Below are 238,526 nucleotides of genomic sequence, written 5' to 3'. Positions count from 1 at the left end.
ATAGAGAAACAGCTGGAATATAGACACAGCTGGAATACAGACACAGCTGGAATACAGACACCAAAACAGCTGGAATAGAGAAACGGCTGGAATATAGAAACAGCTGGAATACAGACACAGCCAGAATACAGACACCAAAACAGCTGGAATACAGACACAGAAACTGCTGGAATAGAGAAACAGCTGGAATACAGACACAGAAACTGCTGGAATAGAGAAACGTCTGGAATACAGAAACAGCTGGAATACAGAAACAGCTGGAATACAGACACAGAAACTGCTGGAATAGAGAAACGGCTGGAATACAGAAACAGCTGGAATACAGAAACAGCTGGAATACAGACACAGCTGGAATACAGACACAGAAACTGCTGGAATACAGACACAGAAACTGCTGGAATACAGAAACAGCTGGAATAGAGAAACAGCTGGAATACAGACACAGAAACTGCTGGAATACAGAAACAGCTGGAATACAGACACAGCTGGAATACAGCCACCAAGACAGCTGGAATACAGAAACAGCCAGAATACAGATACCAAAACAGCTGGAATACAGAAACAGCTGGAACAGAGACACACCTGGAATAGAGAAACAGAAACAGCTGGAATACAGAAACAGCTGGAATAGAGACACACCTGGGATACAGAAACAGCTGGAATAGAGACACACCTGGGATACAGAAACATCTGGGATACAGACACACCTGGGGCACAGGCACACCTGGAGTACAGACACACCTGGAATACAGACACACCTGGAATACAGAAACACCTGGAACACATTAACACCCGGACCACAGACATATTGTAAACAGACCCCTGGCACACAAACACCCTCTGCACACCTGGTACACACCTTGTGCGTGCCCTGCACACTCACGGTGCTGACGGAGGGGCCCACCTTGCCCAGTCACCGTGCTGGCACAGGGGTTCACCTTGCACGCTCACATTCCACGCTGGCAGGAGGCTGTGCCTTGCACACTCACCGTGCTGAGGCCCTGGGGCTCTCACCCTCACCATCCTCACCCACCAGGGTTGCACATTCTGGTGTGGCTCGCACGCTCGTCGTGCCAGGGCCAGCAGCAGGCTGGGACACGGGCACGGTGACGTGCCAGGCCCAGTGCCACTCTGCTGCCTGCAGAGGAACAAAGCCTCTCAGTTCCCAAAGCACTGTGAGCATCACCCAGCGTCTCCCCGTCCTGTGCCACGCTCCCTGCAGCTCTGCCAGGCCCTCCGAGCACGGGGCGAGTGCCCGGCTGCTCCCACCAGGGCCTGTGAGAACTGGGATTAATGCCAGGACCCGATGGGTCTGGGGGGCTGGAACCCCATCTCTGCTCACTGCAGACCCTCAAGGGGAGTCCTTCCCTGTGTTGGAAGCACTGTGTTTCCTATGGAGAACACCAAATCCTTCTGGGTGAGGTGGTGATCTCCCTGAGGGGCTCTTATTTCTGCTTGTAGTTAAATTGGGGTGTTTTCTCGGGAGGAGTTTCTTCACTGAGAGGGTGATTAAACATTGGAAGGGGCTGCCCAGGGAGGTGGTGGAGTCTCCATCCCTGGAGATGTCCAGGGAATGACTCAACATGGCACTCAGTGCTCTGGCCTGGTTGACAAGGTGGGGAGCGGTCACAGGTTGGACTCGATGATCTTGCAGGTCTTTTTCCAACCTCAGTGATGCTGGGAAGGCGGTTCAAGCTCCGGGTGGGAGGGAGTGGAGCCCGTGTGGTGCCCGTCAGCCCCTCGCTGTAATCTGGGCTGATGACAGCAGATGGCTCCCGAAGCCCCTCCGGAACCCGCGGGGACCCCCGGCCTCGCGGGCTCTGCCCGGCCCCGCAGCCCCCGCGGGCAGCCGAGCTGGGGCTGCAGGGCTGGGGTGAGATGTCAGCTCCAAGTGCCGCGTCCTTCAGGAAAAGTCCCGCAGGCCAGAGTTCCTGGTGACTCGTTTGTGTGATAACATCAGCGCAGGACCTGCTGCGGTGCTGCATGATGCAATCCCTGCCTCGGAGCCGGCTGAACTCTTGCCCTGACAAACTCGAGGATAAACCCTGCGCTGGTGCCCACAGCCCTCTCTGCTGCCCGGGGAGTGCCATCCTGCGGCAAGGACGGAGTGCTCAAGGACAGGTGATGTGCAGGTGCCAGAGCAGCCTCTGCCCGTTGAACAGGAGCAGTTCAGGGCCCAGCCTGCAGTCCCGGGGTGTTTGGAATGGAGGCTGTTTCACCCACAGAGTTGTTCCCCGTCCCTTTGCAGAGCTGGCAGAGCTCTGGTGGCTGCTCTCCTCCAGGAATAAAGTCCCTCTTGGCTCCTGGCATCTCTGAGACTTGTCAGTGGAGGGGGAAGCTAGTGCTGGGAACTGCCCTTCCATGACACCAGGTCCAAGGGATTCTTGGCTTTAAGTGATGTGAGCCCAGGAGCCCCATAATTCCCACAAGGTCCTGTAAGTGAACACATCCTGTGCCTCCCTGATGAGTCAGCTCTGCCTCTTAGAGACACGGGCTTTAAATGATCTGAAAGCCTCTTGCAGCTGGTAATTTAGAAATGGAATCATGATTAATTAAAAATATATCTGTCCTTAGGGGTATTGGGTCTTGTATCTTCTAGTTTAGGTGTTGGGCTTTGTGTGAAAAGAGACAGGAATAATGTTTTTTCAGATGGGGTGGGGTCAAGAGGGGCCAGTGAAAGACGACTTAAGTGCCTTGACCTCGATTTTTTGGGTCTCTTCATTTGCTAAAGAGGTCAGGGTGAAAGGGTGAGTTTGTTTATCCCGAGCTCAGCGCTGCTGAGGACCTGGCTGCCTCTTTGTGCTGAGTCACGGCCCGCTGGCCGCCAGCGCTGTCCAAGCACTGCGAACCTTCCTGTCCCCAATTCCCATCCCCGCAGTCCCGCTGGCCTTGGCCGGCTGGGGAGGGCGCACCGTGCTCCCACTGCTGTGAATACGAACTAAGTTACTTAAGAACAAGCTGAAAGACGTGTCTGGTTTGCGGGCAGGAGCCAGCTGAGCCCTGATCCTCCCCCGAGCCGCAGCGTCCCGCGGCAGGGAGGTTTGCGTGAGCCCTGCCGGGCTCTGTCCTGCCGTGACACGGCAGGCACGGCCGGGAGACGCTTGTGTAACTGCTGCTCCCTTCTCTGGGAGCTTACGAAACCCAGCTGGTGTCCTGGGCCAGGGCCACGGCCGGGGAGCCCTGCTTTGGAGCTGTGTGCCTGGGGCTCCTCACTGGAAAAGGGTCACACCGTGCTCTGTCAGCACCTGCACTCGCTCTGGAAAGATCCATCCCGTCTGGTCGCTTCCAAAATCGCGTTTGGAAAGCAATTAGCCCGTTTCCTTAATTTAGGTGAACTCTTAACGGCCAGGTTACAAAAGGATCTGGGTAGTGCTTTAATGGAATTAAGCCAGTGCAGAATTTGAGTATTTATTTCAGCTGGGATCATTATGGTTTTGCAGAAGCCAGGCTTAAGCTGAATTAAGTGACTCAAATGAAGCAGCTTGTGGCCAGAGGAGGCCCTAGGGACATCAGACTTGTATAACCCAGAATATAACCCAGAATTTCTAATGTAGCTGCAGCTCCTCAGGTCAATTCCCACAGCAGGTGAGACCTGGAGAGTGGTGTTCTGCCTTCTGTGGCACCTGCCAGAGAAAACCTTGGTAGTTATGAAACAGGGGACAAACCTCACCTGGGAGGAAAATAAGCCTTAGGAATGAAGAAACAGGTATGCAAGATAAAGACCCCCATGGTTTCTTCCCTAAAGGATTCCTTTATAATTCTGTGTTAAAATAGTATACAGCTAGCAGCAGTATGGGCCAGGAGTGTGGAGAAAAGAGGAGCCTGGCCTGAGAACAGCAGGAAACATTCCCAGATCCCTTTTCCAATAAACAAAAGCCCCTGTGAACACGAAGAAGAGCCAGAAGAGCTCAGTGCAGTAATTAAGCTCTACATCAGCTGTCAGCCTGCTGCACATACAGGTAAGAGATGTGCCCTTAGAGACCTTCTCTGCAGCTCATCTGGGGCAGGCTCTGCTGATCACCATGAGCTCTTCCCACCCAGGGCTGCACTTGGGGACTTGGGCTGCTCCAGCAGTTCTGGAAACATCTCAGCGTTGCTGCAGCAATTGATGCATTTCACTCTTGGCTAACCCTTGCCAGCAGATCTTCTAAATGGCCTGGATGTGGCTGTGCCTGGGCACTGGCTAACCAAGCCTCACTGCCCAGCCCAGGATTTCTTGGATCCAGACAGGATTTGTGCTGAGAACTCCGGCAGGTGTAAGTGGCCATGGAGGTAACTTCAGGAAGAGAGGTGTTGTCATGCTGAGCACTTCAAGAAGTGAGGCCCAAAGTCGGTTTTGCTGTCTTTAGATGAAGAAATAATCCTGTTGGGGGGTGCTGAGCTGACTCCCAGCCAGCCTGGTGTTCCTGGTACATCCCACATCGCCTGCTGGAAGAGCTGCTGTCCCACATTGGGCTCGAGCTGCTTGCACTGCAATTCATCTTGTTTTCTGTTGTCTCACAAGGATGGATCCCCTTGGAGCATTACAGTGTTTATCTTACAATTCCCAAAGCTGGGATAGATTTTTGAGGGGAGATGTGTCTAATCTGGGAAAGTTCCCCAGCTGAATTATAGTGAGTACTTTTCAGGCAGTTTAAAAATGGGCAGAAAAGAACCATTCCTCTGTTTTTAGGTGGCTCACCTATTACTGTTGAACTGAAAACAAACAAACAAACAAACCCAACTATCTCATAACATTGCATGTTCACAAGTCAATTTTTTTTTGTACAATTCTAATCTGTAAGTTTGCAGCTATTGATACTGTAGTAAGAGCTTTGACACTCCATAAACCTTTATTCCAAACCAAGACAGATCATTCCCAATCTGGTCTGCTTTAAAAAGCAGACTGGTGCTGCATGTGTGGGCTCCTGGAAAAACCTGGTGAGGAAACTTCCCTTTTCCCATCTAAGTTAGACTTAAAGAGATACCCAGCAACTACAGGTAAAAAAGGCTTTAAGAAGAACCTGATGCTGCAGGTTCCTCGTCTGTTTTCTCTCACAAACACCCTGTTTTTAGACTGGAAGTTTGTCCTTGATTTGCACCTCAGTGTTTGTCAGGAAAAACTGAAAACTGAATCCTGCCCTCCGGCCGTTTCTCTATTAAATCCAATTATTAGGGATGGTAACCCTCTTAACACAAGGTAGTGATTCCATCGAGCGATCTCCTCTGTGTCCACAACACTTTCAGGCCGAGCAAAAGCAGCTCGCTGCTGTTCCAGATGAAGCAGGCAAGCTCAAGTGGGATCTTTTGGGACCAGGATTTGTTTTTTTCAGCCTCTCCCTTTGCTTTCCAGGCTGGTGGCGGGGTGGTGAAGGAACCCCGACGCTCCCCAGCAGCTCAGGGCCATTCTCCTGTCACCTGTTGCTCCTTCTGGCAGGTGTCTGCTGAGCCAAAAGCCAGCGAGAGCTGCCAGCCCTGTCCCTCACGGTCTCGGTGGCCTGTTCCTCTCCACTGCCGGTGCTGAGGGTGATGCTGCGGAGCTGCCGCCGCGTGCAGGAGGAGGCGGCCGCTCTCCCTTTGTCAGCTCACCAGGATGAAATGAAACCGGTGCGGCGGCCGAGGGGATGCTGAGGGGATGCCGAGGGGATGCTGAGGGAATGCTGAGGAGGTGCTGAGGGGATGCTGAGGGGATGCTGAGGGGATGCTGAGGGGATGCTGAGAGGGTACTGAGGGGATGCTGAGAGGGTACTGAGGGGATGCTGAGGAGGTGCTGAGGGGATGTTGAGGGGATGCTGAGGGGATGCTGAGGAGGTGCTGAGAGGATGCCGCTCCCACACGAGCTTCGCTACCGCCACCTCCACGGACGCTGATGGCCGTGCCCAGCAGCGCCCGGAGGCAGCAGCGTGTGCGGGACGCGCGGCCGGGCGGAATTCGGGATGGAAGCGGGCGGCAGGGCTGGGCGATGTGGTGTCCCGGGGGGTGGGCTCGGTGTGTCCCGAGGCTCGGTGTGTCCCGCCGCTCGGTGTGTCCTGAGGCTCGGTGTGTCCCGCCGCTCGGTGTGTCCCGGGGCTCGGTGTGCACCGCGGCCGCCGTAGGACGGAGCGGAGCGGGGCCGTGAGGGGCGGGGGCATCGCGGCAGCGCCCCCTGCCGGCCGGGGCGGCGAGCGCGCGCCCCCTCTCCCCGCAGACAATGGGGCGGCGGCGGCGGCGGCGGCGGCGGGGGCGCGCGCGCGCGGGCGGGGCGAGCGCTCCCCGCGAGAGGCGGGGGGCGCGGGGGGGGGGGGGGGGGGGGGCTCGGCGGCGCTCCGCGCACGCGCGCGCGCGCTCCCGCCCCGCCGGCGCGGCGAAGGTTCCGGAGCCCGCGCGCGCCCCCGCCCCGCCCGCGCCGCCGCCGCCGCCGCCGCCACCGCCGCTGTCACCGTCAACGCCACCGCTGTCACCAGCCGGCTCCGGTGCGGACACCCCCGCAGCGGCAGGTACGGGGAGGGGTGGCTGCCGTGGGCTGGGTGGGGGCGCTGAACCCCCGGGCGCGCTCTCCCTTCGCCGCGTCCCGCGCGGAGAAGGGGGGGAAGAGAGGGGGGAAAAAAAAAAAAAAAAAAAAAATCAATCAACCCCCGAGAAGCAAAATCCGGCCATTTCATCCCAAAAGCGAGGGGAGGGGCGTGTCCCGGTGCCGGCGCCCCGGGGCTGCGGCAGCGCGAGGCGCGGCCCCTGCGGCAGCGCGGGCGCCCGGGGCAGGTGCGGCGAGCGGGGAGCGGCGGCGAGGGATGGAGGGATGGATGGAGGGATGGATGGATGGAGGGAGGGATGGATGGATGGATGGATGGAGGGAGGGATGGAGAAGGGCGGGTTTGGGGCTCTCTCCCCGCTTTGCGCCCGTTTCGGCCCCGTTCCTCCCGGCAGGTGGGGCCGGGGCTGCGGCAGGAGGGGCGGCAGCGCGGGGCCATGTTCTGCAGCCGCCTCGAAGGGGGAGGCAGCGGTGATTAAAAACCGTAAATTAATCAATAATGGGAAACCGTCACGAAAAAGCGTTTCGAATTAAAAAAAAAAAAAAAGGAGCTGCACACGCCCAGCCCTAAATTTTGCGTGGGGGGAAGCGTTATTGAGGTCACGGCACCCCGGCGCTGCCCGGCTTTGTTGCACCCCCCGGTGCCCGTGTCGAGGGGTTTGGTGTTTAACGTGAACGAGGTGGGTCCCATCCTGTTGAATCCCGGGTGTCTTCCAGCCCCGGGATGGGGGTGGGGATGCCCATCCTCGTGGGTTTGGGGCTGGGATGGGGCTCCTTGGTGTCACTGGTGGTCCCTGGATGTGCTGGGCACATCCCAAGCATCCCAGTGCCATGCTGGGATTGCCCTTGTCATGCTGGAATTGCCCCCTTGTCCCTTCCATCTGCCTCTTCCCATGCTGTCTCTTCTTTCTCGTCCCTAAATCCCGCCAGGTGGGGCGTGGAGCTGCCCCCCCTTTCTGGGTTTTGCCTTTTTTTACCTGTGGTTGTTGGCTATTTCTTTATTTAAATCCAACTTAGCTGGGAAAAGGGAAGTTTCCTGGCCAGGTGTTTCCAGGAGCACACACCTGCCCTCCTGCCTTGGAGCAATTCAACCTGCAAGGAGCAGAAACAGCTCATTCCAGGTGAGGGATGGAGATTTCTGCCTGCATCCCCGACTGCCACATGAGCACAAGGGAGGGTTGGCTTAGGGAAGATGATTTTTCCTGGTGTTTTTGAACACCTAGAAACGCAGCCCTGCTGCTGCTCGCAGAGGGCAGCTGCCATCACTTTAGAGGGAGTTTCTGCTTCCATTTGCTGTGGTACCACCCCGCGAGGTGCAGCTCCATTTGCAGCGAGAGGCTGCTCTGGAAGGAGCAGCTGAGATGAGCTAAGCTGTCACCATTTGTATGCAGAGTATTCCCGAGCTTCCCCGGCGTGGATGTGGGCAGATGTTGGATGAGTGTTTGAATCAGTGGAACAAAATTTGCTGCTGAGAATCGTTAATTTTTCCTTGTTGAGCGATGGCTGCCCGCTTCCATCCGTTGAAGGGGTTTGGGCTCTGCTGCCAGGACCTCACATTTGGGGGGTTTCATGGCTGTCCTTGTGGGGTTCTGTTTTCTTGCCGTTATTTTTCTCAGGGTGGTCAATTAAAACAGGTCTCAGTTGGGTGTTTGCAGGCTGCTCTTGAAGGGAGAAAAATCAAAACCTCGTTCTCTCCAGGAGTGAGAAATTGCCTAACCCAGTTATGCTTTGTTCACTCTTGGAACAAAATGCTTGGTTTTCACCCCAAGACGAGCGACTTAAGGAGAAAAGTAAATTGTTGGCTGATTTACCTGTAATTTGTAGAGGATTTGAACATAGAAACATGGAATGGTTTGGGTTGAAAGGAGCCTTACAGAGCATCTCGTTCCACCCCCCTGGCATGGGCAGGGACATCTTCCATTAGACCAGATTGCTCCAGCCTGGCCTCCAACCATTCCAGGGATGGGGATCCACTGGCAGATGCTTCACACCTGATTAAAGCATTGCATTTTCTCATTCTTTGAGTAAGATGCAGGTGGGGTTCGTTGTGTTGAGACCTGGGGAATGCCTGCCCATCCGCAGATGGTGTCACAGATCAGATAGGGATGTTTATCCTGCGGGGATTAACTGGGGAGAGCTGTGGTGGGAGCTCTGTGTGCCCTGTGGGAAGATCCCTGAGCAGGGGATGGGCCCAGCCCCTGCAGGTGGCAAGTGCAGGTTTGGTGTGTCTCCCTCTGTCAAGCACTTCTGTGTGAAGTATTTGCAGCTCTGGCTTCCAGTTTGGTCTTGCTCACCCTTCCCACTCCTCTGTATCCCCTTACTCTCCTTCCAGCCTCTGCCTTCCCAAGGTGTTCCATTCAAGCTGTCCCATTCCCTCTTTGCTTAAAGAACTGCAGCTTCAGGAGGACCAAGCAAATGTATTTATTTCATGTATTTTATAGATGAAAAGGGAATGCTGTAGCTTTGTCATTTCCTTCCCAAAAACCATGGGATATTCTGCTCCCCTGGCCGGACCTCAAAGGATAAAAAAGGAGGAAAATGTGACACTGTAGCTGCCCTTTCTCGGTGAGGAAGAGCTGGGTGTAGCCAGTCAGGGATGCTCGTAGCATGCTGGTGAGGTGGGTGTTTCATCTTCTGCCTTTTGTGTTCCTCTGCTGCATTTCAGAGAACCGTGTTCCTCTTGGAGTGCTCGTTGATCCATGTAGCACCACAGGCTTTATTCCAGCGTTTTCCAGGTGTGGGATGTGGAGGTGTTTGGGTACCACTTTGCTGAGCAGTGCTGAGGGTGCAGCAGCAGGGATGGAGAGAATTGGGAATTGCTCCCTGCTTACCTTTGTGCCCCCACGTGGAATTTGGGCTCCCCAGCATTGCAGGGCTGTCGGAACAGCCACGCTGGGAATGTTTTGGAGCTGGTGTCGGTGCTGAAGCTCCTGAAAAGCTGCCTGCATCAGCACAGGAGTGACAAATTGTCCTGACACATCCTGCAGCACAGCCGGTCCCGCTGGAGCCGGGTGGGCCCCTCCTGGTGCTGGGTGTGCCCACCCCAGGCCTCCAGACAAATCCCTCTGGGCTGGCAGAGCGTGGAAAATTGGATCACCAGGCCCTGGCTAAGGGGAAATGCTCAGGGTGGCCGGTCCCTTTTCTTCCCAAAAGCAAGATAATTCAAAAGCTGGAAGAAAGCTGTGGATTTGAGTTTGTCTTGAGCAGAATAATCTTATTTTGTCAGCCCAGCGTGCTGCTGAGGCTTGGCTGTGGTGCTGGTGTCCTTTGGGGCAGTGCTGCTAATTTAGCTGTAGGAATGCTCTGACACTTGATGAATGAGTCAGGGAAGAGCCAGGGCACTGGTTTCCACCTGGCTCCCAGTATTTTCCAGTTTGCTCAGCTTGCTGGCTGCTGAGGTCGGGTTGGCTAGGCTGTGTGCTAAGGTGTGGGGCTGGCCTGAGAGGTGGCAGCTTGTAGGGCAGTGCCTTGGGCTTGTGGCATCCTTCTGGGCGATGCTGGGAGGATGCTGGGGCTGCTGGAATGTGGCAGCAGGGTTTGAAAGGAATTTAGGGGGGTTGTGGTTCTGCACACAGGTAAAGCAGCCAACCTTGAGCAAAATGGGCATGGCTGATGCTTTCTGGCTCGTTCTGAGGTCTGCAAACCCACGAGTCTGTGGAAAAGCACTGAGAGCCCTTTCTTGGAGCAGAAGGGGCCTCTCTGGCTGTGTTGGAGTAGCTGAGGGGATCGTTCCCCTCCTGTACCTGTCCTGTAGCACTGGGAGCCCCAGCTCAGCATCCTGGCTGGTCCCAGCCTCAGCTGAGAGGAGCAGCAGCTCTCTGAGGGCCTCTCCCTCCTGCTGCAGTGGCAGCAGAGCTGGGCTGGCTTTCTAGGTTTTTCTGCCAATGCAGTGTAATCTCTTCCTACCTCAGGGGCTCTACTGGCGTGGCTGAGCTGCTCCAGAGCTGGCTGGGTGGTGCCTGGGGCTCACCCCAAGGGCACCTCCTTGGGGCTGGGGGTGCTCATCAGTAAATTGGGCAGTGCTGGGGGCTGCAGGGCTCTGCCTGCCCGTGGAGATGGAAAAGGAAGCAATTGCAGAAGTGGCTTGGGCTGCTGATCCTGCAGAGCAGCACAGAGATGTTCCCACTCCCCTGGCAGCAGCCCTGGCAGGAGGAGTAGGGTGAGTGGTCTGGGGCAGAGGGAGGTGGGCTTGGAGAAAGCTCCCTGAGCACCAGGCTGGCTCAGCCTTGCCAGAGGGGCAGCCCCCACTGCTCCTCCTCCTCCTCCTGCTCCGTGCAGTGCTGTTCTCTCCTGGCTGTTCAGCACGAGCAGCCCTCAGTCCCCAGCTGTCCTTGCAGGTCACCCCAGGATGTGCTGGGCAGAGCAGAACTGTGGCCCTTTAGCTAAACCCTTGTCAGGGTTTTTAAGGTGGGCACGGCTCTGCTGTGAGGGACTGAGTGAATCTGAGTCTCTGTTGCAGCAGGATGGGTCTCCCTCCTCCATCTGTGAGCTGGAGCTTTGTTTTACACTGAAATCTGCTGGTTGTAGGCTGGGGTTTTTTTAAGTGCCTGTGGAAAGCATGTGTGGTTTACACTGGAGTCTGGAGGAGAAGTATCTGTGCCTTTAGACTTGAGTGGGTTTTCTTTGCAAGTCTAATGAGCTTTTTGCTCCTCAGAAATCAATCCTCTGGTTTTTCCCTTTTCTTTCCTAGCAGACCAATTAGTAAAGGTGGTCATAACACACAGCGTGGCTCCTGTTTTCAGTGTCTCTTCCTTAAATATCCAAGGAAAGGGAGCACCAGGGGATACCTTCTGTGCAGCTAAAAGGATTATTGCTGCAGTTGGGCTAATTATTTCCATCTTTGCAGCCTCTCCACTCTTCCTGCCCTGTCCTCTCTGCCTTCCCTCCGTGCTGTCCTCCAGAGCAGTGGGGTTGTCCCACCTGGGAAAGGGTTTGTCCCCAAGAGCTCAGGTGTGTTTGGACAATGCCCCCAGGCACAGGGTGGGACTGTGGGGGTCGCTGATCGCTGTGGTCCCTTTCAGCTGGGGATATTCCACAATTCTGTGCTCCCCAGGGAGCTGGGCTCAGCTCTGTGGTGGGAAGGAGGGGCGGGTGTGGGATGTGGAGGGGTGAGGCGCGGTCCGAAGGGGCAGGAAGGGCTGTGTGAACTCTTCAGCACTTCAAGAGGTGATGAAACCACTTGTATTGAGGGGCTTGAATAGCACGTGTGAGACTTGAAGGGCTTTCTGCCACTTATCAGCGCTGCACTTTGCGGCTCCCCCTCAGCTCCTGCCCCGGGCTGTCTGCCTGGAAGTGCCAGATGTAATTTCAGATGGATTTCATCAGCGGCTCAAGTCAGTTGCTGCAGAATGAAATTCCATGAGGTGTTTGTAAATGACTCAAAACATCTAAAGAAGCCTCTCCTGTGACTCCTGAGGACATCCAGCTCAGCCTGTTTGGGGAGGGCTGGAGATTCACTTCTGAGATAAACCAACTGTTTTCTGTGCCCTGCAAAGGAGGAGGGGAGGTGTTCAGAGTGGTTAAATTGTTCCCTGTCCTAGGAAACATTTTATCTTTTCTTTGATTAAAGGTTACTTGAATCCTGTCTGCGCTGGCAAAGTTTCAATGTGGAGCGAGTGAGGTGCTCAGAACCAGCTCTGCTCCTTCTCTGTGAGGTGAAATGTCACTTTGGGGGAGCTTCCTGGGGCAGGAGCACATCTGGCCAGCTGTGTGAGGTGCTCAGAACCAGCTCTGCTCCTTCTCTGTGAGGTGAAATGTCAGTTTGGGGGAGCTTCCTGGGGCAGGAGCACATCTGGCCAGCTGTGTGAGGTGCTCAGAACCAGCTCTGCTCCTTCTCTGAGAGGTGAAATGTCACTTTGGGGAGCTTCCTGGGGCAGGAGCACATCTGGCCAGCTGTGTGGTGCTCAGAACCAGCTCTGCTCCTTCTCTGAGAGGTGAAATGTCACTTTGGGGGAGCTTCCTGGGGCAGGAGCACATCTGGCCAGCTGTGTGTGGTGCTCAGAACCAGCTCTGCTCCTTCTCTGAGAGGTGAAATGTCACTTTGGGGGAGCTTCCTGGGGCAGGAGCACATCTGGCCAGCTGTGTGTGGCGCTCAGAACCAGCTCTGCTCCTTCTCTGTGAGGTGAAATGTCACTTTGGGGGAGCTTCCTGGGGCAGGAGCACATCTGGCCAGCTGTGTGTGGTGCTCAGAACCAGCTCTGCTCCTTCTCTGAGAGGTGAAATGTCACTTTGGGGGAGCTTCTTGGGGCAGGAGCACATCTGGCCAGCTGTGTGAGGTGCTCAGAACCAGCTCTGCTCCTTCTCTGTGAGGTGAAATGTCACTTTGGGGGAGCTTCCTGGGGCAGGAGCACATCTGGCCAGCTGTGCACGTTCTCAGCCAAACCACAGGCAGGCCAGGGCTGTCACACTCAAGGTGAGAGGCCAAGTGATGGGCAAGTGAGGCTTGTCCTGGCTGTGGATCTCAGGATGAGCCTCGGGCAGGGGGAGCAGGGGCTGTTCCTGCTCTCAGTGTCAGTTGGATGACAGCAGGGCTGTCAGAGGAGACTGTCCCAAGAGAAGGGATAATCTGGAGGAATTCCTTCCTGGAGGTTGGTCTGTGTTTGTGTCCACTCAGGGTTATGTGAGGAGCCTTTGTATAAAAATGACATTTATATCTGGAGCTGTGCTTGACTTTGGTATGGTCAGAAGAGAAGGGAATGTAAGATTTGGAAATGTGGCCAGTGCTGACCCACCTGGTACAAAGTGCTGACTCCTCCCTGCAGGAGCCAGTGCTTCATTACCCTCCTCAGATCCTGTGTGTGATGGGGTGAGAGTGGCTGGGATTGAGTTACCTGTGTGCTCTAAGGTGAGACCTGAGAGGAAACTGGGTGATGTGGCAGAACTGGAGCTTCTCCTGCTCTCTGCTGGCAGCTGGAGTTTGTGGTGTTAGTGAGCCCAAAGCTGGGATTTAATCCAAAGTCAGAGTTGCCTTTTGTGGTGGATTTTCAGCTCCCACTGACTCTGAATTCAAGGGCAGATTCCACCCTGAGCAAATTCTGCCCTCTGAAGTTACTGCTTATGTGTGGTTTTACCTCCTGCCTCATCAGCATGACAAAGGGTGCTGCCTGGAGCTGCCTGGAGGGATTTGTACGAGAAGCTTTTAACAATGGATGTCTCCAAATTGGACAGAAAACTACACGGTTTTCCCTTGGCATTTCCCGGTGTAATAATGGAGAGCCTGGCAGGTGTGAATAGGCAGGAGGAATAAATGTTGCTGTTGGGGGCAAAAAGGAAAGCAGGTAAAATCTGTTCCAGCTGTGGCATGGCTTGGAGTCACTGCCTGGGAGAACAGATTTAGAGAGGATGGGACCAGAATTGAGGGTATTGGAACCAAAACGAGGACGTTGGGCAAAGGGAGTGACTCTGGGGTTTGTGGAGCCCTGCAGGGCTCTGGTGGTGGGTGGGTGATCCAAAAAGAGCAGCTGTGAGCAGGAGGAGTCCGTGGGGCTCCCTGGTTTTGTTCTTTTGGGCACACCTGGGCCTGCTGTCCTGTCTGCTCTCCTTGCTCATCCATCTCTCCTGTTCCTGCCCTCTCAAACCCTGCCTGGCAGCCCCAGCTCCGTGCTGGAGCTTGCCTGGCCCTTGGCTTGCTGAGAGCAAGGTGGGGACCCAGCTCCCTACAGGATGTGGAATTCCAGCATCAGGAATTGCTGAGCTTATTGAAATTCCTTTTTTCATGGTTTTGAAGCTTACTTTGCATGAGTTCTGCTTTTTCCCCCATGTCAGTAGTAGCTGGGTTACTTTGCCAGCTCCTCCCTTCCCCCAGGTTCCTCCAGGCAGGAGGTGAAGAATGAATACTCTTTAATGTGAAGGCACTGATTAATGCTTAATCTCTCAAATATGTCACTGCTTTTGTGTCTAATAGCAGGGCTCATTGTCAGGGCTGTGTGAGGCCCCTGCTCAGCTCCAGAGCAGGTTTCATTCGCCACTGCTGCTCACCTTAGCAGAGGAGTTTTGGACTTTTGGGCTTGTTTGCTCTCTCAGCATCCAGGAGCCTCCTGATGCTTAAGTTCTTAAAGGGAAAAATAAAAAAAAACCCCTCCTGCTGTGGGGTTGTGGTGTTTGTGTCCAGGTGAGCAGCACCTTCCCAGTGCCTGGGGGGAACACCAGGGAGCTGGGAGGGTGTAAAGTGATTTTTTGAGTAAGGATTGCTTGGCACTGGAGTGCTGCAGCCAGGAAAAAAGCCCTGAATGCTTCTCCTCAGTGCAGAGGGGCAGTTGTGTGAGGTGGGAGAAGTTTTGGCTCGGTGGGGAGAGCAGAAGGCTCCTGCCTCCCTCGATAAGAGATGACAAAGCCGTGGCTTTAGGTGTGGTCAGAGCCTCTCCAAACAGGCTGGCTCCATTCATCCACGGCAAAAACAAGCAGTGCTGACACACCAGCGGCCCTGCATCTTCCAGCCTTTGTTTTAGTGCTTGAGAGAGAGCCTGTGACCCCGGGGAACGTGAATGGAGCCCTGGTGAGCCCAGAGCAGGAGTGAGATGAGTCGGAGGCAGGCGGTCCCTTTGTACATGGCACACATGTGACAGCAGAGCTGCATTTGGAGCTGGAAGAGGATAAAATCCCCGAGGAGGCTGACTGCACCTCGTTTATTTTTAACAAATGTGCTGGGGGAGATTGAGCTGGAATTCCAAGACTTGGGGCAGGCTGAAATTCGGACAATTTCCCTCATCCCTGTGAGAAGATTGGCAGCAACTGGGCTAATTCCTGGGGAAGATGAAATGCATGTGGATTATGGATTTTTTTAAAAACTTTCTCTTCCTTTAGCCTTTGGGTTAGGAGGGGAAATAAAGGTTTTACAACTCTTTGGCTGAATTTATGGTCTGTGTTCCCATGTGGACTGTCACTTAGTCACACTGCCTGCATCTGCTTGTGCTGCTCATCGGCCCCATAAAACTAAAATCAAGACAAGACAGATTGCTGCTTGATTGTCATCCCAAGTGGCCCAAACTGGGCAAAGACCAGCTGGGGAGAGACATCCAAGAGCTCAGTAGGGATGTTTTGGTATAAAGGTTTTTATTTGCTGCTCATCCTCGCTGTAAAATCCTCGTTTGTCTTGTGCCTCAGCACGGACTGTGCTCCCTTGTTAGGAGGAATAAAGGTACAAATGCAGCTTCTGTCGGGTTTTTGTGCTGGAAGGAAGAGCTCAGGCTCTCAGATTCTGTGACCTTGTGCATCTCCCATCACAGGTCCCTTGCTGTTGGTGTCCTGATGTGCAGAACATGAGCAGAAACAGGCGTCCTTGTGGGATCAGCAGCTCCTGGGAGCAGGGCTGGAGCTCCCAGGTGTTCAGGGGCTGTGAACCTGTTGGGGTGCCCACCTGCTTCCCCTGGGCTGGGGTGTCCCAGTCCCTCCCCTCCCTGTCAGCAAATGAGGATTCTCTCATCCCTACACTCAGCTCTCCTGCTGATATTTGTTTGTTTTCTCTCTAGAGCTTTTCCAGATTAGGCTTTTTTTTTTTATCTCCTTACTGACCTGATACAGATTTAATAAAAAAATGGAGCTTTTGGTTCTAGTAAATACAGTTGTGAACATTTTAGGGAACAGTGTTTTTCTGCTGTTATGCAACAACATAAAAGCAAAGCAGAAACACTTGATGAATGTCCTATTGTTTGTTGTCTTTTGGCATTAAAGAATGAAAGATGATGTTCAGGAAACACACTGTGACTTTTGACCTCATCTGAAGAGTCATGAAAAACAAAAATAATTCAGCAGAGGCCGACAGAAGCTAAAACAGGTGAGGCAGGGCCTGCTCTGGTGGTGTGGTGGCTGCTGGGGTGAGGACAGGTCCTGTGGAGCCCCAAAAGCTGGTGAGATCTGACGTGTTCTTTGCTTTCTAGGCCAAGGAACCAGTGTGTCGAGCGTGCCTGAGCCTTCCCTCTGTATTTATAGAGTGTCCTGGTGAGCTCCTGCTGCATTCCAGCTCTGCCAGTCACCCTCGGGGAGCTGGAGCTGGGCACTGGGGCCAGGCACTGGCTGGTGCCCAGTTTGGGGTGTCAAGGGGCTGGAAGTGATGGCTTGGTGAAAAGAGCACAGTGCAGGGGAGGCTGGTGTTCCCTGCAGGGGGAAGCTGGGCTTTTTCAGCCTGGGAGTGCTTGTTCCAGCACTGCTGCTGCTGGACACCCTGTCCCTCCCCTCCTCTGGGGAGTGGCCCTGCCACGGCACCCTGGAACCCACTGCTGCCCTCAGCCTTGGGTCCTGCAGGGGGAAAGGAGGGATTGGGTCCTGCAGGGGGAAAGGAGGGGTCCCTGAGCATCCCTGGGGAGCCTCACCTTGGCTTCTCCCCCAGACAGGCTTTCTGTGGCTGCCAGAGCCATGCCAGCCATGGTGGCGTGACAGTAGCTGCAGCAGATGGTGCCGTTGTCATCGTTTTATTTTCTATCCATGTGCTGAAACAGCTCAAAATAACTTCAGAAATGATGGCCCAATCCATGAAGAATGTTTTCCCGGCCCTGAGAAAATCTCCTGCAACATTAGTGGCCACGAGGCTCTCCTGGTTCTGTCTCATCTGCTCTGGCTGGGGTCGCTCACTAGGCTGGAGCTGTGGCATGAAGAATCTTTCATATTTAATATCTTCATTACTGTGGCAGCGTTGAATATTCACAGAACTTCTGTCAAACGTTGTCAGCGCTGTGAAATCAAAGGGAGAGGAGCAGCTGAGATCAAAGTAAGCAATAAACACATACCTTGTGTCTCACAATGTCTTTTTCCAGCCTGAGGCAAAACTTGGTGGGGCTCAGGTGCAGCTGGGTGGTGGCTGGTGCTGGCACAGCACTGCCCTGGCAGTTTTTGCAGCCAAATGCAGACCATTTAACTTAACCTCGGTGGTGCAGAGTGTGTGCACCCCACAGATGGCCCAGGGCTTGTGTCTGACCCCCCTCAGGCTGCAGGGATGTCCCCAGCCCTGGCTCTGTGCACCCCTGGGTGCTGCTCTCCTGGGACAGCTGGGTGGGCAGAGCTGTGCTGCTCCTGCTGGCCCCGGGCTGGGGCTTGTGCTGCACAGCTCTGGCTCTGAAATGGAGCTGCTGTGAGGAGGAAGAGCAGAGCCTTCCTCTGTTCACAGCCTGCCTCAGACACCCCCGGGGGTGGATCTGCCTGGGGGCTCAGCTCTGTGCTGGGTGGGGATTCTCACCCTCCTGCTCCTGTGTGTGGCTGGCTGCCAGAGTGACTTTTGGGGTATTGCTCAGCTCTTTGGCTGGCTGAATTACACTGCAGGGAGCTCAGGGTGGGTGTGGCAGTGCTCAGTGCCCTCCCAGATGGGCTGTCCTGGGGGGAGATGGGGGTGATCTGGATCCACCAGCCTGTCCCCACCTTGGGAGCTGGTTTGGTACCACTGGAGCATGAAATAAGCTCTGTCAGCTTGTTTCTGGCCTCACATTAATGAAGAAAATTGTGATAGCCACGAGACCCTGCTGGCCACACAAGTGCCCTGTGTTTGTGAGATGGCAGTTGTCCCCAGAGCAGGTGAGCCCTGCCAGGCTCCTGTCCCCAGACTGCTCTGCCAGCAGCTCTGTCCTCTGCTGCTCGTCCTGGGCACATCCCTGACAATTCCAGTGAGCCTCACGGGGGAGTGTGGCAGGCTCAGGGGGGGATGGATGCCTGCTTTCCTTCCTTGGGGCAGTGCAAGCCTCTTGAAGCCATTGCTGCCTCCTCATGGTGTCTTGGTAAAGCAGGCACTTGATGGGGCAGAGCAGCAGCTGTGCCATCGATTGTCCCAATTCAGACTCCAGGGGCATTTTTTGGGAGCTGCTTTTCCCTCTTTTCCCTCTCCCCATCCTTTCTGGAGGCTGGGGGAGCAGTCTGTGACTCTGTCCTGGGCTCTGCCATGCCTGGTGTTGCAGCCACACCTGGGCATGAGCCCAGCCTCGGGAAGGCAGTGCTGGGGGAATATCAGCCTTCCAGCACTTTCTGTGAAGTGAATAATGACTGCTACAAGCCTGAGAGCTTCGAGCCTGCCTTAAACCTGCAGCAGCAGGGGGGAGGCTCTGATTTGCAGCAGGTTGGGCTCAGCCTGGGATGGGAAGAGTGAAGGAGAATTAGCTGGTAAATAAGATCTGCCTTCTCTTTGATCCGCTCTACGTGTTCAACTGCTTAAAGGCTTCCCAAGCAAGCAGGATTTTGGGGAGGGAGAATTTATCCCCCCATCAACCATCTCGGGGCTGGGTGGAACTGCAAGATGCTGTAGCAGGGGGTGGGAAGAAATCCTCAGGCAGCCTGGCAAATCCCTGCCAAAGAGGCTTCTCTCCCCTCTCTGCAAAGAGCCTGCTGAGCACTCAGGGCAGCCTTAAAAACTGCTGCTGCTTCCTTTGCTGCTGCCACCTAAGCCCTTCTGATCAGAGCTCTAATCCACCTACAGTTAGGGGACTTAGGGGCAGCCTGATTTTTGCATCATATTGTGGAATGAGCTGGGTGATCTGGAGGGCCAGCACCTCCCTGGGCTGTGAAACGCCCTCTGAGAGCTCCCAGGGAAGGCTGGGCTCTGCAGGGAAAGGTTGGCCAGGCCAGAAGTGAGAAGGAAATTAAGAAGAGGTGGAAGATCAAGTGAGGAAGATCCACTTAGTGGCAGGTGATGCTGCAGGTGGAAATGGAGATGCTCAGGTGTTGGCTGAGGGGCAGGTGGAGCAGGTCACAGTTGTTTGGCTGGGGCAGAGAGGAGACGTGCAGACAAACCCAGCTCAGGCTGTGGGCTGGGGTTCTGTGCTGGATAATCTGGTCTCTAATTGCTCCCCTGCTCTGAGGCAGCTGCTGAACTGGGCCTAAGCTGATTTGGGATGGCAAATTCCGTTAGTTTAATTCTCAGCAGCCCTGAGGAACTTACCAGCATGTGAGTGAGTGTTCCTTGGCTTTGCTCTGGCCATGAGCCTGCCCTGGAGACCCCCGTGGAGACCCCTGGCAGAGCTCTTGGCTGTGAGCAGCTTTGATTTGTAAGGGCTGTGCTGGTCTGAAGGGGACTTGGGGGAATGGAGTGACAGGAAAAGAAAATTGATGTCCCTGCTGCTGTGATGAGACTCCTGTGCCCCAAAAGCTGCTCTGCTGTGAGCCCAAACCCATCTCATGTCTCTTTGAAAAGTGTCCTGGAGAAAGGGGCAAAAAGTGGAGAAAGGGGCAAAAGTTTCACACCTCCAGGGAGTTACTTAAACTATAATAAATATGGAAAAATTGTAAAAAGAAAAAAGAAAACATGCAGCTCTCTTATTGCTCCAAGAGGCATTTATCTGCCTTTGAACCTAAAAGAAGTTTTCCATCCTCTTGGCTAGATATCCTGAAATTCCATGTAATTTCTCAGCTCACTGCATATTAGTGCCTGCAATTAATGAGATCATCGTCCATATTCCTTCCTCTGTCAGCTTCTGGGAAAAACAGTACTTGGAGAAGAGCACAAAGGAGATGAAGTTGCTTATGAATTATGAACAGCCTTTCAGGCTGGTGTTGTTTCACGGCGCTGTCACTCTGTTTTAATTTTGTAATTCAGAGGGAATGATGCTTTTTTAAAGCCCTGTTTGTGTTTGATCACCTTTCAGAGGTAACACTTAGCTCGTGTTTGTTGAATTTTCGTCTTTGACAACAGGAGCGAGGGCTTTGTGCCCTTTCTGATTAAATAACGGGGAAGGAAGATGCTGAGCAGGAGACAATAGCCGAGAGGCTTGGGAGTTACCTGGGTGATCACTTGGGTGTTTTGTGGGTATTTTGTGGGTGCTTTTTGGGTGTTTTGTGGGTGTTTTGTGGGTGTTTTGTGGCTGGGATGAGGGGTGGAGCTCGGTGGGGCCACTGGTGAGTCCCAGAGTGTGCAAATCCAGCCAGCATCTCCCCGGGGTGGGTGTTGCACCCTCCTGCTACTGAAATGTTCCTTTCCTTTTCCTGTCTTTTCTTGCCCCTGTGCAGCAGGGCCCCTGCACCACCCACAGGCAGCTCTGCCAAGGCCGGGTTTATTTTGGGCTGGGCTGTGTAAATCGAGCCCCTGGTCCAGCCTTGTGACCCTGGGATTGTCCCTGCCCTGCTTGGGGACAGTCCTGGGCCGTGTGCCCTGGGCTGTGCCCACTGTGACCCCCTGGCACGGAGGGGCTCTGGGGAGGCTGTTCCCCTCTCCTTTGTGCCAGGGCTGGGGGAGTCTGGCACAGATTGCCCAGCTGGGTCCTCCTGGGTCTGCCTCTCCCCCTCCCTCTGGGGCACCTCAGTCTCACCTTGTCTGCAGCCTGGGCTTTACCTCCCTCCCACTGCAGAGAAATTCTGCCCCAGGGTTGAAGAGTTTGGGCTCTGAACCTGGCCAGGCAAAGGGTGCTGGAGGCTTTGTGTGGGGTTTTTGGGTTCCCCAGGGGCTGCAGGGTGGGGGCCCTGCTGGGATGTCCTGGCTGTGCCCAGGGCAGGAATTGCTGCTGCAGACTGGGCGTGGGGCTGGGCACAGAGAGCAGCTTTGGGCTGAGCTGACTGTGGCTGCCAGCCTCCGTGGGAAACGGGGAATATTGGGAAAAATCTCCAAAGTGCAGTGACAGGACAAGGGAATGGATTCAAACTGAGAGAGTAGGTTTGGAGTAGACATTAGGAGGATGTTCCTCCTGGGAGGGTGGGCAGGCCCTGGCACAGGTGCCCTGAGCTGCCCCTGGATCCCTGGCAGTGCCCCAGGCCAGGCTGGATGGGGCTGGGAGCACCTGGGACAGTGGGAGGTGTCCCTGCCCATGGCAGGGGTGGCTCTGAGTGGGCTTTGAGGTCCCTTCCAATGCCAGGCAGGCTTCAGGTCTGGAAAATGTGAGGTTTGGAGGAGCTGTTAATTATGGGATGGGCTGTTGCTTTTTAGATAGTGGCCCTGGTTAAGGAGAATAGTTCTGCTGGGGATGGATAAGGTTCTTTGCAGGGTTTGTGCTTTATCTGCCATGTGGAGGGTGCTGTTCAAGTTTATCTCTGTGCAGCTTTCTTTGCTCTAATTATGCATCACTGAGCCATTGCTTCAAGGCGGGGCTGGTTTTACATTTTAAAGAATATTTTAGAGGGTTTTTTTTCCCCCCTTGATGTTATGTTTTTCTCTGAGAGGGATTTCCCCTTCCCCCACTCAAAAGGAAAAACAAAGAGGATTATCATCGTGGACTTCTTTCAGAATTTTCAGTCCATCTTTCAGAATTCAAATCTAGAGTATGCCATTTTAATAAGATTTAAATTCTCATTGATCCTGTGAGTTCATTACCTGGGTGAAAACCCAAGGCCAAGCTGAGACTTTCCCTCCCTCCCTCCTGTGCCAGCTGGAGGTGGTTTTGTTCCCTCTCAGGACTCTCAGGAGCAGCAGCAGGACGCTGTGCTCCATCTGCTGGGAGATATTTCTGCCCTCCAGCTCCATCCAGGCCTTGCCCCCCAACCTCTGTGCCCGAAGGAAGGGGCACTGGGGTGTTCCCTGGGCTGCAGCTGGGTTTGAGGTGCCCCCAGGGTCCCCCTGAGTGTCTCAGTGATGGACCTGCATGCTCTCAGTCGTGCTTTTTTCCCCTGTAACAGGAAGGCAGCTCTTCCTCTCTGATTGCCTCTGAAAAATTAATGGCTGCATCCTCCCGAGCCCTCAGTGCCATGGTGGGACTGGGGGCTGGCCCTGCCTGCCCCTGAGCAGCACAGGCAGCCAGCAGCAGCCCCAGCTGCTCTGCACAGCCCCGGCCCTTCCTTTGTGCTGCAGAGCCCTGGCACTGGTCAGTGCAAGCAGGTGACCACCAGCCCTGCCCACGGCAGCCTCCTGCCTCTGCTGAATCACAGTGCTGCTGCAGCACCAGGGCTGCAGCCCTGCATGCCCAGAAGTGCAAGGTTTTCCCAGGCTGCAGCCCTGCATGTCCGGGAGAGATGCAAGGCTTTCCCCTGGCTGCAGCCCTGCATGCCCTAGAGAAATGCAAGGTTTCGCCTGGCTGCAGCCCTGCATGCCCAGAAATGCAAGGACTTTCCCTGATTGCATGTCCTGGAGAAATGCAACTTTCCCCCAGGCTGCAGCCCTGCATGCCCAGAGATGCAAGGTTTCCTCTGACTGCAGCCCTGTATGCCCAGAATGCAAGGACTTTCCTCAGTTGCATGTCCTGGAGAAATGCAAGGTTTTCCCAGGCTGCAGCCCTGCATGTCCTGGAGAAGTGCAAGGTTTCCCCACACTGCAGCCCTGCATGCCCAGGAGAAGGACTTCCCCAGGTTGCATATCCTGGAGAAATGCAAGGTTTTCTCAGGCTGCAGCCCTGCATGCCCAGAGGTGCAAGGTTTTCCCAGGCTGCAGCCCTGCATGCCCAGGAGAAGTGCAAGGTTTCCCCAGACTGCAGCCCTGCATGCCCAGAGGTGCAAGGTTTTCCCAGGTTGCAGCCCTGCATGCCCAGAAGTGCAAGGACTTTCCCCAGTTGCATGTCTTGGAGAAATGCAAATTTTCCCCTGGCTGCAGCCCTGCATGCCCAGAAGGACTCCCCCAGGTTGCATGTCCTGGAGAAATGCAAGGTTTCCCCAGACTGCAGTCCTGCATGTCCTGGAGAAATGCAAGATTTTCCCCTGACTGCAGCCCTGCATGCCCAGGAGAAGGACTTCCCCGGGCTGCATGTCCTGGAGAAGTGCAAGGTTTTCCCAGGCTGCAGCCCTGCATGCCTAGGAGAAGGACTTCCCCAGACTGCAGCCCTGCATGCCCTGGAGAAATGCAAGGTTTTCCCAGGCTGCAGCCCTGCATGCCCTGGAGAAATGCAAGGTTTTCCCAGGCTGCAGCCCTGCATGCCCTGGAGAAATGCAAGGTTTCCCCAGGCTGCAGCCCTGCATGTCCTGGAGAAGTGCAAGGTTTTCCCAGGGGGATGCTGTCCATGGAGCATGGATGAGCCTTCAACAAGGAGTCCCCTCTGCATGAAGGGCAAGAAAGGACCAGAGGTGGGGAGACCCTTGGCTGCTCTTCTCCCAAAACCACCTGGGAGAGGGAGAGGGAGAGGGAGAGGGAGAGGGAGAGGGAGAGGGAGAGGGAGAGGGAGAGGGAGAGGGAGAGGGAGAGGGAGAGGGAGAGGGAGAGGGAGAGGGAGAGGGAGAGGGAGAGGGAGAGGGAGAGGGAGAGGGAGAGGGAGAGGGAGAGGGAGAGGGAGAGGGAGAGGGAGAGGGAGAGGGAGAGGGAGAGGGAGAGGGAGAGGGAGAGGAGAGGAGAGGAGAGGAGAGGAGAGGAGAGGAGAGGAGAGGAGAGGAGAGGAGAGGAGAGGAGAGGAGAGGAGAGGAGAGGAGAGGAGAGGAGAGGAGAGGAGAGGAGAGGAGAGGAGAGGAGAGGAGAGAAAGGCCTGGTGTGGGTGCAGCAGAGAGGATTTGGGAGAGCTTTGCCCTGGGTGTGCAGCTGGGAAGCGAAGGTGTCTCTGCTGGGAGGTGTGTGGTGAGCAGAGAGGGGCTGGGAGGGGCAGGAGCTGCTGCTGCCACCCACCTTGTCCTGCCAGGGCAGGGCAGTGCCTTGGGAAAGCTGCTGTACCCAGAGCCAGGTGTGTCTGGGGCACAGAGGGCACTCCTCCACCTGCACACTCCACAGCAGCACCTTTCTGTGCCCTTTTACACCCAGCTTTGTGCCTAGGTTGCTTTTCTGGTCCCTGCAGTAGGTAAAGACTTTATTTTGGTATTTCAGTGCTGTAAATAATGTCAGGCATCAGCCAGATGAGGCCTGGATATAATCAATGTGATCCTTTGAGCTCTGGGAGGAGGGCAGCCATATGTCCAAATAATTAGGGCCCACCAATTAGAGCAAAAATTAGATACTTAATTCTTTCTTATTTTATACCTCCATTTTTATGGGTGATTTCATTCCAGCTTCCTGGGTTCTCCAGTCCTGCCCAATGGCTTTGTAGCTGTCTAAGGCAGTAATTAAATTGCAGAGTCATCTTGCTAAGGCTTAAAAAAAGCTGGGTGAGAGATCTGGTTACTGGCCCTGGAGTTTCTCTTGTGTGGTTCCATACGTGCAGCAGACAAAACCACAAATTTCCTCCTTGCTGCTGGTAACCTGAGCTGCACTGCTGGATCTGCCTGTCCCTGATGGTCATGGCAAACGTGTGATCACTGAAATCCATCTCTGGATAGTCCTGGTGTCCTCCCCCCGTGTCACTTTTGGATGGCTTTTAAGGTGATGAGTGTCTTGTGGTAGCTGTGTATCCCTGCTGGGTGTGTCCATGGGAATGGAAGGATCCCTTCCCACAGCAGCATCACACCTCCCCAGCAAATACAGCTCTTGGGAGACTGGTTAAACTGGGAAGTGCAGACTTTGGAGCATGCACCAGGAGTCAGTCAGCACTTGGCCTGCTGCTCCCAGGGACCTCCTGGGGCAGAGCTGTGCCAGAGCAGTGTCCTGGGTGCACCAGGGTGCTCCTGGGCGCCAGAGCAGTGTCCTGGGTGCACCAGGGTGCCAGAGCAGTGTCCTGGGTGCCAGAGCAGTGTCCTGGGTGCACCAGGGTGCTCCTGGGTGCACCAGGGTGCCAGAGCAGTGTCCTGGGTGCACCTGGGTGCCAGAGCAATGTCCTGGGTGCACCAGGGTGCCAGAGCAGTGTCCTGGGTGCCAGAGCAGTGTCCTGGGTGCCAGAGCAGTGTCCTGGGTGCACCAGGGTGCCAGAGCAGTGTCCTGGGTGCCAGAGCAGTGTCCTGGGTGCTCCAGGGTGCCAGAGCAGTGTCCTGGGTGCCAGAGCAGTGTCCTGGATGCACCAGGGTGCTCCTGGGTGCCAGAGCAGTGTCCTGGGTGCACCAGGGTGCCAGAGCAGTGTCCTGGGTGCACCAGGGTGCCAGAGCAGTGTCCTGGGTGCTCCTGGGTGCCAGAGCAGTGTCCTGGGTGCACCAGGGTGCTCCTGGGTGCCAGAGCAGTGTCCTAGGTGCTCCTGGGTGCTCCTGGGTGCCAGAGCAGTGTCCTGGGTGCACCAGGGTGCTCCTGGGTGCCAGAGCAGTGTCCTGGGTGCACCAGGGTGCTCCTGGGTGCCAGAGCAGTGTCCTAGGTGCTCCTGGGTGCTCCTGGGTGCCAGAGCAGTGTCCTGGGTGCCAGAGCAGTGTCCTGGGTGCTCCTGGGTGCCAGAGCAGTGTCCTGGGTGCTCCTGGGTGCCAGAGCAGTGTCCTGGGTGCACCAGGGTGCTCCTGGGTGCCAGAGCAGTGTCCTGGGTGCTCCTGGGTGCCAGAGCAGTGTCCTGGGTGCTCCTGGGTGCCAGAGCAGTGTCCTGGGTGCTCCTGGGTGCCAGAGCAGTGTCCTGGGTGCACCAGGGTGCTCCTGGGTGCCAGAGCAGTGTCCTGGGTGCTCCTGGGTGCCAGAGCAGTGTCCTGGGTGCACCAGGGTGCCAGAGCAGTGTCCTGGGTGCACCAGGGTGCTCCTGGGTGCCAGAGCAGTGTCCTGGGTGCCAGAGCAGTGTCCTGGGTGCTCCTGGGTGCTCCTTTTGCTTGGGACATTTTAAATGCTCCTGGAACTTGAATGCAGCTGGCAGGAGTTGCCTCTGTGTTTGCTGTGGGGGATGCAGTGACTGGCAGAGGCTTTTGCTTGTGCAGGAATGACCAGACCTTCCCTTGCTCCTGTCGTGTCAGGTTCTGCCTAATGGGTGTTAGTTTTTACTCTCCTTTTCAGGTACCTTTGCTGAGAGGTGGCAGAGCAGCCTCAGGACACCACCATGATGGAGGATCACGCACCTGGCCAGGAAAAACACTTCTCATCAGGTGAGCACATCCAGGACCTGGTGAAGGACCTGCCTGGGCCACTGCTGGGCTAAGGAGGGACAGGGAGAGCAGCGTGGTGGTGTGAGGGGTCCTTGGAAGGACACTGAGGGTCACCTGGCTGCAGCCAGGGCACCACGGGGAGCTCACAAGATGCTCCAATGTGCAATCATTGCAAAATGCTGCTCGTGGATCTCATTGTCCGTGGAGCAGAATAACCCCAGACTAGGGGGGATCCCCCTGCTGCAGCTTGGCAAGTGTGTGTTTGTGTTTGCTCAGGAAGCACAGCACTGTTTTATTTGGGGTCACAGCTCGAGGATGCTGCTTGCTGCCTGCTTTCCTCACCTGCACAGGGACTGGGGACAGCTGAGCAGAGAGCTCTGGGAGTGGGGGCCATGCTGGAGTCTTCCTCACCATATTTCAGACCTGCATTTCTTCAGAAGCTTTTCCTTTCTCATTCCACCGTGCTCCACAGCTGAGCTTGGAAACCCACACTGCCAGCAAACCTGGTGGGACTCACTCCTGGCTATGCTCCATATAAACATCATCTTAATTTCCTTTTCTTGGGGTGCTTTGGACACCTCTTTGGCCAGATAAATGGATGGCCTCTGTCCTGGAGAGGATCCACAGCCTCCATTCATCCTGGCCCTGCAGCATTGAGGTCCAGCAGCTCCTCTCAGCTCCTTTCACACATCACAGGCTCCCAGGGATTTCGCTTCTTCTTTTCCAAATCACTTTTTCCAGCTCTCATTATTTGATTTGCCCGCACCTTTGCTGAGGGGAGACTTGTGCCTCTTGCCCTGCTCTTCCAGAAGACTTTTGCCACCGTTTCTTGGCACAGAATGTTGTCCTGCTCCAGCCCCACCACAACCATGGGCTGGTTTGCAGTCCTGGGAGTGCTCAGCCTGCTCTGGGAGGGAGAGGACAATAGAAGCTGCACATCTTTCCTCCTTTACCTTGCTGAGATCTCCTTGCCTGCTTGTGCCATGCTTTGCTGTTTCTGCCTGCCCAGTTCACTGGGCTTTTCTTTTGCTGGTGGTGGGTTTCCCTGTGTTCCTTTTGGTGGTCACCCCGGTGCTTTTGGTTGGCATTTTCACGCTTTGCTCGCTTTCAGTTCAGGTGGTTTTTGCTCTCCAGCTGCAGCTTCTTGCAGCTGTGGATCTGGGCAGTGAGAGTTGGTAACCCCCAGGCCCCAGGGTCATAGCCAAGGACTTGTTGTAAGTATTTGAATGTTTTCCAGGCTATCCCCTTCAGATACCAGTCGATGATGGATCGGATGAGCCTGTTTCTGAAACCTCTGACGCTAAGAGCACCCCAACTACGGAAGGTGGGAGCTCTTTGACTTTCTGCTTTGGAACCATGGTGGATGGGGTCGTGGTCAACCTCACCACAGAGTCCCCGTGCCGTGTCCTGGTGGGGTTTCTCAGGAGGAGAAACCTCTTTGTTGGTCTCATCGCTCGTGGTGTTGGCTGTGCTGCAGAATGAGGTGCAGAGTGGGCTGGAAAGCAAGAGAGGTGAATTGTTCCTTACAGCTCAGGAAGTTGCTTGTGGTTTGTTTCCTGCAGACTTTGCAGGGGCTCTGCAAGGTCCTGGCAGTGCAGCCAGGAGCAGCCCTGTGTTGAGTGACACAGGTTTGTGTCACTGTGCTCCCCAGGTCCTGAATGCCTCGTGGGTAGAAAGGCTCTAATTCCAGAGTGGTCTAGAGACTTGTTCACTGTTGGAATTACCTTCACTTTTTGCTGCTTAAATCTCAAGAATCTGCCTTTGGAGACGTGAGGTAGAGGCTTTAGCTGGCAAAACTGTTCTGGAAGGAAGGAAGGCTGGGCAGAGGTGCTGAGCAGTGCCAGCTCTGTCCCACTGAGTGATTTTTGGGAAAGTGCCCCAAGAAATCAGGACATAGAACCTGTCTGGTGCAGGAGGGGACATTATCCTGCTTTCCAGCTGGAGTGGGACTGTCAGGATGGGCAGCCAGCCCTGTGGCAGGTGGAGCTGGGTGTCCCTCTGTCCCAGAGCAGCCACACTGGGGTGTTTTGTGTTTCTGTCCTGCTCCAGCCCAGCCGTGTCTCCACGCAGGATTGCTGTGCACCAGGGGCTGCTTTTAGTGGTGGATTTTTGGACAAAAAGGCAAAGCCTTCAGAAGCTTAGGGAGCACGTTGTGGCACGCTGTGTGCCAGGGGACAGCTGGTGGTGTCCCTGTGGCTCTGGCTTTGCCGTGTCATGCTTGTTCCCTCCACCAGCTCCTCTGGCTCGAGGGGGAGCCGAGTGCTTCTCTGAGCAGAAAGTTCTTCAGGCACATCCTGGCCTCCAGAGGGCTTTGCCTCTCAGCAGCTGTGTGAAAGCTGTGTTGTTTTTCAGATGCCACAGCACCTTTAGTGGAGGAAGGAGACCACGAGGATCAGGGTGGTGTGGAACAGCACGGGGAGATCCCAGAAGGAACCACAGGTGAGGGACACCAAGGTGCAGCTTCATCTCTTGCTGCAGACAGAGCAGAGAGCTGGTGCTGTGAGACAACACCACGAAACCTCTCACAGGGACACTGCTCCCAGTGCTGCTTCCTTCTTCTGCAGATAATTCCTCACTCAGAGCTGTCCTCTTGCCTTCCCCATCCTGGGGGGAGCTCACAGCCTTTTCTTCTCTCTTTCTCTGCTCCACATCTGACAATCCTTCTGTCTGGTGTCTCTGGGGGGGCTTTGGCTCCCACCTCCAGGCTCCTACCTGGTTGTTCCTGTGCCAGCAGCCCCTGGGTGCCTGTCCTGCAGCTCTTGGGCTCTGCCCAGCCCCGCGGGTGTCTTTGGAGTGGCAGGTGAAAACCAGGCCACTGCAGCAGTGCTTTTAGGGATAATGCAGAGGAAGTGAAGTGACTAATTCAGCCTGAATGCCCTGTGGGCACTCACTGCACCTGGGCCTGGTTTTCCAGGGAAGGATGGGGCCTTTCAGAGGCAGAGCAGGGAGTGACTGTGGCAGTGCTGTGTGTGGGAGAGCAGGATCTGGGAGGGCAGGTCTGTGAGTGGAAAATGAGGACGTGCCCCCTGTGCCATAGCCAGTGGCTTTCCCTGGAAGCATCAGGCAGGACCTGAAAAAGAAAAGCAGGGGGTAGAAAAGGGCTTCTGCCAGTGCCAAGCACTGAAACAAACTCACAGCAGTGAAATTTCTGAGCTGCTGGCAAGGCCTGGGCTGAAACACAGAGGCTCTGGTGCAAGATCTGACTCTCCCAGGGAGCCAGTGTATCCTGAACTGCTTGGAAAAAGTGGAGAAAACAGAAGAAGTCCTAGTTTGACTGCAGAGCTGTGGCATACCAATATAATTGTTTAGGCTAGCTTGAAAGTAGTCATAGAATAAACAGAAAAAAATGCTGGTGGAGACAAACCATCATCACTGTGAAGAAAACCACGAGTCTCTGATGTACCTGTAGTCCTGAGGTTCAGGGTTTCTCCAGCTTTGGATCAGGCTTGGAATGACTGGTCTCACCCAGCCTTGGCAGGGTTCATAGGCTGGTCACAGACACCACCAAGGTGAGCTCAGGTAAGAGACATTCATGGAGTGCTGCTGGCCATGGAAAGGCCAGGTGGGGGTGGAAGAGGATATGCATCCACAAGTTTCCTTGCTCCTCAACAGCCTGTTTTCTGCCTGGAAGAGCTTGTACTGAGCTGCCATTCAGGATGTGGAAGCTGGTGAAACCCTGCTCTGGTCTGTGGAGCAGGGGCTGAACAGATCCACCCAGATCCATCATCGCTGTGGGGAGATTTCCTTGCTGATGATACAGCAGAGATCCTGCTCATTCTGCTGGGCAGCCTCAGCAGGGAGGCAGATTCATTCTCCAGGCACGTGCTTCAACTTAACTCTTCTTTTGATCATGTTTTTCCCCTTCTTTCTCCGACCTGGGAGCAGCTGAAGAGGCGGGCGTGGGAGCCACTCCCAACCTGGAGGACCACGCTGCAGGAGATGCCACTCAAGGTGGGTCAGTTTTCTGTCACTGGGACCAGTCATTGCTGCCCACGTGTGCAACTGGTTGGTGGTGGCTTGGGAATTTTGTTCTGTCAGGAAATGCTCTGCCCTGCTCAGCAGCTGTGCAGTTCTCCCTGTTCCTGGCAGGGCAGGGCCATCCACACTTGGGATGTTCCAACATACTCATTTCAGGGAGCTGCAGCTCCTCACCCACCAGATTTCCCTCTCAGATGGCCAAAGTCAAGGTGCTTGTTTGTCCAGCTGCCAAACCAGGGTGTTCTCCAGGCTGGAAAAGCTGATGGACAGAGCTGGGATGTGCTGGGGCCAGAGGAGCTGCTCAGATTGAGCAGAGGCAGGGCAGGCCCTGTGCTCACACATGAAACCAGCAAATTGTCTAATTAGTGTGACTTTCTAAAGTAAAACAGGACTGGAATCTACTCACTCATACCCTGACTTCAACATTGAGGGATTTTTCTCCTCATCCCAGTCTTGGGGAGTGTGAGTGAGGAAGGCAGTGGGGAGTGAGTGTTCTCACAGCATTCATTATCTGCTTAGATGGGCTGAAAATTATCCAGGGACCATTTACCTACCTGGAAAGTTCCTCTTGACTCTCCTCAGTTCAGACTTGATGGAAAATTGGTTTTCCCAAAGCCCCCAGTGCTGGTTTGATTCCATGGGGCAGACTTTGGGGCTGAGGCTCCCTGTGGTGTTTCTGTCCTGCACACCACAGCACTAATTTATTGTCCTGCTTAAAATCTTAGTCAAAAGCCATTTTGCTGTGCAGTGAACATAACAAATCCCTCCAGTTGAGCAGTGTCTTTCCTCTTTGTGGCTCCATTAGTGCCTTTAGACATCCATGTCTCTTACAGAAGTAAAAAGGCTTTGCCTTCTCAGCTCAGGGCAGAATTCAGGTTGTTGTTGCTTTCCACAGAGAGATGAGCACAGTTCTGGGCACTCTGCTCCCTGCAATTAGAATAAAACCTTTATTTGCCTGGCCAATGGTTTTTGGACTGTCAGCTCTTCTAAATGTGAAATTGTGGCTCCATTATAAGAAAGAAATCAGGATTGTTGGTGGAGGGGGTTGAAGTTCTCTCTTCTCTCTGCCCTGGTTGGGTGCTGTTTCTCACCAGGTTTTTACCAAGCCCTTTCTGCCTTGTCCTGGGATCTTCCAGCTGTCACATGCCAGGTCTTGGTGTGGTTGTTTCACTTAACTGTGATATTCTCTTTAAATGGACAGGACACTGATGAAAGACCAGTCTTCATCTTTTCTTGTTTTAGTCTTGTTTGTTAATCTGCCAAAGCCACAGCTGTGGTCTCAGGGCTCTGACTGAGGCTCTTTACCTGCTCAGTGCTCAAAGAGACCAAGGAGTCCTTGAAGCTGAACCAGCTCATAATACAGGAGGCACATTCTGGCAGGGCTGGTGACTCCAGAGCAATGAACACAGGTGAATTCTCCATTGCTCAGGGCATCTTTCCTTCAGCTGGAGGGATTTCCAACAGAAGAGCTCCAGCTCAATTGGAAGAGCTGGCTTCATGCAGTAGTTGTTGGGTGGGATTGTAAAGGTCTGTGATGTGCACAGAGCACTGACAGAACAGAATCCCCTCTTCCACACACACACACACCAAAAAAGAAAAGAGAATCAGACAAATCTTTTGCCTCTGTGGCCTCAGGTTCTGGGGTTCAAATGTCACCCAGCCTGAATGATGGCAGAGCAGCAGTACTGGAGCTCTCAGGGGTCCCAAAGTGCTGTGGCCCTGTGGCTACAGCCACGTTCTTCTGCACAGTCCTTTCCCTGCTCTGGCATGGCAGGGGAGTGCCCTTCCCAAGCTCCTGGGCAGTGGGAATGATCAAAGGGCAAAGCAGAGGTGGTTTGAGCTCTGAAGCCAGCGCTGTGTGTGCCTGAGCTTCTCCCCAGGGGAGGGAAGGCAGGCAGGGGTTCCGGGGGCTCAGGAAGGAGGACAGAGCTCTGGCCCTTGCTCAGGCAAGAAGAGGTGGGCACTGACCAGCAATCTGATGGTCCAGTGGTGGTGTTGGGGAAAATGGGAATGTTCCTGGCTTCTGGAAACCTCTGCAGCTAAACCAGCTCAAGGAGTGCAGGGTGAACCCAGCCACCTCCGAGCCGGGTCCAGGCAGGAATCTGAGCTCAGCTGCTGTTCCTGATTCCCGTGGGGATCAGAATTCTCTAAAGGCAAAAGCCATTCTAGGAGCCAGCTGTCTGTTCAGTGGGGTGGGGTGGGACTTGCTTTTATCCTTGGTTGCCAGTAGAAATGCTGAATCTCTCCCGTTCCGTGATGTTTGACATGCCTGTGCTAATTTCTTGCCCATGCTTCACACCCCACGTCTTCAACTCCAGGCGAGCCGAGCTCTGCAAAGCTCCAGCCTGGCCCTCAGGAGCGTGTGGGGGAGGCAGTGAAAGGTGCCAGCCAGCCCCCAGAGCAGGGGCTGGGGCCTCAGCAGCCACCTGTGCCCCGTGAAGCCAAGGCTCCAGCAGCAGCTCCCACCAGGATCGAGGTCACCATCCCAATCCCCCTGGACATGTACCAAGGCTCCGGAGGCGGCCAGGAGCCGTGGGACCTGGCAGGCAGAGAAAGCAGCAGTGCAGAGCCAGAGCTGGGCCTGGCAGGAGCAGGAGGAGGCACAGGTGACCACAAAGATGGACCATCATCTCCTTTGTGTGCCAGAGCCACGGTCAAGGAAGGTTCTGGTGGACGGGAGAGGGACGAGGACCGGGATGTTGATGAAACTCCTGGGCGGGGTTTGCCTCCCCTCGTGGATCAGCGTGTTTCTCTGGGATCTGAAAAGGGCTCGTGTCCAGCAGCTGCCCAGGAGACTCGTGAAGAATCTGATGGAGAAAACAAGTCCAGAGGTGTTCTCAGAGACACCCCAGGAGAGGCACTTCTGGTTGAAGCTGAGTCACCTAAAGCAGGAGAGGACCAAGAGGAGAAGCGAGAGCTGCTGGGGGGAGAAGGAGCTGCAGACACCCCCCTGTCAGAGCCTTCTGGAAGTGTCTCCCAAAAACCTGAGGAGGGAGAAGACTCTGGGCCCGTGCTAGAAACAGCCAAACTCCCTGCTGAGGTAGAAGATGGTGTGAAGGATGAAGGTGCTGCTTTGGGAGAGGCTGTGCCAGCCTCGGGGGGCCGCCGGCCGCCCAGGAGGAAGCCAGGTGGGCTGGCTGCAGACAAGGCCAGTCGTGTCCCTCTGCTCAAAGGTGTGTGCTCCAGCACTGCAGCTTGCTGCCACCTGGGCTCCTGCTGCTTGGAGCTGGCCTGGAGCGTGCTGTGACTGATCCAGAGCGCTGCTGCTCCCTCCCTGCCCCTCCCTCTTCACTCAATCCTGGGCTGGATTGACAGACCCTTGTGCTGTGGTTCTGCCTGCCTTGCATGGTGCTGGCGTGTCCCTAATCATGCTTTTTTTCACCTGTTTTTGTTTTGATTCCCTTGGATCTGTTGGGTGGGTGCCTTAACTCCCACCTGAGAAGAGGAGGACCTGGACGAGGCTCTGGCCTGGTGGAGTGGGGCTCACCTGGCGTGTGCAGCTTGTTCCAGCAGGACACGTGCCATCTGGTTTGCATGTCTGCTCCAATAACTCTTGGAATTGGCTTTCCTAAACAGGAGGGAGGAGGAAAACAAGGCAAGGATGGCAGGTCTAACCATGGAAAAGCTCCCACGCTGATCCTGTTTCTTGTACTTTCCCCTTAAAAATCTGCTGCTGACTGCTGCTGGAGGCAGGGGCTGCAGCCAGCAGGGCCTTTCCCCACTGCCAGGCATGTCCATTGCTCTTCCAAAGCATCCTGCTGCCATCCCAGCTCTGGATGGGGTGTCCCTGGGTGTGCCAGCACATTGCTGGCTCTGGGGCTCAGCAAAAGCTGGAGGCATCTCAGCAGTGTGTGGGGCTGGGAGGGCAGCCTTGGGTAAAGCTTTGAGTTCACCACTACATGCTCGAGCATCCCTTGGGCCTTTCCTCTGTGTTTTCCACCTCTCCTGGGTTCAGGAATGTCCCAGCTCAGTGGCCAAAGGCAGCTGGTGCTGTGAGCTGTGGTGAGGAGCCAGGGCAGCAGGACACGTGCTGGTGTCTCACCGTGTGGGACCTCAGCTCTGGCTCTCCAGGGCAGGTCCTGGGGGAAGCTCTGCCTTTTCCCCCAGCTCCACATTCCACAGGCTGGCTTGGCTGCTCCCATGAGCCTGGGAATGCTGCTGGGCTTGGGGCTCTGCTGTGGGGCTCGGGCAGAAATTGTGGATGGAGCTTTTTGCCCTGCAGCCAAAGCTCAGAACATTTCTCCTTGTTCCCTGTGGGATCAGCTGCAGGCAGCTTCCCTCCTGTGCTGCAGGGCACTGGCATGGCTTGCACTGGAGCCTGGAACCACAGCAGGCTGGGGAGGCACTGCCCAGAGCCAGCCAGCTTCTGATCCAGTGGGAGAAGTTCAATGATTTAGTGGTTTTCCCCTTCAAAGACAGAGATGCTCGGTGGTGTTTGGCTCCAGCCTTGCTCCAGTTCAGCTGAATTTGGGAGGGGTCAGGGCTGGATTGACAGCATTGTCCATGTCCTCAGGGAAGGGCTGATCCCCCAGGACGGGTTTCCCAGCACTGGGGAGAATATCAGCAGCTTCTCCTCCCAGTTAGCTGAAGATGGGGGGAAAGGGCTTTGTTATGAGTGCCTTGGAGTACAAACTTTATCTCCTCCCCATTTCTGATCTCCTCATTAGACTGACCCAGGTGGAAGGGGCACCGTGCTGGGGGGCAGAGAGCAGCCTGTCAGGAGAGGTGGGAATTAACAACAGCCAGGGATAAAAGTGCTCTGCCACACCAGCTGAAGAACCCTGGAATGAGATCACAGTGCTGCTGGACTGGGCTTCCTTCAGTTTGGGTCTCTGTTTCTGTAATTGTTAGAGCAAGTGGGTGTTTCAGAGGGCTGAAGGGAACTTTCTGTGCTGAGCTGGATGGATCCTGCAGGAGCTGGGTGGAAATCTGGGCGAAATGCTCCCTCACAAACCTCCCTGGCGTGTCTGGTCCCCAGTGCTGACTAACACAGGCTCATCTGCTGGCACAGAAGGAACGTGGTGTGGAGTGGTGCAAGGATTTCTGCAGGGAGTGGTGGCTTTGTCACATTTCTGAGAGCAGTACTGAGGGACAGGGAACACCCCCAGCCGTGTGTTGCCATCTCTGGAGTTTATGACCAGTCCCAGGAGGTGTAACTGTGTGTTTCCACCTCTCAGGTCGTGTTGACAAGGAAGGGACCGAAGCTGATGAAAAGAAACCCAAGGTAAGCTCAAAACCAAAACCAGGGGTGACACCTGTCCACGTTCCTGGCTCCTCTCCTGCCCTCCTGCCTCTTAGGAAACCTTCCCATTATGTTCCAGTTTTCCATTTGTTTTCAAGAGTGTTTTTATTTTTTCTTCCCTCCCCTGGGTTTGGATGGTGCAATCCATGGGTTCTTTGAGGCTGAGGGAATGATCCAAATCTAAATCAAGCACGTGGCTCATGGGCTTGGGTGGGAGGTTGGAGAAAGCATTTTATCAGCCCAGGACTGAAAAGCAGCAGCTGACCTTGGGGCAGACTCAAAACTGCACTGGGGACGAGCCTGACTGTAAACAAAACATGTAATTAAAACATTAAATTAAATAATTTAAGCCTTGCAGGTCATAGAATATCCTGAGTTGGAAGGGATCCACAGGAATAACCAGACCCAGCTCCTGGCTTGCACAGGACATCCCCCAAAAGAGATGCTGTGTTGTGTTCTGGGTGAGGACCAGAGCTCACAGTGGGTAAATCCCAGAAGCTGAACAATCCCTGTCCCACTGGAAATTTGGAGGAGGTTTAGCTCAGCAGGCCATTATCCTGGGTAGTGCCTGAGTGGGATAATGGACAAGCTGAGGGGAAATGCAGGGGGTGAAGAGTTAAAGATGAGGAATAGAATGATTTTGTAACCCTGAAATTGGTTATTTCTCTGTGTACAGCCCTGGCAGTCCCTACCCCACACCCAGCTCTGTATTGCACCTTCTAATCCTATTTAATGTCTCTGATCCCATTTTATTTCCCTGCCACACTGATTTTCTTTTGGTTTTGTTCCCATTTTATTTCATTTCCACCTCCAAGAAATCCTCACCTTGCCCTGCCAAACCCCCTGGCTCCACTGCCCCCCTCCAGCACGCAGCCCCTCTGAGAGCACCCTGCAGCCCTGGCAGTGCCCCCAGAGCACCCTGCAGCCCTGGCAGTGCCCCCAGAGCACCCTGCAGCCCTGGCAGTGCCCCCAGAGCACCCTGCAGCCCTGCCAGGGTCTCCAGAGCACCCTGCAGCCCTGGCAGTGCCCCCAGAGCACCCTGCAGCCCTGGCAGTGCCTCCAGAGCACCCTGCAGCCCTGCCAGTGCCCCCAGAGCACCCTGCAGCCCTGGCAGTGCCCCCAAAGCACCCTGCAGCCCTGGCAGTGCCCCCAGAGCACCCTGCAGCCCTGGCAGTGCCCCCAGAGCACCCTGCAGCCCTGGCAGTGCCCCCAGAGCACCCTGCAGCCCTGCCAGGGTCTCCAGAGCACCCTGCAGCCCTGGCAGTGCCCCCAAAGCACCCTGCAGCCCTGGCAGTGCCCCCAGAGCACCCTGCAGCCCTGCCAGGGCCTCTGAGAGCACCCTGCAGCCCTGGCAGTGCCCCCGGAGCACCCTGCAGCCCTGGCAGTGCCCCCAGAGCACCCTGCAGCCCTGCTAGTGCCCCCAGAGCACCCTGCAGCCCTGCCAGGGTCTCCAGAGCACCCTGCAGCCCTGGCAGTGCCCCCAGAGCACCCTGCAGCCCTGCCAGGGTCTCCAGAGCACCCTGCAGCCCTGCCAGGGCCTCTGAGAGCACCCTGCAGCCCTGGCAGTGCCCCCAGAGCACCCTGCAGCCCTGGCAGTGCCTCTGAGAGCACCCTGCAGCCCTGGCAGTGCCCCCAGAGCACCCTGCAGCCCTGGCAGTGCCCCCAGAGCACCCTGCAGCCCTGCCAGGGTCTCCAGAGCACCCTGCAGCCCTGCCAGGGCCTCTGAGAGCACCCTGCAGCCCTGGCAGTGCCCCCAGAGCACCCTGCAGCCCTGGCAGTGCCCCCAGAGCACCCTGCAGCCCTGGCAGTGCCTCCAGAGCACCCTGCAGCCCTGGCAGTGCCCCCAGAGCACCCTGCAGCCCTGGCAGTGCCCCCAGAGCACCCTGCAGCCCTGGCAGTGCCCCCAGAGCACCCTGCAGCCCTGGCAGTGCCCCCAAAGCACCCTGCAGCCCTGGCAGTGCCTCCAGAGCACCCTGCAGCCCTGCCAGGGTCTCCAGAGCACCCTGCAGCCCTGGCAGTGCCCCCAGAGCACCCTGCAGCCCTGCCAGGGTCTCCAGAGCACCCTGCAGCCCTGGCAGTGCCCCCAGAGCACCCTGCAGCCCTGGCAGTGCCCCCAGAGCACCCTGCAGCCCTGGCAGTGCCTCTGAGAGCACCCTGCAGCCCTGGCAGTGCCCCCAGAGCACCCTGCAGCCCTGGCAGTGCCCCCAGAGCACCCTGCAGCCCTGGCAGTGCCCCCAAAGCACCCTGCAGCCCTGGCAGTGCCCCCAAAGCACCCTGCAGCCCTGCCAGGGTCTCCAGAGCACCCTGCAGCCCTGGCAGTGCCCCCAGAGCACCCTGCAGCCCTGGCAGTGCCCCCAGAGCACCCTGCAGCCATGCCAGTGCCCCCAGAGCACCCTGCAGCCCTGGCAGTGCCCCCAGAGCACCCTGCAGCCCTGGCAGTGCCCCCAGAGCACCCTGCAGCCCTGGCAGTGCCCCCAGAGCACCCTGCAGCCCTGGCAGTGCCCCCAGAGCACCCTACAGCCCTGGCAGTGCCCCCAGAGCACCCTGCAGCCCTGGCAGTGCCCCCAGAGCACCCTGCAGCCCTGGCAGTGCCCCCAGAGCACCCTGCAGCCCTGGCAGTGCCTCCTCCCAACGAGCCTGCCCTGCCACCCCCCGGCCTGCCAGCCCAGGAATGCAGGAAAGCAGAGTCAAGGTAAGGGACTGGGCTGGGACAGAGGCCAGGGCAGCACCTGAAGGCATTCCTGGCATTCCTGGCTGCTGCAGGTCCTTCCCTGTCCCTGGAGAGGGGGATGTGCTCCCTGCAGCTGCCCTGGTGAAGCCAGGCTTGGCCCTGGGTCTGGTTCTGGAGGACCCAGCACAAAGGGCTCCTTGCTGCAGGTGTGCCCCCATGCCCCTGTCCCTTGGTGCCCTTCCTTGTTTGGCAGCTCTGGCTGTGTTTCACGGGTGAGTTTGAGCTGTGCCAGGGCTGCAGGTGCTGCGTGGGGTTAGGGGGAGCAGCACATCCATGGCTAATCCTGCAGGGTGAACAGAACCTCAGAGCTTTCTCCCTTTGTGGCATTCAGACACATAAACACCCCTGTGGGGACAGCACAGGGAGGGCAGGTCACACAGAACTACAACATCCTGGCATGGTTGGGGTCAGAGATGAGCTTAAATGTCATCCAGTGCCACCCCTGCCATGGCAGGGACACCTGCCACTGTCCCAGGCTGCTCCAGCCCCAGTGTCCAGCCTGGCCCTGGGCACTGCCAGGGATCCTGTGCCAGTCACAGGTGCTGCATTTTACACACATTACAAATATTACATGCATAAACACAGAATTTATATTCTGTACAAAATTTTGGCAGAACAGGGGAAACCAAAGGACGAAATTTCGAGGGCAGAGGTGTGGCTAAGCCAGCTGTGAGGGTGCAGTGCATGGCACAGCTGGAGCCAAGGGAAAGGTCACAGCCTTTCCTGTGCCCTGCCTGAGGACTGGGGGCACGAGGTGTGAACAGGCACATTCCAGGTGTGGGGAATCCCAGGGAAAAGTGGGAGGGGTGCCAGCCTGTCCCTGGCTCTCTGACCAGAGGGGGGGCATTCTGTCCCTGGCTCTGACCAGAGGGGTGGCAGCCTGTCCCTTGCTCTTTGAGGGGTGGCAGCCTGTCCCTGACTCTGATCCCAGGGCTGGCAGCCTGTCCCCAGCTCTCTGATCCCCGGGGTGGCATTCTGTCCCTGACTGATTGAGGGGTGGCAGCCTGTCCCCAGCTGTCTGACCAGAGGGGTGGCAGCCTGTCCCCAGCTCTCTGACCAGAGGGGTGGCAGCCTGTCCCTGACTCTGCTCCCAGGGCTGGCAGCCTGTCCCCAGCTCTCTGATCGCAGGGGTGGCATTCTGTCCCTGACTGACTGAGGGCTGGCAGCCTGTCCCTGACTCTCTGAGGGGTGCCAGCCTGTCCCTGACTTTCTGAGGGGTGCCAGCCTGTCCCTGACTCTCTGCTCCCAGGGCTGGCAGCCTGTCCCCAGCTCTCTGATGGGTGGCAGCCTGTCCCTGGCTCTCTGGTCCTAGGGCTGCCAGCCTGTCCCCAGCTCTCTGACCAGAGGGGTGGCAGCATGTCCCTGACTGATTGAGGGGTGGCATTCTGTCCCTGCCTCTGACCAGAGGGGTGGCAGCCTGTCCCTGTCTCTTTGAGGGGTGGCAGCCTGTCCCTGGCTCTCTGAGGGCTGCCAGCCTGTCCCCAGCTCTCTGACCAGAGGGGTGGCAGCCTGTCCCTGACTGATTGAGGGGTGGCATTCTGTCCCTGCCTCTGACCAGAGGGGTGGCAGCCTGTCCCTGGCTCTCTGAGGGCTGCCAGCCTGTCCCCAGCTCTCTGACCAGAGGGGTGGCAGCCTGTCCCTGACTCTCTGAGGGGTGGCAGCCTGTCCCTGGCTCTCTGAGGGCTGCCAGCCTGTCCCCAGCTCTCTGACCAGAGGGCTGGCATCCTGTCCCTGACATCCCTGCGTGTCCCCAGGGCCCGGAGGCGCGGGGTGGCTCCAAGACGGGCTCGGCGCGCGCGGGGCAGGCGCAGAGGAACTCCACCAACGCCACCCGCATCCCGGCCAAGACCCCCACGGCCCCCAAGACCCCTCCCAGCTCCGGTAGGTGACGGTGGCAGCAGCGTGTGCTGGTGGCTGGGTGGTGCTGCTGGGCAGTGCCAGGGGTTCATGACCAAACCCAGCCCTCTCCTGGGACTCCGAGTCCTTCCAGGTGCTGCTCAGTGCCTGTGTTCCTGCTGTCTCCAGGGTGTAGGAGAGGCCAGTTGCTTTATCCTGTGGGATTTCCTCAAATTTGGAAGGTTTAGGCAGCTCCATTTTTTTTAATCCAGCTGCTCGTTTTCTCTCTGATGATATTCACAAAGAGCAGGGGCAAGAGGATCAATTCTTCGATTACAGGAGTGGAGATTAGCCCATTATGCTCAGAGAAGAAAACCCCAGAAAGCATCAGGCATTGTGAATTTCCATTAAAATGGTGCATTTCACTGGATGTATACATATATTTCATACTTAACCAGAGCTGCATAAAACCTTAAATCAATTAATTTTCCAGCTTTATTATGTTTAAGCATCTTTCTCATTCACTAAACAGGCAGAAAGGAGCAGAAAAAGCCACCTCCTGCAGCAGCAAAGACTGAGAAAGGTGATGTTTAAGGGTCTTCTTTTCTTCTTTCGTTTCCTTTTCAAACTGGGGACAGTGCTAAGCTGCTCAGCGATCAGCCTTAGTTAATTACAGGAAATAATTTCGTGAAAGCGCTTCCAAATTTCCAATAGAAAAGCGGTTCTGAGTGTCTTTTGTCTGTAATTCGCCGTGCCACGCTCGGGTGGGGATGATCCAGGCAATGGAGACCATCTTCCTTCTGGGATGTTAGGAAATTACCTTCAAATTGCAGTTTTTCCTTCAAAATGGAGTAGAAGAAAGTGCAGCCAGCAGCCTCCCCCTGCCCTGGGCTGTTGGGTGGGCTCTGGGACGAGGCAGAGCAGCCCCCGGGGGCAGCAGGGGAGGGCTCCTGACCCGGGGCTGTGCTGTGTGCAAACTGCAGGTGAGCAGCCCAAGTCTGGAGACAGAAGCGGTTACAGCAGTCCCGGCTCCCCCGGGACTCCAGGCAGCCGTTCCCGCACCCCCTCTCTGCCCACCCCACCAGCCAGGGAGCCCAAGAAGGTGGCAGTGGTTCGCACCCCCCCGAAATCTCCCGCCTCCGCCAAGACCCGCGTGCAGCCGGCGGCCGCGCCCATGCCCGACCTGAAGAACGTCAAGTCCAAAATCGGCTCCACCGATAACCTGAAGCACCAGCCCGGAGGTGGCAAGGTAAACACGGGCTCTGCTCCTGGCTGGGGAGGGGGACAGCGTGTGCTCCGGGCTGGCAGGGCCTCCCTGGAGCTGCGCTGGGCACGGGGCAGGGCTGCGGCCTGGAGTTCCTGGGCACTGGGGCAGGGCTCCGGCCTGGTTCTGCTTCACCTGGAAGGTTTGGGCTGGGATGCTGGCCTGGAGTTCCTGGGCACTGGGGCAGGGCTCTGGCCTGGCTCTGCTTCACCTGGAAGGTTTGGGCAGGGATGCTGGCCTGGAATTCCTGGGCATGGGGCAGGGCTCTGGCCTGGTTCTGCTTCACCTGGAAGGTTTGGGCAGGGATGCTGGCCTGGAGTTCCTGGGCACGGGGCAGGGCTCCAGCCTGGAGTTCCTGGGCACTGGGCAGGGCTCTGGCCTGGTTCTGCTTCACCTGGAAGGTTTGGGCTGGGGTGCTGGCCTGGAGTTCGTGGGCACGGGGCAGGGCTCCGGCCTGGTTCTGCTTCACTGGGAAGGTTTGGGCTGGGATGCTGGCCTGGAGTTCCTGGGCACGGGGCAGGGCTCTGGCCTGGCTCTGCTTCCCCTGGAAGGTTTGGGCAGGGATGCTGGCCTGGAGTTCCTGGGCACAGGGCAGGGATGCTGGCCTGGTTCTGCTTCCCCTGGAAGGTTTGGGCAGGGATGCTGGCCTGGAGTTCCTGGGCACTGGGCAGGGCTCTGGCCTGGTTCTGCTTCCCCTGGAAGGTTTGGGCTGGGATGCTGGCCTGGAGTTCTTGGGCACGGGGCAGGGCTCCGGCCTGGTTCTGCTTCACCGGGAAGGTTTGGGCAGGGATGCTGGCCTGGAGTTCCTGGGCACGGGGCAGGGCTCCGGCCTGGAGTTCCTGGGCACGGGGCAGGGCTCTGGTCTGGTTCTGCTTCACCTGGAAGGTTTGGGCTGGGATGCTGGCCTGGAGTTCCTGGGCACGGGGCAGGGCTCCGGCCTGGAGTTCCTGGGCATGGGGCAGGGCTCTGGCCTGGCTCTGCTTCACCTGGAAGGTTTGGGCTGGGATGCTGGCCTGGAGTTCTTGGGCACGGGGCAGGGCTCCGGCCTGGTTCTGCTTCACCGGGAAGGTTTGGGCTGGGATGCTGGCCTGGAGTTCCGTGCCTGGCTTAGTGCAGCTCAGCTGTGCCATGGAGAGCTTGTGGGGAGGGTCCCGTGGGGGAAGGACCTTCCCTGGTGGTGCCCAGGCAGGGACAGAGGCTGTGGGCTGAGGAGTGGCAGGGTCAGGGCTGTGTTTGTGAATCCACCCTGTGCCTGGAGCAGTCCTTCCAGCGCTGCAGCAGAGGACAGCAAGGTCTGTCTCCTCCTCCCGGGGGTCTCAGGCTTGGAGCCCACGCTGGCGAGGTTTTGGGTGGTGGTGTGCAGGGTGGCACGGCCAGAACTGGTGGCACTTCTGTCCTTTCAAACACCCTGCACTCCCAGAAAAGCTGTTTCACCAGCCAAGTCACCTCTGGGCTCCAAGTGCTTGGGAGGGAGGGTCTTGGGTTAAATTCTGCAAGCCTGGCAGGGGACACTGCCTGTCCTGGGGTGGCACTGCCTGTCCTGGGGGTGGCACTGCCTGTCTTGGGGTGGCACTGCCTGTCCTGGGGGTGGCACTGCCTGTCCTGGGGTGGCACTGCCTGTCCTAGGGGTGGCACTGCCTGTCCTGGGGGGTGGCACTGTCTGTCCTGGGGGTGGCACTGCCTGTCTTGGGGGGTGGCACTGCCTGTCTTGGGGGTGGCACTGCCTGTCTTGGGGGGTGGCACTGCCTGTCTTGGGGGTGGCACTCCCTGTCCTGGGGTGGCACTGCCTGTCTTGGGGGTGGCACTGCCTGTCCTGGGGTGGCACTGCCTGTCTTGGGGTTGGCACTGCCTGTCTTGGGGGTGGCACTCCCTGTCCTGGGGTGGCACTGCCTGTCTTGGGGGTGGCACTGCCTGTCCTGGGGTGGCACTGCCTGTCCTGGGGTGGCACTGCCTGTCTTGGGGGTGGCACTGCCTGCCCTGGGGTGGCACTGCCTGCCCTGGGGTGGCACTGCCTGGCTGCAGACCTTGCAGAGCCATAACAAACGCTCCCTGAGTGCTGTGCATGACATTTTGTGTGAGCAGGTACCTCGGTGCCTCTGAATGTTCCCCTTTGGCATGGGGGGTGAGGCTTTGGGCTGGCTCCTCTGCATCCTGGGAAGTGGCAGCCTGCTTCTCCGTGGCCTTTCCAGGCATTTTCCACCGTGGCTGGCAATTCATTGGCTTTGTGCCACCATCCAGAGGGGCTCTGGAGCCTGGGCAGGGCTCTTGGTCATGAGACAGCAGCACATGAGCACAGTCTCCTTTTTGGGGGGCTCAGCCCTCCTGCCCACTTAGCACAAGACTTGGGTTTTTCTTCCCACCCCCACAAACCCTGTTCTCCAGGGATTTTAGAAGGAACCTTTGTTTACTGGAAAATAGTTAAATTATTTGCTTGTTCTTTTTTAATCCAGCTTTTAGAAGTTGTTGTTTTTTTTTTTTTCCCTCTCTGCTTCTCTGTTTGTTGTTGTTGCTGAAAGAGTAAGAACAGCTGAATTTGGGACAATTCCTTGCTCTTTGCAGGGGAGAGTGGCTGGATGCTCTGCTGGGGATTCTGTAGACTGCTCCCAGCAGAACAGCTGCAGCTGGAGCAGAAGGGGCTGATCTCAGACATTTGGTTTGAGGCTGCTCAGAAATGGGTTTGGAGCCTGCTCTCTGTGCAGAGCCCCGACCCCCAGGCTGGGCAAGCAAAGGAGCCTGGGGCACTCGCCAGGGGCAGCCAGGCCAGGTCTCTGCCTGTGCTGCTGCATGCTCTGAGCACTGGTGCAGTGGCTGCATCACCCCGGGTGGCTCTGGCACAGCCTGCTCTGGCACAGCCTGCTCTGGCACAGCTGGCTCCTCATTTGGGGCATTAGTTGATGTCAACTCAGAAAATCCTGCTGGAGGCACACGCCAGCCCTGGTGCTTCATGCTGGAGAGGCAGGGCACTGCAGGGAGCTCTCCTGGCAGGAGCAGGCTGGGGCTGGGGTGCTGGCATGGAGGCCAGGTGCCTGCTCAGCTCTGGGGAAGGTGCCACCAGGAGTGCCTGTGCCCAGGGAGGTGACACTGCTGGGGGCTCTGGTGGTGCCTCTCACGGGGCTGTGCTGAGCTCTCACCTGCACTGACACCTGTGGGGGTTGGAAAGCCCCTCCAGGGTGTGTGGGGAAGGAGCAGGGATTGTCTTCACCCTGGGGCTGGCTGGAGGAGCTGCTCAGGTGCCTGAGGTGGCTCCAAGGCAGCTCCTTACACAGCCAGAGGGGAAAACAAGTGGAACCAGCTTTGTGAGCAGAGATCAGCGTGCAGGGAGTGGCTAGCAGTGGTTCCCCTGTGGCCCCAGCCCTTCCCAGCCCAGCTCCCTCCCACCAGGGACTTGTGAGGAATGTGCCACAGCACTGGGGTGGGGCTGCATCCCTGGGATGGGCCCTGGGGCTGCATCCCTGGCCTGGAGCTGCATCCCTGGGATGGGCTCTGGGGCTGCATCCCTGGCCTGGAGCTGCATCCCTGGCCTGGGGCTGCATCCCTGGCAGCATTTCTGCCTTTCTCTTGGCAGCTGTGGAGGGAGTGTGAGCCCTGTGCAGAGCAGAGCTGGGTGTCCTCTCCCAGTGCTGGACACTCAGCTCCTGCTCCCCAGCCTGGCCAGTGGCACCTGTGTGCCCAAGGCCAGGTGAGCCAGGCCCAGGAGGGGGCTGTGGTGCCTGGCACAGAGCTGGAGCTGGGCAGGCATTTTTCTCTCAGCTCCATCCCTCCTCATTCCACTGGCTCTGCAGGAGCTGTCTCTGAGCCCTGCTGGGGTCCCTGAGCCCTGCTGGGGTCCCTAAGCCCTGCTGGGGTCCCTGAGCCTTGCTGGGGTCCCTGAGCCCTGCTGGGGTCCCTGAGCCCTGCTGGGGTCTCTGAGCCCTGCTGGGGTCTCAGCCCTGCTGGGGTCCCTGAGCCCTGCTGGGGTCCCTGAGCCCTGCTGGGGTCCCTGAGCCCTGCTGGGGTCCCTGAGCCCTGCTGGGGTCTCTGAGCCCTGCTGGGGTCTCTGAGCCCTGCTGGGGTCTCAGCCCTGCTGGGGTCCCTGAGCCCTGCTGGGGTCTCTGAGCCCTGCTGGGGTCTCAGCCCTGCTGGGGTCTCTGAGCCCTGCTGGGGTCTCAGCCCTGCTGGGGTCCCTGAGCCCTGCTGGGGTCTCTGAGCCTTGCTGGGGTCTCTGAGCCCTGCTGGGGTCTCAGCCCTGCTGGGGTCTCAGCCCTGCTGGGGTCCCTGAGCCCTGCCGGGGTCCCTGAGCCCTGCCGGGGTCCCTGAGCCCTGCTGGGGTCCCTGAGCCCTGCTGGGGTCTCAGCCCTGCTGGGGTCTCAGCCCTGCTGGGGTCTCTGAGCCCTGCCAGGGTCTCTGAGCCCTGCTGGGGTCCCTGAGCCCTGCTGGGGTCTCTGAGCCCTGCTGGGGTCCCTGAGCCCTGCTGGGGTCTCAGCCCTGCTGGGGTCTCAGCCCTGCTGGGGTCCCTGAGCCCTGCTGGGGTCTCTGAGCCCTGCTGGGGTCTCAGCCCTGCTGGGTTCTCTGAGCCCTGCTGGGGTCTCTGAGCCCTGCTGGGGTCCCTGAGCCCTGCTGGGGGTCTCAGCCCTGCTGGGGTCTCAGCCCTGCTGGGGTCCCTGAGCCCTGCTGGGGTCTCTGAGCCCTGCTGGGTTCTCTGAGCCCTGCTGGGGTCTCTGAGCCCTGCTGGGGTCCCTGAGCCCTGCTGGGGTCCCTGAGCCCTGCTGGGGTCTCAGCCCTGCTGGGGTCTCAGCCCTGCTGGGGTCTCTGAGCCCTGCTGGGGTCTCTGAGCCCTGCTGGGGTCCCTGAGCCCTGCTGGGGTCTCAGCCCTGCTGGGGTCTCAGCCCTGCTGGGGTCTCAGCCCTGCTGGGGTCCCTGAGCCCTGCTGGGGTCTCAGCCCTGTTGGGGTCTCAGCCCTGCTGGGGTCTCAGCCCTGCTGGGGTCTCAGCCCTGCCTCCCAGCGGGTTTGCTGTGCAGCCCAGTGAGTTCCCTGCTGTGTCCAGTGAAGGATCCAGGCTGAGCTGGCTTTTTGGCTGGTGTTTGTGGCCTGGCACCCAGGGCTGCAGCACTCCCCAGGCCTGTCCAGTCTCGAGCTACAACCTGCCCACCTCCACCTTCCCTTTCCAGCCCAGGAACAGACAAATCTGTGCAGCAAGGCAGAGATTTTCCTTTTCCCCGCTGGCACTGGAAGGCAGGTTCCTGGTTTTAGGGCTGTAACACATGGTCAAGCTGCAGATGGTCATGTTGTTTCTCACGCTCTTTTCTGGCTACTAAAGGTGCAGATAATTAATAAGAAGCTGGACTTTAGCAGCGTTCAATCCAAGTGTGGCTCAAAGGATAATATCAAACACATCCCGGGCGGAGGCAGTGTGAGTACCTTCACACTTTGAATGCTCTATCCTAGTGCTGATGATAAATAACTGGCATGTTGTGTACACTGAACTGCCAATGCTATCTGCAGTGACCCTGCCAGCAGATAGCTATTGGTGACGTGCAATGACTCTTTTCTGGCTACCAAAGGTGCAGATAATTAATAAGAAGCTGGACTTTAGCAGCGTTCAATCCAGGTGTGGCTCAAAGGATAATATCAAACACATCCCGGGCGGAGGCAGTGTGAGTACCTTCACACTTTGAATGCTCTAATAATCCTGGTTTTAGTGGCATGTTGTTACACTAATCACCAATGCTATCTGCAGCCACGCTGCTGTCACATAGCCATTGGGGACGTGCTGTCATTTAACCCTTTAACCCAAAAATGAACCCTAACGAGTCCTGGACATGGACAGAACTAACTGCCCCGTGTCCTGTAACCAAACATCCCAGGAACTCCAGGGCTCTGCACTGCCTGGAAGGCTGGAAGCCTCCTGGGCTGTGGGATGGGGCCCCTGGCACAGGGTGATGCAGGAGATGGGTAGGTTTATGAGCAGACCCAGTCCTCATTGCTCAATGTGCTGCTAAATTGGACATGATCCTGCCCAACATGTGAACGTGCCCGTTCCCATCAGGCAAGTATGATCCATGCAAATATTAAATTTCTCCTTGCTAATGAATGTGTCCAGCAGCGCCCACGGGGGCTGAGCCTGAAGTGTTGTTGAGCTAATTGATTTGAGCACTGGCATTTCCAGCTGTTCCCACATAAATACCAGACTCAGCTTTCAGTTACTGTGCCAGAAACCTGGAGAAACTCCACAGAGCTTGGTGGATTTACAGCTGGAGACAGTTTGGGTCCAGGAAAGATGCTGGGCCGAGGAAGGCACAGCCCTGAGACCCCAGACTGTGTCACTGGGGCTTGTGGGGCCTGCTCTCAGATGTTCCCCGTGGATTTTCCTTGATCTCTGTGGATGCCCTCCCTGAGAAACTGAGCCTTGCAGCAGGCTTGGCAGGTGAACACAGGGACACAGCTGGCTTTGCAACCTCTGCCTTCAATTTGGTGTCACTCTGCAGTTACTTCACAGGCCAGAGGAGCTGCTCTGCAGAGCTCAGACCCCTGTGAAGCAGTTCCATGGTCGTTCCTCTTCCTTCCTCTGGGGTCCTGCACTGCCTGGGCTGCCCGGGGTGAGGTGGACCAGGAGCTGGTGCTGGCCACGAATCCCCCGTGCTGTGGCTGGTGATGAGCTGGTCCCTTCCTCCACAGAGCTCCCACCGTGGGCCTTTGCAGCTGCACTGGCTTAAGAATTTCCTGAATGTTCATCTGGGGGCTGTGATTCCTCCCCAGGCCCTGCCAGAGCTGCAAACCCCACGGGCTGTGCCTGGGAGCAGAGCCTGGCAGGGGCAGTGCCAGGCTGTCCTGGGGCTCCTTGGCAGAGGGGCACCAAGAGACCCCAGGGCTTCAGAGGCCTTTGGGAGTTAACCCATGGCAGCAGCCCCTGCCCAGCCATCCCTGCTTCCAGAGGGAGCTGCCACTCCCTGGGGTTGGTGCCTGTGGATGCTCTGAGCAGGGGATGCCTCAGCAGGAGTTGGCCTTGGCGTTGCTGATGCTGAGGGTGGGATCCCCAGGTCTCTGGCACTGCTTTCCCAGGCAAACAACTCTGTTCCCCTTTTCCTTTCGTGCTAAAATGGGGAGGATCCTTCTCTGCTCCCCAGCAGGATGGGAAGGGATGACAGAGTCCTGTCTGTCACAAAGGGACTGGGAATGAGAGCACAAAGTTCCATCAATTGCTGCCTGCTTGTTCTGGAAATGAGAGGACTTTCAGTCCCAGGTCTCAGTGGTGCCTGAATTGCTGAGAGACCCTTCAGGGTCACAGCTGGGATTAGAAAGGCACCAGCTGCCCTTTTTGGGTCTGTTTCCTACTTTCCAACCAAATCCAGCTCCTCTCCTGCCCAAGTGCATTGAACAGGGTTCCTTTCCCTGCGCTGTCCCCACGTCTGTGTCCACCGTGTGCTCCCAGGCCCCGAGGGGTTGCTTTCCTCCCTCTCTGTCTCCTGTCAAACGTGCCTTTTGGTCTGTGTGAGCAGCAGAGACAAGGCAGGTCAGCAGGGCTCTGTGCCTGGGGCTGTTGCTCCTTTTCCTGGCTCCAGGCTGGGCTCAGGCTTGTTTTGGGGCTGTGACAATCACCGAGGGTGTGAGGACTGCAGGATGCACCTTCCTCTGCGGCTTTGGGGTCAGCCCCAGGTGCTGAGATGAGGAGCAGAGGCTGCAGGGGATCCTTGCTGCTGGTCTGGAAGCTGCTGGGAGGAGTCAGCTCCTCTGCACAGCTCCCTTTGGTGCTGGCACATCCTGCTGGGGCTGCTGAGAGCATCGCACTGCCGCGGTGATGGGGGCACCCCGAGAGCAGCAGCTGCTCCCCGGGAAGGCCAGGCTGTCCCCAGAGCCAGCCTGAGGTGTGGTTGGTGCCACTTCTCCTGCACAGCCCCACCAAGCCAGCAGAGCTGACCCTCAGGGGCAGCCGTGGCTGGTGGGAGTCCCCAGCCAGGCTCCAGGGTACCTCGGGGGGTTCTGGGGCTGTTCTGTCCCCCTTGTCTCCTGCTCCTGCCGTAGCTGCCGTGTGTGTGCCTGCTCTGAGGCTCCTCCCTGGTGTGTAGCTGCTGCCCAGCCCTGCAGCCCCGTGCTGTCCCTGTGTCTGTCCCATGTCCCTGGTGTCCGTGCCACGAGCGCTCTGGGGACGGGGGGGGATCCCTGCAAGTGCTGGAGCCCACCTCAGAGACATCGTGGGCAAAGCACAACAAAACAGGGCTTAAATGTCACAAAATGCTGGTGTGGTTCAATACTTGATAATTGCCATTTTAATTTCTATGATGTGAACTCCAGATATTTAGATTTTGCTTTGCTTTTTTTTCATTTTTTTAACCTTTATTTCCATTACAGCATTTTTCAGAAATGCATATTTTGGTCACTCTTTTGAAAGTTCTGTGCACATTGATCATTTCTGTTCTTTCAGTTTTTGTGGACATAAGCTTTATGTTTTACACCAGAAAAGGTATTTATTTTTTACGTTTTCTCTCTGGTATATCTCCTCCTTTTGGATGATGTGTATGCAAATCTTAAATTAATTACCACTCCACTTTCTCTCTCACTCGAGCACTTTAAAATTGCCTCTACTCCCCCCTCTGTGGAGAGGTGATCTCGTGCATGCTGACATGATAAGAGGCTCCTGCACACGGGCATTAATGATCTCCCATTTCTGATGGCAGTGTCTTTGGTGTCATTAATCCTCCTGGGGTTGGAGCTGTCCTTTCCCTCCAATCCAGCTCAGGTGCTGCTGTGTGTTGTGCTCCCCCTCCCCACCTGCCCGTGCTGGCCACCAGCTCATCCCCTTCTCCTCTCTCCTACGGGCAGGTGCAAATCGTTTACAAGCCAGTGGACCTGAGCCATGTGACATCCAAATGTGGTTCCCTGGGCAACATCCATCACAAACCAGGTACCCCTGGGGCTCAGGGGGTGGGAGAGGGGCAGAGGGCTGGGTAAGAGCAGGGGCTGAGGGGAGGCAGTGACTGGAGCACCCCAGTGAGCCCTGCAGTGCTGGGTGCTGTTCCCAGCTCCTGAGCCACCTCTGACTCTTCTCCTGCAGGTGGTGGCCAGGTGGAGGTGAAATCTGAGAAACTGGACTTCAAAGATAAGGTGCAGTCGAAAATCGGGTCCCTAGATAACATCAGCCACGTCCCTGGAGGAGGCAATAAAAAGGTAAAGGGGCCCTGGGGACGGGTGTGTCCTGCTGTGGGTGTGAGGGGACAGGGGACAGAGCGGTGGCACTGCCCAGGATGTCTCAGTGTCCCTCCTGAGTGAGCATGAGCCAGTGACAGCCTTTCCTGTGGTTTCCTGCTCTTTCTGCTGCCTCTCAAGTTTTCTGTGTCTCAAACCCTTCCCACCAAGTGTCACCATCAGCGGGTCCCGTGCTGTGCTGCTGCTGTGACACAGAGCTGGCAGCTGCAGAGGTGCTGGATCCCCAGGGAAAGTGGAGCATGAAAGGCTCAGCTTTATTTAGAGCAGGTGACTTTGCAGCAAACTGCACCTTCAGGAGGTGATTTCTGCTGCCTGACCCGTGAAGGGAGGGGAGTGTTTGGGGGATTAAACTGAAAGGCAAAAGGCACTGGGGTCAGGGAAGTGAGCTGGGGCTGAGCTGTTCCCACCACGGCTTTGATGGTGACTTCAGTGAGTCTTGGCCAAGGAAAACAGCCCCACAGCTGGGCTGCAAGGCCATCAAGTCCCAGCAGGCAGGGGGGTGAGAACATCAGGTAAGCACAGAGCTGAGACTCCAGCCTGGCCACATGCAGGGTCCAGCTTCCCCAGGGAAAAGCGGGTTTTGTCTTGCTTGTTTTTGCAGCTCTTTTGTCTCAATGGGAGGGGAAGGTTCTGTTTCAGCTCCTGTATTTTGGCACTTTGTTCTTGGCCACGTGTTCTCTGTGCAGCTCCAGCTCTCACCTCCAGCTGGCCTCTGACTGCGGGACCGCTTGACTTCCTTACCCTTCTCTCTGCCGTGCATCAGCCTCCCCTGTGCTTCACTGAGCCTTTTGCCATCGGTTTTGAGATGCCAGTTGTGGCTCTCTCACATCCTGGCACATTCACTGGGCCATAGTTTGAAGAACTTGCCCTTTGCAGGGGAGTTTCTCTGCAAGGCTTTGTCCCAGCAGTGGCATCACCACCTCAGCCTTCCATCCTGGTGGCTGCTCCTCCCCTGCCTAAACCCAGCCTGGCTGTAACTGAGTCCAGGTGCAGCTCTGCTGCCCCTTTCCCACATTCCCAAGCCCTTCCTTGCTCTGTGACACACAGATCCACATTGGGACTCACAGTCCACAGCTCTGTAGGCTGATCTCTGGTTCCTGTGCTGGCTGTGCCGTGGGGAGCTGGGTGCTCTGTGCTCTGCCCAAGTCCCTGTGCTCTCCTGTGCTGCTCCTGGAGAGTTTTCCTCCCCGGCTCCAAAGGCAGCCACTCTTCTTCCTATGAGTCAGTGAATGGCCCTGTTTTTCAGATCTTTTTCTCCCCAGTTTTCTATTTCTTGTCTATATTTTTTATCTTTTTCCTTCTGGCTGGCATTTCTTGGATCATGGTTTTTGTTGCTGATGCATTTTTTGCCCCCCACTGCCCTGGGTGGGTTTCTTCACCTGTAGAGAGAGAAAGGCAAGGAAGACAAGACCTGGACCCTGAGCCCAGACCCCGCTGGGCTCCAGGCCCTGGTGCTGGAGCCACTCACCCCCGTGGAGAGCCAGCCCCCAGCCTTGCACTCGGCTGGGGAGGGCACCTGTAAGTAGCAAACCAGATCCAGTCCACCGGGAGAGGGGTTTGGCTCCTGGGAGCAGCTCCGTGGGCTAAGGGGAAGCTTCACGTGCCTTGTCCCCCCGTAATCTCTGCCAGGGGAGTGGGAGCAGCCCAGGTTGTGCCTTCTGCGTTCTGGGACCCAGGACCTCGCCTGGGGAGGATTTGGCAGCATCCAGATGCTCAGGTCCTGCTGTCCCCTCTGGTGCCTGGGGCACTGGCGACTCTGGGTCACTGCTCTGAGCTCCGCTCCCACCTCTCAGCAGCCGTGCCCAGGTGGACACCTGGCAGGTCCCTCCGTCCCCTGGCCACGCCCCCCTGACCGCCCTCCTCTCCCTGACAGATTGAGACTCACAAGCTGACCTTCCGCGAGAACGCCAAAGCCAAGACCGACCACGGCGCCGAAATCGTCTACAAGTCCCCCACCATCTCCGGAGATGCCTCCCCGCGCCGCCTTAGCAACGTCTCCTCCACCGGCAGCATCAACCTGGTGGACTCCCCCCAGCTGGCCACGCTAGCCGACGAGGTCTCCGCCTCGCTGGCCAAGCAGGGCTTGTGATCGCGGCGCGGCGGCCACCAGGAGAGAAGACAAGGAAAGGAAACGAAAAAAGAAAAGAAACAAAAATAATAATCTGGCCTTCTTCCTCTGTTCCTTTTACAGCTGCTTCCCCATCCCTAACTGGTTAATGATTTAACCTGCTTTTACTGTTCATTCAGCTCTAGCTCCAGGACTTCAAAATCAGTGACACTATGAGGTACAAAACCTCCTCTCCCCCTGCTCCTCGGAGCGCACAGCCCGTCCCGTCCCGTCCCCGCGCTCCCCCTGCTCCTGCCCTCGCTGTCCCAGCCCTGCCCGGGGCCACCCGGCGAGGCGGGGAGGGGGCCCGAGGGGCGGCCACAGCACGACGCTGACCCGAGCACCCCGCACCAGCACAGGGCAGCGGGTGGCCCTCCCGGGAAGGGGCTGTGCCCTCGCCCAGCTCGTGTCCTGCCGCTGGCCGGGCTGGCTGCGCAGCCAGGGCCGCGGGGAGGTGCCCTCCCTCCTCCCCGCGTTAAATTTGCCTGCCGATTTGGAAGAAACCTTTTGTTTTTATTTCCGAAAGCCGAGATGTGTATGAAGATAACGGCCAGGTACCCCCTAACCCGCTCTCAGCTCCGGCAGCTGGAGTCCCGGCGAGGCCGGGTGCCCGCTCCGAGGGGCCCCGGGCGGCCGTTCCCCTCTCCGTGGCTGTGCTGGAACCGCTGAGTGGATGAGTAGAGGCTTTCCCCCATTCCTTTGGCAGCCCCTCGTGTCGTAGAGTAGATTTGTCTGTATATGCTTGGACCGTGCCAGGGTGATTGTTTTCATAAACGAGCATGTGTTTGAAAAATAAATGCTGTAAGTAGTTTTGAGCTGCCCCGCGCCGGCTCCGCCGCAGCCCAGCCGGGGGCCCGGGGAGCTCCGGTGCCGCAGGAGGAGCCCGGCGCCGCATGTCTGCCGGGGGGCCGGGCAGCGCCCCGGAGCTCGGAGGAGGGGCACCCACAGCTCCAGGGCTGGGATGGCTCCTGGATTTGGGTGCAGCTTGTGACATTTTTGGGTTGTTCTTTTTCTTTCCCTGCAAGGTCAGCTCAGCGATGGCGGAGGTGGCAGCTCCATGGCTCTGCTGCGCCGGTGGCAGCGGTGAGACCCCGGCAGGACGCGGGGGAGGCGGCAGCAGCTCCCCCGGCCCGGGGCCAGCGGCTGCTCCCTGGCACTGAAGCCCCTTTCCGGGCGCTCCCCGGTGTGAGTTGGCAGCATCTCACCCCTCACACGGCACTGAGCACCCCAGCACCACTCGGGGACAGGAGCCAGTCGAGTTCTTGCTCTGGCTGCTCTTGTTCCTGTGGCTCCTTGGGGAGCACGAGCAGGTCCTGTGGCTGTCCCTGCCTGCCCCTTCCCTCTACAACCAAAGAGGCCGAGATGCCACCAGTGCAGCTGTGTGTCCTCCTGTCCTGTCTCCCCCAGGGGCCCCAGCCGAGCTCTGGGGGTTCAGCTGGAGGTGGGAGGGCAGAGGGGGCCCGGTGGGGCCGCAGCCCCTGCAGCCCCAGGCTGTGCTGCAGGGAAAGCCGTGCTTTCCCAGCGAGGGCTGCAATCCTGGTCCAACAGGGCTGGCGGGGGGTCAGGGCCCCTGGTTGTCCTTGGTGTGGTGGCTGGGTGCCACCGAGGCTGCCAGAGCAGCTGTTCCTGGGCAGAGCAGCAATTCCTCCCTGGACAGGACCTGTGGGAGCTGTGAACCCCCTCTGGCCCCTGGCCCTCTGCAGGGCTGGGCTGCCGCAGGCCTGGCTGTGGATGGAGATGGTGTAGGGGGTCCAACCCTTCTCTCTGCAGCCCCAGGAGCTGCTTTATTGCTGGGGAGAGGCTGGTCCAGCAGCACCATCATGTCCAGCTTGTCACTCGCTCCGTTCACTTGACTCCATGATTGTAAGACTCCGTGCTCCGTCCCTGACTCTGTAGCGCTGTAGGAGCCGCCGCGCTTTTTGTCCTTTGTAGAACGAGCAAGTTGGGAGAACCCTCAAAGCATCACCTCCTTACCCCTTCTGGGCTGCAGGACGGGGCAGCTGAGCTCACCTGTCCTGTGCCACCCCTGTCCCCTCCGTGCAGCCCCTGAGGGACACCAGCAGCCAGGGTGGGATGGCCTCGGTGTGCACAGTGAGCAGCCCCTTCCTACTGTGAGTGTCCCCAGCCCTGGCTGTTGTTCCCCCCGGGGGCTGTGGGGTGCCAGGACAGCCCTTTACAGCCACCACGTCACCCGCTGTCCCCTCCAGCAGCCTGAGCCACGTCCCCTGCCCCAACCCTGCGTTCAGACCCAGGCCCGAGGGTCCGGTGAGCAGCTGGACAAAACCTGACCCCCGGCTTTTCCTTTACTCCACACACATCTTGGGTCTGAAAAGGGTTAAAACCGGCACTGATTTAAAACAAAAACAAAAAAAAAAAAATCGTATTTCTGCACTCCAAAAGATTCTGCGTGTTAGGCAAGGTCGGTGCCAGCCTGTGTGGTGTTGGCAGCCCCGTGCCCCCCGCGCTGCGCCGGGGAGGGGAGGGAAGGTTTGATCTCAGTGTATCATTCTAGCTTAGCTTCTGTCTGTGGGTGTCCATAGTGTATCGTGTGTTTAACAACTGGTTTACACTGTTGCCGTAAAAGTGAATTTGGAAATAAAGTCATTACTACGATAATGGTGATTGGCACCTCTTTTGCATGGGGGGATGAGGGGTGGGGATCCATCCACAGTCATCGACTGGGGCAGCCCGAGGGGCAGGGACTGGCTTGCAGTTTTTTACTTTTTAAGCTCCCACACCTTCCCGGGGCACAGAGGGGTGCAGGAGGGCCTGCTGGAGCCAGGAAGGACAGAGCAGCACTTCCCTGGATGAGAACCAGCAGCACCCAGTTAACCCCAGAAATGTGAAATAACCCCCAGCCCAGGGGTTCCTCCTCTTGCTGTCAGTAACTGCTGGAAAATAACATCCCACAGGAAAAAAGAGGCCACTGAAATGCAAGAGGGAAGCAGTTGATCTGAGTGAACCCAGGCTCCTTCCCTGTTCCCAGCCCAGCGTTTCACACTCATCAAATGGAATATTACATTTTAATTTTTTTTTTAATCTTTTCTTCTTTTTTTTTTTTTTATAAGCACATTTGTGCTTTGCCAACAGAATCAAGACATTAACAAAGATCAGCTTCTCGGAAGAAAAGCATTTCTATATAACAAGGACATTACACAGCTCAAAGCAGGAAAAGAAAATATTTACAAAATACAAGGTGGGTTTTTTTTTTTTTTGTGTTGTTTTTATAATGCTAAAAGGGTTATTCAGAATTTTCAACCTTATAAATAGAAAAGCACTTCTGCAGAGGGATATGGTAGCGCCGTTGTTTGTTGGGTTTTTGTTTTAAAGAAACGATGACGGATCCTTTAAACTAGAACAGAACCAAAACCACGAGATCATGTTGAAAATTGTGAAAACCCCGACCATGAAGCAGTTCAGCGACTATTTCTTTACGATTACAAAATGGAGGAAAAAAAAAAAAAAAAAAAGTCCTTTGTATTTTTTTTTCCCGTTTTTTTTTTTTTTGGTGATGTGATTATACATAAGACAGGCACAATGCTAGCAACAGGACAGGGCCCAGGAGCCACACCGTCAGGACCGGGAAGCGTTTGCCATGGGGACGGTGTGCGGGGTCCGGGATCGCTGCGGGTGCGGAACCGGGCGGGAGGGGACGGGGAGGAACAACAAACTCGGGGTTCAAACTCAAATACCTGTCAGGAGGGGGCACGGCGGGCGCCCCGAAATGAAACGGAACCGGCACCGGAGCTGGGACGGTGCGGGAGCGGAGCGAAGCTGCGGTGACCCCCAGGCGGGATCGGGATGACCTTGATCCCCCAGGAGCTGCCTCCTGCCTCCATCCTTCCCTCTCTGCCCCCCTTGTCTGACACAAACCCACCTGAGGAACCCCCGGCCTCGCTCACAGCTCCAACTGCACCGGCCCCAGCCCAGCTCCAGCTGAACAGCCTCACTCCAAAGGGCATCCGAGTGCTCTGGGAATTGTGCTCCTGCTCAAAGCATCGGGGACTCTTCCCCTCCCTGCCCTCTCCACACACCAAGTGTGCACAAGGTGCTTCCCAACTCCCACCCCTGCCACGCCGAGTGTGGAGCAGCCACAAGGTCCCTCCTTTCCCCCTGCCAGGAATGCAGCCAGAGCTACAGCTGCTCCAGACCAGGAGAGAAGGAAGGGAGAGGTGTCCCCAGGGGCAGAGCAATGATCAGGGAAGGGCAGAATCCCCCCTCTGGATACCTGGAACTACAACCTGGGGCAGGAAAATGCAGGAGGGTGAAGTGCAGGTGGGCACTCTGCAGATGAGGACAGCCAGACAGTGAAGGTTGCAATCCCAAGACATCACTTTTCACCACTAATTTCACTCCACTAAAACCTTTCAGGGTGGGGGGGAGTGGGTTAAGAGAAAACGACACCCTTTTGGTGGGAAAAACTATCCCCGAAATCTGCTAGTCAGCTAAATCCTGTGCTCTAGTTTTATACACCTAAAGGAGGGAGGAAAGGGGAGGGGGTCTGGTGGGCTGCTCCCCTCCCGAGGCTTCACTCCGCTGGGAGGAATCTGGGGGCTCATTCATGTGACGAGGAAACATGGAGAAGGAAAAAAAAAGAAAAAAAAAAAAAGGAAAAAAAAAAAAAAGAAAACAAAAAACAGTTTCTAAACTCCTTAAATTCACTAAAAACTGTGAAAATTCCCGGCAGGATGTTTGAATATCAAACGCAGATTTTGGAAGCTTTAATGCCAAGAGTTAGTTCTGTGTGTTGGTTTGCTCATGTCTCCCGTGTGTCTCTATCTGTGCGCTGGCCGCAGGACTGCGGAGCAGGAGGAGGAGGAGGAGGAGGAGGAGGAAGAGGAGGAGGAAGAGGAGGAGGAGGGGGGGGCCAGCGGGGCTCGGCTCTTGAGGCTGGGCAGGCTGGGCGAAGCCGAAGTGCCATCGCATTCCCGGGAGGATTTGCTGCCCGACGTGCGGCGGGTGCAGCGCGAGAGCCGGTCCTGGGGGTCGGGCTGCTCCTCGCACTCCATCCGGGGGTCGTAGGAGAGCGGGAAGGTGCGGCGCTCCCAGGGCTGCACGGCCTGGGGGAAGAGAGCTGAGTCACGGAAAATCCCCGCAGAAGCCTCCTGTCCTCACTCGGAGCTGCTCCTGGGGTGGATTCCCAGCTCGGAGCAGCGTCTGGGAAGCTTCAGCAGATGTGGAGAGGACGCGGAGCCAGCGGCTGGCAGCGCTTCCCAGCCCCTGATCCCACCTGGCCAGCACCTGGGTACTGCCCACAGGCGGCTTCCAGGCTGCCTCCCCACACCAGGGCCACCTGCAGTGCCACACCTGTGTCCCCACACCAGGGTGACCTGCAGTGCCACACCTGCCTCCCCACACCAGGGCCACCTGCAGTGCCACACCTATGTCCCCACATCAGGGCCACGTGCAGTGCCACACCTGCCTCCCCACACCAGGGCCACCTGTGGTGCCACACCTGTGTCCCCACACCATGGCCACCTGCAGTGCCACACCTGCCTCCCCACACCAAGGTGACCTGCAGTGCCACACCTGCCTCCCCACACCAGAGCCACCTGCAGTGCCACACCTGTGTCCCCACACCAGGGTGACCTGCAGTGCCACACCTGTGTCCCCACACCAGGGCCACCTGCAGTGCCACACCTGTGTCCCCACACCAGGGCCACCTGCAGTGCCACACCTGTGTCCCCACATCAGGGTGACCTGCAGTGCCACACCTGTGTCCCCACACCAAGGTGACCTGCAGTGCCACACCTGCGTCCCCACACCAGGGCCACCTGCAGTCCCACACCTGTGTCCCCACACCAGGGTCACTTGTGTGCCCACACCAGGGTGACCTGCAGTGCCACACCTGTGTCCCCACACCAGGGTCACCTGCAGTGCCATGCCTATCTCCCCACACCAGGGTCACACCTGTGTCCCCACCTGCAGTGCCACCCCTGCCCAGCCCCAGCCAGCACCCACCTGCTCGTCCAGGCCGGCCTCGGGCGTGGAGCACCGCGTGTCCTCGCTGGACAGGAGCCGCAGGGAGTCCCGGGACAGGGGGGTCAGGGGGGCACAGAGCAGTTCGGGGCTGATGGGGCTGCGTGGTGAGTGGGTGTGGGACAGCTCCAAGTGGGAGTGGTAGTTGCCCACCTCAGGGGATGCTGGCTGGGGAGTCGAGGGGTTCCCCAGCTGGGGGGTCGTCCGTCCGTCTGTTGATCTGTAGGACCTGAGACAGGAGCAGGTTTGAGAGGCCAGCCATGCTCCCCCCCTGCTGCCTGATCCTAGCCCAGGATCCTTTTGCCCTGATGGGAACACGAGCAGGGAACGCCACAGCCCAGAGATAAAATGCACCCAGGCCCACCCCTGTCCCATTTCCAGGGTCTGGATGCATCACTGATGCTGCTCTCCTGAGGTTCCCACACATCTCCTACACTCCAGTGCTGCACAAACACCATGATGAGAAGCTCCCTATGAAATCAAGACACTTCCAAATGTTTCCCCCTCCTCACACCAGGTCACCCCTGGCAGCAGCTCAGGGACTGAGTGCAGGGAATCAGCAATCCTGGAAATGCAGCAATTTCAGCAGTAGGGAGTGGGAGGAGCACAGTGAAACCCAGAGATCTCAGATTTCAACCAAGAATTACAGAAGTCTGAGCTCTGACACAGAGTCCAGATAAAAACCCACAGCCTACAAGCAGAGAAACATAACTGAGTTCCCAAATCCACGTGCAACTCTCCAAGAAGAACTGCAGCAGCAAGTGGCCATCAAGGACTTCAGATGTAAGAGATGGGCTAAAGAAACAGCAAAACATCCCAGTCTCCAGGAGCACTGGGAACTGCAGCTGCAGAGGAAACAGGGCAGCAGCAGCAGCAGCACGAGGGGGGTTTGACACAGGCCAGGTCTGCACCTGCAGGAACCCCCACAATGGCAGGAACCAAAACCAAAGCAGCGTCAAGGGCTGTGGCTCTGCCCCAGAACAAAGTGACTCCAGGCAACCAAACCCTCAGGGATGGAACTGAGAAGAGCAAATCTCTTCTTGAGCAGGTTTAGGATGAGATCAACAGCTGGAAACTGTGGTGGTTTTAGACACCCATAAAGACACAGCAGAAAGGGAACTGAGTGCTCAGTGCCAGTGTCCCTGATCCTGCAGGAAGGATTCCATTGCAAGCCCTGTGCCTTCCCCTGGACTCCTGGGCTGGCACAGCATCCCCCACACTTCTGGAGCAGCAGAAATGCTTGAGGAAGCACTTGGTGCAGTTGTCTGCAGCCAAACTGGGCCGTGGCTTCACCCCACCTAAGCAAGGCTGTGCCCCACGCCCACATGGGCTCCTCAAGATGGATGACACCAAACTTTTCAACACCAGCACCAGCTTTCAGCCATTTGTAGGAATCCCAGCGAGCACCCCCGTGCTGGGGATGTGGCCCTGAGGGCAGGGCTGTACCTGCTGCCCCGGCGCTGCGGGGGGACACTCGTGCTCCAGAGCCACCGCGCCCGCTCCATCTCCTCACACTTCCCGTGCCGAGCCGCGAAGGCAGAATCTGACAAGTCCTCGACCTGGAAAGGGAAGGGCAGAGGGTTTGGTCAGAGCTTTCTTCTCTAAAACAACCATCTCTGTGCAGTTTTTCCAGAACTAGTTGTAGTGAGAATTTGAATGTTTTATCGTTGAGTTGTAGAATGTCCTGAGTTGGGAGGGACCCACAGGGATCATCCAGTGCAGCTCCTGGCCTTGCACAGACACCCCAACAACCCCACCCTATGCCTGAGAGCTTGTCCAAATGCTCCTGGAGCTCTGGTAGCCTTGAAAAGAACCAACTCGAGCAGTTGGTTCTCTGCTGAGGTCCTGCCTCTGTTCATTTACCACCAGCCTCATCTCACATGAATTGGGAAATAAAATCCTTCTTACCTCCTCGTTGTCCTCCTCAGGATTGGCTTTCAGAGCACTGATATCAACTTCACGCCAGCTGCAACACAACCACCATGGGCATCACTCAGGGCACAGCTAGAACCAGCTGCACATCCCCCTCCCCTCCCTACACTGGCTTCTGGGAAAGGGGAATTCCACCCTGCCATGAGGAGCAGCACACTCGGGCTCAGTTTGAAGCACCAGACCTCCCTGGTGGTCTGGTAGCACAGCTGAAGTTTCCCAAGGGCAGAGGAAGCAGAGCAGAGGCTGCTGCATTTCTTTCTCTTCCTCCCACAGGCTCCCTCCTGCCCTGCTCTGAAATGGGCCAGGGAAGAGCACAGACTACCAGGAGGAAGACAGAGGGAAGTTGGGAAGAGGCAGAACTGCAAGGTTAACTCAGCCCAGGCACCTGCAGAGCTGGGAAACCACTGGGACCTTTGACTTAGCAGCACGACAAGGAGACAGCCAGGACTGACTTTAAATTGAGCAGACACTGAGCTGAGCAGCTCCTCAGAGAAAATGCTCCCTAACTTAGCCAGTCTCCAGCAATGGTGTGATCAGTTTTCCAACCTCTCCCCTTTTCCCAAGGAAGAAGCAAAGCACTGTGCTTTCCCTCTGGGGCTGGGGCAGTACCTGGGGGTGAGGATCTCCTTGTACTGCAGCTTCTCCACGCGGGTGGTGGCAGCCACGGACATGGGGATGACGATGTTGTTTATGTCAAAGGAGCTCTCACCCCTCCTCCTCCTCGGCTGCTGCAACAGGGAGAACCAGGTGAGAAAGGGATGTGGGGTCAGGCATGTGGGAAAGTCACTGATGGAAAGAGAAAAGAATGGCCTTGTCTGACCTATGGACACTTCAGAACCAACATCAACTTGCATCAGACTAGAGTTCCCCTACTGCTTGCTCCAAGTCCTCTTCCCAACCCAAAATCTGCCCCAGCAGCAAGGAAACCCAAATCCCAAGGTGTGGCAGCCCAGAGCAAGGATTGACCCTTGGGTTGGGGAGCCCACACAGACCCAAGGCTGCCTGGGACGACTGAACACAGGAGCTTCACCCCTGAGCCTAGAGCGTGGAACCCAGGGCCTGGAATCCTCTTGCTGGGGGAGGGAAACCTCTTCATCTTGCATTTCTGAACGAGCTTGTGAAAGCACAGCAGGAAAGCAGCAAGAGAAAACCAGGGTGGGCGTGCAGAGAAAAGGAAAGGCCTCCTTGAGGTGTCAGAGCTGCTGAGATGGGCTGTCCTCTCCAGCAAGCACACTCAAGCTGAACCACCAGTGGGTTCTTCCGACACCCTGATGTCACAGCTGGTGATGGAACAATTGAATTCTGCAGTGAAGGAACCCAGTGGGGACCCAGAACCCCATGGCAACAAGTCTGGAGCAGGGGGTTAAGGAGTCCTGTTCTGCTCTCCCTGGGTCACATCCAGCTCAGGCTTTGGTCCCAACTACCAAATGGGGACCAAATTCTTACTGGGACACCTGTGAGCTCAGCAGAATTCAGTCTTTCATTGAAGGGCTTCTGCTGACATGGGAGGATGACTGTCTGGTGGAGGAGCTGTGCCTTCACCCTGTCCCAAGCACAGTGGGAAGGAGTTTCTGCTCACTCACAGAGCTCATGAAGGTCCCACACTCTGCCACCCTCAAGCACTTTGGCAGTCTGAGTGTGTCTCAGAAGATGGTTTGAGTTCAGAGACTGCTGGAGATTGTGCACAGGTGGAAGATCTCCACCAGCACTGCTGTGCCCTGGCCCTGTGACCCCAAGCCCATTCACAGCCTGGTGACACCGAGGCCTCGAGGGGAGCTGTCCCAGGGGAAGCAGCACTGCTGGGGCTCAGCTCTTCTGGCAGCCCCACACTGCTTCAGACACCAAAATCTGGATGTGCACCAAAGCCAAGCGACTGCTGGGAATGGGAACATTCACCAGCAGCTGCTGAGCTGATGGTGAACCTGGAACTGCAGCTGCCTGTCTCTGCATAGCCAACATATCCAACACCCACCCAGCAACCCCAGCAGCAGCTGAACCAAAGGGTCCAGCATGGCAAGAGGAACACTGAGCACTCCCCAGCTCAGAATCTGTGTACCAGCTGAGCCCCACGATGGGCTGAGCCCAGAAGCCCTGGGAAGGCAGCAGATACTCACAGCAGTACCAGAGGTGCCCTGGGAAGTGGAGCTGGCGGGAGCAGAGCCCTCGGAGGAGGTGGAGAGCTGCCGAGCTATGGGGCTGTGAGGGGTGGGGGTCACAGCTGCTGACAGGTAGCTCGGGCCACCGACGTCCGTGTGATGCTTCAACACTGCACAGGGAGGGGGGAGAAAATGAACAACAACATTAGCAAAAAAAACCCCCAGCCCACCCAAGGGGGTGGTGGTGGAGAGGAAAGGACCACGTGCACCAGAGATGGCTGGTGCTGAGGAGCACTTTGCAGGAAAGAGAAGCACCTTCCGAGGGGGCTGCCCTGGGGGAGAAGCAGTTTAGAGCACACGAGGCATTGCTGTGGTGGCGGCTCGGCCCGAAGCAGTGCGTGCCCCCTTCTCTGGGGCAGAGAGGCTGGGGATGCAGCAAAGCCCAAGCTCCCCCCGAGACACCTGCCCCTGGGGGCCTACCTTCACTCCTCTCAGATGAGCAGTCTCGCAATCGCTTTTTGTCAAAGGCAGGAGGCTGGGCAGAGCGCTCTGGCGCTCTCTCGGCCTTGGACACGGCCGAAAAATCGTCTAAAGGCGGCCTGTGTGCCTTGTCTGCTTGGGCTTTTTGATGGGAGCGCTCTGAGGAGGGGAACAGAGAAAGAGCTATGAAATGCCTGCTTTCACCTCTCTTTCTGCTGGCTCAGGAGACTCGGGCAGAGCTTTCCAGCTGCACAAACTGTCCACACCACGGGGGCGGTGTGCTCAGACCTGTGGCACTGCTGTGGGCATGGCTGACACCGAGCACGGGAAGGTCCCTACAAATCTGAGCTGCACCTGCACGCAGCTCACCTGCAGCCCTGCCATAGCCCTGCCTCACCCCTGGGAGTGGCATTGAAGGGCATCCTCCTCCTCCTCCTCCTCCTTCTGGGGAAGGGGCAGCACTTACTGGCCGCGGTGAAGAAGGAGTTGACCAGCTTGTGGCGGTCCTTGCGCGCGGGGTCAGCCAGGCTGGGGGGCACGGGGGCTCTGTGCTTCAGTGACAGCTTCTTGGGAGCTTTAGTTTTCTCGTAGGGCTTGTTCTGCCACTGGGATTTCAACATGCTCTGGAAGTGCAGGCTCGTCGGCACATCTGCAGGGGGTACAGAACACCAATCCAAATTAATCATGCAACAAAGAGCAGTGGTGCCATCACCCACTGAGAACGGCCCCTGATGAACATGCAAGCACAGACTGGCAGACCCAGGCTCCCTCACACTCTCCCCACATTCAGGAAGGACCTGCAATAGGACCCAACATTTTGAATCTGCAGGTCTTTGTGAAACTCCTACAGGATTCACAGCCCAAGCATATCCTAGCAGGAGAGCAAAGTTTTCTTTGTCAAAAACTCCTATGTCTTCACCTCTGTAGGTATCTCAGGTGGTGCTATCTTAGATCTGACTTTCAAGAATCTGAGGTATCTCAGCACCAAATCTGGGATGGAAGAGAGAAATTCAGCCTAAATCCTCAATTTCAAGTCAAGCCAGAAGCCAACCAGGCACTGCAGCACGTAAATCTGCCTGGTGTGGCACCTCAACCATGAGAAGTTGGGTGTGACCACACCTGAGAGGCCCCAAGGGCAGGAGGAACTCCTGGCTGGTAGCTGGACCCCTGTCCAGTACTTCCCTCCCAATTTCAGGGACTGGAAAGCTCCAGCAGATCCAGGCAGGCAAAGGGATGGAGCTGGCAGAGCATGAGCTGGAGCTGGTGGGGACTTGGCTCCCTGGAAAAAGCCAGGACAGCTTCATTCCAAATACTTTGGTGGTTAAAGCTCTCACCCAACCCCTTGCTAAGGAAGGGCAGTCACAGGGTGATGGCAGTTCCTTGGCCATCACTGCTGGCTTGGGGGGACAGGTCCCAAAAAACAGAGAGGGGCCAGGCCACTTCAGGGATGCTGCCATCCACTGGAGTGGTCACACTTGGGGAAAATGGCCTCTGCTCTCTGCTCATCTTTTGCTTTCTCCTCCCAGTTCACATCCCACACCATCTGTGGAAGGAGGGGACAGGTTGAAGGGAGGGGGACAAGGCCAGGACAAAACGCTGTCAGCAGGAAGTGAGTTCTCTGCTGGTTTGGCAGCAGTGCCACCATCCCTCCTCCCCCTGCTCCTCGGGAAGCAGTGCAGGGCTCCCAGGGACCAGCAGATGGCAACCACAGTGAGCCCAGCACTCATCCTCCCTCCAAGGTTATTACATCATCCAAAAATTCCCAGCGAGAAATCAAACCAGAAAAAAAAACCAACCAAAAACCCCACACACCCTGAAAGGAAGGGGACAAAGCTCTGGTGGACACAAGCACAGGGGTGCTGGCTGGGTCCTGCTTGCCAGGGGAATAAGTGAATAAATGATCTTTTCCTCCTGCAGTGCCTGGCAGTTTTGCCCTTGGCAAACTGCTCTGGAGATCCCGGCTGGCACTGGAGAGCCAGCTCAAAGTGAAAGTCAGCACATGCTCACAGCTGAGCCCCGGCCACCAGGAACCTCAGCCAGCCCTGCACACGCAGCAGCCCCAGCAGCAGCCTGGATTCACCTCTCAGGTGAGCACAGAGACCCTCAGTGCACACCAACAGCACAGGCACTGCTGTTTCCCCACCTGGACACGTTACCTGGCTTTCCTCTGGGACAGGAACCACCCCCATGCCAAAAATCAACTCTAGCTAACTGATTTTAGCATTAGTGAATAAACAAAGTTCACCAGTACTGGAAAATGGGTATTCCTGCACAGGTGTTTTAAGCTTTACACCAATCAGTTTTAAATCTTAAGTTTTTTAATCTCATGCAGCCAGAACTGATCTTCTACCCTGTGAGGCAGCTGAGGGAGCTCTGAAAATGGGAAGAACATGGGATAATTTGCCTGGTGCCTCTGCTGCAATAGCACCCAACAGGTTGTCTCCCCATTTCCCAGGATATTTGATTTAGCACTACAGAGGATCACAAGTGCTGTGAAATCAGAAAATAAATTCTTGCTTCAGGAGTTCATTAAGTTCCTTGAGCACTCCTGATCAGAGCTGTGTCTTTGGGAGGGGAGGGATCTAGCTAAAAATAGCACCAATTTACTATTTTAGTCTGGTTTAAATATAGTGCTAACGAAAGAGGCCACACTAATTGCTCCCAGACACTCCCTGCATTTCCTACTGTCACAAGAAGTTTGTGAAAAGTGGAATTTAAACCCAAGCACACACATTAGCCCAGTGACTTATCCCAGACCTGACAGCTCCATGGGAAGCCAGGCCAGCATGAGAATCCCAGAATGGCTTGGGCAGGGACACCTCCCACTGTCCCAGCTTGCTCCAAGCCCCATCCAGCCTGGCCTTGGGCACTTCCAAGGATGGGGCAGCCCCAATTTCACACCTCAAGCAGCCATGAACTCCCACCAAGGGAAGGAACCACTGTGATCCATGCATTTCCCAACTCTCCTGATAAAAGCACCAGTTGGAGAAGACTCTGGAAACTACTCTTCCCTTGGGAAAAGTCCCTACACATGGAATTTGTGACTAGCCCACGGTCAGGGCTGGTTAATTATTCCTCTCTTAATGATGATTAACCCTGAAGTGGTAACACAGAGAACTGAGTGTCCTAAAGGGAACATCCCTTCTTGCTGTGCCCACCGAACCATGGAAGATCATTTTCAATTCCTCACCAGGCCAAAAGGATTTCCTGTGACAAACCAACCCACAAATCATTTTATACAGATGGACAAACTCACGGAAGCAAATATTTCCCAAGTGGTTTAGAGCCCCAAAGACCCCAGGGGCAGGTCCCAGGAAGGACTCCCAGGCACTGCTTGGCTTCCCCACCATGAGTGAGTCTGCAGGTGGAGATCCCCAAACCACAGCAGAGCCCAGGTGTGACACGGCCAAGGCTCCCATCCCAAAACCACCTGCAGATGAAGAAGAGGTTTGGCTGTGCACCCCCAGCAGGCAGCAGGAGCCGTGCTCACCATCTGGGAATGACAGGACAGGATGGATGCAGGAGTCCAGCTGCGAGAGGCGCTCCAGCAGAGGGGAGTCATACTGCATCTCCAGCGTGCCGGGGCTGCGGCTGCCACACAGGGCACACGAGGGGTTCACGTCGCAGCTGCAGCGCGCCAGGCTGCCACGCTGGGCCTGAGGGGACACAGGGGACACGTCACTGCCAGCCCAGCCCCAGCACAAGGTCCCTGCGACAGCTCATGGCAAACAGCCCAAAAGCAGCTTTATTGGTTTGATGCTCCTTCTGCATATATATAAAAATACATACTCTGTGTGTATATAAAATATCTAAAATAAACCTCTATGTTATAGATTACAGCTACATTTGATTATCAATAAAGATAAAATAAATTCATTTTATTTCTATATAATTTATTATTAAATAGCTGTTATGTGACATTTTAAAATAATTTAAAATTAAACTTATTATTCTTAATATATAGTATATTCAATATTAATTCTACATAATATATAATTTTTATTATATAATTTATATATATGCACACATACACACACTCCCTTTTTTCTCTTGTACAGAATTTATATATATATAATATATGTAACTTATATAATTTTATACACAACTACATATACATAGATATATTAAAAAAATTGTGTGTGTATATATATATATATGCACACATACACACACTCCCTTTTTTCTCTTGTACAGAATTTATATATATATAATTAATATATGTAATTTATATAATTTTATACACAACTAAATAAACATAGATATATAAATAGATATATATAGGTATATTTAAAAAATTATATATATATATATATATATATATATATGCACACATACACACCCCTTTTTTTTTTTCTCTACCTTGTACAGAACCTGTTCATTTAGTCTGGCCTCACAAGAGGATGTTTTCACTTTGCATAAACACAACTGAAAACTACGACTTACCAGCCCAGACAGTTTAACAGCTGCTAAATTTGACTAAAAGTGTTTAATTTTATCTAGGTTGAAACCTCATTTATAAAAACCATGAGGCAGCACAATTCTGCTGTCAGAGAAGGGGCAAAGAAGCCATTTTTAGTTCCAGTGGGTCAGAGCCATCATTATATGCCAGGAGCTGACACTTGCAGGGACATCTACAGAGTGACAAAGGTTGTTCTCAACCTTGTTCCTTAATCCAGGACAGAGTCACAATTCACAGATTTATAGACTTGATACAGACTTCATTTGTGTGAAACCACTGCAAGCAAACACACAACTGGATATAAACTCCATGCAGAGAAAACAACCCCTGATTCCCCACCAAAATGGAAGAATGGATCAAAGTGGATCTTGCAGAAGCCTGTTCTGAGCCAGAATTATTGAAATTATTTCCATGAATGACCTGAAGGATGGGAGAGAATATCCACAGCAAATAACACTACACTGGGAAGGGCTGCTTGAAGCAAAGAGCTGGAAACCCACTCCTGGTTACAAGTTAAGAGAAATTATCTAAAATAAATCAAATGTAATTCACTGAGGGCAAATGCAAGAAGCAAATGCAGTGCCCAGAGAAGAGGAGGAAGGGGTACATGAGCAGCTATGTTGCTACCTCTGGAAGTTCTGCTCAGAGGATGGGGAGGTTGTGATGGATCCAAAAGTGAGCATGAATCAGCAGCGTTCTACCACTGCTGGGAACTGATTAATTAATAAAAAATAATAAAGATGAAGCCCACAGGGCTTTCTAACCAGGATGGCTGTGCAAGGAGAGAGGCAATCCTGCCACTCTGCCCACGTGTGAGCTGAAGGGCTGCCCCCAGCTTTGGGCACAAAATCCCATAAATGTGTGCAGTGAATTGTGAGGAAAACAATGAAAACATTACAAGATCAAAACCTCCAGAATGCAGGTGCAAAGTTCAACCCACAGCCACTTTCTGCTGGGCAGGGGAGTGGAGGCAACTGGACATGGTATTTCTGGAGCACGACCTGGCCATGACTCAGCTGTCTCTGGAATGACTGAAGGAGGGCTCAGAAATCCCCTGCTCTCTGGTACTTTCATCCCTGGAACTGCTCTTCTGAACCATCTCTGATTACCAAATGTATTTGATGACAACAACAAAGATCTAACACAAATTTACAGCCAATTCTTCAAGCACTGAGTGTACAAGGCAGCATCCACCACGAGAATGTTCAGCAACTTCCAAATCACTGAAGATTTTGCAAGTAATCACTGCAGAGCTCTCCCAGAAAAATACCCCAGATAAAACTGCAGATAAGTGATCAGTTAAAGCTGACTCAGCTGAGGAAGAATCTATCTTGCTCACAAAAATGCTGCTTTTGGAGCTTCTCTTTAAAACATCCGCAGAGTGAAAACCCCCCAACCCTTGTGGGAAAGTTAGATTTGAAACACTTTGTCTCAAAGGTAAGTGGATTTTTGCCATTATGGTTCTGCATGCACAAATAAAGATCCTTATTTCCTTCATTTCTCACTATTTTCCCTCCAACTGACAGTTTATGGTATTCCTAGGAGAAAATAAAAAGAATTAAACATGGCCCTTCCTCATGCAGGCAATAAACTGCATTTCCATTGAATGAATTCTGCATTAGGAGGAGGAGTATAAAAAATAGCCATAAAGAAAACAAAACAGGAAGAGACAGGGCATTCATCCCACGTATGCCTGGGCAAACAGCTTTGGTTTTCCCTTGAGCAGCAGCAGTGAGTTCCTGGGGCTTTGCTAATTCCTGTCTCAGAGTTAAGGTTTCCTGATACTTGACTTCTCAGGGCTTCTTTCTCCTGCTCAGACTGTGCCACACTGACCTACCTGGCCTTGAGTTCACCTCAGATTGGTTGGCTTAAGAAAACTCACAAGTTCAGCATCTTCCCTGCCCAGTGACAGCAAAGAAAAATCTTCCAACCCGTTACAACCTTCTCCTTTGTTTTATCAACAGCCTTTACAGCCCTGCTGTCCTGCTCTTCCTTCCTTGTTGTTTTTTTTTCATCTTTACAAGAAAAATAAGAGCAGAAAACCCCCGACTGACCTTTTTGGAAAGGGGCAGGATGGTGCTGGGTCGGACGAGCCGCCGCTTCTTGCAGCTGAGGACGGGGCGGGTGCGAGCGGCCACGCACGTCCCGTCCGCGGGGACCAGGGACAGGCGCTGCCTCTTGTGGAGCAGCTCCTCGGCTTCCTGGCCATCTCCCTGAGCGTGTTCTGCCAGGCCAGGCTGCAGACTGCCCCACAAGAGAGGAGAACAAGAAAACTCCAGTTATTCGTGCAGCACTACCAGCAGGTTGGTGGTTTGCACCTGAGCGAACACTCCAAGCTGAGTTTGGAGCTCTGCAGTTCATGGCACAACAGGTTTTATTAAACCAGCTCCATATTTGCTTTTACTTCAGTCACCTTCCACTCTCTCACGACTGAACCTGTCACAAAACACCTTTGGAAGCTCTGAACAAAAAAAAACCAGCACTGAAAGCCACAGAGCAAAAGCCACTCTAGACCTGAACACCTTTAACCCTAGAATTCAGCTTCCTCCAGAATGAGTTTGGGGAATCTTAAGACAAGAGGTTTGCCTGAGTCTAAATGTCAGAGAACATGTAATTTTATAGAAAAAATATTTAACCCTGATGTAAACTTGGCTCTGATGGATATTTGAGATCTCTACCTGTGCCAGCTCCCAGCAGTGACCCCAGAAAGGTGCAGAGTGAACATCAACCTCTCCGAGGCACAAAGGCTGCAGAGCCCTGGCATCAATGCCCCGTGCCCCGAGCAGATCCCAGCGCAGCAGCGCCTCATCTACGGAGCCTTTTCATGTCTCTTCTACAAGTGTTTCATTTCTAAAAATGCAAAACATGAAAGCCCTGTGGTCTAAGGCTGTGCAGTTCAAAGGCTACAGGGATACAAAGGGCTCTGTTACAGCCTGCAGTGTTCCAGCTGCAGCCATGGGCTCCTTGATCTGCTCGCATTACATCCGTGCAGGATCCATCCCTCCCTCCCTCCTTCCCTTTTCCCCTCTCTTTTTCCCTGCCTCCTCAAGGCACTGAGCAAGTGCTATGTTTTTCAAGGGTTTTCAAGTAGTTCAACCCTGTAGCATCAGGGAATGTCTTTCACTTGTTTTCATTTACCCACTTCAAGACTTTGTCAACAAAAGCTGCCTGGAGAAATGAAGATTTTAGGAAGTTTTACACCCCAAATCAATGGGATTCCTCTGTAGCTCCAATAAAGTGGGTCAGTGGTTACAGAGAATTCTGTGAGCAGGGCATTAGTACCTTTGAATCACACAATCTGCAGATGTATTAAAACTACTCATAAAGAAACAAGTTTTGCCCATGCTCAGTGCACAGCTGCCTGCAGGGCTTGCTCATGTAAACACAGCTCAGTTTAATTCCATTTTCAGCAAAACAATGCAGCAGAAAACCTCAAGCAAGCAATCTCCTCCAAAATGTTTTCAGGCATGATCTACTACTGTACTTTTCTGAAAAAAGACACCATCTGTACCACTACCAACCCAGTTACAGCCTGGCTTCCAACGGGACATTGCAAAGATCATAAAAGCAAACTCTTCCAGAATATCCCAGAGCTTACGTGTTAATAACTCCATTGACAGGTCTTGGTGCTCCACAGGGCTTGGAGGGATGGGATTCAGGAGTATTTGCAGCAGAAATTCCCAAGCTTTCTAGGGGCTGGGATCCAGACACACTCTAAGGAAAGGTGAGAAAAACAGAAATAAATAAAAACTTCTTAAATAGCCACAATTAGTATAACTGGGTTCTGGTTGAGGATTCTGCACTGTAGCCACGGATTTCCACACAAGACTTCAAACTAGGGTTCAGAAGTCACTGTATGAACAGGAGAGCAGGGACACAAGGAGATCTTAGGGACAGCAAGAGGATGGATACATGGCAGCTCTTTCATTCCAAGATCCAAAGGACTTTAATTCCCCTCAGGCAACCAGGAGCATGAAAGGCTGAGGGCTTTAAGGAGATTTTAGCATTTTGTCTCCATGGTGCAAACAAGTTCATCACCACCTGTAAACCTCTGCAGTCCCTCCTGCAGTTTGGTTTCTGCTCTGAGCCATGTGGTTGAGAGCTCCTGCCGAAGCACTTTGGGGGAAAACAGGGAGGGAGGGAGAGGGGAACTGACTTGCAAAACTGAATTTGCATTTTAACTTACAACCTGTGCAAACAGAGTCCAAACAGCATTTTAGGGAGTGTTTTACATGAGTGTGAACCCAGGCTGTGGGGCTGGGATGGGAGCAGGGCGAGTCTGCAATGCTGAAAGTGCTGCATAAACACAAAGCTGGAAACACCTTATTGGTAGAGCAAAGTGAGTAAAAATTGAGTTTAAAACACTGTGCTCCCCAATCCCTTCTGCCTGAGGTCTGAAACATAAACCCCCTGGCTCTGCAGGGAGCAGCAGGGTTGTCACCAAGCCTCCAAGGACACGCTGGCTTTGTACCTCCCACCAGTGACATTCCTGCTCCCCACCCTGCAGCCCACCAGTGTGTCCATACCTCTGGCATTCATCACCTTCAGCCCCACCCATGCAGTCCCCTGTTCCTGGTGTCAGACATGCTCCTCGCTGGGGTTAAACTTTATTTCTTCCTTTGTGTGGTACTTCCTACCCTCCCTGCCCTGTCTCTCGCTGGGGTTCCCCCTTTGAGCACACACAGGGGTGATGTGGTTCAAGTACCAAGGAAAAAGGCAAAAGCAGAGCTCTGACACCACACAGATGGTCAGCCAAGCCCCCTGCTTGGCCCTGACTCCACCCCAAACCCATCTGGATTGTGGTGATTAAATCTTCCCAGCAAACACCCCCCAAGTGAATGGACAACGAAACCAGGCCATGGCACTGCTGGATTAACGGTTTCCAGAAGAGGAGACACCTGAGTCAGCCAGGGAAGGGCCATTTTTAACAACTCAGACAACTTCTGCCTGGGCCTGTTTGAGGAACTTCGCAGGGGTTTTTACACTTCTGCTAAGAGAGATGTTTCTCCTATGGGGGAGCAAAGACAGGATGAGACCAACTCTGCCACGCAGAGAGACGGAGGAGCGAGATCAGATCACACCTGAGACATCAGGTAAACTCAGCAGCCCGGCCAGCTGAAGTCATGCAGGAGCTGAGCACTTTCCCTCTGCTTTCCAGAGGCTTGGCAAGGCTGAGCCTCCACGTGACAGCCGCCCGAGGCACCCCTGGTGCAGCAGGGCGGGTACTCATGACTCATAAGCTCTTTTGAAATCCTTTATTTTCTTCTACAGAAAGGGTCTTAAAAGGAGGAACTTCTTCTCCAAGAGCTTGCTCTGTCTTGGTGGTTCAAGATAGGAACAGAGGGACTTGGCTGCTTCCTGTGGAGAAGCTGGAAAGCATCAATCCAACGTGTATTTATCAGGAGCAGCCCAGGCTCCCTTTATCACCCTGAGATGGGTGTACCCGACACACGAGCAGAGCCAACACCTCCTGCACTCTCACTCTCCTGCCAGCTCCTGGTGCACCTCCCAAGGCTGTGCTGTCCTTCAGGGCTGCCTGGGCTGAGATCCAGAGCAGCATCCACAGCACCAGGATCACAGCTCTGCTCCTGACTGAGCTCTTCTATGGGCTTTGGGTCTGGAAGTCCAGGTCCTTAGGATCCCTGGGAATCCTGGGGGGCGTGGAAAATTCAACTGCAGCACATCTGCTGTTGCACATCAGGGCAGCAAAGCAGCTGTGTGCAGACAGGTAGCCTTGAGCCAACACCAGGAATGTCCCTTGTAGTCCCAAAAAACCCTAACAAAAGCAGGCAGGTTCAGACTTTCACCTACTCCTAGAAATATCTAATTAAGGGGCAATATCAAGTGCAGCCCCTCACTAGACAAGCAATCCAAGGAACCCAAATCAACAGCCAAGTAATGTCTTCAGGGCTTCATGTCATTTCCATCTTCAGACAAAAATATTTATTCACCTCCTGAGCTTCCATTTCCCAGAAGATATTCCCAGGCCTTATTTGCAAAGCCCTTCCCTCCACTGGTGATAGGATTAGTTCCTCTGGGGATTATCAGCCCCATCCCACGGAGGAAGCCGATGCCCAAGGACACGGATCCGAGGCAGCCACGAGAGGAGGAGACCAGGGGAGCTGGGGATGAGACAGGATGGATTCCTCCCTCTGCTCCACGCTGCACATGTGTCTCTTACTTTGCCAGTTTGGGGGAAAAAGGCCTGGAGGGTGCCAAAATGATAAGCACCTCTCCAGGAAAGGCCCAAGAGATCCCTTTCCAGTAAGAGCCCTCACACACCACGAACATCTCTGGGTAATCTCTGGCTCGGAGCAGATCAGGGCTCTGACTCAACAGCCTGCCCTAACGAGCAGCCCTAATTAAGCACAAAGCCAGGGGCTGGGTGCTGGAGGTGGCAGTTCCAGGGGTGACACTTCCAGCACTGTCACAGAGAAGCTGGGAGTGTGGAGAGATGTGGGAGTCCCTGTGCAAGGGGAATAAACATCCTCCTCAGGAGCAGGCCAAGAAGGCACACAGGGCTGCAGCAGTGGCCACAAGAAAGTGCCAAGTAGAACCTGCAGAAGTTTCAGGGACCACCCTTCTCCTCTTGCTCCAGCACAACTTGCAAACCCTCCATTTTAACACACTGCTGCATCCCCCAGGATCCAGAGCAATCACAGGCAGGATGAACAGTACCATCAAGCCCTCAGTCTGTGCCCTACATTTCTGCATTAAATAATAAATACCTGGCACTCTGCATAGTTTCCAGTGCATCTCACTGCAATCATTAGTGCCCTTTCCAAGGGGGAATGCTCAGATGCTCAGGCAGATATTAAATAGCCACATCTTTAGCAGCCTTTGCTAATCATGCTGCTCTCAGTTTGAGGTACATTTTTGCTGGAGGGAAAGGATTAGTTAGGATTTTAAAGCTTCACAAAATGCTAATGCATATTACAAAGGTGCTCCCAGGAACTCTGCTCTAAAAGGTGTTTAAACCCCATTGTTTCTTAACCCCAAAACAACACGGGAGGGGGCGAGCTGCAGACCAAGATCAGCAATTCCCACCTGGAGTCACAGCAAGGAGCTGCTCCATGAGGCCAGTGCCATGGTTTGAGCATCCCTGTGCCCCACAGCTTGAGGGATGAGCCCTCCCTCCCCAGCAGTGGTGCAGGGAAGCCCCTGGAGCACTTACCAGCCGCTCAGCCCCAGGCTCCAGCCTGACTTCAGCTCTAACAGGACGAGAGGAATCATCTACTGCAGGGTCAGGGGGTGAAGCTTCACCAAGAACTATCAGCCCCTGCAAGAGAGGAACAGGAATGAACTGCAGATCCTTTAGTGTCCACAGGGAAACTGCACACCCACTGTCCCCCACACCTCCATGCTGCACAGCAGGTCCTCAATTCCCACCACGGCTTCCAGATGTGATGCCAAACCCAACCCTCTGCTGCCTGGCCCTCCCTGGCATCTCAGCTGAACTCAGAAAGGGCTGGAGCCAGCTCACAGCCTGTCCCAGCTGCCACCCTGCCCTCCTCCCCACGTGCCAGCCAAGCCAGAGGAGCTTCCTGCAGGAGCACAGAGCAGCTGCCCTCATCCTGCAGAGGGGAACCTGCCACCACAGCCAAGCAAACCATTCTGAGCTGGTGATGAAAATGTACCAACCTGTTACTCTGAGCAGACTTCCCCCTGCCCCCCCAAGCAGTAATATTTACAAAAATGAGTAAGGGAAGAAAGACATTGCTATAAACTTTGTGGGACAAAGCTGAGCACTGTTTTATCAGGTTTAACATTTGCTGTCCTGTTCCTGTTTCACTGAAGCTTAACCTAAAGGCAGGACTGCTTTGCTCTCAGAACAACACAAAGTGAAATAAAATCATTGTAATTATGCACATTCTGGGCTATATTATAACAAAGCAGGGCAAAATGTGCAGGGGTCAGGGAGCTGGTGGAACCTATAGGCCACAAACCCAGCTCAGGACAAGGACAAGCCCCAGTGAGTAGCATTTGGTCAAACATGGGATTGTGAAGGGGCTGTTCAGATCAAGAACAGGCAGATCAGTCACCTGAAAACAATTCTGGAGGTTGCACAGTGTGTCACAGCAAAGTGAGCCTGGAGGGAACCTGGGTGTGTTATCAGGAGAGAGGACAGAGCCACAAGGCTTCCCTCAACAGCCTGCTATTTTTAAGTGCCTGCAAACAGGGTATTCTACAGCCAGCTCTGATTTGGTGTTTTCCTCCACTTCTCACCAGGCTCCAACTGAGCTGATCTGAATGTGCTGAGAGCACAATTCCTGCTCAGACTCCCAGGCAGCAGTTTACCCTCAAAACACAGGGTTATTTTTGACTGCCTCGTCCTTCCCTTGCTTTGATCTGACACAGCACTGTGTCTTTCTTGAAGGGTACACTGGGATGGAAACTCTAACATACAAAGGTAATTAAACTAAAAAAGAATGAAATCAAATTTCTTTGAACTTTAGAACTTGTAGAACTCTGAATTCCTACAGCAGCTTCATTTTAACCTCCTTATGGCCCAGTAAGCTGAAGTTAAGTTATATTGATAGAAAAAACAAGGTGTTTCCAAATTCTTTAACTGTTTTCCTTGTACAATTTGAAGCCAAATCCATTCCAACAAGCTCATGTGTTACTGAAACACAGGGTTGTTTCTCTAGTCTCCTATTCTTGTTCCAAGCCCTTTTAGTTTGGTCTCTAGCTTTTCATTGGTGCAAACAGAATCTGTTTTACAACCATTCCAGAGCTCAATGACATCAAGATAAGGACAGCTGGGTGCAAGAATATTCTCCAGCAAGCCCCATCAGAGATGGGATATGTGATACTCGTGGTTCTGGGTTTTTTATTCTTCAGGCAGAACAGCCACTACCCAAAACACTCAAGTTCTGAATGCCCCTGCACCTTAAGCAACATGTTTTATCTTAAATTCATGTACTGGGGTATCACAGTTGAGTTTTGGTTTGAACAAATCAGAGAGGATAATCCTGTTGGCCAGAACCTCCTTTCAGACCTTGAAGCTGCAGCTTTATAAAAGCACAGAGGATGCCTGTAACCATTATCAGACCATTTCATGAGCCTGTCAAGTTGCCATCACCTGGTGAAAGCCCTGAACTTTCTACATCATTACATGAGTTTTCTTGTTTCTTCCATTACTTAACTTCTAGCATATAAACCTTCAGCTATTTTCTATCTTGTACTTAAAACCATGCTGCACCCTCAGCTTTAAGACAGAAGGAAGATGATTCTTCCTGAAGAATCATTCATTTGCCCACTTCCCAGAAGCCTTCTGCCCTAATCTCAGTAATGGATTCTGCTCACAAGCCGTGCTCTTCCACCTACTCATTTAGAGCCCTCACTCACTCAATTAATCCTGTTTTTCTGCACAGCTGCATCAAAGTCCAGTCTCCCTCCCCTGCTTTCTACCCCCTGGAAGCCTCTCCCCACCACCCCCAGAGCAGCACACATGTTGGGAAAGGCGTTTGCCAGACTGAATTCCTGAGGATCTCTCAGTTGATGCAATACCAGGAGCCTTCTTGCCACAAACTCCAGACATTCCTTCCTCCAAGGCCTGACATTTAAATGTGCATGCCTGAACAAGTCTCCATAACAATCCCTTCCTCATCCCTTCTCTGCTCTCCCCCATTCTGCCACCATCTGAGAGCAATGCTAAAAAAAATACCTTGCACAGAGAAAGGTCAGCACCAAAAAATGATCTTTTTTTATGGAACAGACTCAATTTTAAGCCTGTTCAGATAGCATCTGAACTAACTTCCTCCACAGGCCACTCCCTTTTCCACTAAATCTCAGCTATTTTTATCCCTATCTTCAGCTACTCCCAAAAAGAAAGAATGGGAAGGTTTTAAAAAAATATCAAAGAAAAACAGAAAGGTTTGAGTGATGGGGAACAGCATCACACGTGCAGCAGCACCAGCTCTGCTCAGCTCCTAAGACTGACTCTAAAGCAAGGTACTGCTCCCTTCACGTTATCATACTGAACCAGGGACAGGAATTGCACTCAGCCCGTGCCAAACTGCATTACCATTAGTCACAGCTTTGCAATCTGCTTTGGGAGAGAGGCAGGAGGGGAAAAGCATCAGAGTTTGCATCTGCACCCTCCGGTGTCAGAGAGAGCCATCAGGAGGCAAAGCAGAAGCCCAAAGGCCCCATCCTGCTCCATCCTGCCCCATCCTACTCCATCCCATCCTGCCCTGTCCTGTCCCATCCAGCTCCATTCCTGCCCCATCCTGTCCTGTCCCATCCAGCTCCATTCCTGTCCAATCCTGTCCCATCCTGCTCCATCCTGTCCCATCCTGCTCCATCCTGTCCCATCCAGGTCCATTCCTGTCCCATCCTGCTCCATCCTGTCCAATCCAGGTCCATTCCTGTCCCATCCTGCTCCATCTCATCCTGCTCCACTCCTGCCCCATCCTGCCCTGTCCTGTCCCATCCAGCTCCATTCCTGCCCCATCCTGTCCTGTCCCATCCAGCTCCATTCCTGTCCAATCCTGTCCCATCCTGCTCCATCCTGTCCCATCCTGCTCCATCCTGTCCCATCCAGGTCCATTCCTGTCCCATCCTGCTCCATCCTGTCCAATCCAGGTCCATTCCTGTCCCATCCTGCTCCATCTCATCCTGCTCCACTCCTGCCCCATCCTGCCCTGTCCTGTCCCATCCAGCTCCATTCCTGCCCCATCCTGTCCTGTCCCATCCAGCTCCATTCCTGTCCAATCCTGTCCCATCCTGCTCCATCCTGTCCCATCCTGCTCCATCCTGTCCCATCCAGGTCCATTCCTGTCCCATCCTGCTCCATCCTGTCCAATCCAGGTCCATTCCTGTCCCATCCTGCTCCATCTCATCCTGCTCCACTCCTGCCCCATCCTACTCCATCCCATCCATTCCTGCCCCATCCTGCCCTGTCCTGTCCCATCCAGGTCCATTCCTGCTCCATCCTGTCCTGTCCCATCCAGGTCCATTCCTGTTCCATCCTGTCCTGTCCCATCCAGGTCCATTCCTGCTCCATCCTGTCCTGTCCCATCCAGGTCCATTCCTGCTCCATCCTGTCCTGTCCCATCCAGGTCCATTCCTGTCCCATCCTGCCCCATCCAGGTCCATTCCTGCTCCATCCTGTCCTGTCCCATCCAGGTCCATTCCTGTCCCATCCTGCCCCATCCAGGTCCATTCCTGCTCCATCCTGTCCTGTCCCATCCAGGTCCATTCCTGCTCCATCCTGCCCCATCCAGGTCCATTCCTGTCCCATCCCTGCCCCATCCCACCCCATCCCTGCCCCATCCCACCCCATCCCGCTCCATCCCTGCCCCATCCCACCCATCCCACCCCATCCCTGCCCCATCCCACTCCATCCCACTCCATCCCACCCCATCCCACTCCATCCCACCCCATCCCTGCCCCATCCCACCCCAGCCCTGCCCCATCCCACCCCATCCCACCCCATCCCACTCCATCCCACTCCATCCCGCTCCATCCCTGCCCCATCCCACCCCATCCCGCTCCATCCCTGCCCCATCCCACCCATCCCACCCCATCCCTGCCCCATCCCACTCCATCCCACTCCATCCCACCCCATCCCACTCCATCCCACCCCATCCCTGCCCCATCCCACCCCAGCCCTGCCCCATCCCACCCCATCCCACCCCATCCCACCCCATCCCACCCCATCCCGCTCCATCCCTGCCCCATCCCACCCCATCCCACCCCATCCCACCCCATCCCACTCCATCCCGCTCCATCCCGCTCCATCCCTGCCCCATCCCACCCCATCCCGCTCCATCCCTGCCCCATCCCACCCCATCCCACCCCATCCCACCCCAGCCCTCACCTTGTTGGCTCTGATCTGCTTGTAGATGTCCGTCTGCTGCCGGATGCGGTACTCCAGGTCCGACACGTGGGCCTGGAGCCAGTTCCAGCGGCTGACGATGGCGGCACGGTCTGCTGCCCACCTCCACTCTGCCCTCCGCCTCCTGCAACGCACACAGCATCATTCTCAGGGGGATTTTCATTACACAGGCCACAGAAATCCAAGGACTGACAGACAGATCAAAAGCTGCATTCTGGATGGCAGGACTGATACCATCTCACCGCTGCTAATAATTAGCAAGGAGTTACAGACGTGCTGCAAGGGCCGTGTCTCTGCAGAGCAATATTCCAACATCTGCTGGCACCCAGTGACTGAAGTCTTCAAAAAAAGTCTCTGGCATCAGTCCCCAAATCCACCTGAACGGCCACAATTAAACCTCAGTGACAAGTTTCACAACCACCACTGCTGGGGTTTACAAGTTGGAGAGGACCTACAGGGCCAACCTTGCACAAGCTGCTCCCCTGCAAAGGTGTGCTGCAAAGGACAGAGCAGGCAACAGCAAAGCAACCCTGATTTCTGCATCTGATGGATGGACCAAGCAAATAGAGAAGCCAGGAAATAACATCAACTGTCATCAAACCACCCTCAATCCCTACTGCTGCACTCCAGGGCAGACAGGAACCCAGAGATGGGAAGGAATGGATAAATCCACTGCTCCACTCTCCATGTTAAAAGCCACAGTATCATGAAAATATACCCTAACCACACTGATTCTTGTGGATAAACATTAAGGCTTCCCAGAAAAGAAGAAAACCCCGACATGGTGTGGAAACAAAGCATCAGCAGAAAGTGCTGACAAATCCAATGTTGCTGCACAAAGCCTTTGCCACATCTGGATGCTTAGCAATTAAGAAATTAATCACAAAATAATTCCCTTTGCCCATCTCCCCCCTCCTTCTGTGCAGGAATTTTGAACCAGCCAGAGCGTGTGGGGCAGCGGAGCCACAGCAATGTCCAGATGTTTCCTCCAAAATCAAACCAGAAAGTCTTCTGCTGAGATTAACCCATTTCAGAGCTGAAACCAGCCACGACAGCAGAAGCAGCACGTGGTAAATGAGGTTTTGTACTGAGGCAGCCCCAGCTGCAAAGATGGGAAGGAGCACAAATCATCAAGTTCTTAAAAAAATCTGCACCTCTTGGCCCTCTGCCCTGATTTAGGCATAACTGCTACCAAATGCACTTGCCTAAAAATGAAATAAATACAAAAAAGTCCCAGGGTTACTACAAGTTTCAAATCAGCTAACAGAAATACCCTGAAAAGGAGGAGTTGGTTCTTCAAACTGCATTTAGAACAAGACACATTATCCATATTCCTGATGGACCTCTGGCTGTCCCTGCAGTGCCACGAGGTGAGGCCACCAAACAGGAAACAGCATCCACTGCCTTCTGCCCTCCCAGCCTTCTCCAAAACACCTTCAGGGGTTCAAGTCCTTCCCTCTGCAGTATCTCCCTGTGTAAAGCCAGATTTCAGCAGTTTGCTCTCTGGGGAGCCACAGAGCCCTGGGAATTTTTAGAACTAAGATTTTAGAACCAAATGCTGCTGAGAGTACATCCCAAGTGCCAATTCCCTAAGTTTGCCTCTCCCAACACTACAAAGCACCTCTGCCTGCTGGAACACTGGACTGATAAATACAGCCTATTCTCCTGCTCAGATTACACAGAAATTGAGATTAAGTATGAAAAGAAGAGTTTTAAATCCATTTAGTTTCTTAAGTGACATGGCAGCACAAGCAGCAGCAGACCTGCTCCTCACCTTAAAATCAGGACACATCCTACCCCAGAAAAACCCACTGGATTGGAACCAAAAATATCCCAAGAAAGAGAAACACAGTAATGTACACCTCATCCTCTGACACCCTGCGGCAGCAGTGGAGGAGGGGAAGAGCAGAATGATGGCTCAGCCACACTTTCCAAAACAGCACCCAGAGTAGTGGCTCTATATTTAGAACTGAGCCTTTCCCAGTTCAGTCCCACCCTTCCCTGTGAGGTGCTGGCAGCAACATCATGGGATGGATGTTCCCTCATGGGGATCAGCTCTGGGACAAGGACCCATGGATATTCCTCAGCTTTAGTGCCTCTACTACAAGCAGTTTGTGAAATGATTCTTTTCTTGGCTAGCATTGGAAAGGAGCAACCATGCAAAACACAGAGAGGGATCACTGTGGATCTGAAACCTCCACTTGCTCTGGGGGAGAGGAAAACCCTCTCCTTTCTGTCTAAATCTGAATAGAGTCTAGCAGGAAAATGAAGAGGGACTTTTCACAAGGGCATGGAGTGACAGGACAAGGGGGAATGGCTTCAAAGTGAGAGAGAGAATAGTTAGATTGGATATTGGGAAGAAATTCCTCCCTGTGAGAGTGGCTACACCCTGGCACAGGGATCACTTAGTTCCATCCCCTGCCATGGCAGGGACACCTTCCACTGTCCCAGGCTGCTCCAAGTGCTGTCCCACCTGGCCTCAGACACTGCCAGGGTTCCAGGGGCAGCCACAGCTGCTCTGGGAACCCTGTGCCAGGGCCTGCCCACCCTCTCAGGGAAGGATTTCTACCCAATATCCAATGTCAGCCTCAGTTTCAAGTCACTCAGTCAGCCCATCCACCCACCAGTCCATGCTGCTTTCTGCTGAGTCCATGCAGCTGAATTCCAACCAGGCAGACAGAGACAGCCCCAACAAACGGAGGGAATTAGAGATTAGCAGACTTATTTTTCACCAGGAGACTGCCCTACTAAAGGCCCAGCTGCAAAGTGAGCAGAGCAGGCCCAGCAGCTGCTGCTAAACCATGCTGGTAATGACATGGAGCAGCACAGAAAAATGGAGCTAGAACTGATTTCAGATCAGAAAGTTACAGGCTGGAGGGGAGCTACATTATCAGACCCACTTCTAGGAATCAGTAGAATGAATGAGAAACAGCCACTGGGGTCTGGAGGGAGATTGTTTCTGCCACTCCAAGCACTTGAGCAAACCCAAACCATCTTGATGTTCAATGAGGAATAACAGGTCACGCTGCAAGAAACAGTCGATGCCAGAAGAGAGAGAAACACAGCACAAAACACTGAGAAGCTCTGCAGGCAGCCAAGCAGGCTGGGAGCTGGAACAGCCATGGGAGGGGTTCATGGGAACCAGAGAATGCCTTTGGCACTGATGCCAGGAGGTGGCACAGCCCAGGCAGCTCCCAGAGCCTCAGACACTCACAGATTAATGCCACAACATGAGGCAATGAGCTCCAGCTTTCCAGGCACTTCCCATGTGGTTCCCCTCCTCCACTCTGTACTGGTGTATTCCCAGGGGCTCTGCTGTCCCCTGGAATGCAGTCACCTTCCAGTGCAGAGGCCGTGCTGTATTTACTCTCCTCTTTCCTGCACGGCTTTGGACAGAAGAAATCACGTGAGAGTGATTCAAAGCTCTGGGCTTTGAGACTTTCCCCCAGGGACACCCAGCTCAGCCTCCCTCACCTTCCAGAGGCAAGCTGGGAATGCTTCAGCCCTTTCCACAGAGGAGCCTCACCATGACACTGGGACAGAGCCCAGAAGGTACAGGATGGGACAATAAGACAACCAATTCAGCTGCTATTTTCCACTTTGCTCATGTCCCTGTATATTCTTCACATTCATTCTTCAGCTCACCTAGCTTTTATATCATCATCATCATCATTATTATTATTATTTATTATTATTATTTTGGATCAATGCAAAACCAGAGCAGTGCGTGGAGCAAGAGTTAAAGCTCTGCCAAACCCACTCTCATGATGACTCTGAGGGAGGAAGAGAAAACCCCACAAGGCTGGAGAACAATCTCATTAGCTGATCGTAACATTTCTGCCTGCAAAGAAGCCAAAGTGAACAATTTGTTCAGCTGAACACCCGCCCCCACCCCTGGACAGAACCATCAGCTTTGAAGGGCTCTTTATTCCCAGCATGTGCTCAGCACTCTGCTGAATCTCCTTCCAACCTCCCCTCAGCTCATTCATTCCCAGATTCACACAAACCAGGACCTCCAGAGGCTCTGAGTAAAGAGTTATTCCCACTGAAAAGCCCCCACTGCTCAGGGAAAACTTGGGAGCACAAATCCTAAAGCATGAGCAGGGCTAAGCCAAGCTCCTGCCCCAAGACAGAAGTGCCCAGTTTCTCAGCAGCAAACTAAAAATCACTTTTGATTTCCCTCCTGTTTGCAGCTCAGACAGCACTGCTGGCTGTGAGCCACCACCTGCACAAACTGTGCCACCAGCCCTCGCTCCCCAGCCACGCTCAGGTCGGGAATGGAGTTAAGGTCCCGAGCAGAGCAGCTCCAGAGCACAGCCCAAGGCTGGACCAGATGGTCTCTGAGGGCTTTTCTCCCTGAAAGGACTGTAGGACTCTGTGGAGGTGGAACTCCACAGCCCCAGGTGCTACACGAGGCTGGTGACACAACATCCCATCCTGCCCGGAGCACCAGGGTGACTCACGGGGACACTGAGTCACTCCTGGCTGTGCTGGCCTTCCCCAGCCTGTCCACAACCCCTGTGCAAACAGCAAACCTGGAGAGAACAGGCAGGAGCTCCCACCAAGGCCTGGAATTGACAGAACTGTCTCAGAAGTTCTTCTGCGCTGTTTCAAATCCAAGTGCCCCAGATCTTTACACCATGACATTTAAGCACTGCCTCAAGCCTTTATTCAGCTGGCTGTAAAACAGCCATTCCCAGCTCTAGCTGCTCTTGAGCCCTCAGCAGCAACAATTGTTCTGTGACAATAGCCAAAAATCAGGATTTTATTCTTCCAGCTATGCCAATGCAAGTACTTTGGGCCACGTCTGAACCCTGCTTAGCAGCCACGGACAAAGGTGTGAGGAGAGAAGGGGAAGGTGGGGGAGCAAGGTGCAGGACAGGAGGGTGGGTCAGAAGGGTGGTCACCACAAGCTGCCTGTTACACCAGGAAAATCAACTCTCCAGAGGCTCAGCAGAGCAGTCAGCTGAAAAATACCAAGTTTTAAGGGAATTTATTGGGCTCATTTTTCAGTATAGTTCTCCACACGCTCATGGGCACAGAGGCAGGCAGGCAGAGCAGCTTGAACTGTTTGTGTGCAGACTCTGTCTGATCACCACTACTCCAGAAATTATGGCAGTTTCTTAGTCCCTTGCAGCTAAATCCAGGAATGAGAAGGTGACACTACACAAGGCACCAAAGTTTGCTCCAACTGCGTTCAGTTCTTTGGGAATTTTTCCCTTAAAGCTCTGGTTAAGATTCCATTCTCAGCAGTACAAACTATGAACCAAGAATGCCCACTTTTCCCTCAAAATGCCTAAAAAATACAATTGCTCAAGCTTACAACAAACATCTTCCAGGAGCATATCCTTCTTTTTGCTGAAAAGGATATCAATATTATAATTTTGCTTTATCAATATTCTAATTTTGCTTATAGCAGCTTCCCAGTAGATCTGGGTTGCACAGGAAAATCATTACCTTTCTCAGACCCAGACTTTTCACCAGGAGTTAAAATTCTTCTACAAGAAAGCACAAAGTGGTAGAAGCACAAAGCCAATGGGAATTGTGCTCTTTGTTTTTTTCTCCTCTTCACATTAAAGGTGGGATCTCACCAAGAGATTTATAACTTTCTTCTGGCAAATTCAGGAGCTGAAGGCCACTGACTCCTGTTCACTAAGAGGATACACAAGCAATGTCAGAGGTTTGACATCCTCACTAACACATCATGAGCACAACCAGCAACAACCACAAGCCATTATCTTGAATATTGCACTTCTATCCTCAAGCTCAGCTTGCTGCCAAAGCAAAGCCCCAGCAGAGCAAAGCAGGCACTTCCCAGCTCCTGGTCTCCCTTCAGCACCATGAGATCACCTCACCTGGCAGCATGGGACGATGTGACTTTCTGGATTGCTGGAAAACAAGCTTCCCTGAGAATAATGCCATTAAAACATCAAAGAAGAGAAGGAAGGGGGTGCTCAGTGTTCTAAGCTCTTCAAACAAAACTGAGCACAACAGAGAGGAGACAATTACGGCACAGAGTAAACTGTTTGAGAAGTTATTACACTTGTTCCACAGCAAAGCCCTTTGTATGCAGCAAATAGAGGAGTTTGGTGTCCAAGTGGGGGAGAGCTCTCTGCAGCCCATTAGTGCCACAGTCCCTGGGGAACAAGAATAGAGACTATGCAAATCAGGATCCATTGTTAAAAGGGAAAATTTATTTCACATTCCTGAGCAGCAGTGTTCCTGGAGCATAACAATTGGAGAGGCCCTTCTGCTGAGCACGGCACATTTTTATGCTCCACAGTAAATCAATATTCCATAATACAGAAACTACGTGAAGTTACAGCCAGGGTGAGGATGGCAGCCCTGAGCTTTGGTGAGCAGCACCAACACAACCCTGTGTCAGAACAGGACTTATCTGGGACCTGTTTTCATTGTTCAGGAGAGTTACTGAAGGCAGAATTTATGGAATGTTTCTCCAGGATGTTAAAACCTTCCAGCTCATGCCATAAGGTGAATGGCACCAAGAGGTGTTTCCTGACTCTGCTGCTCTCAACTCAATCTGAACAAGTGTCACTACACCTGCCTCAGTGTCCTGCAGCTTCCCCACTTGGGCAGCACCAGAAAAACAATCTCACAATGAGATATCCAAGAAAAAAGAGGAGTTAATCTCAAAGCAAAGAACTCTTCCTTGCAAGAGGAGAATTGACTATTCCTTCAGTATTTACCAAACTTCCCAACAACAGAGCTCACTGCACACTGACACAGGATGCAGAAACTTGTTTTCAACTCAGCCACTTCTGATCACTGTCACTCCAGGATGAAACAAATAAAACCTGCTTTCATTTTCCTCTTGGTTTATCTCACAGGAGATAGAGTCTTCCTCTCAGCCCCCACCCAGTGCACCCAGTAAACACTGACAGAGGAGTGAGCAGCACTGGATACTCCCATCTCTCCAGGCATGAAAAAGCAGCTTCAGTCTCTTCCCTTCTCATTATGCAGCCGTTAAGACCTGAGGTCAAAGGGTGTTTTGTCATGGCTCATGGGGACCAGGGGGGCTTTTGTTTAACTCCACAGGTTCTGCAGCCCAAGATCAAAATGAAACTTCAGGATAAGTGATTACACTGAAATAGGCTCAGCTCGAGGCCTGGGAAATTTCTGCACTGCTGGGATGACCTCACCCTCCTTATCTGCTCTTTCATGTCCTGGGAGGAAGAGGAGAGAGCTCTGCAAACACGTCTCCAAATGCAGAATTCCGACATTGTGTTCCTGAACGCAGCTCTGAGACCACAAAATTACACTCTGCTCTGTACCTGGAACACAAAAGATCTAAACCCTCCTCACAAAAGTCTCCTAAAAAGTTTTTTTTTCCAATTTTCCTCACAGTACATTCGAGCAAGGAGGATTTTAAGCTCACACAAAGGCATCAGTCAAGAAGTCCAGACAATTTTTGACTCCCCATCTCTGGAAATGTTCAAGGCCTGGGGCTTGGAGCAACCTGGTCTAGTGGGAGGTGTCCCTGCCCATGGCAGGGGGGTGGGACTGGATAAGCTTTAAGCTTCCTTTCAACCCAAACCATTTTATGATTTGAAAAAATATATTTGTTTGAACCATGTAATGACACCAGGACAAACCAGGTAGAATCCAGGGAAGATCTCCAGGAGCAGAAGTTCTCAGCAGGGCCAAACATGACTGAAATGGGCTGGGCTTGGAGTAAGGGAGAATATATACTGGATTTTAGGGGACAAAGCAGCACAGAAACATCAATGTAGAACTGCAAAAGAGGTATGAATTCACCCAGCAGGTGCAGTCCCAAGGATCTCTGCCTTCCAGGGCAGCACAATCTGCTTCCCAGCCTTTGGGAGAGCACTGGGAGCAAGTTCCACGAGTACAACCCCAGCTCAGGCCCACTCACTCAGGGGTTTGCCCTGATTTCCAAGCCTTCAATCCCAGTAGCTTCAGAGTCACAGGAAAAATGAGATTTCCTTTTCTTTTTTGGCTTGAAGCATGGGGAGGTCATCCCTGTTCAAAGCAACAGGAACACCATGTCTTTTAGGGAAAGAGAACAGCCACTGATGCAGATATTCTCTGTGGTGCTGTGCTCTGCTCCCCTGCAGCCCCTCTTAGCACAAGTCCCTACCCAGGCCTCTCCCAACACAGTTCCCAGCAAAGATCACCTCTTTAGTCTAAATCAGAGCAAGAATAAAGCTACACATCAATATTAAATCTGAAGGTCATTTAGTCAAGGGAAGGGGCAGCCGTGCTATTTCTGGCATCAACCCAAGGAAAGTTTCCTCTCTCAACCCAAAGAGTCATTCCAGCTAACACAGAAATAACACATTTCTGGCCTCCAAGCCCTTTATCTAAGAAATGGGATAATATAATCCTGGCTGAAGGACTGCTGTATAGTACAGAGCATGGAAAAAATCCAGAGAGAAATGGAAAGGGAGAGAGGGAGAGCAGGAGACTGATGTGAGTCACGCTATGCTGGGTTTTGCCTGGAGCCAGAGAAAGGGTGGAAAGGGGCCATGGAGCATGGGGATGGCACTGGCAGGGAGAAGGGCAGCTGCTCCCAGCCACCCAACTGTGGGCAGGCAGCACCAGAGGCAGCACATCAGAAGGTATGAACGATGGACTTAGCAATTGTGTTCCACTGCAAAGATGCAGAAAGGTTTCATGGCTCTGGATCAAATCTGAGACTGATCCCTGGGGATGCAGGGGGAGCTGCTGGTTTGGGGTAGGTAAACTGGGGGCACAGGAGAAAGGAGCTCTGGGCAGAGCTGTCCTGGGGGTGGCTGGAGATGGCCAAAATAAGGCTGTGAAACACCAGTTGTATTTCCATGAGAAGAAAGGAACAATCTGCATTGTTCAGCCACGTGAAACCCCTTTTATCAGCGATGCTCTGGCACACAAAGGACTGAAGAAACACTGAATTCAAACATCAAATGGGAGACACAAAAGAGCATCTCTGCTTTCTAAGAAAGGGCTGAGCTCTGACCAGGTTGAAGAATCTTCCAGAAGAGCAACTCTGGCCACTAATGAAGGGTTTTCAGGGAGCTTCCCATCTCATCTGCATTCAACCACCAGCACGTGGTGTCACTTCCCTCTGCTCCTCATCACAGCTTTGGCACCAATGGCTGTCTGTCAACACCCGTGAATTTCTCGGGCATTCCTGGCTCCTTTATCAAGTTTTCCATCATTTAATGAATCTCATTTAATAAAATCTGCAAATCCCTCTGCATGGTCCCAGAGAGCACAGTTTAAGAGCCACTATTTCAGCCCAAACTACGTTCTGAACGTGTTTGCCAGAAACAATTTGAAAGCCCAGCAGTTTGTGGGCAGTAGAGAGGAGGAGTGTTTCACCCAGCACACGGCAGAAGAGGCACACACGCTCGAGGCTGGAGCTGGGTGATTTACTAGGAAGTGATGGAGACAAAAAGGAGCCACTTGGCAACTCCTCTGAGGGCTGCAGCTGAGTGCTGTGGATCCCATCCTCCCATCCACCCTGCCTTTGGGACAAGGACTGAGCTCTCAAGTGGCTGGGGGAGGACAGGGGGAGCTCAGCTCCTGCCAGAGCTCCACCTGTGCCCTGCTCTGCTCCCATGCTGCCAAACCATCCTTCAACACATCTCAGTGCCCTGTGAAACAAGGGCCTCCCCCAAACATAGCTGTAGCCACAGGAGGCCTCTGCTACTCGCTGTGGGCTGACAAAGGCCTTAATGTTTAAACTTACAGATACCCTATTGACTCTGCTGAAAAAGAGCAGGGAGTAATTCAAACCCTGAGAGCACAGGAGCGTTGGAGGGGGAAGGAAGCAGGATCTGGATGAGTCTGCAGAGCTGGGGTGGCCGATGCTCACAAACTGAATGCTGGGATTTGGACAGGACCCATCCAAATCACACATCCTGTTTGCTGCACAAGACCCTGAGGGAGCCCCCCAGGACGAGGACAGCCCCACCAGTGCCACGTCCTCAAGGACTCCTTGCAGAAGAGTTTACACAAGCATGATGAACTCTGGAGAGTCCAGATTCATAAAGTCACATGTGTACATGCATTTCTCCTACAGAGCCAAAAGGCACTGGCCCACAAGAGAGAACACAGAACTAGCACTGAGAGCAGAGTTAAGGGTTAACTCCAGGTAGGCTCCAAGGAGGAAATCCACACCTGACCTGGGAGAAAAGCTAAGAACAAACAGGAAGAAAAGCAAGAAGCTGACAGCAGAGTCCATGTTTGCATACCCGTGGAGGGAATCTATTTCTTATTTCCTACATCACAAAGGAAGACCTTCCCTTAGGGAATAGGACACTGCCAAGGTGGAATCCTGACTGAGGGCTCTCATCCATCTTCTGCAACAGGGCAGAGCAGGGGGGAAGAATAAAGTCTTACAGTTTCAAAGGCTCAGAGCTGGCCCCCAGTCCCACTCTGCTAATTGCGTGCTCCATCACAGATTTGCTGTTTGATCCTGGCCATGGTACTTGACATCTTTTTCCCATCTATTAAATGGCCAGAGGAGCTCTGGCTCATGGTCAAGAGGCTCTGTTATCTGTGGGGTATTTATTGTCCCAGGCACAAGATCACTCTAGAGTGGAATGGTTTTAGCATCACAGAAGACATTCTGCTGTAACCATCAATTTACTGCCTTCTCTCTTTTAATTAATTAAACACTAGCCAAAAAGGTTCCCTCTGATCAGGCCCACACTCCCTGATCAGGCACAGGGGAGGTGGTGAAGAAAAGCAGAACAAAGGGAGGGTTTTCACCTGGTGGCATCTCTGATCCTATAGCTGCCCTCCCCCCCACTGGAGTAAAATAAGTGTCACAGATACACACACAAATTTAGGAGTGATTACATGGCCTTCATTTCATTTACTGAGATTAAAAGCAAGGGGTCAGCTGCAGGTTAACAATCCACTCATGTAGTAACTCTGTTGTTTGGGCTTTTTATTAGTTCAGCTACATGAGGCATCTTCAATGTGAATTTGGGGAGCAAGACTGAGCAGCTGTTCCCATGTTACAACTGTTACACCCTCCTGAATGCTTCTTCCTTCTCTCTCTGCAGCTCAGGTTCTTCCCAGAGACTCTGGCTATTCCCTAAAGCTGGGGAAAGGACACGCTGTGTTCAGCAATTCTTTTTGTCCCCTTGTGCTCCATTTTCTTTCTTCAATGTCTCAAAAAAAAAAAAAACAAAAACAAAAAAACACCCACCAAAAAAAACCAACCACCACAAACAAAACTCAAAAAGCTACAGCTATTTCTCCCCTTTAGTAATCCTGAATATATTTATCATCATGTCTGACCTACAAAAGAAAACATGACCTGATCTACAGAAGCCTGCATCAAGGGTTATTTTGCCTTTTTGCTGTTTTGTTTTTAAAATCCACCCTTCCCCCAAAGCTCTGATTTTGCAGCAGTCGAGACTGGACAAACACTTCAGAAGGAAGTGGCAAAATTTCCTAGATGTATCTGCTGAGAAAGCCTCTACCCAGAGGCACCAGGGAAACTGAGGAGGTTTTCAGAACACTGCCATCCCTTCAGAGCCACCTCTGCCTATGGAACATTCCATTCTGGGCCAAACAATGAGGCTGGACAGGAGCAACCTGGTCTGGTGGAGAGTGTCCCTGCCACTGCAGGGGGTGATCTTTAAGGTCCTCCCAGCCCAAACCACTCCAGGATTCTCCAAAAGCTGGCCCACCCACGCTGGGTCTCATCCCATGTGTGCCAACAGCCATCCCACTGCTTCCAGAGCTTGCTCCTGGGCTGAGTTTGAGACCAGCTGCAGCAAATCCGAGCCTTAATCCTTGCACATGAGAAAGGAGAGAACCACAGGGCAGGAGCTGAGGCTGCTGCTGCCCTCGACAGGTGTGGAGGCAGAACCTGGATGGGTGACAGGGCCTCAATGCTCCCCTTCATGCCCAGCAGTTCTGGGACAATGAAACCTCTGTCCAAAGCCTCGGAAATAAAGTTCCTCTTTGTGAGAGTTGAACTCTGACAAGCAAGAGCTGCAACCCAAACCCGACTCCACCTCCTGCCAGGACTCAGACAAATCCCAACCACTGAGGTTTGTGCTGTGTCCTGCCTTGCCACGACCAGAAAATTCTCTGTACAGCCCCGGTTTGAAACCACTGAGGTGTCATTTAGGACAAGACCAGAGACAACCACTGATCCCAAAGGGTTGGAGCTGACAAACTGAACAAAGGGGAACAGGAAATAGGTCTGGTCACAATTCCAACACTGCTCTGCAGCCATTGCAAAAGGGGTTGTGCAAACATATTTCATAAATAGGTCAGAGAAATGAAAAAGCAGATGACAGACAGATGGCACAGCGAAAGGAGACGAGCAGGAAGAAGGGGGCAAGACCATCTGAGCCAAGAGAGAAGCAGCCAAGGAATTCTTCAATGAAATCCCACTTGGATTAAACAGCTCCATGCTCCAAACTTTACAAGAGGTGATACACAAATAGAAGTCCACTTTATTTTGGACAAGGTCCCCCATACGTGGAAATCACATCTCCAAGCAGCAGATGCTGTTCACCTTCCAGCACCTCAAATTCAGGTCATTCCTGGGAATGGAGCCAAAGTGCACTGGTAATTAGGGTCTAAAGGACAGCATGAATTTAGGGCACACCAGCTTCAATGTCAGCAAAGCTCCCACTAGCATCAACACAACCTTTGTACAAACTTTACAAGAAAACCATCACCTGGGTGTGTGTTAAAGGAAATTATTGCACCAGAACATTTAGTGATCCACCAGGAAAAGGGAGGCCTCAGACTTCATCTCATCTGCAGACATGAATCCCAGAATGGTTTGGGTTGGAAGAGACCTCAAATCCCATCCAGAACCACCCCTGCCATGGGCAGGGACACCTCCCACTGTCCCAGGCTGCTCCAAGCCCCAGTGTCCAACCTGGCCTTGGGCACTGCCAGGGATGGGGCAGCCACAATAAACCCCTCTCATGGCAGAACCAGACGTGTCAGAACTGCAACACCCTTCAGTATTTTCTGTACACATTCAGTACATTCTGTACACACAGTTTCTCCACATCTAAAACTCCACATATGTAACATAAAATGTGTTTAAATGCTTAAAGATAACTCTCTTTGAAAAAATCTTTGGTACTCGACAGGTTCTTGACCAAGCCATCAGCATGGTTCTCACCCACAGAGCACACAAACCACGTCCCAGATGATGAGCAACTGAAAGGACAGACCAGGAACAGGAGGCATTTCGAGTAGTTTCTGCAAAACAAAAATCTAAATAAACCTTGATTGAAGGAACAAAAAGTAGTGAGACACATCACTGACAGCAACATGGTTCACTGATACTGACAGCAAAGGAGAGCATGAAAACACACTTAACACTTCTGACTGTATGCAGCTGACACGAAAGAATATAGGGCAGAATTATAGTATTGGAATTTATGGTTTTTTAAAAGATGGAGAGAAAAATGGGTTTGGATCACTGAGGAAAAGCACTGGTGGATTACACCACTAAGAAGCCTTCTTTAAAAAAGAAGGGAGGGGTGGTATATGATCCATCAACAAGCCACAAAATTTTATGTGAAGTTTTAAGTAAATGAGAACAGATTTAAAAAGCCATCATATCTCCAGTTCAAATTCAGGCTCTGTTCAGATGGCAAGAGGCTTCAGGATCACACCCACAAGAATCTGTGTTTGCTCCATGGCTTCCCAACCCAACAGGCAAGGCAGGAAACAAGAACTGATGCCTACAAGATCAACCTAAGCAGGAAAAGAATGGTTTTGAAAATCCATTCCAGCTCAAGCAAGCAAGCAAGCCTTTACTCAGCTAAATCAGCCTCCACAGTGATGTCTTCTCACATAAATGATCTATCTGGCCTTATGATCCAAGGCAAAAACAAGTATTCTTGACCCCAGTTCTCTGAGCTTGCTTTCTTTCTTTCCCTGCCAGGTCTCTCAGGATCATTTTGTCTTCTCCCAGCAGTGTTTCTGTCCCTCTGCCCAATGCCCTGCACCACTCCATCCATGTCAGTCTTGTCCTGCTCCTTCCAGGCCAGCAGCTGGAAGATCAAGACACGCTGTCCACACACCCCATGTGCTTGTTCAGGAGAATTTAAGCACAAAACATTTGCAGTCCCAGCAAAGTGTCCCAACCACCAGCATCCAGCAAGTACTTACAGCACTCAAACACTCAGCCCTGCTCATTCTGACGTGGCTGAAAGAGCCAAGGTGTGGATCACTCCATGGAATCAGCCCCATTGTGACAACCAGTGTCAGAGCTCAGCTCTGCAGGCACACCTGGCAGGAAGGAGGCTTTGGACCTAAACACCTTTCAAGTAAGAGATGCTCAGGCACAGCCAGAAGGTGCACCTGCCCCTCCAAACTGGAAATCCTGCTGGAAGGGGATGTGGAGCTCACACCTGCTTCACACATTATTCAGAGGACAATAAAGAAACTAATTATGTTTGGAAAGTCACTAGTTATTTATAGCACAGCATCACATTTGTTACCAGGAGAGCTTCAAGCAGGTCAGGGTTACAGTCCTACAGTCACCTGCACAGGGCATCCTAAAATACCTGGGCTGGCCTACACTTGAAATAAAACTGAGTTCAAACACAGCTAGGTCCTTAAAAGCAATTCTCCAGCATGTATTTGCTAAAAATCATAATGGAAACATCACTTAAAGACCTTTATCAGAGGAGACAGAGATAAGGGTCATGTAACCTGTGGGTGTCTGATTTAGTACAGGTGAGCTGGGCAGGGAGACATTCAAACACATAATTAGAAAACAGGGAGGTGGAACAGACTCAGAACAAGCACCTCTTCTTGCAGCTACTCCTCACAAGCAATCCCAGTTCTTCACCACAGCTCCAGGCGAGTCACCCTCCCAACATCCCAGTCAAAACTCTGAATCACACACTGAGACAAGAGCAAACAAGGAAAGTGTCCAGCCCCATTCACTAGGGAATCTGATTACTCAGACTGTCCTGCAGCTAATGGAAAAAGAGACACAGTGTGACAGAGGTGACACAGCCAGACCTGTAAAATCAGTGCTCAGTTTTCCCTCAAGCACCCACAGAGCAACCCATCACCAGCATCTGCCTCCCTCCCTTTCTGCTGCTCACACTGCTGACAAAACCCAAAGCCTTTCAAGATGTATTTAGTAATAACTGAGCTTTTTTTTTTTTTTTTTAAAGAAAAATTAGGCCTCTGTTGATCTCACAGGGCAGGACAGGCTGCACCCATCCTCAGCTGTTCTTACAGAAAACGTGGGCAGAAACATTATCTAACTGCAGCAGTGGAGCATCTCTGCATCTGCTCTCCATGCACTTCACAAAGCTACAGAAAGAGGGACAAAAGTGAGGGAATGGGGGAGGAGGGTTTAATAATTGTTAAAATCCACCATGCAGAAATGCTGTTCCATCACCCACTATTCCATGATGAAGAGAGCTGACCATGTTTGTTTCATCTTTCCATGCCCTCACAAGCTCCTGTGAAACCTGTCTCAAGACAAAGTGGATAAATCCTGGGGCAGTGAATAAAACCTGTGACCCTTCTTCTTGTGTTTCAATGCTTCTCCTGGATATATTCTTCTTTTACAGGACAACATCTCCTACTTCACAACTAAGAAACCAAGAAACTAATTGCTTCAAAACAGCAAAGAATTCCAGAGTAACTATTCCAGACTTTACAATGCTGGTGGGAATAAATCCTCAGTGAATATGGCTTCAAAAAGCACCCTGTGCCCTCTCTTCCTCTTTCAGCTCACTAAAATAAGACTTAAGAGGAAATCTGCCAAGACACCAAAGAAAAAAGCCACCTCTTCTGCTAAGGGAACTAAGGGAAGCAACAATAACCCTCAGCAAAAGCACAAAGATAAAGGTTTTTAAAGCTGCACCACCATCTGAGGGAGCCAGGAATGGTTCTCAAGGACTTTGACACCCTGTGATGTGTCCTCCTGCCCTGGGAATGACAGCAGCTCCAAGCTGCTCAATTCCCCAAAAACAGCAGAGGGCCTCTGCAGGTCCTGACAGAAGTATCTGCAGAGTAATTGAAATTTAAAATATTTTAAAACAAAAATAATAATTAAAAAAATAAAATTAAGAGAAGAAAAAGGAAAAAGCTGTGGCTGCCCCTGGATCCCTGGCAGTGTTCAAGGCCAGGCTGGACAGGGCTTGGAGCAGCCTGGAACAGAGGGAGGTGTCCCTGCCATGGCAGGGGGTGGCACTGGATGAGCTTTGAGGCCCCTGCCTACCCAAACCAGTCTGGGATTTTTTTATTCTATAACTGTGTTTCCTTCAGCTATTCAGCTCACCTGATTCTGCCCTTTGCCTGACTAGATTAAGTAATTACCAGCAGTATGGCAGCAATGGCAGGACAGTGGTTTCTGGAACATGGAATCATGCCAGAAAAGCTTTGGGATCCAGTTCCCAAGCAGAGGGAGTGGAAGCTCACTGCTGCCTCATTTCACAGCAATGACATCAGCTCTGAGCTCCCTGGAAATCTGAAGCCTCTCTCCAGGAGGATGGAGCAGAGCTGGGCTGGAGTGGTCACGGGGCTGCTGAGCACATCAGGTGATTCACACACAAAAGGGATTTCAGTCTTCCTCCACCAGCCAGAGGAACCAGCAGCTATTTATTTCTGTATCAGACAAGAGGGATTTATATCATGTATGTTAGTTTGTATATAGAAAATTGTTTTATACATATATAATTATTAATTATTATATATATACTATATAGTGTCTCTGAGGAAATGTCACCTAGAAGAAAGTTTAAGGCTTAACTGCTGGGTTAGTTCATGTTTGTGCAGTGCTTTCAAGATTAAAACACTCTGTGTGCTAATCATTATCATCAAGTCTAAGAAGGGCAGACTTGGCTCTAGGAGAGATACTAGAATTACATACACACAAATTAAAACACTTGGATTCTTTCCAGAGCAGATCACTCCGATTTTGTCTTCCTGCTTGTCAGTACACAGCTCCACAAATGTCTGCTTTTTGGAGACATGGGACAGAAATCCACACAGCCAAGTTCCTAAAGGCAAATAATATCAAAAACCATTCCTAAATGGCAGAAGATTATCCTCAAAACAAGGAAAAAAAAAAAAAAAAAGCAGCCTCACTTTTGCCATGGGATACCCACAGAGCTTAAAAACTCTCAACTTTAAGGCCCATAAAATTTTTCTGACCTTCACAGTGAGACACCAAACCCCTTCAATGAGAAACTTTAGTGAAAGAAAAGATCTAAAAGGTTCAACCAAAGTATTATATATAAACATTGAACATTTATATAAATATTTATGTGTAGTAAGTTCCAAAACGAGATTCAGGCAAGAAGCAATCAAATAAGCTTCCAAGTTTCCACAAAAAAGCATGGCAGTCTCATGGAAAGCCACAGCAAGTGGCTTCAACCAAACACCCAGCTCAGGTCTCACTCCTCCTATCTGAACAAGCCTCTCTGTATTGTGCTGGCAGTTTCTGGAACAGAGTTTAGTCTTTAATCAAAGTTTATTTTCCTCTTGCAGAACACTGAGTACTCACATATCAAAAGCCTTGACAAAATTCCGAGGGCTTCACATTTTTCTTTACTCCTAATGAAAACCAGCCTGGCTGGAGCTGTGAATCTTGTCCTTGTTGCTGTGATTCCCAAACCTTGGGATGTGGGGCTGCTGCTCTGGGTGCTCTGGGCAGCATCTGGGCACCCCTGGGGTGGCTCTCACCCACCCCAAAGCAGCAGCAGGGCAAAATGCAGCAGGGCAGCTGCCAGGCTGCAACCAGACTCCCACTGATCTCACCACAAGTGTTGTGCATGTTTGAACCCCAAGTTTGTGATTCAAGCCCTTACTCTGGACCAACAGGAGCCATCCTTGGCCTCGTGAGAATAAAAAGATGCTCAAGTATTTACAATCACAGCAAAAAAGAAATAGTTGCTGAGGCCACAAACCCCAGCTGCAAGGGTTGCTGAGAGATGTATTAACACTGATTTTCCCAGGAAGGTGTGCACTAGTGAAGACTGTAACAGCTTTTATACATTCTCACCTGCAAGAGACACATCCAAGTGCTCATGGTACCATTTAAGCATGGTTCTCTATAAAACAGCTTCACTACAAACTCTTTGGTGTTTAAGAGGGAAAGAGCTGGGAAGTAAAATCTTCCCCATGCAGTAAGAATGCAGATATCACAGAGTCTCTCTCCCATGTGGATTCTGAACTGTCTAATAAGGAAATTAAAAACTACCCATTAAGCTTTCTTTCTCTGCTTTCAGAGAAACTGGAACAGAAGCAGGGGACTGGCTCTACCCAAGAGCTCCCAGAGCAGCTGGGGAAAGGTGAACATACAGCTTTAGGGTATTTGGCAAGGCAAGAGCAGAAAGAAAAGCAATTTATTTCAGGAATGATCAGAAGCACTTTCAGTCATAGGAAATCATCCTCCCAATGGCAGCATCCCCATCACGTGCTCAGTTCCTGCTGCATGGAAGAGAGGAGAATCCCAACATCGAGTGAATGGGGTTTAATCTGTGCTGGCAACTCTCAGGAGCTCTGGCTCTCAGGGAGGAGGTTGTTAATTCAGTTCACTGCCAGCTCCAGCAGCCTAGCACACCATGTACCCCTCTCCCAGCCCCACAGTGAAGCTCCCTGTGAAAATGAGAGATTTAACAGGACACACAGGTACAAATCTTCCCCCTGTGGAAACTCAACTGCTATAAAGGGAGACCATGTTCTGAGAATTCTATCTCCCAGGACCTGCAACTAAAAACTTCACAAAACCACTCAACTGCCACTGTCACCCTCCTCCCAAATTCCCCCACTCAGGACACCCTGATCTTTTTCAACTTCCAACTGCACCTAGATCCAGAGATTCCCACAAAAGGAATGGGGAAACCATCAAGTTCAGCTGAACACTCTCCAGGAAATAAAACCTTTGCCAGTGTTTTATTATTTTGACAGGCAACATTTCTTGCATCAAGGTCTTTGCTTTTATCTCCTAGGAAACAAAGGGATGTCCAAAGTTAGAGCCCAGGTATGTGAAAGAGGTGGCATTTGAGACCAAGAAGATGAGTGACTAGCAGAAATTTTGGATTTGTTGTGTGTCCCCCAAAAGGATAGAGAACTAGTAGCCCTCTCCCAAACATCAGAGCAGTAACAGAAAGAGGATTAAAAATGCACAGAATTTTAACAGAAGAAATCTTAGCAGAAGAACATGTCTCTAACTGGAGCACATTTCAGTGAATGCAAGAAAGAACTGCAGAGCTGCAGTCTAGATGCTCTTATTTTAAAAAGCACACAACTTCAAAGCACTGAGATATGTTCTGCCATGAAGCAGCACTGAACTTGGCTGGCTTCCCTCCTCTCTCCAAACAGCAACAAAGGAACACTGTTCTCCCCCAGCAGACAGCAAACACTGGCACATATTTTCAGGGAGACACCTGTTAGGGCTGGAAGAGCTCAGGGAGTGCAGCAGAGGTGGCCACAGTGACCCAGTGAACCTCAGAGCACCACCAGGGCTCTTTTTGATCCCAGCTCTCCCTCAGCTCAACGCAAACAGTTTTACAGACAGCACAGATGCTCTGTGTTCACCAGGGAAGAGCTACAAGAGGATGTTTAAGCACATTCCATAGATAAAGTCTTACCTCCCAGAGCAGCACTTTCCCCTTATTTCCCTAAAGAAAAAAACAAAATGCTGCAAAACCCACTTGGGCTTTGGTCAAGGATAATTTATACTTATTTTACTTTAAAGAATCATCTTTGCATGCAAACTATGCCAACTATTCCTGCTAAGAGCCTCTGAAAGCCTCATCCTTGAAGATCTGGGGCAACAGGCAATGCTGTTACAACTGCAGCTTGAGACACAGAACATGCACAATATATCCTCCTCCATTTAGAAGTGTAGCAGCAGGTGCCTTCACAGTCTCCAGTTTGGAAGAAAAAAGGGGAGAGGAAGGCTGATGTGAGCTAAAAAGCAGCAGCTACTGGTTTTGGGCAAAACTTTCCTCCCCAGAGACACCAGTTCAGACTGATACAGGAGGATCCTGAGGTTGACCTTCATAAGGAACAAAGAACCCATGATTTATGTCCTTTGATATAAAAACAGAACTTAAAACAAAAATAAAAGCTCTGAGAAGTCTACTGGACCTTATAAACAAAGTCCTGGACAAACTGTAAACTATATTCAGTTTAATTTATTAAGAACCAATTAATTTGCAACCACTTAATTTCATCTTAAGGCTGACTAAGCAAGGCTTACAGGCTGTTTTCTTACTGACAAGTCACATCTTTAAAAGCTCCTTATCTAACAGCTCTCTGCTCTTGCCACAGCAAGTCAGAAAACTGAGATAAAACACCAGTGGTGCAGAAGCCAGAAACAAGGCACCAAGATACAGGAATTGCACCATGTTTAAATATTTTGCATCCTGCTATCCACATAAAGACACAAATTCTAGAAGAGATGTTCAAGCTCGTGTTTCAAACTTTAGAACAAGCTCTAAGCAACATGAATGAACTCTAGCACAAAGAGCAGATCCTCCTCCTTAGCTTGTATGTTTTCTTCCAAAGCACACAGAAGTGGTTTCAGGAACAGAGTCATGTGCTGCAGCCTAAATCCTCTGTGCAACAGAATTACTGACATGTAGAGGAAGAGCAAGGTTGGGTTTGGGCAGGTTATGAAATTCCCCCCTGGCAGGGTGGGCAGGCCCTGGCACAGGTGCCCAGAGCAGCTGGGGCTGCCCCTGGATCCCTGGCAGTGCCCAAGGCCAGGCTGGGCAGGGCTTGGAGCAGCCTGGGACAGTGGGAGGTGTCCCTGCCATGGCAGGTGGCACTGGGTGGGCTCTGAGGTCCCTTCCCACCCAAACCCTTCTGTGATTCCATGAAATAAAGCAGGTGGTATTTTTGCTGCTGTGCTTGTACCATGAGAAACTTGTCTCATGCATTAAGATTTCATATTCAAACTCTCAAAACACACTCACTCTTACCTAGTGACCTACACCTCACCTCCTGCTTGGCCTAAAACCTGCTTTAATAAAATTATATTGAGATTGCATTGAAAAAGAGACTGCAGATTTCCTCCTTGCAGCCAACAAACTTAACCATACCTGGAACTACAGAGATGAGAGCAAGGGCCTCAAACTGCTGGGATCTAATTAAACACAGAGGCTTCTTTAAAATGTTGATTGTATACCATGCACAGAGCGTGTACATACACACACACACACTCCAAAAATGTTTTCAAGCCTTTCAAAACTCACTATAAATTCACACAAGTCATTCACAATTCCCTATAGCTTAAAAAACACAAGCAGCTAAAAAAAGGACTGTACGTCACATGTGAAAGAGAAAACAAAACCATTTTTATTTTGGAACAGTCAGATTCAGCTGCTGTTTGGGAGACATACAGTCAATTACACTTCTTTCTGTGACTCAGGATTCCTGCAGCCTGCTTCTCTTCCCAGAGATACCTGAGATATCCCTTCAGCATTTTCCAGCTTTTTGCTGGGCTGTTACACAGCTTTATGTGGCCACAGTCCTTCAACTTCGGTTTGATGATTAACACAACCCTGCAGAAGAGCAGAATGCTGCTGATTCTTTGTAAAAGAGCTCCCCAGAACTCAGTATTAATTTAATCTCATTTGGAACAGAAAGATTCAGCTTTTCATTCTGCAAGGGAGAGATACTTTCTACTATGTCAAGGCAGAGAGCAAGAAATCAAAATAATGAGTTCAGAGCCACATTGCTGGGTTCACACAGAATTCCATAACGTGAAAGAACAATCTGCTGTCTTGAGCAATTAAGCAGCATTTTCTATTCACTAAAGTACCTCCTCCTTGGGTGTCACTAAACACCACACTGATTCCAAGCAACTCAGCTGCTCTTCATAATAAAAATTAAAAAAGAAATCCTATTTCTTGCTGGCAAGGTGAGTTACTGGAAGGCTCTTTCCTTGTCAAGGACAATGCGGGTCTGTATCAAGCAGACGTGGCAGGTTTGCCACTGCCACAGGGCTCCTCCCTGTTGTGAGTGCAAACAGGGGAGCTCCTGCCTCACCTGCAGGAGCAAGGGGCTGGACAGGGAGAGGAGGCAACCACAGACAGGCTGGGAAAGCACAGACAGGCTGGGAAAGCCAACCCCAACCCCCACGGGCTGGGGAGAGGACAGGCAGCAGCTGGGGAACCGTGTCCTTGACACCCAAGGGTGGCTCTTCAGCTCCTCTCCCTCCCTACATCAAACAGCCCTGGGAGGCAGCTCTGCAAACCCAGAACCCCAGAGCTGGGGCACCCCAGGAACCCCACCCCAGCAGCTCTGTGGGGCTCGTGTCACTGCTGGGACCTTGGGGATGAGGCCCTCTGCTCTGCCCCAAAACAGCTGAGAATTCACCCAAGAAAGTTAAATTGAAACCAATGCATCAAACTCCCTCTAGGATGAAAGAAAACACTGCCCTGAGATCCCAACTCCATGGACCACAGAGCAGGAGAAAAGGGAGAAGCTCTTCTGCAAGATCTAGAGAAGATCAGAAAGTTCAGGGTACAAGGTGGAAAGAGAAGCCATGGGAACAAGAAGTGGTGAGAAAACACCAAGAACTGAATTATTTTAGGCTATAAAGAGATGGTTGTATCTTAATTGTGTCAGTAAGGACACATAAAAATGGTCTTTATCCCCCCATTTCATCCAGATTTCCCAGAGCCAAATCAAAACCACCTTTCTGTACCACTCCCATCCCTCCAGAAGTGATTCATGTCACACACTCTGTTGGCTGCTCCACCAGAAATTTATTTTTCTTGGAGAGATTTTCCTCAGCCTTTTCAATCAGGTTCAGCCAAGACACACACTCTACTCCAGGACTTTTCACAAGGACTAGATAATGTTTGTTTCATGCCAAGACATAAGGCAGGAGACAGAATAAAAGTATCTGCAGAGCAATCAGGCCACTTTCTACCTTCTGAGCAAACCCCACTGCATTTCAAGTGCCACAGTTTGGAGCATCTCATATTCTAATTTTATTTTCATGCTGTGTGAAGTCTGCAATAAATATCCAGCAATTCTGTAAGGAGTTGGAAAAGGAGAAAAGAGAGAGGAATATTGGTCTGTTTCTTTAATTTGGACCCTTTGCAACCAACAGCATGTTCTTTAATACTGGATTCTTCTTGAAGATAGGATATTTTTAGAAGATGTTTTGATTGGTGGCATTGAAATATCTCATCCAAGAAGCAGAGCTTCCATCGTTACCCCAAATCTCCTCAGTCTCTCAAAAACTCAAGATATCAATCTCATCAGGAGGATTTTTTTATCAAAGATGTGTTCAGGAGGGTTTTCCTGTTCTTTTGGGGGAAGAGGGAGTGGGAGTGAATGGAGCATTACTCACCCTGCAGTCACCACTTTCTAGGAGTTGGGCTTTTCTAGAGACATGAATACTAGGCCTTTTTTTCAAATTAGTTATTTTATTTACAAGCAGAAGAAAGCATGTCACATTCACATATCTAAAAGCAGCACAAGAGCCAAAAAAACTGAACTGGAGCAACTTTCAGTCAAGTAATCCATGAGGAAAGGCAGCAAATGAGAATAGTTTGAAGTATTACAACATCATCCAGACCTTAATGCTTGGTAAAACTACAAAAGGTTCACACAAAGGATAGAAAAGAGGTTCTCAACCTGTGGGGACCTCTGAAGAGTGCTGGAAACAGGATGAGAGTCCTCCTTCTCAACCCACTGGATCCCTGAAGAGAGCTGCACACAGGCTGAGAGCCCTCCTTCTCATCCCACTGGATCCCTGAAGAGAGCTGCAAACAGGCTGAGCCCTCCTTCTCAACCCACTGGATCTCTGAAGAGAGCTGCAAACAGGCTGAGCCCTCCTTCTCATCCCACTGGATCCCTGAAGAGAGCTGCAAACAGGCTGAGAGTCCTCTTCTCATCCCACTGGATCCCTGAAGAGAGCTGCAAACAGGCTGAGAGTCCTCTTCTCATCCCACTAGATCCCTGAAGAGAGCTGCAAACAGGCTGAGAGTCCTCTTCTCATCCCACTGGATCTCTGAAGAGAGCTGCAAACAGGCTGAGAGTCCTCCTCAACCCACTGGATCTCTGAAGAGAGCTGCAAACAGGCTGAGCCCTCCTTCTCGACCCACTGGATCTCTGAAGAGAGCTGCAAACAGGCTGTGCCCTCCTTCTCAACCCACTGGGATCTGTGAAGAGTTCTGCAAACAGCACTGCCAGCTGAGCCCTCCCCAGCCCCAGGGACTGCTCCCCATCCATCCCTGGGTACCCCAGCCTGAGCTGGGGGTTCCCTGCTTTGGGACAATGTCCTTCTCCTGACCCATCCAACCCACTGGGATCTCTGAAGAGAGCTGCAGACAGGCTGAGCCCTCCTTCTCATCCCACTGGATCTCTGAAGAGAGCTGCAAACAGGCTGAGCCCTCCTTCTCATCCCACTGGATCCCTGAAGAGAGCTGCAAACAGGCTGAGCCCTCCTTCTCAACCCACTGGATCCCTGAAGAGAGCTGCAAACAGGCTGAGAGTCCTCCTCAACCCACTGGATCCCTGAAGAGAGCTGCAAACAGGCTGAGAGTCCTCTTCTCATCCCACTGGATCTCTGAAGAGAGCTGCAAACAGGCTGAGCCCTCCTTCTCATCCCACTGGATCTCTGAAGAGAGCTGCAAACAGGCTGAGCCCTCCCCAGCCCCAGGGACTGCTCCCCATCCATCCCTGGGTACCCCAGCTGAGCTGGGGGTTCCCTGCTTTGGGACAATGTCCTTCTCCTGACCCATCCAACCCACTGGATCCCTGAAGAGAGCTGCACACAGGCTGAGAGCCCTCCTTCTCATCCCACTGGATCTCTGAAGAGAGCTGCAAACAGGCTGAGCCCTCCTTCTCATCCCACTGGATCCCTGAAGAGAGCTGGAAACAGGCTGAGCCCTCCTTCTCATCCCACTGGATCCCTGAAGAGAGCTGCAAACAGGCTGAGCCCTCCTCAACCCACTGGATCTCTGAAGAGAGCTGCAAACAGGCTGAGAGTCCTCCTCAACCCACTGGATCTCTGAAGAGAGCTGCAAACAGGCTGAGCCCTCCTTCTCATCCCACTGGATCTCTGAAGAGAGCTGCAAACAGGCTGAGCCCTCCTTCTCGACCCACTGGATCCCTGAAGAGAGCTGCAAACAGGCTGTGCCCTCCTTCTCATCCCACTGGATCCCTGAAGAGAGCTGCAAACAGGCTGAGCCCTCCTTCTCATCCCGCTGGATCCCTGAAGAGAGCTGGAAACAGGCTGAGCCCTCCTTCTCATCCCACTGGATCCCTGAAGAGAGCTGCAAACAGGCTGAGCCCTCCTTCTCATCCCACTGGATCTCTGAAGAGAGCTGCAAACAGGCTGAGAGTCCTCTTCTCATCCCACTGGATCCCTGAAGAGAGCTGCAAACAGGCTGAGCCCTCCTTCTCATCCCACTGGATCTCTGAAGAGAGCTGCAAACAGGCTGAGAGTCCTCTTCTCATCCCACTGGATCCCTGAAGAGAGCTGCAAACAGGCTGAGCCCTCCTTCTCATCCCACTGGGATCTCTGAAGAGAGCTGCAAACAGGCTGAGCCCTCCTTCTCATCCCACTGGATCTCTGAAGAGTGCTGCAAACAGGCTGAGAGTCCTCTTTTCATCCCACTGGATCCCTGAAGAGAGCTGCAAACAGGCTGAGCCCTCCCCAGCCCCAGGGACTGCTCCCCATCCATCCCTGGGTACCCCAGCTGAGCTGGGGGTTCCCTGCTTTGGGACAAGGTCCTTCTCCTGACCCATCCAACTCCCTGCACGTGTCAGAAGAAAGCCTACAACACATGGGAGGTTTTCAAACACATTCACAAACTCTGAAGCCAAGAGTTTCACAACAAAAGCCGACACAAAAGTCATTGTAGCAGGAACAAAGAGCCGTGGCTGTGAGTCCATTACTGCACAGCCTGCAAGGGTCCAGAGGGCCAAGCAGGACCTGCAGCCAAACCATTACACATTTGCACCTCCCCAGATCTAGAGGATTCCCAGCTCTGCAAGAGATATGACAATTTTTTTTCATTAGAGGAGCTGGAACAAGCTGTGGTAAGAACCAGAGCTGTGATCTGCCAGTGTAGGTCTGCACTGTCAGCTCCCTCAAAGGGCCAGGGAGTTCATGACTACTAGAGAGGGTGGGATGTTTCCATCTAAATAAAAAAGAAAAGAGCCTTGGTGAAAGGGAAAAATGTCCCTCTGAAATTATCATACAATCTCATGCAATAAATGCAGCTTTAGAAGTGACATTACCCAGCCCTGAGCTAACAGGCAATTACAGTGACTGGAAAAGAGAGATTTCTGCATGGATTTCTACATTCTCCAAGACCTCTCTGTGAGGGAAGACAACACTTTTCCATCAGCTCTCTGCCCCAGTGTGTGTAAAACCTGATCAGAGGTTCGATGGAGATGATTAATCCTGGAGGGAGCTGGGCAGCTGCTGCTCTCTCTGTGGCAGGGAGGAGGAGGAGGAGGAGGAGGAGGAGGAGGAGGAGGGGAACTACCTGTCTCCTTTCTGAGACAGCAGAACAAGCCACAGCTAAGGAGATAATCACAAATTCTCAGAACCCCCTTTATCCCACCAAGCATCAGCTAAATAAATAAACCAAGATGCTTTTGGACAAGCTACTCTCAGAAATGAAACAAAGCCCAGGAGAGCTCCATTACTTCAATTAATACTCCCATTTGTACCAGGTCAGCAGTTCCCAAGGGCAGTGAGGATAGGCACATCCCACTATTCCTCATCCAACAAAATCCCCAATCCCTGGGCAATGAGCATCCAACTCACTTTAAAACTCCAGCATAGCTCTGTGGGACCCAGCTGCAGAAAAAGAAGGGAAAAAAGAGAAAAGGCATCCCTGGGGATATGCTTTCTTGAAAATTTTAGTTGCAGTCTCTCCAACTGGAAGGAAAATTACAGTTTTACAGAATCACAGAATGGTTTGGGTTGGGAAGGACCTTAAAGCTCATCCAGTGCCACCCCCTGCCCTGAGCAGGGACACCTTGCACTGTCCCAGGCTGCTCCAAGTCCCATCCAACCTAGCCCTGGGCACTGCCAGGGATCCAGGGGTAGCCACAGCTGCTCTGGGCAGCAAAGCTTTCACCTAGGCCTAATAAATTTAAGTAAAACCAATTTTTTTTCCCTCAGTATGACAACTGCAGCAAGCACAAAACAGGAAGATCACTTCATGTACTAGTTTGACTCGTGTAAAAATCCAAACACCTACATCAGAGAGGAAAAAAAATCCTACCAGAAAGCTCCAAAAGGAGGAAGGGGGGGAAAACTTCAATTATGTAAGGCAAAGATTGAAAGTAGCCAAGTGCTCTGCATGCAGATGGTTGTTAACAAGCAGACAAGAAGTAGATGAAAGAGATTTTGAGGAATGCTGCGACATCAGAGGAAAACAATAAAGAGAGGATTCCTCCAGCAGATTCACCCAGTAACACTGGGCTCCAGAACAGACCCTCATTAGTGGGGACCACCTCGTTAGCCTGTGAGGGGCTGCAGAGGTTCCCTCCCTGCTGGAGTCCTGCAGGCATTGCTTGTTCCAAGCATCACAGCTAAAAGCAGCTGGGAATTTACAACCAGAATCTTCACAGACGAACAAAACACCCACTACATTTTCTCCTCATCCTCCTCTTTCAAGGAGCTGCATCACTGAGCACTACAAAGTTTTCACAGAGCATCTTTTTATTGTGGGAGCAAAACAGGCACAGGGTGGGATTGTTGGGGTGTCTGTGCAGAGCCAGGAGTTGGACTGGGTGATCCTTGTGGGTCTCTTCCAACCCCAGATATTGTGATAATTTTCACTAGTTCTACATAAAGACACTGAAAGGCTCAATCAAGTAATTTTTCCTTTAATTTTTCAGAGAGGAGCACCTTGTCCTGGCACACAAAATTCATTGCTCAAGCACAAGAAAACATTGGCACAATAACCAACCCAATTTGCAGAGCAGCTAATCTGATCAGGGCTTACCTGTACCCAGCCTGGAGGGCTTTGGTTTCAGGAGTTTAACATAATCAAAGCATGCCTGGTACAGAGAGAAAAGGGGGAAAAACAAAGGCAGAGCTGTGCCACTGACAGCTAGGATGGGTCATGAAGATTTTCTCTCCTCAGAGGATACCATTTTGAAATAAATACTATCTCAAGAGGCAGCATGCAGGAGAATTAGCTGCAAAAAGAAACAGAACTCTTCCCACTCAAAAGACCTGGGCATGAATACTCTGACAAGTGAAAGATTCACACAAAAGAGTGAACCAGCACAGAACCCCTGTAACTGGAGACAGATGTAATTCCAGCCTGTTAGGAAGAATTTAAAATGCAGGAAAAAGGCAGCCAACAAAGAAAAACCAGCAGTTACACACTTCATAAAACAGGTTAACATCTAATACACAACACAATGTCAATCAGAGCCTTCAGGTAAGGTTTTTTACAAGTATTACTTATTAAAAGTAGGCTTAAATAAGTCAGAGTTAAGCTGCTTCGGGCTCCCTGCCCATTTCCAGAGGCAGGGAGAGGGGGATGGTAGGGGGAGAGAGAGGGCTGAGTATGGAAAGCTGTCTTTAGGCACAATATGAATCACCACACTGAGGAATATTCTTTAAGTGGCTGGCTACTACTCAAACAGATTTATTTGATTTAAAATGGGATGATTTTGACCAATATATGCACAACAAACCTTGGAGAAGTCATTACACGACACTCAGCTGTGTCTATCACAATGAAAAATACTTGAAAATTAATTTGTATCAATTTAATCCACCCTGACGTAGAAAAAGTGGTTAATGCCTTGGGAGATTTCCTAATGTGCTTAGTTTCTTAACATTATTTTCTGCTGTCTCAGTATAAACAGCACCTTGCCTTTGACTTTCAGAAATCTCTGCTAATGGCAGGAGAGCTACCTACACATGAAAGGAGCAGAGAGAGAATAATTTTCTTGTTTTAGCCTGAGACAGTAAAAGCCAACACCACAAAATGTTGCATACATGGAGCAAGAGCCCTGCAAGTGTTCTGCATTCAAAATGCAGATCTACAGAAGGCTGATTGTCTCATTTTTTTGAAATAGCCAGCACGGGAATAGCAGAAGTCACATGGAGAAGGGCTCCAATTCACACAAAAATAGGCAGATTTAGCTGCTGTGATTTTTATTCATACAACTGTCCCAGCCTAGGAATAGCAACGGCTGCTGAACAGAAATATTCTCCCCCTGGCCACTGGGATGTGGGAGAAAAAAGTCACCAGGAACAGGAAGAGCCACCACCTCCTCCCATCAAAGCACAGGGAGCAGGAGCTGGGAGCACAGCAGGGCAGTTTTGTGAGAGCAGAGCCAGGATCACTGAGCACTGAAGCTGTGCCCTGCTCAGGTGTGCTCTGCTCAGAGAGATCCCTGCTCTGAGAGCACTCAGGTGTGCCCTGCTCAGAGAGATCTCAGCTCTGAGAGCACTCAGGTGTGCCCAGCTCACAGAGATCCCTGCTCTGAGAGCACTCAGGTGTGCCCAGCTCAGAGAGATCCCTGCTCTGAGTGCACTCAGGTGTGCCCAGCTCAGAGAGATCTCTGCTCTGAGTGCACTCAGGTGTGCCCTGCTCAGACAGATCCCAGCTCTGAGAGCACTCAGGTGTGCCCAGCTCAGAGAGATCCCTGCTCTGAGAGCACTCAGGTGTGCCCAGCTCAGAGAGATCCCTGCTCTGAGAGCACTCAGGTGTGTCCAGCTCAGAGAGATCCCTGCTCTGAGAGCACTCAGGTGTGCTCTGCTCAGAGAGATCCCTGCTCTGAGAGCACTCAGGTGTGCTCTGCTCAGAGAGATCCCTGCTCTGAGAGCACTCAGGTGTGCCCAGCTCAGAGAGATCCCTGCTCTGAGAGCACTCAGGTGTGCCCAGCTCAGAGAGATCCCTGCTCTGAGAGCACTCAGGTGTGCTCTGCTCAGAGAGATCCCTGCTCTGAGTGCACTCAGGTGTGCCCTGCTCTCTCCTCCTGCCCAGGAGTGCCCAGCTCAGAGAGATCCCTGCTCTGAGAGCACTCAGGTGTGCCCAGCTCAGAGACATCCCTGCTCTGAGAGCACTCAGGTGTGCTCTGCTCAGAGAGATCCCAGCTCTGAGTGCACTCAGGTGTGCCCAGCTCAGAGAGATCCCTGCTCTGAGTGCACTCAGGTGTGCCCTGCTCAGAGATCCCTGCTCTGAGAGCACTCAGGTGTGCCCAGCTCAGAGAGATCCCAGCTCTGAGTGCACTCAGGTGTGCCCTGCTCTCTCCTCCTGCCCAGGAGTGCCCAGCTCAGACAGATCCCTGTTCTGAGAGCACTCAGGTGTGCCCTGCTCTCTCCTCCTGCCCAGGCTGCAGGAGGGCACAGCAGGCACAGCTGCCAGCTCTGAGCAGACACAGCTCCTGCCCCAGCACTGCTCAGGCCCTGTGCTGGGCTCTGGCCTCCCATGAGCTCCATCCAGAGGGCAGGGAACTTCTACTGCCCTGCACTGCCTCAAGTCACACAGCTGGATGGAAATACAGGCCTGGCAGCACAGCTGCTGACCCACAACTCATATTTATGTGTTTCATATCTGCATACAAATATCCCTCACTAAACCTTTCTGTCTTCAGGAATTTTTTTTTTTTTTTTTCTGTCTATGGCACTCACAAAAAAACCTCTCTGGTTCCCTCTCAGGAGAGGAATGAATTTGCTAATGCAACATCACCAGGCCTGAAACAGCCAAAGCTGAGCCCTGGGTATTACAGGGGAGCCAGCAGGGAATTCAGGAAATGCAGACTGAGCCTATGAGCTGCCTCAAAGGCTTCCAAATGAAGACATCCAATTTTATCTCAACTAAGCCTAGAGCCCCCCATGAATGCCAGTGGGTAACAGCTCCAAATCTTTAACATCATGGAAGGAGCTGAAGCTCCAACTGCACATGGGCTGGGCTGGGATGCACTTTGGAGACAAAATGTTCTTTACCTGGACCAGGAGAATGAGCAACAGCAGATATTCCCAAGCTTCACCTACAGCACCAGAGAGGAAAGACTTTGGTGCAAACATTCCCCAGATGACTGAAGCTCTCTTATTTTCCTGTTTGCTGGCCAAGACCAGTTCAATCTACGGATGGCTGCTCACTCCAGGCACTACATCAAACCCTTCCTTCTGCCTCCCATCACACACATTTCCCTCCAATTCACACTGCTTTCCATTAATATTTGAAAGTCCTCCCTCATACAAATAAAATTCTTGCAACATTTCTTACAACATCGTTATGTGTTACTATGGAAACTGCAAAAATGTCACAAAATACAAAAGCCTAAAGCTCTGCTGCACGAGGAGAACCCTGATCATCCTCAGTTCCCTCTTTGGGTAATTTGATGATCAAATGTGTCGAGCCTAATATTAAAAAAGTCACTATTATAGTGGGGGGGGTTGGTTTGGGGTTTTTTTTTTGGCATTGCTTTAAATTACTGAATATTTCATTAAGGCAGCAGCCAAATGAAGTCACTTTTCACAAATCCACCCTGTAAGGAGGCACTTCTGAGGCAGTAAAATGACATTCAAAACTCTCTGGAATTCCATTCTGAGCCGAGCACCTGTGGCTGCCCCTGGATCCCAAGACCAGGTTGGACACTGGGGTTTGGAGCAGCCTGGGACAGTGGAAGGTGTCCCTGCCATGGCAGGGGTGGCACTGCATGAACCTAAAGGTCCTTTCCCACCTAAAGCACTCTGTGATTCCAGGAGTGCATTTGCAGAGGCAGGATGCACAGACTGAACAGACAGGAGCTCTACCTCTTTAAAACAGAGGCTCTTTGAGAAGCAGGGAGTTGTGGAGAGAGCACCCTGTGCTCATTCATAAGGCAGCAGGAACTGAAGTGCCTCAGAAGCAGGCGTGTCACGAGCTGTGCCAGCCGAGCTGTGCCACCACTATCACAGGGAACATCTCGTTTTGCAGCTGAGACACCGTGCTTGCACATGAGCATCGGGGAGAGAACAGCCATCTGCCAGGAGCTCACCTCACTAACCTGACAGAGCCAGGCCCCAGACACACCCCGGGCTGCCCTCAGGGCTGAGGGTGACCATCCCTGCCTGGGGTGACCATCCCTGCCTGGGGTGACCATCCCTGCCTGGGGTGACCATCCCTGCCCAGGGCTGCCCTCCCTGCCTGGGGTGACCATCCCAGCCTGGGGCTGCCCTCCCTGCCTGGGGTGACCATCCCTGCCTGGGGCTGCCCTCCCTGCCTGGGGCTGCCCCTCCCTCCCCGGGGGTGACCATCCCTGCCCGGGGCTGCCCTCCCTGCCTGGGGTGACCATCCCTGCCCAGGGGTGACCATCCCTGCCCAGGGGTGACCATCCCTGCCCGGGACTGCCCTCCCTGCCCGGGCTGCCCTCCCTGCCTGGGGGTGACCATCCCTGCCTGGGGGTGACCATCCCTGCTCGGGGCTGCCCTCCCTGCCTGGGGTGACCATCCCTGCCTGGGGGTGCCCCTCCCTGCCTGGGGTGACCATCCCTGCCCGGGGGTGACCATCCCTGCCCAGGGGTGACCATCCCTGCCCGGGGGTGACCATCCCTGCCCGGGGGTGACCATCCCTGCCCGGGGGTGACCCTCCCAGCCCGGGGGTGACCCTCCCTGCCCGGGGGTGACCATCCCTGCCCGGGGGTGACCCTCCCTGCCCAGGGGTGACCCTCCCTGCCCGGGGGTGACCATCCCTGCCCGGGGGTGACCATCCCTGCCCGGGGGTGACCATCCCTGCCCGGGGGTGACCCTCCCAGCCCGGGGGTGACCCTCCCTGCCCGGGGGTGACCCTCCCTGCCCAGGGGTGACCCTCCCTGCCCGGGGGTGACCATCCCTGCCCGGGGGTGACCCTCCCAGCCCGGGGGTGACCCTCCCAGCCCGGGGGTGACCCTCCCTGCCCGGGGGTGACCCTCCCTGCCCGGGGGTGACCATCCCTGCCCGGGGGTGACCATCCCTGCCTGGGGTGACCATCCCTGCCTGGGGTGACCATCCCTGACCAGGGGTGACCATCCCTGCCTGGGGGTGACCATCCCTGCCTGGGGTGACCATCCCTGACCAGGGGTGACCATCCCTGACCAGGGCTGCCCTCCCTGCCTGGGGTGACCATCCCTGCTCAGGGCTGCCCTCCCTGCCTGGGGTGACCATCCCTGCCTGGGGCTGCCCTCCCTGCCTGGGGTGACCATCCCTGCCCAGGGGTGACCATCCCTGCCTGGGGTGACCATCCCTGCCCGGGGTGACCATCCCTGCCCAGAGTGACCCTCCCTGCCCAGAGTGACCCTCCCTGCCTGGCACAACCAGGACAGCACTGGCACTGCACACTTTGGCACAGAGCTCAGGCTGGTTTGGGAGGGGCAGGAAAAGGGAAAACACCCTCCACGTGACCAATCTGCTGCAGAATTTTTGAGCCTGTAACAAAAGCAGTGAACAGGAAGTCTCAACAGCACAAGACTCTGACTGTCCCCTTTTAAACATTCTCCTTCACCAAAGCATCATGCCCCTCACTGCTGATGCAATGCAATGAAATAGCACATTTTACAGGAAAATCCCAGGCATCCTTAGCAAATCCTTAACTCGGCATGCCTGTGCCAGGTACCCTTCCCATAAATAGCTTGTTCAGAGCTGAGGTCAAACCTGGAGCAGGCATTCCAGAAAGTAACCTTATCCCAGGGAAGGTCAGAGGGGGGTGAAAGAAATAGGACAGAAAAAAAAAAAAGAAAAAAAGGTAAAGAAAAGAAGGAGCTGGATCTTACTTAAGCAAACCATTCCAGTACTTCAAGTGAAAGCAAATCTTTCAAATGCAGAGAGCCACAACCAGAGACAACTCCAAATGCACTGGAGAGTTGAATCAGTCCCAGTTGGCTCCAGGGATGAGAAGGGCAACTGCAACAAACCCAACAGCAATTCAAGCTTCTCTTCCCACTTCCCATCTGAATTCCTAGTCAATACACAGGCCCTCACCTATTTATATTTTTAAGCCCTTCCTTTCATTTCAAAATCCAGCAAATAAAACCTAAACCAATTTTTTTAATTCTCTCCTACCTAAAGGGTTTTATCTGAGGATGGCCCAGCAAAGACACTGAGCTCTGCAAGCCTTTGAAACGAGACACTTGCAAAACACCCCACATCCAGGGTGTGCCCAAAACACACTCCGTGGAAAAATCTCTTGGGGTAGTGCCAGTTTAGCAAGAAAAACATTTTCCCCCAGCTGGAAGTCTAGCACTGCTGAGCGAGTGCAACCAGAGAGGATCTGCAGGAGGAGAGAACAGAAGAGGGGGGGAAGCCCATGTCACTGCAGAACGAAACCCCAAATCTTTGAGGAAGACACCTGGGAGTACCTTTGCAATCTCTTCCTTAAGGAATTCCACGCTCCACAATTCACCCTTGCTCCACTTGTAATCTTAGCCACGCAGTCATTTGTTGTCTTCTGTCAGTACCAGCAGGAATAAAAATGCAGCTCTGAGCTGGGTCAGCTTGCAGATGCTGGTGTAAGACTGTAAAAGTCTTTCCCCATCCCCCACAGAGGTATATTAGCCTTCAATATTGGAGATTAGCTCTAAACAGGGCCCCTTTCCCTCGCTCAAACACTGACTTCAATTTCAGAGGAGACTGCAGCAAAGCAGATAAGTACCACACTGGCTTTTTAACACCAGCTCACATTCACAAACTTCTCAAATTTTTTTTTCTGCTGCTTCAGATGTCATGACAGGCTTTTTCCAATGAAAAGTAAAGTAAATATTTATACAACCCTATTCACAGTGTCACCCACAACTCCTAGAAAATCTGAACTAGAGCCTGTTTTTACTCGCTGCCCCACTGGGTAAGGGCTAGAGAGACAAAGAGCAGCTTATTGGCAGCACCAGACACCAAATCCTTCCCAGTCCTCTGCATTATCTTCCACACACCAGGCCAGCCCAGCCTGACAGGCAGGGAGAGAAGCCCTGGCTCTGAACAGAACAGCCCAAAACGCTGCAGGGGCACTAAAGGCATGTGCCAGAAAGATGCTGTGTCTGCATTCAACACCCCACACACCCAATTCAAACGTTTTCCTCCACACAGCCCTGATCCAAATGCTATTCCTTGCACGTGTGACCCAACTCTGAGTGCTGGTTCACAGAATCCCAGACTGCTCTGGGTGCAAGGGGCTTTCAGCCTAGATAGATAAATTTAAACCAAAGTACCAAACTCCCTCTCAGATGAAAGACAACCACGCTGCCTTATCTGAGGTCTGTGGATGGCCACTGACCCACACCAAACCTCCCTGCCATTCTCCACTGAGGTCTGCACCAGGATCAAGGCTCTTAAAGTCAGAAACAACTTATTAGACACCCATAATATCTATAAAAAGTGTACTAGGACCAGCATCTCTTTGAGAAATAACTGACTATTCTTGTTTGCCCTCTTTCCTTAAAAGCAAGAGGGACCTGGAGTGTCCTACTTACTTCAGATACCTGATTAAGCATTTTTGAACAATCAGCTGCTCTATTGTTCTGCTTTCAAAGGCTAAGCAAAAACACTTCAGGATTTGCTCTCTCTTGCTGAAAGAGCTTGCAGGACTTCTGACCAACACATTGCTGCTGAGACTAACAACTCACACAACACATAAGCAAGTTCTCATAAACAGCTAAAAAACACAGTTAAGCACCTTGCTGTCATCAGTACCTACAAGCACAGCTAAAATTCAACAAAAAACACCCAAAGTGTCAAGCAGGTGACTGAAAAAGTGATAAAGAGTAAGAGACAAACTTTGAGGATTGCTCTGCATAAATCATTTAGTGAAACATGTTTGTGACCAGTAGGAAAAGTTTCCTAAGTCCCCATGGTGTGGGACTGGATTTCTGAATTATGTGTGGGATCTGTCATCTGAATCATAGTTCCATAAAGTCATAGATTTGAGAAATATTATTTAATGGGCCTTGAGATACAGGCTTCATGATCATGTTCTTGCTTGAAAAAGATAATCAAGGGAAAAAAAATCAGGATCTCTAAATCCCATTTCTCAGTCAGCTGATGCACCAACTGTGGCCACTCCTCAAGCCACCCCCAACCCAAGTGCCCCACGCATTCATCTCCAACACAGGACTTGGAAATCAGTGCTGGGAAAAGCAGTTCTGAGAAATCTTAATTACTACTCCAAGCCCAGCAAGTCTGAAATCCCAGCAGCACAATGTGACGCAGTGCAGGGAGGAGACAACACACAGGCTGTGAAATGATTCACTGCAACACCAAAGTGCAGAGGTGCTGGGATTTCCCTTCAGTAAATGGGAATAATTAAAGTGTGCTCAGGCATCGTGGCCATAGGCATCATAACAACCACAAGTGAATACTGTAGGGACTGTCTGACCCTTGGAAAGGTTCTGTGGGAAGCCAGGGGTGTGAGAAGTTGGTCACTAGGAACTTCAGTTCCCTCTCAGCAGCTCCATGCAACTGCCAACCAAACACTGACTTTCCAGATAAGAAAACCTGAGCTAAAAGATAAGTCCCAGTTAAATATTTGGTTTCATTACCTTTTCAGAAAATTTTTCCATGGTACAGACTGAAGTTGAGGATTAGAGAGACTAAATCACCTACCACTCACCAACTCATGTCTACACCACTGCATAACATAAGTCACCAACCAGCCAAAAATAATTGACAAATTCTGATTAAACTTGTCTGCAGGCAAATCCAACACAACCAAAGAAACCACCATTCTGAGAAGAGCAACTACTACTATCAAAGTGCACAAGCCACATGAAATATTTCCTATTTAAATGTATTAGCACGGGGACACAGAAACAACAGGACTTTGGTGACTTTCTAAACCATCACTCAACCACACAAACCAGATTTCAGCCAGCAGCCCTCCAGCACTGGGAAGAATTCCATGCCCTTCTCTGAACCATGTTCCACAAGCAGTTCCTGATCCCAGCATGCTGACAGCAACATAAAACCATGGAATGGTTTGGGCTGGAAGGGACCTCAAAGCCCACCCAGTGCCACCCCTGCCATGGCAGGGACACCTCCCACTGTCCCAGGCTGCTCCAAGCCCTGTCCAGCCTGGCCTTGGGCACTGCCAGGGATCCAGGGGCAGCCACAGCTGCTCTGGGCACCTGTGCCAGGGCCTGCCCACCCCCAAAGGGCACCTGGGCTCTTTCACAGTCCCACAGGTTTCTCAGGCACTGCTGCCTCCAGTCACACCCAGCCAAGGAAGTTTGGATTCTCCACAGGGGAGACTCCCACCTGCCTTCCTCACTTGCTGTCAAAGGCAAAGCTGCTCTCTCCTCATCCTCACTCTGCACTGCTCACACCTCTAGGGCATCTCAGTGAAGCAGACCCGTGCACTGCTAACCTGGCAGCAGGCACAGTCCAGCACAAAGCAAAGGACTGGGCACAACCCAGCCCTGCCTGCACACACCTGCCTTCCCCATCGGCAGCCTGAGAACCAGGAGCACCTCGTTAAACCAAGCCCATGGCTGGCAGGGCTTCCCAAAGGTGTAACAAATCCCTCCCTGCTTTGTTTATGCATTACATGATGGCCTGGTTATGCACCTGAATGACAGCACCTTCCTGGGCAGCAGGTCTGGGAGTGCTTTAGAAGGACCTACCAAGTTCTGATACATCCCTAACACTACTGGAATGAAGAATTTCTCAGGGAGATGGTGCTCTGTAGCTGAGATCAGGCAGGTCAGAACAGTACAAATGCTTCAAAGTCTGTCCTTGACCAGATACCGGTTCTGGAATGCCACCACACCAGAAAAACTCAAAGGTCAGCTCTTATCTAAGCATGATGTAAACATGTCTTTGTCTCTTTTGGGTGCTCCTGCTTGGATCTCCGAGGTGGTCGGTGACATGGCCACTCATGGCCAGCAGGCTCTGAGACACTGCTGGTGCCACAACTCTCACTAAAGGTCTAGGAGCAAACAGCAGATTTTTGGGGGGAAGGCAGGGGCATCCAGAAGTAAGGCAGAACCAAGGGATGGATGGTGACTGAGCAATGAGAAGTGTGCAGAATCACAGAACTGCTGGGCTTGGAAGGGAGCTCTGGAGATCACCCGAGGCAGGGTCTCCTAAAGCAGGTTACACAGAACATATCCAGGTGGGTTTGGAATATCTCCATTATACACTGAGATAGTCTGTCTCACTATCAAAATTAAAATAATCAGGGTTCATGTCTTCCTTCTAAAGAAGTAAATTCAGAAAGACAAAAACTCCAGCCCTCCTTGAGCAGCCTCTACACTCACACTAATGTCCAGCAATGGCTCTGTACCATCAGCTGGCCCAAGGCAGCTTCCCAGTGGAAAACTCTGCTCTTCCCTTCCTGCCTCCTAGCACTGCTGGAGAAGAATGGTATTTACATGTGCTCAGAAGCTTGGACCAGCTCTTAAGGGTGACTTGAGGAGCTCCACTAACAAGCACCAACACGCACTGAGGCTCAGCAGTGCCAGAGCTCGGGGCCGATGTCACAGCACCCATCCAACAGGACGGTCAGTGCTGGGATGGCTCATTACTGAATGGCCACAGGCACCAACTTTACACGGGTTTGGTGGGCCTGGCCTAGATGCCAGCGTGCATACACATCAGCTTCTGAACCCAGAGACAACAGAGGGATCAGCCTTTTTATTAGCTTTCGAATCTTTGGCTTTTTAAGAGCGCTCAGAACGTGAAGGCATGACTAACGCAAAGGGTGGAAAAGTCAGCAAAGAATTTCACGCGCCGTGTCTCTGAATGCTGCACTTCCTCTTGGGATTAAGGAGTGGCAAAGAAATTTCACTTTGCTAGACAACACGTGAAGCCATGAAACCCACAATATGGGAAATTTAATATTATTTTGGACAGATTTTTAATCAAATGTCTCCTCCAATAACTACTACAAGACTTAGAAATACAATTCTACTACTAATCCCAACAGTAAGTTTGTCGATGTTATAAAACAGGAATAAAGTTACTAAACTCTTGTTTCTAACAGCACAAGAACCTCTTTATGTCCAGCCAGGAGAGATCACATGATCAGCTAGCTACCAGCTTTGCACTGGGAGAAACCCAATCTCAAGCCACATTTACAACTTTGCATGCAGAAATTCATCCTGCGCCACCATCCCAAAACATAATGTGACATTTAGCTGGAATTTGATATTCAAAAACTGTAACATCTGGTTATCAGCACTCATCCACATGAGCATGTTCTCAGAGGATGCTGAAGTTACCAAGTGCCCACAGCTCAGTAAAATCTGTGTCACACAGCCTCGACCAGTCACTAACACAGTCTGGACAACAGGTATGCAAATCCATTCAGTGATTTCTCCAGAGAGATCTGAAGAATCCCAGGACAGTGCAGGAATTCAGAAGTTCTGGTGACTATTTCCAGCCTGGATGGGAAAGCCACTGGCATTCCAGCCAGGACCCCTGTGCCCAGGCAGGGACCTTTTTGTTGACTGTAATGATACTTCACAGACCGAGGTTCAACGTGTCCATCAGGGTGGAAGAGACCATCTACTGATGCAAGCAAGATTTCACACAGACTAGACACAGAATATGGCCTTTTCTGAGATTTTTGCAAAATACTGTGGTATGCACTCCCAGGGAAAATTCTGGGATGGAACAGAAATTTCCCTCCTTCCCTGACCTGACTCAAGACCTTTTGCCTTGAGAAGAATCTTCCTCCTCCACACACACATTGACAACTAATACTTATGCAAACAGCATCCAGTTAACAACATAATTATGAAGCTGTTGTCATCATTTAATGCAACTCACAGACAAGAAGAAAATTCCCAGCAGTAATTTCCCAGATTCATGAAGGGAACACACTCCTTTCACACTTCCGCTGGCACTTGAACCAAATCCTTTCTGAGTACTTTTTTCCAGGCAGTCCATTTAACAAATAAAATAATTCCCCAATCACAAATATGCTGTCAGCTACACAGATCCAGACTGGCCTTACTTTACACAACAGGTTTACAACAAATATTCCCACTGTAAAACAACAAGCATTTCCTTTCAGGAGACAGGACCAAAGCATCTTGAAGAGAACTGCTAATGGCATTCCAGGTTTGTATCTGCAGCTCACACTACTCCAGCCAGCCACTATTTCCACGACTTGCTGCTCCAAAACCAAAGATTATTTCCAGTAAGCATGAGGAATTTTATCTTCAGTGCTGTACGTGCTGCAAACCACACCACGCTAGTTTTAACAATTCTTTGACCTAAGACCATCCAAAATTTAGGGTTCCTACAAAAACCACATTTCTATCTGCCACCTTCCACCTTGCTCCCCATCACCAAAAGGAAACAAGTGAGTGCTACTTACAGTGGTACGTGGGGTTGTTCTGGGTCTGCTTTGGTCAGTTCCTCTTCTTCAACGTCCGACTCTCCCCCCGAGCTGCTGTCAGTGACATCCGAGTCAAAGGCCTGCTCGCTGCATCTCAAGTTGGCCATGCCACTGGCCGTGAATCTCTCCAGTTCCTCTGATATTGAATCACTCTTCAGGAAGTTGCTCAGGCCTTCCGAAGTAACTGTCTCGCTCGCAGCTTTCCTCAAGGCTGCTTCTGCTTTTCTGGTCAACATCAGTTGGCTCCGATGCCTCAGGGGGTCCAAGGCTGGAAGCTTGCTCAGCGTTTTCTCCAAGAAGCCGCCCAACTGCTGCTGGATGTGTCTCTCCACCTGCTTCGCCTGCACCACCTGCAAGCGCTTCTGCAGCCGCCGGGCTCGGCTCTCGATGTCCGCCTGCCGCCGCAGCAGGGCCCTCGTCCTCATCTCGGAGTCCAGAGCGCTGTGGTGACCGGCCAGCACGGGGGGTTTCTGCTCCTCCAGCTTGCTGCTGCCCACACCGGGCACCCGCGTGTCCCCGCTGCCGCCCTCGAGCACCCACTGCTGCTCTGCGGAGTTAAGGGAGGATTTATTTGCAGTGCTATTATTGCTAAAAGGAGTTGCGTGCTCTGCATCAAGGCTTCGATGTGGAAGAGTGCAATTGGTCAACCCGGTCTTCAAGTCCCCCAATTCAGAACCTCCTGTATTATAGTCAACAGTCTGGAGGGCAGCAGAAGGAGAAGCACACTTCCCACCATTCAGAGAACTAGAGTTTTCATGGTCTGAATTGGTACTTTTGGCCAATTTCTTGGCCAAGCCATTCACAGGCGCTTGTGGGAGAGGTGGCTGGCTATTAGTACTCATTGTTTTTAGATTCTCCAAAGTGAATTCCAACACTGGTTGCCTCCCCAACAGATCACTTGTTTTCAAAAAGGACTGAGATAAGAGAGAGTGAGATTTAAGGACTGTCTGCTTGTTGAAGACTCCTTGCAGCTTCAGAGGCTCTTTTGAAGAGACAGATGTTACATCCGAGCAGAGATAAGAGGCCACTAGCGGCTGCAGCTTGCCCAGCTCTTCCTTGGTGGGGTTGTTTCGGAAATCTAGACTGGGATCCTCCGGAGCAATGGCTTTCCTTTTGGTGCCGTTGGCAGCCAGGAGGATGTTGTTGGCGTTGCCGTTGCTCTCGGCACTGCCAGGCGACAAGGTGGAGGACGGGGGAGCCAGCTTGAATCGGATGTGGTGAGCTTCGGCTGCTGCGTCAGTGAGAGCGGGCGCCATCGCAGCCATTCAGCACAGAGACACGGGAAGTCCAGCCTCTCCCGCTGCCGAGGCCAGCTCCACTGCCTCCCACTGCCGCTCCCGAGGGCAGCCTGCACGGGGAAGGCAAAACACACAGTCAGGAGCTGCACTTGGAGGAAATAAATCAAAAACCACTTTGAAAACGGCAGCGAGATGTGGATGCGGCGCTTGCGCTCGGCCACGCCGAGCGCGGCCTCCTCCCCCCTGAGCCCCAGCTGCTCAGCAGAGCAGCACCAGGGAACAGAAACAGGAACACACAACCTTCCAGAACCCCAGGATCTCCCACGGTTGGTGCCTGTCTGTAACTGCTACTCCCATCTTTCACAGAACCCTTCCTTCCAGGCCTCTGTGAAAGCTCCAGCCCTGGATGCTCCTATTCTTCAATGCCAGCAGCTCACCAACTTCATCACTAAAATCCCACAGCTACACCTATGAAATAGTTTTCAGTGCTTCTACTGCCAGCTCAGGGGTCTTAAAAATGACAAATCTGACTATAACATGTAACACAGACAGGGCTTGAGGGGAACAAATCTCCATATGCTTAAACTCCCAGTGGCTGAAGAAACCCCACTGCTTCCCTGAAACCTGGATTTCAATAAAGTCTCTTCCCCGGTGTAAACAAAACCTACTTTCCCAGAAGTACATTTCCGAATGAGCCAGGTGATTTCCAGGGTTAGCAATTCCCATTTCTCTTTCAAGAGCATGGATAAAGATTAACCCACACAAGCACACAGGAGTTCTACACTGACTGTCAGAGTAAGCCTGGGTTTAACCCAACTAGAGCAAACAAGTAAAAAGAAATAACTAAAGACTCTTCATTTCTCTACACTGCAGCCTCTTCCCACCCATCTACAAGTCTCTGGTCATTCACCCACTTTCCTTACCACTAAAACTGTCCGTGTTTTTAAATTACATTCAAATAACCCACAGCACTGGCTGTGCTGCCAGTGAAACAGTTACCTGATTTTCCTTTTACTGCTGAAGTTACTCAGCATCTTCATAAGATATTTCACATCAACTTAATAATAAAAAGTTGCCCTGATCTCTTGCCTGATATGCCAATCCTCTAATTTCACATAAATTTGCATAAGCTTGTTGTAGCTGTTCATTAACACACCCCAATGACCATATTAATGCACCACTTTACAGGAAAAGCAAGGACTATCTGAAGTTTTAATATGTTTAACAAGGAAAATTTCACAGCCAGTTTAGTTTCTGGGTTCATCCAGTTGCTCCCAACATCAGATTCAGGTGCTTCTCTGTAACAGGGACCAGAAACACATCAAGGCTGAAAATCAAAGTACTAGAACCTGAATTTTTGTGAGAAGTCAGAGATGAGTTAGAGAAACAAACCCACATTCCCATGGAGGGAAGGCTCAAAATTTGCTCTGCGTGGTTTCCAATGAGTACATAGATTGGCCAACTCTCCAGCCCCTCACCAAAACACAAACCCCTCCACAGTCCTGGAATCCCAGAATGATTGGGGTTGGAAGGCACCCCAAAGCTGATCCCATTCCAGCCCCCCTCCCCTGCTGCCCACCCAGGGGACCAGCCCAGGGCACGGGGGCTTCTGGAACTGGTCATGTCTCACCCAGCAGTGCTTCTCCCCAGGCTGCTCTCCACCTGGTCCCAAGGGCTGTCCCTACCCTGCTAACAGTCCTTCTAACTCACTCTCCATAAAATCCAGTTAGGTGACACACAAGGAAGAGACAGGGGAGGAAGAATACACTGCCAGAGGAACCCACTTTAAAAAAGCTGTTGCAGCAGAAATATTGAAATGCTGGAGGAGGGTTCAGGCTTCCCAAGTCCCCGACTCACAGAACTTATGGTATTCTGTAACTGACTACACTTCATCCTTACTAAAAAAGGATCTGCATGTCTAAAAGTTTAGGGCACACTCACTGAAAATGGCTTTTAGTCACCATTTGGGTCCATAAATAAAAACTGAACATGCCTATTCAGGGAAGAATAAAAAAAAAAGGAACTTGCAGGGAACTTTCCACTTGTAGCTAAGACACCCTTGGGAGAAGAGGGAGGAAGACTGTCAGAATAAAGACTTCCTCCACTCCAGCCTCCTTCCAAGACCTTCACTAGAGACACACTGGGAATGACTGCCCCTAACAGGTTCCCAGTTCTGCAGAAACACGTGGGTTTCCCTTCCAGAGGGAACTCTGGCTCAGGGCTCTCCACCACAGTTACCACCAGACATCCACAGCGGCTTTGGAAACACCCAACTGCAAAAAGAGCAGGAACCCCTCCCCTTGGAGCTAAATGACTCTTCATGAACATAGCTGCACTGACTGCAGCCAGGCAGGAGTCTGCAGGAGATGCAGGCTGAAGTGAGTTAATTTGTAGGTCATCAACTTCAATTAACAGAAGTGGGAAACGGAAGCAAAACTTTGACACTGCTTTTTCCTCCGGGTTAGCAAACGCACTTGGAAACAGCAAATCCTCCTGCTAAGCTACTGCAAACCTCCTTGGCTCCACTTTTCGTTGAGTGGACAGCCCTTAGAATACTTTAGAAGCTGGGAAAGCCTCCCCTAAGAATAAGGCTTTGTTCTAGTAGCTTAAAGATGACCTCCAAAAATTATTTGGTCTGCTTTTTGTATTTTAATTAAGTCCTTATAAACTCTCAGTGTGCTGGACAGCACTGGCTCCTCTAACACTGAGTTAGATCTCAACTTTTATGAGCAACCCCTGGAAAAGACATTAAGGAACATTTGTAAGCATGTTCCCTCCCTCTGTTTATAGTGTTGTTATTAAAGCTGTATTACACTTATCAGGAATTTCTTCCTAACAGGGAACTGGAGGGGAGAAGGTGTTAAGGCATCTCTGAGGAAGGAGAACAGAGAAAAGGAAAGGTCATTCACACAGTCTGAGGAACCTTCAGAGCATTCTGCTAAGTCTTACAATAATTCCAAGAATTATCCCCAATCTGTTGCCTGCTCCTGGGGCCCAAACTGTGCTGGCAAGTTCTCCTGAAACTGCTGTCACCCATCAGTATTAGCAGATCCATGTGAGCACCCACAGGTCCCTCTCATCACTGCTTCCCTGCCAAGGGTCTTTAATTCCCAGCTCTCAAGGTGACACACATGGGACCAAGAGGCTTCTGCTGTGGCACAAGCCCTGCTGGTAGAGAACTGCCAGGGTGACTGGACACTGCTCCAGCTCCACCAGCACAGCTCAACCCCAGCCCAGCCTTCAGCAGCCCTGGCACAAGCCCTGTGCTGGACTTGGCTTGGCAAGGTCCAAGAGGAGCTGCCTCTGGAAGGCCAGCGTGGTGCTTACAGCATGTCTTAAGCTAATACTGAATGAAGTTCTTCATTTTCCCTTCAGAAGTAGAGCACTGCCAGAGCACTTAGCAGTAATTAACAGAGCCAAGATGAAAGGCTGCAGCAAGCAGGTAAAACCAGGGTAACCACAACTCACCCATCTTCCCTCGCTCCCCAGGAGTGCACGGGAGGCCAGGGAGGCAGCAGAGCCACCAGGGCTCCTCAGGGGGCTTCCTGACCCCCACCCCACTCAGCCACCCTGCACTGCAGCTCCTGGAGTGCTGAGCAGAGGGAGGAGGGGGACACCAGGCAGGGATGGGAGGTCAGAGGGGCAGGAGGAACACACCCAGTCACACTACACCAGGAGCAGCAGCGGGTCATGACCCCCCTGAAAACAATCCCCTGGCCTGCTGACTTATTCAACACCCTCTGCTTCTAAACCCCAATTTTACAATCAGACACTGGAAGGAGAACTGGGTTTCCAAGCACATGATTTTGTGCAGCACCCCAGAAAATAAGCCCAAAACAAACACAGAAGTTTTGTGGAAGGAATTTCAAATCCTTTGTGGAAGGAATTTCTTGGGGAGAAACCAGGCACTGTGCTTCCAGCGAGGGTCATGAGAAGCATGGGGAGCTCTGAGCACTGGAGACAGGAGGCACCTGTCTGAACTCACTCCAGTTTGCCTCTGGAAGGGCTGTCCATGCTCTTTTCCCAGCCATCAATCCCACCATGGCACCCACCCAGCTCCATCACCTGTGCCCTCCATCCCTCCCTGGCCACACACACCTACCTCACACATTTACATTCCTGGATTATGGTTTAACTCCCTGACATGATCCCAAATTCTGCACTACTGCACCCTGAAACCCCTTCAGCCCAAGCTCTCCCCAACACCCATTTCCTGACACACACAGAGGTGCTGTTAGAAGCAATAGAAGCAGAGTTACCCTGAAGGAAGTGAGTATTTTACCAATTCCCACTTCCCCTCTCCTCCCCCACTACAAATCAACAGCACAGCCAACTCTTGAGTCCGTGTGGTTACAAATATGCTTCAGTCAAAAAACCAAAACAAAGCACACAAAAAACCCCCAAACTTGGTAAAATAAAATCCCTCTACACTTCAATTTGCAAGTAAAACACATCAGCTGTGCTAACCTCAGCAGATAACAACACACAGCAACTCCCTGAGCCCTACAAATATTTTCCACATCCACAAAGTCCATCTACCAAAGTTACAACTGTACATAACAGATTCTCGACGTGCCTTTTGTTATCACCTCTCAACATTTTGTAGTTGTAAGACAGGTGTTTACCAATTTAGAAAGGGATTTACATGAGAAGCAACTCTCAAAGCTTTAATTAAGGAAACGTGACAGGCAAGTACAGGACGATCACCTTATTGATAAGCCAGTTATCACGTGCAGACTGTGTGCTTGCAATGACCCACATTTGGGAAACAGGCTCTTTTCTTAAAAATATTCATTAAAAATGGTTAAGAACACACACAAGAACCACAGATTTTTACAACACACACATGAGTACATTCCACAGCTATTAACACTAGACTTGCACCTAATCTCCCAGGGAAAAATAAGAATTTTAACAGTAAGAACATACCAGAAATACTACTGAGCTCTACTTTTGTTTCCAAAGAGAAGCCCTCAAGATTAAATTAAAAGCTGCTGTTTCCACTTTCTTGTCTACATGAGTGGCAGGGTCTGGTCAACTCTGAGATCTCCTTTTGCAAGAATAATTCTCTCTTATGCCTGTGAACTCTCACTGGATATAAATAAACCAAACCAATTGCATCATCTGAGGTAAAGGAGGTTTCATCAATATGATGTCAGGAAGAAAAACAGAAGCCACAAAGCAAGATTAACTGTCATCACTGCCAAAAAAATCTGGAAAAGTGAATAATTAAAAGCAAGAATGCCTTCACCTGCAAAATTAAGTGGTTGGAGATAATACCTATTGCTGTTAAGCTACTCTTCAGAACAAACTTGCAGTTTAGAGTCAAATCACAAGAAATACGGTTCAAAAGTAATAATGGGACATCTGCAGAAAGCAACAGCCTGTCAGAGGCAAAAAATAAAAACTAAAATAAAATTTTAGAAAGCTTTAATTGTGAAATCTGGGTCTCCCCCATCCAGTATCAGAAAGATTTTGTTTTTCTTTCGCATAATCTGGGCAAGTTGCCCAGGAAATATGAAAAACTGAACTCAGGACTCAGGGAGCAAGTTAAACAAAAAACAGAATTGCCTTTTAATTTTAAAGATACATTTTCATTCACTAGGTACAGTCATACCCACCTTTGCTCAAAAGCAAATAACTGTTTCCAAAACTCTTAACACCCCCCTGCCCCATAAAGTGGCACCACCTTAATATTCCATATTTTATAATTAGTATTTTAAAACAAGGCATTGGCTGTCACTACAAGAAGTCCTCTGGAGTGCCTTGGGATAACTGGCCATGTCCTCAAGAGGAAATAACAGCCCAGAGAGGAGCAGAGCTGAGTGTCCCAAACCACCAAACCCCTGCTCAAGCTGGCAGCCAAGTTCACAGACTTTATTCTGACTGGAGTTCAGACTCCTCAGGACAGAGAGCTCAGCTGACTGATCTCAGAGGAGAGCACAGCCCACCACAGGTGACAACAGCTCCAGAGCAGAGGCACTCGTTTAATCAAAGGTGATGCTCACTCAAACATCACAGGTTCTTTTCCATGGCTGTAATTACAGCCTGAGCTGGGCTTGCTCTTCCTCATTCAGTGCAAAGCAACCTCGCAGTAACCTTCCCATCACATCCTCTGTCGCTGCAGACCCTGACAGGAAGTTATAAAGATTTCAGAGAGATGTTTCCTAACGTTTGAGAGCTGAAAATTAGAAATCTTTAAGGTCCACCTTCCGCTAAGGCCTCTGAGGCCTGAAGCAGCTCCCAGTACAGAAATATATATTTCAATTAAGCTTTTCTTTCCACCAAATCTGAAAAAAATAAGTTTACAGCAAGAGATTAACACAGGCACAGATGAGGACGAGGCCTGTTCAGGCTAACAGCTAAAACCATTTCCCCTCTTGAGATTTGGTTTTGTTACCTTTCTCCCTCATTTTATCAGCTAAACAGCACAGTTTCATCACTAAATTCAGATACTGCACTGTCAGAACTCCAGAATTAAGTCTTCCTAACTATTAACATCTCCCATTTCTCCATTTGTCTCTCTCCAAACTCTGGCAGTCACCTGCTGGCTGACCCTCGTGGCAGGAGAAATCCAGACTGGTTTTCTAACTTTCTTTAAAAAACCTGAACGAGTCTTTATCCAAACTCTCCTCTTCCAAAACACAGCTCTGAACTCGGGCCGACAAGGACATGTGCAGGGTTTAATGGAATTATGTTTACTCAAGGTCTGCATCACCCAGACTCTTGCTGATTTGGGTATGACAACTCCTGGCCCAGCTGAGAAAGAACAGAAAGCTTTTATTCCAATTTAAACGATTTGTCACAGAAAACTGCATCCTCAAACATGCAGCCAAACTCCTGTTTACAGGGAAGGATTTTCAAACCAAGTCTTTGCTGCTTTTCATTCCACATAGACATTGTATTCCTGGAAGTCATGAGCAGGGACATGGTATTTATAAAATGCAGCAACGGAAACGCTGCTTCTCAGATCACCTGCCACTGCAACTGCCCAGTGCTCAGAGCTCTTTTTAATGGAAGGATAAACACTGGGAAGAGAGGCAGGCGTGCAGAACTTACTCATTATTTGGTCTCATCACTATGTGATCCACCTGAGACTCTTCCAGGAATGAAATTCCCATTCAGGCCTAAGTTGACCCACCTGTTTCTCTCACAGTCCAGTAAAAAAATGAACAGAAAAATGCAAAATCAGGTGCTGTTTGGGTTCAGGCTGAGATAACTACTGACCTACTATCAAAAAATGGTGTCAGAAAAAGGCAGTTTTCCATAAGAGGAAAATTGTATGGAAGGGGGTGAGGGGAAGGCCCAGAAATAAAAATATGTGCTGTTAGCCCTTTCTCCCACTCCCCAAGCTTTACCCTTCCCTTGGGCTGGGCCTAAGAATCCTCAGGCCTTATCATTACCTCGCTGTCCATTGAGTCTCATCCTCCCTGGAAAAGCCTTTTGAGGTTCCTGAGGACAGGCAGCAAGTGGAGCCCCAGCAGGGAAGGGTGGAGTGCTGGAACTCCAGAGACAGTCTTTGTTCTGGGCGTTCATTAGATAATGGCAGTGGCCTTCACCAAAACACGAGTTATAAACAGGGCAAAAGGAAGTGACTTTGGTCACAGAACCGCTCAGTTTTCACCCCTGCCTCGCATGATGTCACACTCTCACCAGCTCTCCGGTTACCGGATGATCTCCGAGAGCAAATGGGAGTGAAATACAGCTTTTAAAAAAATAAATAAAAGGCAAAAGAGGGGAAAAAAGACGTAAGAGAAACCCACAGCCACATCTGCCTGGTCATCTGCTGCTTTATCACCTCTGACGAGGGAACACAAGTCATTCCTCATTGCTAAATCATTACAAATCAGCTATAACAGTACCACAACCAAGTTCCACAATTAACTGCTCCTGCAGCATATCAATCCATTAAGCCCCACACAGCTGTGCTACCTTGGCAGTGCGGCTACAGGGAAAAAAAAAACAAAACACCGTCCCCATCCCCGCCGCGCCAAAGCCGGGCCGCCCGTCCCTGCCTGGTGCGCGGGGGCGGGCGGGGAACCGGGAGGGGAACCGGGAGGGGAACCGGGAGGGGAACCGAGCGTGGAACCGGGCCGGGGCTCCCCCCAGCCCTTCTCTGCTCCACCGCCCCCTCCACCGATTTAAAACGCTGCTGACTTCTCAATTAAAGAAAAAAAAAAAATATATATATATAATCAGCTTGACGAGCGTCGCTGTTCCCGTGCCAGAATGGAAATCCAAGAGGATACGCTAAAGCAGGGAAGAGCATCAGAGGTTCCTCCATGAAAACAAAGGCTATAAAAAGGACAAATATGGTTTTAAAGAGAAAACGCCTGCACGCAGGCAGATGCCCGGACTGGCAGCCCCGGCAGAGGCTCGGAGCACACACAGCCACGCTCACACCTCGGGCAGCCCCTGAGTGTTTTATCCCCCGCAGCAGCGGCACCGACCCACGGCGAGTCCTGCCCGGCCTCCCGGCCCACAACCGGGCTGCTGCCTCCTCACCTTATTTTCACAGGCACAAAGCACCCCGTACACAGCACATGACATGATGTAACCACCGACACGGCCGTGGCCCAAACCAGTTCAAAATATAATGGTCAGTCAAAACAAATAAAAAACCTGCAGTTCCTCCCATATCCTGACCGGTTTCATGGAAAACTACAGTTTGTCATTCAAGTGCATTTTACATAACAGGGAATATAATCTATGGAGTGCCTGCCTTCTGCTCCACCTGGACACAAATTCAAGGAGAGCAGAGATGACACCTCGGTTTGGAAGGTGGGTCTGATTTTTGGGGGAAAATAAGTTTAGCTCCCAATATATTTAGCTGCTTTATTTTTTCCTCCTACATAACCCCCATTTATACCCCAAATGATGGAAATTTCTCCGTAACCAAGCACTGGAAGATGCTAATCCCGTGATGGAAGTAAACACACGTAGGGATCACGGAAAGCATTTCAGGATAGCCGGACTCTTCCAGCTTGTTTTGGGGAAAATAATCCTGGATCGGCAGGGCCGGCTCGAAATAAATAAAATACAAAATATGCGGCTAGAAAGTAAATACAGGGAAGCGGTTTTGGAGCTCGAAGCCACCTGGAAAATGACGCTATTGTGCACCCCGGGAGCAAGGAGAGCGCCCGGTGACACGGCTCCCGCCGGTGACAGCCCACCGGGATTACCGGCACCGCTCCGCTCCTATTTTCCAGGCGGATTTGGGGCCGCGGGACCTGCTCCCTCCACGCGTTTTGCAAGCTTTGAGGTTATGCAATTTAATTTTTTTTTCTGTTTACTTTTAAAACTTCGTGTGTGCCCCCCCACCCCAGCCCCCCTTTCCCACCAGGTTAGGGAACGGTGCCCCCCCTTCCTCCCTCCCGTCCGTCCCTTCCCCTCCCCGGGGGCAGCGGCCACGTGAGAGGCCCCGGCCCGACCCTGCGGGACCCCCGGGGCCGGGATTTCAATGTGGAGCGGCGCCGCCGCCCCCCGCCCGCGGCGCCCCCCCGCCCCGGGGAGACGCAGCACCGGGGGCGGCGGGCGGGGGGGTGCGGGGCGGCTCTCCCGCCGCGACCCCCGCACTTTCCGCCGCACCGGGGAGGGGAAGGGCAGGGGAGGGGGGGGCTCGCAGAAGTTGGGGCGCGGCGGCGGCGGGGCCCGGCGGGGCGCGGCGGCTCTAACAAAGGGGCGGCGGGGGAGGCGCGGCGGGCGCGGGGCGGCGGGCGCGGGGCGAGCGGCACCTACCACGTGACGAGCGGCGAGCGCGGTCCGGGCGGGCTCGGCCGCGGCGAAACGGGCGCAGTTCGCAAACAAACCAAGCGGGCCCCCCCGGGACGAGGGGCGGCAGCCGCGGCGCCGCCACCCCCGGCGCCCCCCCCGCCCGCCCCGGCGGAACGGGGGATGGGCTCGCCCGTCTCCCTCGGCGGCCGCAGTGCTGGGGGTGGGGGGGGAGGGGGGGAGCGGGGCCCCCCCGCCCCCGGGTCGGAGCGCTGGGGCGGAGCGGGCGCTGCGGCGCTTCTCGTCGGCGCGCCCGGTCCCCCCCTGCTCCGGGCGAGCGCGGCGGCGGCGCGGCTCGAAAATGGCGGCCGGGCTCCTTCCCTGCCCTCCCCCTCCCGTCAGCCGGAGAATGCACCGGGGGGAAGGAGGAGGAGGACGGCGAGGAGGCGGGGGGGCGGGGGGCGCCGCCGCAGCGCCCCCGGCGGCCGCACCGCGCAGCGCAACCCGCGCCCGCCCGCAGCCGGGGGGCCCCGCCGAGCGCCCGCCGCGGCCGCGCGGAGGAGCTGCAGTGCGGGAGGGGAGGGGAAGGGGAGGGAGGGGCGGGCACCGGCACCGCCGCCGCCGCCGGGGAGGGAGGGCGGGGAAGGGGAGGGAGGGGCGGACCCGCCGCCTTTTGTCCGCCCGCCGCGGCCCCGCCGCTGCCCGACACCGCCAGGGGGAGCCCGCGGCGGCGCGCGGGGCACGCCGGGAGTTGGAGTCCGCCCGCCCCCGCGGCCGGGGACACACAGGACACGCCGCTGGTTTAACGCTGCTTTAACCGTTTCCTGCCCAAAATGCACGGCTCTGCCCGCTCTGCCACCGCAAGCTCTCTCCCGGGGAAAATCAAACAAACAGCCTTCGCCGTTTAAGCGTTTCCCCGCAAAACTGCACGTCACGCTCTGCCGTGCCCAGCCGCAGCCCCGGGAGCTCGCTGCTGGGCCCGTCCCGCACCGCTCCTGCCACGGTCCCCAGCGTTATTGCCAGGAAATCTGCCCAAAGAAAATCTGCCCAGGAAATCTGCCGATGCAGCCCCCCGTGCCCCAGCCGGGCTCCGGGGCTGTCCCCCCCGGCTCCAGGCAGGGTTTGGGGGCACGCAGGGCTGGCAGCCCGGCCAGCGGGGCTCCTGCTGCTGCCCCGATCCTGCCCCTCCTCACCAGCTCCGTCACAAGGGACACACCAAGAGCAAGAAAGCATTCCTCTGGGACCGCAGAAACCATTTCCCCTCTCTGACCTTCAGCCTGGCCCCTTGCAGGCGGTGACACTGACTGTGGCCAGCACAGACCCCGGCACGCTCGGGGAGCCACAAACCCGCTGGCAATTCCTGCCAGGCAAAGGCTCTTCCTTCCCTGCTCTGGTTGTCTCTCAGCCAGAACACTGCTCTGCTGCCTCTACAGCAGGAAAGCAGCTCTGCCAAGAAAAAAGTGCTTTATGCCATGGTTTGCCCGCAAAGGGAAAGAGCCACAGCAGTGCCAGCTGTGCTCACTGCCACCGAGAGAACTGCCCCGAGCAAAAAACAAAACCTGTCCTGCTCGACTGCAGAGCTAGGTAAGGAGGAACCCTCTTTCCAGTACGTTCAATCCTGGCCTGCATTATGCAGCACACACAGACAGGTTTATTTCCTCCTCGGGATTCAAGTCCCAGCACCGCACAGGGCGGCTCAATACCACAAAAGCAATGTCAGAACACCCTGAGCTGGGAGGGGTCAGAACTCCTGCACAGGAATCCCACCACGTGCCTGGGCAATGATCCCTTCCTCTAAAAACCATTTGGAGATACAGAGTCAAGGCACTACTGTTACTCTTTAAAATCCAATATATTGCTCAACAAACCACACCACGGCACTGTCGTTACAACTGGGTTTTCTGGGCCAGGAAATTCACATTTCACCATTTTTCTAAGGGTGTGTGTGACCACCTGGGCTTGCAGCCAGAGCCACCCAGAGGTCTCTGCTGACCACACAAATGCTCAAAACGCAGCTTATGCCTAAGTGTTTTTCCAAGAAGAATATTCAGCTAAGGACAGCAGTGAGACTAATGCTGGTTTTTATGTCCTAGGAGGGAGCTGCAGACAACCAGCTCCACTCCTGGGCTGTCCCTTGCAGTCCCAGCTGTCCCATCAGGATAGCTATGGCCATTTCTCATCTCCAAACACCCCAGGCTCAGCACTCTCATGCAGTACCTTAAGAAGACGAGTGCAGAGACCTTGAACATGGCTTTAAGTCAGTGATGAAACAGTGCCAAGGAGGACAGCAGGGCAGTGTGTTATCAGCAGCCCCACATCCAGCACCCAGTGGGGCCACACACTGAACACTATCTATTCTTAAGGGGAACAGAAATACCTTTTCTGAAAGACAATTGCATGAGGAATTCAGCAGCTGCACACTCTCTCCTATCTCCTCATCTCACTTGGAGAGAACCCAGGACACAGGACCCTACGATGGCATGCAAACCTCTGGTATTATTGGTTTTTTAATCTACCTTGAATCAGAGCTCAGCTAAAAAGCAGAAGTAGCAACAAATGTGGTTTGATACTGGAACAGAAGAGTGAGGACAATCTGCTGTGAAGAAAATTAAAATAAATTCCTGTGTAATAAAGCTTCTGATCTTTTGTTCACTGTGCAGTGCAGGATTTTCTGCTGAGGCACAGAGCAAGAGCCCAGATTCCAGCTTGACATTCCAGTACAGGTCTGGATCTTCTGCAGCACAGAGAGCTGCAGCTTCCATCATCCAGCCTGATCTGGAGATGAGTAGCAAAAATTGCTGGGCAGTGTGAAATTACACAGCTTTGGCCTCTGACATGTACCTTCTACGTCCCTGCCAGTCTCAGTTCCCCACTCAAAACTGTGCCACAACTGGTCACCTGGCCACTCCTGGACCAGCCACCTACCTGTCCCTCACCCAGGATGTTCCTGACCTGGAGATGCCCCCATGAACAAGAGCAGCTTCCCCGTGAAGCCCCACTTTTACAGCATCATCCTTTGAATTGTCCTCTTCTGCCAAGCATCCAGAACACTCAAACCACAGTAGCTGGTGAGGGCTGTGTACCCAGCTACTCACACCTAATTGCTGCCTCATCTTTCCACCTATTAATCCTCATTACTTGCTCTGATTGGATCTGCCTCAGAAATTTAACAGTCTCTATACAATAAGTATATCCATATTTGTACACAAAATAACTCTTAAGTGTAATTATTTATGACTTTTGAGCCTAAAATCATGCTATTTCAGTTGGGGAAACATCCTGTATGTGGGAAAGGTGGATGGCCACTAAAAAACACAGTGATGAGACTCTAGCTGCTCTTTATAACAGTATTTCCTATGCTAAGTCCAGCATGGGAGAATCAGAGCCCAGGCAGCCACAGGGAGATGGCAACAGGAAGGAGAAGGCAGCGAGTGCCTGTTCTGTGAGCACAGCACAGCCAGAGCTGGAGCAGCACGTCCCCCTGGGAGGAGCAGGGAGGGATTCCTCTGCTCCCACAAACCTCCTGCCCCTCTGAGGAGCTCTGGCTCATGAGTTTCACAGAACCCAAGGGCTGTAACTGAGCTGGTCTCTTCTGTGCCAATAAAACATTGCAAACGGTGACAACACCAGGTGCCAGGAGCCTGAGCACAAGGGGGGGACCAGTGAGAACAGCCCTCAGACAGGTCCTGACAGAGCTGTGGAGCAATTCAACCTGTGACACGCTCAACACACTCCAAAAATCAAGGTTCAGCAAGATCCTCCCCTCCAGAAGCAAACATGGCTCAGCAGAGCTGCTGGGGGATGCAGCGGCCAGACAGCCCAACGGCCGGACAGCCAGACAGAGCCAGACAGCCTGAGGGCTGGACACTCCAACAGCTGCACAGCCCGAGGGCTGGACACTCCAACAGCTGGACAGCCCGAGGGCTGGACAGCCTGACAGCCACACAGCCCAACAACCAGACAGCTGGACAGAGTCAGACAGCCTGACAGAGCTGGACAGCCCGATGGCTGGACACACCGATGGCCGGACACTCCAACAGCTGGACAGCCCGAGGGCTGGACACTCCAACAGCTGGACAGCCCGAGGGCTGGACAGCCTGACAGCCACACAGCCCAACAACCAGACAGCTGGACAGAGTCAGACAGCCTGACAGAGCCGGACAGCCCGATGGCTGGACACACCGATGGCCGGACACTCCAACAGCTGGACAGCCCGAGGGCTGGACAGCCTGACAGCCACATAGCCCGACAACCAGACAGCTGGACAGAGTCAGACAGCCTGACAGGGCTGGACAGACTGATGGCTGGACACACCGATGGCCGGACAGCCCAATAGGGCTGGACACCCTGACAGGGCCGGACAGCCTGACAACTGGACAGCCCGATGTCCAGACAGCCCGATGTCCAGACACACTGACAGCCGGACAGCCCGACGTACTGACGGCCAGACAGCCCGAGTGCCCCAGCAGCACAGCAGGCACTGCCCCTTCCCTCAGCTCCTGCCCGCTCTCAGGAGGCACAAAGGACCCAGGGCACCCTCCCCTGCCCTCCTGCAGCCTCCCAAACCAGCCCCATCTCCCCATCCCACAGGGCCTGCAGCTCTCTGGAATCTTACTAGGATTTCTCCTCCACAGTTTTCCAGATTGCAGCATGAGACCAAGGAGCTGGCATTGAGGATGGGGACAAATGGGACACTCACAGGGCTGACAACTCCCCAGTGCCCACCTGGGAGAGGCTCCACACAGCCACACTCAAACCCCAACACATCAGCACGTGGCACTTTGGAAATGAAGACCGGTCTGCAGAGAAGTTATCTCCTAACTCCCACCAGTGTCAGCAGGAGCTGTACAGATTTCCAAGGTATTTCACAATAACCTCCAAAACCACAACAGGGAGATTTAATTCCATTTTTAAAGCCCACAGAACAACTCACTGTTATTCTGTGTACAAAGAGCAAGAGCTTTGCTGCTGTGTTGGCCAACTGGAGATCAGATACCACAGCAGATTTGTGTAAGGTCAGTGTGAACAGAATGAGATAAGATTTTTGGTTTTCCCATTACAAGAGAATTTGTCTAAATTCAGCCTCAATAATTGACCTAAAGTCAGGCTGCTTTGGCTTGTAGATTTATGAAAAGAGGGAAATATCCTTCCCTTTAGCACTTCTTTTCAGGTTTTATTCAGCTGCATGGAACTCGATTCCTGTACCTGAGTGTTTAGGACACATTTTTAACGTGCAATAACATCAGCAAGGCAAGAGGTCACTTTTCTAAAGAAGCACCAGCAAAGCCCTGCCAGGCTCCACTCCAGACCCAGGAGCACCACGGCTGCCTCACACACAGGGAAACCGAGGGACAGAAATGTGAGCAGGAAACTTCAGCTTTAGACCTTTGGTTTTCACAGGACAAAGCCAAGACCCCTCTGACAGGTGTACACAAAACTCTTTTGATACTATAAATACACATACAAACCAGATCAAATCAGCAAGTTAAAAGTGCCTTATAGTGTAAACCTGAGGTTTAAGGATGAACACAATAAAGAGAGGAAAAAAAGCAGGAAATCTTTCTTTTGCTAGGCAAGTCATGCCTTGATGTCTCGATGCTGCTGCACAAAAGGACAGGTAACACCTGTAAATACACACACATGCTCCAAAGAGGAGCCTCCACATCTCTTCACTACAGGCATTGGAATGGCTTTGGAGAGAGAAACACCCTGTACACACACAGGATAAATCCACACTTCCAGCCATAACACCAAACCTCCATTTTAAAGTTCTGCATCAGCCAAGAAACTACGTGCAGGGCTCCAGCGTCATCCTGCACGGTCAGGAACCAGCCCAGCACCTGCCAAGGCACCTGAGCACAGCCGAGCGGGCCGGGGCCGGAGAGCCCCGAGCAGCCCGGGCAGGGGGGCACACGGGACGTACCTTGCTGGGCATCTTGGCCAGGCCCATCCTCACACCTGCGCTCCAGGTGGGCAGCACGGGGACGGCCTCCGGATCCTTCCAGCCTCCGCCGACGCCGGCGGGATGTAAGTTTCTTATTTATTTACTCGAGGAGGTGGGAAAGTCCAGGAGCTGGGGACAGAAAGGGCTGTCACAAGGGGGCCCCGCCGCCCCCTCCCACCGTTACCTCCATCCCGCCCCGGGCCGGCCGGCGGGGCCGGGCCCGGCAGCGCTCGCAGCGCGGCCCGGGCCGCGGGGGGCCGGGGGCTGCCGCCGCCCCCGATCCTTCTCGAAGCCCCCCGGGCCCGGCCTCGCTTCCCCGGGCTAAAATGGAGGCGCGGGGCGGGCGGGGGGGGGGGTCCCCGCTCCGCACGGAGCCGGCCGGGCCCGGCCCCCCGGGGCAGCGCGGCGGGGCGGAGCTCTCCCGGCGCCCCGGGCCCGGCGCCCGCCGCGACCCTGCCCGCGACCCCCAACTCCCGGGCGGGAGCGGCCGGCCGCCCCCCCAGCCCCGCCGCGGCCCGGCCCCCGCAGCCAAGTTGCGGGACGGCGGAGCCGGGGGCCGGGGCCGGCGCTGCCCGCGGGGGTGGGGGCCGCGACCCCCGGGCCGTGCGCGGCCCCCGCCGCGGCCCCCGCCCGCTCCGCGCCCCCCGCCCGCTCCTACCTGCGCCGCTCCGCCGCCTTCAAGCGGGGACCTTCCGCCCTCCCCCGCGCCCATTGGCTGCGCGCGGGGCATGGGCGCGTCCCATTGGCTGCGGCCGCGTCAATCAGCGCGAGGGGGCGGGGCGGACGGTGATTGATGCGGTGCCGCCGCTCGGCCCCTGCCCCGCGCCCCCCCCCCCGCCCGCCGCCCCCCGCCCCGGGACCCCCCAACCCCGGCACGGGCCCCGACCGGGGGGTCCCGGGCGCGCCCCCGCTCCCCGGGGCAGCCGCGGGTCCGGCCGGGCCGCGGGAGCGGCGGGCGGGGGGCGAGGGGGCGGCCCCGGGTGCGGGGCGGGGGATGGGGCGGGGGGGACGCGGGGCGCCGGTGTCCCGCAGGTGGCACCGGGGCGGGAGCCGGGGACACGCGTGGGGCGTCCCGCGGGCCGCAGGCCACTCGTGCCCCGTGCGGGGCGCGGGTCCCGCCGCGGGGAGGGACCCGCCGGGGGAGCGGGAGGTGCCGCCGGGACACCGAGCCCCGGCGCGGGTGACAAGGGCTGCGGTCCCGCCGGGGACACCGGGCCCCGGCCCAGGATGGCACCAGGCGCACGTCCCACAGGTGACACAGGGCCCGTGTCCCCTGCGTGGCCCTGGGCCTGTATCCAGTGCCCACCCGGTGCCACCCTTGCCATGGCAGGGACACCTCCCACTGTCCCTGCTCCCGACCCCGTCCCACCTGGCCTTGGGCACTGCCAGGGATCCAGGGGCAGCCACAGCTGAGCTGGGCACCTGTGCCAGGGCCTTGCCAAAATCTGACTAAAGAATTTCCTCCTCACATCTATAACCTAATTCTCTCCCAGTCCAAGTGGTTCCCCCTCTTGTTCTATCTGCCTGTGTAAAAAGTTATTCTCCCTCTTTGTTTCTAAGCCCCTTTCAGGACTGGGAGGAAGTTTGAGATGCTCCAAACACACTTTGAGAGGTGACCTTGCTGGTCCCACACAGAGCAGCTGCAGTCACTGTCCCCACACTGACACTGTCTGTGCTCTCCTTCCCCAGGGAACATGAAATAGCCAGGTTGTTTTTCCTGGTTATCCAGGAAAATCCAGACTATGACCTTATTCTGAGGTGACAAAGTTTAAAAGCACTGGGATTCATGCCTTAGAAAAACCCAGTTCTGCTCCATCAAAAATAAAAAGCAGTTCATGCTCGTGGATCAGCTCTCAAACAAAGTCAAAGACTTGGACAGAAGGACAGAAAATGAGATGTTGCAGCACCACAGTCAGTGGTGCACAAGAGAACGAGGGCAAACCTTGGTAAGATGTAGGTGTTCCTAAACAGCTTCTGGTGATTGAGCCCTGGAACAATGGGCAAATCCAACTCTGGAGGCACCTAAAGCTCAGCGTGCCTGAGCCAAGGCTGGGTCCAGCACTAGGCAGAGCCCAGGTGCATCCCCCAGCCCTTGGGGGAGGCTGCAGAGGGGCACAGGAGAACAGCTCAGTTCTCACTGCACTCAGCCACCCCCAGACACAGGAACAAATGTCCAGGAGCAGCAGGACCGTGGGGGAAATCTCAGTGTTGCTTGTACAGCCAAACATAAGAGGTAAAAGGTTCAACCCAAGATGCCTACATGCAGCAGGAGGAATTTCTGCCCAGCCAGGAGCCTTCCTGGGAAGCTTTTCCTCCAGGTCTGGAAGTGCAAGAGACTGTGATAATTAATTTCTCTGCTGAGCAACAACAGCTGCAGCCACAGGGTGGGACCTGCTATGGAAGGCAGAAAAAAAAAAAAGAAAAAACTAACCTGCTCCAGACCCGCAAGCTTCTTGAATCTCCTGTTGCTGCAGGATGGAAAGTGAGGATGAGCAGCACCAACTTCTCTGGGCACCAGGAAGGATTCATCCCCAGTATCCCACCCCTCCCTGCCTTTGGGCAGTGGATGGACACACAGCCAGACACATTCCCTGTGTCCTGTCCCTCCAGCTCTCCTGGAGCCCCTTCAGGCCCTGAGCTCTCCCTGGAGCCTTCTCCTCTGCAGGTGAGCAGCCCCAGCTCTCCCAGCCTGGCTCCAGCCCTGGGGCCTCCTCTGGACCCATCCCAGCAGCTCCAGGTCCTCACACCCGGTGTCACACCCATGTCACACTTCCCACCTCACCCAAAACTCCAGCCAGGACCTTGCAGCCCACGTGGAAGGCTGGGGGAGATTTACAGGTGACACGTGGAGGCTCAGGTAGCACGGGACAGAAAAGAGCCCTGTGCAGCCCAAGGTGCCCTCAAACCTTTCCCAACCTCTGTCACTTGCCCAACTCCTGAAGGGCAAATCCCACCCCTGACCCAAAGCACCTGGGGCTAAGCCTGCTTTTAAAAGTAATTTATTTGGATTTTCCACATCCTTTCATGAATTGCAAATATATTAACAGAAAAGATTTTTTTTTCCCCCTAGGACTGTACAAATTTTGAAATAAAAAAATCAAGAAAAGCAAAAAAAAAAAAAAAAAAATCAAGAAAAAAAAGGACAAATTACATTGTTTCAATGCAAATAGTAACACCACACCCACACTTTGCATTCTTCCATAGTTTTGTTGTAAGAAAATGACAGTTCCCAAATTCTCTTCAGTGAACACTTGCTCACCTCCCTGCCAGTGCCTCTATGCTCTGCCTCTTCCTCTCTGTCCCTCCTCAAAGAGCCAAATTTTAGTCCTTCAATACTAATTTTGTATTTTTCCTTAGAATGTAAAATAGCAGCAAGGGCTAAATGTGACCCTGGATTCTTGGGGAAAAAAGAAAATACCTTTAAGGTAGGATGAGCATACAAAGCCAGGAATGTTTTTATGTATTAAATCTTCCAAATAGCACAAACATCCCAGCTCAATTAAGAGCTTTTTCCAAGGGGTTGAAAAGTTTTACTGCAGTTTTCAGGGAACAAATAAAAAGGAAAAAAAGGCCCCACAATTCCTGAATCTCTGGTCCCCACATGAACAACATTTGTTATGGCAAAGTAAATAGCACCTGCTTCCTCCTGCTTTTTGTTTAGAAAATATGCTGGGAACCAAAAGGAAGCCAATTAACATGGTAATTAGTGGCATTCCACAAGTGCTGCCTGCAGACCTTACCAGGAGGTGCTGCCCAGACTCCTCTGCTGAGGGAGGTGTTGGGAAGCCCCAGGAGCCTCAGGAGCAGGGCCTGGGAGCTGTGCCCTGGGTGCAGAGCAGCTCCAGGGAATCCTGAGCCCTGTGCCCTGCCCAGGGAAGGCTCTCCAGGAAGGGGAATCAGCCAGAGCACCCTCAGCCCCAGGAATCCGTGTGAGAGCCTCACTCCAGCCCAGGTCAGTCCCCAGTCCATCCAGCAGCTCCCAGAGCCAGCTGCTCAAAGGGCAGGGCACAACACAGAGCTCATTTAACCTCTTTTCATTCCTCAGATTTCACAGGGGTTTTTCACCCTATGAAGGGAATTGAAGCCTGTTTTTCACTGCCCATCCTCCTACTTCAAAAAAAAAAACCCCACCACACCACAGAATTTTATTTTTGCTCAGAACTTGGGGATGATTTTTTAAAGAATAAAGGTGTCCATGTGGCTCTTGACCAGAGAGAAACAGGGACAGAAGAGGTGCCAAGTGGACAAGGACAGAATTCAAAAGAAATTGAAGGGTAAATGAAAGTAAGAGACACCTAAAAACCAACAGATTGAGAAAAAAAAATTAAGACTGATCACAACAAATACGGTGCTATGAAATTTGTATCATTCCCAATTTATTAGGCATAAATTGCTCTTTAAAACTGCTTTTATCATACACTTTCTTTATCATCACTGCACAAAGGGCACCAATTGCTGCTGCAGAATGCTACAGAGAGCAGTTTGGACTCACTAACGTGGCACAGCTTTCTCCTCTCAGAAACAGACCCTCGAGGAAAGGAAAGTGTTCCTAGAATGGGAAACTGAAAGAACAGCTTAAAAAAATAAGGAAAAAGACAAATAATTGCACATTTTTGCATCCTGCTTGGACCACACTTTACAAAATAGTTTTCAAAGTGATAGCAGACCTAAGGAGATACTGATCTGAGACAATTATTTGATGCATTTGACCAAGGTTCTGATTGTATTAAGGCTTCCAGTCTTCCCACTCTCACAGGATTAAGGGTTTGGTGTTTCACATTACACTTGTATCTACATTTCTCTCTTGATTTTTCCCTTTATTAATTTTTATTCTTCAAAGGGGAAGAACAAGTCAAGGGGGTGCATGAAAAATGAAGCAAGGTGGTGCTGACAGAAATACAAAGTAAACACTGACCTTTCCAAAACCGGGTGAATAAATTAACTCATGGTTAGAACACGAAAGCATTTGATGAAAGCTCTGATCCTGCAATGTGATTCTCCTGCAGTTGCACCCTGGGCAGGGACAGGGCTGTTCCACGTGGCCTGACACACGCCCAGTCCTGGCTGCTCACTGGAGACACTGCAGCTTTAAGGTCATTGACACTCCCTGGCATTTAAATTACACTACAATATGCAAAAGTCTTGAACAGCCTGTTTGTCAACACTGTCCTTGGAGAACTTGGAAATGAGGTTCAGCACTCTGCTTACCAAGAAAGACCCAAACTAAGACACATTTCTGGAAAAAGAACAAGACACCTCGTCATTAGTACTATCCCCACAGCTACTGGCTTCCATACAGCAAAGCAAAGTCTGTCTTCCATGATATTTTTTTCCAGCAAGGGGGAGTTCAAAACCAGCATTTTCTCCTCAGTCACTGCCATAAATGTGTAAGAGCCAACTAGTCAGACTCAGCAGCAGCTGGATATTGCACTGCCATGAACTCTGCTAAGTTCAGGTCTGAGGTGCACTCGTGGTGTCAGTGGAGAACAACGACAGTGCTGGCTCAGAGATGTAGAACCCAGGATGCCAGGGAAGGGGAGAACACGACAGTACCAGTCACACACACTCAAGCTCAGACACTGGCTCTTGGAGGTTAAAATTCATCACTTTCCACGGCGTGGAGCTGCGTGTCATCCGCGTCCGTCATGCTGCTCTCCTGGGACTCGTCTGTGCCCACTGTGGGGACAAAGAGAGCCTGGGGTCAGGGGCTGTCCCACTGCACAGCTCCCCCTGCCACCCAGCCCAGCCCAGCCCGGACAGGGCAGCCAAAGCATTCACAGAAAAATTCTGCTTCCCCCTCAAGTTACCTTAAATTACTTTCATTTGTCCCATGCACCCCGAGAGGCTCATTCAGCTGAGGCTGTGAACTCCTCCAGACTTTCTCTGCACAGCCAGGGAAGCTGAACAGTGACACAGCCCAACACTTATTGTCTTTATGCTTACTGGACAGATTAGGCTGTTAGGTTTTTTCCTTTTTAATTTTTTTTTTTCTTCTTGGGTTGGTCTTTGGGATTTTTCTGCACTGCTCAGGTGTGGTTGAGCAGTTCCAGTCTCTGTCTCCACCTCCTGGTCAGAACAGGCTCAGCCCACGGAGCTGGGGCTCAAAATCACCCCAATTACACAGCAGGGAGAAAAAAACCCTGCACTGCATTTCTGGAAGTATCCAGTTAAGTTCCCATATTAAAAAGCACACAGGACCAATAAAAACCAACATGACATACAGCTGTCACCTTTCCCTATTTCTCAGCTGAGAATCTGGAATTGCAGGACATAGCCATTGTCTATTAGTAAGAATCCAAATCCTGCTGTAGGTCCTTCTTTGTGGGAAGAGAATTAAATTGCTTATTAGCATTTACTTTTTATCTCCATTTCAGCCTGCAGATAGGTCAATATTTATGACTGTCCATGCTTTATGGAATTTAAGTTCATAATCAAAAGCTAAGAGAAGAAAAACCTGGGCTGTTCCTTTCTGTGAATTACTCCCCATTGCGTTTTATTTTCTCTTGATCCAAATCAAACTCCTTCCATGACCTTCATCAAAAGCCACCTTTTATATTCAGCACACCAAGTATTTTGATCCAACATCCAGTTTAACTTCTGAAAAAGCATCTACAGACAACTTTCAGCTGCCATTCATTTACTCTGAAGTTATTGGATGCTTTATGATGGAAAACTTGCAGCCCTGGGAATGTCTTGCTCTCCTGGGATACTCATAAAGCCACCCATGATTTGTATAAATTTAAATTTAGAGTTACCACGATCTCTGTCCTACTACAGCTAAAGGAATTTCACAACCCTTCATGCCACGTTTTCTGTAGGGACAATACAGGGATGTGCCCTCTGTTAATGGAGTGACAAAACTATCCTTTGTCCCCTCAAAAAAAAAAAAAAAAAGCAGCCCAAAAGTTTCTCTCCTTGATTAGATGAAAAAGGCACCTCATAGGCCTAGGGGACTCCACCTCAAATTTAAAGATAACTGATTAGATAAAAGCCAAAAAGTCTCGCCTAGGCAATTCACTAGGAAAAAAGAGAACAAAGAAACTAATCTAACTTTTGTGAGGTGCTTTACCAAGAGCAAAAACCTCTTGCACCTCAGTTTTTCTCTGCTTTTTGCCTTTTATTGAACCTTTCTGTTTCCAACACTGCAACAGAAGCCATCCTGCTGATTTTATGACCCCAAAAGTAGCTGAGCTATCTTGAGTGAGTAACAGACCTTCAAGAGCTCATGAGACCTGGCTCAAAGAAACAACTATTGCTGGACAATGAATGAATTCTGAGTGAAGAGCCTCCAGAGTTCCTACTCACTGGGCAGAATGTGTCACCTGTTAAAGCTGTCCCTGTCCCCAGGGCTCAGGGCAGAGGCTGCTGGAGCACAGAAATGTGCTGTTCCAGGTGTCCCTGTCCCCAGGGCTCAGGGCAGAGGCCCCTGGAGCACAGAAATGTGCTGTTCAAGGTGTCCCTGTCCCCAGGGCTCAGGGCAGAGGCCCCTGGAGCACAGAAATGTGCTGTTCAAGGTGTCCCTGTCCCCGGGGCTCAGGGCAGAGGCCCCTGGAGCACGGAAATGTGCTGTTCAAGGTGTCCCTGTCCCCAGGGCAGAGGCCCCTGGAGCACAGAAATGTGCTGTTAAAGCTGTCCCAGTCCCCAGGGCTCAGGGCAGAGGCCCCTGGAGCACAGAAATGTGCTGTTAAAGCTGTCCCAGTCCCCAGGGCTCAGGGCAGAGGCCCCTGGAGCACAGAAATGTTTCACCTGTAAAAGGTGTCCCTGTCCCCAGGGCTCAGGGCAGAGGCCCCTGGAGCACAGAAATGTGCTGTTCAAGGTGTCCCTGTCCCCAGGGCAGAGGCCCCTGGAGCACAGAAATGTTTCACCTGTTAAAGGTGTCCCTGTCCCCAGGGCTCAGGGCAGAGGCCCCTGGAGCACAGAAATGTGCTGTTCAAGGTGTCCCTGTCCCCAGGGCTCAAGGCAGAGGCCCCTGGAGCACAGAAATGTGCTGTTCAAGGTGTCCCTGTCCCCAGGGCTCAGGGCAGAGGCTGCTGGAGCACAGAAATGTGCTGTTCAAGGTGTCCCTGTCCCCTGGAGCACACACCTGACTCGTAGGGGTAGCACTCGCTGATCTGCTCCTCACGTGTGATGGGCTCCTCGTCGTCGGGCAGGTAACGTTTGTCTATGGCCTCCTTGATCTGGTTGTTGGCTCCTTTGGGATCCAGGTCCATTGCCCAGGAGAAATTCATTAGGGCCAGGTGTGTCTGACCCAGCTTCTTATAAACCTGAACATAAATAAAAGCAGAAAAGGCTACATTTACATGAAGCTGCTACTTGAAAATCTGGGCTTTGGTTCCACAGTTCAGTGATGTTTTATGGGAAGCAACAGAGGGTGGGCATGAAAAACTTATTGATTTCCCTTGGGGCTCACATAATATGTGTAGGAAGAGCAAGTGTTTCTATTTACAAATAAAAAGAAATAAACAGGCAGCTAAGAGATTCTTTATCATTAAGGGCAGGTGGGGAAGTTATTTATCTGTGTTGAGCATTTAAACAGTGAAAATACTTCAGTTTGTCTAGACATGGCCACTCATGTCAGTTTAGAGGTCCAGCAACTCCTGGACAAATACCAGTGAACACATTTCAGCACAAATCCTTTTACCTCCCTCCAGTTCAAACAAAATAAAGAAATCTTGCTGATAGAGGTCTCCAGCTCTGTGTTAGAGGGAAGTTTGTCTTGGTGCTTCCAAGGGACCAGACACTCCCCAGCAGAAAGCTGCAGAAGTTATTTAAAGCTTATCAGCAGAGGTGGTGGTGGCAAAGAAGGATTTCTGTCACTAGAGCACTGCTCTGGCATTTCACACAAGAAAGGCTGGAATGTAGCTGCTTCTTGTTCAGTATTTCTGACACAATGCATGAGAATGATTCAATATTTTCATAGTTACACGTGCAAATAACCAGCTCTGCTCACCTAGGGATGGACTATCATCTCCAGCTCTCTTTAACTGCCCTTTGCATTTAAAAGCTGGCACATAATACAGCTGGGAGCACTAAGCCTTATTTAAAGCTTTGGGAATTTTTAGAATACTGCTCCAAGTGGAAGCATCTTAGTGACAGGCATCAATATTTCTCATTAAGCAGCAAAGGAAACCAAAGAACTTAAGATCACAGTGAAGTTTTACCTACCTTTCCTATTAAAAAGTAAACAAGAGACTCTTTGGGAACAATCTGTTTCAGTTCTTCAAGTTCTTGTAAAGCTGACTGAAAGGTTGGAAAGAGTGTTTCTGTTAGGCATTTGAAACCAAACACTTCTAGTGAAACTTCTACTTTACTTTTAAATTAGTTCTTGGTGCTGGAGTTGTTTACTCTGCTGTGACAGTCACCTGGCATCATTAAGAAATTCAACTGAAAAATATTTAGTCGGCAGTTAGAAATAAAAAAAAAGTTTTTAAGTAAAGTTTTCCCTTTCAGTGTGCACACACAATTTCTGAGGCAAGTTTCAAAACAGATTTGGCTTGTCTTCTGGAGCCAGAAAACACTGGCCAGAGGAAAAGCTGCTGGATAAACACTGTGGGAAGATCTTCTGTTCTAAACAGGGTTCAGGTCAGCAGGGGATCAGCCCAAAACTGCTTCACTTCTGACTTTGCACTCCACAACACAACCCTGGAAACAGCTGGTTCTTATTGCTGTCATTGGATATGAGGCAGTTGGCTGAGTTTTTTTAGTAATTTAGTATAAATTCATGACACTGGGTCAGACTAAAATAATAATTTAAAAAGCAACACCTGATGGCCCCAGATTTTATTACCATCAAAACATTTAATGCCACCATGGTGAGGGTGGCACTTGCCAAAGCAAATGCTTCCCATGTCCCAGGCTCTTCCTGCAAGCCCTGCTGCTCTGTAAACATTCCCAAGGCACCCCCTTTCCCAGCTACAGGAATTTCAAGGCTGCCACGAGCACCCAGACTGACCTTGTACTTCTCATTTGCAAACAACACCGAGGCTCTGTGGAATTTGCATAGTGGGTTCTTGGGGTCGATGTTGATTGCTTTGTTCAAAGTGTCCAAAGCCTTCTCAGATTTTTTCAGTGCATGTTGGACCTGGCACACAAAGAGAGAACAATTCCAAAAGGGGAAAAATAACAGCTCATCTGCTGGGCAAGGACAAACCCTTCTGACCATGTTTACTTACAATCTGCTCCTTTAGAAAAGGATTTGCCCACTTCTAGGCCAAGTCTGATTTTTCTTTTACAGGAAGAAAAGTCCTGCTCACCTCCTCTCCACCCCATCCCCTTCTCCCCAGCCAAGTTCAGTGCCATGTACTTACTACTCCAATGTGACAGAGCAGGACTGAGCTCTGAGGGTTGATATCAAGTGCTTTCTGGAAATGCATTTCTGCCAGACTGAATTTCTCCTGTTTGTAATAAATCATTCCCAACCCGTACCTGCAGCAGAGAAACAATTCTGGTAAGCAGCACTGGTTTTTAACCAAATTAGTTTCTGTCAGTGAAAGTGACATGGCAGGAATGGTTTGTGGCCTTGGGTGGGAATGAATTTCCTGAGGAAAAAGCTGTCTAAAATTTTATTTCTTTTTGTTATCCATTGGGTGGCTGAAGAACTGATGTGTGATACCCAGCAAGACTGGCTAAGGAGCTGCTAAACAAAAGGACAAAAAAGTTATTGACACTATCACACTCACTGATCTAACTTTTACTGCTTTATATATTAAAAAGCTGTAAGAAATGAAATGTGTCCTAAGGTATGAAGAGGCTGAGATCTCATCTCTCCAACTGCAGCTGAGGACACATAATGCACAAAGAATGCTGCCCAACAGGACAAAATAGCTGGGGTAACATAAAAAAGAGAAAAAAGGTCAATTTTTTGCCTTCCTTGTGATAGTAGCCCCCCCACCTTCTGCAGGAATGGCTTTGCTCTTTTCCAGGAGGGAAGAGTGGGAGGTAATGGTGGGAGTGTCCCTGGCCAGGCTGGATGGGGCTTGGAGCAGCCTGGGGTGGTGAAGGTGTCCCTGGCATGGCAGGGGCTGGCACTGGATGGGCTGTAAGGTCCTCCCAACCCAAACCAGACAGACTCCATGAAGTGACAGCAGTGACAGCACCCAGATGTTCCTCCAGAAGGAATTCTGCAGCCCAAGGAGCAGCAGGGGGATGTCCCAGGGGATAAAGCCAGACCTACCAGGCGTTGTAGTGCCGGGGATTGACCCTGATGGCGTTTCTGAAACAGGCCAGTGCCTTGTCCAGCTCCTCTGTCAACACAAACTCGTGGCCCAGCAGGGTGTAGGCATAGGCATAGTTTGGATCCACCTGGATGGCCCTCTGGAAGAACTTGATGGCAATGTCATGCTCCCTTTGCAAGCTGAAGCAGTTTCCTGCTGCACACCAGGCCTGGAACAACAGCAGGGCAGGAGCAGAACCCTTTTTACTACTCTGAGTGACTCCAGTTTGAGCTGAACACATTTATCTATACTGCTTTAAATAATTATAAATAACTTCTAGATTAAAAAGTAAAAATAGGAATAAATCAACAGCTAGTTCAGGCTCATTCCTGTGAGGCAAGCAGGGCTAACCACACTTTCTAAAATAAATAAATGAATAAATAAACAAGCTGAATTACAGAAAGGGAGAATCCATGGACACCCAACAAGTCTGCATCAATTAGATCCTTTGATGACTAATGACTAAAGCTTTTGAAGGTGTTGAAAAGGCCAGAAATAAAACATCTTTGATATTTAAGAATAACAAAGGGGGAGATGGTACTTTATTTCTACAGCTCCCTCCAAGTGACAAATCTGGAAATTTGCAGAGGAAGAATTTAGCAACAACCTCCTCTTTCCCTGCTGCTCAGCACCCATCAAGACTGTAAATACCACAGCCCAGGGTCCCCCACTTCCCCAAATTTTTAGCATCACTGCCAAAGCACATAACTATTTTCCACTGCTTGGATTAGAATCTGCATTTCCCTCTATTCTGACTAATCTTACTACAACCACCAACTGTTCACTGAGTTTGTTTCCCACTCTTAGACAAACTAACAGGACAACAGGAATTGGATTTCCTCCTCTACCAAAAAGATTTCCAATATCCTCTAGAGTTTGCTCAATTCTTAATAGCACATTTATCAGCTCACATATTTTATTTTTACTGTGGCACTCACTGAAAGATTTCTGGGTTTTGGCACACTGTGACTACATTACCACACACCCTGCAGTTTAATGGACTTTGGTATAAAAATGTGCAACATCATGCCTGCAAATAAATTCTGGAACACATATTTAAAGTGCCAGTGAATTAGTTACAGCAATTAAAAGGTACAGGGAAAAGATATTCCTTATCACTCAGCAAGAGTGACTGACTAACCCATGATCTTCCTGGTTGAATGGTGCCAAGGCAAATTTAAATAACCATTAACAGATAAAAGGTTTCAACCTGTTCCACATAAGCTGATACTCAAATTTTAAGGAGCCATTTCAGGCATCAGCAGTTCAACAGACAACCCTGCCAGCCCCCTCTCCAGTTTTGCCACGTTCAGGTGTATTCCCACTGGAGAGTACACTGGATTACAGCTCAAAGCTCTGTTCTGAATCACTGATTTTACTACACACAATTCCCCTCTTCTCATTCAAGCCCACAGCATTTTTATACCTCTGGTGAGTTTTTATCCATGTCTGTCAAATCCTTAGAAAGAACTGAAAGGGCAACATCTTTCTGCAGATGCCAGAGTGTGGTTGAATAGATTTCCATGCCTTCTACTCTGTAGTTTTCAATCCTCCTCACTTCTGAAAATATTCTCTCAGCCTGAGAACAGAAATGAAACTTAAAATAAAATTCCACCCCCCAAGGCAGAGCACAGAGGTCAAGGTCCAAGGCCTCATGTCCAGCCTGAGCATCCTCTTTGCTTTTCAAGTCTTCTACACAGAGCTGCAAAGCCCTGAACTTTCCTTTCAAGGGAAGGAAGTGACTGGATCCCAGGATACTTATGCCAGCAGGAATGCAGCCAGCTCTCCCTCCTGCTGACTCAGCTGCATTCCTGTTTCTACCCATGCTCCAGCGAGGCAAAAACATCATCCACAAAATCAGAGAGAGTGCAACAGACTTTTATGGGCCAGTTATGATTGTCAACCATCCCAGTAAAGAGTGACAGGATAAGGGGTGATGGTTTTACACTGCCAGAGGGCAGGGTTAGATGGGATACCAGGAAGGAATTGATCCCTGGGAGGGTGAGCAGGCCCTGGCACAGGGTGCCCAGAGCAGCTGTGGCTGCCCCTGGATCCCTGGCAGTGCCCAAGGCCAGGCTGGACAGGGTTTGGAGCAGCCTGGGGCAGTGGAAGGTGTCTCTGCCATGGCAGGGTGGGATTGGGTGAGCTTTGAAGTCTCCTTCAACCCAAACCACCCTGGAATTCTGTGATTAAAGTCTGCAGCCTCACCTTTCTAAATCATCTATGAAAGCACCCAGCATGTTCCATCTGGAACCAGACTGTGCACAGCTCAAAACCTCCCTCTGCTTTGTCTCCTGCACACATTCTGCCAAGGAGTGCTTTAAAAACTTAGCAAACAGGTACATCAGTGTCAGGGCAACAGTGCCAAGGAGAGGTGAACTGTGGGATTACCCTTAACTGCTCACTTCTGATTCTGGAGCAGTTTGGCATCACCTCAGCTGTGCCAATGCTTCATTTGTGAGGCTGGAAGGGAAACTGGGTCACTGATGTGATCAGAATTAACTGGAATGGAGAGAAGTTCTTTGGTTTAGAGCTCAAATTGTTGAGTGATGTATTCTAAAACAGTGCAGTGCAAACAATTCCACCAGCACAGTAGGAGACAGAGACAGGACACACAAGGAGGAAACCCCAACACTTGGATACAAGAGCAAGTAACATTAAGTAAAAATTTTAGGAAAGCTCAAATGAGAAAGCTCTAATGAAGCAGATTCAAGACCTAAATCCATTCCAGGTGTAACTCTTATATTAGTAAAACTTCTCCTGGATTTTACAGATCTGCAGGTTTGTGTAAAACTGCCAAAGCAAAGTGAGAAGAGGAAGGCCTGGCCCCATTCCTACCTGCATGTATTCTGCCAGCTCAAAGTAAGCTCTCCCAATTTGGCACAGCACCCAGCCTGTGTTGTAGTGGTGGGATGGCAAATGGCTCAAAATATTGATGGCTTCTTTGCAGTTGTATGAGCACAAGGCTAAATAACCTTTCCCCATGTCCCGGAGAAGGCTCATCAAACCTTCTAGGAGAAAAACACAATAAATAAAAGTGGGAAAAAAACCCCAAAACAGCTGAGACTTATTTACTTGGAAATGTTAATCCCAAAATCTCTCCCTTGTGCACTCCTCCTATGAAAACCTTTCAGGAGTTTCCAAACAAGGTTTATATACTCTTAACATGATACACTTAATTAACATGAGCATGATATTCTGAATATCAGCCTCTGTAAGGGAAGCTAGAAAATAAGGAGTCCTTAAACTCTGGGGCTCAGGGTGAGTGGAGTTCTGCATTTCCAGCAGCTATTCAAACATTTCTTTAGGGCTGAGCAGTTCCCACAAGCCTGGTAGCCATGGATACATCCTCTTGCTGCCTGGAAACATTACTGAGCCAAAAGAGGGGAATTCAGCATTTTGCTTAGGATTTTCTGACAATCTGAATAAAGACTTGTTTTTAAACAAATGGGAAACATCAAGGGAGAACAGACCACATAAAGCCCATGTTAAGAGGTGACTGGGTTATGAGTAACTCCTTTGAATCAGTTTCCAAGGATAAAGTATGTCATTTATGACAGTATTCAAATTTTGAAGTTATAAAGTATAACACTGTAACACTTACAATCATAATAATATTACTTATTCTATTATCATATTATTATCATCATTACTTATTCTATTATCAATAATTTCTACATTGCATAACAATTTATAATACTTTATATACTTTGAAAATACTTTAATCATTAATAAGGACCAGAGCTTGCAAGATTTTTCTGCTCAGAGCTTCCAAGATTTATCTGCTGACAATTACAACTCTCAATATTTCTTCACATGTTTCTAAGTTAACAAAATGTTGAATTAAATCAGTTTTTATCACTACACAAAGGTGAGAGCTGCATGCTAAATGAAATGGAAAAGAAGCAAATACTGAAGGCACATTAAAACCCAGATAAATCAGATTTTACTCTACCACAGACCAACAGTGCTCAAACAGACCTGCTGCTGCCTTCTGTAGCGTGAAAGCTTGGATTTGTGGTGCAACAGTGGAAATTTTCCCTTCTGAAATGATGGAAGAGTCCAGTTTGGTAATTTCCAAACTGTCATTTAAGTTTGGTTGAGTTATTCCTCCCTTATTTGTTTTACTTTTTGTTTTTCTGTTTGGAATCTTAGGTGGAAACTTCATTTTTAATTTTTTGCTATTTTCCTGCAAACAAGAAAAGGAAGAGTTAGATATAAAAGTCTTTTAAATCCAGAAATCTAAACTCGAGAGTGCATTGTGTAAAATTATGTGTAACAACCATGCCCTGCTCACTGCAGAATCACTTCTTAAGCTGCTAAAACTGCTATGAACACGTGGAAATCCACAGCTGGCCCAGTGGCATGGATGAGAAGGGCAGGGATTGGCAGCACTGGGAGGTTTGGTACCTTGGTTGTGGAGCTATCACTGGTAAACAGGCGAGAGCTTCGCCGAGGCAGCGCGTTGGGTGGAGCAGCAATGGTTGGGCTCAATACCTGAGGTGTTGTACTGAAAAGGAAAATTTAAAAATCACTCTTTGGAAGGTAAGCTTCTTCACTCCACATTCCAGATTGCAAGGCAAGATGTATTCTATTGCCACCTGTAGGGCAGTTGTCTGGTGTCAGATGGGCAATTCCCCTTATCTCTCTCCCTGAGTGATCACAATCACTCCTCCCTTGGCAGGGGACATGTGCTGATAACAGCTATGGAATGTCACTGCATGGCTGATAAGAACTACAACACCCCACTGGGAGATGCTCCACCCAGAGGGAGGAGCCAAGCATTCCTACCCAGATATAATCTGGGGATTCTGACACCCCAGCACAGCTTTTCTCCACTGGATTCTCCAGAGGAGCAGCAGCTGCTTCTACTTCCACAGATCTGCAGAGGAAGAATACATCTTTTTACAGGACCCCCCTGCTCCAACAGAACCACAGCTGACACTGCAGGAGGGCTGCAGCCACTTCTCCAACTGGACTGCTACCAACACCCTGACCAACAGGGTGTCAGGCTGAGTTCTGACTCTGTCAGTGTTGTTCTGGTGTATTGCCTTGTTTTATTTTATCCTTTTATTTTTTTCCCTTCCCTATTAAGGAACTGTTATTTCCTGCTCCCATAGTTTTTGCCTGAGAGCCCCTTAATTTAAAATTCATAGCAATTCAGAGGGCTGGGGAGGGTTTGCATTCTCCATTTCAGGGGAGGCTCCTGACTTCTCTAGCAGGCACCTGGCTTTCCAAACCAAGACACTCCACTTTTAATAGCAACAGCTTTTAGATTTGCTTTAACAAAAATGCTCCAGTGCTTGTTTTACCTTGTCTGGGGACCAGAGCTCTGTGTTTGTGCAACAAGAACTGGAGTGACCTCCCGGCTATTCCCACTCTGGGAGAAGACAGATTTTGTTCCAGCCTGGCTGATCCTGCTGACAGCCTGCACAACACAGAGTTTCTACAGGTTTGTTATTATGTCACTCAGGAGTCTCCATCTCTGCAATGCCAAACCCAACCCACTCCACCCACCAAGAGGAGAAACAGAATTATTTTAATAAAGGAGAGGGTTCCCCCATGCCCAGGGAAAACCATCCAAAGTGTTTCCCCTTCTACCTGTTAATAACAGCAAGGCTACAAAGCTTATGCACATTATTTGAAGATACAGAATCTCCATCTAATGGCAAGAAACTGTATGTTCAAGTGCTTGTGCAAGAACACAAGGGAATTAAAATACATCATATTTAAAGGCTTTTTCCTGTAGAAAGTTGTAAAAAAGAAATGACAAAAAGAATAAAAAGAAAAACATTTTTAAATTATCCTATAACAATCCCATTCAGAAGCCATTCACAAACTGCACAGCACCTCAGCCTGTTTTCAGAACAGATCCTCCTCTTCATATTTTTTTTTTTAAAGCTTAAAAAAAATTATCTTTCTGCCCACTCCAGGGACACCAAATTCAATTCAGTGATGGCTGTTTGGAAGAGACACCAGAGAGGGACAAGTGGACCAACACCAGCACAAGCAATGTCAGTCTGTGCATTATCCAGCCCCTAAGGCTCTGTCCTTCTGTTCTTTTACCAGATTCTGTCACCAGAGGATGGTTTAGGTGGCAAGGAAACTTCCTGCCCACTCAGACAGGAAGCCCTTGGATTCATCCTAATGCTCCACTCACTTATGTAAGTGTTTCCTAGGAAACTGTCTCTGTTCAGCCACAGCTCCACCAAACCTTGGCTGACACAGAACTGGAAGAGCAAAGGGGAACTGGCACAGTCACCACTTGCACTGGACAAAGCATGAACCAGAATTTAAGTTGTTTATTAAAATGTATTTAATATTTGTGTTTTGGTAGTGGCACAGCTCCATCTGGGCAGGGCCTAAGGGTGAAGTAGTGAAATTTACACCTCAGTGCTGCTGTGTCACACTCAGCAAAGCAACACAACTGCAGCAAATCCAACTTGATTTCCCAAAGCTCTTCAGCTCTCAGAAGAGCTGCACCTTGCTAACTTTATTTCCATTTTCAGACTCATGGAAATTTACCTTCCTATATGTGCACAGTCCAGCACAAGCCACTGTTTGCAAATGGTCCTGAGCAAGCACAGGGTGGGAACTGGATCAGCCAAACAAAGCACATTCCTAAGTGACTGTTTTAGCACAGGCCCCAAATTTCCCTTTCAGAATGGCACAGCATCAAGATTTGTCCAGAGCAAACATGGCAACTCAAGTTCTAATTTTGAGAGATTCAACACTATTTCAAAACAGTGCCCCCTATAAAACACCAACACCCCTCATGCAACTTGGAGATTTACTAAAAATACAGGGAAAAATCCTCAGGTTTTTGTTTTTAGAAAGGAACAAATAGTTCTTCAACTGTCACCAACATTCCACCTCTCATTTATCACTATGGCAACTACAGCAGTTTCTTCCTGAGTAAAGCAGGCATTTTTTAGTTTTAGCAAGACTTTCTGAGTGAAACAGCACCATTCTCTCAGTCCTTCAAAGACCAGCAGCAGGATTTTTATTACCCTGGACTGTAAACTACAACTCAAGAACTACTTGCAAGAGATCAGTAGCTTCAGCTCTCTTGAGGCTTCAGAAAATACATTAAATAAATAAAACAAACAATTCCAAGTCTTCACATTCCACCCTGCAAACTGAAAAGTTTGAATCTGCTGTTGTTGGGAAACTTCAGTGTTTGTACAACCCTCTGTGATGGGAGGTGGACAGAACAGGAGAGATCTTCCCTAGGTTAGTCCAGCATTTACAGCCTGGGCATCTGGGGGGGAAAACTTAGCTCAAATGTTTTTTCTTCTGTATTATGGATTCTTCTTTCAGGTGCACTGCAGTGCCAAGCTCTGAGCAGAGCAGCTGAGCTCAGAATGCTCAGAATGCTCAGAATGCCAGGTACCTTCTTTGAAGGTGCTCCCGTGGATGGCACGTCGATGACGGAGGAGGAGTTGGTGTAGTTCTGTAAATAGGATCCATCTCCAGGGCTTGGGGTTTCTAGTGGCAAAATTCCAAAGCTGAGAAGAAACCAGAGAGGAAGGGTCAGTGTGTGAATGTTTAGAGAGCTGGTCTGATGCAGGGGTTAAAACACAGACCCAGAGCATGGAATACCCTGAGCTGGCAGGGACCCACAGGACCATCAGGAGTTGGACTTCAAGAAAAGCTCTTTACAGTGGCCTTTCTCATAATAAAGTCTATTCCAGAGCAGCAGCATATTCCTTCAGGGATTTTTCAAGTGAGAACACGGCAATAAGCAATATCTTGAATCAACAATTCCTCTCCAAATAACCAACTGCTCATTTCAAAACCAGAAGAGATCAACACTAGGAGCAAGAGCAGTTCCTGAAGTTGTTTGGGTTTCCCTTGCACAGAAATTCTCCCACCACGTGTGTCTGAGTGTGCTGTGCAGCCCCAGCCCTCCTGCTCCAAAGCCCAAAGAGCAGCAGCAGCTCAGCTCTGGGCAGAGGGTGGCCATCCCAAGGACTTACCTTGGAGTTAGTGGGCTCAAAGCTGCAGGTCCCCCCAGTAAACTCCGTCCAGTTTTTGGTTTATTTTGAGCCTGTTTGGACAATATGGCAGTTCCTGACCCCAGAGGGACAGAATCTGAGGAAATCACAGCTGAGTCAATGTAAGACATGGAGGAATCTGAATTCAAGGAGGAATACTTTGAATTGGAGGACTCTAGGTTGATCCTGTTCAACTCCTGAAGAATAAAAGAACAGCTCTTAGGTACTCAGGGTATAGTTTAATCAACATTTTTCAGTTAAGCTGGACAAACAAACTGATTTTACTAAATGATTTTACAATGACTTGAGCAAAACTCACAATTGTGTCCTGGGGTGTCTCCATGAGGACACTCTCGGGCTGCCTGTGGGATATGTTGTGATTAGACACCACTGTTGTGCAAGTGTTGGGCAGACAGCTGCTGAAATTCTGTAAGGATGTTAATTTAAATGTTTGGTCAGGGTCTGGCTTTTCACCTGTAAGAGTGGAAAGAGATTTAATAGTTATTCCTGGGTCTGTACACTGAATATTCAGTCTGAATCAAGGACAGGGGACAGAGGATTTTGGAAGTGTTTTAAAACATTTCTTAGAATCATAGAACATTTGGGTTGGCTTGGAAGGGACCTTAATGAACATGTCATTCCAGCCCTCTGCAAAAAGCAGGGACACCCTTCACTAGACCAGGTCACTCTGAGCCCTTTGTACTAGAGCAGAATATTCTTCCAGTCTTCTACTACAAAACCCTGGACAATCAATATTTTTAATAACTTTCATATATTGCTTTTTCAAGCTATTCTCAGAAACAGGTTCTAAGTGTCTACTAAATGTAGGCTGGAAAGCACATTTGGACTGTTAGATCCAAAAATGTATAAATAATGAAGAAGGAAGAAAACAAGACAGAAGTTTTAAACAAAGGCAAAGTATTTTAAATTAATTGTTGCTCACAAAAATCTCTCCCGAGAATTACTTGAGTCAAACAGTTCTGCAGACTCACCTATTTCACATAGTGATTCAAAAGGGGACCAGAGGAAAGGATTTAAACTAAGGCTCTTTTGGTAACATTCTGATCCTTTGGCAAGCCGGTCTGTCTTGCTGCAAAAAGAATGAAACAGTTCACAGGGAAACTTAGAACAGCATTTTTGTTCAGGAGAGAGTTTTCCAGAAGAGGAGTTGAAAAACAAAAACATGTTGAGAGGCATAGAAACATTCCTCATCTTTCAAGCCCAAGAAATACTGAGTTCTTTTGAAGTTACTTGACATATTTAGACACAGTTGTCAAAAAAAGTTACATAAGCACCAGAATAGCTTGAGAATTTTCATTTTTAGGAAGATGCAGTTCTTTGCAACAGCTTGTTTCTTTTTTGCCAACAGTAATCTGATTGCCAGCCTTCTAGCCATCTTAAGTATCTTTGGATAATATTTATGCAAAGAAATTAGCAGCTAAACTGAACACTTAAGTATTTGGCTACAAAGAAAAAATTTTGAAAATAACTGAGAATAGATATAGTAGAGAAGAATCCAAGAGCCCAACTACTCCTATTCAATCAATCAACCATTCACATTTACTGAAACCCTTCTTGCATCTTAGCAAAATCAAAACACAATTGTCAAGTTATTCTGCCTGGCACCCTCAGGTTCATTTGAGGGTTAGAACTAGCTTTTTTTAGATAGTAAAAATCTAAATGGTAACACTGAGAAACAAGCTGAGAGTTTTTCTTAAGGAAGAATACAGAGCAAATCCAAAGGTATATAAAATTCTCAGAGTTTTGGATTGCATTCTTATCCATCCAGAAAAGAGGAATTTGTGTTTTCAGTCTTTGGGTGAAAATTAAAATTAACCATTCCCAAATCAGATTGATTCCACAACTATCCACCTGAATTTATCACGCTCCAAAATGGTGTAACCCAGAGAGAGGTGTCTCCTGTAATGACTAAAGATATGTTTGACTAAACCTGGGCTTGGTCAAGTAAAAACCTTCCAACTTTATTGGGCAAAATGAAAAAGCAACTTTACCAGTAGACATGTCCCAGTAAGGAGAGTGTAAAGCATGCAGAATCACCAAACTCCATAACAATGTCATCATGGCTTTTCTGTTTATTCAACACTCCACCAGACAAGATCTGCTCTCCTTCTGCAAGCCTTTTTAAAAAACAAGAGGTTTAAAGGGGTTACAAGGCTCACAGTACTGGCACTCCAGTGTTTTCACCCTGCTGCAAACAAAAACAGAAATCCACTGTCAGTGTTCACAGGTTTTAAACCACAAACCAGTTCCTGCAAATGAACATTAAGTAACCCATGGATTCCTCTACAACAGGGAGGTTCAGGACTCTGCAGTCAAACAGCTCTACTGGGAGGGAAGAAAAACAAAAACCCAAAAATTCAGCATGACTTTTCCAAAAGTGATCAATCCTAGCATGAAGGACAAGAGAATCTTCAAGACACTTGATCTTTGAAGGTGCTTGATCTAAGCAAAACCAGTGCCTAATTTGGCTTTGTTTCCCAGAGAAATACAGTCTGTAAGGCCCCCCATGCACTGAGTTAAGAGCCAATATTGGAATATATGGCAGAGATCATGGATTTTAATGCCTTTCCTTCTTGCAAGAAGGGCTCTAAAGGAGAACAAAGGCTCAATTTGCACCTCCTCCACCTGCAGGAGCAGTAGGACTCACACAGAATGGGCCACTGGCTGTCAGGCTTCACAATTACTTTATACAACTCCTGGGGTGGGAGGCATTTTTCAGGCATCTGAGCCCAAACACCAGAACAAACAAATCACCTTTTCTTGCCACCACTTGAAATTTTACTTGTAGCTGTATGCTTCTATCAGAACAGACCACCCCACAAGAAAACAAGGCAGAGCTGTAGAAATGAGCCCATAAAAGATCTGTTTTCTTTCTACACAGCTTGGCAATTCCTGTCTAAGTTACTCAACAACTTTTAGAGGTTTTTGCAACATGGCTTAATGCTCCTTAGATCCATATCTGAAAGCAAAATAAATTGAACTCATAATCTTTTGTGCTGAAGGACCAATGAATTTCTAGTTTATACAAGACAACATCTTCCAAAGAGAAATCCAAGCAAAAAAAAAAATGAATCCATTTGTAACCCTGGACAGAACATGAAGGATTTGCTTACTTGCTGAGGTCCACACAACATTTTGCAAGCAGGTATTTACACTGTGGGGTGGTACAGCTGTGTCCCTTTAGGAGCCTGTAAGCTTTGTAGGCCTTTCCTGAGCGGTAGTAACACGTTGCCAGTAAAAACAGTGCTTCTTCTGAGTGAACTGGAAAACAAAACCATCACTTAGATGTTAATCATTTTAGTACAAAAAATTTGGGGGCAGGGAGTAAAAGCCAGCTATGGACAAGATGGAATAAAATGGGTACTGGTATCAGAAATTCATTCCTGAATGAAGTCTTTATCTGTTGGCAATTATCTTCCTCTGCCATTTCCCTGGCTAGTCAGATGAACTCTTAACATCTACAGCTTTGAAGAACTTTGATCCTTCTGGCTACCTAACCTGAATAAATGATGAGCCAGCTTGCAGTTAGAACAGCAGCAAGCCAAGGAAAGCAGCCAGGCCAAAACTACTTTAACAACCAGCTGGCCACACCAAGACTGACTTGGCTCAGAGTGTCACCACGCTGGAACTATTTAGAATTGATGGCTGTTTCCAAATTTTCTTCCACTGCAATGAATTATGTACCATACTGAAGATGTTCTACTCAAAGAGCTTGACTTGACATCCAGGTTTGAGACTGAGGTCAGACCCACTCATGGTTACACCACAAAGGACAGAACCAACCCCTGAAGTAACTTTAATCCTTTCTGTAAACTCACAGATATTGTACATCCATGGTGGCTTAACCCACTCTGTACTTCCCCAAATGTTACACTCAAATCAGCCTCACACAATGATATTTTAAATCAAAAGCTGTGTATGAATACAAGCAACTTCAAACTCCAACCACTTAATAAACCCATATTACCTTTATACTTTTCAGAAGACATTATCCTGCAAATGGAATTCAGCATTAAATAAACAATTTTGATGTTTGTTCACCCACCTATAGGGAAATCTTTAGAAAAATCAATATGAGCACTATATAAAAACCTCTTTGGGAATCTGCCCAAATCCTTTGCTTCACTGAAAACTGACTATTTTAAGTTTTTGTCATCACCTGAACAGTGACAATGGAAACAGAAGACCCAAAGAGAGGACATTTTAATAGCTTTATCCTAAAAACACCAGAAGACCTTTTTGAAAATTCAAGTTAAATCAATTTTTATCCACTCCTTTCACAGACTTGGAGAGTTCTGGGAAACAACCAAGCCACAGATGTCCCATCAAGGACAGTAATTGCAGGTAGACTAAAAAGAAGTTTTTCTCAGGGTGGAATCACTCCTGCCAACATGGAGCCACTGTATTCAAGTTCTGCAGCTTCCACTCTGCAATGTAACCACTTATTTTAACCAGGAGCCAGATGTTTTGTTAGCAGTTAATTGCTTGCACCAAGTGTCAGCATTCATGCTGCTTTCTCTCAGCACTGCTGGCCACTGAAAAGGGATGTTTGAAGTATTCTTGCAGAGAATTATTCTGTAAAGATGTGTCACAGTCAGATATTTTTCTCCTGGCTGCTGCAAAAAGTGGATTCTCTTTGTTCCTAAATCCTTGGCAATTACCTTCAATCTACCATTTCCCTGCACCTCACAGTGTGTTGTGTTCAGGGGAGCTCTGTCATCCCTAAAATACTATTTTCTTCATAAACACCTGGATTATCAGGTTCCATAACATTCTACACCATCTTTCTGATTTCAGCACCAGATCAAACTCCCCAGATTCCATTTGTAACCCTGACACAAGGCAAAAGCAGCCTTTATTTCTCAAAACCCAGGTTTGTGCTTCCATATTTAAGAACTGCATTGTGGGCATGGCAGGCACAATATTTCATTACAAAACAGAGCATGAAATAACTTATACAGTTGAATTCAAAGTATAAGCTCAGGTTGTTTAACATGAGAAATTATATGACACTTGTATTTTAGCTTAAGGATTGGGCTTTTTTTTTTTTTTGTGTTAGTGGTTAGGGAACAAAACCTTTCAAAACAGAGAAGGAAAGATGACCACCAGTATCAAGGAGAAAGAAGTACAGAAGAACAAAAAGCTTATCTGAGGTAATGGAGAAAAGGTTAAAGAAATAAAAGGTGCTAGAACACACCTAGGAAGTGTTTGAAGGACCCAGAGAAAGCACAGGTTTGTGTTACTGCTGCCTGCTCACTGTCCAAGACACTTCATTGTAAAGCTGTCAGGGCTGGGGTAACAATTAGCAGGGATTCAGCAGGAGATACCTGTTCCATATGTTCTGATTCTCACTGTCTCAATTTCACAGTGCTTTTCTCTCACCATCACAAGACTCTCTTTGAGCCAATCAACATATCTGAGCAGCATTATCAGCAAAGACAGCTTTCAATGTCAAGCCAATTTGTAGAATTTGTGTGCTGCATCTATCCTCAAGTGCCCTTGGAAGAATGCAATGCTTGAGGGTTATTAAAAAACCCCCAACATTCTCCCATCTGATACCATAAACCAGATCACTGTAAACACTGCACTTAAACACACAAATCTGAATTTCATTTTAAGGAGATTTTACTGTAAAATAACATTGCTGCTGTTACATGATTTGATTTTCCAACCTAATTGCAAGGCATTCCTCTGCTTTCCCCAAGCAGAAAGCTAAACTTCATTATCAGAACAGGAGGAAAACAAAGCAGGAGCAGAGGCTCACAAAGCCCAAATTAAAATTGAAAAAAAGCATCAGGTTGATAATTGCAAAGTACACACCTTCTGCATATAACCTTTCTGCCAGGAACACGGCATCACGATAGGCGTAGTGGTTCAGTGCTTGCCAGATAGCAGCCTGCAAGGCAAGAAAAGCATCTTCCTTTAGTGGGGAGCTCTGAAAGTGCAAAAAAACTCATTATCTCTTAGTGGCAAAAGGCAAAGTTCAGCTTGGTTTTATAGAGCTATAAAATGAAAGGGGAGGATTAAGATGCCAGCCAAGTTGTATTTGTTTCAGCTATTAGGAAGGAGGTTTAAACAACCCCACCAAACTCTGCACTGAAGTCATGTATCAACCTCAGAGTGTTTCTCACTCTTTACCAGCCACAATCATCCAAACCCCTCAGAAATTACTGAGTCTTAGCCTGGTGCACAACTCAACACCACACAACAACACCTTCAGTAAAGATAAAACCAAAATCCAACCCCAGCTGGTCAGAGTATCCCATTAAAGCATCTCCCAGGATGCCAAACCAAAGCCCAACAGGCCCAGAAACCTCTCAGGGTTGGTCAAGATGAGACTTGTGTTGATAAAACATCTTTGTAAAAAGGATCTTCCCTAAGAGGCTTCAGTGCTCCCTTAAGGGCCAAGGTGAACAGGACCCACTGCTTTTTGTGCAGCATTTTGCTGGGTCTTCAGCCACATCTTCACTGTCACCAACTGTGAAGCAGCACCCAAGAACAATTGCAATGCAAGTGAAACAGACAAGTTGCATTCTACAGCCACAGATGAACACAACCTACTTCTGGTTTTGCTCACACACTCAGCCAAATCCCACTCCCAGGGACCGTTTTCTTTTTCACATGCATCAAGTTTGGGTTTGTGACAACCAATATTTGTGCAGCCTGGAAGGATGGCACAACTCCAGTGGAATAAACATGCACACAGGTGTGCAACCTGCACACCAGCAAAGCTGGTGTCATTTACTTGCACTGCTGTCACCAGTAGCTGACATACAAGAGCTGTCCAGGGCTGGGATAAGAGGGTTTCACACAAACTGCTTGGCCAACTTCCTTCAGATTGCTTTAAAAGTTGTCTGTTATCTATAAAAGAAGGCTGGGATTTGAAAAATTATTTAAGATCTGTTCAGCCTTTCCTCCTCACCCACTCCAGAGTTTGTGCTCCAAGGTGGGCAGGGCTGGGATTGGGACAGCAGTTCCTTCCCATCTGGGGTCTTTGCTCCAGTTCCAAAGCACTTTTCCATCAGCAGCACAGAGCCATTTGGCAGTAGTTTTGCTATTACTGATCCCAAACAAGATCTGAACTTATAAATTCAAGGCACTGTGATCTAGAATTTCTCTAATACTCATCAGCAACCAAAGACAAATAGAATTTGCTTCTAAAACCCATGAGACACTCCAAAACTAAAAGAAATCTTCCATAGGGAAAGCAATACTGTCCTGCAGTGCTATTCCCAGCTGGAAAGGCAAGTGCCAATTTCATCTAAAAAAAAAAAAAAAAATTAAAAAAAAATATCCAAACATCACAGAGTTACATGTACCATATGCTACTTCTTCCAACACAAACTTGACAAACTCAGGGTGTGAAAACTGTGCAAGTTCTCTTCACAGGAAGCCCACACAGCCATCATGAACAGCACACACCAGGGCTCCCAAGTACTACAGGGAATATTACAAACAAGTCTCTACAGAGAATCTGTTTTCTCCTATCAGCAGATCCCAAGAATATGCTTAAGAAGTCAACAGGTGCTTTTAAGCTTGTGTGAAAATAAATGGATGGATTTAAAAGTGAATTCTCTTAGTCTGATCATGACAACACAAACACACTATTGTTTCTCTCTGGTTGTATTCCATATTTCAGATAACTGAGCCTCAGAGCCTCCTGAAGTGATTCCTCCCTGCTGCCTTGAAAGGATCCCAGGCTGAAGGTGGTTCCACGCCCTGCAGACAGAGCAGGACAAACAGGGAGATACAAGGTCAGGGTTACACTCTTTTAAGGCATCCTGAAGCCAGAGCAGCCCAAGGTCTCCCATTTCTCTTGCTCCCAAAACAGCTCTTCTTTCACCAAGTCACAAGTGACGTTTAGGTGAATCCAGCCAAGTTGTGGCAGGTTAAAAATCCTGTCTTTGCAGGGCTGTAACTCAGCCAGCTTACAAAACAAAGGTGTGGGGGTGGGAGTGGGAAAATCAGGGTCATCTGACTGCTCAAACCAGAGCAAGTTGCCAGGAACAATCCTGCCAAAGGCTAAGAGGGGACACAAGGGACCTGGGGCTATGTCACAGCCACTTTGTAAGAGTTACACTACACCCTGGCTCAAATAACAATTGTTGTGGAGCAGAGTCCCAGTGAAAGCAAGAAACGAGCTGGTAGAATCCCTGTTCTCTAGCAATTATCATTTTGCAGTCCAAGATGTGCCTCCTGCCCTCAAGTGACCCATGCTGGAGTCTGGATCCTCACACACACTCTCCTAAAAGAGCAGGGAGAGGAAAGGAAGGCAGCAGGGAATCAGCCATACCTATGCAGCAACAATTTTCCATGAGAACAGTCTAAACCATGACTGTGCCTCTAAAAAGAGGATTTCTTGCCCACCATCTAGGACAAGAACATTAAACTCAATATAGCACAGTAATTTAGTTTGTTCTAAAAGAAGCACAATGCAGGTACACAGTTGCTAAACCACACCAGAAGAGTGTTCTCAGGGCTGCCTCATAGGAAGGAGAAAAGTTGGAAGTGTTTCCACATTTTATTCAAGTGTGCTTGCAGAGAGGATGAACCTCCAGGTCCTAATCACTCTTTTTAAAAATAATTAATTTGAAATGCAAAATTAAAAGGGAATTCCAAAACTACCAGACACAGCCCTGCAGCAAGGCATCTTCAGAAAGGAGAGCAGGAAAATAAAATCAGATTCAGACAGGTCCATCTTCTACCCAGAAAATCCTGTGCATTGTCCAAGTGTCACTTCATATCTAAGCCAAAGAGCTCTTAAGAGATGTTCTCTTCTGACAGTTATACAACCTTGGAAATTGTTTTCCAAGCTGTTTAGCCTATATTGCCATGCTAAGCAAATTCTGCCATGATTTCAGTCTTCAGGGTGGGCAGGGAGGAGGAGAGCTCTGGGATGGGCTGTGCTGCATTCCCCAGTTACACAAACTCTGCCCACTGAACAAGCACATGTTGGTCCTGCAGCTTGCAGCCAAGTTCAAGCAGCATTCCAGTGAGTCACAGCAGATGATCACCTTGAACAGCTAAATTCCAAGTCAAGTGCTCATTTTCTTTCCAAGATGTTTTTCAGAAGGATTTGGAAGGCATCCAGCCTGTTTCTTAGCACATGGGACACAGTTTTGTGTTGGAGCTGAAGGGTTTTAAATCGACCGTATCAGGAAGTACAGCACAGGGCTGTAAACTCTGGCACTCTGTTCAACTTAAAAGAATTTTAAAAGTTAGCAAAAACCTAACCAGTGGCCAGAAGGCCTTCTGGGGCACGAATTTCATGTAATTAAAGCACAACATGTATAAGGCTACAAACAAACACAAATTCTGTTATTTATCTGTCACGCTGTGACAAATAAGTAACATCACAGCTGTGAGGATGTAAGGATGACAGTTTTTTCCTGGAATGCTCAGCCCAGTAGACATCTGAAAGGCTGGGAGAGAACAGACAGATAGACAGGAAAAATCTCTGCAATGACAAAAAATGAGAACTAGTGTCAGCTTTCCCAATCATTTCATTTAAGTAAATTATAAAAACAGAGCTAAGTATGTGGACTTCAGCTAAACTGGGAATTCAGAAACACAATGGACTTTAGCCAGCCACAAATAATTCCTAAACTTACCAGCACTCCTGTAAGCAAGGAACAGCAGTAAAACTGACAGCAGCAGAACTACTGCTAAAGGGATGATCTGTCATTTAAAAGAAGAATCTGAATAGATGTAGTCAGTCTAAATAGATAAACATAGCAAAGCCTCATCAAAACATCCAAGCTGGGAAGAGGTTAAGACTGGAGAACAGCATTAGAGGGGTCTTTACCTTGCTGAAATACCACAACAAGACCCCACATTTCTATCAGGGAGCTCTCAGGAGAGCAGATATTTCCACTTGGTCAGTCTAGTTAGCACAGCACTGGAAACATTTGGTATTGTTTCCTGTCAGCTTCACTCATTCACACTGCAGTGCATTCTTGCTTCCTTTTCTATTGTAATCCCATGTTTTCCTAGAATGCCCAGCTGGTGCAAAACAACCAGCCCAGCTCCACAGCTAACACCAGTGGTGCAGGATGGCCTCTGCAGGAGAGGGACCAGCTGGCCAAAAGCATTTCCAGCACTGCACTGAGCCCTGCTCTCAGAGGGAATGAGGAGTGGTGGCATCAAGGACACAAACCCCTGGTCTACAAGAGTGCCTTCACTGTCACCATCTTCCACAGACAGGGTCAAGTCAGCAGGATGGTTTTTCACAGGAGCTTTTCTTCCCCTTCCACCTTTTCATTAGAAAGAAAAGAGCCAAAAGCAAGAATTCTCACTATGTTCATTACAGAACACAATCATGTTCTAACAAGACACTGCTGCCAGGAACCTCTTGCTGTAACTAGAAAAAAACCACCAAAACATCCTGATAAAATGCTAAAAATATATTTTAAAAAAGAATGGGAATATGAATGAGACGACTGATTAACAAAGATTATGAATAGTTAGAGAATGGGCATACAGGAACTGCGAAAAGAAAAAGCAGCTCTTAATTCTGTGAATCACGACTTTTGGATGGGAAGGCTGAGCACAAGAACAGGAAACCCATCAGAGTAACTGCAGTGAGACTGAAACACGAGAGAAAAATGAAATTTACAATATTTTCTCTCCTAGGTCTCCCATCAACCCGAAAAAACCAACTCCTTGGGAAAAAGGAGCGTCCTTCACTCGCACGACACGCAGGGATCCGAGCACGCTGCGAGCATTTAAACACGACACGGCAGCAAAAGCAGAAAGGTGAGCGAAGTATCAACAGGTCTCCCGAGGGACCGCGGGGGCCCTTTCCTGGGAGCCCAACCGGCTGAGGAGCTGCGGGGACACCGACACCTCCCCCGGGGGCCCGGGGGGCAAAGGGGCGAGCGCGGCCGGCCCGGGGATGGGGACAGGAGGCTGGAAGGGGAAGCTCGGCGGGCTCCGGCAGGAGGGAGGGCGGAGGAGCTGGAGGTCCTGCGGGCCCACCGGCCGAGGGGCCGCCGGGAGCAGCCCGGAGCCCCGGCCCCGGAGCGGGCGGGGCGGCCTAACCCGGGCCGGGCCAGGCTTTGGGGCCTGAGCCGCCCGGGGGTCGGTACCTGGACGGGTTCCTGCAGCACCGTCATCCTGCTCTCCCCGGCCTCCGCCTCCTGGTCGCTGAGCCCGAGCGGGGTGGCCCCGGTCCCGGCCCGGCTCAGAGCGAGTCACGGCGGGGCCCGGCCCGGCCGCGGCTCATTTGAACCCGCACCGACCGTTACCGGAGCGAGCGAGGCCGGCGGGCGCCGAGTCCGCCCGAACCGGCGGCGGAAATACCCGAACCCTCCGCCGGAAATACCCGAAGGCGCAGGCGGAAAGAGCCGAGCGGCGACGGAAAACAGCTGGGAAAGCCGCGCTCGGCAGCCGGGAGGAAACCCGGTGCCGGAGATGGCCGAACTGGGGCGGAGATGGCCGAGCCCAGACGGAGATGGCCGAGCCCAGACGGAGATGGCCGAGCCTAGACGGAGATGGCCGAGCTAGAACGGAGATGGCCGAGCAGAGGCGGAGATGATCGAGCGAGGACGGAGATGGACGAGCGTGTGAAGGCCGGTGGAGCCCGGCAGGGCCTGTGGCTCGTCCCTCAGAGCGCCCATGGAATGCAGAACTCGCACTTGGTGCCACAGAAGGGGCTCTGGGGATCCCCAGGTCTGTCGGGAATCCCCGCGTCTCTCGGGGTGCTGGTCCCCCTGCCATCACCAGTGCGTCCGGAGCCAGCCCGGCTCCCGCGCTGGGTTGGGCTGGTGGTTCCCGTGTCCCCGTTCCCAGTGTCGGGGTCAGCACGGCCCAGGTCCTGTCCCAGTCACTGAGGGGTCCGTGCTCATGGTGCTCCCCACATAGGCTCAGCCACGATAGCACAAAATCGCAGGATTGTGTGGGTCGAGAAAGACCTCACAGATCATGGAGTCCAACCTGTGACCGACCGATCGCCACCGTGTCACTCGACCAGGCACTGAGTGCCACGTCCAGTCGGTCCTTGGACATCTCCGAGCATGGGAACTCTGCCAGCTCCCTGGGCAGCCCCTTCCAATGTTTAACAACCCATTCTGTGAAGAAATTCCTCATGATGGCCTCGTATCCAGGAGTAAAACTGGCAGAGCCGGGTGTCAGTACAAGGCAGGTAATTTGCCAGTTACAACCTGGATGTGTTTGAGAGTGCGATATCTGGCACACAGAGCTTTAGCAAAAGAATGGAATAAAGATGCACAAGTAAACCTCAATTTATTAAATATACTGACCTATCAATAGCCACCTGCAGCTAGCAGAGGCCTTCCTTCTCCAAATCCTTCTGTGGGCTGCTGAATCAGCCATAGCAGCACCCTGATGCACACACACCTACACACGGACTCTGTGCTCCATCTCGCTCTGTTCAGTGCTCTGCACTTGCACTCGGGCCCCAAGGTCAGATCCTGATGTGCTGCCAAACACACGTGGGCAGGGGCTGTATCTTTATGTGAGAACAAAAGCTGAGTGTGAGCAGGAGGGCTCAGCCTGCCTCCTTCCCCTCTTTCTCTGCACTTCTGAAAGGTGTAGTTACAAATTTGTTACTGGCAGCAAATCTGCGTGTGTTTGCATTCAGGGGGTGAGCAGGCAAAGCTTTCTTCAATCCTTCACCTGAGACAAGTAACAAATTTTAACTGCACAGCAGTGCTGTCCCCTGGGATGGATACCTGGTTTCCTAATCAGGTCTGTCCAAGTCATTTTGCCAGACAAAAGGAGGGTGTGAGTAACATGACAGTGAAGTGTCTCCTCCTCTGAAGGCCTTTGGCCTCACTTGCTGATGGTGATGGTGGTGGTCTGTGTACGTGGTCTGGGGCTCCAAGGAAGGAGCCTTTCAAGGAGCACAGTCCATATTCACCCTGCTCCTGATCTTGTGCACTGCAGATAACTCCTCCCGGGCGGGAAAGCTGGCTCCATCTGTCTCTCCCATTCCCCAGGGCACAGAACTGACATCCAGACCTTCTTTGGTATGAAAATCTGTCTTATCACAGCCTGAGGAGATACAGGCCCTCCGGAGCAGGGGGGCTCCTTGTACCTCTCCTCAGAGTCCCCTGGAATTCACATAAAACATCCAAACTGTAAAAGGTCAGTGTTTGCTGTTGTCTCTGGACATCTGGATTTACAGAGGCTCCTCAGACCTGCAGTGCAGTTCTGCCTGTGGGGTCACTCACTGGCACCCACAGATGCACCTATAAATGTCCATGGGACTAAAGCTGCTTTCTCTGTGGAATCCTCAACTTTTCCAGAGGAGGAGGGGAGCAGCCTTGCCAGGAGGAGGCACAAGCAGAGGTACAGACATACCTGTGCCTGTTCCAAGTGTATCATTCCAACCTGCTTTGCTACAAAACAGCTCTGCTTTATCTTAAAGAGACACAACAGGTCCCTAAAGTAAAGCGTGGCTGGCTCTTCCCTGAGGGGGGCTTCAAGGGCTGGATATTTCACATGGAAAACCGTTTTCCTGTAGTTCTGTCAATTCCTACTGCTTGCCTTCTGTCTGTCTCTTTGCAGGTCTCACTTTGATTTTAATTTGGTGTTACTCCTTTCACCATGGAAGCTGGGGGCTCAAACACAAGGTCTCTGCTCTGCACAGAGGAGTGAGAGTGCAACCTCTTGGCTTGGGAAGGATGTCACAGCTCTGGCAGGAATATCACAGCCAGCAGAGATATCAAGGCTAGTAGGGATCTCGTGGCTGTACAGGAACATCATGGCTACAGCAGGAATATTGTGGCTATAGCAGGGATACCACAGCTCCAGGGCCCCCAGTCCCTGCTGTGGATTTCCTCTGTGAGCTGAGGCAGGTCCCCACCTCTCCTCTGCTCCGTTCCTCTCTGCCACAGCACGTTCTGCTGCAGGAGCCAGTGCCACAGCAGTGACAAGGACAAACGTGACCCCAGAGCGAGTGTGCAGCAAGCAGGGTCCCTTCTGGCCCCGTCACCACGGTGCTCTAGGAGGTTAAAGCACAAATAGCACATTAAAAACACGAGGTGCCCAGGTCCTGCCCAATGCAAGCTGTGGGAATAGCACAAAGAGGAGCTCAAATCTAATCTTGCATCTATAAACAGCTTATGTTGCTTTTTATGAGCAGTTGAATCAAACAGTGGGAATTGGAAGCAGCTGTTACTCAGTCACTGCACAGGAACGGCGAGTGGCAGCTGAAGCCAACACATTGGAGCAAAGTGCCTTCAATTTCTAGTCAAAGGCAGAGGGAGGACGTTGGAATAAGGAACAAATCAAAGGAAAGTGTTTTCTGCTCCCAGGTGTTCTGCTGATGGGAAGGCTGAGTTATGTGTCATGAATTATTCACTGCTTGTGGTGATGCTCTGAGGATTGCTTTGCAGGTAGGAAGAGGGAGAGAGTCACCAGCTTGTATCACACAGCCCCCAGACAGCTCCTGGCTGGAACACACCATCTGCCTGGAGAAGAACCATCCTGGTTGGGCTCCATCCCTGGCAGGACACTACCCACACCCCATGAGGGTGGACCTGGCCCAGAAATACCTGTTCTTTCCCCATTCTTCTTCTCCCTTGCTGATTCAGCAGGAGTCAACTTTCTGAAAACCTTCAAAACTAGACTTTTGGATGTCTCATTGATACAGAACAAAGAATGATTTTCATGCTTTTCTGATGTTTTGGGGTTTTTAGGGGCCTTTCCTGACGGGGACAAGCAGTGCATTGATGAAGGAGCAGTGGGTTGCTCTGTGACAGGGATGGTGGCAGGGCCAGCTGGTCCCTCTTTGCTCCATAATGCTGTTCAGCCTGGATCTGGAGGGAATGCTCATGGGACAGTGTGATAAAGAATGAATGGCCTACAGGTTTGGAAAAGGATTGGTTTTAGAGCAGAGAGGAAATTTAGAACTTCCCAAAACCAAAGGATGTGTCTTTGATGCAACCTGCCCCTTGTGCTCACCTTGCTCCAGGTCTCCATCAGTAAGAGGTGACCAGGCTGCAGCCCAGCTCCTGACCAATGCCAGGGGTGGGGTGATGATCCTCACAAGTCTGAACTCTCCCTTTGCATCCCCTGCCTTTTCCCCCTCTCCATGGAAATTCCCTGTTACCTCTGAGAGCTGGTGGAGACTGAGGGGTCCCCTCCACCCACCGTGTCAATAAGTAGCCCCAAGCCAAGGCAGACAAACCATTTAAGGGAGGAAGGAATGAAATTTAATGAGACAAATGTCACAGAGAAAACCTGACAAGAGAAACTTGAGGTTTAAAACCTAGTTGCAGATATGTCACTGAGTACCAGGCCCAGGCACACACAGGTGGTGGCCAATGATGGCTTAGGCAAAACATCCCAGGGAGAGGACAGGCATGGAGGAATCTTGCTCTTCATGGTGCTCAGGTGGGTTCAAGCATTTCTGAGAGCCTGGGAGACAAGTGGGAGAAGTCTGAATGCAAAGAATCTTTGGGATGAGAATATTCAGAATATTCTTTCTCAGATGAACCCAAAATGTTAAAAGCTGTAATTCAACACCATTTAAAAAAGAGTTTTATGTGCAAATAGTTATGTGAAGAATTAAATCTCCTGTCAGTGTTTGCCACCCAACCATCTATATTGCTGAGCTGATGAACAGGAGCTGGGGAGAAATGGATTAAAAAGGAGATAGAAAGGATGCTGAACATTCAAAGCTCAGACTTCTATCTCTCTGCATTTTAACCTTCTGATGTTTAAAGAGATTTTGAGAGGGGAGAGATTTTTATATGGTTAATTTGTGTATTTAGCACTATCTGAAGGTCATTTGTACTTCTTTTTTTTTCCCCAGCCTCCTGCCTTTTACATAGCTGAGGGGTAGGAGAAATGTTTAAAAAAGTAAATAGATAATGAAATCATAAGAAATTGGTGGGGAAGCTGGGGCCAGGCAGCAATCTGGATTTTCTTTTCAATCTGGATTTTCTTTTCAATTGAATAGATTTTAGAGGGATAATTCAGCCTCAAAGAAACCTCATCCCCTTAGGAATGTTTCTCTGTTTTCCTCAGGCAGATCTTAAGGAACATGAAAAAGTTTAACAAACATCTGTGGTACATTTTCCTTATTCTTTGTAACATTAATGGGAATGTTGATATTTCTCAGTTCAGAAATTTCATCTCTAAGCACTAAATATTTTCTTAGCATTGAGTCATTCACTGATGCAGGTTTAAAAATATTGATTTCCACTGGCTGCTGTTGACCCCCTTAGCTTCTGGCAGGTTAGAAAGCATGGCACCATAAACCACCTCTTTCTTTCTGAGCAGAGACTCCACCCAATCACCCAGACCACAAAGGACCATCTTAGCTGTGATTCTGTCCTGATAAATTTTAATTGGCAGGAGTTACAAATGAAATTCCTTCTCATCAACATAACTTTTGTGCTTTCAGAGCTGGGGTTATTCCTGTGGCATTAATCCACTGCAGGTTTGGGTTTTGGCTTCCCTGCCCCTGGCTGTTAGTTGCAGGATTTCCAGTTTTGGAGTGAGCAGCAGGAGATGCCACTGAACTCACCTGAAGTTTCTCATTTCAGCCAGACATGATGTGCTTGACAAAAGCTGAGGAGAAATGAGAGTGTGAGGGGTCAGGACATGCTGTGAGCTGGGAGGAGCAGGTGGAGAGGCAGCAGGGGGGACCCCCAGCCCGGACCCCCCAGGGATGAAAGGGATGCTGTGCCAGGGCTGATATTCCTCTTTCTGTTCCCACTTTTTGCATGCCATCCCCAGCCTGGTCAGAGTGATGCCAACCCTTGGAGATGAACCAGTACTATTATCCCCATTTTTCTGAAGCCAAGGGAAATGGGTCCCCTCTTTTCCTCACTGCTCTCCAATTTTAGGGGTTCCTAAATTTAAGCACCTCCTATTCCAGATTTTCACCCTCTTGGAGCAGCGAGTGATCCAGGTCTCCAAATGTTCCCAATTAGCCTCTGCTGAGAAAGATGCTGGCTTTGTTTATTTTTAATAGATTGCAACAAAACAGTGCCAAAACTGTGGATAAAACAGCCCTGAACTCCTTGGAAACATGCTGTCTTCAGCTACTTTTCCTGGAAATCACTGGCACAACCACCTTGTTCCCACCCTGGCTGACATGTCTTAGTGCTTTTTGGAAAGGCTTTGGAGGGTGGTCCACACCTCCCTTCCAGTGCTCACCAGTGTCATAGAATCATGGAATCATTCAGGTTAGAAAAGACCATTAAGAACAGCAAGTCCATCCAGAGCCCTTGCAGAGGATTTATTTTGTACCCTAAGACAAGACAGCCGTGTCTGAGATGGCCCTGATGGGAATCTCCTCCCCTTACCTTCATAGTTGATACAGCCATTGGCATCTTCCTGCCCTGCCATGAGCTGCTCCACCTCGCTTTCTGTCATCTTCTCTCCTGGAACAGGAGGATGGAGAGGTGAGGGAGGGGAAGGGTTCTCAGCCTGACAGGACCTTCCTGTCCTTCTTCCAGATAACCAGAGACACCAGAGGGAGGAGAATGGGATTAAAGAAGAGCCATGTGCTGCTACTGAGGAATGCTGGTGGGAGATGGTGGAGAGAGAACCACACTGCAACTGTTGTCTGATTACTGAGGCTGTTCTGGAGGCTCCATCTTGCCTGGGTCATGCATGAAGCTGTGGCATGAGGTGGAAATGGCCACACATTCACAACTATTGACTCCTAAAAGAGCCTGTGAGCAGCAGAGTGAAAAGGGCCTCTGTGATATGTGAGACCACCAGGCAGCTACCTGAGCCACTTGCCCAGGAAGAGCTCAGGGCCCATGCCTTGCCCCCGGGGCAGCCTTACCCAGCGTGACCAGCACGTGGCGCAGCTCGGCCCCCATGACCATCCCGTTGCCCTCCTTGTCGAAGACACGCAGCCCTTCCACAAAGTCCTCGAAGGTGCCCTGCTCCTTGTTGCGGGTGAAGTGCTGCAGGATGGGGAGGAAGGTCTCAAAGTCCAGCATCTTTGTGTTCATTTCTGGAAGAGGAGGAGATGGGGTCAGAGGTGAACCCTCAGGGGGCTGAATTCAGCCTCTGAGGGTCTCCTGATTAACTCTCTTGGTCTCTTTTCCGTCAGAGTGCAGGGGAGAAGTCCTGTGAGGAGACAGAACTATTGTATTGGACTTGAGATTGGATGATCCATGTGAGGAATGAAGTATTAACATCAGGGGACTGCACAGAGACCCCTGATATCAGCCCAAAACTAAACCATCAGGTGGGTCGTCTGTCACCACAGTAACATGGCCACACTGGGACTGGTCTGGTTATACCAGTTTGCACCAGTTCAGGATAAAGTCTGCTCAGCATCACTTGCCACCATTCCTGTGTGAGGACTGCCTATCCCAGATGTCATCCCCCGTGGTATGGGGAAGGGAGTGAAGGAATTACACAGGAATGAAGCCTGTTTGCATAATTTCCTTCCCAGTTCCTTCACCTTGCAGGGTTCTTCCTTCAGGGAATGTTACCCTCTACTTGCTGAGAGGGAGCACAGGAATTGCTTGTCCCACCCTGTCCCCAGCTTGCTGTCACCTTCTGGTTTGGGCTTGCCCAGCACCTTGAGGACCTCTGCGTTGGTGGGGTTGTGGCCGAGCGCGCGGAGGACGTCCCCGCACTGCCCGTAGCTGATCTGCATCGTCCCCGCAGGCGTCCGGTCAAACAGCCCGAAGGCTTCTCTGAACTCTGCAGGGAAGAAGAGCTCGGAGTGGCCCCATCCCCACTCCAGGGAAGCACATTGTGCCTGGAAGGCAGGGAAGGGACAAGGGACAAGGGACAGGGGACAAGGGACAGACACGTGCACATTGTGCCCTCTGAATGCGTCCAGCCCCGAGTGAGCTTGCGCAATGCGGGCTGAGGTTTGCCACACTCCTCAGACGAGTCGCTTGGCTGCTCCAGCAGGTTTTGTCACCTCTGCAGAGCTGGCTGGGTGACCTGCTGGATCCCTGCACTCTCAGCAGCTGGCTTTGCTGCAGGACATCTGTACTTATCCCCTTTTCCACGCAGATCTCCACTCTCTGGGGCTGTCCCTGTGTCACCAGAGGCTGTTCCTCCCACTGGATGCCCTGATTTTGACCCAGGCTGCATCTCACACCATGAATGAAAAATACCTTTTCCCTGCCAGGCTCTGGATCCTGCTGGCCTTTCCCCCAACAGAGGATTTAATGTCTGGGGCCTCGGCTCTTATGTCTGTGGTGAAAACTACCTGGAAAAAGGATTCCCCATTTCTAAAGCCATCTCTGAGAGAAGCTGAACTCAGCACTTACCTTCAATCTGCTCTGCCGTGAATTCAATCTGGAAAGAGAAGGAAGCAGAGCTGGGCATGAGAAGTGGACTGCTGCTGGAGGGAGCAAAAGAACTCTCTCCTCTGCACCTCTGCCTCCCCAGGCTCGGGGCAGGAGGCTGTATCCATGCTGTGTCCCATATCTATGCCATGTCTGGCTGAGCATGTCCCCAACTGCTTCTGCCCTCACTGTGGAGCTGACATCCCTGTGGAGAGCACATCTGGCAGCAGCAGGGTGGGCAGGCAGGAGGGATGCTCAGACCACAGTCAGGACTATTTTGGGTGGAAAGGATGTTATTTTAGGGCCTGATCCCAAGTTCAAGTGATTAAACAGCCTCCATGCTGAGCCTGCTCTTAATAACTCTCCTGCCACACCTATGGCTTAAAAATGTAAGTATCCTGAGGAATCATGGAAAAAGTGAGTTCCTGTTGTGGAGCTGTTGAATAAAGGATGCTCTTATGTGGAGGAGGCAACACAGGCAACAAAATACTTCAGGATGGAGACAGTGGGTGGCAGAGAAGCTTTTTATTGCTCCTGAGGCCCCCACACGGGGTCTCAGCGGGAGCTGGGAGTTCGACTGCAGCCGCAGCTCCGGGAGCAGGGTCCTGGTTCCCTCCAGTGAGTGCTGGGCAGGGCTGGGTGGGCAACACTGAGACATCTCCCCAGCGAGGACAGCATCACTCCCAGCCTGCTGCATCCACACAATCGGATAATTTTCCCCTCCCAAGGCTGGCTTCCAGCCTGGCTAATGCCATTTGCAGAACGCTTTGCATCGCCTGTGCCTGGCAGATGACAGGCACGGAGAAACACGGTGACGTCTTCATTCCTCACTCACCTTCACGCTCTTGGGATCGAAGGCAGGCTCCGAGCCGGGAGCTGCTTTGGCTGCTTCCTTCCTCGGGTCGGGTTTCTTGAGCGGCATCGGCATCGCGCTGGGATTTGCGGAGGTGCGGGATGAGTCCTGCCGCCCAGCGAGAGAAGTGAACGGAGGGATGAAAGGCAAAGGCTGCTCCTTCCCTTTTATACGGAGCCCAGTGCTCACCCTGGAGGGGCAGGCCAGCTGCTGGAGCAACTGCTACTTACTATAAAAGGAAGAAAACTCAAACGAGAGGGGCCCCAATTTGACAATTGCCCATTGTCATCAGCTCCTGGCTCCACAGAGCCACCAGCCGCCCCCCCCCCAGCTGTACAAGGGGGGACATGTCCCCCTCCAGCACCTGCACCGGGTGGGCTGCATGGGGGCTGCTTGCTAAGTGATCACTGAAACCTAAACGCGGATGGCCACGGGGGCCAGGCAAGAAAATAGCAACAGGATGGCTGATAAACCTGCCACGATACCCACGGTGAAATGTGCCTGTTTGCAGGCAGGCTGCGAGGGCCAGCACTGCAGAGCCCTTCTAAGACCAGGATTTACAAAGTGCTGCTTCCAAGGAGCTCACAACTCTCTGAACACTCCCCTGGCCTTGTGCTCAGGGTCTGCTTTGTCCCAGTCTCTCCCCAGGGCTGAGCTTGAGCCCTGGAAAAGACCATTGTAGGTGCTCACCTCCCTCAGGGTGACTAATGAGGAAATGGAAGAGATGGCCAAAGCCACAATTGAATTCATCAGCACAAATCTTTCCCAAGCACCTCCAAAACCTGCAGGGCAGATGGAGTCTCCGTTTGGCTCCTCTCCAGGGGCTGGGCAGGCTCTGGTGGGAGATGCTCCTGCCATCACCCTCCACTCCCACCTGAAGACTCACAAAGGCACAGAGCTCATTGAAGTTCAGCATCCCAGAAAACGGGGCTTGAGGGTTTTACTGAGACATTCTAAACCATCGACTTAGACAAGATGTGTGGGGCACCAGGGCAAAGGAGGAGTTACGGGGGTCATTCCAGAGGGGGGAGCAGCCAAAAGCTGCTGGGAATTCTCTGTGTGCCATCATCTCCTCATTGCTAGCAGGGACTGGGGAGCTGAGGGGGCTGGATGGGTGTCATTTGCAATCATTGCTTTCCAGAGCTCTCTAGAATATAATGAGTCATTTAGCAAAAAACCTCGACATGTTTTGCTAAGTGTGAACTCAGAGCCTGGGTCAGGTGTCGTCTGGGAAATCAAGGGAGTTAAATTGGCCCTGAGCTGCCTCCCCCTCAGCATCCATTGTTTCCAAAATAACCTCACCTTAACTCCATCTTTACTCCCCGGCAGCTTCTGGGTCAGAAATTAGACCCAGCAGAGCCTTCAGAAAACATTCATGGTGCAGTCTGACTGTTTGTTCCTTGCTCACCCTCCGTGCCCGTGCAGCATCCCGAGGAGCCGCTGGCAGAGCTGGTGTCACACCCACGCCGTGGCTCAGGCAGTGGAGACAGGCAGCTGCAGACAATGTCCCCAGTGCCTCCTTGATTTTCATCTGGTGGCCACCATGGGGCTTGTTTTGCTGTCTGATTCCATCAGCAGGAGCAGCAGCCCCTCCTGAGCCCTGTCCTTGCGATTTGCCGTGTTCCCTTGGCCTCCCCTCCCCCAGGAGCCCAGCAGGGCTCTGACCCTTATCACACAGTCACAGGGGCTCGTGGCTGGGAGCAGAGTGAGCTGCCTTGCCAGCAAAAACCCCAAGGAAGGCTCCGGGGGCTCTGCTGCTCTGTGCAGGATTGGGGCACTCACAGAGGCAGCAAGAGCTGTGTCTGGACATGGATTATGTGAGCCAGGGGAGGGGCCCAGGCTGGGAGCTGCTGTTCCAGGGATTTGGCACTGGGCTGTTGAATTCCAGCCTCATCCCACTAATGACAACCTGCCTGGGGAAAGAGGGCTCCCCTCTTTGTGCCTCATTCTGTGCCCAGGGGGATGCTGAGGCTGCTGGGGGTCACAGGGTGTTGGAACTGGCTGAGTGGTGGGAGCAAGCTGGGCATCAGCATGACCCTGAAAGGCAGGGGACAGCCCTGGGTCCATGCCAGGGGGATGCAGGTGACAAGGGAGAGTGACAGCTACAGTGGGACCAGCTCTGACCTGATGCCCAGTGACAGTTTGGGACCCCATCTGGGTGGCTGCTCCCTCCACCCCCCTGCCCCAGGATGGAGCCTCCAGCCCCTGTCCCGAGGCCACTGAATGCAGACGTGCCCTGAGGTCACTGCAGGTGCCTGGGAGAGCAGGACAGATCCCAGCATATCTCCCCAAGACACATCCCAGCCCCCGGAGAAGGAAAAGGGTTAAACTGGCATCTGCCTGAAAGACATCCCATCGCAGGAGCATCAGCTCGAGGTGCTGCTCACGTGCTTGCACCCTCTGCCTCCCTGCCTCCAGCCACCTCGCTGGGATTTTCCCCACCTTCCTCCATCTACTTGGGACCAGCCTGGGGCTAGAAGGGACTTCGGAGCATGGGGGTAGTGGGGGAATGCTGTGACAGCTGAAAAATGAGCAGTGAGAGAAGTTTCTGAAAAGAGAAGAGGAATCTGCCTTGAATGAAGAGGATTTTAGCACCTTGGGCTAAGCCAATAAACCTCTGCCATCCCCATCCGAACGGGAATTGTTTGCACACGCTCCCGGAGCTGCTTAAAGCAGGCAAGACACAAAGAGAGAATAGGATCAAGCATGGTGGAGGGAGAAACCCCCCTGCCTGGAGAGCCTGTGAGCAGATCCCTATAGGGATCCCACAGGGACAAGGAACTCACCCAGCCCGGATCTCCCAGGGACGGGCTGTGCCCCCACTGCCACCTCACCTCAGTGGGGCTGGCAGCCAGGAAGGTGCTCCCAGAAGATGCTCTGTCCTGCTGAACACGCCAGCCCTCTCCACCACTGGCAGCGATTCTGGTCCCTGAAGTCCCCATCCGAGTGACACGGTGGCACCATGGGGGCATCTGGCCCTGTGGGAGCTATCATGGTGACTCTCCTCTGCTGCTGCCTCCTGAGCTCGGCTCTGGTAAGTCCGCGTGGCCCCGGGGCTCCTCCGCTCCCTCTCCTGGCTCTAAATGTTGTGCCGCTGGCCCGGGCAGGGCTGGCTGTGCTCCCGACTCACATCCCGCTCTGCAGAGCTGCTGGGCAGGAGGGGAGAGCATCTCCACTGCTGCTAAAAGCTTTCCAGCAGCCGTGGAGGCACTGCAGCGTGATGGCTTTTCCATTTCTTGGACACATCCAGGGCAGGGGTCAGTGCCTCGGAGGACTGGGGGAGCAGAGTGGGTGGTTTACGAGCAGTGCAGGAGGGGCTGGAGGGCAGAGCTGGGCACAGCCAGTGAGACTCCCACAGCCAGGCCCCCATCCTGCTGATGCACCCCCAGGACCCCACTCCTGCCCCCCATTCACCCACCCAGATGCTGCTTTGGGGAAGGGCATGGATGGGAGTCCTGGATCTCCTCTCTGGGGCCGGATTTGGCTGTGTTCACTGGAGGAGGTCTGGGGAAAGTGACCCTTCTGCATCCCAGCTCCTGTTCACTTCCAAAGCTGTGTCCTCATCCTGGTCAGCTCAGCTGATCCCAGCTCAGCATGGGCAACAGGGACACCCAGCACTGCTGGTGGTGGGTGACAGGGAGCTGGGGAGGAGCCTGAGAGGCCACTGGTTTCTGCATATAACCATGAGCAGAAATGACCATGGAGAGGGTGGGAAGGGGCTTGGGGTCAGCATCAGCCTTGGAAGAAGGAAAAATGAGAGCAGGAACGCAGGAAGAGCTTTTTTCTTCCCTGTGTTGTTGAATCTACCCAAAGCCACCCAAACCTGACTCTCCTGGAGAGGGTTGGGTGAGCATAGCCATGCCATGACTTGAGCCAAGGGGTTTTCACTTGGGTTTTGTCTGGGCAGGTTGATCCTGATGATGTTCTCACGAAAGAAGAGCAGATCTATCTCCTGGTGGAGGCCAAGGAAAAGTGTCAGAGGGACATAAAGGCCCAGCTGGAGAAGATCAAAGGTATTGTCCCCCCTTGTGCTTGGGTGAGCCAGCCCTGGTGGAGCTGGTTACACTGTGGGGAATGTTGTCCTCTCTGTTGGGGCAGGATGGGGCTGAGGACACCCAGCTCCCCTGGCTTTGTGGAGCTCATGGCCCCATCTGTGCTCTGGGTGCAGCCAGCGCTGGCTCCAGCATTTTCCAGACAGCTCCAAGTACACCACAAGTGAGAGCTGTGGAGGGGACTTGCCCCATCTGGAAGAGGTGGGACGTGTCCCCTTCCCTGGCCCCCTGCAGCTTCTCCCTCTCTCAGCCTGGGGGGATCTGTAGCAGCGTTTTCCTCCCCCTGGCCCAGCACACACCTGGGGAAGGCAGAGGTTATGCTGAGGCACTGACTGGAGATGTGGGATGTGTCTTTGCTCTTTGGCCAGACCCCAGCTGCCCTCCGGAGTGGGATGGGATCATCTGCTGGCCAAGGGGCTCCCCCAGCCAGGAGGTGTCAGTGCCTTGCCCCGACTACATCTACGACTTCAACCACAAAGGCAAGTCTTGTACCTGGGCAGAGAGTGACCTCACCCTTGTGACAATCCACAGAGCAGGGACAAGTCTGGGCTTCTCACGGGTCCTTCTGCTGCCACAGTGCTCGTTGCTGTTCCCAGGTCACGCCTACAGGTACTGCAGTGCCTATGGGACCTGGGCCATGGCTCTCAGCATCAACAAGACCTGGGCCAACTACACGGAGTGTGCCCTGCTCTTCTCCTCCGAGAGCCGGAGCCACCAGAAGGTGACCTTGTTTGTCAAAGGTGCTGGGAAAGGGGTGTGGATGGGGGCCAGGGGAAGTGCTGGGGGCAGGGGCTCTTCCCTCTCTGCACCTCAAACCAGCCCTGCTCCCCCTGTGCTCTGGCAGGGAGGTGGAGCTCAGTCCTTCTCTTCCAGGAGGTGTTTGACCGCCTGCACCTCATGTACACCGTGGGCTACTCCATCTCCCTGGCCTCCCTCATCGTTGCTGTCTGCATCCTCTCCTACTTCAAGTAAGGAGAGGCCAAAGCCCCTCCCATGTGGGAGAACAGGAACTCATCCCATTGTCCATGCACATGAGCCCTGGGAGGGGGCAGCCCCCAAAGGAACGGGACCAACCCCAGACCCAACACAAACATGAGCCAACTTCCCAAAGCCCCAGACATCCCCAGTGTGACCAGCTCCTGATCTCTCCACCCTGCTCTTGGACAGTGTGGACACCCCACTTGCTCCCAGATCTGGTTTCTGTACCCAGACACCCCAGAGCCCACTCTGAGAGCCCCCATTCCCTGAGCCCAGGTGTGGTGAGTTGGTTGGGCAGCTGGGGTTTGGTTCGTGTCACATCCCTCCTCCGCAGGCGCCTGCACTGCACACGGAATTACATCCACGTGCACCTCTTCACCTCCTTCATCTGCCGGGCCCTCAGCATCTTCCTGAAGGACATGGTGCTCTACTCGGGCACGGCGCCCAGCGACGCCGACAGGCTGCGGGAGGACGACTTCAGGGGTCCCTTGCCAGGACAGCGGGGACACCTGGCAAGTGGTGGATGGGGGGAAAGGGGGATTTAGGAGCCCTGATGCAATGGGATGTGCTTGGGATCCTTCCAGGCCGGGGCTTTGCTGCTCAGGGGGAGGGGATGAAGGTCCACCTTTGGCTCTGCCCAGCTCCTCCCTGTCCTGGTGCCACACTAGAGACCAGAGCCACAGAGTACCTTGGCCTGTGTACAGGGAATACCTGTCCTATGGGAAGGAAGATGCTGGAATATCCCAGAGGAGATACAGGTCTCTGCAAGAAGAACATGGGGCACAGCTGGGTTTTGGTGACCAGAAAGCAAAAGCCACCAGGTTTTGCTTTTGGGGACCAGCCTGACACAGGCATCTCCATCTGCCCACAGGTTGGCTGCAAGGTGGTGGTGACTCTCTTCCTCTACTTTCTGGCCACCAACCACTACTGGATCCTGGTGGAAGGTCTCTACCTGCACAGCCTGATCTTCATGGCCTTCCTCTCCAACAAGAACTACCTGTGGGTCCTCATCATCATCGGCTGGGGTGAGCACAGCCCCCAGCCCCAGCAGGGAGCTGTGGCATTGGCCATGGCCGAGCGGCACCGAGTGCCCCGGGAAGGGCACTGGGATGCAGGAGCTGGTTGGATCTGCAAAGGTGATGCTCCAACCCTGCTCCTCACTCTGTCCCTGCCCTTCTAGGTCTCCCTGCTGTGTTTGTGTCCATCTGGGCCAGCGTCAGGGCCTCGCTGGCAGATACACAGTATGTACACCTTGGCCAGGGCCTTTGGGAGGGGAAGAGTGGCTGCAAATGCCAGCAAAGTATCTGTGGGCACCAGACCATTTTGGACATGAAAATTTTCAGAAAGAACAACAGGATGGAACACACATTCAAGGCTTGTTCATAGAATTGTCAGTAGTGGTTTTGTTCTGCGTTTGGGAGGACGGTGGATGCAGGTTTGCAGCATAAATTGATCAATAAACAGCAGAGATGGATGCTAAAGGGCACATTCTGGAGTGAGGCATTTTAAAAGGAGAAAGGCCATCATATGAACAACAGGAGTTTGGGATGAGGTGGTCAAGCCCTCAAGAACATTAATGCTCATTTAAACCTTCTTTGCCCCACCATGATGGTTACAAATGGTTGTAGGCACAGCTCAAGATTTACACAAAGCCCACCAAGGGGGTAGAGATTGGGAGTTGGGGGTGCTGGGGTGGTTGGGGGTACAGGGAGCCATCCTTCCCAGTGGAGTCAGGTTTTTCCAAGGAGTTTCTTTACTGGTCTTCTCAGGTGCTGGGACCTCAGTGCAGGGAACATGAAGTGGATTTATCAGGTCCCCATCCTGGCTGCAGTCATGGTAAGAATCCTGTGGATGAACCTCTTAATTCCTTTAGGGGAAAGAGGATTGATAGAGACAGAGCTGTTCACTTGTGGTCACTGGAGTTTTGTCACAGCCACTCTGGCACCCAGGGAGAGCCCAGAGGAATCCAGGGGCTCTGGTCCCTCCTGCTCTGACCACAGAATCACTGCCGTGTCCCTGCCTGCACCTCACCCAGAGCCACCTGTCTGTGTCCCTGGGACTCCTTGGGCAGACCCCAGCTCACAGTGGGCACCACCACCACCGTGGGTGTCTCTTGGCAGGTGAACTTCTTCCTCTTCCTCAACATCGTCCGGGTGTTGGCCTCCAAGCTCTGGGAGACCACCACGGGCAAGCTGGACCCCCGGCAGCAGTACAGGCAAGTGCAGGCAGCACCAAAGCCTCGTGTCCTGCCTGTTCAGCCAGGATGGCTCCCCGTGGAGGAGGAGCAGAGGTGTGGGAAGGGCTGGAGGAGTGAAGAAGGGTGCCAGGACAGTGGCAGCCAGCTCCTCTGGCAGCTCTGCTGGATTGAGGCCTGGCTCTGGAGTTCTGAGCTCTTCCTGCTCCCACCTCCAGCCTGGCCACTGTGGGGCTGGGGGCTGCCCTGCAGGCCCCGGGAAATGGCTCTGAGGTCTCTCCTTTCAGGAAGCTGCTCAAGTCCACGCTGGTGCTGATGCCACTTTTCGGAGTCCACTACGTGGTGTTCATGGCCATGCCCTACACCGAGGTCTCCGGGCTCCTGTGGCAGATCCAGATGCACTATGAGATGCTCTTTAACTCCTCCCAGGTGGATTGACACTCCCAGCATTGAGGGATGTTCATCCAGGGAGGCTCAGGGACTTTACACTCCACCTCTTTTGGTCTTTTGGCAGGGTTTCTTTGTGGCTTTTATCTACTGCTTTTGCAATGGGGAGGTAAGTGGGAAGAGTGAGGAGCTAAGCTCCCTGTTCCAGCCCCAGGCTGTGATAACCAGAGCAAAAAGCTCAGATCCATCCCTCTCAATAGGATTTGGAGGGGAAAAAGAGAAAGGAAAAAGGGAAAGGGAGGGAAAAGGGCAGGCAAGGCAAGGTGGTTTTGCTGTCTCTGGGCACAGCAGCCCCCTCTGCTCTCCCAGGTGCAGGCTGAGATCAAGAAGGCTCATTTCCGGAGGCTCCTGGCGCTGCACTTGGGGCAGCAGGCGTGCCCCGGGAGCTGCTGCTGCGCCGGCCGGGGCTCCCAGGCCCCCCAAAGCTGCAGCACGAGCCTGGCGGGGCGGGGAGCGGGCGGCACCCGGGGGCTGCTGCTCCCGGCCCAGCCCCGCCTGCCCGGCTACATCCCCGGCTGCGGCGCCTCGGAGCAGCTCCTGCCCTGCCCCGCGCAGCAACTGAGCCAGAAAGGCCGGGGGGAAAACACGGTGGATTTGACAGAGCTGACTCAGTGTCAGCCCAAGCCCAGCAAGGAGCTGGAGACGATGCTGTGAAGCCTTGCCCAGCTGGGGGGAGCACAGAGTGCCCCTGGGGCTGCTCTGCAGCTCACCCTGCCCTCCTCCGTCCTCTGCAGCTCGTGGATGGAGTGAACACCAACACACAACCACAAACTGGAGTGGGAGGCACTGGGACAGGGTGGGATGAAGGAGGCAGGACAAACTTTATGGCCTTGAAGGGTGCAGGGAACACTTGAATCCCCAACACTTCATCCATTCCACAAAGGCCCCTGCATGCAACTGTCGTGGCCCTGTCATCTCATTGCAGGCTAAGAAGTGAATAAAGAGAGTCTGTCTGGCTTGTTTCCATTCTTGTATTCCAGCCTGGACACAGCAGTGGGGGAAAGGCTGGAAATCCTGGCCCCATTCCCAGCCAGGTCTGCTCTCCCTCTGCCCCTGCCATGGACAGCAGTCCCAGCATCCCCCTGCCCTGCTGGGAAAGCTCATTGGGAAAAGACTTTCCCAAGGAGCTGTGTAGAGGGCAGGTAAATAAACAGCATGGTGGTGGTAGGGTGAAGCATCTTCTTCCTGCACAGCTCCTCAAGGCAGGAATTCCTTGCTAAGGACAGGGACCAGGTAAATAACTGTGTGCACTCCCTTATCTTCCAGTGAAAAGCCACTGTGCAAAGTGAGTCATAGGAAACTGGAGGGACAAACAGCCAGGAGCCATGTCAGGGAAGGGCTCTAGGATGCAGAGGTTTAAAATCATCTCTTGGAAGGAATTAGTCTCTTTGGAAGACACCAGCACAGCTGCCACTGCAGGGCCAGAGCCCCTGTCAGGGCAGCTGGAATGCTGCTCACACTGCTCCCTTGTTCCCAGGGATGGAACCAGCCCTCCCATGGACCTCACACAGCCCTGCAAGCTGACATCTGTGCTCCCTGGCACTGATCAATATTTAATCACTCTCTTCCCAAGAGGCTCCTGGGAGGTGGGAGAGGGGTGAGGAATTCCAATAATCCTACAAGGAGCAGAGGGAAGTGTTAACAAGAAGAGGAGAACCCCCAGCATGTGCCTCACATGGGGCTGGTTCCCAGTGGCAGGGAGCTGGGATCTGGGGAGGGAGGGAGCAGATGGCAGCTCAGACTATGGGGCTATTTTTACATTTTGTTTTCAAACTCCAATCTTTAATTGCAGCAATGAACCTTCAGGGTGAGAAGGGGAACACAACAGCTTGTAAAGCCTTGCCAGTCTGCCCTGAAACACCCTTGGCTTCACACTGAATGTGCAGAGCTCAAACCAGGGCAACAATTCCTGCTCAAACTGTGGGGAGGGAATTCTGGAAACTATTTAAAAAAACTCCAGCAGATCAGAGCTGGTTTCTGAGAGGACCCAGATAAACACGTGGTGTCTGAACTGTAGCCAGTTCAGGTGCTGGGGCTGTGGCTGAGCTCTCCTTCCAGGTCTGCCCATGACCCCACAAAAAGCTGGGGGAAATGAATCACATGTCCTGGGTTGTATCTTTTCCTCTTATAAAGCAGAGGAAAATCTATTTCCAAGGAGACCTTGAAGTTAAAACAGGGTTTGTGAAACATTTTGGGGCGAAAGATACTAAGAAAAACCACAGGAAGTATTTTACCAACTACAATCCACAACTTCTGCTGAGACAGACACAGTCAGATCTCCAGACTGTCAGTTCTCCATTCGCACATCAGGGCAGCCAAAGGAAGAGGAGAATAAAAAGCACATGCTGCATATTTTTGTACCAGTAATAAAACATTTACTAGAGCAAGCAGAAAGTAAATGCACAGCCAGCTGATAAAGAAAACATCACAATGTCACAAAACCCTGACAGCTTCTGGTACATCTTCCAGTGGAAACGAGCCAGCGGTGGGTGCTGACATGTCCCAACTGAAAAGTTCTTCCCTACCTTGTGGCAAAAAAAAGAAAAAAAAAAAAAAAAAAAAAAGAAAAAAAAAAGTTAAAAAATGGGAATACACACAATGAGTTAAAAATGGGCAAGTAAGATTTTACAGATTTACTACATGTGTCCAAAACAAGGCCAGATTTGAGCTGCTTCTTTTCATTAATTGTTTTATGAGTTCTCCCTAAAGGCTTCTGAGCAACAGATCCCTGAATTTCTGAATCTTCTTCCTTCAGCCACACTTCCTGGGGGGCTCCAGCCTCTGATTGTTGTGGTCTATCTACATTGTCTTCCCTTTTTTGTTTTTAATTTGAAGAAAGCACTCAACCCTCTCAGAACAGAGGGTGCATAGGCACAGCAGAGACACAGGTTTGCTATGCAGGCTTCCACCAGAATGAAGGATATTAGAAAACAGAAGGTTCTTCAAAAGAAAAAAAAAAATATCTGGGCAATGGGATTGGAATTAAAGTACTGACCACAAACAAGCCAGGGAGTCCAACCTACACTACAAGTGAATTTGTGGTTTGCTGGGATGGAGAAGGATCCCTGGAACAGCTCCACACACACCAAAATAAAAAACCAAAGAAAAAACCCCCAAAACAATGAAACCAACTTGCTCTGCCCCACCTTCAGCAAAGCAAATTGATACATTCTTAGCTGATGGGGGGAGAGGTAACCTGGAGACCAAATTATTTGGGGAGAATATGTGAAAAGGAGATGGAGGAAGAACTCACCATACTGACCAAACTGCTGCAAGATTAATGTCTAACAGGCAGGTCCTGAGCATCTCTAGGTGGACTGGACTGGTTTGTAAATGTGAACGCTGGTTAAGAAAAGACTAATTTATACTTCTATGGACAAGTTTCTTAATGTTCCAAGGATGTGGAACAGCTTCTTTTTGTCAAGAGGATCTGTTTCAATCCAGCAGAGTCACTCGAGCACTGAATGCTTCAAAGCAGAACCCAGGGAGCTTTATCAAAACGATTTCTTTCACTAAGTGTTGTGTGCACTTCGTTCGGGTGAATCTGTCCGCAGATGAACTTGCACGGGGGTTCTCATGGTTTCCTTCCCCTGCCCCAGCTGCTCAACAACCAGTTACCAACAACCCCAAGAAATCCTCTGGAAAACGACAACACTACCTGCAGAGATTCCAGGCTGTGAACCCCCAGCTTTTAACTGTCCCACCGGCTCTTCTTGCGTTTTGGGGGCTCTGGGACAGCAAAGCCATCTGTCTTGTCTCGGCTGTTGGCCTCCTTCCTGTTCTCTCCATTCCTGCTCTCGCTGTTCCTGCTGTCGCCGTTGTTGCGGTTGCCGCCGGGCAGGTCGGTGAAGTGCCGGCCCTCGCCGTGGCGATGGACGTCGCCGTGGCGGCCGTCACCGTGCCGGGAGGGGTCAGCGTGCCGGCCACCGCCTTCGCTGTGGCGCTGGCCCTCGTTGTAACGCTGGCCCTCATTGTAACGTTGGCCCTCGGTGAAACGCTGGCCCTCGTTAAAGCGCTGACCATCATTGAAGCGCTGGCCCTCGTTGAAGCGCTGGCCCTCGTTGAAGCGTTGGCCCTCGTTGAAACGCTGACCATCGTTGAAGCGTTGACTATCACTGAAACGCTGGCCCTCGTTAAAGCGCTGGCCCTCGTTAAAGCGCTGGCCCTCATTAAAGCGCTGACCATCACCGAAGCGTTGACCATCATTGAAGCGCTGACCCTCGTTAAAGCGTTGACCATCGTTGAAGCGCTGGCCCTCAGTGAAACGTGGGCCATCGTTGAAGCGTTGGCCATCATTGAAGCGCTGGCCCTCGTTGAAGCGGCCACCGCCGCCCTCCCCTCGGCCACCGCCGCCACCCTCCCCTCGGCCACCGCCGCCCTCCCCTCGGCCACCGCCGCCCTCCCCTCGGCCACCGCCGCCCTCCCCTCGGCCACCGCCGCCGCCCTCCCCGCGGCCGCCGCCGCTCTCAGGGCGCCGCGGGGCCTCGCCGTGCCGGCTGTTCCGGCTGTCGTTGTACCGTTCTCTGCCGCCGCCCTCGCGGCTGTTGGCGCTGGCGCTGTTGAAGGCCGGCGCTCCGGCGCTCGGGAAGGGGGGCACGCTGCTCAGGCTGCCCGTGCTGGTGAAGCCCGGCACGCCCTTGGCCGCCGCCGTGGCCGCGATGGGGCTCTCGGCATTGGCGGCGTTCTGCTGCGCTGAACTCGTCGGGACGGAGTTCAGGCTCCCGGCGCTGGTCCAGCCGCTGGCACCAGCGGAAGAGCTCCCAGTCTTTTGGTTATTTAAACTTGCAGCAACAAAGTGACTCTTGTACTGGGACTGCAGGAAAGGGAGAGACAAGAGAGAGCAGGTTTGGTTCTGTGCTGCCCCTCAGAACATGGAGTCATTGTGCGTTCACAAGCCCACCCTGGATTTTGGGGCAGCAGAACTCCTAGGAAAAGTTAGTCTTGGAGTGATTACATTCCTGCTGTGCTTATGGACACAGTTAGTAACAGACACCTCCTACCAGACAACACTAACAAGGGAATTCTTACATTGTGGGGTTAATTTTTACACTGAAGAGAAAGAGCTCCTGTTTCCCCTTTTGATTGCAATTACACTACTGCTGCAAAGAAACCTCCACAGAATCAAGCCCAGGTGCAAAATCCAGAAAGAAAAAAGAGCAAAGAGGCAGCAGAAAACAAAGTAAGTTTGGCAAATTTGTGCAAATGTGTTCAGTCCAGCCTGCACCTAATTCCACCACTTGGGACTGCCATGCTGAGTGTGCTGCAAGTGACACAGCCACAACCACCACCCTCAACTTCCCTGAAATAACAGGGCTGCTGCATTTTCAGGGGAGAAAAGGAGTCCAAGCAGGGAACCAACCTGGAAAGCTGCTTTCATTGCTGTCAGCCTGTCCCCCATGGCCCCTGTGGATGGCTTGTAGGCCTCATAGTTGCTCATCACACTGTTGTTGTTTCCACGGTCCTGTGCAAAAACACAAAGGGCAACTGCAGAGGTTTATCCCACACAGACACACTCAGTTCAACCACTGCTCACATCTATCCTCTCCCTGCACTCAGGAAATACATCCACTAAGGATGACAGACTTCTGGAGAGCCCTGAGCAGTGGAACAGTTTGCTCCATTTTTTTTTTCTGCCAAGAATCAGGTTGGAAATGGCTGGAAATTTTGAAGTAATTTATTAGCATTTATTTTACAGCAACAGTCTATTTTATGAGGAATCTCCAAACCTTCTGGATCACTCTAGCTCTAAAAAAAAGCAGCTCTTAACAAGAGAAGAACAGCACAGGAGACTTTCACTTGAGATATATGATCCTAACTCTGAAAGACACTGAGCTATGAGAACTTCTAAAGCAGACACTGTAATCCAGTAGCAAGATTTTTTAAATTAAAGATTAATCAATACTAAGTGAAAAAGTTCCAAGAATGTGTGAACCTCTTCAGCATCTCTACTTACAGCATTTTCTGAGCCCAGCCCAGGGCGTTCACGGTACCCTAAGCCACCACCACCAATATTCAGCTTCTTGCCCTTCCCTCCTTTGAAACGGGATTTCCGGAACCACGGGTTCTGTAAGAGAGGGACAAGTGCTTCTCAACACAGGGAATAAAAAGCTTCATAAATGCATGTAATGAGGCTGAGAAAAAAGGGATACTGAGCATTTCAAAAGAGAAATGTAAATACTGTTTTCCATTTAACCACACAGCTGCTGTAGGCAGTTGTGCCATGTGGGTCTGATGCTTTGAGTTACAAATGCTTTCCATGAAAGCTAATTTTACACCTTCAACTCTCCTTCAGGTTAAGGTTTTGGGGGTTTGCATTCTAATAAACCCAGGAATAAACAGTTTCCAATGCCATCACTTGGGAGCTCTGCTCTTGCTCATACTTTGGTTTCACTGACTTAGCCCAGTGCTTGGCTAAGGAGAAAGGAGGGTCTGTCAGCAAAACTTTCTGTTCCAAGCAGTGGCCAGAGAAATGTCAGCCCAACCAGACCTGCTGTTTCCAGGTGTTTAAATAATAGTTGGCTGCACCTCTTTTTATGCCTTACAGTCTCTCCAAATGTGAATAAGTCAGTTGGCTTCCTACATGCTCCTCTCAAGGCAGTCAGAGGAGCTTTGTCTCACTAATTCCATCCCTTCTGAAAATGCTGCCTTTGTCAGAAAATTTACTTTTGGCAGCTGCTGTCCAAGCTACTTGCTAATGTGTCCACAGGCCTGCTAATCCATCTCTGAATGTGGGAGTTGCCAAAAAGCCTGGGCTCTCTTGCAGCTATACAGGCAGCAAAAGACCAGAAAGTAAAGAGTTGATAAGTTCAGTGGCACAGACACAATTGCTGCAGCTACCTGTCATGCCTATATATAGCAAACCTGCCAGAGAGCATTGCCAAGCAGGTGGAATGATCAAGCAACAACCCTTTCACAGAGGGAATGTCCCTGTAATTGTTTTCTAGTTTAGCTTTCAACCAAGCTGCATCTCCCAGGTGCCTGCTATAAATCTGACTGTAACGAGACACTGGAATGCTCTGCTGGCATCAGCAGATTACAGCTCCTAATTTCCTAGGCAGTGCCTGGCCCCAAAATAGATCACCTACTGTGTTACAAAATCTTCATGGATTCTTTCAGAGGCCATTAAAACCACTAGGAAACCTACTTTAAACCAGGACAGATCCCCAAAAGGTCACTGCTAACACATGATGGAGCCAGCAACATGAGCTGGCTGATTTTGTGCTGAATCTGGAGCGAAACTCCCTCACCTCAAGTTTTGCTGGTTCATACCTGCATTGCCAAATCCAGCAGCTCTTTGGAGACGTGCTGGTTGGCACCCTCCAGGTTCCTGACGAGGTCACCAGCGAAGTTGCTGTCCTTGGGGGTCAGCAGGGTGTAGGCCACTCCCTTCTCCCCCGCGCGGCCGGTGCGGCCGATCCGGTGCGTGTGGGTGTCGATGTCCCGAGCCACGTCGTAGTTGATGACAGTCTTGATGGAAGGGATGTCCAACCCTCGAGCTGGAAGAAAGAGCAACGTGGTGGGAAGTGTCATTATCCCAATTAACTCAGAGCAATGCCTCTGGTACCAGGGTATCACCCTGCTCTGGTCCTGCAGGCAAAAGGAATGTCAGCTGATGAATGAACAGCAACCACTTCCTTAAGACACAGCTTTTCTTTCTGTATGTTAAAAAATGTCAGGCTGTAATTTAGGCATCATTAAGAGACTAAAAATAACCTCCCTTGCTAATGCCATGTACTGCACAGGCACAGAGTGAGACTCTTGGGGGTGTCTGTGCAGGGCCAGGAGTTGGGTTCCATGACCCCTGTGGGTCCCTTCCAGCTCAGGATATTCCATGGTTCTGAAAAGCACCCGGACCACAGTGTCCTGCAGGTGCAGAAGCCAACCTGGTTGCCTTCCCCTAAAACATGCTTGCCTTTGCTGATACCCACAGCTTGTCTGAGCTGCCTTCCAGAAGGTCACATACCTGCCACATCAGTAGCTACCAGGATGGGGATCCCCTTCTTCTTAAACTCCGAAATGACTTTATTCCTCTCACTCTGGTCCATGTCCCCATGGAGCAGCCCCAGGTTATGATCCTCCTGCTTGAGGTTATTGGCCAGTTCCTCTGCGTTGGCTTTCTTGGTGACGAAGAGGAGGACGCTCCCGGAGGACGTGAACTCCACGAGGCGCCGCGTCAGCCAGTTCCACTTGCTGGGCCCAGAGGGAAAAATCTCCACAATCTGAGTGACATCTTCATTTGCCTAAGGGCAGAAATGTCCTCAGAGTCAGGGAGGTGGGGGCAAGACACAGATTTCCCACACATTCTGCATCACAGTACAGTGCAGCTTACAGCACTACCTGCAAGTTTTCTCTTGCAGATTTAATTTTGACACATTTTAATATTACAAGGATGATGCTCCCATTATACAGGAATAGTTTAGATCAATGAATAGAGGCCCTGTGTCTGAGCTGTGAAAGCTGGTGCTTTTCTTAAGTAAAATCAAGGAAAATTTTTCCCAGAAAGAAGGCACTTCAGGAAGTTATTTCTTTTGTTATAAAGGGACCTGATGTAAAAACCAAAAAATACAGAGAACCGGTTGAAAGAAGGATGTTCTCAAGGCATCTTGTGAAATTTCTCAACAGTTTCAATATATTATTAGCAAAGTTTCTTCCCAGCAAGTTTATATCTGCCCACTTCATCAGCTTCCTACCAGATCCCAGCCTGCTGATAGTTCAGCTGTCACTGTCAAGCAAGTCCAGCATCAACATTCCCATGGAAACCACAGGACAGAGATTTTAACTTTCAAATTCTTAGCTGCAGAAGTTGCAATGGCTTTGTTTATGCTTTTGAGATAAAACTGAGAGATACAACCATTGATTCAGCCTAATAACAAAAATAAACCACCACGATGGAAAGGTCAACAAGATAAAAATAGAAACCCACTATTTCTAAAACTTTCTATTTTTGCTAAGCACAAATTATTTTAAACCAACTACAAATGATGATTCTTGCAGTTTAACTTAAATTTCAGAGAACAGAAACAGAACAATTCCTTGCTCTGAGTGTCTCAAGCATTATGGGATTACCTCTCCAATGTCTCCTTGCACAACCCGAATTGGGTCGATCAGAATGTCCCGAGCCAATTTCTCAATCTTCTTACGGAACGTGGCACTGAACAAGAGGGCTGGAAGAGAAACAGGCTTCAAATGCCTTGAAGTAGAAACTTCCTTTCAGAACTGTAAAAACACTGCACAGATGTTGTGAAGGAGGAGCTGGATTCCTGAGTGTCAGTGAACTGAAGCTGAGGTTTTATGGGTTCTAATGGAAATTACCGACCACTGTTAGAATACCACAAAATGGAAACACATTTCATAGCATCTGAAATATTGATAAAACAGGGCTCTGCTGTCAACTTTCTCTCATAGCACCTCAGAACATTGAATTTCAAGGCATATGAACATGAATTCAGCTAATCATCTTTGCTCTGAGTGCAGTTGGTGGAGGGATTACAGAGAGATGAGTTGAATGCCCACATGCCCTCCCAACAGCCCACGCTCAGAATAACACCAGTGGACTTTGGCACAAGTCTCCTGGCGTGGCTGTGTCCAGAACTGGAAATCCAAGCTCTGCTCCAGACTCACTGTATACTCACTCTGTCTGTCAGGACGTACGTGGCTTGCAATTGATCTGACCTGGTATTCTGCAGAGGAGAAGAAATGCTCTCATCAACCCTGTAAACTCATTGTTTAGAAATATTAAGTCAAACTGCAGTTTTGTTGCTTTATTTAACATATAATCACAGAAAGAATGAGTGCTTCTCACTCCCTATTTAATTTTATAGACCCCCCCTAAGCTGGGACTGGGCACCAGTGCTTTCCAAAACAGTGACTTTGGTTCAATACGTACCAAACCCCATATCAAACATTCTGTCAGCTTCATCAAACACGAGGTAAGTGACTCTCTGCAGGTTTGTAGCTTTCTTTTTCACATGATCAATCAAACGACCCTAGTAAGAAAAAACTCCAAGTTTTTAAAGCACCTTTAAAAACATGTTTATATATACAACCACCTAGCTCCTTTGCATCCTGACTTACCAGAGACTTACAGCAGAAAACATCTCAAGGCTTCAGTCTAGAATTGAGTGTCAATATTCACATCATAGGAACAGATTCTTACAACTTTTTTTCAGGCTGAACAGTGCAAAACTCAGGTTTTGGTGCCCACAGGTACTTACTGGTGTGCAGACCACGATCTCTGCCCCCTCCTGCAGGGCCTTGGCTTGCTCCCACATGCTCCCTCCTCCGTACACGGCCACGGAGCGCAGGTTGTAGGCCTTGCCAAAGCGCTTGCACTCGGAGTGGATCTGAGGGTGACACAGCACAGCTCACATCAGACACCTCTGAGACAACACACCTACCCTGGAAATGCAGCTTGGAGCCTGAAATGCACTCTTCAGCTACTAACTCAATGAATGATCCCCAACTCCTCAGGGGTGAATACTTCGACACATATGGATAATTTCCAGTAACTTAGAAACCTACTTAGGCATCCAGTAATAATTTAACCTGCAGGCTCTATCCTTCTGCACATACAATTTGTCACAATGCATACACAGCATTCTTATACCTAAAAATAATACAGGAGCACGGTGCAAAAATTTAAAATTTTAGGTTAGTCATGATTCTTCAAGAAAACAATGGGAAGAAAGAGCTGTGAGCTGGACCCAGGCTACTCACGCACAAAGCAGTTTTTTCAAATACTTTCCTGATGTTATCTGATCATTTCTGCCAAGAATTTTGCCTCCTTCTCCAAGCAGGCTGGCTGGTACATCCAGGAATGCTACACACCTACCTGCTGGCAGAGCTCCCTGGTCGGGCAGACGATCACTGCGATGGGACCATCCCCTGGCTCAAGCTCCTTCTGATCCATGATGTGGATCAGCATTGGCCAGATGAAAGCAGCTGTTTTCCCACTTCCAGTCTTGGCTATCCCAATCATGTCTCTGCCACTTAGTGCCACTGGAACACCCTAAAAACAAGGAGATTCTAAGCCCACATTATGACCAGTCTAGTACAGTACAGAACAGGAAAACTCAGGTAACAAGGAAAGCCCAACTCAAAAAACCCCTGAACTTTTCATACATTTCTCTATGCAAGAGACATCACTTGAATGTTCTTTGTTCACCAAAACAAACAATGAAAAAGGAATGTGGATATATTTACAGTGGTCATTCACCAAGGAAAAAAGTGGCCAAACTTCTTTTTAAAAAATACCAAAGTGATTTTTCTAGAAAAACGCACTCTGCAGGCAACTAGAATTGCTTTTGTCTCCTCCTCATGTGGATGAGGGAGCTCTGCATGTGTTATTTTCTTTCTCTTTACAAGTTTGAGAAGCAACAACACTCACCTGACATTGTATTGGAGTGGGTTGGGTATACTCAGATTTCCTAATCTGATGCATAAGTTGCTCATCAAACCCAAAATGAGCAAAACTACTGCCAGGCCTTGGAGGAGCAGCCCCGGAGACCTTGGAAAGAGAAAAAGATCTTTGTTCATGAACAGTGAGAGAAAAACAAAGAGCAATCTGTTAAAAAAAACCAAAAACCAACAACAAAAAATGGTCTCTCTGCCTCTGAAAAAGAATTATATTTTTTCAGTGGACATTAAATTTAACTGGGTACAAATTCCAGATGTGTTGTGTAAATAAGACTTTCAGGTATAGAAATTTAATTATCTGTCAATCACCATGAGCTACTAAACATTGTTTTTACCTCCTTGTGCTTAACTGGTGTTCTACCCCAAACAATTCCCTTCACAGAAGGTCACCCCACAAACATGTCAGAAATGGCAAAGAACTAAAACTGGAAATAGATGCAGGAATTAACTCCCAGCTTTGGAGGTCTTTAGTCCAAGTAGCATTCCTCACTGCCCACTTTCACAAATCCACAGGAGACCTCCAAGAAATCAACGTCACTGCAGGTGTCTGAGAGGATTGGATTCAAAAGCTGGAGCTCCCAGTGAAAATCTTCATTTAAACTAAGATAGTCCAAAGCTGAAAGGGAGTTCAAAGCTGCTGGGAGAGCAGTTTGTGCCCAGCTTACCCGGAGATTCAGCTTATGCCGTAACTCCACCACTTGCTGCGGGGTCAGGCTGGTGATCTCCTCATGCTCATCATAGAAATTTTTCTCAAATGGTGGGTATTCAATCTGCAATGCAATTAATTCATTACTCACTTAGTCCAGACGTAAGATTCTTTTTTTTTTTGGTAAAGTTCTTAATTGTCTGGGAGAACATTTGCTTAAATTAAGCCATTTCAAGGAAATTTATAAGAAAGCACTGAAATATTACAGAGGCCTCCTCAGCACCTGCTTTTCAAACAGAACAAAAGAGAACAGAAGTCCCTCCTACCTCTGAATGGTCAATAGGTGGAAGAGGATCAATGATTTTTTTGGACGGTGCAATGGGATTGCCATCACTGTCATACTCCAGGTTATCCTCCTCCTCCTCCTGCACCACACCAGCAGTGGGGTTCTCTGCCATGTAGCGAAAATACGCCTCCTGCAGCAAAACAGATCAGCAAACTCACACACAATAGGATGCAAAAGCACTTCTGCTTGGTGGTGTGATGTGATGTGTGTGCTAAGTGGCTGTTTGCTTCCACACCCACCACTGAGGAAAAAGGTAACTACTTCCACTAGAACTGATTCTTCTAATAATCACCAACAGACACATCCTGAAGGACAAGAAGTATAAATGAAGAAAACAACTCCAGTGTCAGCTACACCACAAAATGCTCCTAAAAGCCAAACTTCTCTTGTGTCTGTTTAACAACTCCTTCTACCAAGTCTTGTAATGTTTACCAATAGAAGAATCTATTATTTCCACAGGAACAAAGCACAAAACACTGTAGGTTTCTAACCAGAAAACACATCGTTACTAAGCATATGATATTGATTTTTAAAAAATGCTATGCCAAAGATAGTTTCTTTACTTTCCCCAACTAGACTTCAGGAAATGAAGAGACAGCTATTTTTCATTGAGAGAGTCAACAACAAATGTGAAAGAAAATATTTCAGGAGAGTCCTTCAAGACAAGCCTGAGTTAAGACACTGCCACCCTGTCACGTGCCATCCTCACAGCTCACAAAGATGTTTGTGTCTCTCAGATTCTCACTGGCACACCAGTGTGACACTTCCTCATAGAGAAAACACCAGTCTTGCTTGACTTGAAGCAAATATCTAAGATCAGATGTGCAAAGCAAGGCTCAATTACAAATATACATATATACTCATCTGGATTTTTCATTTTTCTGGCCAATTATTCCTCGGTCACAGAGCTATGCACACAATGCACTTGAACAGCAGCTGCCCCCAGGCATAAAGTCACCCCTGCTCCAACTCTGGCACAGCTACACCCACCACACTGGAAGCAGAGGCCCCCAAGGCCAGACAACCCTGCCAAGCTCTGCACTAATGCAAGTAACACAACTGTTAGTACCTACAACTCAGTAGGAAGGTACATTTTGAAATCAAGTATTTTCTACAGTGATAGTTATAAAGCTCAATGAGAACTGGAGCTCCTCTGAAAACAGGGATCAAAAAGCCTGATTCTTGCCCTGAACAGACCCCACATTTCACTGTGAGGACCCTCCACAGTCCAACAGCCTCTCCCTGGTGTCTGCTGGAGCTGAGTGTGCTAATTGCAAGGTGTAAGATCCTCAGGCACTGACAATCTGTACAGGAAACTGAAGTTCAAACTGACTGAAAGAAATCTTCAGTGAATGCAATTGCCTAATACTCTTCTTAAAACACCTGGAAGGGCAGAGAGCAGGGTAACCACTACAGCTTCCTGCTGAATTGTCCAGATACTGTGAATGACACTGGAATTTTGTTTGTCCCTAGGAGTTAGGTGTTTGGAGAGGGAAAGTTAAAAAATACAACACAACAAAAAAGAAGATAGAAAGACTGCATAGGAACTCACTTGGTCATCTTCCTCTTCAATGTCATCTCGAATACCCCTGGAAAAACAAGCGGAGAAAAAACTTCCCTGCAAGTGTTCCACAGACTCAGCTCAATAGTTTCATTTGATTAGTGCTGAGCTCCAGATTTCGTGGAAGACACAACACTATCAACAGGGCAACATTTATATTCCCAACCCATGGAGTTTTCATAGCTGGTGCCAACCATAGCAGTGACCCTGCAAAGACTTCTCTTTACTTCTAGTACTGAGACTGAAAGATTAGGATTCCATCTTCCCAGCAGAAGCCACATCAAAGATCATCCTGGTCTAAGCTCTTGATGCTACAGAAGTCCCATAACTGAAGAGGAATATGAGCCAGGAAGTGCAAATCCAGTTCAGAACTTCCCCAGGTGGTGATTTGGATCCGGTGTTCTGTGTCAGGACCATGTATAATCTGATCAACCCCAAGCAATGCAACTTCTACCAACATATCTGACATTTCTATCAAGAATCAACAGCATAATTATTTTCCTTAGTCAAAACAGATAAGCTGCACGAATTTAAACAGTTTTAAACTCCAAATGTAATCCCCGATCATCATGTGCCACCTAATCTATCAGCTTTAATGTCTAACACCTAGGCCAAGCTCAGAAGAGTCTCCAGCAGTCCAGGTACAGCAGCACTGACTTACTTTGCTCACAAAAATGCAATTTTAAGCTAAACCATTCTGATCTCTCCAAGGGTGTGGGAAGCAGAAAAACTATCCAGGCTGATCTGGAAAGTGGCAGGAGTACCACACGTTGCCCCAATTTCTGTGACCTAGAAAGGCTTCTGGCAGGGGATAACTCTCAGTATTGCTGCAGTTTGCCATGGGATGCTGCCATGGATTCTTCCCTGTTATCCCATTCTTACAGCACAAATCATTACCCACAGCACCTCATGCACAGGTTAATGATGTTTATTAGGTATATACTACACTGCCTAATGAACAACCATCATCAACAAAATGCACTGGAATTCTGTGAGCACCACACAAGACACAGGCAGGCATGGGAATGATAAAAGAGAACTTACTTAACATTCTTTTTTTCCTTGTCTTTATCTTCGAGTCTCTTCATGTCTCGAGCAGCTTGATCCTAGCAGGTCATAAAGTTGTCACATGTTAAAAAGACCAAGATGGTAAAACACGGAAGGGAAAAATGTTCTTGAATGATTAAACCATTATATCACAGAGACAACACTTCTTGAACTAATATTTGTCTTGTTCCATATCTGTTTATGCTAAATAAATTCTCCTACTAGTACCTTTGAATTTATATATTACTCTAAGCTTGTGACAGTGCCATTGAAAAAATAAATTGCCCATATTCCTCCTGAATCCAACTAATAACAGAACTGTAGCTAAAAATCAGCTCATCATAAATACAAACAATTTCTATTTAGGTAGTGAAAAACACAGAGAACCTTAGTTTGATATTCAGAAACAAGCAGAGCTCTATGTTGTATTGTTCTAACATCCTCAAAGCAGTTAAACAGTCAAATTACTGTAAGTCACATCCACTCCCTATCTAATCCATTTCTGAGGTCTAACTAACACCATCCTACATAAACCACAAAGTTAAGTGGCATTTTGACTGCAGCTGCCAAAGCCCTGAGTGACATTTGCTGCCCCTGACTGCACACAGGGACAGCCACAGCAATGAATAAACATTCCCCAAGCTGGCTCTTGCCTCCACTTCAGCCATGAATGCCTCCAGAGGATCATCATCGCTGTCAGAGTCTGCTGATTTGGAATGGAACTGCTGCCGAGTGGGGGAATTCTCTGCAGGAATGTAGGGCAATTCCACATTGCTGGAATCTTCCTCTTCATCCTCAAAGTACCTGAAAAAAAGTGAACAACAGCCCAGTCAGCACATGGTTTGCAGCACTGTGCTGTCTTTCATGGTTTCTGGTTGAGTCAAGGCACCCACATGGACAAGAGAAGATGCTGAGATTTATTTATTTACAATTATTCATGTTAAAAGTTCAAAGCAATGGCAAGGCAAAGAGATATCATAAAATTGAGTCTCTCTTCATCTTTCTTGTAGGCTCCCCTTAGGTACTGGAAGGCCACAATTAGGTCAGCCCCAAAATTCTCCAGGCTGAATAATCCCAACTTTCTCCGCCTTATTTATACATTTATGCAGCCAAGAGAAGGGTTAGTGAAGAACTGTGGAGACCAATATTTTCCTGTGCAAAAGACACCCAAATTTATACTATTTGGCTCCAACTCTGAGAAGACCACAGAGTGAATAAAATATGTTCTCAAGAGGGGAAAGCTGAAGGAGGAAAGCTCCTGCAGGCTACTGTAGCATCTCAGAGTCTTTTAAGTATATTATTCCATATTTATTTATATAAATGTCACAGATCCTCCCCCAACCTCAGAAACATAAAAACATTAAAATCTAGAGCTACATAAACACAAGAAGTGACTGCACTCACGCATTCTCCTCATCAAAATTGGCTCTCTTTGACCCAATTTTGTAGAAGGAAGGCAGCTGAGGAGGCCCCGATTTGGCAAATGCAGCCGAGGAGCCGGCGGTGCCAAAAGCACTGTGGGACTGCTGAGACAGCTTGGGCTCCTCTTTCTTGCCAGGTGTTATGGCAAAGCCACCAAACCCAAAGCCTCTCTTTGTACCAGGTCCACCCTTATTCCAATTCATGATGTCCCCGATGTACCTGTTAAAACAAGAAAAGACAAATTAATGCTCTTTCTGATTCAGGCAGTTACAGGTAATTGGCATGATTTTTCTTGTTTGCTGATCACTGCAATCATGACACAGGGACTTGTGGAACTCTGAGTGACAAGAGTTTAATCTGTTTCCCAAAAAGGATGGGGCTCTGGTCTTTTGCCAGTAGTATGAACATACCCACAATTCCAAAGAAGAATAAAAATGAAGTGGTTGTCTTCCAGAACAGGTCATGTCCTTCAAGGATTACTTGCACACATTTAAGATGTTACCTGTCCTGTTTGCAGTCTAAGACAAACAAACCCGAGGCCAGAACTTTGAACACCAGGAGGAACAAGAGATGAAAAAGCAGCTCAGTGCATATTTTGCATGCCCACACTGTCCCATCTGTAAGTGTTTCATGGCTTGTCAATACCTCACTCCTGCAAGCCAGCAACCTCCAGAGAAACGGGCCCAGAGCAGCACAAGGCCCCGTGTGAGCCCAGGCACATCTGTGCAAAAGCCAGCTCCCTTTGCCTCTCAAACCACCTTCAGCCATATATATCATCTCTAATGTATTTATATGCTCCCCCATCTCTGTTTTTCAAACAATATTTTAAACATTCCACATAACAGTGTCTGCCCAGAACTTGATTTTCTAAGATGATGACTGAACTGATATATTAATATATTTACAGTTTCCATTCTTGAGTCATTCAACTACCTGTATGGTCAAGCAAATCATACCTGTAAGACAGGAAAGAGAGCAAGACAGCCACTGCTTTCCAATGCATTATAACTGACTGTCCAAAGGCTACAAGTCTTTTTAAACAAATCCTCACACTGAGAATCTTCAATGAGATCAGAACTCACTGGCAAAAAAACAACTTCAAAACAATCCGAAGGTAAATAGTGCAGCTGGTCCCTGTGCTGAACATTTACCAACTTGGGGCTTGCTCAATAAATCTCGAGTCAAGACCAAAGCTCAGTAGTAGGTTTGGGGGGAAACTCTGCTGTTCAGCTCTCCATGGCAGCAGCTGGCCACGGAGTCTTGTTTTCCCTCTTGTCCTGACACCCTGTAGCTTTTACACCTGCGGATCCGTGGCACTGGGAGATCAAAAAGTACAATAGAGGGGTGAGAGGTGGAACCACATTTCTGCTGTCACAGCACAGTGGGAATGTTTGAAAACTATTAAGTTAAAATCTGATTGTAAGAATTCTCCCTCATTGTACTTATCCACCTTTTTCCCCCTTCCGCTAGCTCAAAAAATAAGGAGGACCACTTTTTTTTATTGCCATACAGCAGCAAAAGTACAAAACACGGTCAGTTCGCCCACTCGCCAGCAGCGAGCGAACACGGAGAGGTTCCCACAGGACGCAGAGAACGCAGGAAAACCCCGAGGGCTTCTCTGCCCTGTGGCCGCCGTTCCGCGGGAGGGAACTCGCGGGACACGGACCCCGCCTGCGGCGCCCGAGATCCGCGGGCACGGCCGCGATGCGCCCCGGCCGCTCCCGTTCCACGGGGGAAGGGCGGAGGGACCCCCGCCCGCCAGGACCGCCCTCCGCAGGGCACGGCAGGAACGGGGCCGGGGGCACAGAAGCCGCGGGCAGGCGCTGTCCCAGCACACCGGGCCCTGCTCGGGGCCCTTCCCGCCCGCGGAACCGCGGTGCGGGGCGGGCCCTTTGTGCGGGGCAGGCCCGGGCTGCCCGCGCCCGCTCCAGGCCGCGGCTAGGGCGGGTACCGCCCGCGAAAGGCCCCAGAGGCCGGCGAGGAAGGATCCGCCGCCGTGGCCGGCCCTGCCCCGCTCGCCTCCCTCAGCCCCCGGCACTCACCCGCAGCCGCCGCCGCCGCCACTTCCCCGGTTACCGGGGCGGGGGGTGGGGACGGACGCACCGACGTGCCCACGCACTGTGCGTGAGTGACGCGCGGCGGCCGCGCGTGCCCCGGCGCACGCGCACCGCCCGCCGGTGAAGCAGCGGGGAGTGAGGGCGGTGGGACCGGGCAAAGGCGGGAGCGGGACTCCGGGAGCGAAACCGAGAGACGGTAACGTCAGCGGCGAACTCGGGACCGCGCTGCTTTCCCGGTGGTTCTCGGGTGGGTCCCGCGCTGCAGAGCTGGGCTCGCCCCCCCCACCCCTCACGCGTGTGTACCCGCGCACCCCCGCACATGCGGCGGGGCCCGCAGTGCGCAGGCGCCCCGGTACGGCGGGCGCGGAGCGGAGCGGAGCGGAGGGCGGGGGCCGGGCCCGTGACTCAGGTAACGCTGCTCCGGCCTCCGCCGCCCCGCCGGACGGGACATCCCGCTCCCACCTCCCCAGGGCTGCCGGGCGGGGCCCGCTCCCTCCGGGGAGCTCGGTACCGGCAGGCTCCCCGGGAGGGGCAGCCTGCCGCCGAGGGCACCGGGCGTCCGCGGCCTGTGCTGCGCTCTACGGGGCGGGAGGGGCTGGCGGCGGGGCTGGGGGCGGCAGGTCGCTGATTTTATCTTGTTAACCTTGGCTCGTGTTCCGGGAAGGAGCTGGGAGCGTCCCTGGAGCGGCGGGATAACGAACACCTAGGGTGGTGTCCCCGCTGCGGGCGGGGGTCACGGTCAGGGCCCGACCTGCTGCGGACGGGCGCTTCTCCAAAATCTGCCACCGAGCTCGGCTCTAGGCTCGAGATCTACTGAGCAAGCCCGAGCTGGTGAATGTGCAGCACAGGCAGCAGCAGCAGCAGTGTTTGCCTTCGGGTTGTTGGAAGTAGTTTCTCTTGCCAGTGGGGTCTGGGCAGCCGGTGTGGAATTGGAGAATGAATCGGTTCCTCTGGCAAGGGAAAGCCAGTGGCTTGTGGGTCGTGGAGGGCCTGCCGAGGATGTTCTGCTTCCTGGAATTGGAACTTGGAAGCCATTCTGACAGATTTCTGACCTAAGGGGGTGCTCCAGCTTCACCCACCTCTGGTTCAACTGTATTCTTCAAATTGGCTGCAGATGCTTATTTTGCATTAAGCTATTTGAATTGTCGGGTCTTCTGAAGGGGGATGTGCTCAAATAGTCTTGGAGTTCTTAATGTGAAATGTTAGAGATTGGTCGAGCAGGTGGCTCTGTTGTCCTGTCATTTTCAACAGCGTGTAAATTCTGTCCTATTGAAATAATATTTTGGGGTTTTTTTTCCTGCTTAAATTCACATAAAATTGTGACGTTCCCTCACAATGTTCCAAATTCCTGGGCCTTGCTGAACTTTCCATCCTGATTAAGGTTCTGTGACCATGTTCTGTGCGGGTTTTTGTTGGAGTGAGGAGTGTTTGACAAAGGTGTTTATTTCAGTCGTCCTTGTCATTCATAACAGGGTTCCCTGCACAAGGCACTCAGAGGAATGCTGGTCAAATTTAGAAACAAATTATTTCTATTCTAAGTTTGTGAGAGAACACTCTGATTAACATTCAGGTTCCCACTCGGATCTGGTTGCGGGAGGGAGTAAAATGAGCCTGACAGCAGAGCCTGATGCAGCTGATCCTCTGTGCTTGGTTGTGAAGTGCAGCTGAGGGGTTGTTGCTGCCTTTTTTGGACCTTGGAGAAGGTGCTCCAACCTGAAGGGGAGGTTGGGACTGTTTGGAACTCAAGCAGAGAGACAGGAAGCTGAGGGCAAAACAAAGGGAACTGAAAACTCTGCAGGGTTCTGGCCGATGTGGGGAGAGCTCTGGGCTCCTGAGCCCCAGTTTACTCCTTTGTTCTGGGAAGCAATATCTGCCCTCTTCCTTTTTTTTTTTTGGCACAACTTCCAGCAAAAGGTCTTTGTCTCTATGCAGAAATCATGATGGGACACTGTGGGAACTTAGTTTTGAGTGTGCAGCCTAGAAAATCATAGACGAGCACTTTTGGACTAGCAGAGGCTGTCAGAGCATTGCTGTTAAATGAATCAAGTGCATTTTAAGATTTACTGCTGCTGTTACACATTCAATGCTCTGACTGTGCCTAATTGCTAATTAATAACAACTGTAGACACAGAATGTGGTCTTGGAAGTGAGCTGGCAGAGCTGGCTGGGAGATGCTATTGGAGAGTCAGTTTTGTAGCAGAACATCCCTGCTTTCCATCTCAGCTCATTTGAACAGCGTGGCCAGATGTGAATTTGCTGCTGCCACAAGGAACAGAGTGCAGAACCTCTCCTTCAGAGTTATTTTGTTCTTGTACCAGTAGTCTTCTTTATAGAGAAGATGGCAAGATGAGGCAGGGGTTTATTTCTCTCTCTGGTCTGACTCGTAGTGTTTTCAAATTGTGCACTCTGGGTTGGGGGTTACTGGAGGTGTGATGTAACAGAATTGATGAGGACTTTTTGCAATGATTGATTTAATTTTTTTTTTCCAGTGAAAATGAAGAATTTATATATTTTTATCGCTGTCCTGTTCATCCCATGGAGCTTTTCTTTGGCAAAGTATGATGAATTTGAGGATGGAGATGACATTATGGAATATGATGATAATGACTTTGCTGAATTTGAAGATGTGAGTGAAGATACAGTCACAGAGTCTCCTCAGAGGATCATCACTACAGAAGATGATGAAGAAGAAGCCACTGTAGAGCTTGAAGGTCAGGATGAAAATCAGGAAGACTTTGATGATGCAGACACACAGGTAAGTCCTTGCCTCCTTCCTCAATGTGTTTCCTAATAGTGTCTCTGCACCTTTCTTTCTCTTTTTGGATTTTACTTGCTGGGCTTTGGATTTTCATGCTGTTTGTGATTTCATCTTTTAGGAAGGTGACACCGAGAGTGAGCCATATGATGATGAGGAGTTTGAAGGGTATGAAGAGAAACCAGATGCATCTCATAGCAAAAATAAAGACCCCATAACAATAGTTAATGTAGGTATAACTGTTGATCCAGTGTCTATTTGGAGTTTCATCACTTATTTTCTTAAGACAGTATGCCAGGAATGTCACTGGGGTACTAAACAATGAACATAATGTGTTTTTTTAGCTTCTCTGTGGCTTAAGTGTCAAATTAGAACTTGTCAGCTCGGTTGGTTTTTGAAGCCAATCTCTCTGCCCACCCTGCATCACCTTTTTGCCTCCCAAAATAATCTTTCACAGAATAATCAGGTGCTCAAGGTCTGCCTTGTCATTACCCCTAAGATCTCTTTTTAGGTATTATAGCTGCCCTTGGCAGTGAAAATTAACATTTGGGTACTTTTATGACTCAAGGGTGGTCACAGAATGCTAATTACCCTCTGAAGTGGCAAGGTCAGCAAGGCTTCCCTACTGCCCCATGCAGTCTGTGGCTCTTGCTGGCATCCTGAGAATGTTCCTGGGCATTGGGTGTTTGGATTTACAAAGAAGTTGCATGATGATCAGATAATGCTGTGATGGGCAGGGTATCAAGCTCAGATGCTCAGTGGATTGAAGTGCTGGACTGTTTACTCTGAGGGATGTGTGCTAGCCCAGGCTCACTTGGAAGTGAGTACTTTTTTTCTGTTAAGTAGGTGTTTTGGAAATGCTGCTATCAGTTGTTTCCTGTATGATTACTGTGCCCCAGTAAGCCAAGTGCTTTATGTAGGCTTAGCTCTCTCCTGTTGCCTTTGTGGAGCTTATTGCTGTATTGGGGATGGAACTTCTCCACTACCCTGTATTTCCCAAATTTTTGTGTGTACAAAATCCACGTGTTCAATATGTAAATCACAGCTTCTGTTCCCTTACACAGGTCCCTGCTCACCTTCAGAACAGCTGGGAGAGTTATTACATGGAGATCCTGATGGTGACAGGTCTCCTGGCTTACATCATGAACTACATCATTGGGAAGAACAAAAACAACCGCCTGGCTCATGCTTGGTTCAACACTCACAGGGAGCTGCTAGAAAGTAACTTTGCTCTTGTTGGTGAGTTCCATAATGACAAGGATCTGGTTTTAGTATCTGAATAAAGCTGGGTTTAGTCTGGCATTTAGGCTGTAGAGAATCCTTCTCTGTACTGTGGTATTGTGAGCTGTAAGCCTTCTGTTGAACTATGGTGTCTCAGTTTGTGAGTTTAGATTGAGGTTCTTTCACTGTGGTTTTCCTCAGGGGATGATGGCACTAATAAAGAAGCTACAAGCACTGGGAAACTAAATCAAGAAAATGAACACATATATAACTTGTGGTGCTCTGGAAGGGTGTGCTGTGAAGGAATGCTCATCCAGTTAAAGGTAAGAATGAGGGAGTTTGTGGTGCTGTTTACGTGTCACCAGTTGTCAGGTTCTAGAGGCTTTTCCATTCCTGTGTGGGCAACATGGAATCCCATAGTGTGGCCTTTGTGCTCACACTCAGACACAGAGTTCTGAGTACACACACATGAGGAAAAACTGGTCATCTGAAGGTCTGTACAGACCTGTATTCTGCCCCTTAAAGCTGGCACCAAAGAGCAAGTGCTTGCAGGAAGAGTATAAAAACCAGAGGTGTAGGGTGAACAGAGGTCACTGTAGGCTGAAGAGCCCATTTGCCACTTAGAGGGATAAATGGGCCAGCAGGAATCCCAAGGAAGAACAGCAAAGACAAATACGAAGCCCTGGACCTGGGCTGGAACAGTCCCACAGTTCATGTTCTGACCTGAGGGAACAAAACCCTGAGAAACTCCTGCAGTGCAGAAAGTGGGCCTGCTTTTGAGCTGTATTGGTCACATGGGGAAAACTCAGGTTAGATCTTAGGAAGGAGTTTTTTAGTGTTGTCTGTTGAGCTGTTTTCTGTGTTTACCACCTTGTGTTTTTAGTTTCTCAAGAGGCAGGACCTGCTGAATGTCCTGGCACGCATGATGAGGCCGGCGTCAGACCAAGTGGTGCGTACTCAGCCCTTCAGATTAGCTCTGATAAACTGTTGCATTCCTTCAGTTCTGCTCTGCTGCTTTTGATTGTTCCAGGTGATTTTTGTAGTATTCCCTATCTTCCAGTTCAGTAACTATTGAAACAACCTCAAAGAATTGTTTGTATTTCTTTCCTGCCTGTGAAATGCAAACTGCTGATGACTGGAAGTTGGTTTATCTGTGGATTTTATCATTCAAGTGGTTTTGTGAGTCTGTCATGATTCAAGAGGTCATATTGATAAAAAGTCAGATTTTACAGTCTGAAATACTTAGTGATTGTTCATCTGTCTGTTCACTCTGCCTGAATAGGACTGGTAAACCTATATGTTCGTCTGGATGTTATATTCTTAATGTTACCTTTTGCCTTCCAACTTGCTCTTAGAGAGCATAAGTGCCAAGAGAGGTTACATTTGGAAGGACAGTGACTGTGTGCACTGTGAATACTCTTCCCATACATCTGTAATTGTATTTATTACATCAAAATATTTAATTGCAAATTATTTTTACAACTCTGCTGTTCTAGTCACTGTCATTACAGCATGATACTGATTGGTGTGCTCAGTCTAATTAAAAAGCTTTAAGACATACTGAAAAGCTTTGAATCATCCACCTTTTTCTTAGCTGTGTCTGTCCTTGCATAGTCCTTGTTCTTAGGAATCAAAGTATCAGGCAGACATTGAAATCTGACCAGGGCTAATAACATTCTGTTTCACAGCAAATAAAAGTGACAATGAATGATGAAGATATGGACACGTATGTGTTTGCTGTTGGAACCAGAAAAGCACTGGTGAGACTTCAGAAAGAGATGCAGGACCTGGTATGTACATGCACGTCGATAAATTATAGCATATAAGAATCTAATCTGCATATTAATTGTTTTCTTGAGAACAGCTGAAAACCTGTGACTGACCTGGTGGAATTTGTGTGGAAAAGATATTTCCATTTACAGATCAAAGTCTAATGGAATCAACCATCAGAAATGCTCCCTCCATCACACCTGCAGGGAAAGAGGCAGTGGGAAGCAGCTTACACCTTTCTCTTGGGGTGTAGTTGGTTTAAGAGAGGCTGCAGATTTTTGTCAGCAAACATGAGTGTCACTTCACCTCATTTCATTTGCACAAAAGATATCTTCAAGGATTGAAAAGTAAACCTAATTAGTGATATGTGATGTGGAAAATTTAGGTTTAAGTCATCAGTTTTTACATGATCTGAAATTAAAATTTTCCATATGTTCAAGCCATGAAAAGAATTGTAGAGCTTGCAAAGAATCCAGTGACAACAAGTAATGTTAAAAAAATCTTTTCTCTCAAGTAATAGCATGATGTGTGGTTGGTAGGATGCCAGTTTTTGTTCTGTTACCAAACAATGTAAGCAAAATGCCTTAATCCACTTTGAACACTCCAGTATGTATGTATTAGAATTGTTTTATCTTCTTCCTTAAAATGCTAACTTCTGAAGGAAAATACTAGCTTAAAGACTGTTGATGCTGTGTGCTTTACTTTGTTTGAAATGTCCCCAGCCAGGATGAGTGAGTGAGTGTATTTTTTATTGTTTCTTTTCAGGTACTTTTAGAGGTCCCTCTGTTCCAGAACAGTTCAGTCTGATAAGATACTTATAGGCCTGTGTTTATTTTTCTTTTGCATTGTTCTCTTTGAAACAGAGTGAGTTCTGCAGTGATAAACCTAAGTCTGGTGCAAAATATGGGCTTCCAGATTCGCTGGCCATCTTGTCAGAGATGGGAGAGGTCACAGAGGGAATGATGGACGCTAAGGTAAACTCGAATGAATTAATGCAAATACTCCTTGGTAATCCTGGCATTTACAACTTGTATGTTCTAAAGAAGTTAAAAGGGGAAAATTCATGTATTTATCAGTTTCACTGTGGCAAGCTGGGCACAGCAATTTCCTGAGTGATACACAGAATGGTTTTGGTTGGAAGGGACCTTAAAAATCATCCGGTCCTACCCCCCTGCCATGGGCAGGGAACTGGCAAACCCCTATGGAGTGGGTAGGCTGCAGCTGGATTGGTGTTGGGAAGAACTAACCCCCATTTCTCTTTCAGATGATCCATTTCCTCACACACTACGCTGACAAGATTGACTCTGTCCAATTCTCGGACCAGTTCTCCGGTCCAAAACTTATGCAAGAGTACGTATAAAGGCTGATTGTCACTGAGCCTCAGCAGCACACAGGCAGCAGCTCTGCTTTTCCCCGAGCCTCCTAGTCCAGAGGTGCTGTCAGGGGCTGCTTCAGAATTGCCAAGTGGTGGGTGATGTGTCTTACCTGAATGACCATGTAGGTTTTTGCACAGGCCTGTGGATTATGCTCACAGGCATATAAATAAATGAACATATTTTGATATAAATATAGGACAGCTTATGTGTATACCTTGTACTACAGTTGTTGAGGATCTGTGAAATGTAGGCCTGAGATTTTCACATTAGAATAATGTGGGATTTGGGGATTTAAGTGAATACTTAAACTCTTGAGAAAATATTTTGTTCTCCTAAAATATTTAGAGATCTTTAAAACAACAAGGTTTAAACAACAAGGGGGTGTGTGAAGCTGAATGTAATTCAAAATATACAGGCCTTCTTAGTGCTTGCATGCCCTCTTGACATTTAGAGGGGCTGGTGCTGTATGTTTTCACACGTCTTTTCTCTTCAGGTTTTTGGGTAAAACACTTCTGGAATCTGATTAGTTTGAAACTTAACTTTGGGTTATAGCCAGGCTTTTAATGTTTATTTTATTCAAGTACTCTCCAAGTGTCTTTTGATTCTTGATGGTTTTTCAGATCAATGGTAGTTACTTTGTATTTTGCTTCACTTTTTTCAAACACTTGTTTCTTTCCTCCAGGGAGGGCCAACTTACAAAACTGCCCGAAACTAAAAAGACACTTTTGTTTACATTTAATGGTAAGGGCTCTGTTGTCTGTGTGTGTCTGGGGGAGTGTGTGGCTAAATTTGGGTAAGTCACACGCTCACAATCTGTCACCTGTGGAAGATAATATGTGATGAGTGATTTCAGTGCATTTAGCAGGATCATGGTTGATAAACAGAAGGTAGCAATACACTGGGGACTGAGCACCTCATTGTCATGATAACAGGACACTCAGTCTTGCTGTTATTGACCTCAGCTCACACTCCTCTCTCTCAGGGTGGTTTGTTTTTAAACCACAAGCCTTGCAGTTTGAACTTGCACAGGTTCAGTTGGTTTACCCTGGTTTGAAATAAAAGTGGCCTGTTGAGAGAATTCTAGAAAAGAATAGATCTTCAAATCTCTTCAGAATTGAAGCCTATAGCTCTAATGAAGCTTCCTAAAGAGCAGGATAAGAGCATCTTTATTTCATGAACAGTGTGAGCCATAAGGGAAGAGCATCACAGCAAGCAGATGAGTACTGCCAGTCTGTGTGAATGAACAAGGAACTCTTTATTTCAGTGCCTGGTTCAGGCAACACTTCCCCAAAGGACATGGAGTCTTTGCTGCCTCTAATGAGCATGGTTATCTACTCCATTGACAAAGCAAAGAAGTTCAGGCTGAACAGAGAAGTAAGTAGTGCCTGGTTTTGTGTCTTCTGACATTGTGTGAAATTGGAACCGTTACCACTGGGCCCTTATGGATCCGCTGGATCCTTCTGTTTCTGTATGACTGGTAGAGAGATCCTGCATCCTGCTTGTGGGGAAATCAGTACAAACTGTGTTTGCTTTTCTCTGTGCAAAGGGTAAACAAAAAGCTGACAAGAACAGGGCTCGGGTGGAAGAGAACTTCCTCAAGCTGACTCACGTGCAGAGACAGGAGGCAGCCCAGTCCCGCCGGGAGGAGAAGAAACGGGCGGAGAAGGAGCGAATCATGAACGAAGAGGATCCCGAGAAGCAGCGGCGGCTGGAGGTGAGGGCACGTTCACCTTGGTCCAGGCTGCTGGCACATCCCTCCTGGGAGATCTCCAGGGCTGCCTGGAGGGCTGGTAGCGGTGGCAATTTTGATTTCTCTTTGCTGCTCCTTTCTGAAACGCACGAAGGCTCCCGGTGAGCTGTGAACCCGGTGCTGGAGGGCTTTGTTGTTTGGTTCTGAAAGGATCTGCTTGGTCCTTGAAGAGATCACCTGTGTTGATTCAGATCCCTGTCCTTGCCTACAGGAAGCTGCTCTGCGGCGTGAGCAGAAGAAGCTTGAGAAGAAGCAGATGAAGATGAAGCAAATCAAAGTGAAAGCCATGTGACTGTGCTGTGAGAAGTGTCTCAGTGCCACCTGTGGAACTGTAATTCACAGGGTACAAAGACCTACGTAACTCCATCATCCTCTGATTCCTTGAACACTAGCAACCATTAAGAGAAAAGTTCTTGCATTGGTGTTACTTATTTAAGTATTACAGCAAAATGTGTGGAGAGCTTTGTCTCAGCAGTTCTGTTCCAGGTGGTACAAAGTTTTGCTACTTGTCTGTTAAAAAAAAAAATTGCAATATTCTTGAATGCTTTTTGTCATTTGTTCTTTAAAAACAGAAGATTGTAAACCTGTCCACGTGTGCTGGTAACATATTCATGCTTTGGTTTTAAACTTTGGTTTTAGTTATTGTGAGGGAAAGGGGAAAAGGGGAAAAACTTAGGGGGAGGCAAACTGCACAATAAACATTTACTGTGTGCATTTATTTGCATCAAGGCACAACTCTTAGAGCCTTCCATACACAGTATGGATTCTTCAGGGATTTAAGCCCAGTAGAATAGAAGTCCTAATAGAAGTAGAAGATTTTTTTATCTTCATTTTTTTAAAAAAAAACAAAGGCCTGAAGCAGTATTAGGTCACCTGTGGGCATGGTTGGCTTGTGTGTAAAACATAGAGATGGTTAGAACCAAGGGACTGGAATCCATGGACAGTTTCCTACTTGTGTGTTTGGAATCTGTGATGTCAGCACGGTGTTCCTTCAGGAGTGAGTGCATGGTGAGTTAGCAGTTCAGCCAGCTTTCCTTCAGTATTTTTAAAAGTTCAAGTTTGCCTCAACCCCTTCTCTCCTGATCTCAGCAGCTGCTGCCCAGCTCACTTCAGCCAGGAGCCAGATCTAGTGGAGTACCTGCAATTCCTGATCTCCCCAAGCCAGTGAAACGTTTCAGAGGATATTGGTCCTCTTCATCTGGTCAGTGATCTCTTCAGGGTTTTGAATCTAAATGGGAAGAATGAAGTGAATGCCCTGTGCAAGCACTTCGCTGGGAGAGCTCTGCATTTTATAAATGCTTCCTGTCCAGAAGGCATTTTATTGTTGCTTGTAACAGACTTTTAACAGTTTTGTGGGGAAACAATGTCCTACATTTTTTTGTTCAATACTTCATGGAAACTTGGTTCTGAGGCAATAAGAATTAGCTGCTGTTGAAACAGCAATTGCTTAAACTCCTTGTTCCAGCATGGGATACTTCACCCTGATTGAAATGCAAATGTGTGTAACCTGATACATGCAAATACATTAATTTTATAATGGTTGGTAAAATTATTTAAAACCAAAACTAATGTAGATTATGTGAAATTTTAGCACTATTTAGCTTTAAAGATTAATATGTTATTGTTTCACAGAGTTCTTTGAAAGGAAATACTAGTTTGTGCTCTTTTGAGTAAGTGGACAGCTTTCCTGAAGTCCCATCCAGTTGTGGGCCATGGCAGCTAATTTTGTATTACAAACATTCAAATGAACAATCTAATGAAGAGTAAAATATAATTGAAACACTCCTGCTTTACTTGGCTTGTCTCAGTGTTCCTTTCATTTGGTAGACTCTGAAAGCCTCCTTTGTGCTGGTGAGTTTTGGTGTGGGCTGTAAGCAGCAGGAGGAGCTGGTTCCTGCTGGGGAGGGCTGCAGGAGCTGTGTCCCCCTTGGGCCCCCATGGAGGATTTGCCCCTGGGGTTTGTATGGCAGGTGGGCACAGCAGGGTCCCTGCTGGGGCACTCTCTGAGGGACCCACAGGGTCACAGGATTGATTAGTTTGGAGAAGACCTCCCAGATGGTCCAACCTAGGCCTGATCCCCACCTTGTCACCCAGCCCCAGAGCACTGAGTGCCACGAGTTGTTCCTTGGACACCTCCAGGAATGGGGACTCCACCAGCTCCCTGGGCAACTCGTTCCAATGTTTAAGAACCCATTCTGTGAAGAAATTCCTCCTGATGTCCACCCTGAGCCTCCCCTGGCCCAGCCTGAGGCCATTCCCTCTCCTGTCCCTGTTCCCTGGAGCAGAGCCCAACCCCCCCGGCTGTCCCCTACTGGCAGGAGTTGTGCAGAGCCACAAGGGCCCGCCTTAAGCCTCCTTTTCTCCAGGCTGAGCCCCTTTCCAGCTCCCTCAGCCCCTCCTGGGGCTCCAGAGCCTTTCCAGCTCCGTTCCCTTCCCTGGACACTCTCCAGCCCCTCAGTATCCTTTTAAAGTGAGGGGACGAGAACTGGACCCAGCACTTGAGGTGTGGCCCCACCAGTGCCTGGCACAGGGGGTGAATCCTTGCTGACCACACGTTTTGACAAGCCAGGTGCCATTGGCTTTACTGCCCACATGGGCTCACGTTCAGCCTGTCAGCCATCACCCCCAGCTCTTTCCCAGTGGCTCTCTCTCCTGCCCGCACTGCTGCGCGCCTGCATGTGGCCAAGGTTCAGGACCCGCCGAGGGACCCAACATGGCGCCGGGTCCTTCCCCACCGCTCGCGGGAGCTCCGTCCGTGACGTCACGCGAGCGCGCCCGCGCGTCACGTGTCGGCGCAGTGACGTCACGCGCAGCGTCTCTCGCCGGTGAGCGGCGGCCGCAGCCTGAGGGGTCCGTGAGGGGCTCGGGACGGAGCGGGGCTGTGCGGGAGGGCCCCGCACGGGTGAGGGGCTCGGGGCGGAGCGGGAGGGCCCCGCACGGATGAGGGGCCCAGGGACGGAGTACGGTGTGCGGGAGGGCCCCGCGCGGGTGAGGGGCCCCGGGAGTGTCGCCGCTCTGGGGGGCTCCGTGCCGCTCTTGCCGGAGTTACCGCTCTCCTGGGGCTGCTGGGCCCAGGGCAGAGTTCGGGGGTGTCGGCGCTTTGTGGGGTTACCGGCTGGTGTTTACCGGGGTTACCGCTCTCCCGGGGCCCTCCGGGGCTGCCGGGCCGCGGTGTGTGAGGGCCTCGGGGGTGAGGGCGGCTCGGTGCTCGCTGGGGGTGACGCGCCGCTGTGCCCGCAGGTGTGCCGCCCTTTCTGCTGCGCGTGTCCCACAGCGGCGGATCCATGTCTTTCCTTGTAAGTAAACCCGAGCGCATTAGGGTGAGTGTTGAAGACCTTCCAGCTTCCCTCGTGTCTCGCTAGAACGAGTCTTGCGCTTGTGCAGAGCAGCCGGGCCTGGAGAGCACCATAAGGGCACAGGAAAGCAGATTTTAGGGTTGAAAATCCTGCACTTAAGCCTTTATTGCTGGCACATTCACCTGTATCTCCTCGGGGTGCGGTGCACAGGGGCTCTAATGGGCTTTGCAGTGAAGAAAAAGGGCCATAAAATTGCTTATTTTCAGTCGTTCTTTAAGAAGTAGCCTTGTCACCTGTGTCACAGTTTGTTTTTTTTTTTTCCTTCACTTTGCTTGCAAAGCTAAACACTACAGCTTTGTTTGATTCTGCTTTTCAGCAGAAAATGAGGAAATTTCCAGCAGCAGAACCACTTCTGATGCATTCAAATGGTATTCTTACATACAAGTTTTGAGTCATCATCACCTAAAGGCTCATTGGTGCTTTCTAGGACCGGCTTCTCATGCACTGAACAACATCTGCTGTTTATTAAACTGTTTTACTAAGTAGCAACTTCTGCCATGGGAGTGTTTGTGATTGATGATATAACCAAAATATTTGACTTCTCAGAGATATCACCTCTTTGTAAATAGTGAAAGCATTTTTTTCAACCTCTTCCACCTAAAAAGCCAACTTTTATTTGGTTGTATGAGGGGGGTTGTTGCATACTGATTATTTTTGCTATATGTGCATGTATAAAAACTTGCTTGAATGAATTAAATTATATTAACTTTATTGCAAGTGCATGTTGATTGGGAATAACAGCAGCACCTGTGTGGTTGCTGGGTGCATGTCATTGGCCCAAAAAGGGAATTTCCTTGTCCCAAATAAGGATGTCACTGGTGATACAGCAATCAGTTTCACACCACAGTAGATTAATTGAAATTTGTTTTTTTTTTTTTCTTGTGGGGAAGGGGAAAAGAAACCTTTCTCTAGATGGAGTAACTGATTATGTGGAGAATTTTTATTTCTTTCAGCGGTGGGTGTCTGAGAAGTTCATTGTTGAGGGATTAAGAGAGTTCGAGCTGTTTGGAGGTAAGTTAAATGACATTGCTAGAAATGTTTTATTTTAGCTGTAAAGCTTGGTAATTTGGTAGTAAAGATGTATTTTATCACTAAAAGAGAATATTAAATCTCATTGTAAGTCCAAGCTGCCTATGCCCAGAAATTTAACGTGGAAGTGTCCAAGATGTAGCAAGTTATTTGGAAATCATTTCCATGTTGGGAACAGTTCTAAGATAGTTCTGTATTGCTTAGCATAACCACTTTTTTTTTCATATGCAAAAGATGGATGTGGGGTTTGGGAAAGTTAATTATAATTTTTTGAGTAAAAATGGATTTTGAAGCTGCTGATGGCTCCCCAGGAGCAGGAGCTGACAGGTTTGTGCTCTGCTTCTGCATAACAAGCAAAGTTGCTCACTAGGATGCAGAATTCCTGATCAATGACATGGAAAACAACCAGAGCATAGGAAATATGTCTAGATTTTGATCTTCCAGGTGGAGTAAAAGAATTTTTATTACTTTAAATAATATTAGGTAGTTTCTTTTGTATGTAAGAGTCATCTTTGAATGTGTTCATAACCAGGGACCTCTAAAGATCACCCAGTCCTATCCCCCTGTAGTAAGAGACATGACAGAAGGTTAATACTTAGAGTTACAGTAAAAAAAAAAATTGTCACCTAATTTATGTCAAATATACAAACTCTGTGAATCTCTTTGATCCTGTACATGTGCTGCAGTATGACTGGTGCTGCAAGTTTGTGTGCAAATTAAATGTCTTTCTATAAAACAAAAGATCATGGATGTTTGATACCCAAAAGGGTCATCCAGGGTTATTTACTTAATTTTCCAACTATATTTGAATGGGTATCTGTTGAACACAACGTGGTGAACAATTAATTTCTTTACTCCAGAGCAGCCTCTGGGTGACTCTCGGAGAAAAGTAAGTGACTTGTGCAGGCTGTGGTGCTGTGGTTCATTGCATGGAGATTATTCCTTGTGGAAGTTTGATTTTTCTTTTTATCTTAGTTATATATCTCATCTCTATATTTAGCTCTACAAGTGTGGAAACAGGTTTCACCCTGGAGTGGAGATTTTGGTGTGTGGTTTTCAAACTATGTGTGATAACTCAAAAATTTAAACTTAATCTCTTGGATTTCTATTTGTTTGTCATTCTCCTCCCCCCAGCCCCTCAAGGGTCTTTTTTTTTTTGAGGTGATTTAGTTCTGATCCTTCAGAGAAGGAAGGAAGAGTTCAGTTTTCTGGAACTTCTGAAAAGTGTTTGTTCTGCAGGCCCTGAGTGCTCACTGTCTGGTTCATAATGAGCATGTAACACATAAAATATCACAATTAACAGCAGAGTATCTTAATCTAAATGATTCCTCACCTCCCCACACCACAGGTGTGCAGGTGTTGCTCCAGTTTCAGCTAATTACAAAAACGAATTAAGTGTGATTTGATCATAGCTGTGTCAGTTCAAGCTGCTTATAATTGATTTTTGTGCCAGTGTCTGTAATTTACTGGCACAAACAAAGCTCAAAATAGGAGATGTATATGGAAGGTTTTATATAAAATTGAGGAAATTCACACCTTTTTTAAAATTGCCGAGTGTTAGACATGCTTGGCTGGAAGCAAATTGAGATTAGCATCTGTTTTGTTTTTCTCCAAGGGTTTTCTTGGGATTTAGATACATGCTGATTCTCATTTTGATCTTTCTGTGTCTAAACAAAAGCTTTTTTTTTCCACCAGGGCTGTAGAGAAAGGCACATAATTTGGGGAGGGGGGTGGGAGGAAAATTTTTGTTGCTTATGCTGAAGTGAGAGAGGGAGTGAGGAGATGGAGGGGAAGACAGCAGAACAAAACTGATATTCTCTCTTCCTGTCTCAGCTGAATGTCATTTGGCAAATGCAGATCCTTGCAAGCATCACATAAGTGATTGTGTTATGGCATTTATACCAGTAGTTGCCTTTCAAAGATTAATTTCCTTTAAATCTGTCTCAAATTAAAGTGGACTCCCAAGCCAAAAGCCAGCTCTAAATGAATGTCATGCCATAAAACTGATCATATGGGACTTCATTTTGCAGCTGCTTTTGACCATACACCAAAAATTGTCCTGTGTGAAACCACTGAGGAGCTTTTTTGCAGTACCTCATAAATGACATTTCAGTTTAACTTTCTTTTTTTAAACTGTTGTATGATGTTGATAAATCTCTGGTTGAGCTCCTTTTGCATTAACTCTGTTATTGGTCACTGCTAACATGAGGAGAGGTGAGTGAAGACCTCAAACTGGAAGACTTTTCAATAGGGAATTCACAGTATTTTTCCATTACTGCACAGCCTACACCATTAATAAGATTAAATTTATTTAATTCTTTGCATCTGTTTTGTTGGCTTATGCTGTCCCTGGAGTGGACTTTAATAAAGCAAACCACTTACATGTTGCTCAGTGTCTCACCAGCTGTCACTGCTCCATGATTGCTTCCCAGCCCCCTGCTTCCATCTCCTTGGTGGTGCCTTTGTGCTTCAGAGGTTTCTGTCTGCCTGTGTCTCTCTCCTGGCAATCTTGCTGTTGACAGGACTGTGTGAAATTGCTGAAAGAAGTAATGAATGATAAAGCTGAGATCAGAATGGACAGGGCTCCAGCAGAAGTTTGAAATCCTGAGTGGGAAGTTGCTGCCTGTTCTGAGCCAAGAAAGAGCACTGTAGTGTTCATTAAAGAAAAGGATCTGGGAATGCTGCTCCCAGGGGTTTTAGCTGTGCTGACATGGGACTGACTTTGTGCTGAAATTATACCAAAGCACCACAAATGTTAATTTTTGCCTTTTCCCTTAATGGAAAATGCAGCTATTTTAAAGGTAGGCAGCGTGCTCTTCAAACCAGTTGAAAAGGTGGAACTTGGGAAGTGTGGCTCTAGTTTACTCCCAAAGTACACTCAGCACCCAGAGGTAATTCACAGCAAACTCCTGTCTGTGCTCTTTGCACTGCATTTACCCTGGGCTGAGGGTAGAACAGCAAGTTCCTTGTTTTTCAGCTGTCACTGTGTTGTTTCCATCTTTCAGTGATGGAAATAAAGACCAGAGTCTGCTGTCATGGTAGGAAAAACCACAAACCTTTTCTGCTTCATGTACCATGAGAAAGGTCTGATAAAGGGCATTTGCAGTTGGTGAAGAATGAGGTGGAAAAATTGAGCTGATGTTCCAAATGCCAGGAGGAGTTAATGTGCTGGAAATTGGAGATAACTAAAGACAGTTTTAGATACCACATAAATTTTAATCCCCTTTAGATCGCTCTCCTTGTGACTTTGGACATTTGAAGGAGTTGGAAGGTATAAAAGATCTTGCAAGAACAATGAAATTTATCATCTGCAAAATCCTTCAGGGGAAGATTTCAGTGTATGTAAATAAGGCAGGAAGCTTTATGTCAGATGGAGTGAGGGAAAGCTGACAGGCTTGGGAATGCTGCTTCCCTTTGTAGTCTGGGGGTGCTTTTTTCCCCTTTTTTTTTTTATTATTCAGAAGCACTTATGCTTTGCAGTTTTTGCTTTCATTTGGAGCTTCTCTTTTCATGTGTGTCTGATTTTCTTCATCACTTGTACCATTCAGCTAAGCAGCTTCAGCTGTGCTGGGCTTATCCCAGGTGAGCAGCTGAAAACCCTCAGCATCCACCAGGAACAGTTATGGTGCAGAGAAGGGCTAAGAACAGCTTCCCCTTGGCTCTGGCTCAGGCAACAGGATGGTGGCACACAAGTTTGTAATTATAAAAGAAAGGCAGTTACTGTAAAGCACAGTTTAGGCTGTCCTGGGGAATAATAATTGGCTTTATCAAAATATTCCTGAATAAATTCTCGCTTACATTGATTAAAAATCTACTTGTTACGTGTTTTATAACACAGATGTCTGGATCTTCTGAATGAGGCATCTCCTGAGTTTCAATTGATAAATGACTATTTTAAAATTATTTTGACAGCAACTAAATCCTCTTCTGTATTCCTGTTATTTTGAAGTGTATGATAATGTGGGGCAGATGATTTTTCCAGCAGGTGATCTGTATTTCCTTTGACCTGGCTTCATTTTCTTTCCTCAGACAAATGAGGCGAGCTCCGAGTCGATAGCTTCTTCCCCTAAAAGGGACACCATGAGCAACTTCCTGCCAGACAGCAGCTGCTATGAGTTGCTCACTATCATAGGTAATTCTTGAGGGCTGAGGGATCAGAGGCTGCTTTGTAAAGAAAAGAATTTCTGCAGATTTGTCCTTTTCTTGATTGATTGCTTATTTTTTGATATTGGATGTCTGCATGTTTGATTTTAAAATCATTTGAATAAAAAATGAGATGCCAGTCCTAAAGGTTTTCACCTGAGAGGGACATGTAGTGGGTCAGTGATGCTGGGGGTGCAGTACAGTCAGCAGAAGCAGCCTGAAACCTGTCCTTGGTGCTCCTAATCACTGTTCTTGCCTCAGTCCTGAATTTGAAGGACAAGAGAATTTTGCTGGTTAGGAGGATTCCTCTCAGTGGGATACATGCCGAGGAAGGTGGGGTCTGATGGAACAATTACTATTTTACAAGGTCAAAAGTAGTTTCAGTGAGTGAGGGTAAAGATTATTGAAGGGTCAGGGGCAGGAGGGGTTCTCTCAGTGCTTCCAAAAGCATTACTGAAGCTTTCACTCTTTCTCTTTCAGGCAGAGGCTTTGAAGACTTGATGGTTGTGAACCTGGCCAGGTATAAACCCACAGGAGAGTATGTCACAGTCAGAAGAGTGAACTTGGAGGCCTGCACGAATGAAATGGTCACATTCTTGCAGGTAATACCACTCATCATGCAAGCTTAGAAGAGGACAGACAGCAAGAGCAATGCCTATCAATACTGCAGTCATGTTTCTGCATTTACTAAATTTAATCAAAGTATCTTTTATTTTAGGGGGAACTTCATGTTTCCAAACTCTTCAACCACCCTAACATCGTGCCATACAAAGCAACTTTCATAGCTGACAATGAGCTGTGGGTAGTGACTTCTTTCATGGCCTATGGTGAGTGGAGAGGGGGTACCTTTTTCTGACCCTCATGTTCTGTGAAATGAAATTAAAAAGCTGAAGTGTCCTTGGGGCTTTTGTTCTGACAGGTGGTGTTTTGTTTCTTTCTAGGTTCTGCAAAAGATTTAATCTGTACCCATTTTACAGATGGGATGACTGAACTGGCCATTGCTTACATTCTCCAAGGTGTTTTGAAAGCACTTGACTACATCCACCATATGGGCTATGTGCACAGGTATTGAAAAATACACTGGTCATTTTCCTTCTGGTAGGAGTTCTTGGAAATAATACTCAGAGTAGAGCAGAGGATGAATCAGGAAACAGAGAACAACATTAAGTTTTGTCTTACTTTGCTGTTAGAGCAAATCAGTTTGATACTCATGGGAAGTGACATCACTGATCTTACTAAGCTGCACAAAAGTGTTGTTGTGGAGCAAACTGGTCCACAACAGTGGACAAAAGACCACTGTGTATCTAAAATCACAGTCCATAACATTTAGTCCTGCATTTCTCCTCACCACAGAAACATTCTTTGTGAACTTGCAGAGGTGATGAATAGACTCCTGTTAACTGATTTTGCTCAGCGACCAAAGATGGTTGTTGGGAGTCTCAGCCTCCTGGTAGGAAGCTGATCAGGTATTGTCCTGTGCATTGAGTTTTTTACTAAAGGCCAGGCAATCTGATGCTTTTGTTCCTTTTTTCCCCAGGAGTGTTAAAGCCAGCCATATCCTGATCTCTGTGGATGGGAAGGTATACCTCTCTGGCCTGAGGAGTAACCTGAGCATGATCAACCATGGGCAGCGACTCAAAGTTGTTCATGACTTCCCCAAATACAGCATCAAAGTGCTGCCTTGGCTCAGTCCTGAGGTTTTGCAGCAGGTGTGTTTAAAAGAAACTGCTCGTGTTTAATGATGTGTTGTATCTGTATAATTTTGTGAGCTCTTAGGGCAAGTTGAAGGGGTGTAGGGTGGGAGACATGAGAGAACCTGCAGAGTTGCTTTCTTGTGATGAGCTCTAGACCTTTTTTCTCTTCTTTTTATCTCAAAACCTTTATCTCAAAAGGGGAAGGGTACATGAATGCAGGGAAGAAGGGGAGAGGCTAAAGGAAACAAATCTGGGGTGAATGGGCAAGTGGGTAGAATTTGATTTAGTTGACTCAACAGTTTAATTGTAGGCACCTCTACAGGTTGTGTCATTAACAAAGTGTTAGATCAGATGCAAGTTACCCAGGGCAGATGCCATCCCTAGAGGCTGGCTGATTTCAGTTACATAAATGTTGCCATTAACTGTGTGTTTTAACAAACCAAATAACCCTCACCTCTATTACCAGTGTATCTGTGGCTTGTGCTGTTCCTGTTCTAATCACCTGGGTTTGTTGACTTGCAGTCAAAATCATGGGTATTGCCCATTCAATCACATCCAAGTCCCTGAAGTTAATTTTTTTCTTTTTCGTGTAGAATCTGCAGGGTTACGATGCAAAATCTGACATTTACAGTGTGGGGATAACGGCCTGTGAGCTGGCAAATGGACACGTCCCATTTAAAGACATGCCTTCCACTCAGGTGAGGTTTGCAAGCTCCTTTCTCGTCCTGCAGCCTGGCACCTGGAACTGCTTTCCTGCTCTGGCATGTGAGCACAGAAAGCTGTGCATGAATGGGAAACCTTAACCGTGCTGTTGCTTGTGCCCCTGCTCTTGCAGATGCTCTTGGAAAAGCTGAATGGAACTGTTCCCTGCCTGCTGGACACCACCACCATTCCTGCTGACGAGCTGACCATGAAGACGTCGCGCTCCAGCGCCAACTACGGCATGGGGGAGAGCACGGCCGTGAGCAACGCGCGCGCCGCCAACGGGGAGCCAGCCCTGCACCCCTACCTCCGCACCTTCTCCACCTACTTCCACAACTTCGTGGAGCAGTGCCTCCAGAGGAACCCCGATTTCAGGTAGAGCCAGGTGGAAGCTGCTCTCCCCACCTGTGCTATTCTAGGGCTGGTTAAACTGTGGGAGTTAGAAGATAGTGTTTACAGTTTTCTTTCCAAAAGTGTACTGCAGTGAGGATGTGCCCCATCTGTTGAGGAGAGCAGTCCAAGTGTGTAGAATAAGCAGCATTAACACTTTGAGCACTTCCTGTATGAGAGCCTGAGGAATTCCTTTTTTAGCCTTCCTTGGAGGATGAGTGGTGCTGCACATCAGGAAAATAGACAACTTGTGTTTCTGGCCCCTATGGGACCGTGTTTACCCAGTTCCCATCAAATGGCTGCTCTTCAGCCAGCAGAGAGCAGTGATGGGAAGTGATCAAAGCTGCATTTTTCTTTGTAGTGAGGGTAACCTGTAGCCATGACAGACTTTCCAGGGGTGCCCCACTGCTCAGGTACTGTCCTTGGCCAGATGTAGGGGGTGCAAGTATGTAACTTAAAGGTTAGAAGAAGGAGGTTGAACTCCTTGCATAAAACATTACATGATTGTAAATGCTTAATAAGCAGTGCTACTGCTGAAAATAGGGAGATATCCAACAGCTGAGAAATGGGAGAGGCAGGAAGGACCCTGGTCTTTTCTTATTCCCACTACCCGACTTCAAGCACTGACTCACGTTCTTGTGTGCTTCCCTCATTCTACCTCCCTTCCACAGGCCAAGCGCAGGCACTCTGCTCAGTCACCCCTTTTTTAAGCAGGTAAGGAACTAATTTAGCTACAGGTAAATGCTTTGCTTTGTCTTGCTGTGAGGGTGGGGATGTTGAGTTGCTGAATTTCCTGTGATCGGGAAGATTAAGTCAGTTTTTTGACTATTTGTAGTGCAGTGTGGTGAGTGTCACATCTGGGGAGGTGCTTAGGCTGTTCTGGAAGCATCTCTTATCTAAGAGAGGTTCTAAATCTGCCTGCTTTGGGAGCCACAACAGCTCTTCCCGTGCAGGCTGCTGAATTCTGGGGTGAGGCAGTTCTAACCTGCTCCTTAAGGAGTCCAAAGGGTGCCCCGTGCATTTCCTGCCTGTTGTTTCTGCCTGCAGAGCTGGGTGTGCAGCAGCACCTGAGCAGCCCCGTGTCTCATTCTGTCCTTCCTGTGCAGATCAAGCGCCGTGCTTCCGAAGCACTCCCTGAGCTTCTGCGCCCTGTCACCCCCATCACCAATTTGGAAGGGACACTGCCCCAGGATCCCAGTGGCATTTTTGGGTTGGTATCAAATCTGGAGCAGCTGGATGTGGATGACTGGGAATTCTAGAAAAATAGGGACTACACTGAGGAGGAGCTTCCTGGACATTGTAATTTATTGGTCCTGTTCATAAAGCTGATGAATGTTACACACAGAAGAGTTTACAGGTCCTTGGGAAGGAACTTCAACTGCCTGTTTACTTAAGAAGTAGCCTGGATACAAATGGACAGACCTGAGCTGGAAAAGGATTAACCCAAGGAGCTGTGGAGTATTCCAGAAGGTGCAGTGCCCAGAGGCCCCATTCTTCCAGCTGAGCTCTGGTAGAGTGCTCGAGGGTGTTGAGTGAGTCTGTGTAGTTATGGTCTCTATTTATGTGTTTCTAAAAATCACTGGCTTCCTCACAGTTGAGGCTGCATGTCCCTGCCCTCTTTGGTTCTTTCTCATTTAAGGGTGCCTTAGAGTTGAGGGGAGGTGGGCAGCTTTTAGTTTTGGGCATTCTCTTAGAACTAGTCAAGTTCCTGTAACAGTGTTGTCACAGGGCAAGTTTTAAGGGGGGGAAAAAGGGGATTATATTCTTAGTTACTGCTTTGTGATGGAAAACAGGAGATCACAGACAAGCTGATGCCATTCCAGGCACTTCTGCTGCACTGGATCCTTCCAGTCTGGAGAGGGCTTTTGAAGACTTGTCAATCGATGCTGAGCACTCTGAACTCCAGGTCAGACAGGGCCTTCCAGCTCCCCTTCCAGCTTCCTGGTTCACCAGAGCAGTGGGGATGCCTGGGCAATGTACCAGCTTTTTTATCCCCTTCCAGTTGAACTTCATGTTTCACAGCACGAAACACTCTTACCTGCCTGTTCTCAGTGACTTAGCCTGGCACAGAGGAAAAGTAAATTGATTTTCATGCTTATCCTCTTGCTCACAGCTCCTGTACAGAATTGAACTTTAACCTTTGCATTACCATTGCTGTTCTGCCTTCCCTCACTGACAGGTAAAAGCTGCTCACGTGGCTCCCTGTGATTCATGGCTGTGTGACTCTGCCCTGCAGCTGTGGCAGCTCTCCCCAATTCCGTGGTGTTTGATTTGTTTGGAGGTGTATTTAAGGCTTTTAGTTTGACTTTTTTTCCAAGGACCATGGTGCTGAAGGTCATCTGCTCTTTACTGAAGCACTGAGAATCCTTGTATAGGTGCAGTTGATGGGAGTACAGGTCCTTCTTGTGTTTATAAATTGTACTTGAACCCAGATAAAGTTTGTTACTCTAGGTTTTTTTTCCAAAACAAATAAAATATTTCTGAAGTTGTTTTTTAAGTCTGCTGTTTGTGCAGAATGATGAAGTGAATCACAGAGGGTGATAGGCTGGCAGTGCATGCTTCCTTTTACCTTAGTTTCATATAGCTCACCAGTTTATGGCCGCTGCCTTCATGCTTCAGAAACATACTTCAACTAAAGCAACAAGCTGCACACACCTGCACTTGCTCTTTTCTGAAAGTTTCAGTAAAATTCTCCCAGTTGCAGGACTGTTTAAGGCCAGGCCCAGTTCTGCTCCCTCCCTGTGATCAGGTTTGGCTCCTGATTCCTGGCTTGTTAGGAAGCCTTACAAACAGGGCTGATTCAAAAGGTGTGTAGCCCACTGAAGTTCTGTCCCTGAGTTCTAGGAACCAAGACATGAAGGAATAAATGCCCAGTAACTGCAGTGCTCCAGCCTGCTTTCCCTGAATTAGCATTTTTAGGGTGAAGGATGAACTTAATGCAAGCTCATATTTCTCATCCCTGCCCATGCCTCCAGTTTGCTCCATGCTCAGGGATTAGGGGTGTAAATTAACTTTGTTCCCTGCTTGCACAGCAGCAGGATCCATGCACGGTTAGGAGTGAAACAGCAGCACCGTGGTGAGAAGCAGCAATTACAAAGTCACTGAACATTCACCCTCCTTCTCCAGCTGCACTCAGGGGTTCTGGGGTAACAGAGGGCTCACTCAGCCCCTGGGTCTTACCTGTCCTGCTTTGTGCCCCCACAGGGCAGCAAAGACAGAGTCCAGCACAGGTAGACAAGGTTCAGTGGCTGCTGGTTGGATACAGAACCCCTGGCTACAGCTCGTAGCTTTTTTTTCCTCCTACAAAAACTTTATTCAGTTATGTACAAAATGTGTTCTGCTACTGTGGATCCCCTTCTTGGTCTGACTGTTGCTCCTCTTCTTCCTCCCCTTTGTGTTTTTCCAGTTTTGCCATGAGCTCTGAAAAACAGAACAGGCACGATGAGGCTCCAGGTGCAGGGGCTGCCCCAGAGCCAGGGGTCCAGGTGCTGTGAACACCCAGGACCAGGGCAGCTATCAAAAATCCCTTGCCTCCAGAGGCTCAGCTTGGAGCCCCCCTGTTGACTGAGTCCAGGCAGGAGCTGTTACAGTTATCCCCTCAATGCATTACTGACCACACAGGCTGCTGCTTCTGCTCTCCAGCTGCTCCCCAGGTTCCCCACCTGGGCAAGCACAGATGCTCAAGTTGCATCTGTGATTCAATATTTCCTGACACTAACTGCTCTCTGCTGGCAGCCAAGAGCTGTGAACTGCAGCTCAGGGCCTGGCCCAGCACCAGGGAGCTGCAGCAGGAGCTGGTGCCTCTGCTGCTCAGCTGCTCCCCCAGAAGCCCCTCTCCCCAGGTGCCAGGTTACCTTTTGCAGGGTTGAAGACGCCGTTGGTTTGCTTGTCACAGACGTAGCAGCGCTGGGATTTGCGATAGTGCTGCAGGGCACAGCTCTCACAGAAGTAGTGCCGACACCTGTACGGAGACACGGGGGTCACTGCGAGTCCCCAGACACAACCACCGTGTCCTAGAGTCAGAAACTACTGACTGCTGGTCACAGGAACATCAAGGTTGAGAATGACCTCCACCATCGAGTCCAGCCTTTGCCCAAACACCACCTTGCCACCCAAACCAGAGCACTGAGTGCCGTGTCCAGTTGTTCCTTGTTCCCCAGGGATGGGGACTCCACCAGCTCCCTGGGCAGCCCCTTCCACTGCCTGACAACTCTCCATGGTCCCAAGGGAGGCAGAAGTGAGCTGCAGGCATCCCTGTCCCCATGGAAGGTGTTTCAGTGTTGCTTCACTGATGTGCAGCGACAGCACAGAGCCACCAGGGAGCTCTTCCAGACACAGGACAGTGTTCAGAGTGAGGAAGGACTGCCCTCAGCCTCATCCTCAGTGAGCTCTTCCAGACACAGGATAGTGTTCAGAGTGAGGAAGGACTGCCCTCAGCCTCATCCTCAGTGAGCTCTTCCAGACACAGGACAGTGTTCAGAGTGAGGAAGGGCTGCCCTCAGCCTCATCCTCAGTGAGCTCTTCCAGACACAGGATAGTGTTCAGAGTGAGGAAGGGCTGCCCTCAGCCTCATCCTCAATGAGCTCTTCCAGACACAGGATAGTGTTCAGAGTGAGGAAGGGCTGCCCTCAGCCTCCTCCTCAGTGAGCTCTTTCAGACACAGGATAGTGTTCAGAGTGAGGAAGGGCTGCCCTCAGCCTCCTCCTCAGTGAGCTCTTTCAGACACAGGATAGTGTTCAGAGTGAGGAAGGACTGCCCTCAGCCTCATCCTCAATGAGCTCTTCCAGACACAGGATAGTGTTCAGAGTGAGGAAGGGTTGCCCTCAGCCTCCTCCTCATCCTCACCAAGCTCCTGGCTTCCCCACGCTCACATTTCTCTGCTCAAGCAGTGCAGCTGCCATTCAGTGTCCAGGAGGAATGATGGCATGAAAACAAAATCTCGAGGTTAAGAGGGAAAGATGAAGCAATGAGGCAGCATTTGTGGAAATCTAAAAAGTGCTTGAGTAAGTGCTTGAGATCCCTTCCAAGGGGATGCTCCAGATGCAGCTGAGACTCCCTGGCTCTCACAGGATTCCCCCACCCACCAGAAAAGCAGGGCAGACACCAAGCACGTTCCACCTACAGCCCATGGGCTGGGTTTGTCTTTGCCCCAACAGTGAATCAATGGCTCCTGAGCTGCATCGACAGCACACGTGGCTGCTCGTGCCAAACAACCACTTACTTGGTGACCACGGGGTTCTTGAAGGAACCTCTGCAGATGAAGCATTTGAAAGGCATGTCCTCCTCATCACTGCTCACCTCGTAGTTTTCGTCATCTGCAGAAGAGAAAGTGAACCAGAGTGGAGTGAGAGAAGAAGCCAGCCCAACCTATGTGTGGGGCACAAAATAATAAATAAGGGGAGAGAACAGCAGGTGGGATTCAAACTCTGCTGGAAACAATGGAGCACTGGCATCTGGGTGTTGCTGATGTCAGTAACACATGTGGGACTGTGCTATAATTAGGGCTAATGAACCAGCAGGCCTGTTGCTCATCTCAGGAGAAAATTCTTTTATACTTCACCCACTCACTGCTATAAAGAGAAACATCCTCCAGTACCCTCCTGTTTTTTAGACTTTCTTCCAAACCAGCTGCCACCAAGTTCTGGCTCCAACTGAGCAGAGAATAGCTCCCATTTGCACAGCAGCACTCATGAGCCCTGGGCCACAGCTCTGGATACTGAGTGACAAATGACACCGCACCTCCTGGGTATCAGGAGGACATACAGTCCCATCTCCCAGCTCCACACAGCTCGCTGCTGGGACCCACACAGCAGTGCTCTCCTTCCCAGAGAGCCAGGGTTATCTGAAAGCAGCAGCTCTGCTCTGCAGTGTCAGTGGTTGCTGGTCCTCAGCTGATCCTGCAGCAGCAGTCCCTGAGGGCACAGGGGCCGTACCGTTGACGCCGTAGCGGCCCTCGTCCAGCTCCCGTTCGATCTGCCAGCCGTGCTTGTAGTCCGAGCGGTCGTGCAGGAACTTGCAGCTGTCTGAGCAGCACAAAGAAAGAGAAAGTAAGAGACAGGCTGCAAGGGCAGAGTGTTACCAGGACACCTAATTCCAGGGCAGCCTGAGCTTTTCCCAGCAGGAGAAATCTCATTGCTCCTTCTCCAGCACAGCACTTAGCTCCTGGAGCAAGTACAGGATCCCTCAGTGCTGAAAGGCTGTGAGTAGCATCCTCTGTGTGCCACAGGGAAAGTTCCAGTAGTTATGCACATGGGAAGTGGGATATGGAACAGGAAAACCCATCCCTCACATGGTCTCAGTGCACACAATACCTGTAAGAATGTGGGTCACTGGAACATCCCAGGGGTCCCTTCCAGGACTCCTATAACCACTAATTAGAGGCCCTGGGCTTTCAGAAGGGATGGCACGAATGACAACCTTACATAAACAGCTCTGTGCAGAAGGGTCTGTGACTCAGCACCCCAAAGAGGGGGTCACAGCTGGACTGGATGCCTTGGCACACCTAGTGCTCAGCTGCAGCACGGGGCACTCACCCCCGAAGCCGCAGAACCCGGTCTCTTTGTAGTCCTTGCAGATGTCGGGCTGGTAGTCCCAGCGCACCGTGGCCCGCAGGTGCTCCGGAGCACGGATGGGGCCCTTCCTGAAAGGGGAGAAGAGGCTCAGCCCAGCTGCAAAGTGGCCCTGGAGCAGGGCCCTGGCCAGAACCACACACCACACTGGTCAGGCAGAAACTGGCAGTGACAGCAGAGTTCCAGCCCCAAACACTGCCTTTGGGATGGTGCCTGAGCTCCTCTGTGGTCACAGACCCTGAGGCTCATGCCAACCCACCTCACCATTCCTGAGGAGGCATTTCCCATCGATGTGTCCTTGGGCTTCACATACTTCTGGTAGTTGTTAATGCCACGGTAAATTTTATCGTCTTCCTTTCCTCTCAGCTCCTAGGAAAGCAAGAAGAAATGATTAGGATCAGGAGAGCTTCATGACATGAATTAATTGCCACCACTCTGACACCAGTCTTCCTTCCCACCTTGCCTTCCTTAACACCAAGATGCCAATAAAGCCACAAAACTCCCCTATCTGCCAAGGTTACACTCCTGGCTTCTCAAACTTGTAGGGAAGATGAGACTCTAACTCTTCTTGGTGTGCAGAAGGGGATGAGCAAAGCACAGGCTCTCCTGTTGCAGAACAGGAGTTCCTGAGGAGCAAGGCTGACTCACCTCCTGGATTTTCTGGCTGCGCTCAAAGATGGCCTGGGCATCCTTCTCCTTCTCTGTGTCCAGTTCATACACTGCTGTGGCTCCCATGTCTTCTGGGCCAACAGGTTTCTGAAAAGCAAGGAAAACTTGTGGCAAGAGTGGAGTGAACACCTGGACAAGACAGAGAGCTCCTGTCTACCTGGAGGTTGTCACAGAGCAAGAACTGGACACATCTGCTTTATCCCTTGGCATTTGCTAGGGAGAATTCACCACAGGCTCCAGCCTAGTGTGTGCAGAGGCCAGAGTGCTAATTCCTCATTGCTCCCAAACTTTAGCCTGCAGTCAGGGAACACTTATTTTACTCCTTCACACTCAGCCCCAGCTCAGCTGGAAGCCCCACTCAGTTCACCCATGCCACCCAGTTCAGGTGGGTGTCAGTTCACTCTGCACTTCAATCACGGGACCCTCCTGCCCACACACAGGATGTTACTGAGCTTCTGACCCAGCTGGGGATGGCCAAAATTCAGTTTCAACACAGTGATCTGGTTTAGATTCCCCTTTAATGGACTGAGCAGATACCTATTCCTAGCTTTTATCACATCTTCAAGAACAGCTGCACAGAAACCAGAGAATAATTACAGCCAGCCTCAATTAGATACAAATCCAACTTAAGTGCCAAAAGCTTGCAGAGTGCCTAAGCTGTCACCTGCTCCCATCCCTTCCCATTCTCTCCAGAAGGTTGGGCAAAACAAAGGCTGCCTCCTTTGGGAACAGCCAAAGATGGTCTAACACTGAAGACACAAACCCAACAGTTGAGCAAACCTGATCCAACTGCTCCCTCTCCTGAAAAATCTCTGCAGTGTTGGGCAAGTCCAGTGGCATCCTGGAGTTTTAACTCCCACCTCTGAAAGGGAAAGGCCAACCTTTGATGGCCTCCCACGGAGGGAAGGACTATCAGAGTAAACCCAGCACAAGGTGCTTGGCTATTAAGAGGGGAGAGGGAGGTGCATTAATAAGAATGTCCAATCCCATGTTTAGAGTGGCAGATTCTGTCTGTGAGGAGTGGGATCCCCAGCCCCATAAAAGCAGACACCCCAGGCCCTCTGCTGCCTGTCCTTACCGCCGACCTGGTGGATTTGTAGGTGACCCCGATCTCCTTGGCAGGATCCTCATCCTCGCTGCTGCTCGGCGCGTACTCCGGCCTCTCCCTCGTGCAGCGCCTGGTCTGGGGGTGGGGAGGAAAGGCTCCAGCGCTGTCCTGGCTGAGCCTGGCAGGCCCCCGCAGGCAGCCCTGGGTGGAGCAGGCGCTCCCTCGGAGCTCCCTTACCTTCTGGATCATGGGGTTGGGGGTGTCCCGCCGCCGCTCCTTGCGCACCACGGTGCTGCCCTCCTCCCCGCTGCTCTCTGCGGGGACAGCCGGGCGTGAGGGGCACGGCCCGGGCCTGAGGCAGGGCTGGGGACACCCAGGGGGACCCAACAAGGCCACCCTGGGAGCGCTGTCCAAAGGCTCCCGGAGCTCGGGCAGCCTTGGGGCCGCGACAGTTCCCTGGGAGCCTGGGCAGTGTCCGACCGCCTTCCCCAGGGGAAGAACCTTCTCCGAATATCCAACCTAAATCCCTGTGACACAACTGCAGGGGTCCCTCACGCCCTCGGGCTGGGGAGGGCGGCCAAGCCCCCGTGTGGGAAGCGCTGGGCCCTCCCTCGCCTCCCCGCTGCACCGCCCCGCACCAGCTCGGTCCCCCAGCCCTCACCCCGCTCCTGGTCGCTGCCGGGCCGTTTTCGCCGGCCGCTGCCCGCGGCCCGGACCCGCTTCTTGAACACAAAGCTGCAGACGCCGCTCTCCTCCGCCATCCTGTGCCGCCGAGACCGCGGTGCTGGACAGAGCGGCGCCGGAGCGGCCGCGCGGGTGGCGCCCTCTGCGGGCGCGGAGGACTCAGCGCCCCGGGCGGGGCCGGGGGTCCCGGGGATGCTCCTCGGGACCCTGAGCCCCGCCGGAGCCCGGCTCTGAGCCCGGCTCTCTGCACAGACCCCTGCCCTCCCTACAGTGTGGCTGTCCCACCGCTGGCTCACATCTGGAGTGGAATTCCTCATTTATTTGCACTCGATAGCAGCGAGCCTGTTCAGCACAGATGCTCTTTGGGCAACGCGGAGTGACAGAGGTGGTAAAATCCCATCACTGCTGTCTCCTTGTCCAGTAATCACTCCCGTGAATTCCGCAGCCCTGTTTTTTGTACAGGCAATCACAGGCAAACTGCACACAGAACACCTGTCTCTGCAGCTGGGCTCAGGCTTTGGGCCACCTCCAGCCAGCATTTGGCTCTTTCCAGTGGCACCACACGGTGTTCAGGAGCTGAACAAGAATATTTGTTCCAGCATCATCATTTTCAATGATATTCCATCACTCCATTGTATATTTTCCTCCATTTACGGCCCATTGGAGGGCTTTGAGAGCTTAAGGTAAAGTCCTCAGAGCTACAGGTTATTGCTGCCTCTCTCCTGACCCACGGCCATTCCAGCTTCCTTGGCTGGCATGAAACCACCTCCAGGTTTTAACTATTAATATTTATATTTATTTCTGATGTTTTGCTCTGCTCCTGGGGAAATCCCAGCCCTCCAAACACCAAGGGAAGCTGCCCTTATAGCCCAGGCAGTGCTTTTGCTCAGCCCACAGGATCCTGCTCTGGCAGATCCACTGCTCACCTTGCACAGCCTCGCTCCCACGCTCTCCATGGAAAATCCCTGGATTTCTGAAACCACCACAGATCAGTTTTACCCCTCTGGAGGGTGAGGAGGGGGGAACATTGGAACCCTCCTTTCCTGCTGCTGCCTGATAAGATCCTTCCTATGCAAGCAGTGAGCTGAGGTGTGGGAAATGTGGCTTTTGCAGATGCTGGAGGGATGCATACTTTGGGATGTTCCAGGAACCCTTAGCGGGGTCAGGATGGATCCTTTGGGATGCTCCAGGATCCCTTAGCGGGGTCAGGATGGACCCTTTGGGATGCTCCGGGATCCCTTAGCGGGGTCAGGATGGACCCTTTGGGATGCTCCGGGATCCCTTAGCGGGGTCAGGATGGATCCTTTGGGATGCTCCGGGATCCCTTAGCGGGGTCAGGATGGATCCTTTGGGATGCTCCAGGATCCCTTAGCGGGGTCAGGATGGATCCTTTGGGATGCTCCAGGATCCCTTAGCGGGGTCAGGATGGACCCTTTGGGATGCTCCAGGATCCCTTAGCAGGGTCAGGATGGATCCTTTGGGATGCTCCGGGACCCCTTAGCGGGGTCAGGATGGATCCTTTGGGATGCTCCGGGATCCCTTAGCGGGGTCAGGATGGACCCTTTGGGATGCTCCGGGATCCCTTAGCGGGATCAGGATGGACCCTTTGGGATGCTCCGGGATCCCTTAGCGGGGTCAGGATGGATCCTTTGGGATGCTCCAGGATCCCTTAGCAGGGTCAGGATGGATCCTTTGGGATGCTCCGGGATCCCTTAGTGGGGTCAGGATGGACCCTTTGGGATGCTCCGGGATCCCTTAGCGGGGTCAGGATGGATCCTTTGGGATGCTCCGGGATCCCTTAGCGGGGTCAGGATGGATCCTTTGGGATGCTCCGGGATCCCTTAGTGGGGTCAGGATGGACCCTTTGGGATGCTCCGGGATCCCTTAGCGGGGTCAGGATGGATCCTTTGGGATGCTCCGGGATCCCTTAGCGGGGTCAGGATGGACCCTTTGGGATGCTCCGGGATCTCGGGGTGGGTGAGCGCCACGCGGGGAGAGCCGAAGGCCATGTCCAAAGCTTGGGGCGAAGCCAATCTGCACACGCAGCTCATGGGAGAGAGGCTGGAAGAGCTAATTACCGGGGGGCGGTAATTGCACCCCGCGCCAGAAAGCGGAAAGGTCGCCCCGGGGCCGGCGCTGTCCGATCGGGGAGGCTGCGGGCGAGCAGGCAGAGGGAGCTGGGAGCCGAGGGAGCGGGGAAGGTTCGGGGTTAGAGGCTGGCTCCACACAAAGGAGCGAGCGGCTGGAAGCCGGTTCGACGCCGAGAGCCAATCGCTGCTGCGGCCCCGCGATAAAAGGGCTCGGAGCCGGCGCGGGGAGCGCAGGAAGCGGCTCCGCTGCACGGCCGCGGCCTCTGCGGCGGGACACGGGCAGCGAGCCCCGGGCACGGCACGGCACGGCACGGCACGGCACGGCACGGCACGGCACGGCACGGCACGGCACGGCACGGCACGGCCCCGCCCTGCGGACCCTCCTGCTCGGCGGTGAGCTCGGCTCGGGGGCGGCGGGAGGCGGCGGCCAGACAATGCCGGCCCCGGGAGCGGGGCTGAGGGGCTCGCCCGCACCGGGGGTCCCGAGCACGCCGGGCTGGGGGGGGCTGGGGCAGCCACAGCGGCGGGGATGGAGAGGAGCGGGGATGGAGAGGAGCGGGGAGAGCCCCGGGGAGCGGCTGCGCTGCCCCGGAGCCGCCCCGCACTCCGGGCTCGCCCCCGGCCCCGCTGCACCGGCAGCTGCTCGGCCTCGGGGGGCGGGAGGAGGTTCGGGTCGGAACGGGGGAGAGCGGGCCGGAGCCGGGGGTCGGGGTCTGGGGTCGGGGCCGGGGGTCGGGGCCGGCTCCCCGTGCCCGCGGAGCCCCGCGAGAGGGGCCGGTACCGGCGGGGCGGGCAGGCCCGTGCTGGCCGGATCCGCTCCGGGGGTTCGTGTTTGGGGGCGGATTTGGGGGCTCCCGTTCCCGTTCGGGCTGTAGTCGGCTCTTTGTTGTGTGCTGCAGTACGTGCCGGAGGGCGGCTGGACAGATCCGTTTTATTAAGCTGATCAGAAAGAGCGGAGATGGAAGAAAAACCTGTTAGATCCCGACTCCCTTCTCCCCCTTGGTGAATGCCTGCCAATTCCCGATGGTGTGTCTCCTACCGCCTCATCCAGGCTGCGTTTAAACCTTTCCAGCGACAGGTCTTTCATCACTTCCCTGGGGAGGCTGTTGCATGGCTGTGAGATTTAATAACAACACGAATGCCCTGGGCTCTGACATAACCCTTAACAGCCAGGGATCTCCCGGGGCTTCACAAAGGAGAGCAGCTCTGTTTTCATCGAGGGGAGGGGGAAAAGGGGAACAGAAAAAATGAAATTAATTCTCCACTGCCACCCAAAATTAGCAGCAGATTTAAGAATCAAGCCCAGGTCTCCCAAGTCCCAGTCTGGTGCTGTAACTACAGTGTTTTGAGCCAGCCTGATCTGTCTAATCCCCTTGGATCGCTTCAAACAAGCTAAGATACCTTGTAGATCATATTTATGATCAATTTTCTGCTGATTTTTTTTCATGGTGTGGGTATCGGTTTTGAAAAAAAAGCTGATAATCCAGCCTTGAAAATTGGGCTTTGTCCACCAAAGCCGTCGTGTGAGGGCTCTCACAGGGAAGACATCTGGTGCCTCAGCTGAGCTGTTGTGTGTTTAAGGCCAGGAGTAGCACATCTGCAGCATTATTAATGTAGATTACAAAATAATTGCAGGGCAAGCGACCAAGCTTAGTCTGACACAGCCCCAGTGTTAATGTTCTTTTTGAATGGGAGTCCTGCAAGAAGCAAATTCCCAGTTCTGAACTGAGGGTCTGTCAGAACCAACCTCTTGGGCTTTGCAAAGTGGCAGGTGCATCTTCATTCTTATACAGCTTAAAACCAGGTTCCTGACCTTTTTTTGGTCAGCAAAAATCCCAGGAGATTTCTCATTAGGGAAGGGAATTCCTCTTCTGATTTCCTCCAGTGGGTAACTCCTGGGAGTCTTCAACTACCCCTCTGGTCCTGGAGGGTGAGGAAGTTTTTCTTTTACTTTTCTCCCACCCTCAGCTCTTGCATGTCCCCCCAAGACATGTCTGCTTTTTCCTCCCAGTTAAGTCATTTTTATCTGCCATCTGGGGGAGTTGCAGTGCTTACCTCGCTCTTAGCAAAAGCCCTGGGATGGCAAACATTAAATCTGGACAAAAGGATTATTGCAATATCAATGTTAAGCACACTTTAGACACATTTCTCACTCCTGTGGTGTGCTCATAACCCTCTCCATATGTCCAGCTCAGGGTTTCCAGTGGCAAGATGCCTCAGCATCCTCTGATGTGCCTCTCCAGGGATTACTTTTCCTGGCACACTCATTGCTCCACTGCAATCCTGTGGATTTCAGAGAACCAGATCCTGCGCTGGGCTCCATGGCACCTTGGATCCTAAAAGGAAGGCTAGAGATGAAGGCTGAAAATAGCTGGGACAGCTCAAAAAGAATGATATTTGGAGAGATTTAACTACCAATATGATTTTGGTCGTGTTTTCTTCTTATACAATCTGCCTTTGGGCAGCAAACAGTGGATTTTGTAGGGCTTGTGTGGAGGCAGGGACCATGGAAAGGGCTTGTGCTGTGTTTTGGAGTGCCTGCAACTGGATGCACTCCTGCTCTTACTGCATCTGCAGGTGATGAAAGAGCAAAAGCTTTTTGTGGGGTCTGTCAGGGCCCAGGAGATGGGGTCACCCCATGGAATCAGAGAATCCTTCAGGTTGGAAAAGCTCTCTAAGGTCATAGTGTCCAACCATTCCCACAGCACTGCCAAGGCCATTGCTTGTCCCCAAGTGCCACCTCCCCATGGCCTTAAACCCCTCCAGGGATGGGGACTCCAGCACAGGAGTGGTGGAGTCTGCCAGTGCAGAGTCTGGTGAGTAACAGGTGATGTTCCAGGAGGGGAAATCAGCCAAGGCAACACCGAGAGGTTGTGCTGGAGGAAGGAGGAAATTACAGGCAATTACAGCTCCATTAACTGGAGCACAGGGAGAGGTTGGTTTCTAGACCAGGTTCTGGAAGAGTAATCAGATGGGCTGTTGGGAAGCAGAATCAAGTGCTGGGTGGGTCACACTGGGTCAGTGTCTTCCTTGGCTATGATAAATGACTTCTGAAACAACAGGGCCTCGTGGTAGAGCCCCAAGGAAATGATTATTTTGGGTGGAGACAGGAAAAAGGATGGGGAAAAGAGACCAAAATGCAAGGAAGACACTTGGATTCTTCTGCAAGGAGGGATGTAAGGACACAGCAGGCCAGAGGTTTTCAGGGCTGCTGGAGTTTTGTGTCAGAACCCCAAGGTCTGAGATCTCCCAGTGTGGAGCTGCCAGACCAGCTCACCTGTCTGCATCACAGAGAGCCCACCAGGTGAGAACAGCTTAAAAGGAATCTGCTTCTCCTGAATGTGGTTAATGAATCCCTCTGAGAGGCCAATATCTGATGGGAGAAGAGCTAGTGTCTAATGTACATTTGAGTAGGAGACCAGGGTGATGTTTCCAGGTGGAGCATGGTTTAGGGAAGGGCTGACAAGGGCAGGGAAGCCATGAGCTTCTGTGTGCCTGTTGTGCTTGTTTGCAGCAGGTTGATATTGCACCCCATTAGTCCCTTCTGCAGAGCTTCCAAGGTTTCTCCCAGTGAAGCACTTATGTCTGGTGTCCAGCCTGAACCTCTCAACCTGCAGCTTTTGTCTGGCACTGCTGAGAATTTGTCTCTGCTTGGAAAAGCCTCTTCTCATCCTCCTGGCAGGATTTCTGCTGTGCTTCTCTGCTCTGTCTCAACTCCCAGGGAGCAGAGACTCCCTTCAGATCCTGATTTTAATGGATCCCATTAAACACAGCCACAGTCCCAGGAACTGGCTGCCTCAGTTTCTGCTTCTGGAAAGCAGGTGAATCCCAGCAGCATCCTTCTGGCCTGTGGGCCCCTCCCTGAGAGGCAGGGCAGGGACCAGCCCAGTCCCCTGGTGCTTCCAGAGCTGTGCCCTTCCTCCTCAGGGCAGGCAGGGATGAAGGTGGCAGAGGGGAGTGGGTGGGCAGGGGCTTCCCTGGGGCTCCCCCTCACTCCTGTGGGTCCCCCATTGTTGCCCTGACAAAGGCAGCCCTGTTCCTCCCCACAGCTACTCCTTGTCAGCATCCCTCAGCGTTCTGGCCACAGATTTCCTGCCCACTGGCAGCCTCTCAAGAGGCAGAACGTGGATGGAAAGGGGATTAGTGGAGCAGGCTGCTGGAGGTGGCTCCTGGCCGTGGGGTGGGGCAGGTCAGGCCCACTCCCCAGGAATCCCTCCAGCTGGGGAGGGGTGTCCCCAGAAATGTCTGGATTCTCCTCCCTGAGGTCCCCCAGCCTGTGCTGAGCCAGCAGGGACCTGCCCTGGCTCCCCAGGGCCATGAGGTCCAGTGGCTGGCTCAAAGCCCTACCAGAGGCAGAGTGAAGGGATTCCATGCCTGAAGCAGGAGCTGTGGCCGCTGGGCTGGCTCCATCCTCCCTTCCCTGGCACTGCTGGGCCTGGCTCTGGCCTGGCCTCTTTGATGCTGGTTTTGGTCTCATGGTGTGGGTCAGCTGTGAGACCCCAAGAGTGCAGAGACTGAGCCTTGGGAGCTGGGAGATTCCCTGGCTCAGGAGAGGCTCTTCCAGCTCCTGTTTGCCTCTTCCCCACGCTGGCAGCTGAGAGGGATGGTGGCCGTGGAGCTGGAGGGTCAGCACCCCATCAGTATGGGTTTCACTGATCCTGCACAGGATTTCCTGGGCATCCATCCCCACAGCCAGCAGCTCAGGCCAAGATTTCCTGGGGAAAGGCCTGGCAGCCTCTCCAAGCTGGGGTCTCTCCACGTCCTCTGAGGATGGAGGAGGAAGGGGGCCCGGATCCCCCACGCTGTGCTTCGCCTTTGGGAAAGCCTCCTGCCATGGAGCAGTGATCCCTGCAGTAAACAAACCCTTCCCAGGGCTGCTAATGGGAACCATCTGGCAGAGAGGGGCCCCTCGCCCTCTGCACTCACTTTCCTTCTCTGCTGGAACCCACTGGGCTGGGAAGGGGCTGGGAAGGGGCTGGGAATGGGCTGGGTGTGCACTGGGATCCAGCCCTGCTGGGTGTGCACTGGGATCCAGCCCTGCTGGGTGTGCACTGGGATCCAGCCCTGCTGGGTCTGCACTGGGATCCAGCCCTGCTGGGTCTGCACTGGGATCCAGCCCTGCTGGGTCTGCACTGGGATCCAGCCCTGCTGGGTGTGCACTGGGATCCAGCCCTGCTGGCCCCTCTGGACAGGAGAACAGAGAAAGGCTCCCTGCACCCTCCTGGCTGCAGGAAACCTGATCCTTCAGAGGCAGGCTGAGGTCGGGGGAGTGCCCTGGGGGGCTGCCCCAGATGTTCCCTCTCCCTCCATCTGCCCCAGGAAGGTGAGAGGGGATGCAGGAGGCTGTTGGGGAATGCTCTGTGATGGAGCAGCGTTGCCT

The 238,526-nt window shown here is 51.1% G+C and overlaps 10 protein-coding genes and 2 long non-coding RNA genes across 41 annotated transcripts in view; 7 read left to right on the top strand and 5 right to left on the bottom strand.

Annotated features, from left to right (window-relative positions):
- Positions 1–6,323: 6,323 nt before the first annotated feature.
- On the top strand, positions 6,324–55,104 carry MAPT (microtubule associated protein tau). 12 transcript variants are annotated; one of them, XM_059869349.1, is made up of 16 exons: positions 6,324–6,455; positions 26,061–26,149; positions 27,387–27,473; positions 28,502–28,588; positions 30,035–30,100; positions 32,446–33,300; positions 35,305–35,351; positions 39,855–39,981; positions 40,469–40,519; positions 40,920–41,185; positions 46,498–46,590; positions 46,742–46,834; positions 49,998–50,079; positions 50,230–50,342; positions 51,767–51,899; positions 52,255–52,394. In XM_059869349.1, exons 2-16 carry the CDS (start codon positions 26,104–26,106, stop codon positions 52,257–52,259), a joined length of 2,151 nt encoding a protein of 716 aa, XP_059725332.1. In that variant the 5' UTR covers positions 6,324–6,455; positions 26,061–26,103; the 3' UTR covers positions 52,260–52,394. The 12 variants fall into 12 exon arrangements, 11 of the variants coding, with proteins under 11 accessions (XP_059725332.1, XP_059725331.1, XP_059725334.1 ...); XR_009489612.1 differs by lacking the exons at positions 51,767–51,899; positions 52,255–52,394 and adding an exon at positions 49,600–49,638 and having other exon boundaries at positions 50,230–50,341; XM_059869348.1 differs by lacking the exon at positions 51,767–51,899 and having other exon boundaries at positions 52,255–55,104.
- A 400-nt stretch (positions 55,105–55,504) lies between these two features.
- Positions 55,505–136,526, bottom strand: KANSL1 (KAT8 regulatory NSL complex subunit 1). Of its 4 annotated transcripts, none has more exons than XM_059869339.1 (15): positions 136,387–136,526; positions 119,494–120,862; positions 79,259–79,400; positions 74,609–74,713; positions 71,033–71,148; positions 69,489–69,678; positions 66,466–66,631; positions 63,442–63,624; positions 62,976–63,134; positions 62,514–62,665; positions 61,009–61,127; positions 60,376–60,433; positions 59,914–60,026; positions 58,450–58,696; positions 55,505–57,548 (listed from the first exon to the last, which is right to left on the bottom strand). In XM_059869339.1, the coding sequence occupies exons 2-15, from the start codon at positions 120,777–120,779 to the stop codon at positions 57,264–57,266; spliced, it is 3,321 nt and encodes a 1,106-aa protein (XP_059725322.1). In that variant the 5' UTR covers positions 120,780–120,862; positions 136,387–136,526; the 3' UTR covers positions 55,505–57,263. The 4 variants fall into 4 exon arrangements, with proteins under 4 accessions (XP_059725322.1, XP_059725321.1, XP_059725324.1 ...); XM_059869338.1 differs by lacking the exon at positions 136,387–136,526 and adding an exon at positions 130,491–130,647; XM_059869341.1 differs by lacking the exon at positions 136,387–136,526 and adding an exon at positions 130,491–130,647 and having other exon boundaries at positions 61,009–61,124.
- On the top strand, positions 136,356–140,717 carry LOC132339201 (uncharacterized). Its single transcript, XR_009489613.1, has 2 exons — positions 136,356–136,490; positions 138,097–140,717. It is a non-coding gene; the product is annotated as an uncharacterized LOC132339201 (long non-coding RNA).
- Positions 140,718–140,766: 49 nt separating this feature from the next.
- CDC27 (cell division cycle 27) lies at positions 140,767–166,898 on the bottom strand. 5 transcript variants are annotated; one of them, XM_059869343.1, is made up of 19 exons: positions 166,726–166,898; positions 161,459–161,534; positions 158,752–158,899; positions 157,630–157,755; positions 156,610–156,707; positions 155,937–156,091; positions 155,600–155,814; positions 155,014–155,128; positions 152,933–153,066; positions 152,031–152,130; positions 151,602–151,809; positions 150,459–150,631; positions 149,047–149,199; positions 147,581–147,789; positions 146,715–146,832; positions 146,360–146,488; positions 145,573–145,647; positions 144,491–144,671; positions 140,767–142,083 (listed from the first exon to the last, which is right to left on the bottom strand). In XM_059869343.1, exons 1-19 carry the CDS (start codon positions 166,750–166,752, stop codon positions 142,001–142,003), a joined length of 2,523 nt encoding a protein of 840 aa, XP_059725326.1. In that variant the 5' UTR covers positions 166,753–166,898; the 3' UTR covers positions 140,767–142,000. The 5 variants fall into 5 exon arrangements, with proteins under 5 accessions (XP_059725326.1, XP_059725327.1, XP_059725328.1 ...); XM_059869344.1 differs by having other exon boundaries at positions 150,459–150,628; XM_059869345.1 differs by having other exon boundaries at positions 152,933–153,048; positions 166,726–166,897.
- Positions 166,899–167,034: 136 nt separating this feature from the next.
- On the top strand, positions 167,035–167,911 carry LOC132339202 (uncharacterized). The gene is made up of 2 exons (XR_009489614.1): positions 167,035–167,308; positions 167,501–167,911. It is a non-coding gene; the product is annotated as an uncharacterized LOC132339202 (long non-coding RNA).
- Positions 167,912–170,794: 2,883 nt separating this feature from the next.
- LOC132339142 (myosin light chain, embryonic) lies at positions 170,795–175,891 on the bottom strand. Its single transcript, XM_059869227.1, has 7 exons — positions 175,718–175,891; positions 174,865–174,892; positions 174,134–174,283; positions 173,409–173,582; positions 172,921–172,998; positions 172,137–172,180; positions 170,795–171,022 (listed from the first exon to the last, which is right to left on the bottom strand). Exons 1-6 carry the CDS (start codon positions 175,808–175,810, stop codon positions 172,152–172,154), a joined length of 552 nt encoding a protein of 183 aa, XP_059725210.1. The 5' UTR covers positions 175,811–175,891; the 3' UTR covers positions 170,795–171,022; positions 172,137–172,151.
- A 2,372-nt stretch (positions 175,892–178,263) lies between these two features.
- LOC132339348 (parathyroid hormone/parathyroid hormone-related peptide receptor-like) lies at positions 178,264–184,060 on the top strand. Its single transcript, XM_059869552.1, has 13 exons — positions 178,264–178,769; positions 179,643–179,748; positions 180,156–180,266; positions 180,384–180,508; positions 180,661–180,755; positions 181,100–181,277; positions 181,637–181,790; positions 181,946–182,006; positions 182,535–182,601; positions 182,886–182,984; positions 183,251–183,388; positions 183,474–183,515; positions 183,716–184,060. Exons 1-13 carry the CDS (start codon positions 178,698–178,700, stop codon positions 184,058–184,060), a joined length of 1,593 nt encoding a protein of 530 aa, XP_059725535.1. The 5' UTR covers positions 178,264–178,697.
- Positions 184,061–185,758: 1,698 nt separating this feature from the next.
- Positions 185,759–202,018, bottom strand: DDX42 (DEAD-box helicase 42). Of its 3 annotated transcripts, XR_009489640.1 has the most exons (19): positions 201,886–202,018; positions 199,826–200,062; positions 199,075–199,225; positions 198,419–198,480; positions 197,366–197,402; positions 195,794–195,943; positions 195,487–195,591; positions 194,793–194,912; positions 194,238–194,414; positions 193,621–193,749; positions 193,293–193,392; positions 193,039–193,086; positions 192,473–192,570; positions 191,370–191,646; positions 190,676–190,902; positions 189,360–189,470; positions 188,766–188,867; positions 186,660–188,219; positions 185,759–185,931 (listed from the first exon to the last, which is right to left on the bottom strand). XR_009489640.1 is itself a non-coding variant. In XM_059869547.1 (18 exons), exons 2-18 carry the CDS (start codon positions 200,044–200,046, stop codon positions 187,098–187,100), a joined length of 3,237 nt encoding a protein of 1,078 aa, XP_059725530.1. In that variant the 5' UTR covers positions 200,047–200,062; positions 201,886–202,018; the 3' UTR covers positions 185,759–187,097. The 3 variants fall into 3 exon arrangements, 2 of the variants coding, with proteins under 2 accessions (XP_059725530.1, XP_059725531.1); XM_059869547.1 differs by having other exon boundaries at positions 185,759–188,219; XM_059869548.1 differs by lacking the exons at positions 197,366–197,402; positions 199,826–200,062; positions 201,886–202,018 and having other exon boundaries at positions 185,759–188,219; positions 199,075–199,148.
- Positions 201,976–212,565, top strand: CCDC47 (coiled-coil domain containing 47). Of its 3 annotated transcripts, none has more exons than XM_059869549.1 (13): positions 201,976–202,096; positions 204,390–204,655; positions 204,777–204,884; positions 205,720–205,894; positions 206,078–206,199; positions 206,760–206,825; positions 207,565–207,666; positions 208,510–208,620; positions 208,911–208,996; positions 209,705–209,763; positions 210,287–210,396; positions 210,569–210,736; positions 210,984–212,565. In XM_059869549.1, the coding sequence occupies exons 2-13, from the start codon at positions 204,395–204,397 to the stop codon at positions 211,062–211,064; spliced, it is 1,449 nt and encodes a 482-aa protein (XP_059725532.1). In that variant the 5' UTR covers positions 201,976–202,096; positions 204,390–204,394; the 3' UTR covers positions 211,065–212,565. The 3 variants fall into 3 exon arrangements, with proteins under 3 accessions (XP_059725532.1, XP_059725534.1, XP_059725533.1); XM_059869551.1 differs by having other exon boundaries at positions 202,013–202,147; XM_059869550.1 differs by lacking the exon at positions 201,976–202,096 and adding an exon at positions 202,192–202,309.
- Positions 212,566–213,525: 960 nt separating this feature from the next.
- Positions 213,526–224,583, top strand: STRADA (STE20 related adaptor alpha). 4 transcript variants are annotated; one of them, XM_059869214.1, is made up of 12 exons: positions 213,526–213,622; positions 214,013–214,068; positions 215,082–215,139; positions 219,187–219,289; positions 219,781–219,902; positions 220,019–220,127; positions 220,242–220,365; positions 220,838–221,009; positions 221,588–221,692; positions 221,830–222,071; positions 222,758–222,800; positions 223,193–224,583. In XM_059869214.1, exons 4-12 carry the CDS (start codon positions 219,238–219,240, stop codon positions 223,343–223,345), a joined length of 1,122 nt encoding a protein of 373 aa, XP_059725197.1. In that variant the 5' UTR covers positions 213,526–213,622; positions 214,013–214,068; positions 215,082–215,139; positions 219,187–219,237; the 3' UTR covers positions 223,346–224,583. The 4 variants fall into 4 exon arrangements, with proteins under 4 accessions (XP_059725197.1, XP_059725196.1, XP_059725199.1 ...); XM_059869213.1 differs by having other exon boundaries at positions 213,540–213,622; positions 214,013–214,092; XM_059869216.1 differs by lacking the exon at positions 213,526–213,622 and adding an exon at positions 216,018–216,046.
- Positions 224,584–225,374: 791 nt separating this feature from the next.
- LOC132339138 (E3 ubiquitin-protein ligase RNF113A-like) lies at positions 225,375–231,158 on the bottom strand. The gene is made up of 10 exons (XM_059869218.1): positions 231,034–231,158; positions 230,610–230,686; positions 230,403–230,507; positions 229,304–229,411; positions 228,915–229,024; positions 228,620–228,726; positions 228,020–228,109; positions 227,308–227,401; positions 225,941–226,047; positions 225,375–225,506 (listed from the first exon to the last, which is right to left on the bottom strand). The coding sequence occupies exons 1-10, from the start codon at positions 231,131–231,133 to the stop codon at positions 225,427–225,429; spliced, it is 978 nt and encodes a 325-aa protein (XP_059725201.1). The 5' UTR covers positions 231,134–231,158; the 3' UTR covers positions 225,375–225,426.
- A 2,083-nt stretch (positions 231,159–233,241) lies between these two features.
- The window catches only part of LIMD2 (LIM domain containing 2), an 11,140-nt gene continuing 5,855 nt past the window's right edge, over positions 233,242–238,526 (top strand). Inside the window, exon 1 of one of the 5 annotated variants that reach the window (XM_059869564.1) lies at positions 233,242–233,539. The gene's annotated coding sequence lies outside the window, so the exon portion shown is untranslated. Of the gene's footprint in view, positions 233,540–238,257 lie in introns of those variants that run through there. The other 4 variants (XM_059869562.1, XM_059869565.1, XM_059869563.1 and 1 more) reach the window with 4 other exon arrangements.

The sequence above is a fragment of the Haemorhous mexicanus genome, chromosome 28 (genome assembly GCF_027477595.1).
Source record: "Haemorhous mexicanus isolate bHaeMex1 chromosome 28, bHaeMex1.pri, whole genome shotgun sequence".
NCBI lineage: Eukaryota > Metazoa > Chordata > Aves > Passeriformes > Fringillidae > Haemorhous > Haemorhous mexicanus.
This window is presented reverse-complemented; position numbering and strand designations above follow the sequence as displayed.

Coding starts and splice junctions, on each gene's coding strand:
- CDC27 (XM_059869343.1), bottom strand. CDS start 166,752: ATGACGGTGCTGCAGGAACCCGTCCAG. Junction 151,810..152,030: donor GTGATAGCTCCACAACCAAG/GTACCAAACCTC, acceptor TCTTGTTTGCAG/GAAAATAGCAAAAAATTAAA. Junction 146,489..146,714: donor TGCTCTGTCACATTGGAGTA/GTAAGTACATGG, acceptor TTTGTGTGCCAG/GTCCAACATGCACTGAAAAA.
- STRADA (XM_059869215.1), top strand. CDS start 214,057: ATGTCTTTCCTTGTAAGTAAACCCGAGCGCATTAGG. Junction 222,072..222,757: donor CAGAGGAACCCCGATTTCAG/GTAGAGCCAGGT, acceptor TCCCTTCCACAG/GCCAAGCGCAGGCACTCTGC. Junction 222,801..223,192: donor GTCACCCCTTTTTTAAGCAG/GTAAGGAACTAA, acceptor CTTCCTGTGCAG/ATCAAGCGCCGTGCTTCCGA.
- KANSL1 (XM_059869339.1), bottom strand. CDS start 120,779: ATGGCTGCGATGGCGCCCGCTCTCACTGACGCAGCAGCCGAAGCTCAC. Junction 61,128..62,513: donor AGGGCACCTCTGGTACTGCT/GTGAGTATCTGC, acceptor TCCCTGTTGCAG/CAGCCGAGGAGGAGGAGGGG. Junction 60,027..60,375: donor CTGAGGAGGACAACGAGGAG/GTAAGAAGGATT, acceptor TTCCCTTTCCAG/GTCGAGGACTTGTCAGATTC.
- CCDC47 (XM_059869549.1), top strand. CDS start 204,395: ATGAAGAATTTATATATTTTTATCGCTGTCCTGTTCATCCCATGGAGC. Junction 204,656..204,776: donor TTGATGATGCAGACACACAG/GTAAGTCCTTGC, acceptor TTCATCTTTTAG/GAAGGTGACACCGAGAGTGA. Junction 205,895..206,077: donor AAGTAACTTTGCTCTTGTTG/GTGAGTTCCATA, acceptor GGTTTTCCTCAG/GGGATGATGGCACTAATAAA.
- LOC132339142 (XM_059869227.1), bottom strand. CDS start 175,810: ATGCCGATGCCGCTCAAGAAACCCGACCCGAGGAAGGAAGCAGCCAAA. Junction 174,893..175,717: donor TCGATCCCAAGAGCGTGAAG/GTGAGTGAGGAA, acceptor TTCTCTTTCCAG/ATTGAATTCACGGCAGAGCA. Junction 173,583..174,133: donor GGGCAAGCCCAAACCAGAAG/GTGACAGCAAGC, acceptor CTCCTCTTCCAG/AAATGAACACAAAGATGCTG.
- MAPT (XM_059869348.1), top strand. CDS start 26,104: ATGATGGAGGATCACGCACCTGGCCAGGAAAAACACTTCTCATCAG. Junction 26,150..27,386: donor GGAAAAACACTTCTCATCAG/GTGAGCACATCC, acceptor AATGTTTTCCAG/GCTATCCCCTTCAGATACCA. Junction 33,301..35,304: donor TCGTGTCCCTCTGCTCAAAG/GTGTGTGCTCCA, acceptor TCCACCTCTCAG/GTCGTGTTGACAAGGAAGGG.
- LOC132339348 (XM_059869552.1), top strand. CDS start 178,698: ATGGGGGCATCTGGCCCTGTGGGAGCTATCATGGTGACTCTCCTCTGC. Junction 180,267..180,383: donor CTACGACTTCAACCACAAAG/GCAAGTCTTGTA, acceptor TGCTGTTCCCAG/GTCACGCCTACAGGTACTGC. Junction 180,509..180,660: donor AGAGCCGGAGCCACCAGAAG/GTGACCTTGTTT, acceptor CTTCTCTTCCAG/GAGGTGTTTGACCGCCTGCA.
- DDX42 (XM_059869547.1), bottom strand. CDS start 200,046: ATGAATTGGAATAAGGGTGGACCTGGTACAAAGAGAGGCTTTGGGTTT. Junction 198,481..199,074: donor CATTCATGGCTGAAGTGGAG/GCAAGAGCCAGC, acceptor ATGACCTGCTAG/GATCAAGCTGCTCGAGACAT. Junction 193,087..193,292: donor AATGTTTGATATGGGGTTTG/GTACGTATTGAA, acceptor TCTCCTCTGCAG/AATACCAGGTCAGATCAATT.
- LOC132339138 (XM_059869218.1), bottom strand. CDS start 231,133: ATGGCGGAGGAGAGCGGCGTCTGCAGCTTTGTGTTCAAGAAGCGGGTC. Junction 229,412..230,402: donor ACAAATCCACCAGGTCGGCG/GTAAGGACAGGC, acceptor CTTGCTTTTCAG/AAACCTGTTGGCCCAGAAGA. Junction 228,727..228,914: donor GCCTCCTCAGGAATGGTGAG/GTGGGTTGGCAT, acceptor CTCCCCTTTCAG/GAAGGGCCCCATCCGTGCTC.